Raw genomic sequence first — 243,797 nt, forward strand, 5'->3', positions numbered from 1 at the left:
CATTTCTTATTTTCCATAAGCTAAAATCTTTTTCTCTCCTACCTGAATTATTAAAGCAGCCTTTTCTCTGACTCTGACAGGGATAGAATATACAATTTTGAGGTATTCAGACCCATAGAAATAAGCTTCCTACATCATAGCTCTGAATGTATTAGCTTTCCATCCCAATTTACTGACCCTGCACAGACTGGAGAGCTGGAACAGTTGACCTCCAAAAGGCCTTTCCAATACATCTTCTCTCTTTTGCACCAACAAATTGCCCCTCATTCTCCTGCAACTTCCAGGCTATCCTTCCAATTCCTTACCCCTCATTTGGCATGGAGAGGTTACCCTTAGCTCCAGTTGTCCAATAGTGGCAACTTCTGTTATACACACTTTAAAGTTTCAATTCAACATGTTCATACTCTTTCCCATAATTTCCAGAGAGCTGGGAAGAGCTTCCTAACAAGCAAGCAAAAGTCACCTCTAACAGTTCCTTGCTGCAAAGTCTACAAAAAATACTGAAAAAACTATCTTTCCTTGTGCTCATGTCTTTTGTCAAAGACATAAAATGTAAGGAATGGCAATGACTTTTGTCTGGTAATGAGTCCAGCATAAGGGGATCCCAGTCTGTGGGTGAAGTTTCTAGGCACTACAATAATATGAATCATAACACAAAGCAAAGGTTTCACATTTCCAGTACTTAATTCTGGAAGTAGTGCGTAACACCATGGGTTGCAATGGAATTACCTGGATCACTGTGTTTATTGTAAAACAAAAGCTTGCAGGATAAACACAGCCTTTCTAAGATCTGGTTTTTACTGCACCCATTCAATTTGATACATTTATTGTCTCAAAAAACCCACCAATCCTTATTTACTTGTTGTCTTAACTAAAGCAGACAGATTGATGATTATGTTAAACCAATGAGATGAATCAAAACCAACAGGCTGCACAACAAAGCTAACAATTTCAATTTGAATTTTTGGGGTTTTAAATTTTTACTGTTTCAAATCTGTGTGAAACCTGAGAAAGCCTGGCAATATCTTCAAGCTCCAGAAAGGAAATGATGTACAGGAGCAATGGGACAGGAAGCCATTCCAGGAAGTCACAGTTACCTCGGCACAGATTGAGGATGTTCCAGAACTCTGGCACCGAACACTACAGCAATCTGAACTGGGAAAAAAATGAAACCAAATCCGAGAGACAACAGATTTGTAGAAGCCTGAAATTTCTTTCCAGTAATGTCAAGTTATTTGGGTACATCTTTAAAAAAGCCACAAAACAAACCAACAAAAAACAGCTCCTTTTTTTATGCTTTTCTAGAGAAATATTATTTAACATGAATGTCCAGACTAATTTTTGGATCCACTTTTCCACATACATAGAGATTTTTATGTAAAGACTGTGCTATTTACTCAGAGGGAGGTTAGTAAAACAACTAAAAAAAGTACTTCAGTCATATGCTTTGGGGAAAATAATGATGGCTCTGACATCATGAGTCCCTGTGGTTCTGCTTCTTATCATACATAGGTACAGTTAAACCAACATGAAATTGAAGGCAGTTCCCTTCTTCAGGGATGTGGCATTTTTTGACTCATTCCTTTGTGATCCAGTACAACACCAAACTGTCCTTTTTTAAGTCACCCACCTAGTGAGCTACTGCCCATCTCGCAGTCAGTTGATTATTCCTGCTTCTGTGTCCAACTTTGAACTTGGCCTTCTGAGTTGAACACTGTTTCTTCAGATCACTTATCTATTTTACCAAATTGCTGTAATAAAATTACTGGTTCACTATAAAACAGAATCCTGAATTCAATTTGCTACACTTTTAATGAACAATCAGTGGTACATTTTGAAGCTGCATGTTCTTTCCTAAGATCTAACAAAATGAATGTAGTCATCCAGATTTGTACAGGATTTTTTTTCCCTTATTTTTCATGGAAGTTGAAACTATACTGACTACAGGCTTGTTTTGATGCAGCAGTTTTCCTTCCAAAGTATTTTGTAAGATAAATTACAAAACTCAAGCTTATGTAAATACCTTTGAAAGAGCTTCAGAAATTACATGATTTTACTGTTAAGATGGTAAGATTTTTATCTTTTTTTTCCCGCCAAGTATTCCTAAGGTAACTATATGGGAGGAAGCTGCCACCTTATCTTCCTTCATGTCTTTGGATAGGCAGCCCAGTGTCCTGCAGTGGTCTTTTCCATGCTGCATCATACTGCAGAATCAGTTTGCTGTCAGTTCTCCTTTGCTTTTTTGCGTTCCAAGCATCTCAGTTCTATATAGCTGTTAATTTCTCTCAAATTCCTTATGCAAGTACAAAATGATCTACACAGTCAACTAAAAATGTTTGGGCTGATCTAATTCAAGCTGATACGTAAGAATGTTCCAAATCTTCTCATCCTGGCAATGATGAAGATAATATTTGCATTGTACATCTATTTCATGTTGAATGATCAAGCAGGCTACCACACAAATATTTGAGTTTTTCTTGAAATTATTTATTTCTGGAAATAATAGTGTGATCTGGTTTGGCTATTTAAAAGTATATTTAGTATTTAATTTAAGTTTTCAATGAAATTTTCATTCTGCGAGTGCTGGAGAACATTCGATGACTTGTACTAATTGTTCACTCATCCTGAAATATAAGCAGACCTCTCTTCTCTCGCTTGACACTATCATCAATTAAATTTCCATCACTGCAAAACCAAATACAAAACCTTGCTCTATCCTCTTGGCTTTATGAAATTATGAAAATAAACTAATGATATGTTATTTCACTGCCCAAAAAGAACAGAAAACATCTCAAAACAAACATGGATGTTTACATCTGTATGGTAGTTCCTATAAATTTAGTAAAATAGTAATGTTCAGGCACCTTATAAAAAAATTCTCTGAAAATCCCAACCACATGAAAAGAGATAAAATATTAGAAATGAAAACCAGGAGACAATGACAGGAAATACCAATACTTGACAGGAAAACATTTTACTGGCATTTAGCAGCAAACCATGGATCTAGTGAGAAGATTTTTATTTGAACCCACAGGTAGCAAATAAATCAGTACAGATAACTAGAATATTATTCCAGAATATAGATATCTCTTCTTCCAGTGTACATATATATGTACATATATTTATGGAGAATTAATAGAAAAATAATCATACATGAATACTTAAGAGCAGCAAAGCTCTTAACAGGAGGTGAGGAGGTGTAAAAACATCTGACTGTGTGGAACAGCAAGAACTATGGACAGAAATAATATCAGTATGACAATACAACTCACAAACATAGTAATTTATACTTGCAATACTCCTATTTATGCCAGCATTTTTCTAAAAAGAAAACAGCTTTATTTTATTTTACAATTTTAATAAAAAATAGAGGGGAACCCCTCAATTTTAGAGATAATTTTAGAAGGAGGAAGAAATGACTACATTTTAGAAAAGAATGGTAACTGTGGCTTTCAATACTTCCTATAGGATAGGAAACCTCTGAACCATCAGTAAGACTTTTCAAGAAAAAGCAGGCAGATCGTATTTATAACCTACTGAATTATTTGTAACCTACTACAAACACAGAATAATAGTAGAAAACTGCTTGCTAAGAATAATTTAATTAGCTAAATCATTGCATCCACGTAACGTAAAACAGATGTTTCATTGTGACATCATATTAATATCAAATGCTGCAGGAAAACCTTACACTACAAGCAATGAATAAAAACCAAAAAGCTAGAATCCTTCTCCCCAGCACTTATTCACATATCAAATCTACTTTTATAAGACAAATTTAAAAAAAGGGGTCAACAAAAATTATAGAAGACTACTTCTTTGAAAGCTCAAGTTTTTAAAAAATGATTATCAATTTTGCCATGCATTAAAATGTGGTACAACTTTTTGCTTCAACTAATGGAGAAATTAGGATCATCTACAGCAAAACCCCAGCATATTTAAAGACTCTGAGCCAAGTTCAAGAGGCAGTCCATTTTCTGTCAGTTCAGGACATACTCATTCCCCTTCTAGTCAAAACAAACAGTAATAACTGGAATTAAAGATTGGTTTTGTCATGGACTGTGAGTGCTGATTGAAACTTTTTCTATGGCTTGTGCATATATCCAGTCACTTGAGCTCAGAATGTGCAGCCTTTCCATCCATGGAACAGGGCTCACTTGCAGACCTACCCAGCAGCCTAAGGAGGTGGTATTATTTCTACCAAGTTGACTTGAAATTGATCAGTTGCAAAAGTTATAACAGGGAATCAGAAACACAAACCGAACAAACACAAACCTAAACATAGAAGTGCAGGCCACATGAACTCAGCAGGGCTAAAAATCTCTCAATTGTGCTGTAGGAAGTGTTAGATTTTAATAAGCAAAGCACAGAGAATGTGTTGGTCCTATCTGAGGCTCTAAGTGAAGATCCACTCAAGTTCATTCTTGAAAAGAGATAAATAATTGTACCCTGCCCCCTCCCACCATACCTCTTTCCCAAGATTCATATACTTCTTGGGAAAGCAGACCTCCTCCACCTAGGTGTAAATAATCATGGAATCACAGAATCACCAAGGCCAGAAAAGACCTTCAAGATTATCCAGTCCAACCATCAATCCAGCACCACCATAATCATCCTGAAATCATTGTCCAACTGTCACATCCAGACACCTCTTGAACATTACAGAGACAGTGATTCCAGCACCTCCCTGGACGACTTACTCAAATAAAATGATGATTAAATGAGATGATGATTCAATAAGATGATGTCTACCAAAGCTGTTGATGAGAAAAACAAAACTTAATTTGAAAATGACACTTTTCAAGTTCATAATAAAAACAGGATAAACATGAAGCCACATCTGTAAATATTTTTTTTATGTCTGTACACAATCAGAATACAAAAGCAGTTTATTTTAAAAAATCAAGATCTCACCAATCCAAGGGGTTTTTGTACTATCAGGTCTCAAGCTACAAAAGAGACTGCAGGTGCCGTTATGAAGTTCTCCATTTCCAGACTAGACCATAGCTCATCTCATCTATCCCCAGCAGTTACTGAATTGAGGTGTCTAAGGCTTAGTATTTTCAGAAGACTGTTTCCTCTGTGAACCATGACATTGTATCTTGTGACATGACCACCCCTTAAATTAATCCATTACCAAAATTATAAGAAGATGCAGAGCAGTAACTACCTGGGACACATAGTTCCATGGAACCTTGCGAAAATGCATCATTATTTCAGATGTTCTCAGTGGCCAGTCTATCTCTGAGGTTAATTTAGTGGTGTCCCCACAGCCTTTCTTTTCCTGGCTATCTGCTCCTAAAGGAATTTTGCACGTGTATAGTCCCAATCACCTGTTGCATTAGCAGTTGATTGTGTCAAATCAGATTGGGAATCCAAATCTGGGTGGCTCACAACATGGCCGTAGAAACAAATGTGCTGGCACAGAGGATTATGAGTTATTAGCCAGAAGAATGTTGCTTTCTGGCCTATATTTGTTGCTAAAATTGCAATTTCACTGTCATTGTCTTACAGTGAAACTATCAATGTTGCTAGGATTTATCATATATTTAGGTTTACTCTCATGTATTTTTGGATTTTTCATTATTAATACATTAATTTATATTAATAAATTCATAGGAAAAAGTATGTTAGCCAAAGCAATCACATCTTTCATGAAAGTTATTGCAGATCAATATTGCTAGATTATTCTGTTCTATGCCACCCAATATTTGTAATTAAAATTATCCTCCTGGGATTCTAAAATTTCTCTGGTCTTAAACAATGAAATTCATTCCTAAGTGAAATTTTCCATCACCTGAAAATTACCTGTAACTGTGAAAGAAGAAAATTAATATCAAGTACCATGAGATAAATAATATATTACTCAGATTCAGGGTTTGGGTTGTGTAAATATTACTACAGTCCCAAAACAAAGTTTTCCTAAAAGATCAGACCAGTTACATTACCAGTGGCTTCAAGGCACAATAAACATCCCATAATGTACCTGCAACAAGTGTAAAATGCTTTGACAACCCCTGCATGCAAATTGTTCATAGAAATAAACATGCACTTAAAGACATCTCAACTGGCAAGACTATAAACATTCTGGTTTTGTTTTTCATTTATTCATAGGATCACAATGTATCAGGCATTAAATTATGTGGTTAAGTAGAAATACCCATCCAACTGCTCAGGCATTCAAAAGTGGCAGCTTAGAAGTTAAACTGCGATTTTAACATTTTGTAGAAATCAAAACTAATAGGACAGTTCAAAGCTCAGCACTTAAGACTGTCTGAAAACTCTGGCAATAGCCCTCCAGATGTACATGTGAAACTCACATTTTCAGAGACAGAAAAAGAAAAGAAAATCTGCATTACAAAGCATGCAACTGAGACAAAAAAATTAACGTGAATAGTAAACTAGATAGCTATGAAATGATGGAGTATAAGTGGCCCTCACTATCAGTAATTTTCCCTGAGTTCTCTTAAAACATTACACATGTGCTTCAACAGCATGTCAGCTTTTAATATTGACTTTCTTTTTGTTGCTGTCACAGCTGGGCCTTCAGGAGAGGAAAATCATCATCATGTTTCTTCCTTCACACAAGTTGCTCGTAAAGATCACACTCCAAGCCAGAAGTAAAATTCACTTGCTGTTGCAGACAAGGTTAAAAAACCCCATATATTCCAGTGTTACTAATATTAATCTGATTTGTTTCCTTCCATTTCATTGAGAAAAGTGAGGACTTTGCAGTGTCTTACCTGTAGGTAGGTTCCTGACATGAGTGATAAAACTGACGAATGTGAGTATTAGTGAGGTGAACATTTATAAACACACTCACGTACAGGTGCATATAAAAAACCATACTCCATAGATCTTTATTTTTTCTACTGGCATGCCTAAAAGGAAAATTAAAAGCAAGCCTCAAGTTAACTGTCAATACTTATATATACTGACTGAAAAACACAGTTACTATTACAAATCTTAGATCTGACAACAGTGGTTTGCATCTCTCAATATCAAATTTCACTTTAAACGTCTCCGGTATTTCAGTGCTAAAATGTAGATTTTAAAGTTGAGCATTAAGTATTTGCAACTCCCAATGAGTTACATTCAGTATAATCACTAACTTTCAAATTAAAGCTCAGATTGCAGATGATCTGCTAAGGCAGGCCTACAACCAATCATTTCTGTATTGTTCAAGCCTTTCTTTTATCCTGTTGATATCTCATATACAGCAACAGTAAATAAGTTTGAATAAATGCCTAACATCTTCATCTGAATGTCAAATACAGCCAGTTAAAATTTATCATTTTGATAACCATTTTGATAACCAATTCTGATAAACCCCATTATATGGGGTATCAGAATTGCTAAATCATATATCTGGTTGCATGCATATAAAATCACACACAGAATCACACAGAATCACCAGGTTGGAAGAGACCTTCAAGATCACCGAGTCCAACCCATGCCCTAACACCATCTCCACTAACCATGGCACTGAGTGCCACATCCAATCTTTTTTTTAACACATCCAGGGATGGTGACTCCACCACCTCCCCAGGCAGACGATTCCAGAACTTTATCACTTTTTCAGTAAAAAACTTTTTCCTAACATCCAACCTAAATTTCCCTTGGCGCAGCTTAAGACTGTCCTCTTGTTCTGTCAGTTGTTGCCTGGAAAAATAGACCAATCCCCACCTGACTACAACCACCTTTCAGGTAGTTGTAGAGAGTGATAAGGTCACCTCTGAGTCTTCTTTTCTCCAGGCTAAACAACCCCAGCTCCCTCAGCTGTTCCTCATAGAGCTTGTGTTCCAAACTGTTCACCAGCCTTGTTGCGCTCTTTTAGACGCGTTCAAGCATCTCAACGTCCTTCCTGAACTGAGGGGCCCAGAACTGGACATAGTACTCGAGGTGCAGCCACCAGTGACAAGTACTGGGGAAGTTTTGATAAAATAGCTTTGATTAATGCTCAGAGATATCCACAGTACTCTGTAAAACAAACTTATTATGTGAATAAAAGGAAAAAGTCTTACTCAGTTACATAAGTTCATCTTATTTTACAATACACAATCTTTATTCTTTTGCAGTGAAACAGTTGCATCTTTGAAGGCAAAAAAGCCCATACTCATCCAAACTGCAGTCTGGAATTAAATACATGAAAAATAAATGATACCACTGAAACATTTGATCACAGTGGAATTAACATTTCTGCAATGTTGTTAAAATAACACCATTTCATATATGAGGGGTAATATGGGGATTCAATGCAGAAGGGATTATAAAGCCCTTGTCAGTCTGTTCCACAGATGATGTTACTACCTGGGAAGGCTTTAGAACTAGAATGTTTGCAGCCCAGCACAGGGATAATAGGACAGTGAATGCTGTACTGTACTTCCAAAAGCTCTTTTTATCTCTAGCAGTGTAGGGAGAATCAGCGCACAAGGCTACTTCCATTCTTATTTGTGGAAAACACGAGGTGAGAATAAGGTCAAAATAAAACTGGTACCCAAGTGGAGAAAGAAAAGACATCTCTAACATGTTCCTCAGCTTGCATACCCTTCAACATGGTCCACAAGAATACAGTATATATGGGAAAAACCCCACTGTTAAAGCAGAAAAGAAACCTGGTTAATAGGTTTTCTCCTGGCCTTTTCATGTTACTGTTGGAAGTGACATTTCTTTAAAAAAAAACCCAAACAAACCCATTTCTCAGCATGAAAATGCCAAGTGTAACTGAAAAAGAAAATAGGTACCTGCCCCCAAAACCACTTACCAAAAACAATTGATAACTGTTGCTTTTAAACTTTTGAACTTGAATACCTAACAATGTTCTACAGATTAAATCTATAAGGTGATAAAGCAATTAACTATAAACAATTTTAGAAGTCTAATTCTTAAAAAAGCAGAGCAGTGTTGCACCACAGATTACAATGTGTTGGGATCTGTTATAAAATACATTAATCAATACTTTTCAGTTGTGATATACAGTGCAACAAAACAAAGTGTATACAGATAGCAGATACTGAAAGTCTGCACTGCCGTAAGCAAGACAGACTTTTCACAGTAAGTATTCTATATACTTTTCGTTTATTATTTTGTGTGTATGAGTGAATTTATCTATAATGCAAGTTTAAATAGATTTGAGTGTCCAAAAACATATTTATTCCAAACACTAGAGTGGGCATGTGTGTTTAGACTCTTGAAAAAGATTTTTATCTTTATAGAATCCAACAAACTTTAAAACAGAACATAAGTCAATACTCTGCAAATGAAATACACCTGTCCATTACAGCAGAAGTTTTAATCTGGGTATAAAAATTTACTTTCTTGCAGTATTTTTGTACAATTCCAAATTATTGTTGTATAAATTCCAAGGTGTTTTAATAGTAATTTCAAAAAAACCTACAGAAATACATATATCCATAATATCTCCTCCTCTTAATTGCTGTACCACAAAGCACACTGCAATAGAACTATCTGCCAAAATGGAAAGAACATGCCAACATGCAGAGGCACAGAAAAAGTAAAATATTAAAGTAATTTTATTGAACGCCACTGGGATTTTTCGAAACATTATTCTTTGATTTACAGTGAAACAAACTGCCAATAGCACCATTCCATTAAAAAACTTCTTTATGTACAAATATGCAGGACAAATTGCAGTTACCTTGGTAATTTTTTAGCATGTGGTTATTTCAAATAAAAATATTGCATAGATTTTATAATACTATACTACTTGCATAGATTAAAAGATGAAGAATGGAAAGTGTTATGAGTGCATCCTGGTTACCATGGACACATTCCATTCTTGATGTTATTTGGAGGTGCAAGCGGTAAAGCAATTCACCACCACATTGCTTATTCCAAAGCAAACCCAAATCTAAACAGCAGCAACCAAACAAGGCTTCAGGTAAAAAGTCATTGCGATTTTTTAAACAAATAAAGCTACTAAAATATTTATGTGAAAATTAGCAAAAAATAAACCATTTAGGAAATATCTATTGCCAAAATTAATCTGAACTGTAGATTACCAGAAGTATAGAACTATTTACATTGTATGAGAAAATAATATTTGAAATTTGTCATATGGTGAGACAGCTTTTAAGGATGTGGGTCTCATTCTTCCTTTAATTTAATCTAATTTAGAAGCTATAGAAGTAAAGACAAGTCTCACACGTCAGACTCATATTGTATAATAAGAAACCTCTGGGGGAAGTTGAAGACAGACGGTGTGAATTGTGAAACCCTGCACAAAGGCAAATATGAGAAACTTTTTCCTTCCCCAGTACACATTTTTAGGATTTCAAACTTCTTCAGATTCAGCTTTTTGCTTTGCTAAAAACTAGTAACTCAAACTAGAATTTCTCAGATTACAGACTATATGGAGGTTAATTTTTCCCTTAAATTGTTCTCCTTTAAAGAGTTAAACATTCATTGGAGAAGGAAGGTGACTCCAGAATCCAGAAAAGAACATTGAGATTCAGGAGATCTAGATTAAAACATTTTCCTCTGTCCCAGGTGAATGACCTAAATCCCCAGTCTTTGTTTTCAGCACTGGATTTGTTACTACAATCCAAGCTCTCATTCCACTGTGCAGTGAAGAAGCCATTGTGCCTTCTACTGAGAAAATGTCACATTTTCAGTTGTCCTAATGACTTTATCTCTACTAAATCCCTTCTCCCAGACTATTTTATCCCATACTATATTACTTCTCCACAGTTTTTTTTTTTTTAAAAAAGACAACCTGGGCTTTATGGCTGGGTTTTGTAGATTGGAGGAGACCTTAAAATTTTGATTTCAAAATTAGAATATTCAAATTCTTCTATGACTCATTTTATCATTTTATCTTATTTTCTCTTGCACACTATTGTTGCATTTTTACTACAATTTCAAATGAATCTATTGGTTTTAAAACAATTCACTTCCATGTACTTTGGTTAAGAAATTGCCCGTTTCACCCTCACGTAAATCTTTACAAAATAAATGCAGAATAAATATCAGCATTACTGAAATATAATAAAGGAGACAAATATATATTAAATTAGATACTTCTAAAATCATGATCTGTATAACTAAGCATCTTTCACTTAATTGGTTGCTTGAGGCCAGTATCTGCTAATTTGTTGCCTAAGAATTTGTAAATCTAGGCTCAACTTCCAACATGTTAAGTCAAATGCTTTCACTAGATAAATATTTTAAATTCTGAAATTAATTGGTAAAAAAATCCATCTTAGCTGCTTCCTTCATCTTTCCAATCCCTGTTAGTTTACATGCAATTTTATTTACAAAAAGGCATCCCTCTTGTCATAGTTTTTTCTACTCTGACTCTAACATAGTTGCATCTAATTGAGAAGCTGATACCATAGTACTGGATTTTTTTACTTTATAGTGAAGTTTTTCATACAGTTGCATTTAAATCCACACTGCAGCTTTGACTGCATAAGAAACAAAGGAAAATTTGAGTTGCACAACAGAAATCTTCAGGCTTAGACAAAGCCATGCTCATTCTGCAAGTGAATGAAGCTGAGGCTTCTAGGTCACTTTAAAAATGCAAAACAGGTACCTTAAAATTTTACATAATTTTCACCAAGAAAAGGTAACCGTGTATTGTGTCTAAACTATAGAACCAGCTAGCACTGGCAATGGACAGGTATTTACAAAAGAACTAAAATGAAATGTTTCATAACTTTAGAAAGAGCTGGAGTGAGGCTATCCTTAGGCATGGACACTGACCCAGCTCAAGCCAATGCTATTTTGATCCCTATGGGATAAGCTGCTGTGGAACGGTAACATACACGGGCAATTGTTTCATGCGAGGCTACAATGGCATATTGTGATTAACTTAAAAGCAAGAATGTAGATCTTGTAGATCTTGTGAAGAATCATTTTTTCCTTCCTGCCTCCAAAACCAGTGAGACTCTGTAACGAAAATATATGACTGGACAAAGCAGACTATTTTGAGAGTTCTGATTTGGTTAATATGCAAGAATGTGCACACCAGCAAATGCAGCCTGAAAAAGAGGACCACGCTGGTTTCAGGGCTGGTGGTGGTATGTAGCTCAAAATTGCTGACAGGGTTTGACCTCTTTCATTGAAAAAGAAAGTAAAACAGACTATCAAGAGTTAGCAGTTAATTAAGTCTTAACATATTTAGGGTTCTAAGAAGTCTTTGAAGGACAACTTTTTCAGAGCAAACACAAAAAAATGAAACACATCTGGGTGCAATAGTGCAAGAGTCCACCAAACTGAAATTAAACTAAAGCACTGGTGCCATTCCACATTTCAGGGATGAACAACAGGAAATCAAATAGGTACTAGCTGCTGCCTGTTATGTCTGTGAAATCGGATGCTTTTTGTTCTTTTGGCAATTTATTAACTTTCTTCTCAAATTTAAGGTAGGGCTTACAAGGTCCCTGCTTCATTTGACAACTGATACAAAATGCTAACATCTGCATTTGCTATAGTATAGGAAATTATACAAATTACTATTTTGTCTACACTGATAGGATTACATCTCTACAGTCTTCTGATGTGCACTCATGAGAAGAAAAAATAGGTCTCTTTGGCATTTACTAGACATTGTCCATTTTTCAGTCTTTTTAAAGAGATGTCCATTTCATATATGCCAAAGAATCTAAAGTGTAATGCCCAGCTGTGCTAAAGGAACTATTCTACAAGAAAAACTCATACACATCATTGGGTTGAAATTCTGGACAACAGTGTGTACTTGAAAGTTTGTACATATTCTTCTCAGGACCATGTTAGTCATCATGCAAACCCACATACTTCCCTTCCCTATGTCTGCTTTGGTTTTGGAGAAAAAAAAGTATTACTATTAATAGCAAGAAAAGCTAAAACAATTTAGTTAGCAAATAAAAATACATCAGTGACTGGAGCAGAGTACAGAGGTAAAGACAATGACACACAGAAAAAAGATAACTTCCTGGTGTAAAGGCAAACTGTTTCGTGCAGTGCTTTTAACAAATATTTCAAGCTCATGAAGAAAAAGAGAAGTGTCTCAGTTCCAAAATTTCACATGTAGCAACTATGAAGCTGATAATTTTTCCATCACTTCACTCACACTCAGAAACATCAACCCACTTAAGCCAAGGGATAAGCTTTGCCTGTGTGTGTGCATGACTACTAAAGGCTCCCACTGACAGCATCTGAAGAACATTTTAGTAAAATACAGGAGGAAGATATAATAAAAAAGCTTGGAAATAATAATTGTCTTTTCCTTTGGGGAATGCAGTAGTTATATTTGAGCACAAAATCTGTTGTCTTGCCATGGTCTCCTCCCCTTCTCTCAGTTACATACCTGGTTTATTCCTATTTTAGTATCTTTCTTCCTTGGTTTTCCCAGAGCTTGTGGGTGGGAGAGAGAACAAATAAAAAGTGAAGAAAGTAAGAAAAAAAGTAGGTAAAGCAGTTTATCATAGCTGCTTACAGCACAGGTGCTTTGGAAGCTAAGGTCTACCTTTATACAGACTTGTGCACACAGATCAGAGAAACAATACAAGAGTGAGAGACAATGCAGAAGGGAGGGGATGTGCTGAAGGGAAAGCAAAACTATCAGAGGGAATAAAATATTACTCTAGAGGATCAGAGTCTTCAATTATGAGCATGATACTTGCCATTTATTAATGTGATTAAACAGGCAGACCTAGATCAGACTGCCACAAAGAGATTATTCCACTACTTAACAGAACAAAGGATGCAAGCTAAGTGCAAGACATAACATTCCTTTCTAGATGGGTAAGACACTGACAGTTTTAATTTAAAACCATTTCTTTTGGTTTTGTCCTTCTTAATTCAGTTTCAAGGACTCCTTGTTGGAATTTCAGGTCAAGTCTATGCTTTAAATTTCTTTTTTTCTTTTCTTTTTTCCTTTTTTTTTTTTTTTTGAGCTTGAGTTTGTTTCCTCTTTATTAGAGTAAAAAAACCCAAACAACAAAACAGAGCAGTCAGACTCCTGCTATCTGTATAAAATGTCCTGAAGTACAGCAGTGTTACAGTGCAAAGTAATTTTTAGGGAATCTGCACCTCTTTTAGCAGGGTCTGTACATATAACTGGCAATCTCTTCTATTACAGATGAAGTCTTACTTAAATCATCCCACAGCTCTCTTCTTGGATACTTCTTATCTTCCTGATTTGCATATATCTGCCACCAGTTTAATCTAATATCTGCTGAAAACTGTTTTCCTATATTCTTAAGTGGGCAGCTCACTCTTAGCACTGACATCTCCTACTCTAAATTTTGAGAAACATCTATTGCACTGGCCGCTAAAATCTCATCACATTTTTAAAGAACAAACTAACACTATCAGTGTGTTTTTCAAAGTTCCCTTGCTGTCTATTTACAGCTTTAATACCACCTCAAATCAAGGAACCAAATTCTAGGAAACAGGAACACTAGGATTTTTTCAGTCCAATTTTAATTATTCGTTTTATATGAAACTTAACATTTGTTATCTGTAGGTTTCAGTCTCATTGTAAACTGCATAGGAGGAAACAACTGTACAACTCAGCTGCAGCACCAACTTAGCAAAAGCTGAAGTCTATCATTATCATTTGTCGTGATAATTTGATGCGTACATATACTAAAACATATATTGCATTTTCTGTCACAAGTATCTGCTTGATTTTTTGATGCTTTCCAGCTATGCAGCTTCTCTTGCCTGCAATCCCCATCTGCTGTTATTCCTTTCACTCTATTGTTCATTATCATCCTATTTCGTTATTTAGAACTCTGGCTTCAGACACTCTCCCAGGCTTCTGCTTCTACAGTATTGAGTTTTTCAGCAATGATTTTTATAATTTTACTGTGCACTAGTGTTCATTCTTCTAGTTCCCACCCTTCTTCAGACAATTTGTGTAATTCAGGTTTCAGCCAAAAAATGATGTTTACACTGGTTGTACCCAGTGCACAATTTTAATCTAATTTAGTGAAGCCCATCCAAAAGCTGCAGGCACTTTTACTTTGGTTTAATTCAGGCTTATTTCAGTTTAACACAAACTGATTTATATCCAGTCAAAATCAAGCAAATCTTTACAATAAAAATCCATAGAGCAGTTTAGACCAGGAACTTCATTTAAAAATAATTTTTAGGTTTCACTGGTGCATCTTTACATAAGACTTTCATAGCCTATCTCACTTTGAGATAAAAATTCTGAACCTTTTCTCGCTTTGCCTTCTACACTTCTTGCCTTTTTCCTTCCCTTGAACACTTTGCTTAGTGCATTTAATTACTTTTGATAAATGAAAGAAGTATAAATATATGGTATGCCTAGTCAAGTAAACATATCTGATAGCTCTTCATCATAAATGCTATTGTGTATATGGAAAATGAAATAATGTAGACTGCTCTTGGTTAATAAAGGCAAAAGAAAAGAAGAAATAATTATTTTTCTAACTTGAAGCCGGAAAAAAGAAAACAAGACAACAGGTAAGAACACAAACTTACCTTTGGTAACACAAAAGTAGAATTACTCCTGAAGTATCCCAACACAGAGAACAAGATTGATAAGGATTTATTACCTAAGTAAGGCAAGCAAAAAATATAACTCAGTCTTCTTTGTTTCTAAAGAACAAACACCAGCAATAATGAACACGTGAACATCACTTAGTTACAGCAAGAAATGTTCACATTATTAAGCAGAAAGTAGTCGTGATTGCTTACCTTGAGAAACTATTATACCTTCATGACCTGAAAATCATCCTTATCAGGGAGAACTAGATAAAGTATGATACTTCTAAAGAAAGCCACAAATATTAAAACCATGCATAAAACTCAAAATTGGAGCTTAAACATTGCAATTCTGTGAGATCCTGCTATCTGTATATTAAAGACTAGTTGTAAGCAGACAAAACCCAATACACTCTAGGCTACCAGTGATATAGTAAAACCAGAGTAATAGTGAATTAACTAAGATTACTTCATCATCTTTAACATACCTTAATTAAAACTGGTATGAGAATATTCCAACACATCTTCAAATGACAGCTCAAACACTACTGAAAAAGAATTTTATAAACCCACATGACAGCACTGCATTATCATAGGGTTAACTAAGAACTCAACTTCACAAGTAATAATCATCCTATATCAGTTATATATCTAATTTCAAATCAATAAATGAATGTTTCACAGGGTTAAACATTTGGTAATGTTTGTGGGGAAAAAAAAGCCAAAACAACCACCTTCCAAAAAAGAGAAATGAGTCTTCTGGGAAGGTAAAAACCCACCATTTACATTGCTGTATGTGATGCCTTCTTTAGAGAAATCTTGCTCCACTAATAAGGAAAGCCCTGAAATTCCAGCATTGCCAGTGCAACACATCACAAATTGCATTTCAGTTGTTAAAAGTCCAAATTTTCCTATGTCAGTTCTTCTGCTGTATTACATCTTCAATACTGCAGCATGACCAAAGAATTCCCAAATCTTTCCCAAAACCTTATGGATAAGATCTAGCCACTGCATACATTCAGAGGTGGCACATCATGGAAGAAGTGAGAGGTACCATCAGGCATCCAAACCACAACACATCACGGCACTGCTAAATCAACTTATTTTAGCTTTGGACAGACACCTGACAACAATATTCATGTTTTTCCAGTGCAGCATTATTTCCCCAGAGAAACTGTCTCCATTTTCCAAGCAGCAGTTCTACTGTTTACTTTGATGTCTGAATTAGAGACAGCAAAAATGCAAAGGAGATTTCCCTATGTATTTTAGGCTTAACAAACATTCTCCTGATAATTACTGCTTAATACTGTGTAATACCATTACCATGAAAATGTTTGATTCTTTTGGAAATATACCTTTTCAGCATAGCAGAGCATTTCCTGAGCTGGTACAAAATGGCTGCCTTCTCCTGGTCTCATCAAGCTATACTTGAAATATTTCTAATTTAAAACATCAACAAGAAGTTCCTAGTTCTATGCAGTTGAAGTCCTCCATACAAATAGCTCATAATAAAAATATAATTTTTTTAAACTCCCTCTTGAGAAATTTCTATGCTCTTTTTGTTTGTTAAGAACACAAATCTCTGTTTGAAAAGTCAAAGAAGAGACTTGAATAGAATTGGTCCAGGTAGGTAATAACTGGCATCGTTCATGTTTCAAATGCAAAAAAAGGAGTAGAATTTTGAAAAAGGTTCATCTCCCACAAATCTTTACTTAAAATAAGACTTATCTTTCAAAAAATTGTTTTGTGTAACATGAAATTAATTTCAGCTCAATGCCTATTAGAACATCTGTTAATTCCTCCCCCCCTCCATCCATCTGGTTTAAGCACTTCAAATGGCATCTGCTGTCAATCAAATAGGTTACATATCAAATGTTATCATAAAGACTTAAAAACAAGCCCAAGACATAGCAGTTAACTTTATAGTACCTTTTTCCCAAATGGACGAGGTATCCTCGCAGGTTTAATAAAGCATGAAGGTACTCACAACTGAAAATCAGCCAGCCCACAACCACTACAACGATCATTTATTAATGTCTCCTAAAATGGAAAATGATAATTTGGTGGGGTTTTTTGTTTTGGTGTGGGGATTTTTTTGGTGTTATTTTTTTTTCTTAATTTAAAAAAAATTTTTTTGGGTTATGTTGTTGATGTGGTGGTGGTTTTTTGTTTGTTTGCATTTTTGTAGTGTAGGACTTACAGAGATCAGTCACAGAACTGGGTTATTTATTGAAAAAGGACTTTAAAAAAAATGTTCTTAAAGATTTAAGTGCTGTAGGTTCATAATCTTTGCTCACAACTAAAAAAGCCAGAAAAAACCTTTATTTCTAAAATGAAACAACTAATTATAGGACCTTTTAAGCAAATACTGTAGTAGCCATTATCCAAAATAATTTGCTGTGCTCAGAATGTATTGATTTAATCAGAAACTGATTGAAGATGTAGAGGCGAACACTAAACAATAGGAGCAATGAGGGGTAAAGAACAAGAACATTCATCAGGACTGTTTGCCCAGTTACTTACACTGTTTGCTCATCTACATGTCCTATGTATATTTGTTATAGAGAACCCAGATGCTGACCTCTGCCCAAACACACAATTCTGCAGTTCCATATTTGAGAGAGTTCAGTTATCCTGGCTGTTACAGGAGCAGATCTTATGTAGAATACTGCACAGAACAATGGCAGCCTTGCGAACGTACCAGGCTGGTCTTTTGAGGGTAAGTAGCTGAACATTTTACTAACGTGACAAAATCTTCTGATTAGTGTAGCATTCATTAAATGGTGACAGATGCTAGTATTAATTACATATTGAGCGGATCATTTTCCCATTACATTTCTTTTGTTACCAGCTTCATCATTCCAGTTATCAGCCCGCCCTATAAGCAGATTAAGCACCAGACTTTTTTTGGGGGGTGGGGGATGTGTGTCTATATTCCTTTTTTGACCAAAATGAGCGACCGATCTTTCCTACACTACCCCACCATCTGGATTCCTCTCTTGCACTTTTCAAAACCTGTATTTATCATCTATTACACAATTTATAAGAAATGTTGGTTATTTGTGTGGCTCTCTCAAGCCATCTTATATTTAATGTTGAAAGCCATAGGATTAATTGCTTGCTTTGTACAAACACATAAAATCTATTGTTGTTTGTGATAAACCTTGCCAAATTATAACTGGCATATCAAATATTAATTTGGCATTTCAAGATTGAAAAACATTTACAATGAAAGGTAATGGAAAGGCACATGTGAAACAATTTGCCATCCCTCATGTCAATTTTGAACAAAAAGACTCCCATCCTATGTAACACTACATGCACTCAAAACAAAAACTATTCACCATTCCCATGAATACTAGCAGGATCCCTAGTACACATTTTATGGCCAAGAATAATTTTTTATTTATGTTTACCCTGACAAGTACACCAATTTCTTCTTCATAACAACTCAGAACAGTCCTGGACAGGAAAAAGAAAACAAATTAATAAAATAAAATTTGAGAAGTACAAGTGGGAAATTCATCATTTGGAAATAATTTCTGCCATAAACCAAAAAGTTATAAATCAAAAGTTGACAGGAGAAATTGGAATAATAACTAATTGAAGGATGATAAAGAGTCATTAATATGATTTTGGTAGAGAAAGTTAAATACAATCCTAAAATTTAAATCACCCAGGACTTTCCAGAAGACATGGGGAAGTAACAATGCTTTTGCACATGGAACTTCTTAGGCTTATTATTATTAAGAATAAAAGTACTAATGGGAAGAGATGCAGTGAAAAGATATGAGAGTGACCAAGAAGCAGAGAGTCTGTTTCACAAGTGGAGACTGAAAAAACAAAACAAGCCCTATCCAGAGCACATATTTATTAAATGCATACAATATATCATATATATACATACACATATACAGCATTGCTACCTACACACAAGATATCCAAACAAAATGCATGTAAGTTAATCTGCATAACTGCACTTCTAACCATCAGAGAAGTGATGATCTGGAGCAGTTGTTCTGTGTGAAGTAGCAGAGGAAAAAAGTGTCACTACCTTTGAAACACATAAATCCCATTTCTCCTATGAGGATCTATTATGTGGTTGGATGAAACAGTAGGCACTGGGACTGGATGACCTGAAGTTGTCTCTTTCAGTCTTACATTTCTGCAGTGGAACTGGCAGGTGCCCACACAGGGGAAACGTGGAATCGTTTCTGTGCATTTGTAAAATTATGATTGCTGACTTAAAATAGCTACTACATCATTTCACTGATGGCTCGGAATATCTCTCCTTCCATACAATCCAGCTGGATGAACTGTATTCTGTAAATGCTCATTTATGCAATTAGGTTTCTTGCCCTAACACATTCTTAAGACCTTCTGTATTTGTACAGGATTTCTGGTTCTGTGACAGTTTGACTTTATAGTTAACTGATATCTGGAAATCCTGGCCATGACCACAGGTCCACAAGCCTTGGAGCTTTATAAGACATGCCCAGTAAATTGATAACTTCATCCTGAAAGAGATGAATTTACTGCTCACGTAAAGCCCAAGTAGACCATTCAAAGAAGGGCAACACTTGCCAGAATTATGGGAGCTTACATACAAATCCACCATGCAGCCACAAACTCCCCTTTTTCTTTTAAAGAAAAACAACAGACAGTTCTGAAACCACTCACTTCCAAGAATGGGACTATTCAAAGTAGCAGGTTTCAGCATTCATGTAACCATGTACCTAGTTGGAGGCTTAGACTGAGGCCTTTCAAGCAAAGACTGTTATTTATTAGGAGACTGCAAAATAGCACACGGGGAACATGAACCAACAACAAGGCCTCCTCCATGCTAACACAGGATGGCTAAATATATTTTACATGAGACACAACTTGGAACATCAGTGATGCACATACCTTCAATTGCTATTTCTGACACAGGTCTTCTCTCAGGAGATTCCACAGCCTGTAGAAAGGTTAACTAGCATCTAGAAGTTTTACATGTACAGAAGTTAAACCTGGAGACACTGCTTATGTGAAGGTCTTTTGAGGAGTACTGAATTTAAAATTTGAGTGAATGACGAAGTTTTTCTGGAATCATTAGCTTCAGAAAATATAGTGATATATTCAAATACATACATTCACTGCACAATACTCAAATGATCTTGTTGCCATAAAATCAAAGCTGAATTTTTTAAATAATTCAAACCAATTATTTTTCAATGACACCAACTTCCTGGTAATGGTTTGTACAATGAACATTTGCAGGAAAATTTGAACTTACTTACACTGACAGCTATGAAGCTTTTTTGCATGGTTTATGTTAACTGACTTTGGTTTGTTTTCAGGATATATTTGGGCAGCTGAAAACCCACCCAAGAATAGATACCTGAAGTGTGTGACAGGAAACAGATACGAGAACCAAAAACCTGACAACAGTAATAATAAGAAGAACCATCTTATTTTTATTATCTGAGTGCAAAAATGAATAGCAAAGACCCTACAGCACTCAATCACATTCCACAGACAAGCAGAGCACTCATAGGATTCCTATGGGGTCAGTGGGACAGGCCCACTACAAGAGTTCAGCTACTGAAAAGCACGTATTTCCCAGTTACTGTGCAGTAGTTCTTCCCCGAAAGTACATATGCCCATTATTTTTGTTTACTTTATGAAAAAAAACTGAAAACTTCCTCCTAGTTTAAAAATATGTTGGGGTTTTTTTTGGTTCCACTGAGACATTTAAAAAACTTTCTCAGAAAAGTTTATTGCTTACTCCCCTGCCTTAAGTCTGATCACCCTGAAAGTGCAGCTAAACTTACATTTTCTTAGAAGGAGTACTTAAGGATTTGTTGTTTATTTGCGTTAAATGTAGCACCACATTTATTTGTGAGGCATTTCTGAGAGTACTTACGTCTGTTTTAAGGGTACAAAATCACGATGTGCATACACTACTTTGCAAGGCTACTAACTCACCATTTTGATAGATTTTTATTTCCTCCTTTCCTCTGGTTCCTCACCCAGAGCCGCATCCCACAGGCTCGGGAAAGTCCAGGCAGAAGGAATCTCCCACATACTGGGGCTCCTCGTCTTCACTCATGCCTGGAAATACCCTTTTTAGCAGCCAGCCCTCACGCAACCCAGCCCTCGGGAGGCCAGGCCAGCGGCACTTACTGGTGGCGCCTCCAGGGCCGCTTCCTGGTTTACGGGGCCCCCCGTCCTGCCTAGGCATGGAGACGCTCCTTCCCCAAGGGCAAGCCCTCGCTAAAGCCGCTGTCGTTTCAGGCCGCCAGTCTGTCTTCCTTCCCTTCCGGGCGGTGAAGAAAGCGGCAGCCCCGCCGCCGCCATTTTGGGACGCCGGCAAGCGGTCTCCATGGCAACCAGGAAGGGGCGGACATCGCGCGGGGTCACCGCTAGCCCGGCCCCCTCTTAAAGGAGCAGCCGCGGCGGTCCCGCGGTGCCGGGCAGGGTCTGACCCCCGCCGCTGGTGCCATCAGCGACCCGCGCCCCGGCCGCGCCCCGGCCGCCCGGAGTGGGGACATTCCCGCGGACCCGAGGTGACGACCCCGGCGGAGGGATACCGACCGCCGACCGCGGCTCCGCCGAGCGCAGCGAGCGGGCCTCGCTCCGGGCCGCGGCGGGGGCTGCGCGGGGGGCGGCAGCCGGGGCAGGGGCCGCCCGCCGGCCCGGGGCGCGCGCGGGCCCCGGCGGGGCCCCGGCGCCAGGAGAAAGTAGTCCCGCGGCCTCCCCCTCGCGCCGCTGGAAGGGGTTCGGCGGCGGAGGCGGCGGACGAGGCGTCGCTCGGTGCTGCGGCTTCAGCTGATAATTGAAGGGAAGCGAGGCGGCTGCTGCCGGGAGGAGGGAGGCACGGAGCGTCTGCGGAGGCCGCACCGGGACAAACTAGGTACCCGGGGCCCCTCCGCTCGGTCGGGGGGCGCCGGGGGGGCGGGCGCGGGGTGGCGGGGCGCTCGCTGGGCCCCTCGGCGGCTCCGGGCCGGGCCTGTTGTGTCATCCTGGCATTAGCCGAGCTGCCCTTCCTGGCGGCCCGGGGCAGGGGGAGGGGAGCGGCGCCATCCCGGAGCATTGTTGCAGATAGGGGTGGGGGGGTGAAGGGGAGCCGGGAACGACACGGCGCCGCACTGGTGAGTGTGTGGGGCGGCCCGGCGGGGTGGAGTGGGGCCCTCGCCGTGGAGGGAAGGGGTGGAAACGAAGCTGATAAAATGGCCAGGTCCCCGAGCCCGCTGCAGGGACATCCCTCGCTCCCCCACGCCGGGCGGGGGTGCTGGGGCCACCTTGCCTCTCCCGGGTCGCCTGGCGGGGAGGGGGGGCGGCAGCGCGGCCGCCCCTCCGCGGGCCCTATGTGGCTGCTGATACAAAAGGGCAGTGTCAGTGTTGACACTGCCGTGCCGATTTCGATGCCCTTCCCCGTCTTCCCTCCCCCACTCCGCTTGGCCCCCTTTTCCCTAGTGCTCCTTTCTTTCCCACCCCCCTTTATTTTTTTTTTCCCCTCCTCTGAAGGAGCTATGGACTATCTTAAAGGAAAAAATAGCAATTTCTCTTTCTTTTCCCCCTGCCCAGCTCGGTAAAAATGCTAAACAATCGGCCGACGTCCATATTTCACAAGCTTTTTTGGGGGGAGGAAGAAGGTGGGTAGAAAACGGAGGCGCCCATGGGGTCGGAGTCACAAAGCTGGCTGCCCACGAAAGGGATTATTTTCGCAGCTAAATGTTTTAGAGCTGATGTTTTTCTTGTTTTCAGTCAAGAAGCAAGTTGCCTGGTCCTCGCGTTTGCTTGCATAATGCGTCGTACTTGGAGGCTGATCAAACGCTGGGTTCTGCCTTTCCTGCCTGGCTCTTCCTCTTTTCCCTTTTCCCGGGGGGCTGGGTAGTGGGACGAGTTTGGGGGGGCTGGTGGCACTGGGGCTCCCGACTGCTGCCCCGGTGATCCGGGGAAGGGAAGGAACCGAGGCCGGGGCTCTCGCCAGACCTGCAGGCCCGTCTTCCTGTGTCCAACTTTTTTATTGTTCCCCCTTCCCCCTTCCGAGTGCACGGGCTCTCCGGCAGGCGGGGGTTTGCACGGCTCGGGAGTCCCAAAGTCTAGACGGGGAACCGGAAAATAATAGGGGAAAGAATGGAAAGTTATGTCAAGGGCTTTGGGGGAAAAACATCGACGTATCGAACAAAGGTCCTGCCTGTGTTGGAGAGAGAGGCCTGCATGTGAGGCCTGATTGTGTCGCATTTACACACGGGGAAGAAACGAGTGCTTGGTACTGGCCTAAATTTATTCTGTAAGTCTGGCATGGAACTTAGGAATGCTTTCAGAGAGTGTGTAGTTTGTTTTGGAAGTGTTTTTATTATGTGTAGCCATGCAGTAATAATTTTTATTTTAAATCAATTTTTTTTTTCTTAAAAAGACTGTTCAGGTTTTTTTTCTTCCTGCCTTGTTCAGCAGAAATAATATTGATTCAGAGCTTCTAACACTGTAATGCAAAACTTTACTCAGAGTAACTTGTACAGTTTGTGTTGTGTGTAATATGAATTTTGAGCTTCCTGGTGCTTTAAAGGTTGTCAGAAAGAGGAGTTGAGTAGTTACCAGTTGATAAATTTGAAGTACATCTGTCATAATGAGAAAGAAAAGGAATTCTGAGCACTTGAATTAATTTTTCAGGATTTTCTTATGGGAACTGTCACTGTGGATATACTTTCATAAGACATTAAAAGCTAGCAAGCATTGCTGTGATTATTTCTGTTTATCTCTGGTGTAGTCTCTTCTTTCCAGTTCTCCACTCTGAAAACTAGAGTTCTAGTTGTACAGGCTTGGGGTTTTGGTTTGGGTTTGGTGTTTTTTTTTTGGTATTTGATTTCTGAGTTTTCTGAGATTTATTATTAAGAGTTTCATTAAGCTAAAACTTCTTAAACAAGTTTCATTTTATGTATGTAAAAATAAATGTAATGGACATGAAAGCACTGGAAAAATAACTATAGCTTTCTATTGTTTGGTAGTCTACTTAATAAATACTGATAGGAGTTAAATATACTTATGAAAATACTAGTATTTCAGTTTTTGCAGCTGGTATTTTAACAAAATATGTTGTATTTGAACTAAGAAGTTTAAAACCAATGTTCTGGTGAATAAATTCTGTAAAGAATATTTAAAGTTTTTGGTAATTTACTTGTTTTTAACTTGTAATAGTTTCTATATTTGTAAAATGCAGCTGATTGTGAGTGCCTCAGTTGTTTTGATCTTAAACGCAAGTTATTTTTAATTTTTATTGTTTGGTGTATCTTATTGTTGTGTTAGGTAATCAGATTTTTTTTTTTTCTGTTCTTAGGGTCTTTCTGAGAAAAATATGAGTAGTAAACTTGAATTAACAACCTGTAAGTCTTCAGTCTTCAAATGGTTCCATAGGTAGGAACCTAAACATGTCTCAGCTGTTAATAGAAAAATTGTAGGTCAGCCACAGTGTGACATTACTACTTACTAATATAGCAGATCTACTTCAGCAGGAGTGCCAACCTGTTGAGTAAGAGCTTATGAAAATGGAGTCTTTTGATGTCTTGCAAAAGTTCTTCAGGCTAAAGTGACCATTAGGGGAAATACTCTACATCTTCCCAGTAAATGAATAATCAAAGCTGTCATTCCTAATCAGGAATCGCACATAAGTTGTGTTTGGTGTGGGTTTTTTTGTTTTGTTTTGTTTTGTTTTTTTTGTTTTTGTTTTTCTTTTTATATTGTACTTTGACTGTCTTCAAACCCAGAGCATAAATATTACAGAAAAAAACCGTAATTGAAAACTTGTGCTTTTAAAACCATTCCTGAATTTGAGGCCTAAAGCTATAGGTGACAACACCACTATTCTTTCTTCAGCAGTGTAGCAAAAATATAATGCATTTGGCTTTAATGCCATCAATGGACACATGATCAATTTCCATGTGGATCCTTACATCCCCAGTATACTTACTTACTCTGCAGCAATCCAGAAACATAACCTGACTAAATTCCTTTTGTTTCTAAGTGATGAAGCTGAAGCAAAAGTAGGAAAGTTACTAAGTAAACTACATGTGTGTACCTGATTTGCAGCTAAATTAATCTCACAGCTATCTGTGTTAATCTTGTATTTATAGGCCATGCTATATTTTCTAACAAACTAATTGGTAAGCATCATGTAGAACACTTTTGATCATGGATCTGTCTTTTGTCAAACTGAGGCTAAATTATTGTGACAAAGTATACTCAAATGCCAAAGTTGTACAACATGGTGTACTATTTCATTGGCAAAAACTTAACCCTGCATGTTTCTGGAATCTCCCATTTGCGTCGTGGATGATCAGTGTCCTGTTCATCACCTGTCAAATTAGTAACACTCCCTAAAAAGCACTTTGTGAGCTCTGTTATGCTCTTTTCATCAAGCTGTCACTACCCCATTCAGTTCTGATTCTGAAGGTAGTAGGACATCAGATGTATTTATTTATTTATTTATTTATTTATTTATTTTTTTTTTTTTGTAAAGTAATATACTAGCTTTGGGTGAGTGTTCTTAGTTTTCCGAAGTAATATTTTAAATGTGTTCTTAATATTTTAATCACTGTATAGTATCACAACAGATTTCTGACACTATACGAAGCAACTTCTTGAGAGTTTTAATAGCTCAGTTTTAATGTAGGACATGAGGTTGGTAACTGCAAAAATAATAACTTTTTTCTTCCTGATGTATTTATTTTTTTTTCAGTTTGCATGAAATAAAGTGCTTCTCAAGGAGCAAAAACTATTTGCAGTTCTCAGTGGTGATCAATAATGAAAAAAACGCTTGTATGTAGCCACTTGTCTCAGGGTGTCTTTTTTTTAACAAAACAGTTTGCTGAATTCATGCTTCAAAGCTATCTTCTGAAAATAAAGAAATTTTAGCTATGTATCAAATATAGAGTGCCTCTGGAGGACAGGACTAAGTCAACTGGCTTCTCCTCCCTGCTTTCAGGTGCCAGCAATGGTTGCTTTAGTACGAAGTTTAGTTTGAGGAGCAATGGTTCTCCTTGTCCTGCCATCAAGTTGGTAGAATCCAGCTGTGTAAAAATGCAGTCATATTCTCCTTCAATTCTGTCTGGCACCCAGGGTTCAAGGACACAGAACCAATCTGTTTACTCTCCCCGTCTGTAATACAGCTTGTCTTGCAATGTACTGACTGTTGCCAGTCTAACTTGACACATGAAGGTACTCAGTACAAATTTGGCGGAAAGCTGCCATGAGAGCAGTAGATGGTCCACTGTGGAAGGGGAAACTTTAATATAGGAAAAATTGAAAACTTAGGTGTATTAACAAAAAAGTTAATCATGGTAGTTTAATACTGGACTTCAATATTGAAGATGCATGAGAAATACTAGCAATGATGTTCAAGCCATAGTTGCCCTTGGTTGCTCCAGAAAAGCCTCTCTTGTTAGGATTCTTCTAGTAAACCAGTTTGGGAAGGACCTCAGGAAGTTACTTGGCCCTTCTCACATTTGACTTCTTCTACTCCTGAATAAATAGTTTTCCATTGATCACAACCTGATAAAAAGAGCTCCGTTTTCTTGAGTGATAAGGAAGGTGAAAAAAACCCAAATCTTATGAACATACAAAGGTATGTTTTGAGAAGAAACTGTGGAAGGATGCTCTTAGTGTGTAGTAATACCCTGCTGGCTCAGGGACTAGGGGGAAAATCCCATTTTCTCTGTGTTTTCTGAATGATTTGCTTTGATAGTGTCCTCAATAAAGTGCACATGCTGAACTGCAAAGATCTCACCTTCATAAAAGGTATGAAAGGGTCTGAGTCACCTTCTGGAATGCGAACCTTGAGTTGTAGGGAGCAATTTGGTGTTTCAAAATGGAAGCTGAGGCCCCTGGTACTTTTTGAATAAGATGGCTTTTTTTTAAGATCTGAAAGACAAGGTGTATTTCACATTTATTCTGCTTTCAGAGCAACTTGTGTTGTATTGCATGAAGTCCAAATAAGTAAACTTAGTGTAAAGAAGGGCAAATAGTTGATAGACTTTTGTAAAGCTGGAAATAAAAGAATACAAATGTGTTTTTTATTTTCTGATGTATGTATGATTTTTGGGGAACAAAGGTGTTAAACTTTCAGAAGGCTGTCAAGCCCTGAGATGGGCATTAGACTTAATACTAGCAGTGTGCACCTCCTTCAGTTTTGTGGCTGGCTGTTTGAAGCATGGTTAATACCAATTTTTTATTAATGCAGATCAGTAACTCTAATTTTTTACCTTGATTTTTGAGGTGTAGTTTCTAGCAGTAAAACTATTAGGAAAAAATAGGTCTGTGAGAAACTCATGCCCCTAGGTAGCTAGGTCTAGACTTATGCTATGTTTGCTTTTAGAAAGCTTGTATGCTGTTTTGTTCTCCCTCGTTTTTCTCCATGTCTGTCTTAGTTGCCTTACTTTGAACTTGTGATAGTTTGTCTTACCAGCCCTGGGTAGGAGAAAAGATCTGTGTATGTGGGCTTTTATGTGCTTGAAGTCTGTTCTGTACCTCTGCTCTAGTCCAAGGCTGCTTCGATGTAAAAGTACAGGTAAATAAATGTGGAAATCAAAAATACACTCTTGTATAGTACCTTCTGAGTTGAAAACATGAGGTTTTTTTGGAGAAGGAGCAATATAAATGAGTTGAGGCACCACAAAAGGAAAGATGGAAACAATGCATAGTAACACCAGTTATGGTGGACTCCAGTATCCCCCATGCCTCCTCCTTCCTTCCAGTCCTAAAGAAAAGGAAAAACACACACCTGCATCCCACCCACTCATCAAGAGACTTGAATTACATGTCCTTGATACTGGTGTAATGATTAGTTACTTACTTTAACTCCTTCAGTTAGTGAGGAGAAGCTCTCTTTACATCATATATGCCTTTGTGAAGCATGTAATAGATGTGTATTTTTGGACAAGGTAATATTGTAAGATGTGGTTAATGTCAGGGCTAGAGGTTGGCATCTTATCCAAGTTAATAATGTTCTGTGTCTTCTAATGTCAAATCCCTTATGTAATTAGCTTATTCAGTGTATGGAGTGTCCTGTCCTGGAAGGTGTGTGCAATGTAACTGAATCTTCTGATCACAGGTGAGATGTTGCTGTGCATTTAAAGAGAACTAATGAAGAAAGTAACTGAGGCCTCTTATTAATAGGCTGTATACTGAATATAAACTTGGAACTCTGCCTTCCTTAGAGAGTGAGTGTTTTCTTCCTCTATTTCAAGGATATACTTCATTAATAACCAACTTACTGACTGGAAACTGTAATTTCTCCTTAAGACTTCACTTGTTTTGAGCTTTGCAGTTGTTTCAGGTGTGATGGCTTGATGAACTTACCCATTGTACAGGGGTGAGGGGAAGGTGGGAAATAGCTCAGCTGAACAAGGACAGCAGACAGTCATAAGCTGTGTCAATAAGTCTGAGTGAACAGCACCTGAGAAGCAGCTACATTGCTAGGTAGGTATATATGAGATCTTTAAGTTAAACAGCTGGAGAAAACATAATTTCAGCTGAATCTCATTTAATGAAAGGGATGGGAGCTGCATAACTTTGGCAAGCTTTAAGCCAGGATTCCAAGTGTTAAAGCTTGTCCTTTAAAGATCTACTGCAGTCTGTTCCACAATGTTTTTCAAGTTTATGCAGTGATAGTGGATGCTGCCTTATCTTACTCTGGTAGTATTCTGTCTGTTGTATTTAGCAGATAATTTTCTACAATAAAAGACTGGTAATAAAAATAAGGACCCACATTATACCATAAGAATATAGATTAAAGAAGTTAGTTTCACTCCCTTACTCAGTTACAAGAAGCTTGGCAGAACAGCAAATATATTCCTTTGCCAAAAGTAAGATAGCAAATAGGCATTTGTCAAATTTCCTGTATGGCAGCTCTTAAGTTGATATAGTTCTGCTGCATTTTTGTAGACTTGAAACTGAATGTATCCATGCTGGGTACCTGGCTCTTGACAGCCCCTCAGAACTTTCACCAGCACTTTGTAACTAGAATTGGAAGAAGCGTGTTAAGGAAAATGCCACTGCAAACCTCAGTCTGCAGATTTAAATGCTCCATGGAGTGGGTGGAAACTGAGCTCTCTTCAGATTAGCTGTGAAGAGGAAAGATGAATTTTGTGAAATTTACTGTGTGAAGGAATGGTACCACTTTAATGCCTTCTATTGTTGACATATTTGAGCACTATGGCCATACTTTTTTTTTTATAGTTTAGAGGTTCTTGACATAGTGTCCAAACCAAACTGGAGTTGGAACAGAATGGGCACTGAAAATTCCAACTTCATTGTGCTTTATGGAGAAGACCTCAAATAAGCTAGAACCTGAGAACTATGTAAAAACTTGAGGTAAATAGAAATGTAGCAATGAGTTAATTTTTGGGAATACACTTAAACTAAATGTAAAATTGTCTGTGAGACTCCACTGAAGTGACAGGCAAAGTAATCTCAATCTGTCACTTTCAAAATACAATGCAGTGACCATACTTGTTGCTATACTTCATGGCTTCCAGAGGTTGCCTGGAATAAAGTATATTCCCTGTGTGTTACCAGGCTTTTACTTCTGTCACAGTCAAAAGCTGTTAAAACTATTCTTGTTTAAATAAAGTAGTTTCCTGTTAAGTAACAAGTCAGTGGATAAACAATTGTATCATCTGTTTTGAAAAACTTCTTAATTCATGTATTTCATTCAGACGAAATCTTGAGTTTATATCAGATTGAGATCCCACACTTGAATGCTAACTATGGTTCCTGCTGGTAATACCTGTAGTGTCACCAGAAACACTATCAACTCCCTCAACCTGTTCTCAGCAGTCTGCCTGTTCTAAACTAGTGTTGCTTCTGTTTGTGGCATCTGTTTTGTTGCAGTTTCACATCTACCTTGCAATTACTGGAAACCCTTTTAGAACTCAACTGTGCTATTATACAATTAATTTTAACCCTATTTTAGTGGTGTGGGAGCATCTTAAAAACTTCTATCAGAAGTAAGCCAAGTAGATCACTCTGCATCATCAAATTGTATATTGTGTTTTAACTTAAAAGCTGCTCCCCTTTCAGCTAGGAATTGGTTTCTTCTGTAGACTCACAGATTTGCAGTGCTGTTTTCCTTCACCAAAATATCATCAGACTATTTGGAAAGTCAGCTCAGTAAGATGACAAATCAAAACCAGATAGCAGGTTATAGTGCTAATTGATCTAACAGCAGAGTTCAATTAGTGTTTTGACTTTCTCTCTTCTGTAACCCATTCTGAAATACCAATTGAATTGGATGTTAGCAACTCAATTACAAATTTTCTCTGTTGCACTTTCATAGGACTCCTATGTTTGTCTGCTAGTTCTACATAGAGCTCTTTCCACAAATGGAATAACTGGTTTGGTTTTTGGAATATATTAACTTTGGCAAGTTTCCTCCCCCACCCAATCCTTCCCCCCTGGCCCCCCCTCCCCCCCCAATGTGGCAGATATCAAACATGAACATATGGGCACAGAGTGACACAGCAATAGAAGGATCAAGCTGGATAAACAACCTCTGCACAGACTAACCCTATCCAAAAGTGTGGTATATGGTTTGTGGTTTTTTATTTTTAAATCCTAGAACTTGCTGCTTACTGCAATAGCTTGCTTTGTGAAGGGCTGTCTTCTGCCTCCCCTTCTCCTTCCCAGGAGAAGGTGTGGGGTCAAGTTTTCTCTCCTCAGTCATAACAGAGCTTCAGTGGTAGGTGCCATGGGACAAGAAGGACAGGAAAAGCTTCAAAAATTGTAGGTAATACAGGTGTTTGCTTCTTTGCTGTGTCTTCTCTGAGTTCTTACACCTGAGAAAGTGAATGGCTGTTACGATAACAAGAATGGTGTTCTAGTTACTTCCTTAGCCAAAAGATCCAAAGGAGGGGACTAGCTTTCTGTAGGAATTGGGCCTTTAAAGAGATTTTTCTACCTGAGCAGCATGAGCATCTCCTGTCTCTGGTAGGCATAGTAGGACAACAGAACTTGTTAGTTGTCTGTAAGGACAGTGAACACTCTCCTGGAGTAGGCTTAGTAAGAGACCTCACACTTGCCTTTTTAATTCTTGAGTCCTCCTGGGATATTCTTTAAGCATGTCATTTCTCGAAATCTAGGATCATCTTATTTGCAGCATGAAAGTTTCTCATAGCTGTTTGCCTGCTAACTGTCTCAATACTATCCTCTATTTTCTTCCCTTGATGTTTTATTCTTAGCACTTACAGAAAGTATTTACAGCCTTGTTTCCAGGTTAAATAATACAGGTTTTATTAGTTAACTTCTTTAAGATCACCCTTCTGTTTTTCGGCTGGAATTCATGTCTCTTGACCGAGGCCCACTGTGATGGGATAGAGTATTCCAGATAAACACGATTTTTACAAAAGCACTGAGAATTCTCAGTTACTCTCTGATGGTGTATACACCTAAGCATTGGTTCCACACCTCTTCTCCCATTCCCCTCCAGCATCACTCTGGGAGGAACTGGAACATGTAGTCACTGATGCTTAGGTCAACTGACAGGGGTTTGGCTTACAGTAATGCTTTTCGGGTTCAGTACTGAAGTACAGCATCTCCATATTGAGTGGTAATATTGTACTTCTCAGCACTGCAAGTGTCTCATTAGAATAATTTACTGTTCTGTATTTTGATGGATCCTTACTGCTTTGGGAGAGGGACAGAGGAAAGAAAAGGGAACTTATAAGTTTTGATAACTTTGGAAAATGAGGAGTTTTGAGGGAACAGCTCTGTGTTTAGATAACTATATCACCTGTGTAGTTATTTGGAAATAAGCAAGGCTGTAATAATAATAAAGCTTTCATCTTAGTTCATAATTTTTTTCTATGGGTAATAGTCTTCCATCATTACAAATACTTTCTGTTAAACTTGTGTAATGATGCGTTCTGTTTGGATGCCACTTAACAGCAACTGGTTGTTTAAATAGTTTTGGGTTTAACAAAACAGAAATAAAATAATGAATGACCTCTCTTCTGTGAGCCTGGAAATAGTAGCAAGTGTCCAGAGTTCGACTGTCAAAAAACAAAGCCTTTTGCATCTGGAGTCTATTGATGTCCTGTCATTACTGAAGTATGATTTCAAGATTTAATACCATTACAAGTTAAACATTATTGCCTGCCTTCAAGTGTTAAAAATGTTTAAGCACCCACAGCTTAGAGAGACACCTAATTTTCAGTTGTTTTTCAAAACCTTGGGCCTTTGACTGTGCATTCCGAGTAGTTGAGAATATTTTATGTCCAGTTATGTCTGAATGGTAGAATATTCTTACTCGAGTGTGGTTGCTGTAACACAGCTTTGAAACCAACTGGATGGAAGTTGTAGTCCTCATCAAAGAGTACTTTCTTGCTAAACTTTGAAACTTTGGTTCAGTGAGAATGTTTATCTACATAAGTTCATGGAGTAAAGAAATAAAATGTCATGACACTACTGACATAGAGAAGGAAGGTAGGCTGTCCTGTGAAAATATTTGAAAAAAATAGACTTTGTTCCTCAGGAAAGGAGAGGGCCTATTCCTGGAAGTACAGTCAGCACTAAGGGTATCTCTTTAAATAGTAGTTTGTTTTTTAAAGTAAAGAGAATTTTTCCTTACTGTAATTTTTGTACTTCTTTAGCTTGGAGGACTTTAAATGCCTGATTTTAGTGTAAAATACCTAGTTAGCTAAAGGCTAACTTAAGGAGGAGAAAAAATGAAGTGCATAAGTATGTACAAGTGTTGAGTTTTCATACCACTGATTCTAGCTGTGTTGTCATAAATGTTACAGCTATACCGGGATAGTTGCTCCCATGGGAATCTGTGTGCTTATGTCCCTTAAGGGAAGATATTCTAAAGATGTGAACCTGCCATGCCTAAGCTTTGAATGACAGTCAAGGAGTTCAAGAACCCAGAGTTTTGTGCTTAGGGATTCAAGAATGCTGCTCAGAGGTCACTGAGTGTTACAAGTAGAGGAGATGCAAACTACTGTATTTGCTCAAATTCTTGCCTAACTCTGAGACATAGCTGAGCTGGGGCTTGTGAACCCCTATCCTTTATTTATATGATCTACCTGGTTAAAAAGCCTATTTCAGAAGGGTTTGGGCTTTCTGTTGACAACATCAAATGCAGGATGTGACTAGTGCAAGCCCAGACCTGTGGCAGCTAGAAGCAGCAGCTCAACCTGTGGGAGAATATAGTGATTTAAATGTCTAAGTTTAGCTTAGATGCATCCAAAATCGAGGTAGTTTGTTACTACTTAGTAGTATTCCAGATCATGACAAACTAGAATTGTATCCACTCCTGGGGTGTTTGCTGTATTGTTGGGAAGGTTGGTGGCCCAGCTTTGAAGTGGGAATAACTTGAAAATACAAATTTGTGACTGCCTATCATTTAAACTGTTTTGTTCTTTCTATTTGACTAGACTGTAGTAGTGTTCGGTGGGAGAGTGGAGGGAGAAGGTGATGTAATTTCAAGTTGCTTCAGCAGAATTTGAAAAGTTTAACTTGTGACAGTTGGTGATAGATCAAAGTGTCAGGTTTTAAATTGTCTATATCAACTTGTACAGATGCAATCTACATTTTTGACAAACACCCTAAGTTTCATATGCTGAATTTTAGCATGAAAATGTCTGCATTGGCATATAGTAGTGCAGTTAATGATTGTACTCTATCCCCATACCCACTGAGGTATGTGGAACTTTGGGTAAATACATGTAATAGTTGGAAACTGCCTTCTGTGAAGTACACAAGACTTCCATGTAGGTTTGGATTAGAGCAACTTAACTTGCTTTCCTATTTTGTCTAGGTGACCACACTCACTAGGATGTCTCCCAAGAAATGTAGTTGGAATTTTTAGCTTCCATCAGTACTTGGTATTCTTTGGGAGATATAATGGAGCTCACCTGAGCAACTGCATAGTGCAGACTCAGGGCTCTAATGCCCTCAAGTCTGGCCTGTTTTCTTTCCTTAATCTGTGCTGTAACTTCAGTAGTGAGTTAAGTCTTGTATGAAGAGTATAAGGAAGTGTAATCACCACTTAGCTTAGAATTAATGGAGTTACAAAAAAACCCAAAAAACAAATAGGTGTTTGTCTCAGAACGTCTGTCATACTTGAATATGTACAGAATGTTTGTGCTGTAATTTTAATTCAAAAAGTATCCATTATAAAACACAGACTGTGATACCACATCTGAAATGTTTTCTTGAAAATGAAAAAGCAGTTCTGAAACTTTCAGGCTCTTATCATGCAACTGTTTAATATAATAAATACTACCATGTTAATAATATGCTAGTGGCATATGCTACCCTTGATATAAGAAAAAACAACTCTAGACTTCCATTTTGAAAATTCAGTGTTAGGTGCTTTATATCCTCCACTTTCTAACAAAAATAGACATTTAATGGAAAATAGTTTCAGCTATTTTTTTCATAGATAACTGCATGTTTGGCAAGCAGTGTTTTAATCAGCTTTCAGTTCTGTGGAAGAAATTTGTGTTGGACAGATCAGGCTGTTTTCAAATAGCAGTACATGGTGTCTGTGTCCCAAAACTGTTCTGTCAGGGGGGGCTTTAAATACAAAGTAAGCAAGCAAATAAAGTTTGAAAAGCATAGAATAAAGATCCAAATTTAGTGCAATTAATTTGGCGTCTTTGGTAGCTAATAGGGGTTGGAGGTGCTAGGAAATAGTTGATGGGAGAAAAGATGTATTTGCAAGACATGATGTGGGGAAATGGAGGTGGTAAAGATACTGGGATTACTAGAATGCTATTTTGCTCATTAATCGTATGTGGGATGGGGCTGTGTGTGCTTCCAGCTGAGTATCTTTGGTTTGCAAAATAGATGGAAGAGTAAGAGAGGCTGCAGCCTTTAGGAAATATCTACATTTTACATTTGATATGTAAGATACTGTGCAGAGGGAAGGGAAGAAACTGGGCTCACCTCTGGGCCTACAGGTATTTTCCCTCTTTCTTTACAAGCCTATTCCATATTCTTTTATCTTTCGCTGAAGCCACTCCATTCTCTGTGTTTTTTACTCAAGTGTTGTAAAGAGTTATTTTATCTTGAACCGTGATGAAGCTGCTCTCTCCAGTTAAATATCCTTTTCTTTGTCTTCCTTACTGGTGCATTTTATTAAATGGCTTATAATAAAGAGTAAAGAGGATGATGTGGAGTAGTTTTGGAGTGTCTTAAGGATGTTTCATAAAGAAAAAAACCTAAGACACAAAAACAAACCAGAAAGACAAAGAAAGCTTGCATGGGAGTTGAGTGAACTTTGCTTCCAATTCAATGTCATATTAACAGTATGGGACTATTTTCACATTTGCTAAAACATATTTTAGGAGTGTAGCACGATGGATGCATTGTTTGCTTCAAGGTATTATATCACTGATGTATACACAAAGCACTTAGAAGAAGCACTGTCTTCCTTTCCTCTCTTTCTCACCATTTTCTGTTTCAGTCCTAGACAAGGCCAAAATTAGTGTGGTGTTTGGGGGGCAGTAGGTTGTAGGTTTGCTTATAAAGCATAGTTAATCATTAGTGTTGGATGAAAGGTCACCTGTATAGGAGACAACTGTTTGAGTATTCTGATTGGGTCATGGAGCAAATTGCAAGAGCAAAGGCTTATCAAACCAGCTATTGTAATAGCTACTTCTTAAATAATCATTTTGATCAAGCTATAGAAAACTTACAGCTCTGCTTGCTCTTTTGAGTGTCTCAGGGTAGTGAAGAGACTGTGTTCTGATAAGTGTTCTGTATTAATCTGTGAATCAGTACATCAGAGCAGCAGTTTAGCTGGAAAATAACAAAAAGTGTTGAGCAGACTTAGGCAGTACCTATTGGAACATCTTGTTGGCAGAAATGTAAGGAACCTTTCTTCCAACTCTGAAGTGATTGACTATTGACATGGAGTTCAGGCTTTGACAAACCTGGCCATGCTAGGACCCTAGGAAAAATGCCTCATTAGTGTTAGCTTGTTAATCTTGTGAGCTGTAACATATGGGTACAGTTACAGTTGTTCAAGAAAAGTGTGTGGGTAACCTGGGAAAGATGAGGTAATAATCACTGGTGAAGTAAAGCAGAAAAAAGTCCTGGTGGTACTTATGCATATGGGAAGGAAGAGAGGAATTTGTAGCAGACTTTTTTGTGTGTATTTGGTGATGATGAGTTCTTGTCTAGTTTAAAACTGAGACTAAGTTTGGCATCCTGCTAAAAAGCACTTGAAAGAGCTCTAATGTTTAGTTTTGCTCAAGTTCAACATCCTGTACAATACCTTGTTCCTACAACATTCCCTTGTTTTATTTATGGAGCACTGAGAAGGTGTAAATGTGCAGAGTGGAGTAGACACTTGGCAATAAAGTGTGCCATAAAGTTGTTTAATTCCTTCATAAAGCTCTAGCTTTTGACAGCTTTTTCCATGACTGTAAAAATTTGAACCTTCCTAAAATACAGTTGTGGAAGCTAATATTGTGTGTCGTTCCGTGTATTTAACATGAAAGAATAGCTCTGAACGCTGTAAAGTCATGATCCTATCATTGATAGGATCAGTTTAAAGACAGCTTAATCATTAGTGTTTAACAGATGTTTCTTGGGTTGTGACTTCCTTTTGTTCAGCTTTACAAAGAACTTTTTCTGTTTATACAGATATTTGGTAGACAGTTTGGTTCATGGTTTCATACAAGGTAAATGTCTTTAATTGTGCCTGTGTCAGTAATTTGGTATGTATATTGGAGCTTGCTCCTAATTACATCACTGTAAGATACAATGTAAATGTATAATTTTTTCTGTGGTTGAGAAAATATGTCTGTGGCACATAATTAATTCCAAGGGGCTGCTGGTTTGAGCACTGCCCAATTTAGAACACTTAGATGTGTTTTAATCCCGTTGTTTGTTGTTACAGTATTCTTGTGATAGCAAAAGATCCATATGCAGATCCAGTGCTGAGGAAGCCGGAAACTTAACCTGTTTTAATTGGATTTCTTCCTCAACAACTGCAATTAAACCATTTCCCAGATTGTGTCATGTGGTGTAGGAATCTTGCTATGCATTAGGTCTGTGACCTTTTTAGTGTAGCATTTGGATGAAGTCTCTGTTCAGGAGGACAGCATAACCTGCTTGAGCCAGTGTGGGAAAGGAAGCCTCAACAGCCATTAGCCTGAGTCAGTGCTAGATATCAGTGATTAGAAAAACAACAGGAAAACTCCTGAAAACCTCCTGATTTGTCCCAAACTTGTCTAAATTATATTTTGAAGATGCAAAAATCTGAGGGCCCATTTTAAGTGAGTAGTAAACAGATGAGTACCTTCTACCTGGCCTTGGAAACATAAGTTATTTCTTGGAATTTTTGTTTTTATCTTTGTAGTTTTTTTCTTTAAGACATGTGGGTATTACTGAACAGTTTTTTGTAGACTGGTTTAGAGCTGAAGCTGAATATTAACAAAATGACCCAGTCTCCTCCTTCTTTATCATGTTTTCATAATACCTTTAGACCTGTGGTCTTGAGTTCATCTGTGGCACACTTTTCTAATCCACATATACAAGTCAACTGGTTTTTGTTTCTTCTTCCAGCAGTAACTTCTGTAACATCTAGTCTCTGAATTCCTTCAGTCTAGTGGCTAATTGAAGTTCTTAGCTTTTGTTTTTTTGCTTTGTTTTTGCCTTTCCCTTTACAGTTTTCTAGGAGATTGCAGAGATCATCTTGTGTTAATTTAGACTTCGGGTGACCAAACCATGTTTTACTAGCCACTGAGCTCACTAGGTCTCTCAGTAATTTAAGACAGCTTGGCAAAAGTTGATTGAATTTGGCAGGTTTCATAAAACCTTCCATGCTGCAACTTGGGGCATGTATTGTCTAACAGGCTCTACAGGTAGGACATGGCTGTGTACCATATCAGTATTTGTCTTGTGCTGTTGCACTTGGTTTTGCTTAAGGGCTGTGGTGTGCCAGATGCAGGTGAATGGCCAACTGCAAATAAGGCACCATCTGGTCTATGGAATTAGAATAGGGAAGAGGCTCGGTGTTGGAGCAGTAGGTTTCTGTGTTCAGACTCAGTGTTGTAAGTAAATGGAGCTATGCAGCTCGAAGGCAGCTGGGCATTAAGCATTGGGCAGGGCAGATTTAGAGTGGGTGATGGTTTTGAGTAATTCTTGGTTCACTTGCATAAAAGTACTGAAATAAGCTACTAAATTGAAATTGGTACAAATCACTGAGCTGATTTTTTTTCTTTTTTTCACTGGTAATAAATGCCCCCTCCTAACTTTGCTACACCTGTTTTACTTGGTCTTAGCTGGACCACCTGTTTCTAGCTTGCCTTCTCTTCTGGCAGTGTCACTGATCTGCGCTTCGTGAATGATTCTGTGCTTTGATTCATGTTGTCTCACAGAAGGTAAAAGTTCCTTATTGAACTGAATAGAGTCTTCTCCTTCATTCTTGCCAGACAGTGTTTTTTGTTTGTGTGGGTTTTTTTTGGTTGGTTGGTTTTGGGTTTTTTTTGTTTATTATGATGTTAGTGAAAGTTTAAGCCACTGTACAGATAGTGACTTTTGGCTCCTACTTAACAAGGGTTTCTAGAGAAGCTGAAAATGAAGATCAGGTAAGATTTTACTTCTATTGCTTATTATGTTTTTTTTGTTAAAAGTCTGCAAGAAATGGAGTTCTCTCTGTGTACAAACAGCAAAGTTTTGGTCATAATTTGGCTGTTGGAAAATGTTCTTTTCTGTTGGAGAGAGTTGCTTTTGTTTAATTTTAAAAAACAAAAAAGCCATTATTTCCATTGTTATTAGCAGGTTGAAACTCCATTTTTATTAAGACCACATAGCAGAACTGCATCCTGAGGCTCTCGTAGTGTAGACTTTGCTTGGAGCAGGTTGTCAGTATGTAACAGTAGTTTTAAAGGTCCTGTAGAGGTGAAGTCAAGCTCTTGCTGTAGGACTGATTTGGCAGAAAAATTTTGCTCTGTGACACAAGTGTACGGAAGAAACGTTGAACCTATTTGTTCCTCACTTTTGTGTTCTTTCCCATTGCTGTGCTAAAAGGGAAAAAGATCTGTCAACAAAGATATGAAACGTGGTTCAGTATTTTGCAGCTAACATTTGCTATGTTTGTGTGTGCCTGTTCTCTGTGTGGTCTAAAAAATCTTTTGTGTTACTGACATGGCTTAAATACCTCTGGGCTGCTTCTTAAGCTGAGCTATCTCTGTCTGACTTGCAGCTATCCAGATCAGACTGTTCTTTTCCTTGATATAGATTGTTGACTCAAGAGTTTCTGGATTCTTATGCTTTTGATAATCTTCATATCTCTGTAGTAAAAAATTTAACTGCTGCAGAGTTGACTGAATTATGCAACAGAACTTTATGTTTAGGTGGTTAAAAAGACAAAATAATATAGAACACTGAATTCAGACTGAGAAACTACAGGTGTTGTAAACACAAAAGTATTTTCTTGAAGCTTTGAGTCCTGGCCCTCTGCCACAGTGAGAGCATTCCCTTCCTTTGTTAATGAATTCAAATCAAACCATACACTAGAGGAAAACTTACACTGAGCGAGTTTGGACATGTTTCAAACAGTGATAAGGAAAGGTATCAAATTTGGTTTATTTGGAGAAGAACAACTTTGATATTTGAATTTTTTTACAAGGGCAAATTCTTTGAATGAAGTAGTGAGTAAATGTTCTAGGAGATTATTTTTATTGTTAACTCTATTACTGATGCACTCAAAACCAAGAGGAATAGTTGCTATTGACAACGCTTTCAATACATAATGTAGAACTACAGAGAAGCAAGAGAAAAAAATTGAAATGCTTTTCATTTTTCCTAACTTCTCCTTTGGATGAAGATCAAAGATCTGACTGACATTTGTGTTGCTTTGTGAACCAAAGTGCAGTCCACAGAGTGATACAAATTGTAATATTTCAGTCCTTGATGAACATAAGAGAAGGAAAGCAGTGATGTGGCAGAACTGAAGAGGGATGCCCTCAAGAGACCATTATATTTGTTCCATGCAACTCCTTTAATTTTTCTCCTCAGACTGCAGTTTGTTTTTCCAGAGCTAAAAAAAGGACCATAGGAGTAAAGGTTTTTACTGTCTTAATGTTAGGTAGCCGCCTCAACCACCTTGCAAGAGTTCAGTTAAGATTTAGACCTGGTTTTAATTTCTTAGTGCACAAATAGGGTGATTTTTTTTCTTCAGTAATGAAATGAAGCTATGGATCCTGTGTACCATGAACTGGGAGGACCAGTTGTACAATCAGACCTGAGATACCTGAGCTTGCCCTTGTAGGCTCTACAGGCTTGAGTTCTTTTTGTTCCTTTAAGCTGTTCAGATGCATGGGAATGTTCTGCTGTCTAACCTCTGCGGGTGCTTAATTTTAAAATTTTTTTAGCTACTTTGTGGCCCTCCCTTCCATGTGTAGGTTTCTCTTGGTTCTTCAGCTGACAAGTAAGTTGTATTGTTGACTGCCAGTGGTACCTGAACTTCTCTGTAATTTTGAGTAGTGCCCCCTTTGCTATTTCAGTTTGACTTTTCCACAGCCCAGAAGGACTTATTGAGGTTTTGACTGTGGTATAAAAGCCAATCCATTGTTTTATTTCTAAAGTAATGATGGGTGTCAGTTTTCTGTAATCTTAATGGAACAAGTTTTTAAGTTTCTTCCGGGTCCCTGAAGAAGTCTTTAGTTTGCTTTTCCTGTACCAGATTCAGTGAAAGGTCTCTGCAGTCTCAGACTTAAATTCAATTGACCTGCTTGAAGCAGGGGAGACTGTTCAACCTCTGCAATTCAGTCATTGTCACAAAAGGGTTCTTATCAACACTGGAGCATGTGATACATGTATTTAGATTTTTCCTTAAACAATACTTGACCTCTCATATCTGCCAGTCCTCTCACTAAACAAAAGTCAGTAGGTAAGTGTGCTGCTTTGCTTGCTTGGGGTCATGGCATGGATGACCTTTTGAATCACACAGTCCTGACAACCTGGGTGTTCCTCTAGCAAGTGGTGCTGTGCATCTTTTCAGAGGTGTTTTCAGTGTTCTTATCGCCTGTGGGAACTTGTAAATCTTCTAGTTGCAGATAATGAGTATTTGAACTGCCAGGTACCAGTATGAGATCACGAAGATTTTTTTTTTTGCTCTTCTCTCTTCCTCTTTCGTGCCCATTTGTCTCTGTCATTAGACATGTATACATAAATGCAGTCCAGAGACTTATCTGGTGGGTACATCCTTTCAGGCTCTTAGTCACTCACTTTGCTGTTCTGTGAGGGTGGCCTTCAGCACTGCCACTCTTTTGGCTAAAAGGATAGGCAAGGACTGAGCTCTTGAAAGCCTGGGAAAGGGAAAGCTGACTTCCTAACGCAGCAAGGCCCAAAGTTTGCCATAATTTTCTGATGGCTGTTTGTTGTCAAGTCAGTGGAAGAGGGAATAACTCCTGCTCCTTGACTGATTTATTTTATTATTTTTCTGTATGTTGAAATCATTCAGTGATTCCAGAGAAGCTGAGTTAAAAATAACTCTTCCACTGTAAATGAATCTAGGAAAAATATTTTACTGAAGTTTTTCTCCTCTTTGTTGGCAGTTTGGAAAAACATTTTCTGGCTAACAGCTTATATGTATTGTCTAAAGTTACTCAGTGTAAAAATGGGCATATGAGGTGGTCCTAAATCTATAATCTTCAGAGACTGGACTCCTTTGAAGTTTGTAGCTTATATGCCTGTTTGTCTTATTTTCTCTTCTTAGTCCAGGTTACTGGATTGTGCTTTTGAGGAACTGAAAGGGGGGGAGGGAGGGCTTTCTGAGCTCTGTGATTGCAATGAGGAGCTGGGCCATAGTTAGCTCTTCTCTCAGAGCAGTTGTCTTTGGAAGGGATGGGGTTTGTGTCCTTGGGTATGTGTACATCTTACGCAGATCTGAGAACTCAGGTTACTTGAACTAACATCTATTGCATGACTTTTTAAAGTTTCTGATATTCTTGTTAGTGTCTTCTTTGCATGCTTTTATATATGGTGATGCTTTGATACCCCACTATGTGATTTTGTTTCCCTTTCCCCTTTGTTCAGGGTAGCTCTTGTGATTCACCTCTTGCTCAGGGCTCTGTGTTTTGTCATCATGGTTGGCAACTGTCACTTCTCAGAATGAGAACTGTCTAATGTAATTTGAGGTCCTACTTTCAGCAGGTTGGTTGGACCATATAATCTCAAGAGATTCTTTCCAGTCAAGGCTTTTTAAAATAATTCTGACTTAACTCTTGTACTTCAGTTAAACTCTGCATCAAGAAAGCCTCTGGTCTGAAGTTTCCCTCTGAATGCTGTTAAACTCTGCTTGTCTTCCCATCGATACCTTATTAATGTCTTCCAAAAGAAGTGGCAAAAGTGATGCAGCTATATAAATCTGTAGAAATTTTGTGCCAGTTGTAGAAATCTGTTTGCTTACAGCTGTACATGCTTGTTTACAGAAGAAACTTCCTTGAGACCTGCTTGTCTGTCTTTGTAGCAATGAAGTAATGTTATGTCATTAGAATCTTGTTTGTCCTGGAGATTTTTATATATGTACTGAATTTGCTCTAGTTAGGGTGTCTGTGCATGCAGTTCTGTGTGTGTAGTTCTCTAGTTCTTCTCTAGCTTTGGAGAAAGAAAATACAAAAAGAATACAGTCCAGCCTAATACGTGATTCAATATAATTTTGTGTGGTTTCTGTATCAGAGGAAGTTGTTCTGATTAATGTCACCATGTGAGTTTTACATTAGATGCAGTGCATCAAGGAAGCCTTAATGTACTCTGGCATCTTTGAATCCCGCAGACAACTTATGGCTATTCATGGAGAGAAGGTAGAAATGGAAGCGGATAAGGAAATTAAATGTTAGCTTGGTCTTCCTATGTTGAAAGAAGAAAAGTTTGTTATTTTCTTAAGGCTCAATGGTTTCATGCAGCTGAATAACGTAAGATTTGCATGAATACAGATTAAATGCATACACCTTACTGTGCCTTACAGCACCTTGCAGCTCATGGGAAAATATATTTTTCCCTTGTTTGTGTAAAGAAATTTACTGTCAGGAAGAAGGGAGGGGTGATGAGAATTTAGGACATTGCAGAAAATGTTTCTAGGAAGTTTTCAGTATGGTATTGTATCCACTCCCTAAAATTCTTCCATGAGCTACTTCGACAACCAGAAGGGACAAGAGACTGCTAAACTGAAAACACAAACTTCTGCCTGTGTGGAGCTTTAAAATCTGTGTGAACGTGAGGACCTTAGTGGGAAAAGAACAAGGATGACTGAATAACTGTTGAATTTGGAGAGTGTAGGGAGGGAGAATATTGTGTCAAAATCAGCTGCAGAAGATGGAGTTTAAAACAATTCCCTGGACTAAAAAGTCATTTTAATTGAAGTCAGCTGTTGAAGTAGAATTAGTAATTGAGTACTTGCAAGTGCTTACTTGTCAGGCAAGTAAATAGGTGTGTATGTCTGCAGGTAAATGAGGAGAACCTTGTGAACAGTGGGCAAAAATGCTGCAGCTGACATCAGTTGAAAATGATGTAAGTCTGAAACAATTCAGCAGTTACTAAACCGTAGGCAGTAATTTCTTAAGTGTAGTCACAATTGAAGTCTGAACTCTTAAATATGTTGTATGCTTATATATTTAGTGTGTTGTTTCTGTCTTAAGTGACTAGATTTATCACAGAAACAGCTGATCAATTAAATTAATGTTGTCTACATTGAAGTAAGTGAATACAAATCTGAAGTCTTAGGCTTAATATTTTCTGATACGTACGCTGAACTCTGGGTTCTGGCTGGCAAGATGTGCAACATGCTGGAAGAAAATGTTCTGAACTTGCAAGGCATATAAACATCCTCCTGTCTTTTTGTTCTCTCCCCCCTACGCCCCCCCCCCCCCTTTGCCTAATAATGACTTCAGGGCAGTAAGTCTGTGCAATTTTGAGGAGCTGGATTACTGCAGCATCATTAAATAAAGCACGGATTTTTTTGGGCTAAAGTACGAGAGAGGAAGGATGCTGACCAGTGTACTTAGCTCAACTCCAAGCAGATAATAGGTATTATAGGGGAGCATTATAGGCAGAGGTGCTAGGCATATCTCAAAATACTCATGAGAGTGCAAGAGTCTGAAAAAATTCTTGCATTACCAAGATTCTTGCAAAGAACTTAAAAAACCCCCAAAACAAAAAACAAAACCACCACCCAAAACAAATCCAAACCAAACAAACACCCCAAACAAACAAGTTTTAGAGCTCATGCAAGTAGATTAAGAAAGCCCTTGTGGAAGAGTTCAGTTCATTTTTTAGTTATTGTTACTGGTTTGCCTTGTTACCCTATTTGCAGCCCTAGAGCATGCCGGAGTCCTTCAGTTTACTCATTGTCTTTTTCTCACTGTAGGCTATGTCAGGGTTGCTACATTACACTTCTTAGTATCCTTCAGAGTGATTTGGATGCTAAGTAAAGGCTGGTACGGGCTTTTTGTGTCGTTCTCTGTTTTCCCAGTTTGCTTCAAAAACATGGAAGCATGTTAGTCATTTCCTGTTGGCTTTTGCACAAGAAGGTTGAAGGCTTCACTGCAAGTTAACAGGTGGTTTTTGTCTTGTGTTCCTGTAGAACCTTTCCAAGCAATACGTTGACTATACATTAGCTATAGTGTTTGCAATGGGTATGTTAGGTCTACAGAAATTAATTCTAGTTGCTTTCTTGTACAATAATGAAGATTACTCTAAATAGTGATCAAATAGTGTTTGCTAAAACTCAAGAATACTATGCAGCACAATAAGCACTAGATACCAGTGTTGTTACATGGCTTCAGAAGATATGTCATGGGTTTATTGGAAATGCTGGCTTTTGAAATTGATCCTCATTCTAAGGAGTCTGCTTATGATGAGAGCCCTCTGCAGCCCATGCTTTGGCATCATCATAGCTAGGAATATGGAGTTATGAAACATCAACTAAAAAGGCTTGCGTGCAGATAACTTTGTTAGAAGGGGATCTGAGCTTAAAAATTCTTAAATAGCATTGTCTATTGCGGAAGCATGGAGGTCTGATGGATGGGTGTAGCTTTTTGTTATTGTGGGTATTAGGAAGAATCAGTGTAGTTGAGGAAATTGTCTTAAAATCTGGTAGGACTGCACTGGCACATTCAGCTGATCTCTGCTGAGTTGCACATTTCCTTTGAATGTAGTTGTCTGACAATGGGAAAGAAGAAGCCAAGTGCTTGGAGTGAGACTCAGAGGGACAAGTCTGAATGAGAACAGTTCTGATTTAGGAACCTCTGGGCTCTTCTCTTGTTTCAGGATGTGGAAGGCACAGTTGTGAAAATATCTCTTCATTACTGGACTAACTGGGCTTATGGTATTGTGCGGCTTGCAGTGAGACTTAATGTTTCGATGCCAAAGGTCACAGCTGAATCATGAAGCTGCATTATATTTAAAAGCAAACTGGGAGTCATATGGCAACAAGTACACAGTAAGAAATGCAGTTAAGTCGAGAGGTTTCAATATAGAAGATAACTCTGGGCATCATCTTGACTTGGCAGATGCCTTACAGGATAAAACAGTTGTCATTTCATTCTTATACGCAGCTGAAAATACCGTGTGTATGACAACACATTGTGCTACATCACTTCTAAACACAGACTACTTCAAGTATCTGGCTAACCCTGTGTCATGGTTTAATCCCAGCCAGCAACTGAGCACCAGGCAGCTGCTTGCTCACTCCCCCACCAGTGGGATTGGAAAGAGAATTGGAAGGGTGGAAACTGGAAAACTTGTGGGTTGAGATAAAGACAATCTAATAGCAGAAGCTGTGCATATAAGCAAAGCAAGACAAAGAATTAACTTCTTCCCACGAGCAGGCAGGTGTTCAGCCATCTCCAGGAGAGCAGGACCCATCATGGTAACAGTGACTTGGGAAGACAAGCACCATCACTCCAAATGTTCTCCCCTTCCTCCTGCTGCCTCCTGCTTTATATACTGAGCATGAAGTCATGTGGTCTGGAATATCTCTTTGGTCATTTTGGGTCACCTTTCCTGGCTAGGTCTCCTCCCAACCTCCCATGTACCTCAAGCCTCCTCACCAGCATGACTGACAGTACAAAATGCAGAAAAGGCCTTGGCTCTGTGTAAGCACTTTTCACCAATAACAAAAACATCTGTATTATCAACACTGTGCTCTCTTATCAATGCTGTGTTCAAGAGAAATCCAAAACACAGCCCTGTACCAGCCACTGTGAGTAAATTCAAGTCAATCACAGACAAAACCAGCACACCCAGATAGATCAGTATTAAACGAAAGTTTCCCTAGGGAGGGCCAGGATTGCCTGTGTGATGTTTTCTTTAGCTGACTCTTGTGGTGGTGTGTGGAGAAGCCCATTTTCTGACCCGAGGTGGGAAAGTACATGGCTAACCTAGCAGAGGTCCAAGTGAGCACTGCTCCTTGCAGAATGAAACCTGCTGGAATGCACATTTTAACTGGTACAAGATGAGACAGTAGTTCTGTGGCAATGATTTTGTAGTATGACTGAACGTTTGACATTATTACAGTTTCAATGCCAGCTGACCTTTGTGCAGAAGGGGACACTACTCCCTCCTTTTAGAAAATGCACAAAATGCTCCTCATTTCTAAGAGTAGGAGGTGTTTTTGGTTTTTTTTTTTTTCATTTGGTGTTTGAATACAAGGAAATAAAAAGAGAATGTGCAACAACATTTGACAGTGCCTGTGATTGACTTCAGCTGGACCCCCTGGGTAGTGCTGGGCCCTTGGTCAGCTTTTAGCCTGGATAATGCTCGGCTTTCTTGCACTGCTAGCCTGAAGAGAGTGCTTCAAGTTGGCGATCTCCTCAGCTTGACTGATCTGGCTGCATCAGCAAGCTGCCATGATTTCCAGCAGTTGCAAGCTTTTTCTGTTTCATTGTAAATCTCTTTGTGCTCTAAAGTATAAGAAGTTGTAGATTGATGGTGTTACATGTTACCGAAAAGCTTTAAAAGTTTCTGTTGGAATATTGGCTGTGATTAAGGGGTTAGAATAAGAGGAAACAATTGTGAAGAGGGAAAGTTCACCTTTTTAGTAGTAGTAGTGTTTATAGCTTTCTCAACTTAGTCATCAGGACTTCTAGCTAAGAGGTTCATCAAACAACTATATGTTGTAGGATTGTGTATTTTGTGCTTTACTTACATTCTTTCAAGTTCCTAAGCCAAAGGTAAAAAAAAAAAACCCAACCAAACCAATGAAGGTAAAAGTGATTTGTTTATTAATTCTAGTTTCTGTTTTTGCTGTTTGCTGCTGTGTTGGTCCTCATAGTACAAAGAACATGAAAAACTTCCAAAAGATGCTTTTGACTCTGTGATGTTTGGATTAGGATGGAGAGCAATTCTACTGCCTAACTTGTATTTGTATTCAATTCCTGGAAATATTTAAAGTATTGCTGGCATGCTAAGTGTGACCTTTCAGTATTAGGTTGTATTATTACAGTATAACAAGACTGAATCTGAGCTAGCAGAATCCTGGTAAATAATTTCTTGCACTGTGCAAGTGTCTTGATGATATACATGTTCCTTTTAGCATCATATGTGGGGTAATGGTTTGCATAATACCAGTTTATATGCCTGGTTTCTTAGGGCTTGCAGTAAAACTGTGTCATTTAGGATTCTTTTTTGCCCTCCCTTCTCCTCCTGTCCCCTTTGTTCACTTCTATAGGCCCTTTTCAGAAGAATAGACAATTATGTTCAGCTATTCACTGTCTTCACTGACAATGCCAGATCTTGAGAGTTATTTCATTGGAGACATTTGAATTTGAATCTGAAGCTGCAGCATTTTAAACTTTTCCATGACAGACTTCTTGCTTACTGTGCCCTAGATATAATAGGTACCAAATCAGCATATAGAGTGCTGAGTTCTTAAACTTGAGTTACTTTTCTTTTTACAGCTTCCTTTTTCTCTCCTGCAAATACCTTTTTTTTACCAGATTCCACAAAATTAGAAACAGTAAAACTGTATTTGCTGATTGTGGTCCTGTTGCTATGCTCTACATGGAAATTCCAATTTAGCACAGGATACAGAAGTCACCTCTCTTCATTGAGGAATTAAGTGAGGCTTGTTCTTGAAATATGTCTGTTCCTGAGGACTGTGGCTGGGGGCTATGGTAGTCTTCTGTAAATAACTACCAAAATAATATCTGTAGACCTCTAGCAGTCACAAAGCAGTTCCACAAGTTGTAATACAAAGCCATCATAGATTATTTTTTAAAAATAGTGTGCACTCATTAGTCCCTCTGTCTCAAATACTTTTTAATTTAGCTCTCATGAGCAAAACTTCCTGATTATAAAGCTAGATCTTTTTTCCTGAATGACTATATATCTTGCCTTATGCAAATGAAAGTTGCATAAATCAGACTAGAGAAAGAAGCTGTTTGGAAAGCACTGTAGTTATGTTATGAATACTGCTGCTTATTCCTGAAATGGGCTTTGTAATCTCCTACAATGAAAGTTAAAATACTTGAATACTGTTGCTGTCTATCAAGCACTGAATTTTTCCTTAATGTTGATAAACACAGATTCTCCTAAAGTGCCTTTGTCCTGTCTCCTTATGATTAGAGAAGCCTGCTAGAAAAAAAAAGGTGTCATCACAAAATCACAGAGGAGTTTGTAGTTTGGGTTGGAAGGGACCTTTAAAGGTCATTTAGTCCAGTAGATCATCTATATGCTGTATATACCAAAGTCTGGTTGCTCTGTATTAAGGTTCTAAATCTTCTTGAGAAGAACCTTGTCCATGAGTCTTTTAACTAAAAGTTGTTTAAAAGTTTGTCTTCAGTTTTTGCTTAAACAGTAGCATTTTACATTTACCTCTGAGGGCGTGGCAGTGAGTCTTCATGCCACATGTCTTACGGCTCTTCCTCTCTTGTCTTTCAGTGAATGGTAGTGTCTAGAAAGGGTATGTCCCTTCAGGAGAGAGGTGCCAATGTCCAACCGGCCTAATAACAATCCAGGGGGGTCACTGCGACGTTCACAGAGGAACACTGCCGGGGCCCAGCCACAAGACGACGCAGTAGGAGGAAGGTATGATTGCTACCTATGGGTGTGTTCAAATGTTTAACGGTGAAATTGATGTGATTTAGAGAATGAAGTTTTCCACCCTTCAATCCAAGCATTGAAATTTGCATAAAGTCTTTTCACCCCTGAAATGCTACCTGTACTGTTTTTGTGTGAGATAAACTCATGGATAATTCACTGCCATATATTTTCAGCTAGAATAGCAGTAGTAAAGCTATAGGGGAGAAAAAGCTGTTTTCCCTAAATCACAGGTAGTACAAATTCTTTCCCTTTCTCTCTTCCGCTGATATTAAAAATATGGTAGGGGGATGACAGGGAGAGTTTGTTACTGGGAATCTGGGAAAATCTGTGTTCCTCTTCTAGAAGAGTGAATAACTGGTACTCCGTTACCTTTGCACTGCATGTAAATCCTGTGCAGCTGTTGAATAATTAAAGAAAAAAAAGGTTTGCCATCATTTAATATGCCTGATGTAGTGAGCAAGTGGACCGGATTGTATTTAAGTGGTTGCCTCTGCAGTGCAGAACAAAGAAGATTCTTAAAACTCTCCTATGCATGACTGTATTATTACTGCCATGAGTGAAGCTTGTATGGATATGTGTTTCTTTAACTTTGTTAAAAGATCAGTCTAATGAAGAAAGGTTGTAGTATGATGGTAGGCAAATCTGTCTATATTCTACTCCCTCAGATATGTTACTGGTGCAGTTGTTGAATATGTGTACCTTGGGCTTGATTTTTTTTCTTTTTTTTTTGGGGGGGGGCGATGAGTATTAAAATATTGCACATCAATGGCACAAAAGTTTTTTACTAGGAAGGAATTGGGCTATACATTTTAATGTGGTGTATTTCTTACTAGTATAAGCCTAACTGAGAACAAGCTGAACAACTATTGAATGGGTGAAGAAGGCCAACTTCTAAGGAACTTCAGGGAGAATAATGCAGCTTCACGTTCTCTAAACTAGTCTACTGTACAAGGGGAAGAGCAGATGATAAACACAAGGCTTCTCCCTTGGAGTGATGTGGCATTACTAGGGGAAGTTGCTGCCTTATGTAGCTGATTATTTTGTAAGCTAGAATTGGTTTTGGAGAATGTCTTTTAACAGAGGCATAGTGAGCCCTTCATTCCCTTCTGCCCATTCTGTGTTGTCTCTGCATCTCGGTGGATGTTTAAGTTAGATATTTTCCTACCAGCTCTTTCCTTTCACACTAAACTTCACCTGGGGCGAATAAACCTCTCCCTAGAATAAAGAATTGGAGGTGAGTTATTTGGAGATGAGATGGGGAATTCTTCTTCAGATATCTACTGTTAGTTCAGGTTTTACAGCAGAATGCCAGGGAGAAGCTCCCCAGCGAGTCAGACAAACTGAAGAATTTTAAGGGTAGCACTGTTTTCTTTTAAGAAAGTCACTCATCCATTGTTTTGGTGCATTGTGATCTGTTATGCTGTCATACAATGATTGGAATTCACTTGTCTTAAATGACTGGACCTCTTCCACTCCTCACCAAATTTTTACCAGACTTCCATGAACAGGAGTGTATTGCACTCTTAAACTGTGTTAGACCTTTATCAGAACCAGAGCTCCTTGCTTAAGTAAAGAGGGTGAAAGAAGCTTGAAGTCCTCTTTGAATCTGGGTCTTTTTTAGAACAGGACCTCCCCTGCCTTTGCATCTCTGAACGAGCATTTTGAGCTGGCATAGCCTATAAAGAGGCCTGGTTAAAGCGTGCTGGTTAATACAAAATTTAAAATTAATTAATCTTCTTTTAGCATCATCAGCATCTCCTTTTTAATAAGGTGCTGGGCAGAAATGGCTATTTTACAAGGACCAATGTAAGATAGATCTGTGAGGTCCTTGTAAAATTTGTAGATGACATGGAAAGAGACAGGCTCTCAGATGACTGTTTCTAGCTAGTGCATGTCTTTGGACACAAACCTCACAGGACTGACCCTTCCATGTATCTAGCACGCAGTGGGATAGTATGTTTCGGTTCTGCTGCTGAGCATTATAGAGGAGGGTCTAGCCTTCACAGCTTGAGTTTTCTTTTTATGCCTTGGTGTAGTCCAGTGATAAACACTGCTTTGGCTGCTATAGTTAAAAAAAACTCAAACCCCAAACAAACACTGAGCAAAAAACAATGCACCTTTTCTTACATTAATGGGTTTTTTGGGATGACTGAGACAATTTATTTTCACTCTTTCTTGAATTTGTCATCAGTAAAAAGTGAAACTCTTCAGTTTCAGCTGTGAAATCACTTAGAATAAACAAACTGTGGAAAGACTAGTTTCAATAATATGCTAATATTGTGCAAGTAACTGCGAACTTGAGATATATCTATGTTAGTATTTTAGTTGGAGCTGGGAATATTCTTTTGAAGCCAATCAGTCATCCTCACCTGCTGTGTTTTGGCTAATGTGGAATGGTCTTGGAGCACTTGAACTGGAATCTTTTTGGATGAAACTGAATTGAAAGTTGTGATCTATGAGAGCAGTGTGTGTATGCTGGTCGCTTGTGGTTGTAATCTGGGATGCTTTGAAGTAGAAATCATTGAAATGCAGAGATGGTGGACACTGATCCTTAATGGCAACTGTCTTGCTTTACAGATTTTCTTCTGTTGATCCATACTACTTACTGATGTTGTACAGACAGTGTGAGATTTTATTCAGCCACTTTATTAGATCCACTTCTTTCTTACCCCCCCCCATAAACAACAAACCAATATACAAAGATGAAAAACTCCCAACTCCCCCCTTCCTAATAAAAAAAAAAAAGAGGGAATTAGACAGTAATGTGACTCTGTAGAGGGTTGTTGCTTCATGCCTAAAATTAGCCACAAAGTTTGTAAGCAGACTTAAGGGCCACACCTTCTGAAGTTGGAGGTTATTTCACTTTGGTCATAGATATGCAATCATAACCCTTCGAGCAAGGGCAGGTTTCGATACTGTCTGAACTTGTGTACTTGATTGCATTTCTGCTTTGTATAAATAGCTTTCTCAATGCTGGAAATGCAGCAGCTTTTTTCTTAAAGCTTTCTTGTAGCTGAGGTGCATGCATTTTCAAAATACAAATTAAGTGACGAGAGCTTGAAGAGTTTATGCTGTTTGTCACTCATAATTTCAGACTTGAATGTGAAGGCCAATAATCCAAGGTAAGCGTGTTTTATGGCCAGATGGCCTTGTAATAGCCTTAGAGTTACCTCGATCTCTTTTATGGTCTGACTGGAGTGAATGCAAGAGACCTTAGTTGATAAAAGTGTTAAGAAAGGGAGTCCGGAGAATGATAGTGCTGCCAAGCTGAAGTACTAATCTGTGTCTTTCTATAATCTTTGATACTTTTACAGCTTAAAGGTCTTTTGTTAAAACTTTGCCAGTTTAATTTGCTGAGCTGCTACAGTTCACTGTCATGAAGACCTTGGAAATTCCAAACTTCTCTTGGGTCTATTCTAAATGCAGAATCTCCCTCCTGTTACATCGAGTATTGACAGACTGGCTTAACCTGGAAGCAACAATGCAAGCCCGTCTTCCTGTAGACTGGGCTTGTTTGATGTCCCCATAACATCAGTACTTGAGTCACAATGAGCAGGGGATGCCTGTAATGGTTTTCTGCTGGAGTTTTACCAGCAATTTCACACTCAGCATAGTAACTTGGTAGGAGCTTTGAGTTTGATTTTGAGGTGCATCTGTTTAAAAATACAAACAATGATACCAGGCTCAAAGAAGTATAGACAGACAGATGCTGTATATATCCAGTTTGCGCTGTAACAGTGATGTGTGCTTTCCTCTAAAAGAGGAAAGGAGTCTGTATTTGAAAAGGGATATATAAACCAGTGAACTGGTGGTGTTGTGTCATTCCTTCCCCCCATGTATGCATGTAAACAAATTGGCCTTGGTGAAGTTGAACTAATGTGATTCTTCACTTTGTTGTCAGTAGTGATGTTGCAATAACTTTGTGCTTTGGATGAACTTCAGCTCTTGTGGGTACTGTAGTTTTTACTGGTTTTACTACCATTTTGAAAAGTGTTTAGTGTTTACTTCCTAATTTAGAATTACTGTGACGATGGCACCTTTATAATTGTGCAGCATGAGCCCTGTCTGAAGTGTCTCTTGGAGTGCTCTCCTCTGAAGGATGACTCCTTGCAGGTTTGTAAGGAAGCAATAATGATGCTAAAGTTTCCCTTTGCAGCAGTAAACCAAAGCAGATGCGTTAATGAAGCTTTCTTTTCATAGGGGGAGGAGGAGGGGGTGCAAGGTACTTACTGTCATTTTCTCAACTGTATATTGATGTTGTTACCATGTGTGTTGAAGAATTGTGCCCTCCTGGCTTAGTTCCCAGTCATGCCATAGGATTTACTTTGAATGGGAGCAATTTGGAAGTGGTATTGTGAGGCACACAATAAGATCTTTCCTGGACATGGAGCAGTTGATTGTTCCTTTCAGTTGTGAGCAATGTTTCACTATGTTGGTATAGAGTAATGGAAGTGGTCCCATGTACTAGAACTTTTTTACGAGTGCTGCAAAAAATTCTTTTTTTTTTTTTTTAATAAGTGGCATTAAATTACAGCGGTGCTTATCTTTTAGCATATTAGTCTTATGGAATCTTCAGGAGTATCAGTATTTAAGCAGGATATCACTTTGACATAAGTGACTGCTATGCAGTTGAGTTATATATGGAAGTAGGATACTTTATAAGCAAATTTTAGTGTTTTGGAATAAAATATGTACACGTTCGTGTGTATTTGGAATTGAAGGCTAAATGATAAATGAGATTGTTGTTGACTGCTTGTAGGATTTTGGTATAAGCAGAAAGAGTGCTTTTGTCAGTTATACTGCTTTTGTTCTAAACAGGATTTGGTTTTGGACCAGTCTTGGTGATATGTTAACTGGTAAGAACTTACCTAAGACCTGTAAAAAACTAAATATGATGATTGAGTTGGTGGGGAAGACAAGTGGAGTATTTCTGAGGAGAGAAAGTAGGTGTTTTTCCACAGCATTTTTTCATCTGTGCTATTGCTTTTTTCTTAATCTCATTTTTGACAGAAGTAAAAGGATGGTTTTTGCAGACTTTGTTTGGAAGCATTTAATAGCTCTCACTCTCAGCTGCTGAGGAACATGACTTAGATTAAACACTTTGTTTATTAACTAACTTCAAAAGGTATGTTGTGTTGGTTTTTTTTTTTTTTTTTTTTTGAATATGCTCGGAGTAACTCTCTGAGAGAACAGGTTCTAGTTGGTTCTTTATTATAGTTTTGCTCAGGGCTGGCATTTTCCACCATACTGTTTATATAACAGAGCAAGGTAAATGGTGGTTAGCTTGTCAACTTCTGTATGTGTGTTACTCTAAACTTTGTTTGCCTGTGAATTAAAATGTGCAGCAGCAGACAGCTTTGCCCAGTTGAATGAAGCCTTGGAGTTGTTTATGAAATTGTCTTTATGTTTGGGGAGGGAGGGAAGGAAAACAAAAAACCCCTACAAAACACAAAGGTCCAGCAAGAGCTCAGTCTTTCTGGAGCAGCCCCTGAGAGTGGAAATGGACAAACGCAAGCGCAAATATTTAGCTCATCGTTTTTTGTCATTAATGAGGAACTCAGTCTCTCAAAACACTTGTTGCTGGAATGAAGATTCTTAATGAAAATGCTCATAACTGTATTAATGGAAAAGACTGAAGAGCTTGTAATGGTAAGTTACAAGTGAAAAGCCTTGGATTATGGACAAATATACATGTAGTTTACAATCTTAAAAAAACCCCAGCCTTCCAGCTGTGCATGTATCTTTTTTAGCACTTGATTGCTCTTCAGGCATTGCTCATTCTGAGCTCTACAGGCTATTCTACCTACCTTTGTATGAGAGTTAACTTCTTTAAGGAGATCTTAAGTAAACTCTCACAACTTTAGTATAAATTGGGAGAATGATACTTTTTAGTTGGCGTACGGCTTAAGTTTTTACGTTAATCCTGTAATCAAATTCTCAATCTTCTTGCTCTTGTATAAAACTTGGAGAGTTCATGTCATATTCCTGTTGACTGACATGCTACTGCATGCACAGTTGCCGTTGTATTGTGGACCTTCTCTTTGCAATATATGCAAGGTGAGTGATTAAACTCGGTGAGAAGTGAGAGCACAGTAGGTTTGAAAAAAATTCTCTTCAGTTGTGACTTCCCATTTGTCACGTTTCTAGAGTAACCTTTTTGCACAGAAGGTTGTTTGTACTGATAGTTTGATGGATAAAGAAAGCAAAGCAATGCTAATACTCTGCATGTATTCATGATCCCTAAGATATGGTTGTAGCTTTAATAGTCCACACAAATTGGACATTGGTATGAAAGTGTCCTTGGAAATCTTGTAAGAATCCAAAACGTTTAAACATGGAAGGGGAGAAACCTAAAACAAGTGGAAACTCCTCAGTGCATGTTTTGCATGTATTGCTTTAGCAGTATTTTAGTTGGAAAGTTCTTCAGTTACTGTGTTTGGTGAATATCTAAAGCAAAACAAAAATCTTTATGGGAAAGTAACCTTTTAAAATATACTTCAGAATAAATGAATCCTGATCAGTTTAGCTTACATAAAACCCAAGATTCCTGCCAAGTGTAAATTATGTAATAATGTCTGTTACTCCCATAACAAAAACATTTCATGGGGAAAATTAAATTTCACGCCTTAATCTTTTGTTGGGAAAAGGAAAATCCAAACACTCAGGATTAGGTGAAACATTCCCAAGTTTACCTTGATGGAGTTTGTTATTGTGACCTAAAGATATAACACTTTTATTTCACTTGCTTTTGATAGTAAACAAGATTTCTTATAGTATGATAAATAAAATTAATTACTGGAGTATGGAGAAGATGCTGTTAATTTAATCTTTCCAGACTGTCATGCTCTTAGATGGGGCACAGAAAATGTTGGACACGTACTGTCTATGTGCATTCATCTGAGTAACTGACTAAATGAGAATAATTCAGAAGCAGGAAAGTTATCACAAAAAACAGTATTTATTTTCTTTTGACTCTAAGCAAATTACCATGTGGTTATCATCCTTATGGTTAGACTTGGTTTTTCTACTGAGATTCAAGTTTGTGTTGAAATCCTGAAGAGGATCGGGAAAGTTTCTGGTCAGTGTAGTATACTTAGCTCTGCCTGTTCTACTAGACTGGCATTTCATTGGAAGAGAACCTATTTCAAAGCTTGTGGAACTCTTACCACTTCCACTTAATCTATTGGCCTAAACTTTGTGATGTTTGGGGTCATGGGTTGGAGCGGAACACTTAAATTGGAAGTCCACATTCCTCTCCACCCTCTGTAGCTTTTGAGGATGTTTGCAGAGCTCATCTCACAGGGTATCTAGACCTGGGTTTATAGCATATGACCATGTAATTGGCAGTTCTTTAACTTTGAAACATTGCTTCTTTCAGCATTAGTAATAGACTAGTTTGAGGTTTTTCGAAGGTTAGTGATTCATGGGGCTTCTGTATAGGTAGGATATGTGCAGTAAAGTTTTCCAGGTGACAGCTGAGTCAAAAGTGCATTTTATCTGGGAAGTGCAAGTGAGATGTCTCTTGCCTTAGCAATTATTTATACTGTCCTGTTTTAAATGCTGATGAGCGCTCTCTTCTGAGTCTTGCAGATGGTGATTCTGAGTGGGTTTCAAGGTAAATGTGGAATAAATGAAGATGTAACTTAAGTCTGAAATTTTATCCATGGTGTATAGTATTATCTTTGTCCTTCAGTCAGAGTTCCTACAATAAACCATTTTTTGCATGCAGCTGAATGCTGCTTAGAAGACCTCTTACAGCTTATCTATGTGAAACTCGTTCCTGTCTCTGACATTGCAAGTTTCCTGTCTCATTTGACTGCCTTCATTGGTGGTGTGCATTTCTTCATTCCTCTTACTTCGACTGTTACCAAACAGCTCTCAGTCCTTTGAACTGATAGATCTGCAGCCAGAAAATAACTGGTAGGGTTGAGCTTTCCTACCAAGTGGAGCTGGCTGCATTCCCATTCTGAGCACTTGATTTTTTTTTTTTTTTTAAACTGAAGAGCAAAGATGTAAATACTCATAACTGTATAAAGACTTAATGCGTGGAATCTTGAGGTAGATGAGTATATATCTGTTTTTGAGATCTTTGACAGGTGCTCTAGTCTTGTGCTTTACTGTGCTAGCTTAATGCTTAAGTGAATAATTCAGTAATCTTGCACACCAGAAAGATCTGAATTTACCTGCAAAACTCAGGTGTGAGAAGATGTTTTATTCATTTAAAATGACTAAATAATTGTGTGCTTTGCAAAACAATTACACTGGTAGTGATTTGTAACTTCATCAGGTGATTCTTTAGAAATGCTGCTTTAATATTAGGAGCTGATGTGGAAAGGTTTGTAGCTGTAAATTAATATTTGTAAATGGTCCAGAAATAAACAATATTCCACCTACAGGTCTGTATCTTGGAATCCTGATAGCTTTCTGTTTTGACTTTCTACTGACAGGTCACATTTAGGGCAGGCAAAACATAAGGCACATAGCCCTCCTGAGAGTAGAAAATCTATTTCAAAGACACCCAAAGTGCAGTCTAATACTACTTCTGAGCAGTCCAAGGGACACTTTTCTAAAAGGTAATTGTGCTTCATATTCATATGTTAACTAGTGTTATCTGCACTTCAAAACTGTGTATAATTACTGAGTTATACAGAGTTCTTATAAAACATGTGACTAATAGATATTTAACTAATCTAGGTATTGCTTTCACTGGATATATTTCAGGGTTTCAATTTCTGTTTGTGGTTTTTTTTCTAATTCACCAACTAAGAGCATTCCATCAGTGATGGGGAGGAAATGATTTCTGCATAACTAGTCCTGGAATACTTGCAAGGTCTTTCTCCCCTTCTTCTGCTTCATATTGGGAGAAGATTGCTCAAGGGGGTTAGAGCAATGTCCAGTATGAATTGAAACATGCAATAAACTAAAGTAGACCTGTGTTCAGGGTAATCATCTTGATTTTGCTTGTCTATTCTGCATATGCTTCCACTATCTACACACTGGAACAGTTTTTTATTACATAGAAGAGAATTTTGCCATTTTTGTGTGTGATTCACTACATCAATTTAAAGATTTGATGAGAAACTGTCCTTTCTTTAAGAGTCTTTCTTGAACTAGAGTCCAGTTATGACTAGTTATGCATTACTGAACACTCCTTACTCTCTTGTGGAAGTAATATTCTCAAACATTCAGTTAAGTTTCATGGCTTGATTTTTTTTTTTGTTTGATTTAATCAGTTTGAGATACTGATATATGTAAAAGTAAAATATATTCAAGTTATAACTTCCTTTTTAGAAAGGTGGTGTATTGTGCTTTTATTTTGCAATCTACTTAGTTTTTATGCTAGCAAATATGTGTGATATAACTGTTCTCATACAAGCATGTGAGGGTTTTTGTTTGCTTCAATGTAAACTTAACAGTGTTTCTTACATGCAGTTTCCTTTATTATTTATTATTAAAGAATGGTAACGTTTAGCATGCAAAACTCTTACAACTGTGAGGCTTCTTGAGTTCAACTCTAATGCTGTTCCTGCTTACTTCTACAGAGGCTGTAGTTCATCTGCTGTTTTAATACCACAAGAAGATCCGGAGAGAGTCAATACTTCAGAAAAGCAAAAAACGGGGCAAGTGCCTAAGAAAGACAATTCTCGCGGAGTTAAACGCAGTGCTAGTCCAGATTACAGGAGGACCAATTCTCCTAGCTCTGCTAAAAAACCCAAAGCACTTCAACATACTGAAACTTCCTCAGAAACTAACAAGCCACATACTAAATCTAAGAGAAGACACTCAGACCAAGAGCAGCCCAAGTCTACACAATTGCCATCAACAAGCAAGGCTCACACCAGAAAGGGTGGAGCTGCTGGTAGCTCCCGAAGTCAGAAAAGGAAAAGGACAGAGAATCTGTCTTGTATAAAGAGTGGGTCATCAGTTGAATCAACTGGCACTGAAGAAAAGTCAGCAAAAGTCTCCAAGCTGGCTTCAAAATCGGTGACCTCAGCCAAAGCTGGGTGTAGCACCATCACCGATTCTTCTTCTTCAGCTTCCACCTCCTCCTCCTCTTCTGCTGTTGCCTCTGCTTCTTCTACTGTTCCTCAGGGTGCCAGAGTGAAACAGGGAAAGGACCAGAGTAAGGCTAGACGTTCCCGTTCCGCATCCAGCCCCAGTCCAAGAAGGAGTAGCAGGGACAAAGAACCGAGTAAAACAGGTGGCTCTTCAAAGTTTGACTGGGCTGCTCGATTCAGCCCAAAAGTCAGTCTCCCTAAAACAAAACTGTCTCTACCAGGCTCTTCCAAGTCGGAGACATCAAAACCTGGACCTTCAGGACTACAGGCTAAGCTAGCAAGTAAGTCGTTCTTTTGTGGAAGAATAAACACATATGTTTTAAAATCAAGTCTTCTAAACAAATCCTCCTTTTTTCAAGCTGCTTGGGATCTTCCTAGAAAAATTAACTTTTAGTTATGTTCTGCTAAGTTAAGCTGTGACTGAAACTATTTACAGCTAAAGCAGACTATTTAAGTTCAGTCAGTGTTCTGTAAATTTAAGTTGCTTCTGTGTCTTGCAAATTGATTTTCAAAATAAAATACATGCAAAATAATTGGATGTTGTGATGGGGACATATATTCCTTTTATCAGATTTTTCCCCCCCCCCCTCATTTTCTTAAGCCTTCTGTTCTGAAGTGGGAATGATAAATGCTGGAAAACAAGTAGATCATATGTGGTTTGTTCTTTCAAACTTAGTTTCCTGATTTTTCCTTGTTGTGAGAATGTGTGATGTTTAAGAACAGTAATGTTGTAAATCTGGTGTACGTAGTGCTGGGGATTAGTCACTTTATCTTTTAAGTTGTTCTTACAAAGTATGGCTTCTTTCAGGTGCTGAGTTTGAATAGCAGCTACTGTTCTTGAACATGATCACTGAGAAATGTAGGCTGTTTCCAAGCAGAGCACCTGCTTGCTAGTATGCAGATATGCTTGTAGCTCTGTCTTGAACAATTTTTTTTTAAAAAATGTGTTTTGCTGCCTTTGTGTACTGAATGATTTATTTACTGCATGTATTCTCTAAAACTTGATGTAAGAGGTTGGATTCCTAAACTTGCTTACTGTTGTTCCTTTACTTAGGCATGATCACAGGTAGCTTGTCCCAGCTGGGACACATCCATAGCTAATACTAATGCAGGAAATAGGTGAAATAATCAAAAGCAACTGGGTGTCTTCCTGTATAATCAACATAGGTCAATTAAATTTAACAGGTGTGTTTTGGATAATGTGCATGACTGGAGTATTGATTCTGGAATGACCTAGCCTAACAGATGAAGAATGGCATTTGGGAAGGAGAGAGGAGTTACTTTACAGCAAGGTTTTTTTTTGTTTTTTTTTTACCTGCTCCATGATTCAGGGCTACCAGGTGATTAATTCCAGAATAAAAACTCTGAATTTGCACAGGGTGGAAGGAGAGGGAAGTGAGTAGAAGTCAGGTAACAATGGGAATGACCAACAAGTTCTGAGCTAAGTCAGGCTACAGGCAAAGAAGAAAAGGAACAGAGAGGAGAAAGCATTGATCTCCAACAAGTGGACAAGAAGATGAAGGCAGAGAGCAATTCATGTGATAAGTTACAAAACTTCATGAAGGAGTGAGAAGGGGAATGGTGGGATAGCACAATGGGGGGGGTGTGGGGGGGGTGGTGTTGTGTACCTTGAAAAACAGCTTTGAGAATGTGAGCCTAAACTGTCACTGCAAAGACTGTACTGAGAAAGATGCTTTGACTTAACTTTCAGTTCATAGAAGAGCTAAAGGTCTTTTGCCAGAAGATGTTGAAATATATGTGACAAAACCGAGCTGGTAGGGACTGTAGGGGGGTGTGTGTGTGTCTAAAATGTTACTGCTAAGGGGCACAAAGCATGGTGAGAGATACTTCTATATGCAATAGAGATCCAAGTAATTTTCTGTAGATGACATTTCAATTTGAGGGAGGGGAAAAGTACTAACAGGTGATATTAGGAAGTCCAAAATGTCTAATGCCTTTTTATTTTACTATCGATTACAGCAAAACTTTTTCCAGTAAATATCATTGATCGCCAAATATCACTGTAAGAGCTCAGCATAGAACAGAAGTCTTAAGCTATGATATTTTTAAACAGTCTCAATCTTTCGAACAGTGCTCTCCAACAGCAGGTTGAAGTGATCTTGGAATCAATAATAACTACTGTTAGCTTAGTCGTCTCCTAAAAAAGGAGAAAGCTTGTGTGACATACTTCAAATTTGTCCAAAGAGTTTGAAATTGTGTTTTAACAAAACACACATTTTGCATAATGCTGAGAAGTGTCATGAAAATATGAAGAAAATAAACCAGCAGGGTAGGTTTTTGAGAAAGAATGGGTAAGTTCAAATTTATTTTCTGTAGCAGACCAGTAGCCTTAGAGGATAAGGGAACAGAAGAAAGCTGTGTCTCACACAAATATTAACACCCTGGAGCTTTCTGAAGTGGGAAGGCAAAGAGTGATCTAGATGAAATTGAGGTGTATGCCTTTCTACCTGGAAACAAGCCCTTAGAAGTCATAGTAATTCTGTGTAGAAACTAAAAGCTTAAACTTAGTAGGCTTTTGTAGGTGTATATATTATGAAACGCATTTGGAGAAGTCTGAAATAGGGCTTATAGTATTAGTGGGATATAAACAAAAAAGCAAATGTAACAACTGCAAAAACTTCAGAAAAAAATGATGGGTGGAAGTGGTTCTAGGAAAATAAGTGGGAGGAGAGGGGGGATTATTCAGGCTAACAAAATCATAGAATGGTTTGGGTTGAAAGGGATCTTAAAGATCATCTCATTCCAAACCCCCTGCCACAGGCAGGGCCACCTTCCAGTGCACGAGGTTCTCAAAGCCCCATCTGATTGGTCACGTCTATATAAATGCAATGCTGTTCTCTTGTGGAGATGATGCAATTCAAGGAGTAGAAGCAGCATTGTTAGAGGTTGTGATCTTTGAATGAAAAATAAGAGCAGCTGCTCTGCCTTACTCTATTGAAGTGAAGAATGAGAAGCATGGCTGCCGTCTTTGTAGAAGTTTTTCACATGCTTGAGAAGAATGAGGAGACTACCCTGAGGTTTCTTGTCCAGTCCTCCTGGATAGGTAATAGGTATTAAATCCAGCCCAGGTGACTTTGTGTGTTAAGCTCTACACAGAAGTCTCTGTAACAGAGCAGTGACATCACTGAATAACAACTAAAGAATATGTTGGAATAATAAAATAGGCTAGACTAAAGTTTTTCACATCTATTTGAGTAGTTGAATATTTCTTCACGGGGAGAAAGGGGGAAGAGAGGAAGAAAGCACGCTTCTCATTTGCTGCTGTGATTTGACTATTTTCACGTCCTTTTCAAGTTGTATCTGTTGTAGGGGCTTCTTAAATGTTGCAAATCGGGTCATGTTACTGATTACATAACACTATAAAATCAACCTTAATTATGTTTCCATTATTAGGGAAATCTTTGCTGTCCTTTGTGTATTGTCTTGTGGCCCTTAAGTAGGAAGAAGCTGGCAAGAGTGGCTGGGACAGTGCTGAGAGCGAGATTACTTAGGATAGCTGTCCCTGCCTGAGACATCTCTACCTAATACTTGGAGACTGAGGGGCTAGGGAGGTTATTGGTGTAGGCACTGAAAAGCCACATGAACCTAAACACAGAGTGTAAATGATATATAACTCCTGGCTTTGAGGGTTTTGACAAAGGTGAGAGAGAAGAGAGTCAGAAAATAGCTCTGAATTAGTTTATTTGGGATTGTGAGTAACAGTGCTAGCTTGGGTGATGGTAGTTAGAGCCTTGGAGCTGTGGACTTGGGATTGAGGCAGTAAGATGGCTAGCTTGGAGATACTTGGTTTAATGGTTGTGACCGGCTGTGTGGGGCTTCTGTAAGAGCTGGGGATGTCTGGGTTGGTACTGAGGGAGGGTAATGGTGGAATATTAGAATGACAGGAGGCTGTCTTGCCTTCCCCTGCTGCAGCCCTTTTCACTCTATCTCAATTAGTTGAAGAGCAGCCTTGCACAGGAGCCAATCTGAAGTCTAAAATTCCAGTCCTAACAAGTAAATCACTCCTGATTGCCTTTCTGAACTGCAGATGAAGGGCTTTCTAGGTTATGAACTGTGAAAGTTTGACTAAGTTTGTTTTGACTTGGATAGTACATTCAGACTTAATAAGTGATTGCAGTACAGCTGCATTCAAAACTTTTGCACAACAAAATATTCTTTAAAAAAATGCTGATGAGTGAACACACTTAAATGTGAAGTTGTTAGATTTTTTTATTTTGATTTGTTAGGCTGTGCTATTTCAGGTTTAGCCTGTTTGAATGTATTTTCCTTCTGACTCATAAACATGAGTGCTTGGCATGCAAACTAGGATGATGTCAGGGCATAAGCAATATATGTCTGCCATAAGAAAGCCTGTACTTCTGCTTTAATTCTGAAGCTTACTTCTGAAGTCTTTGCAGGTGCTGAATATGAGTTGCTTAAACCTGATTTTCTTTGAGGGGTTTGGATTAGAGATCATTTAGGTAAACTTGACACCCACAGATCCGTGGGCCCTGATGGGATGCACCTATGAGTGTTGAGGGAGCTGGCAGATGTTGCTGCTAAGCCACTCTCCATCACCTTTGTAAGGTCATGGAGAACAGCAGAGATGCCTGAGGAAAGCCAGTGTCCCTTCAGAAAGGGCAAAGAGGAGGACCCAGGGTACTATAGGCTGGTCAGCCTCACTTCCATCCCTGGAAAGATGGAAGAGCTCATCCTGCATGTCATCTCTAAGCATGTGAAACAAAAGAAGGTTGTCAGTAGTAGTCAACATGGATTCACCAAGGGGAAATAATGCTTGACCAGACTGATAGTCTGCTGTGATGGAATGGCTGGCTGAGTAGATGAGGGGAAAGCAGTGGATGTTGTTTACCTTGATTTCAGCAAGGCTTTTGATTCTGTCTCCTGTAGCATCCTGATAGCCTATGAAATGTGGGTGAGGTAAATGACAAGGAATTGGTTTGAGAACTGACTGAATTGCAAAGTTCAGAGAGTTGTGATCAGCAATGCAATGTCCAGCTGGAGGCCTGTAGCAGGCAGTGTTCTCCAGCAGTCAGTACTGGGTCCAGTGCTGTTCTACTGGTTCATCAATGACCTGCAGGAGGGGGCAGAGTGCACCCTCAGCAAGTCTGATGATACAAAAGTGAGAGGTGTGGCTAATACACCAGAGGCTGTGCTGCCATTAAGTTAAACCTGGAGAAGCTGAAGAGTTGGGTGGAGAGGAACCTAATGAAGTTCAAAGGCAAGTCCAGGGTCCTGCACCTGGAGAGGAGTAATTTCACACACCAGTGTAGCTTAGGGGCTGACCTGTGGAGGAGGACTTGGAGGCCCTGGTGGAGAACAGGTGGTGCATGAGCCAGCAGTGAGCCCTTGTGGCTAAGAAGGCCAACAAAATGCTGGGGCGCATTAGGAAGAGCGATGCTAACAGATCAATGGAGTTGATCCTGCTCCTCTGCCTTGAAGAGGCCTCATGTGGAGTGCTGTGTCCAGTTCTGGTCTTCCAGTTTAAGGAAGACAAGGAGCTACTGGAAAAAGTCCAGTGAAGGGCTATGAAGGTAATGAGAGGATTGAAGCATCTCTTATGAGGAAAGGCTGAGAGATCTGTGCCAGTTTAGCCTGGAGAAAACATGGCTTACCAATGCATACAAATACTTCAAGGGTGGTTGTCAAGAGATATGGGGCCAGAGTCTTTTTTCAGTTGTGCCCAGCAGCAGAGGACACAAACTGAATACAGGAAGTTCCATCTAAATATGAAGAAAAACCTCTTTGAGGGTGACAGAGCAGTAGAACAGGCTGCCCAGAGAGACTACGGAGTCTCCTTTTCTGGAGATACTCAAAACCTGCCTGGACATGACCAGTGAACCTGCTCTAGCAGGGAGGTTGGGCTAGATGATATCTGAAGGTCCCTTCCAACCCCAGCCTTTTCTGTGAGTCTGTGACAATTGCTGTGTATATTACAGAAACAGTGCTGAATAAACAACTTCTGGAGATGAACATCAAACTAATTCCTCTGAAAGCCCTTGTTGTCTGTCTGTGGCAGTATGACTGGTGCTTTCCTCCATCAGGCATACGCAGGGCATCTTTAATCTCATTTTCCTGAACACTGGTTGTGCTCTATTTACTGGTGAATGCTTGCCACTTTTAGCCTCCTGCAACTGCTAAAGACACAGGACTACCCTTCAATTTGGAGGCTGTGCTGGCCATCCCAAATTTTAATGACAATGTGAGTGCAAGGAAGAAGGCTCAGTGTGAAGATCTTAGCCATCCTGAAGTTATGGTATTGGGAAGACGCAAAGGATTTGCAAAAGATGCAGATGGTAAGGTTGACTTGAAGTTGATTGTTTAAGAAAGCTTCTTAAGGGCAGAGTAGCATTGAACAGCAGGAAGGGAACATGCTGTGAGAAGATTTTCTTTGCTTTCTCTTTTAGCTATAAAATTAATAGATGGAGGTGGAAGCTCAATTTTACCCTGTGTAGATGCTCAGAGACAGAAAAGTAAAGACTTGGGAAAACAAACATGTAGAAAGATCTGACAAGTAGAATGTTCCTGAGCAGCAGGAGAAAATGTGCTCAGCTCTTCTGGATGCTCAGGGATGTGATGTATTCTGCAGCTCACTCACCAAGCAGTAACTGGGTAACTGTACATTCTCTACAACCCTCTGAGGTAATTCAGTTTAAAAAGATGGCTCAGCTAATTTAATGCCACTTACGGAAAAGGACAACCCATTTTATTGCATCTTTGCCCTACTGCTTGATGGTGTCTGTGCTCATCCGACCCTTAAGCAAGCTCAACTCACCAGGCTGGCAGAATACTAAAACAAGAAAGTGTGTGTCAGATGTGTACTTTGTACATCTTGAGATTGATTTGGGGAAAATAAGACATGGATGTGCCATACTGTTAAACAACAGCTGTTAAGCTAGCTCTGCTGCTTTGTGCAACTCTTCCCTTTAGCAGAAATCCTCTTTTGATACAAGCTAAGGCAATCTTCACTTACAGTGGATGTGTGGTGTCTCATCGATAGCCCATTAATAAGCTAATATGAAGTTACCTAATTTAGGTCTGGCTACTTGAAAATGACTACCCACAGATTTGAAGTAGTAAATGGTAAGCTGACATAAAGGATGAAAATATGCCTTTTTTTCTCCAGTGAACTCTACTGTATGAAGATGATTCATTTATTCTTCTAATGTGAAGCAAAAGTACATTTCACTTAGAATTTCACCATAGTGTTACAGGTACCGAGTAACCTAGTTTTCCATGTGTTATATATGAGAAAGTATTTCTCTGAACTCAGTGGGGCAAACCTGTGGAGTAATACGGTGCTATACCTAGTGCCAGTTGAAGCATGCATTTTCTAGTGTAAAATACAACCAGCTCTGAGGGAAATTTTCATGTATCCTTGTACTTCCAAGTACTTGAGAAGTGTATCTATGGCATGGGATCCTTCTGCAACCATTTCAAATGAGTTTTGTCTTGTATCTCTACCTTATGATTTCTCCTGTCACACTTGGCCCCCCCCCCACCTCCAAGTCTTACATGTACTATCTGTGAGTAGGGTTGGAGTCATTGTGTTGTGGTAATTTCAACTTACAGTTTTGGTTTCAAAGCATACGTAGTAAAAATACCACTACTTTTTGAATATTTGAAAAAGTTATGTATGCTCTATATGTATAGACCATCTGGAAACTCAGGTGACTGGCCTGCTTCAGTTCAGTGCTTGGTGGGTTTTAAATACAGAACACTGTTCTTTCCCTAGAGATTGCTAAATTTATTGAGTTGCTAAGCCATGTGTGTGGTAAATACATGAATATCAGGTTAACCTTCATCTGCATGGAATGTAACTGCACACAGCATTGTGTTTCTGGGTCAGATATGCTGTGGTGTTTGAAAGGACACACTGTTAGCCAGATCAGTAGTAGCTGTTTAGATCACTTTTCCTTTTCTGTTAAATATCCAGTCAGAATCTGCATAGTTACCATTTCATCCCTTAGTACCACAATTCTGCATTTCTGGAATGTTTTAGGATTAAGGAAATAGGAGCTAATTTGATAACTTCTGAACTCAAATGCATTGCATGCTTAAGTATGTTTTATTTCTGTTTTGTTGCCAGAAGAGGGAGCAGTGATCTTACTTTTCTTTTCAAAATTATTTACATCTGTTCTAGTAATACGTCTGAATTCAGTGTTATGATGTTGTCTTCTGTTATATTTATTTATTGTGGAGGTATTGTGAGATCGCTGCAATGTCAAACTGGGCCTGATAAAAATTCTTAATTTTCACCCTAAATTATCAGTTTTCTACTTTGGAAGCTGCCATTGGCTATTTCAACCTGATAGTAAGCTTGCTGAGAATCATCTGAGAATGTTGTATTGCATGGGGTTTTTGTGTGTGTAAGATTAACCTGGTTCTTTGGTGGGGTGTTACCAGAACAGTGGCTTTGTCACCTAGAGCAAATTGTTATCAATTGGGTCAGTTTTCAACAGTGCAAATACTTGTAAATTAAGCATTGGAACTCCTTTTCCAAAGCCCTGAGGATGTGCTTGCTTATTTACATAGAGGATGGCCTTATGACAGTAAGAGGGGCTGAAGTGGTGTCGTTGAAATAGGAACACAAATAATACATATGTGATAGATCTCAGCACTGACAGTGCTTGACTCCTGGAGGGGGAGTATGGTTCTGATTTAAGACAGTTATTTTTAAGCCATATTAGTGTGAATAAAACTGACTAAAATTTGAGATTGCAACTACCACTGCCTTCCCTCTCGAAATATAGTTTCTTTTTTTCAAGGCTAAAGCATCTTCTTTTAAGTGTTCGAACTTGGAAATAATACCTTGTATTCCATAACGTGATACCCGTTTAACATGAGAAAGATGATCTATAGCTGTAGTATATAGTTTAGCAAAAGGTGCCTACATAAAAACTTGGAGTTTAGTATTACTTAACTCAATGAGTAAAAGTAAGTGCCTGAACCTTTCTTTTACTGGTATAGCAGCTCAGTGTAAGCTGACTAAAATTGATGTGGGCTTATTGTGCTTCTTATGTAGAAGCTGTTCTTCATCATGGAGGTTTCCTGTACACAAAAGTTTAATTTCTTTGTAGAACTGCTGTGTATTTAAAGACTGATTTACTCTCAATTCTTTACGTATTGCATAGGTCTAAGAAAATCTACAAAGAAGCGCAGTGAATCACCACCTGCTGAGCTCCCCAGTTTACGGCGGAGCACACGGCAAAAGACCACGGGCTCCTGTGCTAGCACCAGGTAAAACTTAAGGAAATGGAACTTGATTACTACAGTGAGTTGGTATTCATATCATTTTCATGCATGAAAATTGGCCTTGTCCATCTCTTGGCTATTGTAAAAATAGCTGTAGCTTTTCAGGCCTGCTGGATTACTCTGTACCACCAGTATCATGAACAGCACATAGAATTTGTTGCCATTAGACATCCAGTAAGTCCCTCAGCTGTGGAGGTGAAGGAAGAGAAACAGCCAAAGCCAGTATCACAAACTTAAGTAATCCTGTCCTTAGGGAGGTGTTGTAAGAAGACAGACAGTAGTGCTGAACTACTTCCTTTGTGTTAAGTAGTTCAGCACTACTCTCTGTGTTGACGGTAGTGCTGAACTACTGTCCATTATGAATAGTAAAATAGATGATTGTTTTGAAAAATAAGACTTCATGGTACCACACAGGAGTCTGTTTTAATAGGGTGCACTGTTAAGCTGACTCAGCTTGTCAGCAGTTTCATCTGAACTGCATCTAAGTACTTAATGTACTTCCTGGTGCAGAGGAGAAGTAGTCCTGAATTAGTAATTTTAAACAGCTGGTAGATTAAGTGGGAGGGGAGAGTTTGTGTCCTGTGATGCAATAAACTTCTGTAGTTGCATATATTCTGGAACTAGACATAGGAGACCTTAACAAGGTTTATTTTTGTTATTGTGCCTAGACTGTTTAGTAGTTCCAGCACATCGTCTTGTCCCTCTTCCACACCATTAAAAAAACCACTTCTGAAGTCTTGATTCTGTTGTCAAGTGTGCATTTGAATTTGACTGTTTACTTTGTAGGTATATGTATTTGTAGTGATGATGGCAGTAGTGTTTTAAAACAGCAAATCTAAATAAGCTCACCCCCTCAAACTTGTTCTGCCACTGAAAACGAAGTTGACTATCAGAGTCCTTTTTTTGCTTTCAGTAGTTCAGAACTTCTTTAAAGATGGTTACTCTATCACTGGCCTTCTCAAATGTGTATATGATTTATAACTAACGGTCACTTTAAGCTTGCTCATTTTTACTGCTATATTTTAGTAGACTGCCTGGTCTTGAAAGGTGTAATGTAAGGATCTGTCTGTAATGCCTCAGTGTAAACAAATCACTGCTATGGTGCCGGACAGGGAGTGTACAGAAGGGTTGGATAATTTTGTGAAGATCGATTCTTACATGAATTGCTTGTTTGTGAAATGTTGTGGTAGTGATTGATGTACATAAACATTATGTAGTTTTTAGTAGGCTTACATTAATAAACCTCTTACCTTAGTTTATAATGTCTGAAACTTTGGTGTTTTGAACCTTTAGTCGGCGAGGCTCTGGCCTGGGCAAAAGAGGAGCAGCTGAAGCTCGCCGACAGGAGAAGATGGCTGATCCTGACAACAACCAGGATGGAGTCAACTCTTCAGCTGCACGAACAGATGAGCCTCCCCAGGGAGCTGCAGGTAAGAAGAAATTCCAACTGAAGAAATTTTAGCATAGTTGCTGGTATAAACTTCTTTGCATTTAAAAACAATTAAATAGATTAAGTTCTGAAGATAAATTATTTAAGTTGGTGAATAATGCTGGAAGGTTTTTGAGAGCAAGGGACCCTTACATTTGATTATGATTTTTTGGCTATTTGGTACATGGTTCAGGTACACTTTTTTGTAGTATCCAAACTATATCCAGTAATCTAGATGTTAGTTTCTGAGCTTGTACTACTTTTAAGAAAAGTAACTTCAGCTGATGCTACATAAATTATCACCAGCTGAAAAGATATGAAACTGTTCAGAATACAGAAGGCATGCATTTACCTGTGAAAGCTCTGTTGAAACTACTCATAAATATTCTACAGATTTTCTGTTGAAATTGCAAGCATGTCTGTACCGGAGAAGTTTGTGACCAAGTTGAATATTGTTACTTGCACAGTCCTATTAGATGATAATTTTATCATCTGGTCCTAATTAGTGAGTACAAAGGAGCTGTTCGGTAATTATGGTGAATGTTAGAAAATATTAAACATTCTATGCCTAGAGCTGGCTACATCAGTACAAAAAGTAATGGAAACTAAGTACAGCATAATACTCAATTAAGAAAAGCATACATTTATTAAGGATACAGGTAAATCTGTCTGAAACTGTTTTATGGATCTAGCTGTATTTTTTTCTTCATTATCTTGTGTTGATAAAGCCATTCTCTTCAGCTTTTGGGAAGTACTAGACCTCTAGACTGGTCTGTTTAAAAATGAAACTTGTACAGGAGTTTGCTGGTGGCAGTGTTAAATGCAGAGTGTACTTCTGATAGCAAAGACTTTCTTTGGTGTGAATTTTGTGGCTTTAAAGACACTGTAACTGTATTAATCTCTTACCATTTCTTTAGCTTCTAGTTCTGTTGCTGGAGCTGTAGGTATGACAACTTCTGGAGAGAGTGAGTCAGATGATTCTGAGATGGGAAGACTACAAGGTATAAAAGTTGTTACTAATTTACCTTTTTCGTTGTTAGCAGCCTATAAATAACCATACCTACACAAATTCTATATGACATTCAGTGGGAAGGCTGTATTTTGTTTCACTGTATGTGAATGTATTTTTGCTTACAGTAGTTCTGAAGTAGGGTTTTTCAAGCCTTAATTCACAAAAGATGCAAGATGTCTGGAAGGGGGTGGGATAGTGTCCTTATTCATTTAAATGGTGTGTAATACACTACTATTGATTTTCTAGGAGGAGGTGGGGGGGAGAGAAATGAGAACTCAGTCTCACTAAGTGTGTAAGCTCAAATATAAAAATACTCTTTGCAAGCATGTTTTAAGTTTAGAGGCCAGGTTAGGCCTACTGTACTCTGCCTGCTTCTGGATAACAATTTTTTTTTGTGCTTGTCATTGATACCCATGTTGCTGTAAGCTTTGACCAAAAAAAATCTGAATTTTCTTAAAATGCTTGCTTTTGTGCTTGGGCTAAAGGAGTCTGGTCTCTCAAAACCAGAGAGTATGACAGGTATAAACTCAGTTTGCATGTCCTGCAACTGGTCTAATGATTTTGCTACTACATTGCAGGGAGTCCTGAGATCATGATCTCCCTTGCAAATGACAGGTTTTTGTTAATCTAGCTATTTAATGTGGAAATGAGTGCTGTCAGTATCAGTTCACTTGCTTTTAGTTCTCAGTAAGTATAGGTATGCATCAGAAATACTGGGCTAAATTGGTTTTCACTATTAATGATTATTTTATTGATCAGCAGTAGTCATGGTTGCTACAATAAAAATCAAAATCACCCACTTAGTTTAGCTTAAGTAACAGTACTGTAAAGTGTTGAAAATCAATCAAGAAAGAAACCTGCTAATACTTAGCAAGAGTTCTTCCCTCATCAGCAAATAAAGCTGTAAACCTGTTTTCAGTGTTGTTTTTTTGTCAGATTAGTAGTGCCTGCAGGTCCTGAAAACATGAAGATAAGCTTAACCTATCCTATGTAGTTTGAGTTTAGATTTAAAATTACAGCCTGATGTATTTGCTGTTCTGGCTCTAGGCTTATAACAGTTTAATAGATGAGATTACTTTTGTGAAATACACAACCGTGGAAACTCGGCGGGTGACATCGTAAAGGACTTTAACGCTCTGATATAAAAAAATATTAGTTACTTGTTCCTTAAAGGTCATCTTTTTGGTGTTTTTTCGATATCGAGGTAGCTGCAGTCATCTAATCCTAACTCTTAAAGTACCAAAATTCTAGTAGTCTTAAATGATAACATCACAAAATTTAACTTTTAAAAATATATGTAGAAACTTTGACAATGGCTGTTATCCTCTGTTTGCTTTTAGCTCTATTAGAGGCTAGGGGTCTTCCTCCTCACCTGTTTGGCCCTCTTGGTCCTCGGATGTCGCAGCTCTTCCACAGGACAATTGGAAGTGGAGCTAGTAAGCAAAGTTTGTCTAATTTGACTTAATTCTTTCCACTTCCAGACTAGTAATATTCAACCAATAGTAAATCTAATATTTGTATTAGCTTCATAGTTTAATATTTTACGTGTTGGAGACTTGTATGTCGTGGTAGTGCTAGACCACTGGTCAACAGTTTTAATTTGCTTGTCTTCCTATAAGAAAGAGAAATTTGCCTTAGCTGTATTTCTTTGCTTTTCTTTTTTGGGGCATCTGATGTTCCCTTCTAGGTGGGGAAGGGAGGGTTCTTGCCTTTTTCACCCCTTCCTTATCTTTTTCTTTTGCATGATGGGCTGCTTAACGAAAGACCTCTCCAACCCCCTTGGGTTTTTTGCTAGCTTTAAACAAATGCTTAAGATAGCTTTAAAACAATTAGTAGATATCAGTTCTAAGTTATGTCGGTTTTAGTTTCAAAAGTGTCTTAGGTTTCAGACAGAATGAATTTCATTCAGATGTTGTGTCAGTGAGAATGTGGGTCCTTAGACTTGTTGCACCAGGTCTGCACTATGCAGCTGGATGAGATGTGTACCGTCTAGTCCAAGTCTGGCTTCCCAGGGGAGCCAGAGGCAGCCTGTTACACTGCATGCCAAGAAGAGGATGGGGTCTCATGGGTGCTCCATGTGCTGTATTATCTGGGGGGTGTTGCAAAGTCCTTTGCTGCACAAAGGCGGGATGGTTTGGGTTCTGGCACCTGCTGTAGGTTGGCAAGATGGCTGTGGTGAGCAGTGTGGCGGACTCCCTGTGCTGACCAGTCTGCACTGGAAAGGCAGCCAAGAGTGAGATTTTGTGTCCCTTCCCTATTCCCCCTTTTTATGACAGGGAAAGGAAATGAAACTACAAATACAGAGGAAAACAAACTATCTCTGGTCTTCCACTCTGGCAGAAGTATAGCATAACAGTTCTCTTGAACACTTTCTAATACCTTCTTTCCTAAATTTTTTTCTGGATATCTAGGTTCTAAAGCTCAACAGCTTTTACAAGGTCTCCAAGCCACTGATGAAAGTCAGCAACTACAGGCAGTGATTGAGATGTGCCAGCTGTTGGTTATGGGGAATGAAGAAACGTTAGGAGGATTTCCAGTCAAGAGTGTTGTACCAGCTTTGGTAAAGATTTAATCTCAGATTTCTATTGGAGGGTATAATGTTTCACTCAATATCTTGCTTAAATTAAGTCGTCTCTATTTGTATTGTCTTACTTCTAAGTGTGTGAATGTGTATCTGTCTTATTATTTGGTTTTGAGAGGATGTTTTGCTAAATTTTGATAGTTCTATTAATTTTTGAATAGCTCAAGAATAGGCAGTGGTTCCTTTGGAATTCCTACCAACATCTAAAATCCTGAGTCAAAAGCTATAGTAGTGATCTGTACCCTTTTTGTGATGATACCTAGATACATTTTTCTAAACAAACAACACTTTTTTTTTTAAACAGATAACACTCCTGCAGATGGAGCACAACTTTGACATTGTAAGTAGTTTGTAGTATTTAAGAAGCTTTTGAAATATAAAAATGTCATCTGAACTTAAAATCAAATATCTATGTATTTAATAGATGAATCATGCATGTCGGGCCTTAACATACATGATGGAAGCACTTCCCAGATCATCTGCTGTAGTGGTAGATGCAATTCCTGTCTTCTTGGAAAAGGTAAAATGAAATCAAAACAGTGATAAAATAGTATGAGGGGGTCTTATCTTTTGTTTTAACTTCAGAAAATGCCATTAAGATGGTGGCTTCTTTTCATGGCTTACAAGATAATATAAAATGCATGAGAAGCTTCTAAAGCCAGGCTTATCTTTGCTCCCACCCTTACTGAAGAGTGCTCTCTGATTCACTGAGAATTTTTTGTTGGATTGGTGTTGCAAACATAAAAAATGTGTAATTACATGATCTGTTGCCTCTTGGAGTAGCTCTGTGGCTGAGGTAACCTTAAACGGGCAGGCTTGGTCAGAGCTGTTCATTAGCATAGTGTCATAGTAGAGGCTATATGTCCCAGTGTTAATCAAGATGATTATTTTTGCAAATTGGTTTAGAAATTGATCTACGAGCTTTTTTGTTTTCTTGTAGCTGCAAGTTATCCAGTGCATTGATGTGGCAGAGCAGGCGCTTACAGCCCTGGAGATGTTGTCACGCAGGCACAGTAAAGCCATTCTGCAGGCAGTAAGTAAAAACAAAACAAGGCATTTTTGCCTCTACCAGCTCTACATCTTGGTGATCTTCTGTGAAGATGAAATAAAACAACTTTGTGACTTTAGCAGTACTGAGAGTGAAAATGCTTGTTTTATTATAGGGTGGGTTGGCAGACTGTTTGCTGTATCTGGAATTCTTCAGTATAAATGCACAAAGGAATGCACTAGCTATCGCTGCCAACTGCTGCCAGAGTATAACGCCTGATGAGTTTCACTTTGTGGCAGACTCTTTGCCACTGCTAACACAAAGGTTAACCCATCAGGTAAGAAGCTGTTAAAAAATGGAATGTTTTGATTTTGATCTGAAAGCAGTTTAAAGATGTCCCCAGATACCTGGTTCTTTGTTGTGTATTATTTGCCTTTGCAAGGGGATAATTGAGTTTAGGTTTCAATACTGTCAAGTTGTGATATCCCAATGTACATATGGACCTTTCGTGTTTCTGTAAACATGACATTTTATAAAAGAAGACAAATAAGGTACTTTAAGTTAAAGCATGAGTAATGGTTTTGTAGTCCTTGTTAAGAACAAGGACATCAGTAAGAAGGGAGTCCAGTAGCATTACTGTTTTTATTTTTTTCTTAAGAAATGGATTGCAAGGTTCTCTCCCACTTTGAACTCAGAACAGCTTTAGTTTCAATTTTTGTGGGGTTTTTTTTGATTTAACTTTTTGGGAGCGTTTATGGCATTTTAAAAAAAGTTCCTGCTTTTGTACAATAGTTTGAAGTGATCGGAAATGAAGGGGCTCCTAAGGGCTACATATCCTGCAATATTGCTGTGTTCATAAACGAGCACTTAAAATGACTGATGCACCAAAAGAGATTTTGGTGATCTGCTTGGTTGGCAGATCCCTGTTAAAAATATGAAAAAGGAGAAGTATTTTGTTTGTTAACAAATGCAACTACATGGAGGCTTCCAGGTAATGGTTTTGTGTATTCTTATGCTATTCTTAATTTTGCCTACGTCATCTTGCTGAAAGACTACTTGAATCTTTGAGGCAGCTTCTGTCAAATGACAGCTTTAGATTGTACTCTAGAAACAGGAAGCACCATTCTCACCAGTAGTAGGGACAAGTACTGATTCCTGCTCTCTGAAGAGAAGCTACAACCCACCAAAGTAAGATTTCAAGAAATTTTGAAGTGGAGATTTTCTGGAAAAGAATCTTGAGTTAGCTCTTAACAGAATAGTTGAGGTTGGAAGAGAGCTCTGTTACCTAGTCCTAGCTCCCCTGCAAGGTCAGCTAGAGCAGATTGCCCAGGAGCATGTCCAGCTAATTTTTTTTTTGGTGGTAATTGGTTTTTTGTGGGGGTTTTTGGTTGGTGTTTTGTTTTGGTTTTTTTTGTTGTCGTTGTTGGGGGTTTTTTTTGTTTTTGTCCCTTTTTAAGTATCTCCAAGGATGGAGACTTAATCTCTCAGGCTAACCTCTTCCCGTGCTCTGCCACCCTTACAGTTAGTGTTTTATTATGTTCAGCTGAACTTTTTTGAGCATTTCATTGAACTTTTAACTAGAGTTATTTTCAGAGCAGTCTTTACTTGTGTCTTTAGATTTGCTGTGGTGGCTGTGCTGCATAATACCAAAATCAGGCTTCATGTAGTTTGTAGAACAGTAGGCTTCATTCCTGCTTATTATCTGTATCTCCTGTTACTTTGGCTTTCTAGCTCTTTTCCATATTGTTTCCTCCTTGCAGAATCCAAAAAGAATATTAGGGATTAATTTATTCATCTCTAAAGGTCCTTAAAGGTATTTGTGTTGCAAGTGGGGGGTGTTTCCCAGGGAATATGTAGGAAGCACAGCTGTATCAGGAAGTCAGTTTAGACTGTCAGTGAATTTAAAAGTCAGAGCTGTAATGTTGTGTAAAATGTGATTAGACTGGCTCTTTCGGAGAAATTTGATGAATGCCTCAAAATAACAGGATGATCTAGTGCAAGTTAAAAATTTTCAATTCAAACAAAACTTAACTTTTTTATAACAGGACAAAAAGTCTGTTGAAAGCACTTGTCTCTGTTTTGCACGGCTAGTGGACAACTTCCAGCATGAAGAGGTAAGAGTGTGGATCGGGTTGCATTTCTGTTTCCTTCTTCCCCCACCCCATTTCTCATGAGGGCTCACCTTTCAAAGACTAATGTTTTCTATTTTGTTGTTTTCTCCTGAAGAACTTGCTGCAGCAGGTTGCTTCCAAGGACTTGTTAACAAATATCCAGCAGCTCTTGGTTGTGACACCTCCTATCCTGAGCTCAGGAATGTTCATCATGGTGGTGCGCATGTTCTCCCTGATGTGCTCCAACTGCCCCACACTTGCAGTCCAGCTTATGAAGCAAAGTAAGTTCTTATTCTTCCATGTTCTAGGGGGCCTGTTCATGTTAATACCTACAGTCATTATGGACCTCTGTGCGCTTGATTATATAAAGATTCTGTTCTTTTAATTTTTCTTACTGTGTTTCCCTTGGGATAAAAAGGTTAGTTAAAATGTTGAAAACTTTTATCCAGAGGGGTTTTTATCACTTTTCCTAGTTCTAGCTGTTGTCACTGCAGTGCTCACCTAGTTTTAAGTCTGTATTAGCTGCACAAACTGTTCTTATTCCAGCCTGAGTTGAATAATTCTTTTCTTAGTTTTTACCGTGTGGGGGAACCATGTGCTTTAAATACTTCTTCCAGGGGAAAACATTAACAAAAGTAACTGTTGTATAACTGTCTTAGTTGTCACTTGTTTTCTTTGCTCCATTTCATAAATTTTGACTTACCACTTCAACTGCCCTGTACCTTTCCCTGTTTTCTTCTATGTCTTGTATATTGAGTGGCATTTTTCCCCTAATTGTCCCTTAAAGGAAAAACCACAAACCCAAAAAAGCCACAAACCCCAGACCTGAGAACAAACACATTTCTTAGTGTTCAAAGAAACACTTTTGTCCTACTGTCACACTGTGTTTGCTTTGGGCAGTAACTATCTCTGCTGTGTAGTGTCCAACAGAAAATGAAATCCATGTCTGATACAGGCAGTCTCATGAATAATAATTTTTATAGATATTGCAGAAACGCTTCACTTCCTCCTTTGTGGAGCCTCAAATGGGAGTTGTCAAGAACAAATTGACCTTGTTCCACGAAGTCCTCAAGAACTTTATGAACTTACTTCTCTTATCTGGTAAGTCTTGCAGTCCTAGGTTTTGGGTCTGGTTGGTATGTTAAAATCCTGAACTTCACTAAAATAAGGCAAACAGTTTTCAGCTTAGATGGACTTGATCGTATACTTCTAGTAAAATATTGTTTTAATGTCCTTTACAGTGAACTGATGCCTTGCCTGCCAAAAGAGGGAATCTTTGCTGTTGATACTATGCTAAAGAAAGGAAATGCACAAAATACGGATGGTGCAATATGGCAATGGCGAGATGACAGGGGTCTCTGGCATCCGTATAACAGGATTGATAGTCGAATAATAGAGGTAGTAATTCCACACATTTGTGTGATGATGCTTTTCAAATCTGCGTGCGGTTGTATAAGGAATTGAGTGCTTTCTCTGTCTTTGAAAATACCACTCTTGATCTTTCTGAGTAAGAAACACAAGTTTCCTCAAATGTCCTCCTGTAATATTGCATTATTTTGGTGTTCAGCCACACCAAATCACTTAATCACTGTTCTTACTGTATTTCTGCCATTGTTTTCCTACTGTGTTACCCCTCTTCTTACCTTTCATACAGCTTTCTGTTTGTTAGGGATTTCTTAACTTTAAACTCTTTCTTGGTTTTAGGCAGCTCATCAGGTTGGTGAGGATGAGATAAGCCTGTCTACACTTGGGCGTGTCTATACTATTGATTTTAACTCTATGCAGCAAATAAATGAGGATACTGGAACAGCCCGTGCCATTCAGCGAAAACCAAACCCTTTAGCCAATACAAACACTAGTAAGTACAGCTCAGGAAACAGCGGGGCTCTCTAGCTGTGGCTGATTTATTCTGGGTTGTGCAGCAGTTTACTGCTTAACTAATACATTTCTTATGGCTTCTTTGGAACTTCAGACTATTCTGATTTACATGAATGAAGAAAGCTTCATAACAAAACTCGTACTGTTGACATGTGTGCTTTTTAACATATAAACTCCTCCTGGCAGCTGAAAATGTATGGAATTGGGAGGGAGCTGGGTGTGTTCCTGGCTTGGGATTTCTGAAACAGTTCTATTGATACATCTCTTTTATTTAATGAAGACTCTGTGAGGGCTTCATAATATTATACAGAAATACATAAGAAAACTGAAGAAAAAAGGATTGAACTCCTGAAAAGAGGAAGTTTTGTACCTGCTTACTCACTTTGATTTCTGGTTCTTGAATTTTATCTTTTCCATTCAAGAGCTGAATTAAATCAGTTTTAACAAAAGTAATCATCGGAGCAGAGATGCAAAGATCTGTACAGTGATGCGTTGCGCACTTTCTCACAGGTGGACATTCGGAATTGAAGAAGGATGATGCTCGAGCACAGTTAATGAAAGAGGACCCAGAACTGGCAAAATCCTTTATCAAAACATTGTTTGGTGTTCTTTATGAAGTATATAGTTCTTCAGCTGGACCTGCTGTTAGACACAAGTGCCTTAGAGCAATTCTTAGGATAATTTATTTTGCTGATGCTGAACTTCTGAAGGATGTGCTGAAAAACCATGCTGTTTCAAGGTGGGTTCATTAACTGCTGCAAATGAAATTCATTTTGAGCTTACAGCTCAAATTTGTGGTTACTTTTTTTGAATCATCTTTTTAAGGGGAAAATTATACTTTTAAAGTCTCGTTCATTTTCCAAAAGCTGAGGCTGCCAGCTCTGCAGGGATTTTTTTTGTATCATAGATTTTGCAGTAGTTGCCAGCGCTAGACATTCCTACTAGAAACTTAGGTGGCGTCTGGCTGTGTGTACTAGGAGTGTCTAATATTACTCTTTGTTGGTTTTTGATTTCTAAAACTTGCCTATGAACTTCTCTGAGGGCAAGATAACTTTTGAGGTAATACAATGTGAGCAATAACAGACACTCATAGCATTCAACTGCTAGGTTTTATTCCTGAAACCTCTCCTACATGTTACACATAAAGTTGGGGATCTGAGGATGCAGCTGGAAAATAAACTAAATTGTTTTTCAAAGACAGTACCAAGTTCTACAAACAACACTGTTGTTTGTAAGAGACTCCTTTATGCCATGTTAAAACTTGGTAAAAGTGATATAGGTGGGAATAGAACTGTTTCAGTCCTTTTATTGATAGCTTTGATAAAAGCACTATAAAATTTGTTTTCAGTCTCCAGTGCTGTGTATGCAAGATGAACTGACTTGATTTAAAAAGAAAAACTCAGCCAAAAAAAAGACAAAGCTAATTCTAATAAATTATCTGTTTTAGTCATATTGCCTCCATGCTGTCGAGTCAAGACCTTAAGATAGTAGTTGGAGCCCTGCAGATGGCAGAGATTTTAATGCAAAAGTTACCTGACATTTTTAGTGTTTACTTCAGAAGAGAAGGTAAATTGTGGTTTGTTTTTTTTTTTTTCCTCTTCACCTCTTTTTGTAGTATTTTAAAAATGTGTTTGTGGAGAATCTGAGTCCTTTACCCCCTCTCTCCACTCTCCCCAAGTTGTAAAAATTGAATATTGTTCTTGAGTAATAAAGGTGAATCTGTGAAAGCTGCCCTCATATTACATGGGAGGAGCTGACCCAGACTCTGGAGGAGACAAGCTTGTGTTTTTAGAATCCGAAACAAGTTTGTACAGGCTCACTAGATACTAGTGAACTGACTTAGGCTGAAGATGGCTCACTGAAATTACATGGGAAATCTTACTGGAGAAAACTGATTAATCTTTGGCAGGAAGTCCTTGTGTTAGTCCTTGTGCTTGGGGTTTCTTCAGCTGCTGTTCATACTGCTCTAATTTTTTATTTTTAAACTATGTAGGTTAAGTTTTTGAAGAAAAGATTGGAGTGCTTTTAAAGCTTAGTGTTGATTGGTGGGGTGAGCAAATACTGCCATAGTCAAAGCAGAGGTTCAAATAACACTCAGTTCTACATTTTCAAACACCCTTGTGGCTGCCACCACATCTCTACCACCCCCTTCGCTCCCCCTACCCCAGACCAACCCACCAAACAAAGATTTCTTCTTTCTCAAAGGGGTAATGCACCAAGTGAAAAACTTGGCAGAGTCTGAGGCTTTGCTAACAAGCCCACCAAAAGTATGCACTAATGGATCAGGAACGCTGGGTACCACTACGACAATAAGTACTGGGACAGCCACTGCTGCCAGCAATGCAGCTGCAGATTTGGGCTCTCCCAGCTTACAGCACAGCCGGGAGGATTCCTTGGATCTGAGCCCACAGGGGTAAGTGCACTTTCTGAAAAGTAATCTGTTCGCTCTGGCTTTGGTGCTTTCTTTTGGGGTTTTTTTATCTTGTTTTTCAAAAAAAGCCTAGAGTGACATGGGCTGCCCACATTATCATCTGCATTTTGTTGTGGTATTTTCCTCTAAAGAACTAAATTGGAGTGGTGTTGAATTTTTCAATGGGTAGTTTTGATTCATTTTATATTAAATGTTTAAAAGAGAAAACAACGAAATAGTGACCTGATAGTTATGTCATAATGATATTAATTTTCTGTTTTGGGAGAATGCCAAGAGCAACAGCTCGTAGTCTCATCTAACTGCTGAGGACAGTGATTCTTTCAGAGCTATGGTACATGATTCCTTTCTGCTGGAGACTGGAGAAGAAAGAAATTACCCTTAATTTTTGTTGGAAGGCAATAATTTTGTACACTCGTAGAATTAAAATACAGTGTAGGAATAAATTACTAGTTTGTTTTTATTTTAAAGGTCAAATATTGGTCATTTTAAACAAGAATCGAAATATGTGAACTTGTGAAGTGTGGTGATTGACGAGTAGAAATGCCACAAATTGTTGAAGTGTTTTCTGGGCTTTTGTAGGGGAGGCATGTTAAAGATCCAATATTGATTGGTGTTTGTTTATTCAGTAGCCATTAGTGGAATTTTTCTTTTCTAAGTGTATTCAAATAAATGAACAAACAGATGGATACACAAAGTATGAAAATTATGAGAAACCTCTGTTTAGTGTCACTTCTGGCTGTATTTGGCTGCTCATAATAGAACAATGACAATCAGCAAAACCCCTTCTTTCTGGATTGAGTTTGTCCTGTCAATTATAGAGTTGAGGCCCCTGCTCCTAAAGCAAGGAATGTCCTTATTATGGGATGCAACCTGTTCTTCAATTCTCAAGGAAGTAGTTGGCCAGGTGCATCTTAAACTGAGGGATGAGTGTGTGCATGAATATGTTCATGGGTGGAAATAAGTTACATTTATTTTTAACAGACGACTGAGTGATGTTCTAAAGAGAAAAAGACTGCCAAAACGAGGGCCAAGGAGACCAAAATATTCCCCTCCAAGAGATGATGACAAAGTAGACAATCAAGGTAAATAATTCTTAAAGTATGATACTTTCAACTCCTTTTTAAAGTAAGCTTATAACCTGCAGAAAGAGCTAGCTGTAATAAACCTGTTGATTCTCTTAAATTTTCTCTTTACTTCTTCCAGCTAAAAGCCCTACAACTACTCAGTCTCCTAAATCTTCTTTCTTGGCAAGTTTAAATCCTAAGACATGGGGAAGATTAAGCACACAATCCAACAGTAATAATATCGAACCAGCACGAACAGCAGGAGTAAGTGGTCTTGCAAGGGCTGCTTCCAAGGATACCATTTCCAATAACAGGTACACACAAAAAAATTGCAATACTTGTAACATGATGTCAGCTATGATCAGGTGATTAAGTAGCACCTACAAAGAAGTTGGAGGTTAACCACAGTTAAAATAATTCTGGAAAAAGAATGAAGAAATTAAGGTAGAGAAAATAACATCTGGATAGTTTAAAGATGCATGGTGGGGGAAAAATCGGAGAACTGAGAAAAACAATGCAAGAATTGATCTGTAGAGAAAAGAGCTTGACTATGTTGGAATAAAAGCAAAGGGATTTCTGCGACTGCTGTTTAACATGGAGTAAATTATACTCAGGCTATATTTACTTGTAATATTTGATGTATGCAAATGCTAAGTGTGGCTAAATGTCTTTTGTGTGCTTCTTTACAGAGAAAAAATTAAGGGCTGGATTAAGGAGCAAGCCCATAAATTTGTAGAACATTACTTTAGTTCTGAAAACATGGACGGAAGCAATCCTGCACTAAATGTATTACAGAGACTTTGCACTGCAACTGAACAACTCAACCTCCAGGTTAGAAGTGGCAAACTTACTTGGGGGGGGAGGGTGGGGAGTAATTTCTTGCCTTGCCTTGCCTTATGAGTCATTATGACTTGAAGTAATTTTTTAGAATGAGTGTGGAAGCTCTGACACACACCACTTAGGATAAAAGACCAGTCCTAGCAATGTGTCATTTGCATAGTATTTTATTTCACATTCAAAAGTTCTACAGTTAGTGTTAGGGATTGACTTTATTCTTAAAGAGCAATACAGTTTGTAGTAAGAACTTTGGGACTGGGGGAAGAAGGAGAGGGAAGCAGCATTTTGTTAAAATGATAGAAGAAATACAGGTTAGGGTGAATGTGGTAGCATGTCAAGAACTCCAGCCTTGCTTTTCAGACAGTTGTGGTCCTTTTAGGTGATCTAAACATGTAACTTCTGAAGTATCACAAGAGCTGAGGTGTGTTCTGTGCTTTGATCTAAGCAATCATTAAAAGACGAAACTTTTCCTCCTCTCTCTTCCACACGAATGTCACGTAAAACATATACCCATCTGAGTTGTTGGGGTTTTGTTTGGTTGTTTTAAACAGAAAGCATCCTTACTTGGAGCTTATCTTTACCTTGCATGAGACAGAAATGGGACCTTGCATTTCTCGCAAAATAGAGAATGTAGATGTTGCCTGTAATGTCTCCCCTTGAACAGAGGAGTGCTTATCCTCAGGTTATTTGCCTTGCGTTGCTGCTTGTGTTGAGTTACTATACATTCCAGACTTCCCTTTTTTTCCTCTCCCTTTAGAGCTGTTACATGCAGTAGGAGGAAAAATACAATTTCTTAAGCCCTTAATACCTAGGTAGTAAAACACTCTCTTCATGATTTTCAGGTGGATGGTGGAACAGAGTGCCTTGTAGAAATCCGTAGCATTGTCTCGGAATCTGATGTCTCCTCATTTGAAATCCAGCATAGTGGGTTTGTTAAACAACTGCTGCTTTACTTGACATCTAAAAGTGAAAAAGATGCTGTTAGCAGGGATATCAGATTGAAAAGATTTCTTCATGTATTTTTTTCCTCTCCAGTAAGTTTTCTTGTTTATTTTTTTTGGCATTCTTAGTTGTCTTTCTCTCAAATTTTCTTTCTCAAAAAGTCATCTGAGAAGTTCTGTGTTGACCTTACCTTACAGGTGGAATACAGAAAGAATGTTTTGTTTATATCTAAGTTGTATAGCTGCAACTTTCACATTGTTCAATGTCTTTATAGGTCATGAACTTTTTTGAATACCTTGTAATTACAGATAGTTCCACACAGCAGTGGAAAAAATGCCAAGATGGCCAATTATCTGAGTCTTGAACAACTTAGAAGTTGTTTCTCTCTTTCAAGAAGCTGATATGGAAAGAGTTTGGATAGTAATATTATCACTTAAAGAAAGAAATGTGAAGTGGAAGAGAGGAAGGCAGATAACTAAAACTTCCAAAAAGCTTATTGCTCATGGTTAAAGGCGAAGGCTTAAAATTGGGCTATTCAGTTGAAACCACGAGAGAAAAGTACATTCTTTGAAACAAGTCTTTCGTAAACTTGTGTCATTTAGTCATCGTGATACTACTGCTGCTGCTTTCAGTGAGAGTAGTGATTCTTAATTTATGGTATAAATTGTTTAGGATGGTTTAATTCAAGCAGGTAACTAAAAGACTGGACTGTATTTCAGCTTCCTGGAGAAGAGCCCCTTGGAAGATTAGAGCCATTAGAAAATGCACCTTTGTTGGCATTAGTCCATAAAATGAATAACTGCCTCAGTCAGATGGAACAGTTTCCTGTTAAAGTGCATGACTTCCCTAGTGGAAATGGAACAGGGAGCAGGTAAGGATTAATGCTCAGGTAACAGTTTTGTTGGAAGCTTTTGTTTTCCAAAACTTGTTTCAAACAACAGTAAAAGGACAAGTACCAGTAGAAATACAATTACAAGAGGAGGTAATGGAAACTTCTGACCCTGTTAAACACAAAAGCAATGACACAGTTGTTTTTGGTTTTTTTTTTCCCAGTGGAAGATGGAATATTTTACCAAATGTTTACTTACCATCTTGAAACTTGTCTCACTTAAATTGGGGGTGATAGAGTAACTTTAAATGCAATCTCTAAATTTATCCTTTAAAAATCCAAATGTCTTCCTTGTCCCCATGTAACAAACACTGGAAACAAACAATCTATTTATTGCTTAGACACTGATGTTTTTTAGCAGAGTAATAAATTGCAGAGAGTGTACTACAGTGCTAAACTTTGTTATTCATATAGGTTCTGTTCTCTAGGATGATAGTGGATTAAGTGATAAGTCTTGCCTGTCAGTAGAGTTTAAAATAGCTGTAGACCTGCCCTGAGTCTTATGATACAGAATACATTTGGAATCCAGCTTGTTAGTTGTGTTTTAAGTAACAGATCTGAGTAACTAAAGACCTGTTCTACAATTTCTTTTCTATGCTTCAGTAAATCAACACTAGATTTCACATATTATATAACAGTAGGTCTGTTTCAGTAGAGGTTGTGTATAAGTTTTGAAAGTATTTCTGGTGCTGGCTAAAAGCTCTGCAGGAGAGGAGGAGCATTGAAAATGAATTTTCAAAACCTCTTCTTTAGAAAAGTTAGAAATACCAAAGGTCTTCTATGTCTCAGGTAGTAAGGTAGTGTGGAGAATCTTTTTGTCATTAATGGTGGCACAACATCCATTATATTAGGTGTTTTGGAGCCTCACACTACAGCATTAACCTAACATTAAAATTCAGTACTTGTGTTTTGTGAAGCTTAAAATCAATGGGAATTAATGCAGTACACTGATTTCTTATTAGAAGAAATTAGTGTCTCTATACTGGCTTTCAAATAGTATGTGCTCTGTAATGTGAGAATGCTTCCTTATACACATTATTTTTGTAAAACGTGGGCTAACTACCAAAATTAAAAAGCTGCTAATTACAGAAGCAAAATGTTGCTGTTCTTTTTGATAGAAAATGAAACACAGGAAGCCAGACTGCTGTAGCATTGTTTGACTGCTGGTTTTAATGTGGATTATGTCAGTGAGGATTTTGAGGCATTAAGTTTTTTTTGCTTTTACTAGCACCTGTATAGAAGCAGAAGAAATAAGAGGCTTGTTGTATAAAACCAGCTAGCTTTGAGTATGGATAGTTTGGTGAGGTGGAACGTGTATATAAACTATCCTTGGCAAGAAAAAAACAGAGGAGCTTTCAGGATTTCTCTTCAGGTCCTTATTGAAAAAAAACCATATAAATGAGTACTTGCGTTTTCCATACCCATTTCTGATCCATGTTTCACTGCATGTAAACACAGCTCTAAATCTCCTGTGCCATCAGCTGACCAACTTCAGATTTCAAAGATGGTCAGTATAGGTCATATTATAGTCAGACCTGAGGCTGGACTTTCTCTCAATTCGTGTAGCTTCCAGATTTTGTCCAAGTTGGATTCTGGTGTTCTTGTAAAAGAAAACTTTTAATTCTATTTATCCAAACCATTGTAGCTTAGTTTTAGAGAAATAGTCTGACAAATAATTCTCTGAACAAGTAAAATTGTAAATGCATGTATAAGCCTCTTTTAATGCATTTTTAATGCAATTATGGTTATTAGATTCTTTGTGTAGCAACTTTTTTCACAAATTATTTTGAGTTTTTCTCTTAACAGAGGATCGCAAGCTTTAAAATTCTTCAATACACATCAATTAAAATGCCAACTGCAAAGACATCCAGACTGTGCTAATGTGAAACAGTGGAAAGGTGGCCCTGTGAAGATTGATCCTCTGGCTTTGGTACAAGCCATTGAAAGATACCTTGTAGTTAGAGGTATTTATATATTATAGTGTCATTTGTGTTTTCCTTTTTGGAATAGTTCCTCCTGACAGTGTAGAGTCTGTAAAAACCTGTGAGGATTATGCTGAAGACAAATGGAAGGTACCTATAAATAAATCTTGCTCACAGGGGAGACTAAAGCTATAGAGAATCTTCTGTTTCTGGGACAAACTTCTTCCTGTTGTAAACAGTTCAGTCAAAATACTAACAAGTATAATCTACTTTACTGTCATACTGGCTGTACAAAACTATACTTGGCAGTTTTGATGCCGGATGTTGTTACTGAAATTTGTTCTTGCAGTTCTGAATCTTACTGTTTTTAACTGATGCATTTTGGAGCTGTTTTAAAGTTCTAGACATTATAACATTCAGAGTACCAAAGCATTGTTACATTTCATGAAGAAAAGCAAATGAGGATGTCTTTCTTTTCTCTTGTCTCAGGCTATGGAAGAGTTAGAGAAGATGATGAAGATAGTGATGATGATGGGTCAGATGAAGAAATAGATGAATCTTTGGTAAGCTTTTGCTCTGGGAGTAAGGGGAGGGCACAGTGTGGGGAGGGGCCTGAAGAAAAGCTATGCAACAAGTTTCCTAACTTGTATGAGTTTTGGTTTTTTTTTTGTTCAGGCTGCTCAATTCTTAAATTCAGGGAATGTGAGACATAGATTGCAGTTTTACATTGGAGATCACTTGCTACCATACAATATGACTGTATATCAAGCAGTCAGGCAGTACAGTTTGCAAGCTGAGGAAGAGAGGGAATCTACAGATGATGAAAGCAACCCATTGGGAAGAGCTGGGATTTGGACAAAAACACACACCATTTGGTAAGTTGCCTAGAGAAATCCAGGAATAACTTCTCCAGTTTCCTAAATGTATATGCATCAAGAAATTGGGAATATCGCTCTGTTTTCTCTTTTTTTTTCCCTTTGAAAACTGGAGCTTTGAATTTCCAAACTTAGTAAGAATTCATTGCTGGCTCCTGGTGTTCTTTCTAGCTCATGAGTAAAGCTGGTGAACAAGAAATGGGAAATTTTAAGTGACACCTGCTAGAAACCATTCTTAGTGTTAGGTAACTAACCACAAACAGTAGAGAATGTGCAGTATGCAAGTAATGGTCAACTTCATACTGATTTTCCCAGTTGATTGCTGTGAAGGTGAATGTATTCTCTGGCCATACTTTGCAAGAAGCGTTGACACACGACCATGCTGAACATCTTAATGTTCAGCAGTCTCTTTCTTTTTAACATTTAAATGTAAAGAAAAAAGCACACAAATAAAACCCCACAAAACAACAACCAAAAAACCCCCAAACTTAACCTAACCCTAACTAATGTCAATCATTTTGGGGTTTATACATTCGCCTTCTCTCCTTCCAGTTTATGGAGCAGAAGGGTCTCCATTTTTTTCTTCCCTGTGAAATACTTTGCCTCGGAGGCTGGATCATATCCCAGTGCAGTGTTCTTGTCTCTCTGCTTTTAACTGTCATTCAAGTAAAGTTCTAACTAACTAACACCTTTAAAAGTGCTTTTGTTTCCCTGTAAGGTAGCATTTAAAAGCATACTTTTAACTTTCGGTTACTTTTTAGGTACAAACCTGTGCGAGAGGATGAAGATGGTAATAAGGACTGTGTTGGTGGTAAAAGAGGAAGAGCACAAACTGCTCCCACAAAAACCTCCCCTCGAAATTCTAAAAAACATGATGAATTGTGGCATGGTGAGTGTAATACCTTGCTATATGCTAGATTTCCTCTCAGTCCTTTCAGAACTTTCACAATGTTTACAAACATTATAGTGTTTCTTTTAAAGCAGATGTAGTATAGAAATAGTAAGTATATTAATCTGCATATTAAAACTAAAAGTAAGATATTTACTGAGTTGTTTAACTAAACTGTTGTTGTTAGGTGAATGCCATGACTAATACTACCTAGGCTCCTAATAATTAAATCTTGGGAAAACTTCAATTGGATTGTTTTGCTAACATGTTGTTTTTTCCTGCTAGATGGTGTATGCCCTTCGGTATTAAATCCTCTGGAAATTTACCTCGTATCTACTCCACCTGAAAATATAACATTTGAAGACCCCTCACTAGATGTTATTCTTCTTTTGAGAGTTTTACACGCTATCAGTCGATACTGGTATTACTTGTATGATGTGAGTAGAGCACTTTTAAAATCACTTTGATACTTGGTTCAGGACAGAACCATTAACCTTTCCCCCCACCTGCTCCCCCTCAAGAAGACAGAATGATGCAAATACTACCATCTTCCCCTACATGTTTCTCTTAACTCCTGATAAGATGAAGGCTGTAAATTCTTAGTCAGTCATATTTTCTCTATAGTGTGTTGAACACAATTCCCATGCTTTGTCCTTCCTGAAGTTGAAAGACCACCATTATTCCTTAAAAGAAAATTAGTAGTAAAAATCTACTCAGTCCTTCTTTCATGTCTTAGACGCTGGATGAACAAAACAGCAATGAAAGTTTTTTTACTTTCCATGATAAGCAAATTAGAAGCATTAAAAATCTTTTTTAACAAAGACTTGTTATTTCTTTCAGCATTTCTCTAACTAGAAATACATTGCTTTTATTAAACACAGAATGCAGTCTGCAAGGAGATAATTCCAACCTCAGAGTTTATCAACAGTAAACTGACAGCAAAAGCAAACAGGCAGCTTCAGGACCCTTTGGTAATTATGACAGGAAACATCCCGACTTGGCTGACAGAACTTGGAAAAACATGGTATGAGTGATTTGCTGTCTACTGTCTGTAATTGCAGTTCAGTAGGAATCTTGGCTGGGCATCACAGTGCATCATACCTTACAGGACTCCTGAGAGTGCAAAATGTAGTCACAGAAGTCTTGCCAAGTTACATAGTGACACTTAGATGGATGCTTACACCTATATTGCATAGTTTAAATCACGTTCATTTTGATTATTCAGGTGATGTTTTTTCTCCTGTTAAACTGCTTAATGACATTCTTACCATATCACTGTAATTATCTTGGCATATTCAGCATGGTACAAAGGAAAATATGTTTATTGTTGCTGATAAAAGAATATAAATAATTTTTATAAAGCTATATACATAGTACTTGGTAGTATCTTGATACAGAGTACCAGCTGTAAAGCTCTTCCACTTGAAAGAATGAGAAATCAGAGTTGACATTCTTGGATTTTTCAAACATGTTAATTGCAGTAGTACTGATGACAACTTACTGTGGAAGTAGTCTAGAGAAACTCTTTGGCTTCATTTTAAAAATAAGATTTCTAACTTCCTTCATAAGCATTCCAGATAACAGATGATGAGCACGAACATATATTAAAGAATTGTAGCAGTATTTGTTCAATAAAACTGCCATTTCACTTAATGCCAATGGAGGACCACGCTGTTAACATACACATGCCTTTGAGAATAGTGGAAGTGATTACTTGAAGTAAGAAGATTCTCTGGTAGTCTTTCACAGATTATTTAAAGTATTTTTTGCAAATGGTGGAAGGTAGAATAGTGGTGCTGCTCTAGGCAGGTTGTCATGTCTTCCTGCTGCCCAATATGGGAGCTTGAGCTTAAATCTTTGATCTGTTAGATTTATTAATTGTAGAACAGTAGTGAACAAGGAATCTTAGTTTCTGATGTAAACTTTGCACAATCAAGGCATTCAAGTATTCCGAGTTACTTTTCAAGAGGAGTTAAAAGTTTCTGGAATTTTTTGTCTCCTTCATATATTGCATTTCTCTAGACTCTTGCTCCTAAGCATTGTAACTAAAAGTAAAGTGTGTTCTGGAGGGCTTCTTTGGAGGGGTAATAAAGCACTAATTTCAGACATACTACATTTTTATCATGTTTTAAACTAAATGATAGTCAAAGATGCTGCTTGGAACTCAACTGACTAATCCAATACTCTTTGCAGCCCATTTTTCTTTCCATTTGATACCCGCCAAATGCTGTTTTATGTGACAGCCTTTGACCGCGATCGAGCCATGCAAAGACTACTGGATACTAATCCAGAAATCAATCAGTCGGATTCTCAGGATAGCAGAGTGGCACCGCGACTGGACAGGAAAAAAGTAAGTACATCTTGTTTAAAATGGAATGAAGGATCTATTTATTTTTATATTGTCTTTAAGAATATCATTGTGAGCAAGACTTAGCTGTAAAACTTCAGAGTTCCGTGGTATAGCGAAGAACGGAGGTGGGTTTAGTTCCTGCAATCCCCCAGCAGAAGGCGCGGTGTCTTCTCCGTGCCGGCCGCATGAGGGCAGGAGGGGCACCCTCGGCCTGCCTGCGCCTCAGCGGGGCCCTAATGTAATTCCTGAAGCTAAACTCCAGTAGTGAACGCAGAGTTTTAGGTAACATTAGTGATATTTCCACACACTGGCTTGTAGATCTGTTTTGCTTGATTCTCAGAAGAATTTACAGGATTTAGACCCTTAATAAACAAAAATACTGTCCTAGTATTTTGGGAAGGTAAATCACCTGTCACAACATAATAAAACTAAGCTGTGACTGTGTTAAATTGGAGGGAGTCTTGGATGTCTGCCTTGAATCTGGAGATATATTATCTTAAAATAAGATCTGCTATATATGCTATATGATCTTGAATACCTGTGGGGAAAAAAGACAAGGAGACATGAGAACCAAATTCAAAAAGAATATAGCTTCCCACATGTAGGAATCCCCGTGCTTTTGGGCTTTTTTGGGTTTCAGCATCTTTATTCTACTTTCTTCTCTACATATTAGTTTGAGGTATACAACATCACATGACAATACTTCTTTGCTGTATCATAGCCCTATTGCCATATTCTTGGCAAAAATAATACCTGTTAGTTACACTGATATAAATGTAAGGCATTTTTTCTCATTTTATATGGATTACGTTCATTCTAAATAGTTTTCATATAGAAGCAAGAACTGTAATGTCAAAGTATAAACTTAAAAATTGTTGAACTGTGGAACTATTGGCATGGGGTGGAAAAACATTCATAACTGATTTTTTTCCTGTTGTAACTGCCTTGGGAGCTGGGACTTAAAGCCATAATTTCACTACTTAAAACTTCTCTAATGTGTAGCGCACTGTGAACAGAGATGAGCTGTTGAAACAGGCAGAATCTGTGATGCAGGATCTAGGCAGTTCAAGAGCCATGTTGGAAATCCAGTATGAGAATGAAGTAAGTAATATCAATGCAGTCTAATTTAACCCCTTTTTACTGAAGATTAATACCAAACAGCTACAACTTTCATAAAATGGCTTGGTCAGACTGTGTCTTTCACATTGCTGGTGCTAAAGAATTTTATCCTTTCATTATCCCTAATCTGCTTGGTCGTGATATTTAGTTGTTAGGAGATGCTCTTTCTGATCTAAATTTCATAATCAATCTTAGTCAGCAGAGCACATTTTTTTCTAACTCTTAAGCAAACAGCTGTGTGTGTTTCCTCTATAATATGATCATTAGGTGGTTAATACTTTTACTCCACTGTTATTTCCTCTGATATATGGTCTTTCTAGGCTGCCTCTGTCATGTTGTAAATGTTCCTGTAGTTAGGTTCTCTAGATGCTTTTTGCAGTGCAGTCTTCTTTATAGGAAATAATGTATTATATTTCTCAGACTAAGCAGAGATTTTTATATTCAAACTGACCTAATGGACTCACTTATTTACTTATTTATCTCATTCCCTCTCCTCTCCCCTCACCCTCTGTCCTCTGAAGGTTGGCACAGGCCTAGGCCCTACACTAGAGTTCTATGCACTTGTATCTCAGGAACTACAGAGAGCAGACTTAGGCCTTTGGAGGGGAGAAGAAGTGACTTTAGCCAATCCAAAAGGTAATTACTCTACTACCTAATCTATAAATATTGATTAATATGGAATTGATTCTAAGTTGACTTCAATTACGTAAAGAGCACCTCAGTTTGTGGTCAGATAATGTGCCTGCTGATAGTGTGTGATTATCTTCATGGGTTTTGTTGGGTTTCTGTGTGTGTTTGATATGGTTGGTGGTTTTTTTTCTGTAAGAAATTTAGGTTAAGATTATCTGAATGCCACTTGCATCTTGAAAGAAACTAGCAGTGTAAGTACTGAACTCTTCCTTTTTCTTTCTTTCTTCCTCAACAGGAAGCCAGGAAGGTACCAAGTACATTCATAACCTTCAAGGCCTTTTTGCACTTCCTTTTGGTAGAACAGCCAAGCCAGCTCACATTGCAAAAGTTAAAATGAAGTTCCGCTTTCTGGGAAAACTAATGGCCAAGGCAATCATGGACTTCAGACTGGTGAGAATAAAATAGAGAATCTTTTCTGAAGGGGTCAAATAAAAGCACTAGCTCTGTTGAGGGATAAAAGCATAAAAGTTAAATGGTATTACTTTCATCTCTAGAAGTAAGGGCAGTCTGGGGGAAGGCAGGGAAGAGAACAGGCATGCAGCTTAATTTTCGTGGGGGGAAAGGGTTGAAGATCTTTACAGTGGCTTTTGAGACCTTATTGTAGAAAGGAAAAGCCATTATCTGCTATGTGTTGCAATCTCTCTCCAGTCTTCTTTCAAGAATGTTTTGGGCTCATTTTAACTCTACTTGGTAGCTTGCTGATTGCTTTAATGTATATGCACTAGGCAGTCACTTGGGTTTTCTTGACTGTAAATTTCTGAGGCAAAACCACTCAGACATGGTGTTCTGGTGTGTGCCAGTAGTACGAGAGTATTGTAGATCTGGTCAAGAGATGACTTTTGGAAGACAGTTAATACTAAACAGTTCAATGCTTTGGTTTCCAGGTGGACCTTCCTCTTGGACTTCCTTTTTATAAATGGATGCTACGACAGGAAACTTCCTTGACTTCGCATGACTTGTTCAGTATTGATCCAGTAGTAGCCAAATCAATATATCACCTTGAAGATATTGTAAGACAAAAGAAAAGACTTGAACAGGATAAAACTCAGGTGGGAAAGTAACCCTAAGAATGGAAGAGTGCATCTTTACACGTTTGGATTTTATGAAGTAGCAGTAATTCAGAATGTATCGTAGGGCTTAATACTGATTGTAATATCGATAATTACTTTGTTCTCATACAAAGTAGTTTTAATGTTTATAGATCAGTGGCTAGTAATTTTAAAACAGTCTTTTTGTAAAGTCTAGCATGAGAAAGTCATTATGGGATTCTTCTGTGTGATTAAACAGCCTAGAAATGTCTAAAACTGCCAGATGTTGGCCTAACTTGTTTTGGTTCACTTTAAAAATATTAACCAATTTAAATATCAGAGGAAAAAAAAAAATCTGTCCTTGCTTCTTGAATACTCAAAAGGTTTGGATTTTTTACTAGTTGGTTAGTCAAATTTTCAGATTTTCATAGAAGTGCTGTTTATGTAGGGGGGTTTTTTTCCCCTCTTCACTGAAGAGCTGTATGCAGAACTGATGCAAACTGTCACCATGCATGAGCATTCAGGTTCATTCAGACATAACATTAATTTTTCAAGGATATCTGGTCTTAGCTGAAAATACCACAGTTCCTTTTGGCAGTAGTGATAAAAGTTCTTCGGCGCACATGCTTTTTTCTAGCATCCAATGTTAATAGATGGTAGGAAGTAATAACTTAATTTATACTCTTAATACATCTGCTTTGTTACTAGCGAAATTATTGCAAGCTTGTGGGTCTTTGTTCCTCTTTACCTTACTGTCTCACTCACTCTCCTTGGTCACTGCTTTTAATTTCCCAAGAGTTGGAAAAACCTGAAACCTGGTGGATGAAAGCTGAAAAAATGTAAATATGCATGCCAAATATGAATGCTATTAACTGTCCTAAGGAAAAACCAGCCTCTGAGCCATAGCATATTTCACATTTCCTTTTCTTGCCAGTAGTATTTTCTAGATAGTTTGTCTTCTGGGATATTACAGAATTCCAAAACTGCTAGAAAAAAGTGTACTCCTGTGATCTTTCCAGGTTATCCATTAAGCTTGTTTATCTGTTTGTCTTGGTTTCCTGTTATGTATGAAAACTACAGAAGGAAAGCAAGGAGTTTTAATGTTTTTAACAACAGTTTTAACGGTAGTACTCTTACAGAAATGTCTGCTTAGTCAAAGCTGCTTTAGAAGTCATAACTTTTGGATAAGTTTATTTGAATTAACTGTTCTCATTGTTTTTCACTTCCAATTTTTTAGACCAAAGAAAGTCTACAGTATGCATTGGAGGCTCTGACTATGAATGGCTGCTCAGTGGAAGATCTCGGGCTGGACTTCACACTTCCTGGGTTTCCCAATATAGAGCTGAAAAAAGGGGGAAAAGATACACCGGTCACTATCCACAATTTAGAGGAGTATCTCAGAGTATGTAAAAGCAAACCTATCACTCAAATTCTTTGTCCTTCCTCCCAGGTAGTTTGTTTCCATATATATTTCAGTTCATTCTCATGAGATAGGCACAACAATAATTTTCCTACTTATCACTTCTCTTCTGTACTAGGTTATTATTACTACACTAAAACTGTTAGAATCTAATTGCACCTGACTTGAAAATTGTGTAGTATAAAAAGTGTGGTTTGTGAGAAGTTTGGCTTTTTGGAGAAAAAGTGTTGTAAGTGGATTCATTTGAGCAGTGGAATTTCAGAATACTTTAACAAGTTTCCACATCTGGTTATGATGATGATTTTTTTTATGAGTAGTGATTTAGCAAATTCTTTAGCAATAGTGATCTAGCATCTGCTACTCAGTGGCCTTTGAACTGCTGTAATAGTAGTGTAACTTCTTTGGGCTCAGACTTAACAAAACATCAGCAGTTGTGAGTCAAAATTAGAGCAGTAGTTTTTTTTTGTCCAAAAAACCAAAACCAAACCAACAAAAACCCCAAGGAAAACTGAACCAGTCAACCAAAGAACCCCAAACACGTGTAAAAAAACCCCAAACCCTAGAGAGAATGGGTAAGGAAAAGATAACAAAACAATGTCAGAATAAATTGACAGTCCACCTGTGTATTGATTCCTATATCAAAAGGGACATAAGGCATAGAAAAACAGAAGGTTGATACTGCTGAACAAAGGTAGGATGCTGTTTCTGTCTAAGAAAGGGATAAAGGGAATCGGTTTATAACAGTTTGGAAAAGAGATGGGGAAAGATGGGAAGAATGTGATACTATATGAGACTTGATGTGAAAGAAATAGAAAAGATTTCAGAGGGAAAATTAGTGTGCTCTCCATCACAAGTATGATGAATTGCATTTTAGAAACAGTATATTGATCAGCTGGCCTGTACAGCTCCCTGTGGGTCAGCTGCCCTGCTCTTGAACATATCATTTTCATTAAAATCTTACATGAGGATTAACATGAAAAGTAGTTTATAAAGCTGGAATATCCTACTGTTGCTTTTCATGCCTCTCCTGCCTTCATGTCATTCTTCCCTCTATCTCCTTTTTTTTCCCCGAAGGACAGTTCCCACAGGAGCTGCCTTTATCAGAAGGTAGAACTGCTTCAATTACTAATATAGTGAAAGATTTTATTCTCTGTCTATTTTTTTGTCTTTTTTTTTCCCCTCTTCTCCCCTGTACTGTAATGGGGCCACCTTGCTTGTTCTAAATTTGTGAACAAAAAGTTTCAGTAGTAGAATTTTGTCTAGCAATTTGATCTTCTCTTTGAATCTGCAAGAATACAGTGTAGCTTAACTATACCACATGTTCATGATCATAAAAAGTAATCACAATCGTAGGTAAGCAACTCTGCTGTTAGAATAGCCATAGAATATTCTATGTCGTAGAAGAGTTTTTTGTGCTGCTGGTGTTTACTACCTTCCTCTTCAGTATAAAAACCCGGTGTATGAAAGTTGTGGAATGTATCTTGCCTGAAATTCAATGCCTGACTCTTCTGTAGGAAAACTTATCAGCAGATCCTAATGAGCTTTCATATCTGAGAGCTTTCTGGAACCAGTAACTCTTCAGTTATTGGGATGGGGTTAAATTCTTGCTTCAGGACTCCAGCAGGACCTATGAACTTTTTAATCCTATTCAGATGCGTCCATAGATGACTTTAACCAGCACCAGAGACCACAGCTTTAAACACATTTTAAAACTTGTAGTTCTGTGTTGACAACACAGCTTTTATAACCAGCCCTCATTTCCTGCTGGAGTTGAGGATATCCAAGGCAAGTGTAATCATCAATAGCACTGACTGACAAAAGAATCTGAACTTGGCCTGCAATCTGCCATGTAAAATATCTTAATTTAGTGGAGAAATACTGGCTGCAGGAGATTTATTTAAAAGAACTCTGGTCTCATTTGTGTCATATGCCCTTCCTCCCCCCACCACTGATTGTTGTTTCAGTATGTGCTGTCCACTTTAGAAGCTAATTTAATGCTGATGAGGTAACTACAGATACAAAACCAAAACAAAACAGAAGAATTACACTCAAAAAGCCTAGATTAGTGTCTTACTGTCTTTTGCATCACGATTCTTAATCATATTCCAGTAACTTGAAATGAAGTTATTGTTCCTATGTATTCTTGCAATATTAAGCTGCCTAATATATCAAATGGGCTAAAGTTACTTTTTAAAAACTTAATATTAGAATAGGGACCCATATATTTCACAGGAGAGATTAAGATAATACTGCCAATGATGCCCTATGGATTTCTGCTTCAGTTGCTGCATTTTGAAATGGTGTAGAGAGAGAACACCTATGTTAGGCTTCTAAAAACAACAAATGTTCAGATTAACTTTATATTCTTTTGTTAAATAGGTTCAGTTTAACCAGCTATTCTGAGATCTGTTTATTTGTTTTGTTGAAAACAAAGGCAAATAAGTTGTTTAAATTCTGCATGATGTTCATGTTAAGGGTAATCTAAATTATGAATTAAGGCAGAATGAGGCAATGCTGTAGAGCAATTCCATGAATTAATGTGCACCCTGTGGTAGCTCCAATGAGCGAGCGTATGGGTGGACTGCTGGAGTTTGGCTTCTGTACTTGTACTCTTTTGTACAGGAGTCATCCCTGCATGCTTCCTTTGTTCAAATGGCGCTTTTTTTTAATTTTATTTTTTTTCCCCTTTCCCTGCAGTTAGTTATATTCTGGGCACTAAATGAAGGTGTTGCCAGACAGTTTGACTCCTTCAGAGATGGATTTGAGTCGGTCTTCCCCCTTAGTCATCTTCAGTACTTCTATCCTGAGGAGGTTGGTGAAAGTGTTTTTGCTGCTGCTTTTATAACCTTTACCTGCATGTATGGGTAGTCTTAACCTGGGTGCAGGGCATTTGTGGCAGTCTGATGACATTGCATTTCTGAAGCATGTTAGTAAAACTTGAGTGTTCCTGAAATTGCACACTTAACTGATAAAGATTTTTCTGTTCAGTAGTCATTTATTTAATGCTTTTATTATGAACCGCTCAATTTTCTTTAAAATTGTGTGTAACCATCTTTTCTGAGAAGCGCTTTAATTTATGTATCATACTTTATTTCTCTGTGTTGGTCTCTAGTTCCTTGTATTGCAGTACCTCTGAATAGTTATAGATAGATGTGGATGCTACCTGGATCTTCTGTTAATAAAACAAGTAGTCAGCTGTTCAGCAAAGCTTCAGGCAGTAAGAAGAGATTCAGATGAAGGGGAAAAGAATAAGGATAGATGATCTTCTTTATTGTCACCACCACCATAATATCAATTTCCTTGTAAAATGCTCACACTCTTAAGTGGACTGAATTGAGTCACAATTATGGTTTTCTGGACTAGAAGAGAGAATGTTTTATTCTTCTTTGAGGAAGTCTCTTTGAAGACTGTACTTTGAGGGCTTTGTTTACCTTTATGAACTCGGACCTTTGACACTTTAAGAACAAGCATTAAAGCACACTCTGGAATGTGTTAGCCCAGCCTTTGTGGTACTCTGGTGTTCCTGGTGCTTTGCAATGCAAAGAGGAACACTTACTCCCTGTTGTTTAATTTTACAGTTGGAGCAGCTCTTGTGTGGCAGCAAGACAGACACTTGGGATGCAAAGACTTTAATGGAATGTTGCAGGCCTGATCACGGTTATACACATGACAGGTAATATGTTACCTTTTTAAATAAACAGAAAACCAAAACAGTAGAAAATACATATTTTTAAATAATCTTCATACACTGCTATTCAAGCTAAAGGAATTATAGGATATTTATTTGAAAATATTCATACTGCACTGAATATGAATCTGATGCAATTATTTTAACTATAAACAAAATAATATTCTCTTGGTTCTTTTCCCTTCTCAGTCGAGCAGTGAAGTATCTCTTTGAAATTCTCAGTAGTTTCGATAGTGAGCAGCAAAGACTGTTTCTTCAGTTTGTGACAGGCAGCCCCAGACTGCCTGTAGGAGGTAGGTTTTCCTTATTACATATTGCTGTGCATTAAATCACTGTTAGTGATGTATTTCAGAATAAGATGGTTACTTCAGTATAGGAAAAAATTCCTTAACACTTATGTGTTTGAGAGATTCATATAGTCTCACATTCTTAATTTCAGAAGTGGCTGGGCAGGCTTCAGGTATAATTCTTACAACCTTTGTGTTAATCTCACGACACTTCCTTCAGTTGACTCTCCAGGTTTAAATTGTTGCCAGAAAGTCTGTCAGAGGGCAAGAGAGAGTTCAAAATTTAAATAAAGCTCCTAGAGGGGCATTAAGTTATGATGACAGACTTATGCATTGTAACCTGAAAACAACAGTCTCCTTTCTAGAAAGGAGACAATATTTAGCGTAGGATTAATCTTACTTAATTTCTCCCCCTTTTGAATTTCAGCATTTAGGTAAGAGGCAGTGTGGGTAAAGAGAAATTTGCTGTCTTTGCTAGGGACCAGTGTAGAACACACATTTTACTGTATTCTCAGATGAGTGCTTTGCAAGTCAAAACAGAATTCATGCATCTGTTCTGCTATTTACATTCTTTGGGATCTGGGGGAAAGACTTGATCATTCTTTTTCTAAGTATTTTTGGGAGCTCTTTTATGGAGAGACAGTGCAGATACAATTGAGTGTTAGGAGTATAAAAATCTTAGCTGGATAAGATAAGAAAAAGAAAAGATTAGAAAAATAAGGTACTACAGTCACAGATAATTCCTGAGAATCTTCAAAAATATGTGTGAAGCCAAAAAACTCTTAAAAATATTATTATTGGGATAGAATTTTTACACATGCAGAACACAATTAAAAGTAGATTAATCCAGCTTATTCCTTTATTTTAAATTCATCTTGGAAAATTAATCTGCAGGCAGGATTTTAGGTATTTTTTAGCTCACTGTGCAGCTTTATAAAGCCATATTCTAAACTTTTAAAGGTTGAGGGGAAATCAGTTGTGCGATGTGTTCTTCTGTCACTGGAGGATGTCTGCAGTCAGCTGTGGGTGTTCAGGAGGAGCAACCTGAGGAGCAGCCATTCTGAATGTCTTTTCTCATTAATAGGTTTCCGAAGTTTGAATCCTCCCTTGACGATTGTACGGAAGACATTTGAGTCCACAGAGAATCCCGATGATTTCTTACCCTCAGTAATGACTTGTGTGAACTATCTCAAATTGCCGGACTATTCAACTATTGAGATAATGCGTGAAAAACTCTTGATAGCTGCAAGAGAAGGGCAGCAGTCATTCCATCTTTCCTGATCACAATGAAAAATGCAATGTCTGCCTGTTACAGCAAAAGAGAAACTCATGATTCTTTTCTAAATATATCACCTGAGTCAAGGAAACGTGTTACGCCTTCTTGTTGTAGAAAAACGGCTTGCAGATTATAAACAAAGACACTTGGTTGATATTCATTAAAAGCCCCTATGGACTTAAAGTGATCAGGCCCTAAAAGTTGTTGTGACAAGGTTTCTTTAGCAAGTTCTTGTTTAAATTATCATTTATTTGATGAGTGAAGTTTTTAACTTGCTTTGCTGTGTGAAATTTAAAAAGGGATGTTTTTCCAGGCTGGAACAATAAATGTCGCTGTGCAGTTTAATACTGGGCTGTGTGTATCCATCTAGCTAAGTCTGAAGTTTTTCCTCCAAAGACAACTTTTGTACATAAGTACAGAAATTAAAATACACCATGTATTTGACGAATCTAGTTTAGTAGACTAGTTCTGTGTACCCTCACCTGCCTCTAATTTTACCCATCCTCATGTATTGTCTGATGTGCAATTCACTTGGTTCTTTTTGTGTGCAGCATTCAACAATTGTTATGTTTTGGTTAGCATGGGCATTTAACTGCTCCATGCCTCTTTCTCTGATTAAGATAATTTAAATTTTACTGAAATCAAATATATATTGTCAATATAACTCAGCCTTTGTAACTAGGTAGAACCTTTCTTATAGCATAGTTTTACTGTAGTGGTAGGTTATAATGGCGACAGTCGTTACCAGAGCGCTCCAGAGCTGTTTACACAGTGATTCAGGCAGCAAAAGCCTCGTACTGGAGGTGAGGAAGAATTACTTCTTTCATGTAGTTGAAGTCCAACAGCTTGGGCTGGCCAGTGTGTATTGTGGTAAGGCCCAGAGCATTTCGAACTGATGTAAAGTTTTTTTAAAAGACAAATTAGTTGTTTCATTCCCTGTTTGAGTAAACAGTTTTCCTGTTCTTGATCTAAGTTCCTGGCTAATTTTGTAGTTTTTTCTCCTTTTTATTTTTCTTTTTTTTCTTTCCCCCCCAGTGCTAGCTTGGAACAAGCAGTTCAGCCTTTGTCTTTTGACACAGATAAAGCACCTGTAAGCAATGCTCTGTCCAACTGTTTTATGTGCTGATTTCTCAAATCTGCAATAATTTACTTCATCAGGTTAATGTTTTTACCTGAATATAAATAAAAAAGTTTGCTTCACCTTTTTGTTCATAGTTTTGTACTGTATGCCTAAAGCTCAATTGTGTAAATTACTGTAATGCAAGTAAATCATCCTAAATCTACTTGGCTAACAACCTGCAACTTGTGGATGATTTACTACTAAAACAAGACCTTTTAAGATCTCCAACTTTGAGGGAAATTTTTTTCCTTTCTATGGGTTCAAAAAATGGGGAATTACAAATATTCCTGAGATGTACCTGCTACATAGTTAATCTTTATGAAAATGTGATAGTTACTTTTATTCAACTTTGAGAAATCAAAATTCCTTTCAGTGCTTAGAAATTGTTAAATTCTGGCTAATCAGGCTAGTTATTTCCCCTAAACTAACAAGTTTTCTTTTATCCAGCTGAAGAACTCGTACTTCCAGAACATGTAATGGACATTCTTCCGGTGAACATTCACAGAATTACCTGTGCTTGCTCAGACCAGTGCCACTGAAATGTAATACAGACCTGTCATGAGCATGAGTAGAATGTGAAATCCTTGCACAAAGAACCTGATAACTGAACAGTTTTTTATTACCGTATTAAACCCGACCGATGGCGCTTCACCCTGTACATACAATAACGGTAGCGCACAGTGCGGCATAGTTTTCATCCAACTTCAAGGCAGTGTTTAAACTATGGACTGGTGTTTAAATTGTTCTGATAACTTGATCAAACTGAGCACAAACAAGTGTTTATAGTGTGTGGATAGCAATTTGTTCTTTTTTAAGGTTCTATATTTTAAAAAAACTGACTTGTGTAAAAAAAAAAGAAAAAAGCTAATATTTTGTATTAAAATATCATGTGTATTGATACTTTTTTTTACCCATGTTGTCTCCCTCTAGAATCTGGCTTTCATTGACTTGGAAATTTTGAGGAGCTTTCAGATTTGATATCTAGCCTTTGTGTAACTGTTCCAGTGGGAAAATAAGTTGTTGGTTGCCTGTTTCAAAAGGAAGGAAAAAACAAGTACCTGTGGTGATATGATTTTGGTTGTTCTGGCTGTCATTTTCAGTACAGACTAAGGTTTTAGTTTGCCTGAAAAGTGAATGAAACCCTTTTGGGTGACACTTCTTTTTTCCTACCAATGTCAGCTTACAGTGTATTAGGAGAGCAGTCTGGTTTAAAAGGTAAAGATAGTAAATTATAAGAGTAAACTGAGAAGTCACATTTTGCATGACTGCAGTACTGTCCTGCAAACAAATGTATCTGAGAGTAGCTCAGAACGAGTGGAGGGGTGGGGCAAGACCTTAAGGATTCCTCCTTGTCAGGAATTTTGGATTAGGGGAAAGCTCACTAAAATCAATCCATGGGTGTGTGTAGTCATCCTAGTACTGCACTGCTTTGTATACCATTAAAAGGTATAATAAAAGGTACAATCAGAAGTCTTATCTTTTAAAATAGATGAGCTTTTTAGCATGGTAAGTTCAACTGGTGTTAGATAACACCACTAGTTACTGTTTGGAATGAGTTTCATGTCCTTCTGTGTTAGCAAGAGTAGCAAAAAATCATGGATGAAAGGGCCATCCAAGCACTGATAGCTGCTACTGAACTTGTGCAGTATTTTTTTGTTGCTGTTAGACGTTGGCTTTTTACCAAAATCTCTTGTGTAGGGAACACTTTAGTGTCCCATCTGATGTGAATTAGTTACAGTGCTTCTTCATGTTCTCTAGGAATATGCACAAGAATTAATTCCAATCATCTGGAAAGTCCCCATGTCCACTGCCAAATTTGATCAGATACTCCAATTTCCATATGCAGACTGCTTGCATGATTGAATTGTTGAGATTCTTCCTTCTTTCCCGTCAGTCATGTGTTTTATTTTCTTCTATCTCCTTCCCCTTACTGAGCTCTCCTCTGATGTGAAGGTGGGTGCCTCAGGGACTGGTGAAATTCCAGGTGCCTGTGACACTTGTGCCCTCCCTTGTGGCCCCTGCTGGAGGTAGGTCTTAAAGAACTCTAAAGAGTTCCTGGGCCCCGGCCCACCTGTCTTCACAGGAGTAGTGCCAGTTCCCATCCTCTGAGCAGCCTGTACTCTGCAGAAGCAGGAAATAAGGGCCTACCTGCCTTGAGAGAGAACGCCATGGTTTCAATGTGAACGTGCCTCCCCCAGGTCAAAACTTTGCTGTAGCTAAAGCTGTTGGCAGAATGGAGAAAAATGAAAAGCCTTGCTGAAATGGATTATGGAAATGCTGAAATTGGAAGGGGAGGTAAAATCTGCTGATGGTTGAGCCTTTTCAGGGCTTGCCCTTTCTCCTACTTTCCTTTCCTGGTCTCTTGATTGCTTGAACTGCAAAACATCTGTGCTATGTGACCTCTTCCTGTGATCCTGCAGGACCTTCCTACTGTGTGTTCCCAGCTTACCGTATCTCTCCCACTGCATTGTGTTTTTAGGAGCTTTTCTCAGGTGGGTGTATGTGGTTGCCCAAGAGTAGGAGTGGTTGCCCCAGCCCAGTGCAGCAGCACCAGCTGCACAGGCAGTGTTTGATCAGAACGTTGGTGCCTGTTTGTACAGCAGATGGGAAACAAATTCCATCCTCTGCTGCCTGTGACTGACAGTGAATGGCTCAAGGAACGACTGATGCCTCTAGAGGAATACCATGTCCTTGGCTCCTGGTACTGAAATGTGCCTGTATTGATAAGGTATGAAGCTGCTTTGGGGGCAGAGGGAGGAACAGATCCTGGGTCCCTTCCTTTCCTGTGTACACCTGGGGACTAATGACGTCTTGTGCTGTAAGCAGAACTAAGCAGAGGGGAAGTACTTAAGACACATCCAGTATTTTCAAGGCACTAGATTAGAGTTCCTGATAACTCCAGATCTAGTTTGGCAGCAGCTTCCAGAAAACTGCTTCAAAGAGGAAAAAAGAGAAGAACAAAATGCCACAACAAGACACAAAAACCCAAAACCACCCTAAAAAGTGTAACAGGAAGCATGAAAGCGCCTTTCCCACCTACCCTGCACAAAGGTGGGAGGAATTCCTAAGTCCTGTGCTATTTTCCCATAGTTAGGGAGAACACTGAGGAGCTCAAGCTGGAAGCAGTATGTTGGGGTAAAGCAGCACATGTACTGTGGGTTTGGTCTTGTCTGCCTCTGTCCTGTTTCCCCTCCCGCCCCTCCCTTTAGGATTAGGACTGCTGAAACCCCATAAAAGACAGAAGTAGATAAGCCTGGGGCACGATGTGCAACAGCAACCACTCTACCCTCTTGCCTGAGAACAGGGAGAGGTGGAAGGAGGAGGTTTCCCTTTGTTAAAGGTAAGCTTACACACTGAAAGCCATGGCAGGTTCATGCTCTGGAGATATTTAGACATACTGCAGTTTTCCCATCTCAACAGCTATTTCCCAGATTATTTTACTCTTCCTTTAGCTGCTATCCAAGGTGTTCTAGCCTAAATACAGGCCTGATCTGACTGTGGCTTGGCTGTTCTTGGGATTTCTTGCATGCAGAAGCCTCTTCGGCAGGCAGGACGATGCAAGTAGTGATCCAGAAATAGTTAGCCATTCTAAGAGGTGGCATTTTATCTCCAAGCCTCTTCTTCCTTCCCTTTTTACAGATTATTGCTTCAATGTATCAAAACTGTCAAGACATTGGCTAAATAGTGAAAACTTCCTAGCTGATTACTTTTTTCCCCCCCACAATGTTTCCCATAGTCTGTGCTATTCTACTCAGAAAAAAAAAAAAATCTTTATGCCTTCACTTTGTAGCTTGGCATGCTTAATTTACTGGAAGTATTGATGTTACTAACCATTCAGAAAGCTTTCCCACAGTTTTAATACTTCTTTGATAGGCAAAGGAGCAGCCCTTGTTCTGGGGCACTAAAACTACATATGTTATTTGAAAGGGGAGAAAACGTCATTTTAAAACTTAATCAAACAGCAAAATTATTCCACCTTTAGTAACACTGGGTTCTAAGAGTGGTAATTTCCAATTTATGGCCAGCAGTACTGGCTACTTCTGCTGGACCAGAAGTGGGGGGAAAAGGGAGAAACTGGCTGGAGGGCAGCTCTGCTGGGAAGACTGAGCCCTGGTCAGCACTGTGCCCTGGCAGCCAGGGAAGGCAGCAGCATCACACAGTGCAGATAGGAGCATAGCTGGTGAATCAAGGGAAGGGATTATTTCCTTCGCTTCAAATTCCCAGAGGAGAGATTGTGCAGTCCCCATGGTTTTTTTAGGACCCAACTGGATATATGTTTGTTTCATTTAAACATACTACAATTCTAAAATGAGCTCTCTTTAGAATTTAAAGTCAGAACCGTATGTAGGCGTTTACTGATGACAGCATCAAGCTGAAGTGATATGCATCTTACCCTTGCACTGTTTCGTGCTACATCAGTCTCATCAATTGAAGTAAATTCAATGGGAGAAATTTATATGCAGAGAGAAAGGTATTCTAAATTTTCTGATAAAATAAATGAAAAATACAAGGGTCTTAGTTTCGGCTGCAATTATGGGTAATCTCTACTTCAGAACACTCTGTTTCAACTGGATGAAAATTAAAAGCCTTAATTACTTCTACTTTTTTAAATGGTTTCAATTCTCAAAAGTTTTTCTGGCATCCTCTTCTGTTTTTAATATTGAATGAATTGGCACTTATCTGTGATGAGAAATTCTTATGACTCTATGTTTATCTCTGCCCCAGCAAGCAGCTGGTCATTTCCAATTTCTTCTGGAGTAAGTAGTTAACATGATTTGACAGCAATTATGGAGAGATGCCATAATTGCATATAGAGGATTTTCTAGAAAGAGTAGTTTTCACAGGTATTAGCAAAAAATAGCATCCTGAAAGTGGAAAGATAGGTAGAACTGGGAATGTGACGTGGACAAGATAGGAAGAAGTTCTACTTCTGTCCCATATGTGGAATTTGAAAAATGAGTACTGATAGGTGAGTGACCACAGTAGTGCTGTGTATGTCCATGGTAATGCTCAAGACATTTATGGTCATGTTATATAACTCACTTCCTCCTGTACTGTGTTAGTGCAAAGGTTTAGTGATACAGACCTGCAAAATATATTTTCTACCAAAAGCTCACTGTGCAGGTTACAGATTAATTAAGCCTTGATTCTAAGAAATGGATGGGCAAAGGAACAGAGTAAGATGCTGTTTAGGATCCTATGCCCAATGTTGAGACCTTTGTACATTCCAGCTGTCAGTAACATTTGATACTGTTGTTGAAAGCTGTTGGTAGAATTCAACAGGAGGCCTGATTTTGAGCTGGTATAGGTCCTGCATGTCTATGACAGGATAAACAGAAAAAGGTATAGCAAGAAGCTACCAATTAGTTCAAATCAAGTAGGATTTCATTTTGTGTATCAGTTATTTGGTGAGAGGCATTTATGGATCTACCAAGCAATCTTTGTTAATGAAGTTTTATAGAAAAACATTCGTCTTAAGAACGACAGTGAAAAAACAGTGATGGGAATTAGAGCTGTAAAGACAGCATGTCAGAGGGGGAACAGGGGTGCTTCATGCCCTACCAAAGGTGACTGTGTATTTCAGCAGCTTCTGCTCTCCCCTAGCAGCACTGATCTCTAACACACCTCTTTCAGAAGTAAGAGCATAAGCGATGTACAAGTTGTATTAGGTAGGCAGAGCAGAAGCTTCACAGCTCCTGAATGGGGAAGCACCGTTAGTAATGGAACAGGGCCAGAGGCTGTACAATACCAGCTGTATATCATATAGCTATTTGTCACTTTTATCTTCTCATATCCTTGTCATTTTTGCTACACACATTCTACGTTGCAATTACTGCCTCCATTCTTAGTTTCCTCTTTCTTGTCTCAGAGTTTATTTTTTGGTAGTCTTGCACTAAAACACATTCAACTGCTCCCTTCATACTAATGATTTAAAGGTTTTATCCTTCTGTGCTGAAGCAGACTATTTCTGACCAAATTCCAGTCCTGATGTGATAGCACTGATGTCCAGATGTTTCATACCTGTTAAGTCCAAAATAAGGCTTTTAATCATTCTTCCAAGAGATTTACTTTTTTGTTTGTTTGTTTGTTTAGATACAACCATTCTCTCTTTCACCTTGGCCTCAAAAATAGATTCTTGCATCCACACTAGATCTGAATGTGCTGATGCTTTGTGTTTAGCAGGTCCTCTCCTATCCACATACATCATTCAGTGGTTTTATCATATCCATTATGTAACTGGCACTTTTGTTTAAGTTTTCTTTTTTTTTGCTAGTAAAGACAACTTTGCTTATTCCTATTCAGGGGACAGATACACAGACTGCAGCTTTGCCTGTGTTAATTGTCTCTTTTTTCCATGTATATTTCTTAGGTCCCTTTCCTCCACCACATTAAATATGAAGTTCTTGTCTTCCAGTGCTCCAAGAAGGAACTGTTGTTCCCTCTCCTGTTCTTCACCTCACACTTGAATGTATTCTCAGGTTGCCTCAGGCACTTTAAAAATCTTTAAAAAGCTTCTCTGTCACAATATTTGCCCCAGAAATCATCATGATAAATGACAATTGCTGCAGATGCTTATGGCTTCTTGTGATGGTTGGTGTTGTCTCATTATGCCTTTCATGATGGGTTGTTTTTTTGTAGTGCCTGACTTTGCCTCCTCTTGTGATTTAACGGTGAGAAAAAGCAGGGAGGTCTTCTTGTCCTTTCTATGCACAGCATCAAATAGAACATGGTTACAAGAAGAGTATCTCAGAACTGTTACCCAGCCTGGAAACAGAAGCAAAAAACTACCAGCTGCTAGAGATTTACTTTTTGATCTTATGTGAGAAAATAACTTAAAATATTAAATTTAATAGCAATAATTTTAGCTTTAAAATAATTCTCAAATGGAATTAGGCAATTCCAGGTAGTTAGTTGTCAATAAAAGCACTTACCAAAGATGATATGGCTTTTTCTGTTATTTCTTTTAGGAGGTCTACCTATTTGATTGCTAATCATAAAAATGCATCTCTTCACAACTGAATTAATGTGAAGATCAGAATACTATATGATATTATGTAATAATGTCTTTTACACTTCATGTTATCATAGAGTTTTAGAAGGTGTTAAGGTATCTAGACTATATTTGCTTTGTATTACACCTTATCAGCCAATCAGCTTTCCAAAGGGTGAATCTGCACCTCTCATTCAATTTTTATAGTAAAATTAATCTCAGTTCAATGTAATCTTCTTACTTGGCCAGGACCATTTATGGAATTTACTGAAAAATTCAAGTTAAGCACTCCTCCACAGAGCTTGCCTCGTTTTTCATTTGTTGGACCTTTGTTTAAATGCCTGCCTTTCCCCTCCAGAGGCTCAGGGATTAGGTACTCTCCATTTGCTGACAGGCTGCACGCAGGATGGGGATGTGCTCTGCTGCTGCTTTTCTGAAGTGCGCTGTTTTCCAGAGACTGAGCTACAGCACCTCTGCATGAAGCTGAAGCTGCCAAATGGATGACACAGATTATTTCTGCAATATGCTTTTTGTTTTTGCAATAAGTAGTACTCAGTATCTTGCCTTTTTGACTATGGAGAGTAGAAAAAAATCATGCGACAGTGGAAAGCCAGAAACCATTTGACCTATCCCTTGCTCTGCACACAATCAAAGACAGCACTTTGGTTTTCAAGTTCACAATTTATGTGTCTTTATTTAAAAATCTTCAGTAAACTTGCAAATATCAGTAACTCAGTTCATTTGATTTTTAAACGTGCCCTTTTTTTTTTTTTTTTTTCAGAATTGGTTGCTGAGGAAAGGAGCAATTTTAAAGTGATCTTGAGAGTCTTCAGCAAAACAAAGCAGCTATCCTCCCAAAAGCCAAAGCTTCATTTCTAGAGCTACCACCTAATGCAAAAGTGCCTGATAGAGGTCACCTGTAACTCTTGCACACACCAGAAGTGTGTGCTAGATGGTGACATAACCTGACATGTATCTTTGAGATAGCATGCCAAGTTTTTATGACTTAGCAAAAATTACTACATTACTTAGCAAAAATAGGGACTTTAATATGAGTAACTCTGCTGTGGAGAATCCTGTGAGCATATTCCTTGAGGTTAACAGACACACAAGCACTTTAAATCAAAAAAACCCCCAAAAAGCAGTAAAGCTGAATATGGAATGTAGGTGAAGGATTCTGCATTTCCTATTTTGGATTATTGACTTGCTAAGCTGTGTAAGAGCATCAACTTCATAGCCATTTACAAACTAAGCAAGAATATGTTAAGAAAAAAATAAACAATTTGCTGTTGCTCTGTTTTGGTACTAGGCAGTGGGATGGGATTAATAGTTGTCATTGCTGTATTAATACAAAAATGTCTGGGGTGTAGCCATAGAGGTGAAAGTAAGCCATTTATTGTTTTTATTAGTGTAGATTTTTATAATTTTATAGTAGTTTCAGAAACATAAAATATTAATATATAATTTATTAACCCAGAACTAAAATTAAAGGAAGTAATTCCACCCATTAGTGTGTTTTATGATATCTGCCAGCCTGAAAAAAAAAAACAGGTTGGCATATTAAAGTCACTCTCTAAGGCTTTTGATTTGAGATTTGGTAAGTCCTCAATCGCTTTCTATCTGATGATGTCAAAGACTGAATGATTTTAATACTAAGGCACAGATTAAGAATGCTTATATTTTGTGTTCCCAAGTCCCAAGAGACATTCAGGGCTCAAGTCATTTAGCCATGTTTGCATAACACCATTGCTGATGCAGTGAACACCTCCCAGACAGTCCCTATCCTCCTACACTTACCAAAATCAATTGAGAACCTTTATATTTGAATCAGTAATATATTTCACATCAGATATTTGTTTGTTTATTGTGACTTACGTGCATGTGACTTTGCACACTCTGGCATTTCTTTCTGAAGATTTGTACAGTATAAGGAAAAGCCCATGCAATTTTTGGCCTATTCCCTATAAAATCTGTACAGGCCCACATAAGCTAAATGTACTACATCATTCCTCAGAACCCAATTAACTGTTAGTGGGTGATAACTGCAAGAAGAAAATATATGTGCAGTGATTATACAAGGAGAAATGGTGAAGATTCAACTTTTACTGCCATGATATGTCCATGAGAGCTACAGCACATTAGTCTTAATAAATAGTGACAACAAAATGTTCAGCTCATCTAAAAGCATGTTAAAAATTGCTTAATCTCAGTGTAGAATCACCTACGAAGTAAAAATGCTATATTAATTATTTTATCAGCATGTAGCTCCTTAATCTGTGAGGAAAAAAAGTAAAATTAGATCCAGTGGCTGACTGCTAAAACTAGAATAATTCAGACTACAATTATGACTCCTGAGAAAAATATACCTCTTCATCACTCGTGGTCTTCAAAAAAGACTAGATACTGTAATTTGTGCATACTTCTAGTCTGAACATAAAATAAATGAGAAGTTCTTTATGTGGGAGGCCACATGAAAATTGGCCCAGAACTGTCTTACAATATCCCCCTTTTGTTTTGAAAAGGTTTTAAGAAACAGTGGATATGGTTTATAACAGGCTGTCACTAACTCTGACTGTGGACTGTTTGGAATGCCAGCATACATCCACTGCCTCTGCAAACACCACTGACACCTTGAATCTGTCAAGTCTACTTTTCCCTAAATTTGGGTTGATGACCACATAGTGTACAGTGGCCCTCTTTTTCATGACAATGAAGTTATACTGGCTTCATTGTTTTCCCATGAACATATAATATTTATTCCTAATTTTTACAGAAATTAGACCCTGGTTGTTTTCTCTAGCAAGGTTCAGCACTGTGTAAATCAGTAGTTCAAAGCTTTAGGATGAGTTTTGTACTTACCACAGCCTCGCTGTAGCTTTTGGGTAAGAATCCAACTTGTTGGTTAGGTCTTTAAATTGTTTGGGATCTGGGCTGGAGCTTGAACTGTAAAACTGGGATAAATCACTTCCCCATCTCAGGAAAGGGGTGAGGAGGTGGTGAGTCATGATCAGCACTCAATTAACTGGGACTCTGAAGATCCAGCCTATAAAGGAGCCAAGATATTTTGTGGATCCACATTTATTAAAACGGGTGCATACATCACTTAATAAGAGCAAGTGCCAGGTGCTGCACCTGGGTCGGGGCAAACCCCAGCAACAGTCCAGGCTGGGGGATGAAGGGATTGAGAGCAGCCTTGATGAGAAGGACCTTGGGGTGCTGGTGGGTGAGAGGCCAGACATGGCCCAGCCCTGCGCACTGGCAGCCCGGAAAGCCAAATGTGTCCTGGGATGCATCCAAAGCACTGTAGGCAGCAGGGGAGGGAGCAGATTCTGCCCCTCTGCTCTGGTGAGACCTCACCTGCAGAGCTGCCTCCAACTCTGGGGTCCCAGCACAGGAAGGACAAGTCCAAAGGAGGCCACCAACTTCTGTTACAAGGAAAGGCTGAGAGAATTTGGTTTGTTCAGACTGGAAAAGAGAAAGCTTTGGTGTGACCTAATTGTGACCTTCCAGTACCTGAAGGGAGCTCAAAATAAAGGTTGAGAGGGATTTTTTACAAGGGCATGTCTTGACAGGACAAGGGGCAATGGATTCAAAGTAAAAGAGAGCAGGTTTAGATTAGATATTAGGCAGAAATTCTTCTCTGTGAGGGTGGTGAGGCACAGGAACAGGTTGCCCAGAGAAGCTGTGGCTGCCCCATCCCTGGACGTGTTCAAGGCCAGGCTGGATGGGGCTCTGAGCAACCTGGGCTAATGAAAGGTGTCCCTGCCCATGGCAGGGGCTGGGACTCAATGATCTTTAAGGTCCCTTCCCACTCAAACCATTTTGTGATTCTATGATCTCTTTTTGAAATAAATGCTACAGGAAAGAATGAAATTGAAAAGACAAGTCCAGACAGAGCTATGGTCTACTAATTATAAAGACATGTAAAAGAACAGATACAAAAAAAGTGACGTTTAATTGTGAGTTTCAGCTCTAGTGAGGTTGGTATTATGGAACAATAATAAATTGAAAAATTTGAAATGAATACCTCAAAAAGAAGGTTTGAAAGAATAATTGCATGAAGGAAAAAAATGCAACATATAAATTCAGTTTTGTATTTGCTGTGAAATTTTGTGCTGAAATTAAAGCAATAAAAGCAGTTCTTTATTTGGGGTATTTTTTACTGCTGGCTTCCCCTTGAGAATCTCAGGTACTGCTCTTTTGTGTCTACAAACCAAACCAAAGCATAACCTTTTTGTTTACTGCTCAGGAAGAATAATAAAAGAAGCATTAAGTGTTAAAAGCTGTAAGTAAATTATCTTATGATTTTTTTTTTTTGGAGGAGGGAACAAGGAGGTAGGGTCAGGTGTCTATTGGCATTTTATTTTTCTTTCTCCTCTGTACAGCTTCTAATGTGTAAGGTTTCCAGTCAACCAGAACATAGACGTCATGTCCTCTGCCATACACACCTTGAAATTCATAGAAATAAAAAGTCATTTAATTACTGGATATAAAAATACCTCTTCTTCAGATATATTGCTTCCTTGAAGTTCTTGCAGTCACATACTTGTTCTGATTGCTGGCATATTAAGCATAACACTTGAATTACTGAAACATCTCTGTAAATTCTAGGATGAAGATTTAAGGTAATTCTGACATTAATTAATTCTGATCCTGTGCTTTGCACTTGCTCTGTTGCTTTAACTAAAAATTACTGTCTGTATGAATGATACCTTATGAATTATGTTCTTTATCTCTACTGAAATTGTAGTTACATTAGGTCATTATTTGAAAGTCTAAGTCACAGTTTAAGAATAGAGCAGAAGACTGTAAATGGCAAACCCTATATATTAATTACTTTATTGTATCTACATCATAGGATTTAAAGACCTTAGGCTGCACATGTGGTAGTTGTAACATCTGTTTTGTGAGAGACTTTTTGAAGAAATTAATTCAAACCTGATATAAATATGCAGAATTTTACCCCATGTAGTTTGCTTAGAGGTAGGTCCAGATCAGTTTTTTCCTATAATAAATTTCTTATTTTATGAAGTACAGTAATATTTTTTGTGGTGTTACACAACATAGTGATAAAAAAGCCACCATAAGAGTATAAAAAGCACATCTTTGCTGAAAAGTGTCTATGTTCAAATGATGAGTACAGCTTTTTGGTGAAAGGTGCGATAGCTGTTGAGAAAATCTTTGTTAACCTTTAGAGAAAGATCTTAGATATCTGAGAGTCGTTTTGTTAGTGAAATATCTATACTGTGTATATTTTATCTCATTGTTCTAAAAATATATAAAACCCACACAGGCTGATAAAAGTTGATGTGAACCAAACAAACAGGTGAAGATGTGGGAAGTGCTGCCACTCCTCAACTGCCTGCCACTGATAAAACAGGCATCATGAATTTTCACAGCACAGTGGCTTTGTGCTCCCTGATAGAAGAGTTTAACTTCTGCTCTATGGCTTTTGTCTTAAAGCATGATTTATGACTCCCAAGAATTTATGATTCCCACGATGAAGACTGTTTCTCTACCTGGGCTGGCAACTCTCTCCTGGTATTACTTGTATCAACACTCTCCTTCTACTGCAGCTCCCCTACCCATCAGACATTAAATAACAACAAACACTGTCACTGCCAACAGTGGCACACATATCAACACGATTATCACCATTTTAGCAAACAAAAAGAAGAAGACATGCAAGCTTCAAACAGCTTAATAAAGGGGAACAAGTTAAATATAAATGCAAGAGCTGGGTAGAAAAGCAGACAAATCCCCACACATTGTCAATGTACCCCAGTCTGTGCCAAGAGAGAAGTAAAATAAGAATTATTCAGGTAAACACAAAAATAAAGCAGTATTTCCCCCTCACCCACCTACAACACTAAATAATGTACTTTAAAAAATTCTGTCTCTGTTCAGAGCCTTAAACTACCTTTCTCCTATGGTTAGAAACTGCCCTCACAAACCCATGAAGGTGAGACCAAGTAAGTGCCAATGTGAAACACCTGAGCATGTTCCTTCCAAAGTGAGTATTCTTACTGAATTCTGTGGACTACTTATGTCTTTAAATGTGTACTCCAATATTTTGATAAATTGAAGTGTGGGTCATCCAAAGTTATATTAATAGTTTCTATTCTAGTAAACACTATGTGCTTGGAAAAATAAAGTTAAAACATGCAGCAAACATTTTAAATAAATGCATTTAAAGCTGTATGAAGCACAAGGTTAAACACTAATAATTTCTGTGATTCCAGCAATGATTTTCAAGGGGATGTAGCTTTAATTTTGCCACTATCAGTATGGGATTGGGAGGAGAATGGACATTTTTTTGAAATTTGACTTCAGTTGCATGAGTGGGGCCCTTCTGAAATTTCCCATGTGACATTAAGATCTCAGTCCTTGTGTAATTCGGAACTGAAACTCCTGAGATGCTGTAAAGCATGCACAAGCTTAGGGAGGCTTAAGGAAAACATCAGTTCATCAGTGCAATTTCAGCCTGACCCAAAACAAGCAACAAAAGAATAACAGTCCAGACACTGTTCAGAAAAGGCTCAACAGAGTAACTTTCTCATCTAAATTAACTCCTATGCTAGTAAAGAAAAATGCAAGTAATATTTAGTGGTTTTAAAGGAATTCATCAATATTTAGAAAAAATATCATTGTTGTCATAGGAGACATTTAAAGCACATCCTTTTAGCAAATAAGAGAGGTTTTTGTTCCTTACTAAATATTTAATCAGAACAGATAAAAAAATCTCTGCAAAATCTCCTTCAAGCCACTAGAGGATGAGCACTTCTCCATCAAAATAAATAGTTAAGCTGTAATGTAGCTTATCTAAGTTACACTAATAGGCTATTAGACTGGTAATACAATTCAAATCCTAGCAAGTGTAAATGAGGGAGACATCTTGAATCCTTATTGAATACTAAGATTAGGAATTTGTTATAGAAAGCTGACTATAAAATTATTGAAACTATGCATATTGGAACATTAATATGCATAAAAAGAAACAGCATTTCAAAAAATCACTAGCTAATTAGGCAAGCATAATATTTTCTGTTGTAAGGTTAAATATTTCCATATAAAATAATGCAAACATTGCTTATATATTCTGTAAAAAGCTAAGAAAATTGTGATGTAGGGATGTACAATCTGACTCAGAGCACTGTGGTATGTCCTGCTTGGTTGGCTGCATTAGTTGGCTAGCTTACTTTTAAAGTTGTTCTTTTCTGCAAATACCAGGCTACTCCACCAACAGAATTCATTGTCTAGTGTAGCTGTCAGTCCTGAAACCATATTTTCCAGTGCTTATCTAAAATGTCTTACTCCTAAAAAACCTCAGCTATAGACCAGAATTATCGAACCCTTTGGAGGTACAGGAACAATTGGAAAATATGGTCACTACATAACTGACTGTTAGCCATCCTCTTTGTTAGGAAGAGCAGACAGCGGCTCAACACAATTAGCATGTGCCAGGAGCCGAGCTTGAGCAGAAAGATGTGTCAGGTTAGAGAGAACATTTTTTCAGATTGTCTGGTTTTGATGATTTGTTCTATAAAATTTTTAGAGAACTGGCTAAAGCTTGTTATTAACAAGTATCTTCGACAGCCTGTGTGGAAGGGTGAAGTCCTACGAGACTGGAAAAGGACAAACCTTATTGAGAAGGAGGACAGAGAGAATTACAGGCCTGCTGCTTTAACAGCAAATCCCAGAGCAGCTCACCTGGGATATAGACAAGTTATTTCAGAGCACTTGGAGGATAACAGGGAGACAAGTAGCAGCCTCTGTGGACTTACCAAGAACAAATCCTGTCAAATGTAAATGGAGCCGGTTCGAGCGAAGCGGTCACTACAGCGCCCGGGCCGCAGCCGGCGCGGAGGCAGCAGAGGGAGCCGGAGCGGCACCGAACGCGCTGCGAGGAGGGGAACAGGGCTGGGGGGGATGGAGGAGCAGAGACAGAATGCGGGGACAGAATATCGTGGTCAAGCTGCTAGAGACCCTGACGAATTTTCAGTTCAATTAGCATCACAAGTTATTTCTGCTCCCGACAGAGCTGTCGGCCATACGTGAAGTGTGAAAGCTTAGGAAAATTGTAGCTAGGAATACTCCTGTACCCTGCGAGAGGGATGTGAGAAGACGTTAGTTACAAGAAATTAAAATACTTCACTTTTGAAGAAGCAAATGAATAGAAGGTCAAAGAACAGGGGTTATCTTCCTGCTCTCTGTTAGCTGACTTACAGCTCTCGTATCTTAGTTCTAGTTAAAAGGTAGTAAAAAAATCCCCAGAAAACTGGAAAAACATAAATCGATTTTTTAAAATCTGCCGTAGATAACCTCAATGAAGAAAACACACAGGTTCTTTGCAGTATGAGAAATAATAGGATTAATGTTTATGCTTTTCATCTGACCCTGCTTCGGTCTCAATAGAATTTAAAAGTAATTATTAGAGAATTAAGCTTGTGCAACAGTAAATAAGCAGCAAACGGTGAGTTGATCCTACGAAGGTGTCCCTTCCCTTAGGTATCTGCCTAAGCCAGGGCAGCGCTCGGTCCCGCAGGGCGCCTCTGCATCGTCACTGCCTGGGCAGCCCTGGAATGCCCGTCCAGCAGCTCAGTAACGCACTGCTCCCCTTTTAAACCAGCGGGTCGGGGGCGCAGCGCCGGTCCCCGTGCACCGGCAGCTCCGTGCAGCCCGGCCGCCGCCGCCCCGCCCGGAAAGGTGGGGCTGGTGCGCAGCACGGTCCGCTCCGCCCGGGCTCAGCCTGACCCGGCGGGACGGGGCAGGGGCACGGGCAGGGGCACGGGGAGCCGCAGCCGCAGCCGCAGCCCCGACCCCGCCGTCCCGGCCCGGCCCGTCCCCACCCCGCCCCTCAGCCCGTCCCCCTGGGCCCGTGCGCTGCGGGCGGGCGGCGCCCCCTGGCGGCCACGCGGCGGCGGCTCCGCCCCTCCCCGGCCCCGCCCGCCCGTTGCCCGGGGAACGCGGGCCGGGAGCAGCAGGGTGGCCGCTGCCTCCATCGCTCCATCCCTCCTTCCTTCCCTCCCTGCCGGCGCCAGCAGCGGAGCGGCGCCTGCACCCGCACGCCCCGCCGCCATGCCCCGAGCCGTCCCGCTCCTGCTGCTGCTGCTGCTCGCCCTGGCCCAGCGCCGCGCCTGCCTTCCCGCGCCGGCCAGCGCCGCGCCCCCCGGCCGGGACCCCTGCCTCAGCCAGCCCTGCCGCAACAACGGCACCTGCTCGCCGCTGCCGCCGCCCCGCCGCCTCCAGCTGATCCTGCCCCAGCCCCCGGCTGGCTACAGCTGCACCTGCCCCGCGGGAGTCACCGGCGACTCCTGCCAGGTAATGGACGCGCCTCAGCGTCGCCCGCCCGCCGCGCGTCCTTGTGCCTGACCCTGCCCTTGGGTGTCCCCGCGCTCTGCGGGACAGAGCGAATATCCCCCCCCCGCTCCCGCCGCGCCCCTGCCCCGTCCGCGGGCGGCTCTGCCCGCTCTGCCCCGCTCCGCATCCCGCCCTTCCCGCTGCCTTGCGCCGGCCCTGCCGCCCCGGCCGGTCCCGGTTCCTGGCGGGCTGTGTCGCGTCCTCCCCGCCCGGTGCGGCCGCTGGTTCCGCGCGGGGCCGCCGCCGGCTCCGTTCCCGGCCGCCGCGAGCACCCGGGGCTGCGGTGGCCCCGGCGCTTCCCGGGCTTCCCGAGGGGCTGCTGGCCCTGCGGGCTGCGACCCGCGCCGCGGGCTGGCTCCCGAGCCGGGAGCCGCTACTCCAGGCGTCAGACGGAGCGGCGGCGGGCTAGGGGCTCGTCGGGGTGAAGGAGGATGGGGCTGAGCTCAGCCGGTGCCTCCCAGGTTAATGTCAGTACTTCAGCCCCCCCCGCTGCCCAGACCTTGCAGGTTATTTAGCACTGACTTACTGGAAGGTGAAAAGGATGGTCCTTGGAAGCGGATGCTCTATTGTATTGAATGCTAATCCTCAAATCGTGTCTCCAGTGGTCATTTTCATAGGCTAGGAGTGCTCGCTCTCACGTTTCGGGTGCCTTTTGAATTCTAAAAGATCGGAGCGCTTGGAGTAGGGATAATGATCTAAAATACAGAGAGCCAGTAAGCAGTATCTCTCTAATGTGCTTGGTCATATTGGGACCTAATGTGATAACATAATTGAATTCAATTATTGTAACGTGAAATAGTAATAGTAACGTGAAATAGTAAGAGGGGTTTTTTTTGTCTCTAACACTAAGGATGGCAATCTTTGTTATCATGTTAAGAAATTCACAAACACTCAATTTTCTCTATCTCCAGATAAGGAAAAGCAGGTGCAGGTACACAGAGGTTTGTTTCCTGCATGTGTATATGCCTGGGTACTTTCTGTGACAGTGGTGTACAAAAGGCTCTGTGGATTGACGACCATTGCTTTGTCAGTGCTCTTGCTTGTAAGTGCTTTTGACATAGAAGCAAATGACTTCAAGTAATTTCAGTCTGTTTTTTAGGCTTTATTTTCTCGTTCCTTTGTCATGTAGTATCTGAACTATACTGCTGAATAGATGAAAGGGATAATACGTTTACTGAAGACTTAATATGTAGTCGAGTGTAAGAGTCATTGTAAAGTAGGAGCGCTATGCACAGAATTCTCTGCTTGCCGTCAAATGCCTCAGCTGGTTCAATGTAACAATGAAAGTGAAAATATTTACACTAATGAGATTCTGTAAAATCAGAGAGATGAAAGTGGATTAAATAGATTTCTCTTTGTCTAATTTTAGATCTTCTCTTAGGAGTTTACTATGTTTCTATCTCTACAAAGAGAGAAAGAGAGCGCTGTGTGTTTGCTTCTGCACGTTGCTGTTAGACTTAAGTGTCTGCGATCCATGACTGAAAGATTAATGACCCTTTTGAAGACCTAGTAAAATGTAACACTTGCTGCCATCACACCTTCTGTGAAGTGTTGTGCCTGGGGATCTGGGTTTAATTGTTTTTGTAATAAAAGACATAGGCAATGTTTTCATAGCTGTTATGCATTTTATTACCTAGTAACAGGAGGCTTATGGTGTTACACATTTTGTTTCTTTTTATAAAATACTGAGTAATGACCCTTGCAAGGAATACGGATAATGAAATGAGTGCCAGTTCTAGCTATCATGTCAGCAGTTAAAGTGTGGACACAAGGTAGTTCTGAAAAGTTTATATGGTTTTGAAATGTAACTTTAACTGGAGACCAGGCAGGGTTTTTTAAAGGTGTAATATAAACACAGTACACCCATCTTTGAGGTTTTGCTTATTTTATTAAAATAGGGAATAAATATATGTTGTACAAATGCATTCCTTCCTCTGTTGCTCTTGTCATTCAGATACCTCAGAGCTTAAACAGATGCCTAATGGCTTAAACTTCTACAAAGAAAGATCATGTTTTCTAACTCAGTGACAATAAATAACTGTAATGATTTAAAAATAACTGTAGGGATTTTTTTCATGTACCTTTACAGGTTATGAGAAAGCCTGATTTAGCCAATAGCTATCACTGGGGTATATCTAAATACTGGTTTTTGTCTTAATGCTGAAGTTGTTACTGAACAGTTGGATTATAGAGGGAAATGCCAAGAGGGGAAGAAAGGATAGGAATTATTGTCTTTAAATACTCAGATCATGGAAAGTAAATTTGGATTTTTGGAATTTATGGTGGAGCTGGAGTTCTTTGGGAACTCCCCTAAAAAGATAGAATTACTTTCATGTTGCTTCTGGTAGTGAAGACAACATTTCAATGATTCTGCTCAGATGTGTCGAGATTTTAGAATGAAGACAAAATGTTGTCAATGTGCCTGTGAGTCAGCTGGGCATGGTGAAGTTGATAATGTAGAAAGATTGCTGAGAGTCAAACCTGGAGATTGCACATCAATTTTACCCCTGAAGATTTTACTGTAACTCGTGTTGATGGCATCTGTGGATGCTGGTGCTGACATGGGAAAAGAATAAAACTGACATCACATACACATGGGATACTTCTAGAAGTCCAGAGCTTTCCTATCACCAAGTGGCGTATTTTACTTAGGCAAACCAATTCCATGATTTCATGTTATAATTGCTTTAGTATCTCATTATTTATTTAACCACAGAAATTACAGGTCCTTCTAGTACATCCATCCTATGAATTATGCATTTGTATATATCTCACATTTTTTATAGTTTGAATATACTTTGCTTTGCAAAGTTCAGGCTTGTTTTGTTACGGATTGTCTGGTCCCCCATTGTGGGACATTGCTCTAATTTACCTCCATTTTTTTTCATGGTTTTGAATTTTTTCCCTCTTCTCTTGACAGAGATTGTACAAACATTACCAATTTATTTAATTGTACAAAATTATAGTGAATTCCACTGTCTTTTTTCTGTGGGAATTTGAAATTGGCCATTTCTCAGGTTTACACTGAGAGAATTTGATGAAATAAAGTCAAATGACGAGATAGTAATGGTCCATTAACTTCATAATCCCTACATTTTTTATTTGTTTTACTTTTAAAAGCAATTTTCATTTCTAATGACTAAAGTAATGACTACTCTGTTATTTTTAATGATGTGTAGAATCCAATAAAATAGTTTTTCTTTACCAGGAAAGTTATATGCAAAAATTAATTCGTGTTAGTGCCTCATGAAATAATTTTAGAGACATAAGGTACAAAATAACTAGTTGGGAAATGAAAAAACTTCATGATCAACTTGGTAATTTGCTTAAAGATACAGAATTGGAATTTAGCTAATTGCATTGAATTGCATGATGTTTATTTGATCCCATGCTAGTGCTGATTTCATTAAAAGGCTATCACATGAAGAAATACTAAATTATTAATGTATTTTAAAATACTGTCATACATGCTTTGTTTTAGTTGCTTGTCTTGCTTTTTTAAATTTTTTTTCCCTCTCTTTTGGTTGATAATTTTCTCTTGTTCTTTTACTTTGCTGCTTTTTCGTATGTTTTTAGTTATTTTATAGGTTGTGTCAGTGATCAAAACTAGAAAACAAATAGTGTCCAAGCATACTGAAGCAGCACTCTGACTTTGCAGCAGTTCTCTTCTATCCAGTCTGATTAGTGATGACTGAATGTTCCACTTCTGAGCATGATGTGGTAGCCACTGGTGCAATGCATTTTTGAGTTAGTGTTCCAGTTATTATTTTAGTAGCAAAGAGATCTCTTTGGTCTTGGGGAGGATTTGTTGTGTTTACTCTAATTATTGTATTTCCACACCTAGAACAGAAAATATTTTTTAGATGTAATTGTGGACATCTTGTTTAAAATGGAATTCTAGAAGGATGTAGCCTGAATTTAAAAAAGTTAAGGAAGGAACTGATATTATAAAAACTGGATGGTAGATTAAATTTTTGTTCTTAGAATTATTTTCATAATTTTCAAAGTTATTTTTTATTTGCCCTCCTGAATTTTTGCCTGATTGTTCTTCATTCCCTCCCTGTACCTTTAAATGCCAGCTGAATTTATTCTTGTCTTTGATCATAGTATTTGAACGTTTGTAGACTTTACTGCAGTGATTTCAGGGGGTTTTTGTCCTTTAACCCCTGCTTTTGTATTTTCATCTTGTGTTGGGTTTTCGCTTCTTTTTTCTTTGAATTTATTTTTGGTCTCAATAGACTTCTAGTAATGTGGTGGTTAATGCTGAATGCAGAAATCCAGAGTTAGCAAACAGCTGCAGGAAGAAGGATTGCTGTTTCTTGACTCACTGGTCTAATACTTCAGCGTGAGCAGTATGAATTTCATTGGCCAGGTTATTTCAGGTTGCACTGGACAATGCTGTGTAAAAGGACATCCTTTAATCTAAACTGCTAAATCACCTTGGTGTCAGTATCCTGATTAATTCCTCACATGATTCTGTTTTCTATTAAGTGCTGACATCCCTTCTGAAAGGTCTATCCTTAAATTCATAATGAATTCTCTAGTACATTTAAAATGCTATTTTTCCCATTTCATTAATGAGGGGTATATACTTAGATTATGTGGCTATTGTGATTTGACCATTCTGTTTGCTCTTTTACCTTTAATAACAGTAACATGTAGAGTTAGCAGATGCCCTTGAATTTTCTTTTATTTAGATGTAGTTTAGCCTCAGTTTTGAGATACCATGTTGTTTCCTGCTGACTAGCTCTGCTCACTCTTGCAGTACTTTCAAGATGCAGAATTTAAATATTTGCACTGATGAATATCCTATGTGTGAGAAGAGGCTGTGAGGGTTCAGTTTGTTTTCTTTGGAGGTGACTAAGGGGGATCCAAGTGCCATTCTCAGCCACCTAATGGGTGGTCATAGAGAACATGGAGCAGAATTTTTCCCAGATGTGATCAGTGAAAGGAGGAGAGGGGACACACACGTTATAGTGGCGAAGTCTCAGTTAAAGCTAAGGAAAAAATTCCTTGCAATGATGGTGGTCAAACCCTGGAATAGGCATTTAGAACAGTTGTAGGACCTTCATCCTTGGAGATTCTGGGCTTGAGTGGCCAAAACCCCAAGCACCTTGGCCTGAGCAGGGGTAGGAGCAGAGAACTCCCTCAGGTTCCTTCCAGTCTAAACCATTCTGTATATACACACCCCTGTATTATTTTTCCCCCATTAGAGTTTGCATTTGCCTTTTACTCGTCCTGATCTTGCCTTCCCTTTGCTGGGCATTTGAATTATTTCCCTGTTGTTATATATGTCTGTTTTCTGTCAAGTCTAGACTATACCTGGATGCTGACAAACTTTGTGCTGTGCAAGCAGGACTCCCAAGATAGCAATATTACTGTTAGATATCTGAAAAATATTTTGTATGAATTTCAGGACACTGAGTTTGTATCTCCTTTAGTCACAAATGACTATATTCACATTTCAGTCATTGTTGAGGTTTTTTTCAATTTACAATTGTGTGTCACATGGAACTTACTGGTATAACTTGTTTTCTGTGAGTTCTTGTGGTCCAAGTGCAGTGTTGTTCAGGTACCTCATGAACTCTGATCTCCAGGGGAGCTGATGAAGTTCTGCATTGTGGCAATGTGTGGTTTCAAATAGCACAGAATAAATTAATGTGAAAACAAGTTTCTCCACCCAATTTATTTTAGCTGTTATAACATCTGTTTCCTCTTAGTGTAGTAGAAATGTATTTCTAGTCAAAAATTTAAGCTTTTCAAATTAGCATCTTGCCTGGAAGCATATCATGTGAAAATACGTGAGGAAGAGACTATTCAGCAGTTTTCTAAGCAGTGAATAAAGAATCGTGCTGTGATTTTTGCCATGGGATCTAGAAAAATTTGTTGTAAATATCTGTAGAATAAAACTGGAATAATGTAATAAGCCAAACTGTCTCAGTTATATAAGAGGTTGTTGTTTGGGTATCATTTGCACACTGACCTTTGTGAATCTTTGTATCGTCTTTTCCAGTATCTAAAAATGCTCTCTTTAAATTTGTTAAAAGTTGTTCTTTTTAAAGGCTAGTCAGGTCATTACATAGTGCAAACTATTTGGTTCTGAAAAATTCTGATATATAAATGAAAGTTTCCTGTGATGGTTTTCAGTAATTTTTTGTGATTAACGATTGCAAAAAGCTGGATCAGGTGTAAAGTAACTGAGTGATAGTAGAAGATGTGCTATGCTAAGATGCTTCAGCTTTTCATACGATGTATTTTATTTCAGTTTATGCTCTTCGATCCAAGAGAATCACTTTGCAATGATATCTGCTTAAAAACCATCACCATTTTACTTTCCTTTGAAATAATCTAACTTGATGTTGTCACGTGTATATTATGTAGCTCTGGAAATGATCTTTAGTGGAGCAGGTTCCCAATGCAAGTGGAGTTGTATGACTTGGTTCAGTGTTACTGGAGGTAGGATTGCTGCCCTCCTTTTGGGGGCTCTCAGAATCTTGTACATGTTGCCCTTCTGAGAAGCACTTGTTTGAGATCAGTAATTTCGTAAGTGGCATTTAGCAGTATCTCACTTGATCATAGGGTCCTGAGTCTAGAAATCCTAGAAGATGATGAATTAAAATTAAAATTCTGTTTTAATAGGCAGATATGGGTCTGCTGAAAACAGTGTCGGCTTGACCATGAACACAGGTTGGTTTTTGGTTTTGCAGGTGCTTTTGGCGCTCTCACAGCTCACTCTGTTCTTGTTAAATATCAAACCCCTGTGATATTTTGTGCTACATTTGTGCTCCAATTAATCCCGCAGTTTAATTGCATGGAAAAAATAACTTTGCTAGCTTTCATTTTCTGTCTTTCAATTTAATTGCATTCCCCTGTTGTATGTTTTCCCGTTTATAAATGAGTTATTCCACTCTTCCCTCTGTGTGTGTATAGTGAATATTTTTCTTTTTGCAATGTTGTTTCTGAACTGAATAAATTCAGTTAATGATATTCCTGTTGTTTGTTGGTTAATCTAAATATAAAGTTTTTGTACAATGCTAAATCCTGGTTTTATGTATGCTGAGAGGTTACCTGTTCTCTTGACAACTGCATTAGAGGGAAAGCTTCGATAATATTAATAATTTTTTTAATATACTCTTGGTTGATGTGGTAAGCTGAGCTCAGCCACGTGCCTACTGGTATGGTGATCCCCAAATGAAAGGATCCAAATTTCCAGTGCACCTGTATCATTTCAAAAGCGCTTTTTTTGGCAAAAGTAGGGATAACTGCATTAAAATATCTTAGTGGCATTTAAGTCAAAATCCGAAAGTAAAAGCAGTTTAGTATGTGCATTTGACACCGTAGAGCATTGTTTATTAAAAGTCTTGAATTGGCTATTAAGGAAAAAAGGTAGTCTTATTCAAGTTTTTGTTTCTGTATAGTTTTCCCAATTTCTATGTTACTGGAATAAAGTAAACTCCAAAATAAATGTCCTCTGGAGTGAAGCTTGTCATTTGTCAATATGAATTCACAAAACATAAACTGTAATTGTATTATTAGGAAGAAGATCTAAAACTGTGATTCAGTTGTAATTTTCCAAAAATTTTGTAAGAAGGGAAAGGCTCATCAAAATAAACATTGAAAAAGTAATGTTTTCTTGATAAGAGAACTTCTTCCTTTTTCCATTGGCTGTGTCTAATCTCTTACAAAGACGCACTCGTGTACTCAAAAGCTCATTTGTGTGCTGCATATGGAGCCTATTTGAGTTCAGCAGTACATATCACTGCCCTATATTATTTTTCAAGTTCACCTTGATTTGCTTTACAATACAGGCTGTGACAATTACAATGTATTTTTAGTATTATAGTCTGGTGTAAACCTGAAAATGTAGCTGTAAATTTTATAGAAAGGTCTGGAAGTGATACATAGTGAGTAGGAATGGGAATATCAGGATTTGGTGCTTGCAATTCTCACTGCCTTGCTGAGTCACACTGGGCAAAAACTCATAGAACCTTTTACTTACATTTCTTCCCTATAAATTCAGTTAATCTTGGGTGTTCAAAAGGTTAATTTGTGAATACATATGAGGGCTCTAAAAATGCTGAGTGAGAAGCACTTTGTAAGAAAGCATAGTATTGAAATGCCAGATTCTGAATTACACATTAGTGATCCTATCAGGATATATTTAAATTGTAATGAAAAAAACCTTCTTGTTAAAGAAAAAAATTAACCACTTGGACTATTTTTATGTCTGGCAAATATTCAGTCTAGCAGTTTACAGATTAATTTAGTTTCATAATGTTCTTTCCCACTGGAAACAGGGCAATATATCAATGACCAGTATTTCAAAGACTTCTGTAGCAATGGTGTTTGTGAACAAGGTGCTCTTGAATAAGGTAAGAACTGAATTCAAATTGACTGTGAAAGTAGGGTTGTTTTACTGAGATAAGGTCACTGAATGTTAATGATTTTGAGAACTTTGTTGTACCTTATGTATTAGTTGCAACAGCAACTGTATTGTCAGTTTGAGAAGACTTTAGGGTAGCTGTAAGAACAATAGCTGTAAAAAAAGTTACAAGATATGGTTCCTTTTCTTTCCAACAAGCCTCTCTTTGAGCCTAGGTAGCCCTTATCTGGTCCTTTGTGCTGGATCTAATAAAGCTGAAGCTTGTTGGCAAGTGTACAAGAGAAGGAATAACTTCAGTCAACCATGCATATTCTGAATTAACTCTGATTCTTTGGGATGAAGACCCATATGTTTTGGTGAGTGTATGTGGTATAATCTTCACTGAGCCTGAGTGTTCAACATGCAATTTAAAGATGTGCAGATAATGTCACAAGAGAGCAGAAGCTGTTCTAGAATGTTGTTCCCTTCTATGAACAAATAGTACTTGGTTCCCTGAAATCAAGTTGAGGTAACTTTATTTACAAGATAGAGAAGGCAGAAATAGGTATCAGCCCGAGAAAGATTAGTAAATATGGAAAGATTTGAATAATCTGGGATGGACTACTTGTTCACTTTCATACAGAGGCAAACAGGAAGAGTCTGAAGGTAATCTTGAGACAAAGACAATCCTTGAAAAAACCAACATCAATGAGACAGTTAAATTCTTCTGGGCATCAGCTATTAATCAAATCACGTGGCTAAGGAAAATAAATGGACAATTTTTTGTAATTTTCCAGACTTGGTACATTGCTGTGATCTGCCTTTGAAATATATATTAGTTGTGTTTGTCCATAAGGACAGTAACTATCTCCAAGAACCACATGACAATTCTTAGGTTTCTTATTCAGCCTTGATGATTTGTGCTTTGAATTCAGCAAGCCTGTAAAAATTCATGCAAATTTCATTTATATCTTTGCTTTAAAGGTGATGCATGGTTTCTTCTGCTGAAGAAATTAAGAAAATTGTTAAATACCTTTATCAAAATCAAGTTAGTGAACGAATTTCTGCAATGGCTAACCAAAACACATTTTTCAGGTTTCATACACACCTAGCAGTCTATTAATAACTTCTGATTGACTGTATATTTCTACTTCTATTGTAATCTAATTTTCAGGCAAATTTAGCCGGTTTTCAGGCATACTGAACATTAAACAGAAGAAAAAGGCTGTGTAAAGGTCTAATAATAGTTTATGAGCTAAATGCCTTTTGTGTTGAGATTTCTAATTCTCCTGTCTGGTGGCAAGAGAGTTTTCTGGCACTTACTGCAACTATGGAACACCAAGATTTTGTTCTTGTATATGGGGATCTGAGAAACTTTCTCATTTGAGAATGTCTTTGAATTTCAGGGAGTTGGGTTTCATGGGGTTTACTGACATAGGCAGGGTCTGTGAGATCAGATACTTGATTAATTCTTTTTAAGGCTACAGTGTATGGTGCGATGATGGCATATGTGACAACTGAAGAAAATTGTGTTGAGTCCCCTGGGAAATTAACATGTTTAATTGAAGGAAGGACAAATTGACTTAATTTACATAATTGTAATAGACTCTAATGTTAAAATTTGTCTAACTATTGCCTTTTAAAAGCAATGGAAAGGTACTGAGTTGATGTTATAGAAATTCTTGATAATCTTTTAGAGGGTGTGTGGGGACCTGGCTTGTACAGGGGATTCTAAAAATGTAGAACATCTTTAGAGGGCTGCTTGGGACTTGACTATGATACCACTTAAAGCTGATGTAAATTCATAATCATTTCTACGTCTATGAAAATAATAAATGGAAGTTTGGAAGTAGTTATTTCAGTAATGATTTGAGCTTTGGTTTCTTGGAATGTCCCAAAGAAATTCTCTAAGGTGAAAGAATGCAGGAACAAGGTCAGCTGTGCCACTTGATTCCAAAACACCTTTCTCCCCAGTTAAACATCTTCCCCTGCAAACATAGAATTTCAACTCTTTCTTCAGGTGAGTGAGAAAGGATGGATCAATAGATACAGTGGTTCTGCCTTTTCACAAAAGCCTGCTTAAGCACAGCATGATAGATCTATCAGTTACAGTTTGCTCTCTGATTATCAAGTCCTGCTGGCAGTAGCGTGTAGCAAGCTAGGGTATGGCCCCAAACTTCTCTGTGTTTGGTTTAGGAACGTGGAGGCTTTTCTGTTAGTGTAACATATTAGTGATTTAACCATATTTTATGTTTACATGCAACATAATGTAAATCATATACTAATCAATTGAAGGATACTCTGGAATGACAGCCGTGCTAACAAACCTTAGTATGTGACATACAGCAAACGCAAGTGCAGCATCTTAGTTATTTTTGCATGGTGTATGTGCTTTTCACTTTGTAATCAGTACTGCAGCATTTTCCAACTTCAGATTTCTAGTTCTGAGGACATTTTTCTTTTCCAAGATACATTTACATCCAGCTGTATTGTGAGATTTTCTATGCTCTTTGCCTATGGTGTGGAAGTTCATCCCACTTGGAGGTGGGACCTTTGCTGCCAGCGGCTATTGAACTCTGAGAGCTCCTGGCTGGCAGAGGCTCTTCCAGGCTTCTTGGCAGTAAGCAGGGCAGTTCTGTGAAGCTGAAGTTCTGTGAAATCTTGAGAATTTCAAGTTACCCTGGCAGTCTTATGGCTTTGAAATTCTCTTCTCTGAGAGTGGGGCTGCAGCTGAGGGCTTCAAGGGGCAGCATTCCCTGATCTTGGAGCAGAGCCATTAGTGCTGCAGTTGGGAGGGAAAGTGTCTGTCAGAAACACATCTGTGATTTGGCCTCCTCTGATCAGAAGTGCCAGCACAAAATTCATTTTAATCAATGAACCGTCATTTTCTGATAACCCCTATGTTCAGCTAGAAGTTTCTACCACTTGTGGTGTCTAGAGAGAAAAGTTCCTGAGTATTTAATGGTATATTGATTTAGATATTAACCTTGCCATTACCTAATCTAATTTTGGAGATAACTGTAAAACTGTTGAGTACCAGTTGTTGATCTGCACAGTTTATTTTTCTCCGTCTTTTTAAAATAACAGAGATGAGGTTTTCAGTTTTTCAAGGGAATTGTAAAGGTGTTGGGTTGATTGCTGATCAGGCTAAGCTGATAAAACTTGTATCCCTCATTTTAGAAGAATTTGCTTTCTTTCTAAAGACAATAATGTCAAACCCAGAGGGAAGAAAAGTTGATGCAGGGATGTTTCAGTGCAGAAACTAATTTGCAGTCATTTCACTGCAATTATGGATGAGTAGAATAATAAATCATTCATAGTCCCTTTAAACCCTGTCAAGTAAGTGGGATGAAGATGAGTACGGAATACGATGTTGTGTGTTTGCATTTCTTTGGCTAAGACATGAAATACAGGCAGCATTGGGGGAAAAAAAGGACAAAAGTTAAACCTTATTATCACTTTTAAGCTTGTATAATAGATAAGCTGAAATATTTGCTATAGATATTCATAATAGAATGAGGAAATCAATACATTCAGGCTTAATCACAAAGCAGTTGTGTCTGTGCTCTGGACTGTTACAGAAGCTGTGGTTTCATGTGCAAAATATGCTCTGAGCAGGGGAAGTTTGCATTGCTGCATCAGCTCGTTTGGAAAGGGAGAGCTGGGCTGGGGCCCTGGTCCGACATCCACAGCAGTGCTGCTCCTGAACCACAAAGCTGTCCTTGCCTTTGACCTTCACAGGGTTTGGAATACTTTTGAGGATGCTAGCTAGAGGAGTGAATATATACTTCAAACGGCCATTAGAAGGCAATCTATTTGAAATATTTTCTATGTATGTTTTCCTGGTTTTCCTCTACCTTTATCAGAATAACATCTGTTCTATTCCCAGTTTGTTTGATGCTTAGGCATCTGTTCACTGCAGTTGCAGGAATGTAATTTCTGTAGCTTCTGTTGCTGTCTTTTAACTGTGAGTTGAATAAATAAAGTTAGCTTCCAAAAATAGTTTTTATTTTCTTCTTAGACGAAGAGGATTTAGATGCTGAAAAAGTCTGATAGCTTCTTTTCTTGCTTGACTTGCATTTCAATGGCATTGTGGGATTTTCATTTCAGTACTGACAGTTCTTTAGGTATAAGTAAAAGGGTAGTTGGTTTGAATTTTCTGTGTCTCAGCTAGGTGAATTCACATAATATATCAGAGAATTTGACTGTTGGCCTTTCATTTGGCACCTGCCTGTATTCCAGGTCTGAATAAATGCATTAATGATGCTGCATAGTGTTCCAGGTGTCCTTAGCACTCTCACAGGTATGAAAGGATTATGAATTTCTCTGGTCCTATTACAATGTTACATACCATTGTTCAGGTGGATACAGCAACCCAAATGAGTTTTAGCCATCTGTATGGATTTTCGAATTTTGCTTCCTCTTAGACCAGCATTATTCTTTAATACAAAACCAGACATGGTTAGATATCTGCCATAGGATTTCATACAAATAGAAATATTAAGAACTAATTTTTGGCATCAAGGTATGAATTGGGATATACAAGAAGCAGATAATTTAGAAAAAAAAATAGTTTTCACTGCTGATGAGTTTCCAAATATAATAATCATATTTATTCTTTTTTTTTTTTGGTAGCAAATCTGATTTTCATTTCCATAGTGAATGCTAGAGAACTAACTAGAGTGATCCAGTTAGTTTGCATTTACTCCTATTATACAAATTATGGACTTATCATAGGTAAAATATTTTTGCTCAGCAGCAGTAACCTCAGCAGTGACTTATGAGCTAGAAATATTGTCTACATTTTTAGTTCTGAAAAATTTGGTAAAACTTGCTCAGTGCTTGACAAATTTAGCAGATTTCTCTGTTTTTGACTATCTTCTTAACCCTGGCTTTCACTTAGGACTTATTTAGGTCTTAGCTTTTTTAGATCTCATTTCCGCTTCAGCCAATAACTAACGTGGAGGTCACATGCCTTTTTGCTGAGGTCATATTGCATAGTCATCTACATCAACTTGGAAGTGTGAGTGGATTGCATCTCTTCTTATTCCAGGCTGAATGAGAGGATTCTTCTAGAATATGTTGGGTGTCAGTTTTTATAGTTCTTCACTGCCGGTAATTTTTGGTTTTATTGATAATATTGAGTTTCTGAGGGACTAAGTCCTTCAATGAGGTTTTCCAGTTGTAATTAAAGTTCCATAATTGTTTTACTATTTCTGTTTATTCTGGAAAGGTGCTCCCGGAGCAAGTAAATGGCTCCTATCACTAGATTAGCTGAGAATGGGAATTGTACTTGAAAATCCTATGAAGCACAGAGGCATCATTCTGAACAAATTTGTTTTCAATATTTTACTATAAAATGAAAAATGCTTTGTGGAAAATCAGATGGCGAAAGAACTCTTATTAGCATTGCAATTCATCTTCTTGTTTTGTTTCAACTAACTAGACCATATAACAGCTTTCTTATTTTTCTACACTTGTGATAACTCAGTGCAGATTGATAGTGTAAGTAAAATCTGAGATTCCATTTTTGTATGGGATTTGGAATAGATTTAGAATAATCTATTGTTGAAGCTGTGTAACAATAACTTCTTCCTAGCAACATTTGAAATATTTATCTGCAATGATGCATTTGAGCTGAACAGTTGAATTGGACTCCCATCATTAATGTATGTATGCAAATATACCCAATGGTGTGGCAAGTGTGGTTTAATTTTTTCACAGTGGATTGTGGTGCTTCTGACAGTCTAAAGAAGCTCATTTTTTCAGGTACTCTTAAATGGCTTGAATTGGGCAGTGCAGCTCAGAGGCCTTGCTCTGAAAACCTCAGTCATCTGCTGTGCTGTATAGATGTGGTAAGCACAGTTTGTTCTAGGTGCCCTTGGGTTTATGCCTTTTTTAGATGTTTTTTTAATGTTTTCATTGTGTATCGCTATAGGGTGAGTTCTCTGTTGGATTCTATGTGAAGATAAAAGATTTTATATGATTCAAGATGAGATGAATGAAGAAAGAAAGAAATAAGAATCTGTTTTGCAGGCATATTTAAATTCCTAATTAAAGACTGTTTCCATTGCACTCAGCTGATTGTGGATTGGATCAATAGACTGCAATAGTGATCAATATCTGCAAGACCACATTATTGGTCAATTCAGATAAAATAGTTCTGGCTACAAATAATTAATAGATGTAAGAAAAAAATCCTGTCCTCACCCTGATTATTCTTCCTTGTCTCCTGCCTGATCTGTTAACGTTGTTTTTTGATCTAAAGGTTTGAAAACTTGGTATTGCAAGGCTTGATTTATAATCTGCCGCTGGAAAATTTCTCACAATTTTCTTCAACATCAAAAGTTTCTGTATCTCTATAATGTTAGAAAAATATATGCTCACATTTCACTTTGGAAATCTCTTGATCTTATAAGAAAAATACAGAGACCTTCAGACCACAAAATGGACTCTTTATTTTTCATTCCAAATACTGCGAACTTTCTTGTACAATTTAACAATATGGTGACCTTTTGGACCTTATATAGGTCTTCTTCAGAGCTGATAGATACGGTAGTTTTTTTACCGCTGATACTAATTTGCTTTCCTTATTGTCCATATCAGATTTATTCTAGAAGTTTTTTAGTAAATCATCCAGCAATCTGGTGGATTTTTGATGCTATGCTTAGTTGTGCCAAAGTCTTAATTTGGTCTCTCTTTGTATTTAGGCCTTCATTTGGTCCCCCTTTTATTTTCACTTTTACCAGTTTATCTTGTCACAGGATGTTATTCTAGTGAATTGTTTGTTTAGTTTGTCTTAATTTCTGTAGAGTGGTTTTGTGTCCCTGAAAGTGTTCCCTTGTGTGGACTATAACCTTATGGAATTCTCAGTAATGTTTAAAGCTCATCTCATTATGATGAAATATTTTCACTCTGTAGTAATAAGCACACCAAATGCAAATTCTATTTTTCACTTTATTGCAGGTTTTTGCTTGTGCACCTGTGACAATGCAAAGGTCTGCTTTCTTCTACTAACTTCCTCCTTTCCATGTATGTATTTGGGAAGTTCTGTACAGAAGGGCTGAAGCTGGAGTGGAACAGCTTTGGACAAAATCTTTCTTCTGCTAGTAGTCAACTTTCCACTATCTATTATTGGGGAAATAGCATACTCCAGATGGAGGAAAGCTCCAGGGTACTGATGAGGATCATGTGGAGTCACCTACATTTGTCTGCGTAGAGCTGAGCTTTATTTAGAATGGTTAATGCTGATCAGGAGCTAACAAAGCTCCTGACTCCCTGCCAGCTCCATGCACAATTACCCCAGTCCCTGGAGTGTGGTGCTGAGGCACTGCAGCTGACTGGTAATGCAGCATCATGCCAGAATTAACCCTGCTGAGCCAGCTCCAATGTTTTCCCCATCTGTAGTCTGCTTATTTTCTACCCTGAAAAATCTGCTAGCAGCTGAAAGCTGAATGTAGTCATCAAATTGTCCACACAAAATTCTCTTACTTTATGTGAGTAAAATGAGCCAGTTCTAATTTTGTGTCTTAGGAAGTTTCATAGAATGCTCTTTACTAATTACAATAACCTGCAGATGCAGAAATCTTTTTCTGCTCATTTTTCCCTGGCTGCCAGGTCAGCTTTCTGTGAAGGCTGATGCACATCCAGCTTTCTCCCAGCTGTGTGCCTACAAATTGCAAGTCAATATTTGATCATCAGCCAGTTGCCTTTTCTGGACTTGGTTGAAGTACAGAAATTTTTCTTTTGCAAATAATAGATGTATAAATAATTATTTATTTACAAATAATAAATGGAATTTCTTGGAAGTAAGAGTCCATATTTATGGCTATTTCTCCTTGCCATTCTGGCTCCTGTGCCAACACTGACTTCTGTAACTTGGTCTGATGCAGAGAATGAGCCTTCTCCAGGAAAATCTTACACATCAAGTGTGCATAGTCTGAAAGAAGCCAAGCTTCATGCATGATGGCTCTAATAGCTTCATGGTTGGTACATCAGAGACAGTATCTGTGGAAAAGGTAGATCTTGCTCATATCTCCATTCCTCTGCAATTTAACTTCAGGTGTCTGGATTGTTGAAGGAAACAATCAGATATTTCCTTTGGAAAAAGGAACTATCATAGAGATTCACAAAGTTTATCCTGGCATCTGTTTATTAATTAATAATGCGAAACGCCTCATAACTTTTAAACAAAATATGTGAAATTTGGGAACCAGAATATGTATATGTAAGATGTCACTATTTAGACAAAGAAATTTGTATAATGGGTTGGCATTGGTAACAAAAGATTTTGAACTTGATGTAATAGCTGTAGTAATAAAAAAATATTGCGATAGTTATCAGACACTGGACATCATCTCTTCTTTATGAAAACATATGAAAGCTGAAAGTTAAAAATCCAATTCACATTTGTAAAATCATGGTTTTGATAGCTGTATAGTTTTACAATTGATGTGTTTTGACGTGTTTTGATTTATACACCAGTCACTGTCAGGTCCTTTAACAGGACCTTTTGCTTCCCCTTTTGTGTCAGTTCAGGCCAGCTGGTAAGACCAGTAAAAGTGTTCAATGATACCAGTTTTGAGGCTGGTGCCCTGAGAGTCTCTTAGGTGTTTATGTAGTAAAATTACCCTCACATTTCAGTAACTTAAAGTGTCTATGAGATTGTGCTAAAGTATGTCCTAATCCAAGTCTCCATAGAATTAACGTAAAAAGATCCTGTTTCATTCTGAATATGGGTAACTAATTATTTACAAGCACTTCTGTTTATCTGGCTTCTAAAATGAATTTTTTTTCATATTATATATAATTTATATAATAATATTGTTTTCACAATACAGGGAAAAGCACTGAATGATAAGCATTGTTCTGTTTATCTTGAACCATAATTCAACTGTTTCTTAGAAATTCAGAACCATCTTATTCCTGTAAAAAGCATAGTGTTTTAAGTTTGCATTTTGCATGTATATGTAATTCCAAAAGTAAAAGTATTTTTTTGTTGTTGGAAATAGATCCATGTGTTGATAAAAAGTGACAAAACCAATTTGATTTCTCCAAAGAAATGCTTCTTCGTTAGACATGTACTAGACTGTATATTCTTGTCTAAGTTTCTTTGGGGAAATTATTGGTCCTGTCTTAACTGAATGGTTGAATGCTTAGTTGATCTCTTTAAGAATGAAATAAACTTTCTCCGTTGTAATCCATCATTTGGAAGAATTGCTTATAAATGCTCTGGTTCTATAGACATCCACGAAGTAACTGTTCTTGCAGTCTTAAAATATGCTTGAAAAAGCATTAATTTAATATTGATAGTCCAAAAGGTGTGGAAGTGGTACCTTTTAAACCCAAGGATCATAGGCATGTTTTAAATTCTTTCTTTTTTCAGAAGACACACTGAATGATTTCAGACTGCATGAGTCCGGTTGAGAATCATTGCTTTATTTCACTAGATTTTCCTGGGTTCCAAAAGGATGGACACTAGGCCGCACCTCCAGCTCTTAGCTGCTCGAATCATTTATGCATTAGCCAATGCGCATGCAAAGCAATTAAACGCCATCATTGTGAAGTCTGTTTATACAGTTTTTTTGTAAGACCTGGAGAAAAACTTAAAATAGTAATATCTAATAATAGAGAATGTATAATAGAAAGACTTACTAGTGTGGAACAGTTCTTTCTGAAGAGGTTTCTCAGAAGGCACAGAGACTGTCTCGTAGTGCCCAAGATACTAATGTTGCTGAATACCAATACTGAGCGGCTGCCGTCGCTTTTTGTAGCCTCACCTTTATTCAAAGTTCAGCCTGGCTGTGGTCCTTGGTGCTCCACGGTAGGGAAGTAGCACCAGTCCTGCCTGAGGTGTCTGAAGTACAGCTGTTCCCAGCTGTTGCCGTGGCCCTTTAGTTAACCCAACAAGGATGTGATTCTCAGGGCTGAGGGCAGGTGCCCGGGTGGGTTCCCAGCCGAGCTGCCCACCCTGCCCCGGTGCCCTCCAGCCCAGGCAGGGCCGGGCATTGCTTGGCGACTGCAGGGCTGTCCCTGACCTTGGCCTGCTGCTGATGCACGGCTGCTGTCCCGGGGGAGCCGCGCAATCCGCGGGATAAAAACACCGTGCTCAGGGGCACAATTCCGTGATTAACAAAAGGCTTTGGTCTGGGAAATACTTTCATCTGTAGCACAAACTCTTGTCTCACTGCAATGCCATCTGCATCTTTTCTTTCTTGCTCCTGCAGTGTCCTCACCACATTGTTTATATTGTATTGTGTATCTGTTCGAGATGTGCACAGTCAGTAAGGCCAATTTATTGTCAGCTCTTATGTTAAAATTAAACGGAGAAAGGTTTATAAAATTAGGAAATACGGAGTTAGGCCTGGAGGTTTTCTAAATTGTTTATGAGTAGGAGGAAACAAGTGTATTTTGCCAAGGTTCTTTAATTGTAAAGTGGTAACAGTAGGTCATCCTGATATTTTTGCGTGCAGGGAAAGAAGTAAGATGTTATTTTCCTGCTACAAATGGATGAATCATTGGGATTTAAAATGTTTAACCATTTAATCTTCAATCTGCTGATTTTAACAACAATGGAAATTTTTGGCATATGCTTGACTCTGTGCAGAGATAGTTTGTTTAAACCTTTTATTCACTTGATGATCTCCTGCAGTAAAGAAAGGGAGGGGGAATGGAAAAGGAGAAAGAAAGAGGGAAGTTCACTTAGAGAAGGGGCTTGCTTTGCTTACTGTGATATTACTGCATTGGATGGTAGCACTCAGGTTAGATGAGGAAGAAATTTTAGTCTAAGAAATTACATTGTCAGCTAAAATTCAAATAATTGATTAATTTCTGCAGCATAGCTTGCACATGTCTCTGCATCTGTGTTCAAAATGGGTAAAAAACGTTTATAACTTAATATTCAGGTTTACCTCTATGAGATGAAATACACAATTTCTGCTTTGGACTGGAATGCTGTTCAGCTTCCTTGTCACATTATCTGAATTCTGTGATGCCACTAAGGATGAGTTGTTTAGCTGGATTGTACAATTTCAAGGAATAGTGATAGTTTCTGTTCAAAACCGTCAACTATGCCAGATTATAGTGTCCGTTATCAGGAAAATAAGCTTTCTAGCTTGCACTTCTTTCATGAATGCTTAGTCTTGTCCAGATGCAGGGATGTCAGTGAACTGGTTTTTGATGTAATAAACCAAGCATGTATTCCTAGACACTTCTAAAAATATGAAAGCTTTTGAAGTTTTATGACAGTTGTAAGCAAAAATTTTTGGCCTGAAAGCTGCAATGCTTAATGACTTGCGTGCTTGAAATTAGAGTATTGTAAGGCAAAAAAAAAAACCGGATAATAATACCAGCATATGCAGTGACACCATTCCTATTCCTTTGCATTTCATGTGAGACAGATTTATATGTAAGAAATTAAATCTAAAGGATTTACATCTCTTGGGAACAGGATTATGTTAAAAACAAACAGGATTTCTTTTTTTGTAAATTACAGGAAAGCAAAATTTCTCATTTTGAAACTTAGTGTCAAGGATTTTCTAGTTCTGAATGGTGTTCTTTTATTTTGATATCTCTTTTCTTTTGCGCCAGTGTGGTAGCACAGTATGATGTCGCTTCTAATATCTCCTACTTTGAACACTTTTTGAGATTTTTTTCTTCTGTATCAAAGATGATGTTTTGTGGCAATTTCTCATTAGCCTCAGTTTATTTCTGGGTTTGCTTATCCCCTTTAATAATACTTCTCAATCTTGCTCCATGTTATATAGAAAATAAAAAATAGTAAGAAACATTCTTTGCTTAGTATTAAAGTAATAATATTTCTAATAATTCTGTAAGTGTATTATTTTACTCATCTCTTTCTGTCCCCAGAAGTATCTGACTCTCCTTTCTCGAGTTCTCGAGGTGGCAAAATTTGCTATCACTATCACTGCCTTGATTGGTTCAGGCTTTTAGCAATAATGTGTTGTTCTTTCATTTCTCTCTCTGCTTTCTGTTTTTTAATAGGTAGACATTAAGATTAAATTTTAACATTCTTTAATAGACATGTTTGACAAGCACAGAAGTTAATGAGGTAGTAACAAATGTTTTTAATAACTTTCTAACAAAGTACTTGCATGGGGTTTTACATCTTATGAGTTGCATTAGACCTGACTTTAATAGCATATTTTTAATTTAAAAAGGAGGTTTAATGAAGGTATGTTTGTAAGCTAGGGAACATTTTCTGCTTTTATGTTTTTTTGTTTTGGTTTCATTAAAAAGTAAATGGTCCTACACATAAGATTCGATAGATAATGAATTCTCAGTTATAGCTTGTAATTTGAATAGAAATGGGAAATTCTGGCATTATGGAAAAATTGGATCCAAAGGTATGGCAGTCATGACTAGCCTGTACTTGGTTCAGTAAAATATAAGTAGATACCTTTAGTTATTTTGTACTTAAAAGAAAAAACCCCACAACCAAACAAAAAAAATTCCTGACTTTTTCATACTAATCTGCTTGAGAACTTATTATTGAAAAAACCCTTTGTGCTGATAAAAAATCGGCCTTTTAGATGTGAGCATTGTATCTCATTGAAATATGGAGAATTTCAATTTTTCCTGTTCTTAAGAAAACAGTGAACATTTGCTTTGCATAAAACAGCGACAGATGGATAGATAAAATTGTATGCTATAGTGAAAAGAGAAATAATTCTATTGTCAGGTAGCAAGTAAGAAAATTTAGATAAATTTTTTGTTCTTTGATTTGACCATCATCATATGGATGATGCATGGGTTTACACTGATGGGAGAATTCAAGTTTAGGTCTACTGGAGAATTCGTAAGGAAAATGTATTACATAGTTTTTATAGTTTTTTAGAATCTTAATTTAGGGTCTTTTTATTTCTAGGAGAAACTGATGGGATGCTAATTTTAATAAAGCATTCAAAAAGGCTACCTTCTAACTTGCTTTGTTTACTAGAAGATCTGTGTTTGACAGAGGGTGAAAACAAATACACATAAAATGATATTTCTCCAACATTTTTATTCTGTTAGCCATATTCTTCCAACAAGAAAGGAAACCCACTTTTTACTCAGTGATTTTTATGTTGATATTACTGCTTTTTGCTTGTAGTTCCACAATTGCTAAAACAACTTTGAAGTCAAACAGTTTTGTTACTGTCCTTTACTGCAGCCTCTTTTTGGGTTGAATATAAAATAGTGTCCTGGTCTCAATTAAAAAAAATGTCACTGACAAGACTTATTTGATTTAATGGATAAACCTTGTAAACCAGCAAACAGCTTGTAAATAATGTACTAATATTGGGCTAGTGAAACTTTAATTGAAGAAATTAGTTTAATCAGCATTGCCCTGCCTAAAAATGTGGAATGTTTCAATAACATAGTCCAACATAGTATTGATATTGCAGGAGATAATATGGGACAGGACTGAAGAAGTTGCCAGAAATTATTAGAAAAACCTTCAGAAGAAATTGTTTTTGCTTTAGGTGTATGCACGTTTTAGTTTTTTTGAAATTGAATAGAGAAGCACCTTGCCAGTGTATTTTCTGAAAAACTAAGTTCTACCACAGGGGAAAAGTTAATGAGAAGCTTCTTAAGCTGGTAAGCTTATGACCAGAGACTGTTAAATGCAGTGTTGCCTTGTTCTTGCTCCTGAAGCATGCAGATTCTATCAGGAAAAGTGTGTCTTAAGTTACCCCTTCTATCAGACTATCAAGATTTGATTTCTCCTATGTGTATGGGTTCATATATCTGGATCAATTAACTGAAGGATCTAATAGTGGGAAAATAACCCCAATATTCACCACCCTTGCCTAGTGTTTGCTAGAGCTGTGGTGGTTACCACATACTAGTTAAAAAGTAGTAAAAGGAGGGATTATTTTGTGAATTTTAAGCCCTCAAAATGGGGAAATATGTTTTTATATGTAAGAACTTAATGTGACAGCAAAGCTTTTGGTCTTTTTTTTCCCCCCTAATGTGCATTAATAGTCATTTCTGTCACTTTCTGACAGCTGGCTGTTCATTCTGGATATCCACTTAAGAGTAAAACAATGCCAAATGACAATAAAACCCCAACTTAATTAGGTGAAGTATTGGCTGTAACAAAATGTGCTTCAAACTGCTTGTTTAGTTCTACATTTGATATAGACTGCAGGTATATTTGGTTTAAAAAGAGGATTTATTTTTATTTTTCCTCCTAGAGCCACTGACTTCCCCCTCACACCCCCGCCCCCCGATTTTTTTTTTTTTTTTGGGTGGGTTACCTGAGGTAATTCTTGAGACATTTAAGCTCCAAATATAGAATGGCCACAATAGAATTCCAAATGAAAGCTTTGAGTGTGTTCCTACATGTTTTATTTAACAGCTTCTCAATTTAGGGTCACATGTTTTGGATTCCAGCTAGTTAAATTTTTAGCAGTCTTTAAGGATGTAATGTAACATACAAAGCTCTTGCACTTAAGCATTCTCATGGTATTCTCAGATATGATAGCTGAAAACATAATGTGTTTTTTCCTAAGCTACCTTCAGATAGAACTTCTGAGTTATAAGCCTGCTTGCCTTGGATGTGCACTCCCTTGCAGATAACAATGATCAGTGAGGTGTATCCTTCTTGGGTCACTGTTTTAGACAGACAGTGTAAAACACACTCGAGAGCTTTTACGCTCCTATTGAGAGCTGTTCATGTTGATTTAACTTTGGAAGGGCTGGAGTTTGCATAGCCTGTCAAATTTGGGTAATTTGAGCTGACTGCAATAACCTCCCATATAAGATTCTGTCCTTGCAGCCATGGTAATCAACCAAGACCATCATTTTCTTGTAATTCTGCATATAATAGTTCATGTATGTTTGTAGCACCTAGAAAGTTACCAGTGAATGAGGATCCTGCTGTACTTGTATAAACAGAGAGGGAAAGAATGATTCCTGTATGAGCTTCCAGTTTGTCACAAAAGAAAATGGATAGACATGGAGACCAAGCAGTGTTTGCTCCATGGTTGGTTTATCATAACAGTGCAGAAAAAGTAGTGCTAAAAGCTTGATTAGTAAGACATGAGCAAGAAATATTTGTGGCTGTCTGTGGAAGTAAATGGGAATGCTGCCTGTCTCCAGTCTAATAATCCTCCAGCCCTATCTACCCTCTTCATGTCTGCCTGCAGCAATGAAAGTGTAGGATTTTGAAGCAAGAGTTCTCTTTAGCAGGATTATATGAAATTCTCATAAAATGAGAACAGCACAACTTCACAGACAAAATTTAAGTTGAAATAAATATTTGAAAACCTATTACACAAGAGTCCCTGCACAAAGAATGTATTAGTTTAACAAAACCTGTTTCAGTTAACCTGGCATAATTTCAGTAACCAGATTCCATGGGAATTGCTTGCATTCTGCCAACCCTGTATCACTGGCTCATGGTTGCCTCTAAACATAATTTTCTAGTTATAAGAGATTTTATGTAAGTGTAATTTTTGGCTTTATTGTCCAGTTTTGACTAATACGTGCTTTGCAAAGTACAGAGCAAGTAGCTGTCCTGCTGTGAATGGGCATCCGCTTCCATTATTTGCATATTCAAATCATTGTTTCCTCCAGTGTGTATCCTCAAATGAAACCTCATGAAAGTATCTGATGAAAGACTTCAGTTAAAATACCTGTTTTGTTTTAAAATACCCATGCTTTTCATTTCTTTGCTTTTACTAAGTGTAGAGGTGTGACTGCTTTGGTGAGTTAAGGCAATTCAGAGATATCTACAGTCTTATGTTACATGAGATAAAGAACCAAATTCCGCAGCCTTGAAATATGACAAGACAGTCTTTGTTCTACTGCAATAAAGTAAATTTTAAAAATAAAAAACCCCGGAATACAATCATTCTATTCTTATCCAACAGATTGTATTATTAACTGTTAATATTTTTTTTTTTACTGAAAAGTTTAATAAACAGCCTGAGCTTTCATATGATACTGAAAACAAGCTGCTTGATGAGGAGGTCAGCTGTAGTTTGTGGGAGTTTTTCCTACTGCATGTATTTTAACTTGAGTACTTTTATCTCCTCTTCCTTACTTACACACATCTGTGGTGAAAATTATCCCCGTTATTGGATTGTGGTGATGTCTTTGTTTTGGCCACTGTTCTGGAGCTCATGTGGGTCTTTTCTGGGAAGTGCAGCCCTGCTCTCCCAATGTGAAACATACTTCTGCTGCTTCAGAGCCATGATAGAGTTCAATCCAGATTGCTAATGATTTTTGCTCCAGTGCTACATGAGATTATATTGAGAGATGAGATCTCCAAAATGTGCCATGAATGTAAGGAAATGGGAGGAAAAAGAAAAATACTAAAATTTCTGAAATATGGTAGAGAAAATAAACCCTTTGTTCAAATCCACATACGTCTAAAGGAATAGAGTAGCAATCAATCTTCATGGTGTCAGGAAGGTTGGGAAATAATTCAGAGCTGGTAGTAATGAGCTGAACTTACAGCATCTGTCTTATAGCCATTTCTCACTGCCACTTAAAAGACGAGCAGCCCTAGAAGAACTAATTTAAAACCACAGTTTTTAATTTTGAGCTGTGGTGTTTTTTTCTTTTCATATGAGAACCTAATGAACTGCAGCATGCAGATCACAGTTTTGCTCATTAAATTGTAGGAATGTTCACTTCTTATGTGTATTTATAATGAGTAGTTCCTGTTTATAATATAATACAGCATGATGCTCAATATAATATTATAAGGCAAAATGGAAATGATTCGTTTATATCTTGAAAATACAAAAATATGTTTGAATGTCTTCTAAGGGTGCAACAGCCTTGCTAGGAAAATGTACTTCTGTTGAATCAGAGGAATTGGAGCACATACCAAAAAGGTACACACATTTTTAATTAAAAAAATAAGGGTGGTGTTGGTGGTCCATGCTTCAGTCCTGAAAAAGTTCTTTATGCATTACGCTTAAGCATTATCCTTTTATGTCTGTGGATGTATTTGGAGGCATTGGCATATAAATATACTGGTTAATATCTTTCTTTCAGAAGGGATGTATTTCTGAGAATTATACAGGTGCAGGAGGGTTGCACCTGTAACTACATTTATTTAGAAAGTATATGTACTATGCCTTATAATTATTTTCATAAGTGTATAAATGCAGTTGTTTGAAGGAAAAAGGAAAAACTTTTTTCCCATGTGTTTTCTTCGTTTTATTTCTTTTGTTATTTTTGAACACTTACTAGAGTTATGAAGGGTGCTTTGGTGGTGATTGCAGCAAAAGTAAGGAACAAACAGATTTCTGGATCAAGTTAATGAGTTAGCTGAGGTTAATTGCTGCAATCTAAGATGCTGACAAAGTGGATTCTAGTAAGGTTTTTTAAAATATTCATGGCAATTATAAATTTCAGTGTGAGATGCAGAATAAATAAATAAAAAAAAATAAATTTCAGTGTGAGATGCAGATGTCTTCTTTAAACCTACTTTTATACACAGGAGCTTTGAAATTGTTGTAGTCCACATTTTTTGAGATGTTTCATACTTGTAAGAACATTATTAGGGAAAAATTACTTCTACTACTCACAGAGAGTAAAAATTACATAGTTTTATTAAAATGACATTTTTGAAAGGTCAGTTTCTGGCCCCATATTTCCTACCTGTCAGTTACAAGCAGTAGCCATATCTAGAACAATTTGTCTATGATTTTTTTCTATTAAAAATTAACTATAAAACATGGTAAAAACCTTTGCTTCCATACGACACATGCAATTTAAACTGAATTATGTTTTTTGTAGTCCCACTTACTAATCAAAACAGCTTTTATGTGGAAAAATATAAAATAAAGCTGATTAAGTTATCTAATTTGATATATTTTTGAGGCACAAAAGCTTTGTTTTCAATGTTTTATGACAGCACACATGTAGATGACATTTGTGTTATGTGGTATAAGGCTATGAAGCAAAGTCCATGTTGTGCCTGTTTTGGCTGAAGTTTGATGTTTTTAGGTTGTTTCTGTCAGTACTGTTTTGACAGTTACAACCCTTAAGCATAGATAATAGACAGGGCTAAGAATTCCAAGTCAATGTTAGATGACAAAAATCTTGCTATTTTATTTACTTACTGATAACCCCAAGTGTTCTGACATGGGTGGACTTTGTGATGGCTTCTGAACAGAAGTGCATGTAACTGGAGACCTTATTGTCAGGTGTAGCCAAGATACAGTCATGCACAAATAAGAAGGCTCATGTTTATAGACACTTAAATATTGGAGGTAATCTAAGAAATTCTGAAAAATTGTTCACTGCTGTCAAAGCCCTGGAGATCCATTAGAATGATGGCCAGTACTGCATGTTCATAAAATTTGAAACAGCGATGCTCAATTCTAAGCATAATGAACAAACTTCTTGTAGCTAAAACAAAACAAAAAAATTATATCAGAACAGAAAGAGTTTGCTGAGATTTCATCAGAAGTTTCCTTCACTTGGAGGGTTTCCTTCACCCATGGAGGAAAATCTTTGGGGTGGCCAGTAGTAGAGCTCCTCATATTAAAGTTCAGTCATGATGGAGAGGAAATGTAGCAGCAAGACTGGATGGTTTTGGCACTTCAAGATCAGCATGTTTGATGCATCTAAGACGGTAGTTCATGCACAATGCAGGTCCCAAGAGTACTCCAGATTTCAAGAGATTTAGGTAGGATGACTGAACTATTGTCTTCCCACTTTGCTTTCAGTTAATAAGATAAATGTAATGCTCACAGTAATTTTATGTACTCTCAGGGACTGAAAATATTTTGTGTTGTGCTCCGCTTGTTCTGCTGAAATATGCTGGCCCACTTGTTAGAGGACATGTGAAGTGGTAATCTAAAATAATTCATGAGCTATATTTTGGATGATGTCTGTTATGTCCTTTCTAGAGTTCTAGGAATTCCATGGATTTTCCATGAGTTGACTTACTCATTAATTTTTATATGGTGTATGAGATGTCCCCTTCTGTACTGACAATGTCAACAGAAGTTACTTTTTTTTTCTTCCATTGTAAGCACATGAAATCTGTGAGGAATGGTGCTCCCGAATGACTGCCTGGATGGGCAGAAAGAGATTAGGAGGATAAAAGTATCAAGTCAAGAATTTTTTTTCCCCCTAAATCATCTTTATTTTTATATAATAGAATTTCACATTTTTACCAACCCCTGTTTTCAAAGCCCTGGTGAGAACAGCCCATTTCTGTCTTATTTCAAAGGAACACCTTCCTGCTTGACTTTACATCTGCAGGCTCTTGCTCCAGCTGTGGCTTCAGTTCATCAATTACAGCCAGTTCTGGGTGCTGCAGAATTCTCATAATGAGACTTTGTCATTATATATAGGTCACCAGAAGGACAGAAATCAGATAAGAGGAAGCAATTTGAAAGGAAATGTGAAAATTCAGTAGCCGTATCTTTTAACAGGGAGCTAATTGGGTAAAACTTCTGGATTAAAAGTTTGATTAGCAAAACCTCAGTTAGGATTTAAGACATTGTACTTTATGGCCTTTCCTTTCTGGATGGAAGACATTTTGCGATGTTCATGGATTCAGGCACTTTAAAATTCAGAGGCTCACTGTGCATGCCAGATTTTTGCATAGAATCCAGGTAGAACAAGTGTTGGTGAATATGTAACATTTTTGCAGGTGTAATCACTATGCAGAAGACTGAATATTGGAAAGGTTCTCTCCTCCTCTCCCTCATTTTAAGCATCTTCTTGTTGGCTTAGAGGTGTAGTATTTAGCAGCCAAGGCTATCCTGCAGTGTATGAAAAAATCTCTGTAGAATGAAGGGGGTTTTGCCTAGCAAGTGGATTAGCAGTATCATTAATTTGTAGAGTTTTCTTTGATTCTTGAGACATTCCAAAATTATGATGATCCATGTAGTGGAGAATCCAAATAAAATTCAGCAGGTCATTAGTAAAATAAGTATTGATGGTAGCACTAAAAGTCCAAGTCAGGCTTGTATTATGCAATGGTTTAGCATTATATGAATACAAAAAAATGATTTTGAACGTAGTCCAGAAACTTAGTCTGGTGTAATTATAAGCATCTGATACACCAAAAAGAGGTGAATTCTGATATGTGTGTGCTTGTGTTAGTAAAACTCACAATTAAGTGTTTGTCTTCATTCACTGAAAACAAAATGATCTGAAGAAAGTGCAAGATTTCAACAAAGGAAACGATAGGAATGTGTGCCAATGAATATCAAGTTTTGGATGTGAATGCTGGATGCAGGGCCCACTATCAAGTTTTTACTTTACTTTGTTTTTAGCTGTAATTTAAGAATGTGTTGTAACCTACAACACTTAAGTATGATTTACACATTTATGTATGACTTCTGACTTATCCTCAAAATGTTACTGTATATTCAAATAAGTGGAACAAAAAGTAAATCCCCTTCTGTTTATAAAGAAGTAAATATAAAAAGTCTTGCATAATTTTCTGTGTCTTGAAAGATTCAAGGGCTCTGAGTACAAAAAATAAAAATTTGAAATTATTTTAAACTGGAATACTTTTTGGGACTGATACAGACAAAAAAGGTGTAACTTTTTTTTGCTTTTTTGTGTAAAGTTCTCTTAATCAGCGTGGAATTTACTGTTGTTTCACCTTATCTATAAGAAATTCTTAGAGAAGTTAGGCTGCGTTTTCTTTGAAAGAAAATTGATAAATGTAAGCTTTACATTTCAAGGAGCACATTAAAATTGTGCCTAAATGTTGTTATACACAATCAAAATTTATCAATACGTAATTGTGCAGTTATAGCAGGTGTATAGAAAGGGACATATTTCCACAAAGACGTACTTTAAGAACTTAGCTTTGAGTGAGAGAGGAGCGGGGAGACTAGGGAGTGTTTGTCTTTGGCTAAAATAGGACCAAAGCTGTGACCTGCAGTGGACACAGTCTGAAATGAAGGTTTGTGAACTCAAGGAGTTACAGAAGCCTTTGCTTGAGAGTGATATGCTCCCTAATTACCAAGACACACTGTAATGTGTTCTGTAGATCTAAGAGGATTGTGAACAGAGGAAATTCCTACTTAGTTCAACAAGCACCACAGTGAAATGTGACCTTCTCCCATTTTATCAACGTGGGAAAGGAGGGTGAATACAAGGAAAGAAAGGGAACAATGGATGGAGCTGATGCAGTAAAAGGTCAACTGTAAGATAGAAATATCCCATCCTGAAGAAAAGTCTCAATCCCTCTTGCTGCTGAACAAGCAGAGAGAGCATATCTCACGTGTGAGATTTATTTTTTTGTTTTTTCCTTCTCTTGCATGGAGATAAAGCCACATTTCTAAAACAATTAAGCAGATTTCCACTGCAAGACTATGAGAGCCTTTATTAGGATGGGCTGACTCTAAATCACAGAAATGTGGCCCATTGCTAACAGTGTCAGGCTGAGGGGATCTTTTTTGAATGCCATGTATACAAAGAGAACAAATTCTATTTTGTATTGTATAAAAGTAGAGGGGCTATTGCCCCATTGATCTTCATTAGGGTATTTTTCTCTACTACCATCCCCTCCCTCCCAGCTTGCTATGTACTGTGTTATTATTTTGGAAGTTACCAGAATGGTGACTCTAAATTACATTGCTGTAGGAAACAGCAAAACCAGGAAAATTTCTGATGCATTTTTGAAGCCACAATTTTTGAGGCAGATGACAGTAATAAACACTGAACTAAGTGATCTATGGAACATCTTTTTGGTTCTAACTAGGCTGTTCATATGTTTAGTATTTATGAAATCATTTATATTTTAACTGCTTTTTCAAATTTTGCTTTTCCTCTCAAGTTTTTTTTGACAACAACCTTAGTTGTTGTCTTTTAGTTTATTTACTCCTAACCCTTCCGTCTCTAATGCAATTTCATGATGCCAATGCACACTATCTGGTGCTTGGCTTTTGGCCTGTGGGTAAATATTGATTGTAAGAAAAAATGAACCTGTTTGGTTCATTTTTTTGCTGCAGATATCAGAGAATCTGTAGTATTAAGGAGCGAGCAAACATACATTTTAAATTTCTGTGATTTACCAGGTGTTTTCATGTCAATTTTGGGACACTGTTTAAAGAATGTGAGATGTATTTTTAGTAGTATTTCTTTCCTCAGCCTCAGGAGTGTTGTTTGCATTGTTAGTTCATTTCTGTATTGCTGGCTGCTGTGGGGTGTAAGTTGTTATATTGTGACAAGTTCTGGAGAAAAGTCTTGATGCTAAATCAAGAGAATTTCCGTCATCTAGTTACGCAAGTGCTTGAATATTAGCAGTGTGGGTGTCATGCATTGCTTCAGTTGTAGGGTGTCAGTATTTCTTACGGAATATAAGCTCTTCTGTCTTGTCACATCACTAAGTATCTTACTACTTGCTTTGTCAATAAATAGCTTATTGTCTCAGAGCTTGATTGTTTTTTATAGTTCTTAACTAGCAACTTAAGCTCAGTTTTCCTTCAGTATAAAAATATTTTGTACTAGTTGGGTGGGGTTTGTAAATAGACCTGACACATTTTGCTAGGTGAGTTTGATACAGAAAATGCTGACAAGCTAGTAATTGTATTAGGAATTCAAAGGAAAAATTGTGTCGTTTGTGGGGTGTAGTCATATGTAATATGAATATTTATGTCATATGCATTTTTTGGCAAGAGCTCTTTATGGGAAATAAAAATTACAAGAAGAAAAGGTTGAAGTATTCTCTGGGACCAGAAAAGGAATTTATAAGATTAGTGTAAAAAATGTTCAGTGCATTTGCTTGTCGTGGGTAGTAAATCTTGGCCACAGAAAGGCTGATGAATATACAGAATGTGTCTGTTGGGATGGAGATAAAAAGGTAGTTTTATTTTTGGAAATATGTTTATAATAAGCAGAGGAGGTAAATAGGTGAAATAGATGTGGTGGCTTTTATCTAAAAAAAAAGAGAGAGGAAGAGAGCGTATGATAGTGCTTTGTTTTGCAAGATCATTGCAATTTAAAATCTAATAAGGATTGGTGATGAAGAGCCATAATAAAGCAGCAGGCAGAATTTTCTACTTAAAGGAATAAGTGTAGTTGCAGTAGGATATATCCTAAATTGTGAATGTAAGTCCAATTTCAGCACTCCAGAGTGCATTTTTAGTTCCAAGCTGGTTATATTGTGGGACAAGAAAATATGGCTAGTTACCAACATATGGAAAGTTATTGTAAAGGAAACAGAGTAATTATTGTAGGCATTTTACCAGATGGTTTGTTATCTAAAAACAGCATTGCTTTGCTTTGCTTTTATTTTTCTGTCTTTGCAATCGAAGTGTGAGCAGAAGGAACGTACCCTAAAGAAATTTAGGATGGGATGATGCCATGAGTCAATCTGCTTGTAATACCAGTCTTTCAGTTTCCAAATATTTATCTGGCAGATCTCTACATTTTTGTGGTGGAAAATAGTTGGGTTTTTTAATGTGCTAGGTACCACACGAAGGGGATTACAGGCACACCTACAGCACAACTTCCTGCCAAACTACTGGCTTATGAGGGAGAGGGTTTCTGTGGTTAGTTGTTCAGCTGATATAGCCAATTTTTTTTAGTTGCATTTCAGACATAAATAACACTGACTGTGTTCCATACAAGAATAAAATCACAATGCAAGGAAGTCATAATTCAGGTTGTTCCTTTGCTTTTTATCAAGATTCAAGTTCTATTTGAGGTCATAAATTAAAATGAAATTGCTCATTATTTTGTTCTTACTTGACATTTTTGTGTACAAGAAATTATTCCTGAATGTCTTCATCAAATATGCAGTCTGTTTGAGTAATGAATAATAGAAAAGTAACAGAAGTGTGACAAACCAAGCTGGAAATATATTGGCAAAGCAATGTTAAAAAGCTTGTGCCCAAGACACCTGCTTTTATCTTACCTTTCAATCTGTTTCCAAATTCAATACTAATTTGCAAGACCAAGAAGACCCCTTAAAACTTTTCTGAGACTTCACTTTACTCTCTGAATCTGTTGTGGGCCACTGTGACTGCCAGAACTGGACAGACATTTAGCCTGAATGTACCTATGTCACTAAATTCCAGTAAAATTGTCATGGCAATAATTCCTTCCTGGTAAGCTGTTTTTTGAACTTAAACTAAATAGAAATGAAGCCATTGACGAAAGGACAGCTTTGGATGTAATTATGTTTATAATTTGTTTCTGTTTTGTCTATACCTGTGTTTTAAGTGCAATTCTCCCGGCTAATTATTCGTGTAGAACTTAACACTGGGACTGAAACAGTCCATTTTACTGCCTGTGTTGTGTTAGGCTTTCTAGAGGTCTGTCCCTTTGTTCCACTTGATATGGCAAAAGCAGATAGTGAAATAAAATTCAGTCTTGCTGAAAGCACTAATGAGCAAAAGTTTTTTCTGATTATCTGATTTAAATGGGCATTTAATGTTTCATTTACTATTATTTCTTTTTGCTGTCACAGGAAGTCAGTGATTTGGCAGAGGAGACCACAAGAATAAAAGTCACTTTCAGTGTACTGTATCTCTTCATCCTTTAGGCTTCAAACGTAATTTCAGTAGTGTTTCACAAATCTGGGCTTATTTCTCTCAGGGTTAAGACCATGAGGATTTAATGTGTATCTGATTGTAGAAGATTTTTCTTTTGAGACCACAAATGTATTGTGCTTCTGTCTCTGTATTTTTTTTTCCAATGTGTATTTGGCCCTGGAATTCAAGGAGGTATTGATAAAGGGTGCATATGAAGACTGATTATCAAAAATTGAGTGGAGTTTCTCTGAATCAAATGCAGGAACATCAGGATAATGAATTGTTTACTGCCAAGCGATATTGATCCTTACACATGAGCTTGTAATTAAGCAACAGATCATTTGAATAGGGAGGGAAAATGATATGCATTTGGTAAACTAGCAGAGCAGACTCCAAGGCTGTAAATAGGGGTGCTTTTTTTTTTGTGATTTTTGGAGAGGAAAGTGGATTTTGCAAATCTAAATGTAAGAAAGCTTTTGGACTGACTTGTAACCCAAGTAGCCTACTGTAGCACAGTGGAAAAGGCATTTCGTTCATATATTGTTGATTTTCCACCCACTGTACTCCTTTTCACCCAGTAAAGTGGGTGTGTGTCTGAAATCTCGGTGTCTGAGTGTTATTTTACTTCATTGTCAGAGATAAGTCCTCAATGAAATCACCTTTGAGGATACATCACAGACTATTCTGAGTTGGAAGCAACCCACTCTGAGAGGGTTTCTCTGAAACAAGTGCACAGATATTTGGATGATGGTGTCCTCCCAACAGGAGATTAAAGAGATGTTGGGAGTGCCTGTGAAAGGGTGCTCCAGGATTTGAACCGAGAGAGGGAAAAGTGGAGTGAGCAACTGAAATGCTACAGAAACCCAGAGTTTGTTCAGTCTGTTTCTGAATATCCATCAGAACTCATGGAAGGTATCAAGAGTTGTTGACATCTTAATTCCTAAGACCTTTTAGGCAGGGTGATGGTATTTTCTAGAATATTAATTGATTCTCTACTTCTGAATCTTATTTTGAATTTGCAACTGATACCCCTTTTCTTAAGGATGCAGCTATGCATAAATGTCCATTGTTGCTTAGAAGCTCAGTTCCAACGTATGTTTGATCATCAAGAGCAGTCTCTAAGGGTGTAATTGCAGTAGATTTCCCACGATGGTACTTCAATTATGTTATATTTTAGCATTTACAGAGAACTTACATAAAATTTGATCAAGAAGCAGTAGTGTTGTGATGGAGAATTTTACAAGAACGTTTTGTCAAAGGTGAGCAGCAGCCTGATTTTTCAGAACAAGAGAGAAAGAGGACTATATTACTATCAGAGTGTTTCTGTTCCAAAATGTAGGTCTCAGTAGTTCTAAAAATTGTTTCTGCTGTGCCCTGCAATAGATGGATTGTTGTATTCCTCCTACATATTTACTTAGTAAGTAAAAGTAATAAGGGAAAGCTTATATGATATACAAAACTACTCGATAGAAGAACTTTTTACTTTGGTTTAGAAAACCTACTCCTGTTTCCCAGAAAAATATTTTAATTGGGTCTTTAATTAAAAAATAATTTTTGTAATGCAAAAGGTAAGTAAATTAATGGGAAAAGGATGGCCAGGATTAACACCTAATCACATCATGGTTTATCTCCTGTCTATAAAGAAGCTAGAAGCAAGACAAATAAAGATAAAATAATTTTTTTGATTTTTCTTTTTGTTCTCCACATTTTTGTTATCCTTTTATCTACTTAAGTAAAACAAGTTTTGAATCAACTTACAGTGAAAGAACAAGGACTGATGGCAAAATTTATACCACAGTGAGGTTACGTTGTGTTCTTCCATTTTGCAAATACAGCATCAAGAATCTACTCCATTGCACTTTCTATCCTCAGAGGGAAAGGCAGTGGTGTAGTGCCTTAAAATATCATGTAACCTGACAGAATAGGATGGGTAGGATATGGTACAGCAGGGATTTAATGAGCCATTTTTTTGTCCATCATTAGAAGCTTCCTGCAGGCATGCCCATACGAGTGGTTTAAAATTGTTACTTTTTTTTTTTTTTTTTCTATTTTTCCCATCTTTTAAAGGAAGTTTGTTTTAGTATAAATGTGTTTGCTGAAGGTCAAGGACAAAATTCTGATGCAAGATGTGTGTGTAATTTTCAATAACTAATAAAAAGCCTGGAATTTGTCAAAAGATGCCATCTGATCCTGTGATGTAAATACATGGAATGTACAAATTGAATTCTGTGTTGAGTTGGGTGGGCCCCCAGTGATAGAGATATTGTGCAAAATGTTCTTTACTGTTTTGCTATTTGTAGACTTGGTGTTTGGCTGCCTTTTCAAATGTTTCCTGAATCACCATCTTTCAGTACAGCTACAATAGGAGAAGTAGCATTTGTAATATTGTGACTAACACTTGTATCAGAGCTAAGCATTGTGAGTGCCGGTGTCCAAGTGCCTCGCTAATGCATGACGTGCAGGCAATATGCTGGGTGATAACCCTAGAAATAACCTAGAATTCTTTTATAGTTCCAGAAATACTCGAATTCTTGCAGCTGTTTCAAAAGGAGATAAGTGCCTTGGCCCCTAAAAACCTGATGATCTGGAGGAAAATAATATCAATTAACACTTCTCCTTGCCTCTGGAGTGCTCTCAGACACTCTTGTGTGTCTTGCTATCTATTATATCATAAATTGATATAGGAGAGTGCCTTTCAAAAGCCCTGGTATTTGCCTCCAAAAATGAATGTTTTGTTATAAGAATTAATGGAAACCTGAAAAAAAATACACAGAAAACTATTAATAATGTAAGCATGTATGTAAGACTCTAACTGATGAAAAGCTGCTGGAGTGATCTGCAGGAAACACAATTCTGCTGCTATTGCCTCTGTGTTCCACGCAAAGCTTCCCAGCATGGTTGTGATCAGATCTGGAAGTCCTTGCCCTCACAATTCCCATGGGTCATCGCTGTCGTGTATCGTACAGGTGTGCAGGGGCATGGGAACATGCAGAACATCAGAGGGTCTGTGTCAAAACCAGTCAGGACAATTTGGGCCTTGAATAGAGCGAGTTGAGAGTCATGGGTCATATAGATAGGAAATGATGTTTAGTGACAAAACAAAAGAGAATTCGTCTAAAGTTGCTTTTAATCTTTTGATTACTGTGATGAAAGGACCAGAGAAAAGAGAAAAAAAAATCACAATACCAGTATACAAAGCCAAGATATACCCACATGTCTGGTACTGTCTCTCCACATCCAAAAGGGACAGTGAATGAAAAGAAGGTGTATGAAACAGCTTCTAAATATCTCAGACTTTGCTTGTTCACCTCGTTTTCAAAAACAGTTGTGATAGAAGTCTCTCTAATGATAAGTGATTTGAAGAAGAGCAACACATTTGCTAAATATGACAAGATAAGGCGTAAGGACATAGAATAAAATTACCAAATTTTAATCAGACAGAAAATCTACAGTTAATTATTGCCTTAAAGATTTTTTAGATGCTATGATAATCCAGTTTATTTTAATACAGTCTTAGATGGTCTTTTGGACCTCAAGATAGATTTGGTTTTGAAAAAATAACCCCAGAAAGGATGTTGTACTGACTGGGCAAAACTGCTATTTCAGATGAGGCTAAAAGAAGCATTGTGTCTCACCACTGAATAGAAAGACCTATTTTATGCATCTGAAGACTGGCTTATTCTCAAGGTTCGGGTATATTCTGCTGTTTTCATACCTTAACAAGTTACTGAGTGCTAGGTGCTGTGAAGTAACTGAGTTCACCCAGGCTGTCATAAAATGTGAGATAAAACGTTGTAGTTTAAGGTGCTTTCACATAGACAGACAGTGACAATGGCAACGAGTGCCAATATGAGTGAGTGATGGTGTTTAGGCAAGGAGGAGCAGAGAAATTTTGGGCTTCTATCTCCATCCCAACATTGTTCAAATATTTAATCCAATTACTTTTTGCAGTAAAATGGTGAGTTCTTCAGGGACAAAGAAGTGGATTTCATTGGAAGCTCTTTGGACATCGCTCTTTATGTGTGGGCAGGTGCTTTGTTATGAGATGAAGATGCCTCCAGCCCTGTCTTAAAATTAAAAATCACTTTTGATGAGAAAACTGTTAGGTTCCTAATCCAGAAAGGAGGGCTTTGAACCTTTGTCTGCTGTAACAATGAGAGATCTGAAGTCAGTGACTTCATGCTGGCATCTCTTTTCACCTGCTCTCTGTAGGTGTCAGATCTGGCATTCCTGGGAATGTCAGATGCACAGTGTTGTTCAGGTGTATTATTTATATTAATAAAGTGTATTTAGTAGTCAATTTAACCCCCAATAACCATATAAAAATGTAGCTTGGAATTCTAATTACAAGTCCAGAGGATGAAAATCAAGTATATGTTAATATATAAAAGAAAGAGTTTTTAAAATAGCAATCATGGGGAGTAACATAATCCAACACAGAAAACCGGAGAGTGTGTACTGAGAGAATGCATTTATGGGTTTGCAATTTTTTTCATCTTTCTTTTGGTATTTCTCCAACTAGACAATATTTTAGCTTTGGATCTGACAGGATGTTTAAATATGAGAAATAAGCAGTAAATCAGCAGACCACATAGCTGCGATTTACTGTGCTGTCAGTAGTATGGGATGCAGTGCAGGAATGCTGGTGATTTGAAAGCGCTGGAAGACCTATCTAATTGACTCAGTGCATAAGCATTTGCTGTTTTATTGATTGCCAAATGCCTCAGCTGCCAAAATGTCTCCTTTCTGATGTGTTGTGTCTTGAAATGAGAACAACTGCTTCTTTTCAAACTCCCCAAATTTTTGAAACACAGATATTGAAGGAAACATTAAGACTCTAAGATTTTAGTTAAAGATAACTTTTGCTAGAATTAGTTAGAGGAAGTAGGTCCACCTGAGACTGATTAAGAGTTAATAGGAGTTAAGTTAGAAACAAGCTTTTAAGTTGCAGATAATTAATTGTCTCTCTATATTTGCTTAGCTGTGTTTATAATAAGAATCAGAAGGCATTGATAGATAGATCTAAAGAAATCTAAAACAGTTGCTAATTTTTCCCATCTGGATACTATTCAGAAGTCATAAGGAAGAAACTGGATGTTTCCCAAGAGGCTATTTGTATTTTCAAAACCCAGAGGGGTGGAAAGTTCAAGTGAGGAAGACTATTATTCCTTCATCTTCAAGACCACTCCTCAGTTAATAATGACCACCGACCCAATTTAAAAACTACACTATGCATGCTTAATGACATTAAAGCTAATTTCCATACAAAGTGGAGAATAGGAGGGGGTCATTGTTATAAATATGTATTTGTATTTTGGATATTCATAACTTTCGTGGATAAATAGACTCTGTAACCGTTCATACCTCGACACTGTGTATTAAGAAGCTATTCCACACAGCTGTCCAGTGCCAATAAAACATACATTTTCTAACTTTAAACTTTTAGATAAGAGTTTTTGTCCATCTCAGTTGGATATCGATACTAGATCGATGTTAATATTTTGGTAAATCATTTAAATTATCTTTTTCATACTTGATTTGGAAAATGTGACATCAGTGAACTGCTGGTTATGTCACATCTCCTAGGTACCTTGTAGATGTGTTTATTATCTTCTATTTTCACATCCTCCTGTGGGCAAAAAGCTGTGAGAGTAGCCAGTTATCACATCTGCTGAGTTTTTCAGGATTTCATGCGCTATTGATGGTTCAACGACATAGTTTATGCACAACTCACTGTGTTGTTCAGTCCTTCTCTTGTTCTTACAAGAACCGTGTGTCTATTTTGCTTTTTCTCACCTAGCAAATGTCTGAAGCCTCAGACTTGGAAATCAAGAAATGCCATGAGTACTTGAACTAGTGAAGTCTTGTTTTATGTGAATGTATGTCTTGAGGTTGACTGATGTTGATGCTAAAGAAAATGAGAATGCTGTTGCTGTTCTGTTGCTGAACTTTGGAAGGGTGCTGTATCTTGTAGATAATCAAGTGTGAGCTTACATTGTGCACTTTTTGTCACTTCAAGCACTTAAATAGGCTTGATCCTCTGCCTGGTTGCTTGTTCATGCAATATTTTAGATTTCTAGAAAACTCTCAAATCTGTTTTGTTCAATATTTGTAAGTGTAGACAGACACGTAAAACTTGGCATTCCTGTAGAGAGATTATAGCACACTACTGTTTTTAAAACAGCTAAAATTTTAGGAATTCAAGATCATCTTACTTCGAGTAGGATAAGTAATTTCCTCAGTTAATTTTGAAAATTCCAGTAGCAGATCATTTGGGATTTGTTCTTTCCATTAAGATAGGTGGACTGTATTTCTGCCTGTGCTAGTCCTGATCTCATCATAACTCAGAATATTCATGGCAGAACTTTTAAGATTTTGAAATTATATTATTAACCTTGGATTAGCCTGTGACCCATATGGTTAATCTCAAACTTTTATTTATTGGAATTAATAAATCTTTTGTTCAAAAAATTTTAAAGAATCTTTTATATGTAAGTTGGAACACTTGCTTGTGTGGTTTTTTATAGAATTCTGCTTGTCATTTTTTAGGTCAGGTAATGAATTCTAGAATAATGTTATATGGGAGCACATTTACTTAATTTCAGCTTTGCACTAGCTCAGTGTAGAAATAAAAAATGTTATGAATTCTCATATCATTACATATCTTAATGTCCTATCATAAAAATACTTTATGCACCCTACTGTTGCTCAAGAAAAATTATTTCTAAAAAGGGAAAAAATATTAAGAATAAAGATATTATTGATAATTCTTTCACTGTGTGATGTTTTAATGATGAAATAATAACATTAAGATCTAAACAAACAAGTATTGTGCCACTGTAACAAATGTAATGCTTTGCCTTCACACTTTCCCCTTAGTTTTGCCACCAGTAATGGGAGAACCATTGGAGTCCCATCTAACAACTACAGGATGCCAGGCCCTATTGAGAGTAAAATGGGATGATTCTGTGGTAAAAAACACCAATGCTGATCTTCACAGATTCATTAGTACTTCTTAGATCCTTTATCTTAAGTAGTCCACCCATCTTTGGAATAGATATCCTGACTTCATTTTGGTTTTTTTAAAAAGTATCTTTGCTGAGTATGGGTGTTACTGAAAAACACAGTAAACTGGCTTAGCTTGTCTACTTGGAATGTAATGTTAAATCTCCTGTACTTAGACAAATATCAAATGATTTGAATGTCCTTTCACAACAGAAGAAAGGAAAATATATATTTTAAAAAAGGATTAAAAATAATCTGATGAGAAAAGCTGAGAAAAAAAGTAAGGTACTTCTCAATAATTGTTTATGTACATACTGACATCTGACAGTTCTCAGTGGTTAGTGTGAAGCAGATATTTTCCTTTCACTGATGGAGAGGGAAAGTGATCTCAATTTGCTTTGCAGTTATTTCAGAATACCTTGAAGTAAGAATGTGCCTGAGGATAGGTAGAGCAAGGCAGTTGGTGTGTGGTAACTTACTACACAAGAGTAAATCAGCCATTTGCTGGAGCTCTGCTTTTAAAATCTATCATGCTGTTCAAATTCTGCCTTTTTATGTTTGCTGGATTTTCAAATGGATTTGGGCAGCCATGCTTTGGTTCGCAATTAAACAGACAATTTCTTTAGGCATTTTTTTTCTGCTTCACTGAAGTAAAAAAAAGTGTTTTATATCCATTTATTACATTCACTGGCAGTTTCATTACTCTGAATATTCAAAACTCATGGAATGAGAATTGCAGCTTGGAAGAAATCCAAAGTTCTCATTGTTAATGGTGTTTCAGAGAATCATATTCTGAATTACCTGATAAAGGTTACACTTTATTAGATTTATTGATGGCTTTCTTCACGGGTTGGGCATTGATTTGAATTGCTAAATGAGAAGAGTAAATGTTTACTTCTAGAAAGAAGTTGCTTACATTGTATTTTCAGTATGATACAGTTCTTGGCCTTCTAAATCTTGATTAATCACAATTCTCTCTCATAGCTTGTAGTTAGTTTCTAATGACTGAAGCTGACCTAGCTGCCATATTCGTGTTTTATGTAATAGAGAAATGTTCTGACCTGCTTACACTTTTTTGAGGGATGGGAAAGAAAACCCTGATTGCCCTGGCTTCCAGGACCTCTGTATAAAGCACTTATTACTTTGTGGTTGCCCATTCTATTAAATCCCTGACACTCAGGGCTCAGATTGGTGTAGTTCGTTGCACATGGGCAGTTCGAAACAGCACCGTGATGGCACTTCTTTCCTTTGGACAAATTGTGACATTCCAGTTCCTCTATGGACTGGCTTTGCTCACTGTGATCGCTGCACCCTGTTAGGCAGTGTTTCACTGTGTCCTGGTGCATGTGGTAGAAGAATTGCTTATGGAGAGCATCCTTAAATTCATACACAAAGGACATTGCAGGCAGCTTTTAGGGAGCAGCTATTTAAGGTGGTGATACATGTGTGATCATGGTGCTGATCGTGGTTTATTTTTACATCCTCATGTGACAAAAAGTTCTCATTCATCCTGACTCTCATAATCAGAGTATTTTAGCCACTTCTTTTATTTCTGTTACGTTTGGTCACAGGTGGAAAATTAATGTATTCTTTGGTGCATCTGTTTTGAAGCAAATCTTGTTTTAAAGAAGAATAGTGTCTAAAGATGCAATATTAAGATGGTTTTCCTGTCTATTAGGGGTTAATTAGTAGAGCTAATATAATTTAGGACTTTTTCTTAACTTTAAAATTTGCTGTATGATTCTGTAAACACTTCTGTTCATTGAAGCAAAGAAGTGTTCAGAAGAAACCAGAATAGCCACAGAAAGAAGCAAAAAAGAAATAGAGAAAGAAAGACTAAGAAACAAACCTGATATCAATAGCCACAGGTTACAGATTTAGCCTTGCTCTACAGGGATGTATTTCTGGATTGTTTTTATTTGTATTTCAGTGCTGCTTGAGAGTTCGTATTGCCTCTGTCTCTGTGGTTCCCATCCTGAAAAAAAATTGCTTTCTAACCAGACAACACAGGCAGTGTGAGAAAGGAAGTGTAATCTCCATTTTAGAGTTGGGAAAGAGGCAGAGACGGAGTCTGACTGTTCTCAGCTCACACAGGATGTCTCTGGGAGAGCCAGAAATTGAACCTGGATATGTTGCTTTAGTCCTACTGAGTCTCATGACAGTCTTTTTCTCAAAGCAAAAGAAAATGCATTTATTTGATGTACTCATGTCAATAATTTTCCTGTGGATACTATTTGGAACATCTGTGGTTTTTTTAAAATATAAATCCATCTTTTTTTCTTCCTTTTCATTTCATAGTTAGCACTAATGTTTAATGTGACATGGAATGGAATTTACAGCTTCACTGTGTGAAGGATTGAATTAGAAGAAATTTTGATAATAGTTTAAACATAATTAACCTATTTTTTCAAAGAGATTACATTTCTAGATAATCTTTATTGTCATTTTTATGTAAAAAATTTAAATCTGTTTCTATCTTTCATAAACTCATGCATTTGCAAAAAGAGATGGTATTTCAGATGTACTTAAACGGAAAAATCTTTTTTTCCCCCCTACTTTATTAAAAGCAGATAATGGCTTAGAATGTAGGTTTTAATTATTTTCTTTCTAAAGTATTCAGAAGTTGATAATTTTTAATGTACCATGCATATCTTGAAACTGGTGTTTCTGATCCTGGTGATATGTGGTGGATCTTCCCATGATCTCTTCTGGGAGAGAAGTTGTTTGCTTTTGTATTGGAGAATTTCTTCAGCAATGTAGGTGCAAAACCAGTTTTACTGATATAAATTTCTCCTAAGATCTCTTTTTACCAGAACACATGAAGAAACTACCTGTCTAAGTCCCAGCCACTTAAAGTCACTCTACATATTTAAGAACCACAACAATTTACCCTGTAATTGGAAAAATTATCTGAGGGAGCCATGGAAGAGTTGAAAACATTGGACTATGTCAGTTTTTAATATCTGCAGGCTGTTTCAGAGTAGTGAGTGCTCCTGGACACATATGCAAAACAGCAGCCTTTGACATCATTGTGGCAGCTTGCCTTTTTTCATTATGTAGAATGAATTTAAACAATCTGCTGAATTCTTACTATGAGGACTGGGTTTACTGGGAGATTTTTTCTGTATTTTACTGAAGTTGCAAGCTGGTATAATATTGTCTGTGGCAGTAGGCAGCAGCAATAAAAACTGACCCAAAAGTTAGTTTCGTACTAACACATCTAAGAGGGCAGTTGCAGGTGGAAGGCAGGTTTGGCACAGTGTTTAGGAGCTCATCTGTAGCCTTGGCTTTAGACTTACCATTCTAGTTTTTTAAGCTCTCTGGAGGATCTGTCTGGACTGTCTCCAGGTAGAACAAGCAGAACCACTTTGAAGAGAAGGTGAATGAGCATCAAATGACAAATTGATGTCACCACAAGTAGTGGTCTTTCACTGGCAGAAAGATCTTGCAGATTTATATCCTACAGTGTTTTATCTTGAACTGAAACCTAAGGAAACAATTGGACTGGGTGGCAAACGATCCGTGTTTGTGAGTGTGATTCTTAAACAAGCCCAGTGTTTGTACCATACTCAGTCTGCCTTTGAAAAATTAACTGTGATATGAAGGGCACCTTGGTATGCATCTATCTTAGGATTCTATTGGAAAAATATTTCAAGGATTACAATTGTCCAGGCATATGGAATAGTAATTGCATGCAAATACATTTTATGCTTTTTAGCTTGGCTCTGTCAGCTGCAATGGCTGGCTGTGCCTATTTAGTCAAGGAATGTATTATAAAAACAGACAGACTATTAAATGAAAAAATCAGTATGAAAACAAGAGACCTAAATACAAAATACACTTTCACTGTAATAGTGACTATTGAAATTCTGTACCTAAAACAGCCCTGGAATTTTTAGTAGTGATCATACTGGTTTAGTATTTATTCATGGGCTGTATGGATACATGTTACTTGGTTCCTTGTTTTCTCTGCACAACAGTCTCTGAATATACTGTGAACTTTACAAGGAGCGGCTGAAAAAAGGGGCTCTCAATTGTGTACTCGCAGTATACTTATGTTGAGCTCTTCGTTATGAGACCATGGTGGGTTTATTGTTTTGTTTTGTTTTGTTTTCTGAGCTTTAATAGTTTACTGAAGGTTAAGCCTTGAAATTTTATTAGCTTTTAATTCTGATGTAGTCATGCTGTTCACTGTGTCAGAATGTTTCTCAGATCCCTTGGCTAGCTGTTGCTGCCACCTTGGTGAGGACCAGAGAAACCACAGAAACATCACAACCAACACAAATTGATCAATTTTATTTGCTTATCTCTTTTTATCTGATAATTAAAATGGACTTTCTTTAGTTCAACAGCAAGCCTATGCACAAAGGACATTGAGTTGTTTTGATGTGCTGATTGAAAGACAAATGGGCTTTTGAATTACAAGTAACTAAGGAATGTGAATTCTGATGAAATCCTGTGAAGTGCTTCATAAAACTAACTTCTGAGGAAATCTGTGGCTGAAGTTACACATCTACTCATCTTTTTATCGAAACTAAACAGTTATAATTATTTTCACTTCATGTGTGAAGGGTAGAGGTGGTTCCTAAGGCACAAGGTGTTCTTCAGTGCATGGCATGGGCAGCTCTAAACAAGGCTTCTCATTAAGCACCACTGTTTCTGGTCAAAGAAGCTGAAATCAGTTTGCATCAAATAGCATGGATTACACAGCATTTTTTATTATTGTGCTTGTAAAGTGAATGGGTGTATTCAGTAATGGGGAAAAGTGCCCTTTGTCATTGAAAACATTATTTTTTATTTCTTGTTACTAGATTTGCAAATAATAACCTTCACGTTTTAGGTGTGACAAGAACAATTGAATTACTAACACAAAATAAGCTTAACGTGAATTTGGATTTATTGTGAAAGCATAAATAAAGAGCTTGTCCAGCAATAGGATATTTGCAGTTCTTTGAAACTCAGATCTAGTCCAAGAAACTGGAATATGAAAAAACTGCTGCAAACAATTTTTGAACTCGGCTTTGTTCACATGTCAGCACATTTTATCTTCAATACTCTTAAAGGAAAAGGGAATTTCTATGAGTATCTCTGGCACTTGGCAGTGGAGCAAGCTTAAAATGTAAGTGACAAACTGTAGAACAGAACTAGTTCCTTCCTGAAAGTTGTTCTTTTCTGTCACTTAAATATTATTTTATGGAGAAAAGATTCTGAAACTGTTCTTTGAGAACTTATGCATTCTCTTGATTTGCAGGGGAAAGAGACCTTAAGGAGATAAGTTCTTCTGATCATAAAAATCTATACTTCCTTGTTATATCAAGTATATATATAAACTTGCCATATAGTTGAGTATTAAAAACGAAGAAGAGTCAGAGCTTGACCCTGATGTATAATGCGTCACCCTATATGTATTAGATGTGCCCCCATGCAAAGTAAATAACATTCTGAACTGTAACCAAACCACGAGATTAATTAATAGACCATATATTTTGGACTGTCCTCTGTGGCCTCTAAGCCTTCTACATCAGTCAGGGCAAAATCTGACATTCATCATTGACTGTCTTCAAAATTAACTTTCATAATAATGTTTCCTCTGTTTTCTGTCCAAAAATGTTACATGGAGTCTGGGGTATACAAAAATTTGAGCCAAAGAAGGCATTCCAGCTGAGGTCAATAATAGTGCTGTTTTATATAAGGAAGTTTTATATTAGGATTTGGTGTCCCTGACACCAGACCTTTAGACTAATGGGAAGGTAAAATTCCTAGTGTAGACCCAATACTTGTTTTTGACATTAATGATATATAAGGTTTATATAATTCTTGAGATAATTGTAACAAATGTTTAATAATAAATAACTGTGGTGCTTTACTGAGAAATATAACAAGAAGCATTACTGATGCAGGGAAGGGCAGGTATATTGTACAGGGAAGAACTGGGTAATATTTAGGACTGGAGCACTTGGGTGAAATTTGCATTTAAAGATGAGGAAATGTCTGGTTCCAGTGATGTGTTTTCCCTTTGATGTGAAGACAAGTGAAGGGAACTGATGGTCTTGGTCGATGACAGTGAGCCAGCATCTTGATTTAACTCTCATTAGGGCAAACATTTCTTAAATATTATCTAGGAAGCTATTTCCAGGACAGGCAAAAAGTACTGATGCTTTTGCAAAAGGCAGTGCTAAACTTTGGAGTCCCAGCTGCAAAAACAAGCACATGTCTGGAGGGAAGGGCTTGTTGTCCTCAAGGAAACTGGGCAAGTATGGCTAATTTTTCCAGGAGATGAAGCTTGAAGAGTTTGTAGATGTATTCTATAAATGCATTATGGATGTAAAATTCAACATAGAAAATGGAAGACATTTAACCTGAAAGTCAGTGATGACATAAGAAACTACAAAATAGCTGTAGGTAAATTCAAGCTAGAAATTAAAGGCATGTAAGCCTCGGACAGCATTTTCCCTACATCACTGAGCTTAGTCTTGTCCTATGCTATTACAAATGCTGTTTTAAAAGCAAGCAAAGTTTTGCCCCTGCTTTCTGACTCCTGTTAGAAAACTTTCAGCACCCGAAAGAATTGGATTCTGAAACTGCTGTCCACAAAATGAAGTGTAGGTAAAAGGCCCAGCTCTTTTATGATGGAAATTGTGTCCACAAATAGGATTGTGTAATGTGGTTAGCTCTGACCACACTGAGCTGCTTTGTGACCTGCTGATCTGTACAGGTTCTGTGCCCTTTCCTATTTGTTACTCCCTTGAATTCCAACATACCTGATGTTTTCCCTGAATAGGTTACTCTTTTAAGTCTGTTTTTGATAATTCCTGATAATGAATGGTGGCCACATTCCTTTTTTTGTGTTTATCTCTTGGCTTGAATGTGGCAACAGTGAATTAGCATAAATGGTCTGAGAAAAGTAGTTAATATAGATTAATTTGTACTCTTCTTTAATCCTTTGAATTTACCTCCTTGAAGATATGTCAAAGATGAGTTTGGTTCATAAATATGTTTAGAAGATAAATAAAGTAGGGGGAAAGAATCCTGTTTTATGGTATTTTTAAAACTCAGAAATAATCCTTTATAATCAGTAATTGACCTATATGATGTTTTTTCCAGTTTGTTTCAGATCCATGTGCCAGCAACCCCTGTCACCATGGTAACTGTAGCACCAGTGAGGATGGCTACCTCTGTCTCTGCAGTGAAGGCTTTGAGGGAACAAACTGTGAACATTCACTCCACAGCCCTCCAGCCTCTGAACGGACAGAGGCCACCTCACCCCGACACAGCAGCCCAGCCTCGTCCACCTTGGAGCCTGACATTGCTCTGCCCCGTTCGAGAGCCACTGTGACGTTACCTACATGGCAGCCAAAGGCAGGACAGAGAGTTGTGGATCTCAAATGGGATGAAATAGAGGTGAGAGTATTCTAAATGAAAATTCACAGACAAAAAAAATTTGAAAGTGTTATTTTCAAGTTGTCATTTTTGCGTGGTTTCATGATGTCCTCATGAGAAAACTGAAGATATGATCTCTGCCCTGAGTTAATATGTTGGTAAAATTAGAACAAAAAAAACATTTGATCCATGTTATGAGTAATGGACTTAAGTTGGCTAATGTGTTGTATTAGATACTTTGAAATGGGATAATACTGTTTCGTCCAGTCAGTTGTATGACACCATATCTCCAAACATCAAATAAATTTAGGAAAATCTAAAGGTTAAAGCAATACTTTTAATGTATTTTTTGATATTTGCAGTTATAATCACATTTTGCTTTGAAAAATACATGTTCCTGCAGTATTAAGAAAGCATACTTACTTGAGGATTAAAAGGGGTAGTTAATGTATTACACAGGGCACAACTCTAGGGGTGCAATTACAGTGGTGGAAACTTTTAGATGATTAAATTTTAGACATTTATTGTAACTGTTACAAACAAATCTCTGTCAAAACGTAACAGTATCTGGTAAAACCACAGCTGGAAAGCACACAGCCTACGATCCTTGAGAAATGTGATCTTTGCTTTCTACTGTGTTGTACACTGCCCTATTTGTAATGCTTAAATGTTTTGCATGGACTCAAGTATCTGCAAAAATTTTAAGAAATTATTAAACTTAACCAAGTTGCTGTTAAAGTAATGATCAGCTTAGTACCAAACGCTAGAAGTAATGAAACTTGTTGCTAAGAAATATTTTAATTTCTGTAGGCAAAGAATTAGAATTTTTGTGACATCTTTTTCTTATTGAGAAAGGCCTTGTTATGTAATTTTATTTCAGTTTATTCAGGAATAAATAGGCAAAATGTCAGTTGTATCTTTTTCTGAAATGTTTCAATGAGTTTGATTCTCCTGAGATGTTTTGACATACATAATGAGAAAGTGAACAGGCAGAAGTTTACTCTTGGAAAAAGTGTATTTTTCATCACTCTTTTCTAGCCCAAACAAATTTTATTGATGTTTTTACTGTAAAATTTATTTAAATCAATTTTCTGAAAGTAGACTCAGCCTATGTAGAATATATGTTTGGCGTGTTATTTTATCTGAGGTATAAGTATTTATAGGCATGTATTCCATTTCAGTGGGAGTGCTGGTAGACCACGTCTGGAGCACAAAGCTTTATTTCCTGGAATTCCATCTCCCATATCTATTATTTTACAGTCGAACATATGTCAGGCACCAAGGATGGAGTTTGGAGAGAGCACTGAAGCAGAAAGAAACAATGATCTGCTCTTATTACTTAGTTTAAATGAAGTCTTATCTCTGCGTGTGTGGTCCATATGTCCTGATCGATTAAGGGCATGCTCTTGCCTGTACCAGATTTCCCTGGCATGTCTTCCTCAGTCTGTGGTCTGGTGTTGTATAAGGAACATTTCTGCCTGCTTTGCATTTTAGATAGATTCACTAAGAATCTCAGTCAAACAGATCATTCACAAGTGGGTGTTTCAATAGCTGAAATTCACCCTTCTGCATGTCTTCTGTTACCTGAGAAATACATTATGGTTTGCATGATTAACACTAGCATGGAAATTACTTGCTACGCTATTACAAAATTGCTTGTGTTGGTATGTTTTTAATATACTGTGATGGGTATTGTATTTTTGACAAGCTTTCCAATGTGGCTTAATGTCCTTCTACCTTGTTCTTTGGAAGTCACAGCGAGAGAGATGATTATCTGAAACAAAGAGATTTCAGTTGCTGATTCAAGACATTGTATCTGATCTGTATTAACAGAAGAGAGTTGATTTGCCTGAAGATCTGTGTTCCAAAGCCCCTTTGGTGGAGGTTTCAGAAGTAAAACGTGTTAATAACAAAAACACTACCTTTCCTCATGGCTGTAAGAACTTTGCAAAACTTGGTCCTGTTTTGCTCTCTTAAAAGGAAGAGAATAAAGTAGCTGTAGGTTTTGTATTGCAAAAACATACTGTTCTGATCTTTGTTGAGATTCAGAAGACAACAGATACTAACATTATGTTGTTCCTTGTTTGCTTTTTTTTTTAAATCTTCCAAGACAAGTCTGTTTTCCAAATTATTCTATACTGATACTGGAAGCTAACTAATGTTCTTCAGACCTTTTGTCTCATCTCAGAGAGAAATTTTGTCAGACTCTTTCCAAGTGAAAGCTCTCACTATCTTGCAAGGATGAAGTTTCCATGAAAGCTTTTCTGCGAAATTTTGTGAACTCAAAAAATGAACACCTGAGAGAAGTAAACTGTCTAGGAGATGTATGATGTGTGCGTACAGTTGGACATGTTTTCTGTATTCCTTGGATACCAGGGATACATTTAGCACTGCTTGCTGGAATGAACTGTCTCAGTAGTATCTGTACCAGTAGACAACGTACAGATGTCTTTGCATGCAGTTTCATTTCTTAAAGTGGCCTTCATATAAGAAATTAATCTTTTCCTGATATGCAGATTAAGGACTAAAACCGTAGATCATAGATAAGAATATTTTCTCTCAGTTGATTTTCTTTACTGTTATACAAATTTATCTTTGTTCTCATATGTTGGAAGATAATTCTTTTTCCTACTTGTGGCAACCGGTTCCCCTTGCAAGAGAGATCCGGCTAACAATCCACATTTCCCCAGTTCAATCATCTTTTGTGTTGCAATGTATAAGAGATATCTATTAGCCCATAATGGAGAGAAAAAGAAACCATCTCATTAATACTAGTCAATTAATGGATTTAACAAAAGTTTCAGTGTACAAAATCAACCGTAAGAATACCAGTACCATACTGTTACATACAGCTTTTCATAATAGAACCAAAATTCTTTTCAAAGGAAATCAGCTGTATTTTTCACATTTTACAGACTGAGATGCTGAAGCACAGAACGGGGAAGTGATTTGCCAGGTGCGCAGCCAGAAATTAGAATGCTGAGCATGTGAATCCTAGTCTAACCTTCTATTTATACTGCAATTTTGTGCTCAGATTCAAGGGTTTGGACCTAGTGATTAGAGGCTACAATAAACTTCTAATTCTCCTTGCAGTGGGGACAGCATTTGCTTTATGTGTGTCCTTAGTCAGTAAATTAGAAACCTTTAAAAGGAGTGTGGCTGAGTCAGGTGGAAAATCCTGAACGAGAGTGTTGCTGCTCTGCAGCAATGGCAGAATTATTCCTTAAGCATATGCTTGCAACAGGAACGTTTGAGTCTTGACTACTTTATGTGTTGCTAAATGTTTGTGCATTTTTCTGTCAAAGTATGGTATGGGTGCAGGAGGACGAACAGAAGAGAATCTGAACAAAATCAGAGGAGAGATCCATTTGAGATTGCTAAATACAGAACAGAAACTTGATCCTTAGAAATGACATCTTAGGAGAATCTTTGACTTGGAAATAGGTGAAGGTTGGAGTATATATACTTGCCCTTTTTTTACCCTATTTTCTTGGTATTCCCTCTTATAATTGCTGTTAAAGTACTGGAATGTGTGTAATTTTAGTTTGACTTAGGACAGCTCTTCTACCTGTATATAAGATTTGTTTTGGAAACCTCTAGGGTTTTTATTTTGCTTTGAGAAAAAGATATTCTACAAACACATAAGGAGAATGAAGGAAACACAGATTTTGATAGAATAATACTAGTTTTCTTCTAGGATGAATCTATAACTTCACTAACTCTCTCCTCTACAATATTAATTTATGGAACTTTTTGTTATATACAGACACCATTTTCATAGACAACTTGATATATCTCTAGATAGGTGCTACCCTTTATTATAATTATTTTCTACATAAAACCCTAAATATCTCTAAAAGCTCAATATGCTTAAACAAAATTTATGTGAAGTTCATACAAACCTCAGTTTATGATGTTCCATTACTAAATCATGTTTAACAGATAGTCATAAATACTAGCTTTCCTAAAATCAAAGCTCTTTAAGACAGAAATTCTAGTGAGTGCAATTATATCAAGATATTGAAACCCTGCCCATCTGAAGCTATATTGGTGGGTGGACTCAGAATTTTTGGTGACCCAGAGCTGTTTTTGAAAAGTATCTGGATTCATTTAACTACTCCTTCAGGAATCATCCTGTTTTGAAGTCCTAGAAAGTATGAGGGGAAAAAAAAAAAAAAAAAAAGGCCTGATGTGTTTACTGCCTTTCAGTGTTTTGGTGTAGAAATATCTATAGCTGACTCGACAGTCTTAGGTTGAAGTTTATGTCCCAGCTTATTCTCCAGTGACCTGAACTCATACACTGCATGCAAAGATTTGACTATGTGGAATTTTTGCTCAATGAACTTGTTTTTACACAGTGTTTGCCTTTCTTTTCAGAACAGCTCCATACACTCTGGAACAGTAAATGACTATTAATTGTTCATGGAAATAATCTTTATTGAATGGCTGTTGTGATCTAAGCAGAGGATAGGCAGCTAAGCCCCACACAGCCACTTGCTCACTGCACCATCCAGTGAGATGGGGGAGAGAGTTGGAAAGGTAAAAGTGGGAAAACTCATGGGGAGATAAAGACAGTTCAATAATTAAAAAAGGTAGAAAACAACAAAGGAAAAGGCTGAACAAAACAAGTAATGCAAAAAGCCCCAGTTACTCACCACCAAGTAACTGATGCCCAGCCAGTCTCTGAGCAATAGCAGGTCTGGCCAACTTCCGCCCCCCACCCCCAGTTTTATTGGTGGGCATGACTTTCGATGGTGTGGGATGTCCCTTTGGTCAGTTGGGATCAGCTGTCCCACTGTGTTCCCTCAGCACCCCTAGCTTACTTGCTGGTAGTGCAGTCTAAGAAAGAGAAAAGGCCTCGATGCTGTGTGAACATTTTAGTGATAACTAAAATATCCCTGTTATCAACACTGTGTTCATCACAAGTCCAAAACATAGCACCATGCAAAGTATTGTGAAGAAAATTAACTCCATGCTAGCCAAAACCAGTACAGACTGAACGTCAGATTTTATGAAGTTGTCCATGATTTTGGTGGCCATCTTGAAACAAGAAGGCAGCTGGCTAATATGATAATCTAGTTAATCTGTCATTGTGTAAGAGAGCCTCCTGTGCCTGCTGATGCGTCTACCTCTTGGTGTAATGTTGGCATTGATAGTCTGTGACAGAAATAGAAAGTTTCAATAATGTTATCTAGAGGATTGCTGTGCATTGGAATGTGCTGGATCCTCTTGGTGCTGTGATTGCTGACTCTGCAAAGTGACTCTTGCTCCGATGAGCAAAGAAACAGACTGCCAGCAACAGGATTCGCTGGGTGGATTTGCAGCCTTCCTTACATCAGGTTTCAGTGCTACAATATGTGGTAAGCCTTCTTCATTTGATACTGTTTTTGGATGCCGTCTGTCAGTCTCCCCTTGGTGTTCTTCAGAGAGGCACTACTCCTACTCTAAACACTTTTACTTTTCTCTCCCACTGGTGAGATATGTTAGAAGTAAACCTTGATTTTCTTCTGTTCTTGTTTTCTTTCAAGCATTGTTCCACCTGAAACTCTGAGGGTAGAAACTCTGGAGGTTAAGCTAAATGACACTAGATTTTTCAGAAGAAGTAGTTTTTCTGTGCTACAGGGCAAGGGAACTGGAGCTGTTGTTCTGTTGTTGTTGTTTTTGCTTTTTTTTTTCTTTTAGAATTTTGTTCTGAATTCAGTTTCTGTGCTAGAAATCATCCTGCTTTGTTGCTTGGCAGCTCAACAATAAGTAGATAGTACTAGATCCCTGTATTATGGTTCTATTATATTGCCTTTTCCTACTTCTATTTTCACTTTTTATTTGCCAACAGCTGTTCAGGATCTGTAGTCAGGATCTAACCTGTTTTATTTCTCTCATATATTATTTTTCCCTTGCATAAGAAAGACTGCCAAACATGTTATAATTCTTAGAAAATAAGGACTACCTCTTGCCACACTTAGAGGGTCAGAAGAGAATAAATCCTGCAGGCCCTATTCTGATAGAAAAGTAGTTATATGTTCAGAAAAGCCAAAATTGCACGTTATGAAACTTGCTTTATTGAATTGAAATTTAATATGAAATCCCCTGGAAGAAGATCTGGAAGGCCTGGCATTTACAAGACCGTTCCTCATACTGCATTTGTCATGACAGTTTCTGTCCCACTGAAGAGCTGAAAAGTTTTCTTTCTTAATGACTGTGCCAATTTTCATGGGACACCACCCCAGAGCACAGTGTTGCTTTTCTCAAAGAACTCATTTTCCTACTCTTTCCATAACATAATGTCATTTCAAATATTTAAAATTTTAGGTTTTTTTACTTTTAAGCGCTGATCTTTGCTGTAGGATGAGTTTGTATCAATCTTTTTTATTTAGTTCAAGAATTATGTGTGCATTCATATATTCTGTTTAATTCCAGACTAATCTGCCCCACTTTGCTCTGGCTGCAGACAATGCAGAGTTCTCTGTTGCCCCACTAGGAGGTAAAAACAGGAGAACAGCTTTTTGAGATGAAGAAACAGGAGATTATCCAAAGAGACCATTCTCAGGACAGGAGGAAAGTACCTGAGTCACAGGTGCACACACATGCACACATAGTTATTTGTGTTACATTTGGGGATATTTTCAAAATGAAGCACTTTCAGTGTATGCTGGAGTGGGGTTTAGTGAAGGCTGTGGTGTCACTGAAGTTACAGTGGCAATTAACAGGAAAGACTTAACAGGCAACTGGCTCATGGGGCAAAGGGACCTCTGGACTTTGTTCCCTTTGCTCCAAGCAGGGTCAGCTGGAGCAGGTTGCTCAGGACTGTATTCAGTTGAGACTTAAATAACTCAAAGGGTGGAAAGTCCACAAGATACTTGGGCAACCTCCTCCAGTGTTTGGAGCTATCTGTTGGTTTCCAGAAATATCAATTAATACCTTGTTAATAGGGTAATGAGGACATTCTAAGGCTTATATGAATTCAGCCATTCCACTTGCCACTTTTAAATTTGACGAAAAGTGTGGCATATTTTGCAGGAAGTACAAACCTTCTGCCATTCTATGAACTTGGGGTTGAGACACAAAAGAAATGCAAACGTATCATGGTTGCAGAATGGCTGTATTTTGCACTGTCAGGAGTAGTCTGCCTGTGTTGATAAGGCCTTGTAGAATTACAAATGTCTGCTCAACTTTTCAAGAAATATACTATGAAATTTCATATACAATAGCTATCTTCAAAGAACTAATTTCAGCACTGAGAGGCTGCATAAATGTAGACTTAGAGTCTGTATGCCACTCAGCCTCATTGAATTAAAGTCTAGTACACTTAGCAAAGTAATAAAGGCACTCACTCATGTAAAAATATTGCCTAGGGATTTATGTATGTATTTCAGCACTTCTTGAATTAAGTGTATCTCTCATTATTCTGGTTTTGTAAGGCAGGAGAGTATCTGTCTAACTCACTCTATTTAATTTCTTCAGAATAGTTGTAATATGGAAGAACAGTCTGTTGCTCTCTTCTTAGGTACCACCCCTGATTTTCTTTGCAATCTCCTCTGTACCACTGCTATGGCCTGGTAAGGAAATCTAACAAAATCACTGCTGTGTTGTTAAGGCTCCGGTAGAGATCGTAGGAGTAAGAACTCTTCTCAAGGTTTCACTCCTGCTTTCTCAAATGGTGCTGCTCTTTTACCTATGTAAAGTCTTTAAGCATTTGAAGAAAAAATACAGTTTTTATATATTATGTTATCTTCTAAGAAAAAACCTCATGATTTAGATGCAAACTTATAGAACATTTATGTAAAAAGGAATTCTGTATTTACTGTCAACAATTTGATATTTAATAATTTTAAACTCTAAATAAGGTATTGAAGAAGAGTCTTGGATGTATTCTCTGTTGACGCAGGAACTTATCTTTGTAATCAGCTCCTAAACATGCTTTAGACTCTAGAAGGTGCATGAAGGTTTTGTTTTCTTTGGTGGCTATTTTTAAAGTAGCTGCATCATTAGTGTAAATGTTTATAAGTCTGTTCCCCAATAACCTTCTTGCTGTCCTAATGTTTCTGTACTATTAGATGCTTCAGAAGTGTTTGATGTCATCGCAGTTATGTTATGTTTTCTTTTGGTTGTCTTTAAATGACTTTAGATAGCGACTCTATTTGTGTTTTTTACTTTAGGCTAGGAATAATCTTTATTTTGTCCTCTGGAAGTCATTAAAGCATATTTCCCAGTGACAGTTTTAAATATCTCCTACCAGTTGTAGCAGCCTTTTTTTTTTTTTTGAGAGTGTAAATTACAGATTGTTTTCATCTTCTGAGTGTCCTTTATTGTTGTAATATATTGGTTGTCTTTGCCCTCATTCTTCAGTACAGTTTTGCAGAGTGCTCTGTTAAGACATAAAAGAGGCACACTTAAAAATCTTTATACAAGTTTCTCACAGCTGTGGAAAACCTGCAGTTTGTTTCCTGATTCACATGTCAAAACCATCATTTTTTGTGTGCATAGTACTTGACTGAAATAGGACACTGCTGGGACCATTTTTTTTTCCTTATGAGAGTTTCTGCGTCTTCACGTGTTTTTCATCTGATCCAAGTATCATGGTTGTTAATATATAAAAAATTTCAAATTTCAGCTGTTTTAAAATCCTCGGTTTAGCATCCTACTGATTTAGATGGTTATTTTACCAGATTCTTAGAGCAGGAAGTCAGGGCCAATTACAAATGGAGTTCCTAGAGAAATACATCAAACATTACAGATCTTTTAATAGAAGAGTCAAAATCATGCATTTTGCCTTCCACTCTTCTGATTATCATTGCAATATTTCCTGTGTGTGCTTTTCCTGCTGAGTAATCCTAAATTCTGATGTGCTTGCAAACTAAAGTCTTTTGTTTGTTCGTTTGGGTTTTTTTCCGTTTTGTCAAGGGTAAATCTCAGCTCTTGTTCTGCAGCCACTTTGTTCAGCTCTTGCTTCTATGATTCTTTTATTTTGTTCTAGTTGCAAAGACATCAATACCTTTTACTTTAAAAACTTCTAATATTAAACAGTAAGGTAAATGAAATGCTTAAATTACAATTTCCCTTCTTGTGTTCCAAGATAATACAAGCATGCAATTACAAAACTGTAGGAATACTATAAAAGCAAGTGTATTTTAGATGTAGTATAAGACTGTATGAGAATAGAGATACTGGTTTCTTTTTTCCCTTTGTTCCAGTAGGCATGTGGATTCTAAAAGAAAAAAAAGTTTAAATGTTGGCAAATATAAAAGGAAGAGTGTTGGCCAAACTAATTTTGGATGCATTGTACTTTGAGTGTTAGGTCCATAGTTTTGACTTCTGAGATTAAAAATCGTAATGAATATATTATCTTTTTTAAAATTAATTTGAACAAATACAGTAAAATTTCATCTCACTTTATTTTCATAAATAACATGTGTTCATATTGTATGCACCAGGGAATTCAACAATTAGTTGAGTAATCTAGACACTGGGAAATCATTCACTTGGGAAATACGAATACTGAGTATTTGTCTTGCCTGAGTCAAGATAAGCTCTGTCCTAAAAATTATTACTTGCATTGTATTCTGGACTTCTGTTGTTCTTATATGTACATGTGTTTAATGACATTCATGTAATATTTAAAATGTGAGTTTGAATTTTATTTAAATTTACAAATTTTATTCTTGCTTTTGCTTTTATGTCAGATTAATTCATGTAAGTGTGTCAGGTTGCATTTTAGCTTTTTCAGTAAGGTTGGTATAAAAAGCTTGCAAACATTCTCTATGGCTGAAAGAATAACATTGCAAACTGCCTAGAAATTTGAAGATTAAACTGGTTTGTTGGGGTTTTTTCCCACTGTGATATTTCATAGGCAAGTTGATGAAGATACATGAAAAGTTATTTAAAACTTCTGATGATATTAAGTGATAGACTCAAATATGCCACATAAAATATTACTTATTTGAAATAAATATGCCCTTGGAAACACTAATAATTTTCAAACTCCCTTCAGTAAATTAATACTTCTGAAGATCTGAATAATTAAGGAGTCTGTCTGTGATTCCTGTGTTGCATGATGTTGTCTTGATCTAGTTAATGTAGCAAATGATTTCTATGCCTAGTAGGTGTCACTAGATTTGGCAAACGCATCCTTTCACTCTCACTGTGATCATCATTTTTTTTCCATCTGAAAGCACTGTGTGTCCAAGCATCTTTTACTTGGAAAGAATAGTAATGGGCAAGTGGGAGAGTGTTTTTTAAAGGAAACCTGTGTTTGGAAAAAAATATATTTCAATATAGTAGAAAGGCAATGTCTGTATTTGTTACTATAAATCCTTCAGGACTGAATAAATTAATGATGTGCTATTTCTTGGATGTGGCAAATGTTAGAGCTTTATTTATTATTCTAAAAGACCAGAAGGCTATTCATCTTTTTCTAAATATGTTCACTTTTAAAGGAAGATGCCTTTAGAAGTTCACACTTCTGTGCAGGAATTTTTTGTTAAAACAAAACCCTGAAAGGATGGTTATGTGAATTTTCAGCACCTTTGTTGGCAGCATAAAGGTTTCAGTGAATGTTCCTGATGATTGTTAGAAGATGACTGCTGGGCTATTAGTGTCATTTGTAAAAAAAATCTTTCATGTTTTCTTTGGTCAGATTTTATGGTTTATTGTTAAATAAAGCTATTTTTTTTTTTAGATAATCCCAGATGTGGCTTGTGGAAATGCCAGTTCCAATACTTCTGCTGGAGGCCGGCTTATCTCCTTTGATGTTCCACAGAATACATCAATAAAGTGAGAATATTCTTATATTTGATGAGATATAAAAGCAGTTTTATTTTCATTTGACTGGATATTTTAGACAACAGTTTCTCAGATAGGCAGATTTGTCAAATGACTAAAAGACTATGAGAGAATTCAGACAGACTTCAAGCATGTAGCAGAGCCATGACAGCTCTTTGCTTGGCATAATTTCTCCCACATATTTAATGTTTTAGAAGATGTAAGCATGTAAGCTGTCTCTGGGCTATCATAATGCATTAGAAATTAGGGCAAATGTATTGAAGATTTCAGTTTGGAGAAGGTATGACATTTCCTTTCTACTTCATGCACTGAACACTTTTCCCCCTTTAATCTCAAGACGAACTTGCTGACGAAAAGTGTTATTGTTGATTATATACATGCATGTATTTTGTGGATTTGTATTTGATTTCTGGGTTATTGCTTTGGGTGTCATCATCAGCTGTGAAATCTTTGTGTATGTCCTAAAAACCACGTTTCTCAAAAATGTGAATTTATTCAGTTACTCACTTTTCAAATTCATGCTTTTGGATCAAATATTTGCTTTGTTACATTTAATTAACAGAATCTGACTTCCTAGAAAGATCTGATTCTGTCAGCTGGGATGAAGCATATTCTTATTGGAAATTTCATTAAAAAAAAAATGCCAACGTAGTTCTCTGGCTCACAGCTTTGCTGCAGTTTTAGACTTACATTTTCCCAAAATAGTGTACTTTTCTCATACTGTCATCTTATCTTTCAGAATCCCATGTTTCTGTTAAAAAAGGCCATGCTCACAGGAAAAAGCAAAGTGATGCAAGCAGACAAGCTGCAGACAGTTTGGAGCAGTAACTGTTAAACGTGGGGGCCCTCCCACGGGGTTTTGAATTGTGCTCATTCATGAGCCTTAAGCCTCAGGAAGAGATCTGGGAGTGTGGATGCCCTGGCTGGGTGGAATCTGAAAGCAAACAAGTGTCTTTTCTTGGAATCAGGAAAAAGCCGGCATTTGTGGATTCTAAAGCTCTATTTAAGAGCCTTGATGGAGAAACCCCATTTTAAAGGAGGCTGCAGAGTACACAGTCAGTTTTGATCATTTTTACACTGCATATATTTAGTAGTGCTTTATACCTGGGTAGATTAGTGCAAGTCAGGATCTATTTTTATTTCATTTTATTTACTATCTTAAAGGCCCAAGTAACATACCTGGTTTAATGGTCATTTGTGAAAGGAAAATAATTTCAGTTTAATAAGTTGATTTTGTTTTGGTTGTCAGATGAGACCTAAACTGTGAAACTAGTCGCTATCTTGTTCTAAAAGTGAGACAGTCAGTTTTTGGAGTAGCAGTTGAGCTTGTTCTTAAAGAGGATGCAAAATAGTGTAAAAATTTACTTCTTATGATGTCTAGTTGCGACATTTTTTCAGCTTCTGTCACACATAATTACAAAACTTTGCTTTTCTTGTTTTGAAGTCAAATAACAAGTGACTAGGGATAAACTACCTTGTGTTTTTAGTAGGATTGAAACAATTTCAGTAGAGGAAATTGTGGAACAGAGCTTCATCTGTATGTATTTGGAGGTCTGTTTTCAGCAGGAGAGAATTACCAGTTTTTTAGCAGTTTGATGCAGTTGTGTTTGAATTTTTAGAGGATTGTTCAAACTCCTTTGGGATTCCTTCATAGGAAATTAATGCAAATATTTGGGACTTTGCCAGAAATATGACAGGTTTGTATTGTTTCTTTATGGAGGTGAGGAGGAAAAAAGTGTCTTGCGAGGACAAAGACCGGCATAGTGTCCAGTGCTCCCTAATGGAGTGTATGCACTACTAGACTCTATATCCAATCTGTCAATATTCAGGAAGGCACCATGGGCTCAGTGACCTTGGAGCATTACATGACTCATTTGATTTACAAGAATAAACTGTCCTGAATCTTCGATCTGGTGTGTCAAACAAATGAGGATTTCTACCAGGATCTGTCTCTTGGTATTGAACGAATATTGAATGTTCTTCAGTAAACAACAGGGCTGGATGTACTTCAGCTGCAGAAAATGATGGCATTGTAGATGTAGGATGGACGTACTACTTGAAAAGGCATAAATACAAAGAATGAATAAGGATCCTTTACTATTATGTGATATTTATGTAAAACTTCTTGGGCTTTAAGATGGTGACCTTCAAGTATCAGAAATTGGGACTCTGTATGATTTAATCTGGTATTATATAAACTATTATGCAATCTTACAATTGAAGCATTTTTAAATTTTGTGGGCATGCTAAAAACATTCATTATTTTTCCTGATTCCATACTTGCTAGATTTAAGTTTCCCATCTTTGTTAAGCTTCAGTTCTACAGTGATGTTCTTCCTAATAACACCAATTTCCCTCAGTGTAAATATTCTCAATTTCTTTTCTTAGAATAAGGCAAGATGCTACTGCTTCTCTCATCCTGCTATGGAAGGTCACAAGCACTGGATTTAAACAGTGTTCACTTATTGATGGCAGAAGTGTCACTCTTCTGCAGGCACTGGGTGGCCTTGTGCTTTCTGAAGATATGCTGGCATTAGGAAACAACTACTTTATTGGTGAGTAACATGCTGACTTTCTGTCCATCGCCTCTAGGTGACAGCTGATGGTTTACTCAGCGTTTAGAGGAACAAAGGACTAATTCCTTAAAGTGCTGAAAGATCCTGATGGGATATTAGGATACTGTTTCGGACACTGGTTCATTCAAACCAGACAAGAACTACACTAAATTCTTAACAGTTGTCACCATTCACTTTAAAATCTATGTGGTCATTTTTGTCTGATAGCTTGAGATGATGCAAGTTATCTTATATATTCTATTTTAATAAGCTTTTGGAAAATGCTGCAGTATATATTTGAATGCTTGAGGTGTTTCTTTGTCAGGTATTGTGCTATGGGATGCTTTGTGAAAAAGCTTAATCCTGTACACAGGAAAACTGAAAAAATATATTAGAAGATCAGATTTCCTATTATATTTTGTCAGTGTTTAATTGCACTACTTCTTTATCTTCTAGAGTTGTCTCTGTTAATATGGAACCTTAGAAATATACTATTTGTTTCACTCAGCAATTAAATGTTAAGCATCTTTGTGGAAGGAGTATAATGAAAATAGGCTGATATGTTATTTTTAAGGGTATGGGAAATAATACAGATTTAATGCCATATTTATGCATAGACACACTAGACTTAATTAAATTGAGATTTCTGGGCAGATGTTTTATTATACCAATGACATGAAACCAAAGTCATTGTAATAAAAGCGCTTAATTTTATCTGCTTGAAATGCTGTGTATTTTTTAAGGAACTATAAGTTGCCACAATTGTTATTTGAAAACTTACCATGCTAATAAATGTAAAATTAAAAGCATTCTGATGTAGAAACACTGGAACAAATTCCAAGTGTATAGCTAATACAGAAAATGCCCAAATGCAGAAGTAGTACCTCGTTCTCTCCTTTTTGAGCTATCACTTTTCACAGATACTGCTTGAAGGTTGTTAGTAGAATAATTTTATTCTTATCATCAGAGGTTTCTTTTGGTGATGTTTATTTTCTTCAAATAATTTTCCAGTTTCTTTTTTTAATAGTATTATTTCTTCTAAGATACTTAGTTTTAGACTTTTTTCCCCCTTTAATCTAGTTTTGCATTTAATTTATCAGAGTTAGAGTCATCCTCTCATGTCTCTGGAATAAACTTTTGCATTTGCTTTGTGGTAGTTAATGTATGATAAAAGTATCTTGAAGACAGGATAATTGGTAACTGTTATGCAGTGGTGAAAATGCCTAAAGGCACAGCTTGGTCTAAGCTCCTAAGTAGAGGACGGAAGTTGCTCTATGGAGGCTCCACTTGACTGTACAAGCCATACAGCACAGGTTATTAATTTAGATAACTAAAACGTGTATTGTGTTATTCTTTCATAGTTTGTCTTCTCCTACTCTCCTCTATAGCTGAATTTCTGTCACTGGGATTCTTTGAATTTTTTATTGTGTGCTGGGTAACATGAGGTGAAAATGTACCTTTTCCTTGATGAGTATGTGACAAGGTTGAGTTCATGAAAATAGTTTATTTCATGCGCTACAAGTTTTCTGAGACCTCTTGCTTTACTTCCATGTGGTTTTCGATACATTCTTTGGTCTTTCTTTTTAATTTCCTCATAGTGAAACTCTGTAAAATTTTCCAGCTGCTGAGACTAAGGCATGAATTTTTTAGTTTAAGAGCCTCCGAATTTCCTTCTCAGATGTATGGAAACCTTCTGCTTACTTCCCATCATCAGTTTTTGTCCAATGAAGTGTAAGTCTTGGGTGTAAAACTTAAAAAGTAACTCAGTTATTTGGTGTGTAAATGAATTTTATCTTCACTCAACTGAAATCCGTAATTCTGCCAAGGCTTGTAGAAAAATAATTTGATCTTTACTTCAGATTTGATCCAGATGTATGGCAGAGGTCTGTCAATTTGATGTGCCTCAAAAGTTTTTAATCATTTAGCTTTCAATAAGTCACTTGAATAAAGTTTTCCTTATAGACAAATTTTCATGTTTCTTGATGTACATGACAAGCTTATTCTAAAGGACAATAAGTTAAAGTGGGTGATTTTATATAAAAAAGCAGTAATGTTGCCAGTGCTTTTATTGATGATATTTAAGCTAGAATGATACAAGGAGGTCACAAGATGCTGTAGGCTGCTGTAAGCAGAGCCACACAGTAAGGCGGTGGACCATGTCAGTCAATACATTTACATTATATAATTTCCTTCTCCTTCCCCTACTCTTTTTCTGTTTATTCAAATGAGACTTTAAAGGTTTCTTCTCTTAATTGGTGAATTTTGTACAAGGGCGTTTTTTTTATCTTGTGAAAAATTTCTAATTAGAACTGTAAAAGAAAAATGAGGAAGATGTGAGCGGGTTTTTTTGGTTTGACTTTTCTTGTGTGTGTGTGTCTTTTTGATCTACATCCTTTTTGAGTCATTTCTCACTGTGTTCCTTCCAAGTTTTGTTACTCAGCAAGGTACTTTAATTGCCTCTTGCAAATCTTTCTGAAAAAGTTATTTATGTCGAAGATAAAACATTTAGGGAAATATTATTTGTTTCGTGTTAGTTTGTGGTGACACAAGTTTAAAGTTGTTTAGACAAGATTGAAAAGACTAAGAAGTCAGCAGTAATGTGCTGATTTGCTGATTCTGTGGTTTGGGACACAGTGTCTAGAGGCTGGGAAGAATGCTGTTTCTGAGTCTAAAAATAGCCCCTGTCAGCACAGAGCTGTTCACCCCAGAGACAGTACCTGCAGTGTGTGAGAATGAAGGGGGAGAGTGTAGCACAACTAACCCAAAAAGAGCACTCTGTGTTCTGTAATGGGGTTTATAAAATGGCTGCTGCATCTGCAGTCTCTTGCAGTGCAGGGACAGAGTTATGGTGCTGTGATTATGCAGCATGATTATGTGGTTCAATTACAGCATTTACCCACCTGTAGCCCACAGAAGTCTGGCTTGTGCCTTCTGTAACATGTTCCTTCTGTGCTTTGCTCAGAGTATTTTTAAAGAGTTTCTCTGTAAGATTTGCTGCTACGCATGTGCCAGTCTTTTAAAATAATTAGTTATGTTTTATTAGAAAGTGTACTTATTAGCCAGTGGGGAAAAAAAGCCCAGTATGGTTCAGGCTTTGAAGTGAGAAAGTGAGTTGTGTGGATTAGGAGTAGGATGAAGCACATGGCACATCCCAAGGGGCTGATGGCTTTTAATGCGAGGTTACTGCTAAACAGAGATAGATGGTCATGAGGTGGTTGGTCTGTAGACAAGCCAAGTGAGCTGTTCATCTCTGCTCACATTTTGCAACAACAATGTTTCTTTTGAAACCAAGATTTTAAAAAAAGATATTTAATTGAGGGCATTTCTGAACAGGAAATGTTTTTAATATCTCTACAGAAATATATCTATCCTGTGGAGTGCTATGCGTGGGCATCAAGATTAGCCAAAGAGATAGTGAGAAAGGGAAGTGGGAGGGATTTAATACTGTCTTTAAATAAGAGATGACAATTAGGTGTTCAACGTTTAAAACATTATTGAAGTGAAAGGCAGACTTTCCATTAATTAGACTTACAGATTCGTACTCTTTGTCCCAATGTTCTTGGGGGTTGAGTGATTTCTGCATAAACTGTTTATATTTATAAAATGTCTCATTAGTATTTGTTTTATTACTGGATCTTCATATATTCATGCTGGCAGTAATGGTATTAGAACATCTGAAAATGAGTTAACTGCAAAACTTTACATTGTTAGAGTCATACACCTATTCTCCGTTGCAATATATCTTGAAAAATTGAAATCAGATGAAATGCATTTTAAAAGTCTGAAAAAATGGGAAAAGAGTTCCCTGATGCACCATCAGTTGGTGCAGGAGTCTTTCAGAACTTCTCCTGAATGCTAGTAGGTTACAGCTGAGGATCTCTGGGGTGAGTTAAAAGTGCTGGTTGTTATGTATTTTGGGGAGAATCTAATCTGTCCAGCATTGTGCACGTCTCTCTATCAGGGAATAATATACTGGATTTTGGAGTCTGTATATATATTTCTATACAAGATTGTTGCAAATGCAGAAGATTTACTGAATTGATTAAATAATAGGTGTCTTGAGAAAAATGATTCATTAACATTTTTCTTTAAAAAATAAAAAGGGCCTTTGAAGGACTTTGAAGGACATTCTCAGCTTGTATGGCATCTCCCACAAAAATCCTTTATGATTTGTTACATGCATCTCTTTTATCCAAGCATGCTATCATTCTCTGACTGAGAACTGGAACATTAATTTTGAGAACATAGGCTGCTGTGAAAATACTCGAAAAACCAAACCTTCTGTATAATAAAAGCATTAAAAAAAATATTTTTAATGCTCACATTTTAGAAGTTTTACAGTGATTGTACACCATCTCTTTCTGTACGAGTCGGTTAATTTACCCTGGCGCTAAATGAATATACCTGCTTGCTAAGGCAACACTTCTGTGCTTCAGGTGTATCCAAAGATACACCTGTGGCTGGCGGACTTGCAGTCAGGCAGATTGAATTTCACACAGTTTCCAGTCTGCTTGGAAAACTGCTATAGATACACTTGCGTGGCTGTACAGATAGCAGATCATATTTAACAATCCAGTTAACAGCTAGGACACAAAACAACCATAGCTTTTTTTAAAATGAATTTGGAGATTGAGTAATAATTCATAGAATCATAGAATATCCTGAGTTGGAAGGGACCCCTCAGGATCATCAAGTCCAACTCCTGGCCCTGCACAGGACACCCTAGCAGTCCCTCCCTGTGCCTGAGAGCATTGTCCACACACTTCTTGGTGTGGACAATAGCCTTGGTGCTGTGACCACTGCCCTGGGGAACCTGTTATGTGCCCAAAAGACCTCTGGGTGATAAATCTTTTCCTAATATCCAACCTAAACCTCTCCTGACACAGCTTCATGCCATTTTCTTTTTCATACCAATACAAAACTGCATATTGTATTATTATTGTATGATTGTTACTTATTTTTAGGACGTGTTTATTTGGAGATTTTGGGCATAATGCGGAAGGTGGAGCTGGCAGTGCCAACTCTGCATGTATGCAACCTATTTCTTTTCTTTCTCCTAACAACACTAAAAAATTAAATTATGTTTTCAGGTCTTTATCATGGCTGTTAGGATATTATTTCTATTGAAAAAAAATCTGCTTCTCATCAGCTTTCATGGTAAAATGTTGGAAAATTGCTTTTCTGCCTCAGTGTGCCCAGAACTGAAACAGTAATGATGGGAGCTCTTTCAGAATAATAGTAAAACAAACAGTTGGGCATTATTATTTTGCCTCCATTTCCCCATAGGTAATATGATATAAAAGTTTGTAAATATCTAATTGTAAAGAAATGCTTGTAAATAGCTTGAAACTACTTGCTTTTAGACTTTGTGCTTTATTTAGCACTTCCACGGTGCTGGTTAAGCAGCTGCTTAAAAGGAAAGTAAAGATGCTGCTTTCATGAGCTATTGCTACATTAGCTTTTTAGCTTATTGTCTGCTTACAAAATCAAAGGAAGACATTTATAAGCAAAACTGCTATTTCTCAGATAAGACCTTGCAGATAATAAGGTAGAAGGTTTAACATTTAATATGAATGAATATTTTTATCTGAACAGAAAATAAATCTTCCAGCACAATCTTTAAATTATAATGCTTATTTTCATCACAGCAAACAAAAACTGACTTACACTTGTCAGTTGACATTATTTGGCATGTCATCTGGTTTTCTCCAAGATGCTCAGCCTTTTAGATCAATATAATATAATTAGCTGCTTTAAACTATACTTACCAAGTATTTCATAAATATTTCCTTAAATAAAATTGGTATCTGTACAAACTCGTTCGAAAATAGGTGCTCTAGCATCTTTGTGGTGAGATGAAGAGTACTGATGCCATTCAAATGCCAACACCTCTAAGGCAGCTTGCTTGAATTCCATGAAACTTTTTGAGGTTTGGCTTAAAAAGGAAAATTAATGCTTGGCTTCTCAAGCACAAGATACCTGCTGCTTTTTAATAAGTGGGGGAGCCATATGGTTCTGTGTCAGGAAGGATAATATTTTCAAATCCAAAATGCTGTCCTGCCTTTCAAATTCAAGAAAGTATTTTCTTTTCTAACACTGCCCTGAGCAGTTACTTACTCTTCTGTTGTTCTTTGGTTATTAAACAAGTTTCCGTGCAAGACCTCATCATGCATTAATGAGTAGTCTCCACCAATATGACTGCAGCTATATTGAATAGGCAAAATGAAACAGTGTAAAAAATACTATGTGAAACATAAATAATCTAGAGAGATATTTTGAAACGAGTTGGTCTTCTTAAACTCTTTTTGTCTGGCAGTAGAATTTCAGATTAGGAGGCAAATTGTAACTGGGGCTTTGAGATGTTGTGTTTTGTGTTGTGTACAGGCCTCTAAAATATGCACACATTTCTATCTAAAGAAAGCAGTTTACTGCATCTTGAAATTGTTTTCACTTAAGCAAAAAATGAAATAGGACAATTTTATTTCATAATAGGAGATGTGTGAATTGAATTCACGGAAAGCCATGTAATCAAGTTACTCTAGCTTTAACAAGTTGCCATGTGTCAGGTGAGCATCTGTGTGAGCTCCCAGTCCATGGCATATGTGCAGTCATTTAACTTAACCCTCTTTCACTCTGGACCAAATTAAATCTCCATGCCCTGCACATGCCGTGGTTGGAGTGTTGAGGCCGTGCTTGTGCCCCGCTGATGTGCAGAACCTCTGTCTGCAGGTGTGACTGTTCTGCTCCTTTTGTGCAAGGCGGCCTTGCTGGCAGGGGGTTGGTGACAACTGCTCCAGTTAGTGGGGTTCTCATTTTTAAGTGTGTAATTTGCCTAGAAGGGCCCTATTGTCTGCAGATTTGAGCATTGTGCTCAACGGAACATTTCCCTGGGGTTCTGGGCACAAGAGCTAACCTTGCAGAAAATGGCCTTTTGGTAAACAATAGCAGCAGCAGCAAAGTGTGAAACAGCAAGAAAAGCACAGTGAAGCGTTAATTTCAATGATTTGTTTTAAAAGATGGCCTTGTAAGGCAAAAAAGGGAAGAATTCAGCTGAAATCCAAACCATTATGAAGAATGCTGTTAGCCTGTATAAGAAAGGGTATCTTTATAAGTATGATAAAATAAATATCCTGTCCTTTATGATCAAGTTGCATGTACCTCATCTCACATATAAATAGATGTAAACATCAGACTAGTTACTATTTTCATAGATTGTATTTTGTTTTAAGCTAGCATTTAAATAGTTTTTACTCTTTAGAGTAATCTTTAATTAATCAGTAAATTATTCAAAATTAATTTTTATTCACTGCTATTTCTAGTTAGTAACACTGGGAAATTATTTTTCTAGTCTGTCTTTGGATGTTCATCTGCTCAAATTTGTAATGTTTGATGAAATACCTTTCATTTGTTTCTTTAATTTTAAGATTCCTCATTCTTCAAATATGACTTCTGTGACCAATTCACAAACAAGATATTTATTTTAAGTTGATCACATGGTTGTTTGCATGATATGATCTTGGACAGACTGCTTAACATGATCTGTGAAATACAGATACCAGTGCATAACTGGTACATTATTGAGTGGACCAGTGTGAGACACATTTTAATAATGCTTGTAAAATGCTTTGCGATCTTCAGCTAGTACTGTAACATACTGTAACGTGTATTTAAAAGTGGGGTAGCCACTCATAGAGCCTCTAAGTTGAACCAGTCGCTACAGACATATCCTAGCCAGCCTTGCCATCTCATCTTTCACAGCTACCCTTGGTGCAGTCCCAGCTACGTCATTGGTATTCCACCACACTTAACTGTGTTTGCGAAGTGTGGGATCAGAGATTCTGGTGGTCTACATTTGGGTCCAAAATAGTTCTCTGCCAGCTTGGCAATGTGGCTGAAACACTGACAAATAAAGATATATTGGGAAATTGTGATACAGGAAATGTTTTGGAAGAATAGTCTGTTCACCCTTTGTTGGGCTTTCACCATTACTTTGGACCATAAGAAGAGTCCTTGAAGCTGTGGGAGAAGGTCACACTTTAAGCTGCTGCCACAGCTCCTTAATAAGCTGTATGCAAGTGGCTTTGTAAGAGTAAATGTACTCTTGCTAGCTGACTGTTTCATAGTTCTGTCATGGGTTTTGATCCAGCCAGGCTATTAAGTTGGTTAATTGTTTAAGTAACAGTGAAATTCAGAAATTGACATTTGTTATAGAGGAAATGTAATGGAACATGGGATTTTTCTACGCTAAGTGAATTCAACTGGTTTTCTCAGTTCATAAATATATTTTAACTACCAGTCCTGCAAAACTGAGCTCCAGCTTTAAAGTCAAGCCGTGTGCTGTTTCTTCCCAACGTTTTGGCAATAATTTTCTGACACCCAAATTTTGCTTTCTCTTACACCAGTGTAGCACTCATTGTCAATCTGCCTCTGGTAGAACTTTAGTATTGTTACTGAGGATGTTAACTTGAGCAGCAGAACTCTTCCTTTTAAGTGATTATGCATGAGAATAAAGTGTATGTTTGATTTTAGGAGCCCAGGCTGTTTTCATTGTTGGTAGCAAAGGAAGAAAGCATATCTATCTAAAAACTGTTTGTGATTGTGATAGAAATTTGGAGAAGACAATGAATGCAATGAGAAAATCTTCAGTCACTTCTCAGGAAAAAAATCTTTAAATTGCTGTTTCATGTGAGTTTTTGAAAAACAAAATATTTGAAATTGTTCTTGAACTGATTCTCATTAAAATCTATATATACTTTCAAAAGCAGTATCTGACCAAGGCTTCTGTGAATAAAGCACAGTAAGCATGCTGACCTAGACAGAATTTGGGAGAGTTGTGCCACCTATAAATAGAGCTATTTGTGGACAAAATAGCAATTTTGCTATTGCAGCTGTATTTTTGTATCCCCAGATGCTATGTTGCCTAGCGGCATCATTAGAGAGTGATCTCAGATGTTCTGTGTGGTGCTGATGGCACTGATGTACTGCATCAAAGATTGCAAATGGCATTGATTACCTGTTTCTCACTTCTCGTTTTCTTATGTATGATAATCATCGTGAGGCAAACTAGGAAAGGATTCCTGACCCATTTTCCCTATTCTTTAGAACAGTATTGGTGTCAGGGTCCTAAAGGTATTGGTAGGCCTTAATGACCCTGAGTATTTGGGTCATGGAAAAGGGCATAAGTGTTCTGTCCCTTTGTAAATCAAAAGCAGGCCTTTACTATTTACTACATCAACATGTAAAGGTAAATTTTCAGAGTTAAGTGCATCATGAGAACATCTTGTTATGTTTTTTCATTTGTTAGGTCTCTAAAATGAGTTGAACATGTCTTGTATGAACAAGAAAAGGATTGAGCTTGCTTAGATTTGCTAGATGAAAAACTGTTTGAGATTGTGATATATGCAGTGCCATAACAGAGGGAAATTGGTTCATATAGTTAAAGTAAATTTCCAACTTCATGCTTAGATCCAAAAAGGGACTGAAGCATGGTGGTGATTAGTACAAACCTCTGTTTTCGTAGTAATTTTCATGGTATCGAATGTTAGCTGTATTACATGATGCATGGACATGAAATAATCTTTGGATAAAATTTGGACATAAGACATTTTAGGAGGAAGAACTAGAATTCAGGTATCTCTCTTTTTTTTTTTTTTTTTTTTCTGGTGGGTACTGTAATCAAAATATAGTTCTCTTTCTTTCCTAGCTTCCTTTATTTAAAGTATTCTTATGTCTGCAAACTTCAGTGGCCACAAAAGAAGAGGTTGAGTGTATTGACCACTCTTGTTTAGCTTGCTGGATAACTCTTTCTTTTGTGGTGGGAGAGATGTGGTCAAACAGAAAATTCCTCTTGACTCTTTTACACTTTAGGTTAATTCTATGACTTTCCATCATCTGTAGATGAACTGTCAGATACACTTACATAGCTTCTATGTCAGACCACTAAGGCTTATAAAACATGCTCAGTATGCTCTGATAACAGCAGTGTTGTTTCTAGAAGCCGAAATCTGATCTGGAGGTAGCATAGCTTCACTGTGTTACTGTATGACAAGAACTGAAGATGTGGTGCAGGCACACCAAGTACTGCTGCTTTGATCCTGAAGGACTGATACTGTCTGTTTTTTATCCATTTAACTATATCTCAGTTTTCCATTTTCCAAATAATGAATAGCTGACTGTACTGTATATGGGGAATGGGGTGGAGAATTTACATCACCTTATTCTGGGGCCGTTTTTAGTTTTCCTACCATCTTGACTTACCAATGTCCTTGGTGCCAGGGCTGCTTACTGTGCAGGGAAGCTGTAGGCCCTTAGTGTCTTTGAGAACTTCACTGCTTTGCAAAATGTTGAAGTCGGCTACTGACCCCAAAAGCTTTAGGTGTGGGAAAGTGTTGAAAGAGAAAAAGAGAACAGATGGAAACTGATAGACATCCCACTGCTGTCTCATTTCCTTGGGAAACCAGGCTAAAAATAAGTTGAAAACTCAAGGACTGATACATTGCTGTAAGTGAGTGCCCAATTTCCTTGGCAGTCGTTCTCACTCATCCAAGAAACCTTTAGGTGAACTCAAAGACCTACACTTCTGTGAACTGGAACTAAAAGGACAATCTATTGTTTCAACCAAAGGTGAATATCTTTGGAATACATGTATTCACTGTGTAGAATACAGAGAAATACATTTGAGCCAAATGCAAGAGGCATTGGTGTGTGTCAGAGCATGTTGGGTGCATACCAAGAGTTAGTGAATGATTTATAGTGAAGTGTTTCCCTTCCTTACCATTATGAGCAATATGATAATGTTCTTGGTGGTCTGTTAGCTTCAGTCTTCCCTGTTTTGGCTGTCCACTGTGGACCAGCTTGCTGACCTCAGACTGCTGTGCTTAGAAGGACAGTATGGCTCAGAAATGAGGCTTGTGAAGGAAGCAAACCAGTTTGCGTAGTCTAGAAAGCATACACGTAATTAATGTTTGAGTAGTGGTAATCTGAATGGCATGATGTGATCTTCTGAAAGTATCTGGACATAATTATAACACCTGTCATCTTTTAGTTTGGCTTTATTGCTTATTTATCATTCTTAATTTTCTTGATGTGAGTGAATTCGTGCTCCCAGATGTAAGTGTGTGGAACTACCTGGGTGGAATGAGCTGTAGTGTATTTTACCATGCATTCTGCCAAGGAAATGGTGCAGGCATTTCGCAGACAATCAATTGTGTGCACAACGCTTGAAAATTCCTCCTCTGCAATTCTAATGACTACTCTCATCACATTATGATACATTCGGTTTGAGAATTGTTTCTGTAATATTACTGTAAATAACTCAACCCTGAATTCTGCAGCTAAACATGCTTTGATGCCATTGTGTTTTAACTGGCTTTAGAATACCAGCAAGGTTGAACTGAACAAAATTACCTTTTGGTATAAATTGCTGTAATATTTTTCTCCGGACCTGAGATGAAGGTAGCTGTAAATATGGTTCTGAAATTATTCTTCTATCTAGAAGTTAAAAATAGAACTTAAAACTCACTCTAGTTCAGTTGCTGTTATGGGAATTGGGGAAGGAATTAATTGAAGTGCTATGGCCTGAGTTAAGCAGGGTGTTATATTTAGATGGTCAGACAAGCTTCTTTTAGCCTTAAAACCTAGAGATCTCAGAAAATTGTATGCAACTTCTGTAGAGTGAAAAGAAATACCCATGTTAGTATTTTTCTAGTATTTACAAGATAGGTGAGATAATTAGAAATTGCAGGAAAATGTGTGGCATTCCAGAGAGAATAATGATTTTTTCAGTGGTTTGCCTAAGGGCTTTTGATACCAAAATAGTGACAAGATTCCAAGTACAAAAAAGGTTGATTTAATATTTCTTTAGGGAACTGTCCTGAAGAATATGTAACAATCTGCTTGAGACAAGGAAATGTGAACCCAAAGACATTTTCTAAATACTACATTCTTCCAAGCATTCACATACAATTGCATGACTGCCAGTGACAATCACATTCAATTGTTAAAGAAAAATTCTGGCTGCATCTTTGAACAGATGGGTAAAAATGGGGTATGTATTGAGGCCAGAATAAATTGGCTTGCTTTGAAGAGGTCATCAGATTACAATAATCTTCACTAGCCAAAACAGACCATTAGACATTTGGAACTATACCCAGTACTTTTTTTTTTTTTTTTTTAATCTGATCCTTTAGAATATCCAGCTAACTTGTAGAGGCTGTACTCAAGCCAATGACGTCTGTATTGGACATGAGATTTTCCTCATTGAAGGTAGGGTTTAGAGATCATAGGCAACTAATAGCTGAAGGGATGCAGCAAATCTAAAAATTAAGAACAAACAATGGAATTATTCCATATGAGTTTCTGTGGAATTTGTAGCATTAGTCATTCTTGACACTTCCATATGCAAAATGTAAGTAATGCTTAGCAGCTGTTCTGAAAGAGAATTTACTTGAAGTTCTGTTTCATGAAACTTTTGTTTGTTCCTGTTCATTAAAAATATTTTGTTCTACTATTTTTTTTCTCTTGACTAAATGTTGTGCTATCTGCAGTCTATAATGCAAGAAGCTGGAATGCATCTTTGAAGCTGCTTAGAGGCTTAGGCTGTAAATGGGTTTTGCAATTTGAAGTAGAAAATCTAAGAAAAAACATTCGATATCATACACTGCATCTATTTAGTGTTGTTCTTTTTAAAATTAAGGATATTTGTTTTAAAAAAAAACCATCCATTTTTGCTTAAATTTGCTTAAATTTTCTTTGTATTTTCTAAAGAAAAGGAGAATCATAGAATGGTTCTGTGCCTGCATTGTTCCATTCCAGTACTACAGTCTTAGACCCTTTGGAGTCTACCTACATGAAGGATAGTGAAGTCAAAGTTTGACAGTCTGTAGAGGGATCTTTGATGGTTTTTTATGCATAAATTGTGCATGCAGTATATACACTATACCAAACACACTTTTTTGTGTCAGTGCACATTTATTCTCCCCAAAGAAAACAAAACAATTAATTGATGCCATACGTGGAAGGGCTGTGGTCCAGGAGTCTTATCACTGTGCTGGAACAACAAGCACAAGTGAAGTTCAGGAGCAGGGGCTGTGTATTTTGACATGAACTCTGACTTTATAATGTATGTCATGGGCTGTGAATGTGCCCCATTTTATCTTTCCTGTTCTTCTTTTATTTTTCAGATAAATCTGTTAGGAACATGTGTGATAGTGATATTATTGTGCTCCAGTGTGTTTTAATAGCTACCAACCAACAGTTTTTTTCATTCCATGCAATTGCAGGTGCTAGCCAGAGATTCATAAATCTTCCTCTTCCTTGCCCAATGTTCCTGTTTCCATGTTTAGTTCATCTCTGCCTGCTGTATCACCTTATAGAGAGATCGGATCAGACATTCAATAATACTTGCATTGCAAATACGCGAAGAAATGCTGTCAAATGGTATAAGTATATTCTTGCAAACTTAATAAAAACAGAGCCAAAGGGATTCTTCATCTTTTACCAGTGTAATGAATCTGTGTGCTTTTTAGCTCCAAAGTAACTTTTATGAATTCATTTAAACTTATTTCTCCACGAAATTTGATTTTAATGTTCCTTGTCATTAAAGAAATATATTTTTTAACTTTTCAAAAGGTAGCAGGCAAAAACATTTAATTTTGAAGCCTAAAAAATGCTAGTAGGTTTGAGCTCTGGAAGTAGATCTGTTTCACCATCCTGTCTTCCTTTTGTTAATCAGTATAATGACATTTGTCTCCAAATTGTATTTTAATTTGTATTTACTTGCATTGCATTCAGAGAAGTGCGTATTAAGTCTGAGCAATTTTGTTCTTGGTTGACAGTTTATTTAAAATCAGTTTCCTTTGTTTGTCTAGCTGCAGAGCATTAACAGTGCCAGCCTATTTTGTCATATAGCAAGAATATTTTTTTTTTAAAGGTTTTTTGAATGATTCAGTTACCAAGTGCATTGTGGCTCTACGCTTGACTGTGGTGGTGAAAGTGAGTACCTGCATGCCTGTGGGAAGCCATTCAGACAACTTCCCATGCTCGGGGAAAGGGAAATGCATCACCAAGCCAGATGAGGTAAGGTCAGCTTATCAAGACATTCCTGTAATGTGGCAATTCCATGGTAATTTAAACACAGGGCAAATTGTACTTGGTCCTTGGTGTGTGCATACCTTGCAGCTGTGTAACAGGCTTTGAAAGCTCACAGATGTTACTAAATAACAGCAGTATCTATCTGCTATACCTGCAAATCAAGCACTTGAAGTAAGAAAATAACAGATACAAGATGCAAATATTCACACCCTGCCCTGGCAATAAAAACAGTTGCTCAAATCAGGTATAAGGGAATTTGTACTACATCTTACTGTCACCGTAGAAGGAAGTTTTTTTAAAAGAGGACCACAGCGTGGGCACTTGGGATCTCCAATCTCCAGACCAATGTGCTCAGATTTGTTAAGTTTTCAACCTTGTCTTAGGCTTTAGGTGTGCTTTAATCTGGTACTTCTTCCTCCATGTCTTAATAATTTCTCACTCAGAATAGACTGACCAGTGCAATGGAATTACCTGACCATAATTATGAGGAGAAACAGAACGGAGTGATTTGGTAGCGGTTGCAAGTTTTCCTGTACAGCTTTCTCCTTTACATAATACTGCATTGAGGGATTACAATGGCAATTCCACTGCACACTGGGGATTTTGTGTGATCTAGCAACATAAGAAAATAAGAACCAAATCTGTCAAATTTGCAGTCTGTATTCTGCTTTTACAAAACCAGACTGGGCTTTTGGGTTTTAGATGCTTCTATACATGTTATTTTTTATTTCATGGATTAAAAGTCATTTACAGCACAAATATGCATATTTAATCTTTGGTTTTATTAATATTCATTTGGGAGATAAAAGCAGTAGTAACTGTTGAGTAAATATTAACAGCTGTGAGCCTGCTGTGAACACAAAAAATTTGGCATATTGAGTGAATTCACTTTTAGTTCATCTGCTACCATTTTCTGATTTAAATTCTCAATAAGCATGTTCAAAAGAAAAATGGTGTTTTGGATTGTAACAACAATAATTAAATTGCCACAGTAATCTATACATACATGGCAGTACTAACATCTGGAATAATTATCTGTTTTATTTCTCAAAAATGAATTTTATAAAATGCTTGAGGTAATGTGGGAACATAATTATTGTAAGATGAATTTAGAAATTAATGCTACTTTACTATACCAGCTGGCTAGTATCCAAATAAATTATTCATTCAGATACGGTGTTCTGTTTCCTAGTCCAGTTTATTTTTTTACTTTGCTGTAATTTTTATTTTATAAATTCAGTATTTTGAATTTGACTTACATAAATAATATGTTCAAATTTCCTATGTATAACAGCATATCCAAATATTGTCTTTTTCCAGTTTTTGTCAATTGGAGAGATAAAGCTTTTGATAGATTGCCTTATTTTGTGTATTTTCATGTTGTCCAATTTTATGACTGTAATTTCTTGTTGCATGTCAAGTTCCAAAATAAAAATAAATTGCTTCCTGTATCTATGCAGAAGAATTAATGCTTTTCTGTATTAAGGGAAAGGCATATATGGCCTGTAATAATTATCCATGTGTTATTTATCTTCTAAGATGTGTCAAATAAAGTAAAATTTTCTTTAAAAAAAGACAGACAGATTGCCTTCAAAGCAAGAAAGAGAAGCAATTATCTAACTCAAAAAAAAGATAAACCAGTATCTGTATGTTCCCACCTGTAATCTTGACATTGGAAGCTTTATATGTTAAAACTAGAACAGTTAACGATGAAAGAGCCCCGCCTTGTGCACATGCAGTCTGCTGTTTTCCCTGGCAAGAGAATAGAAGAATTCAAGACTGTTCATATCTTTCCACTGTTCTTTCTCTGAACCCATTAACAGGAAAATTTATTAAGGCAGTTCTTGTGGTGTAACATGTACTAGGCTGTAGTTGACCAAGACCCTATGGCTGAAGCTGTGGGACACAGAAACCATGTCCAAATCCACTTCTGAAGAGTATCTATCAATTAATGGCAGTCAGAGATCTGGAATTAGCAGGATTCTCAATATTTCTAAATATAAAATAATATATAAAAATTAATGTAAATATATGATGATAAAATATATTTATCTATCTTCAAATAAAATCTTAACTTCAGAAACGCAATTACTTCTATTTTTGCTGTTGCAAACTGCTCCTGAATTTTCTAGAACTTGGAACAAATGAGGAATGCTCCCAGTGATCCTCTCAAATGCCATCACACCTGTGCTAGATAGCCTGCTGGGCTGGGGCAGCTTGCTAGAACATCAAATACAGCAACCAAAATGTGGGTAATTTATATCCAGCCTCCTACTCCAGGGGGAATCAAAATTCCAAGTTGTCTTTTTGTCTGTACTGTGTTTTTAAATCCGTGAGCTTTCCTTGCCCTTTAGCCTATTAGGTGCATCAGAGAACTCTAGACAGGAAACTGCTACATGCTCAGCATAAGATAAAAATAGAAGGTGCATATTTCATTAAGTAGAATGTTTTTGCCATTGTTTAACTCAAATTATGTGAGATGTGCCCTAAAATATCTTGATGATTTCCCTAACGATGGAGCAAGCAGCTGCCAAAATTGCATAATTGACACGACAACCATTGAGTCTGTTTCCCATGACACACTTTTTGCAGAACATAAACTTTAATTTTCTTTAAATTTAAAATGTGCCCTTTGTGATTTGCTGTTTGTTTTTATCCATAATTCATTCTGTTTTGCACAATCTAGTCTTGCAGGATGCAACTTCTTAGAAGAATGAATAAAAGGCCTAATGCCATGAGCAAGCTCAGAGCTCTGCTGGCTGTAGTCATTGCTTCCGGAGCCAAGAAGATTAATGGTTGTCTTTGGGGTTTTATGTACTTCATAGTTTTATTTCAAATCTAGTAGAATGTAAAAGAATGTAGGAACACATCTGCTTAATGGGAAATTTAAATGTAATTAACAATCTGCAGTGATAGAAGCACAGGGGCATACTGTTATGTACAGAGTGCATGTAACTATAAAAAAATGAATTCTGGTTTAACCTGGGAATCTTGGCCAGTTTTACTCATTCCTTGCTAGTATATAACTTGAATTCTATTCAGCTAGATGCTTTTTATAGAGTGTGGTTATGAAAAGCAAATAATGCTAAGTTTTGTTTTCAGTTCTTGTTGCTTTTGAAAGGAACATAAAATTCATCACTTTGAGCAAAGTTCTGTGAAGCAAGGTGATGCTGAGCCCAGGTGATGCCTTTTCCTTCCTTTGTATGAACTTCGTACCTGTTTTGCTGCCATGCTTGCCACTTGTCCACAAGGGAAGCAGGAATGTGTCAGAAGTATAACACTGGTCTTGGCATCATCACAATATAAATACCACTCTCACATTCATGTGCTGAGCTTTACACCAGGATGAGTTGTCCTCAAAACAGTTAGCAGCTGATGGAAAAGTTTTGCTGTTAACCCAAAGGGGAGAGATTTGTCTGGTGTGAATTTCTGATTTCATGTAAGATTTTGAAGTGAACTTGGGCCATCCATTGATTGTGAGTGCCACAATTTTGCTTACGTAAGGGGTTGTTTCCCTCACAGATTGCTCTGTTCCATAACTTTGGCTCTCCAATGTAAAATATGGATGAGCTGACTGTGTAAATATGAATTTTTATTGCTAGATTTAGAACCCATGAGATTTACACAAAAATATCTCGCCTCTGCCTGCACTGAGAAATAATATATTGAATTGTATAGCAATGTTTTCCATGTCTTCTATGTGGGCTGGAAGCTTTGGAATAGATCCATTTGATAATAATCTATAAAAAGGCAGGTTATAAAAACCCTCATGTATACCTGAAGGTATGCTGTCCTGCATATGGACTTGTTTTCCTAAGTAAAGTATGCTCCGAAGTGTGTAATTATCATACAACATTTTTCTTAAATATTGTAGCAACTCACTGCGAGTTGTACTAAATACTGAAAGTCTTTCTCAGTAAGAGAGAGTAGCCTCTAGTTTTGTTCTGGTCATCTTAACAGCTCCTTTGCTATAGTAAAAAAAAGCATTTATTACTCTGCTTAATTAGAATGGCAAAAAGTATATTCCAACTGTGTTTATAATATGGTATAGGTTGGATAATAGCAAATTACTTAAAAATTTATTTTATTGCCACCCAAAATCATAAGATAGATTTGCACTTAAGTAAAATACACAGATGATCTCTTGATTGGTAGTAGATCATTTTGGAGTTCTAAGTGACATTAATTCTAGCATTGTGGTGGTGTGGAGCTGCTTCTTGACTCAGTTTTCCTCAAATATACTAGTACATGTTATCTATTCAGGAAAAAAAAATAGTATCAATTGGGGTAAGTGATGATAACCTAACCTTCTCCATGGAACATGGTTATGGAATATGGGTAAGAATATGAAAAACTTGTCAGCATCTCAGAACTGTTACCTGTCATTAGACATTTCGGGTTGAAGTGGTACAATGCCTTTCTTTTGCAGCTTTCAAAACCCATTTTGTTAACTACTCTTTATGGTAAATTGATCCCTATATCAAACTCTTAGATATATTATCTGGGTTTTTTTTAACTTCCTATTTCATCATTATTGTTGAAGCAATGACTGATTGTTGCATTGTTTAAATGTATTAATACCTACTTTGTAATGATGAGCTTTTAGTACAGGCAGAGCCATGCTGCTTGTGTCTCTGTAGACAGCTCGTGAATTATCTTTAAAGATAGTTACTGTGCTATGCAAGTATAGTAATTTTGACTCTATTTTGCTTGCCTGTCTTTCCTTTCTGTTGAACTACAGCCTTGTTTGGAAACCTGTCACTGGTGATGTGTGAGACACTCAGAGCTCTTTTGTGAAGAGGCTTGGGTAAATTCCAGAACATGTGTAGACTGTACACTTAAGAAGGGCTTCTGGCACTCCTGATAAATAACATACTCATAATTTTGAGTTTTGAAGATGTATCATATTTATTCTTGTATAACTCTACCAGTGTGATATTTGTAAGGAAGAGTGAAATCTGGAGTTTACTGAATGAAGTTTTTTATTTATATGAAGATGATTATTTTCTACTTAAGTCACAGCTGTTTATTCATACAAAGCAAAACCAAGTAAAAATAGAAGCCCCCATCTCTTTGTTTCTAGTTCCATGAGTGTTCTGCACTTTGCATTCCAGTGTTTGTGCATGGGACAGCTGCGTTCCAGCACTAAAGATCCAGCTTTCAAACAGATGAGAGTGAGTGATGTTGCCATCTAGTGTTTAATGAACAAAGATTCAGATGTAATCTAAATGCGTACTACAGATGAGAGAGCTTTCCTTGCTTCTTTTCTTGGAGATTTCCTTGACAATCTTGGTGACCTAAAGATTTTTTAAATCTGATTTTAATTATTTTATTTCCAACTAAAATGTGCCATATCATGCCTCCTGTAGGTACTTTAAACCTTTAACAGGTGTACTGGTCTTGATTTTTATTAAGCATTTCCAACCTTGGAAAAGGTAGTGAATACATTCAGAAGAAGACATATTTTAACAGAATTGAAAGAGGGTGTTACTGCTGGAGCACCACTGAAGTGAGCCTCTGGGAGCCCGTCATGTAAAGCATGCATATTTGTGGGAGGATTTTGTTGCAGTAAATCCACACATTACTGATTCTGACAGTTATTTCTGCCTATAAATCTAATTTCTGGAATGGAAGAAAAATTCATAATGATTTTGATATTATGGATCTGATCCCAGCCTCCTTGTTGAGATGAAATGACCCAACATCATTAAAAATTTGAGCTGAAGAATTGGTGCGGGTTTAGTATTTCAAAGAGTAACTTTGTTTGGTTGATGTATTGATGTGATGGCAACTACTGCTGTTATGAACAGGAAAACTGAACCATCTTTTTTGATTAGTGTGTTAAATGAAAGCATCATCTTTGAAAATTAATTGTGAAGTACATATCTTGTTTCTTTTTAGGCAACATTTTTTTGTGAGTGTGAAGATGCATATAAGGGTTCCCTGTGTGAAGAATTTGATGCCTGTCAGAGCCACCCTTGCCAGAACAACGCAACCTGCACTGATGTAGCACAGAAACACGACAGAAGCAATTTCACCTGCAGCTGCCTGCCTGGTAGGTTTTGAAATACGCCTTGAATAATGCATCTTTGCTTGACATTTGATGCATATCTTTTTGCCGAGCAGTGAACTGTGCAACTTCAGATACTAGAACAGACAGAAAATGCAACAACAGCACGAGGGCAGTGGATGGTTCTTCATCAGTGAAAAATGCCATTGAAAGCACACATCTGAACCTTAACCTCATGAGGGAATTAATCATAACTAATGGAACTTTACCTACTAAAAACACAGGAGTAAAATTTAGTTTACATCAGCTTTTTCTTTATCAGTTTTTTTTTTCAGATGTGTTCTGTGACCACCACACATAAGCTTAGGTTTAGCTTTTTGGTTTTTTTAAAATAATTCATAATTTTTTTAAATACCAAATGTCTAATGTTCAAATGGCTCAATCATTGTTAACCTTCAGTGGTTTGTGTTTCTACCCATAATTATTTTATCCTCCAAAATTTGTGTCCACACACTAAAAACCAGTCAGGAAAACTAACTGTTTTCATTTAATTTCTAAAAAATATTCATTTAATATGAAAAATATTAAAGAAAATTGTAGATAAGAGTTTAATTATCTCATATGTCTCCATATGCAAGTTTCAGAAACATTTGTATATGAATATGATCATGTTTCCCAAATTCTGATAGAAGAAAGTGTTATGAAGTTAAATATCAGCACAAAGTGCAGAGGTGTAATGGTGCTTAATGTGTATCTCACCAAGAAACTGCTTTTCCCCCCCCCTTCTATGGTGATTGTTTAGTACCTCTGCATTTCTAGTTCCTGCAACATATTTGGGATGCTATTCCTGAATCATATTCTCTTTCAGATTGAGAAAACATGCACTGTAGGTGGTAATAAGATAGGACATACTTATTTTTATAAATCTGTCATAAGATACTATCTCTGATGAGTTTTCCTGAAAGCTGTAATGACAATTGCAGGAAGTCCAATTCTTGTAGCAAGATTCAGAGTAGCACAATCATTTCTGTCTTCATGCCACATTCTTCTGGATACGTGTTGAATTCCAGGGTAGTTTTGAACCTTCACAAGCTTGGTAACAGTTCAAAGATGGAAGAATGTTTAAATGAGTTAGCCATATTCAATACTGTGTTACAGTTCATAAAAATAATCAGCTGAAGGTGAGAACTAGAAAAGCTGTGAAGCCTATAGATGAAAGAAGTCAGTGGATGCAGTCTTCTCTAATACTTCATTGTTGGTTTTGTACAATTTATGTGAATTTGAGACCAGTTAGAATTACAGAAAATCACTAGTTTTCCGGAGTGAAGCTGACATCCCTCCCTCCAAGTGCTTCAACACAGTCAAGAGGACCTGCCATATGAGACCCCATTTCTGGCTTTAAACCTCATTTTTTCCCTCCAGTTTAGCTGATTTCATAGAATCATTTTACAATATACAGCAGTTTCTTTTTCCAGGTTTTGCATTGCAGAGAATAGTTTTATAATTTAGCTCTCCTTAGCATATAAAAGTGGAAGTTACACAGAAAACCTTATAGATGCTTTTCTGTAGTAGTGCTGTAGCAACTCTAATAATCTGTGTTGACAGCCATTTTATGGTGACATCATAAATTTAAATAGGTATGGGTATTACTCTGCCCAAAAGACATGCAAATTTAAATTTTGATTGCATTAAAAATAATTATTTAATAAAACCATGGGGGTTCCCCCTGCCCCCTCCCTCCCCCCCCCCTTGTTTGATTTGGGGTTTTTTTTCCTCTTCTTTTTGCTTTTTCTCCTCTGCATCAGAGTCCTCTGTCTCACCTTGGGGTCTTTGTCATTTATACCAGTTCATAGCAGCATTCATCTGGTCATAGCTTACTAGTCTTTAACACCAGCTCTTCAGTTAAACATGCTCATTATGGAAGATATTTATAATTTTTTTGGGGGTTCCTTGTAAAAAGATAAGATGTGTCTGTGTAGCATGTAGTTTTTTCTTTGGTCATGCATCCAAGATATTTTCTTGAAGGTAAATAAAAATTTGAAAAGGGGAATGTGTGGTATTTGTTAAGAAATTTAAGTACGGAGTGTAGAATAATTTAGATTGTATGTTAAGTTTGTTCATTTTTTGGGGATGTGTTACAGACATCAGACATATGGAACAAAGCAAACTTATGGTCAAATGGTACAGTACACACAATCTGTAGCTTGTGAACTTATAGAAGCTTATTTGGAAGAGTTTGCAACTGTGCTGAGCAGTTCTTCACAGCTCCCACTTAAAATAAACACCCTTTTTGAAGCCCAGAAGTAGGAGCAAATGACAGTCATTTAGCATATGCACAAATAATTCATTAGTGTCATGTTCTGTTTAAAGCCTTGTTAAAGATTATTGACTTGAGATTCAAGTTGCATTTGAAAACTATTCCAAAATGAGTTTATTTTTTTGGTTATATGGGTACTGATGAGGACCCAGCACCTATCACCAATTCACTAGTGATGTCAGCATATTGCTGTTGGTAAAATACAATTGCTATAGTCTCTAGGATTCGGCTATTTTTTAATGTTTCTCCAGTGAAGTATATGTTTTAATTAGAAATCTCATTTTATAAGAAATTAAAAGACTATCCTGGATTCTATTGCTTATATTGGTTAATTTTATTCAAGAAAAGTAATGGTACTATTTGGATGGCTGAGCAATACATTTGGTGATAAACCCTCGTTTTTGTTCCATCTTCTGAATATTGTGAGCTGTTTTGTAGGTTACACTGGAGAGCTGTGCCAGTCAGAGATTGATCATTGCATCCAGCAGCCATGCCAGAATGGAGGTACCTGCTCATCCCACATCCAGGGATTCAGCTGTCAGTGCCCAGAAGGTAAACAGCAAACACCTGTCTAGTACCTCATACAAAGTGCTGCTTTGTGGGGTGTACTTAGTCTCAATTTTCAGTTATATTGATGTTTAGATATGTATTTAAATGTTTTTTAAACTGTGTCTTAGCCTGTAATTGTAAGCAGAAAAGAAAACCAGATGAGAAATCTTGGTATAATCAGCAATAGGATATGAAGTGTTGTAGGAGTTGAGTGTTTCACTGTATATGTGGTACAGAAATGTTCTTTCATCCTGCAGTAGAAATGAGGCTCCAGCACAGATGAGAAAGGTGAATTTGAGGAGACTTAGGGTGTGATCTGATTTTTATGTTGTCTGCTAAATGTTTGAGAAAAAGATGCCTCCCTTGTAGTATTTGCACATTTCTGCATATGGGCTGGTTGGCTAAAATGTGTGTAAAAGTAATAACTAAAGGAATTATTTCAATCCCCCAAAGTTTTAATTAATTCTCCTTTACATTTGGACATACTCCTTTCTTGACATGAAAGCTTCTCACTGATTCTCACTGGTAAGCCTTGTAAATGGGAAACAAGGACACCTCAATGCCAGAGTGTGCTTTCATAACACTGTGCTGACTGCAATGACAGATCCCTAAATTGTGCATGAAAAAATTATCATGAGTGGAAGCTTTCAATTATGAAGCCTCCTATTAGTTATTTAGAACTTTGAGCTAATTATACTTCTGTCCTTCCTTGATCTGTGGATATTGGTTTTGTTCTACCATCACCTTAATGCTGGCTCTAAGGTTGCAAGTCTTTGATAACTGCTCTGGTAATATCTACTTGCTTAATAATGAAGATTATTTGTAGTTTCTTCAGGCTGATTCCTTGCTTTTCGAGAGTGCTATGCTTTAACACTTAACTGCTGTGTTGAAACACAGACACTGACATATTGACAACCGAGCAGATCCTGCATGTGAAAAAATTTTGTAAATTTTTCCCCTTATAAATAGTAGTGAAATTCAGGAGAAAAATACAAGATGTTAGAATTGGTCAGTAATTTACTTGTGATTTTCTTAGGAAATCTGTTCAAGAATCTTTAAGGATGCTGCGCAGGAAATTATCTTTCCAGTAATGTTGGGAAAAGCAGCTGCTGGGATATTTGGTTGTTTTATATCTGCCATATTTGTTTCTGTGTGTGGCTCATTAATTGCCCTCTCCTGATTACCTGTTAACGAATATGCTGATCATACCTCAGCTTCTCTCCTGCCGCCCTGGTGATGCTGCCCACAGGACAGGGTCACTGGTAGGCTGAGGTCTCTGGAGGGCTCTGCTGGGCTGTGCCAGGCACTGTGGCTGTGCTGTGGTGCCAGTAGCAGCTCTCAGTGCCCTGCTAATGCCACCCTGCCTTGGGCGCTGTGCGAGGCTGTGGCTGCTCTCCGGCTCGAGGATCCCGTGCCAGTGGCAATTAGCTGTGAGGGGAGCGGGGCTGGCTGCCAGCTTGGCCTGGCCCATGGCCCTGGCACGGCCGCCAGCAGCAGTGCCGCTCCTGCAAATGCACCTGCTGCCTGTGCCAGGGCCCCACGCTGTGGCCCTGTGCTGTGGGGACCACAGGAGAGGGAAACCTCCCCTCCACCTCCCTCTGGAGCCCTCTCCCCAAGGAGACTGATGGAGAGGTTCCTGCTGTGCCACTGCTGGGTGTGCGGAATTTCCACCAGCAGCAGCTTTGTGCTGCAGGAGAAACAAGTCACTGGTGCCCCTTCTCTGTTTGCTCATGTTTGGATATCTCTGTGTTAAGCTACTTGATTCCTCAGTCTTGTTGCCTGCTTTGTTCCTTGAATATTTACCTTCTGCTCCTTTCTTTTCCATTGATCTATATTTGTGTTTGATAATTTTCCAATTGTTTCTGTTTTGTGCCCTGCTTTAAGTAGGCTTATTTTGGCACTGTTATTGTACTATCATAGTGTTTAGGCTGTATGCGTTGCTTTTTTCCTTCTTGGCACATTGGTATCATTTTCTTAGTATTCTGGTCTTTTTGTTTGTTGGCACTTCTTTTTTTATTATGTGTCACAAGCTTGTGCCCCTTTTCTGCTTGGAGTCTTGAGGTTTTTCTATGGTTTCTGGACTTGCCTTAAAGACACAATGTGATTTTTGACCCTTCCATAGGAAAGAAAAACCAAAACAGTTTTTTAGTGACTTCAAGAAGAACCTTTCTGCTCCTAGGCCTTGTTGATGAGCAAACATGCTTTTTGGGTCATTTTTTTGAAACTTTCTGTACAGAGTAACCAGTTCTAGTCTCCAGTATTATTTCCATGTTTCCAAGAACAGCTATGTTGTAGAGCAAAGATGGAATTGGGGGAAAAGCTGTTACTCTGCTTGCTCATTTATGTGTCTGACATGCTCACATGGTATAGATGTTTTCAAAAGGGCTAGGGCAACAAAGGAAAAAGAGTTTTACTGAAATACACTTGTAACTCCTGTTAAAATCAGGTGTTGTACATTGACCTGCATTATTTCCAATGTAGAGAAAGCCTTTGGAGAGGATAGAATGTTTCAGAAATCACTTTCTGGACTGGTGAGGATTATTTATCTTATAAAGAGTAGTTTTATATTAGTTCCTTGGACCTGAGAAGATCATCCTTAGGTTCACAGGAATAAATGACACGTTGTGTGCATGGTTGCTCTTCTTGTGTCGGCCTGTGATAACTCAAGAGCAATCTCAAAGTTTCTCTCTAATAGTTGCTGGTGGTTCACAGAGTGAGTGTTTCCCATGAAGTTACACAACTGGGCTGTTCCCGTGATGAGGGTGAGTGTTGGCACAGAAGTGGCACTGCCTGTCTGCAGGGGCCCATCTACTGCTCTGGAGTAGCCTCAGGGCCATGTTAAGTAATATGGTGTTGCTTTTTCATTTTGTTCTGGAAGGTCTAATGCCAACGAGCTGAAGAATTCAGATATTTCATGGAAGGAAAGAAAGAGTCAATTTAACAAAATGTATTGTCTGAGTTTACTGATGACTGTCCCTTGATCATTCTTGTATCTTTTGAGGTGTTATCCTCTCACAGAGGCATAATTTTAGAGCTTTTGTTTGGGTTTTGAAGAGATTCAGTAATTTTTGTAAATGCAGCAAAGAGTAGTTAATTGAAAATTGCAGATGCAGTAACTTGCAAATTTGCCTACCAACCCCCAATTTTCTAATTTAAGTGAGGTCTCTGCTATTCTGCTGTGCTTAATAGTAATCGCTTGTTGAGAAAAAGCTTTTCTTTCTGTAGTGCTAATTCAGCACAGTGGGAAAAGGTAGCCAAAGAGCTATGTTTGTGTAGGAACTACAGACTGCAGATATAATATGGCTTGCAGAAAAGGATAAGAAAATATGGCAAGTATCACAAAGGGAAAAGAAAAAGATGGCAGATAAAGGAATGAGATGGAAACAATATGAATGATCTTGAGATTGTGCATTTCTTTTATAAATGAGATCTCTGGTTCATGAAAAAGCATGTGATAGCTGACAGAAGGCCAGATCTGAGGCACTGAAAAAGCAGCCTATTTCAGATGTGAACAATTCATGATGATTCTTTAGAAAATTTTACTGTCTTAAGAGTCCTTCAGTAAAGAAAATTTCATTATGCTTACAGATTCCGTTTTCTGTGGGATGCACTGTAGTTTTTAATATCCAGAATATGTCAGAAAATAAACTCTTATCTGAAGTTGTTGAATCACCTGTACTAAAGAGAAAATTGGATTTTATACTTGAATTTGTAGTGAAGAAGCTTAAGCAATACTAAAGACCAAAGAATTTGTTTAAAATTTTGACATTGTTATTGTGAAAGCAATGTTTGGATCTTGTACTTGCTTACAATGGGGTAGGGTATCGTCGACTGTTTTATTAATTTTATGTCAATAAACATACATTTACTAAATATTACCTTCAAATGATTGTGCAGAGAAACTTCTAGACATTCTAAAACCCTATACATAGTAAACATGTGAACTCTAAAATGAATATTTGACATTTCTATTCAGAATTATTCCATCCTTATCACTTTTAAATATCTCCTCTCATTTTCTTCCACTTATTGTAGTGTATAACAGACTATTGTATTGACAGTAGCATGAATACATTTTATTTGAGCTGACTGGGGAAGTGCTCATCAGTTTACAAATTTGGTTACTCCGTTTTCTTTACGCTTCTGAGAAGTTATGTGTATTTCCAAAATACCCTGAAGTGGAACTAAATATACAAATAATAATTGGAAACATTAAAAAATCCTGGTTGGAATAAATAAATGTTGTTACATTAAATTAATAAACAGATATTATTAAATAAATAAACATAAGTTCAGACATGTTGAAGCTAGTTATCCTTACTTACATAGTTATCACATTCACAGAAATCTTTGTTAAAAGTCAAAATAAAAAAACCCAACAGTATGGAAATTGGCCTGATTGTGTGGTGAGGAAATGTGTTCCTTCCAGACACAAATTTTTTAAAATTAGATAAAATGAAAGACTTGGTACTTGTGTATATATTTGTTTTACGTATTTTAAAGATTTGGAGACCCTTTGTTCATTTTGCTTGTAAGATAATATTAAAATAATTTAGTTGTGGACTATGGTTTAGAACAAAGCCAGATAATAATGAGCAAAGTGCAGATCAGTTCTAATAAAGAAATAAACTTCTGTTTCAAGATGTTTCTGAAGTTCTCTTCCATGCAAGTTTAATGTCCTGATGATAAGTGCAGATGAACTGCCTTCAGTGTTATAGGAAAAAATTAATCTTTGATAAAAATAGCCTGCATTCAGCTGGCCAACCCCATAAAACTGGCTTGGGTTCTCGTCCTGTTCATACTAGCTCTGTGTGGACGTCGCCAGCTTGGACAGAAGGGGCAGAAATATTTTAATTCGGGTTAATATATTTTTGAAAAATGGTCATCAGCAATAATGGATGTCATAGCCATCCTCTAGAACAGAAGACAGAGAGAAAACAGTGCTATGATAAAGAGTTTAACATATAGATTACTTGAAATTCACATTTTAGGATTGATTTTATTTTACTGTTGACAGTTTGATTTGAGTAGCTACAGGTAATTACTGCTGGCAACACACTGAGCAAAAGTGTCCTAACATATCTGCAGGTATTTCTAAAAATACTGGAAAGCAATACATTTATGAATGCTCATATTATGATTTCTGTGGTTAGAAAATAGAGTTTGACAGCTATAGAAGATGCTAAGTTGTGATTCATGTGTTGATTTGCAATCGCAGCTAGAAAACGCACATTGTCACCATGAATCTTAATTGACTGGGAGAACAGAAGTTACTTGCCGAGATTTAGAATAGTTTAAGTTTCAAGGTTTTCACTCTTTCCTCTCCTTTGTTGTTCATGTAAAAGCCTTTTTCTCTAGTATATCTTGCAGATGTCATTCTGACTTCTTTAGGTTTACATAGAATAAACCTATTTACGATCTTGACTCCAGGAAACTGGGTCACACAGCTGTTGCATAGGGATGATTTCCCAAGGTTACTGGTGATCAGAATGCAGAATTCTTCATATTACCATAAGAGAGTTTAATTTACCTGAAGAACATTTTGTTGTTAATTAAAGTTTTTCATGGCTGTTTAGTTTCTGGTACTTCCCACTAATGCAGCATTTTTACCTGGCACCTTCCCAAATTGCTCTTATTTTAAATAGACTTCTCCTTAGTGCTTGAATGGGTTTAGCCTCTATTCATCTTTATCCATAAAGACTTAGCTAGGGTGAGTTTCAATCAAAATCTTACAGCATTTTAATGATTTCTTGATCCTTCTGATTAGTAACCTTTTCTCTTTACAGAATTCTGATGAAATACTTCCTCACAAGACAAATTTCTACAGGGAAAATAATAAATTGCTTGTGTTTCTTTTAGTACTTATTCCTGTATTTTAAAGTTAAAGGTTTTGTAATCCTGAACCCTAGAAATTCACAACTTAATTTTTCACATACTTGTAATTCTTGGAATTGGGTCTCATGTAACATTCAGACAAATTAGTTGTTGTACAGGATGTACAAAAGGCACTTAAGCGGTGTCTTCAGAAAATGTTTAACTTCCTTGACTTGCACATGGCTCTTTTGCTTTCAGTAGCCAAGTAACTAAAATCCCACCATGATGAGAAATCTGGCTTTTATCCAGAGCTTTTCTGTCTCTGAAAACATATTTCTGATCTAGTTTCTGTCACTGCCCTGGAGGTCTGTAGCAATTTATAAAGTATATCACCTAACTTAACATTGCTACTCTTGACAACTGGCCAAATGGCCTGATTCACGTAAGCACAAACATTGTATGGTGTTTTTTTACCAATATAAATATTTCTTACTATTGCCTTTCCCCTTTACATTCTGTGTCATTCCTTGGTAAATTTTGTATTCAGATTTTTCAAATTACCAGTAGTCTTTGCATTTCTGTCATGTCCCTTTTATACCAGCAATGACATAGATGCAGGGTTGGGTCTATGTTAGCTCTGTTGAAGAGCAGTTCAGAGGATATTTGTCTGCAGATAAACAGTTCTGATTTTTTTTTCTCCAGAATTTGATTCTGTTTTCAGCCAATACACCTCTGAATTTGATTTTTAAGGTTATTACTTGCATTATTTGTTTTCAACAATTATACTGATACGGATTTAAATGTACATTCAGAAATGCCAGAATAATAGATTTCTGTATTTTCTACTTGGAGTATTCTCAGATATTTGACTCATGCTTGAGATTTGAACTTCCAGAATCACCTAAACACATTTCACAGTGCAGTCAAAGATAGCACAAGGGCAACATGTTTTGGTGTATTTTAAACCTGCGTATGTTCTTGAAGTGCTTTGTCACTTGAAACATTAGCCACCTGCCAGTAACCTCCTCTTTGGAGGGCAGATTATTGCAAAGGTTGTAATGAAGCAGCATTAGTGTCATTGTGTGACCTCAGATCTCCTTGATCCTTTTTAATCTGATTTCAGAGTTACTTGAGAGATTTCACTGGACTCATTGGCTGATCCTTCTTTACTCCTTCTGGTAATAGTTAAAAGTCCTTGCAGATTCTTTTGAATCTGACCAAGATTTTGTTATAACAGTACAGGCTTTTTTAATTTGTCAGTGAACCATTGCTGGAATTACATTCTTGATTTTGGGGTTTCCGTTCTTTGCAGTTTCTGATGGTTAGTTATCATCTACAGGAGGGACCTCTAGTATAGGATTCCACAGTGTTTGTTTTTAGGCTCTCTCTGTTCAATTTTGGTGAGCAGGTGGTCCTGACAAAGCCCATGAAGCACCTGGAGCCATAGGATAGCAAAATGGAGAGGACAGAAGGTTCTTGCCTGTTCTTCGTCTGTGCCCTGCCAGAGCTGATTTTATCTCCTGGTCTGTTGCAGAGTTTGTATGACAGAACTTAAAAGTCCAATCTGTAGGTTATTTCTTTTCTTCTTTCTAGTTACTTTTTTTTTTTTTTTAAGTAAACTGGATTGTTTTTTCCATGTTTTCATTCCATACCTCTGATGTAAGACTTATGGACATCTAATGGAAATGTGACATTGAAAGTCATTTGTCCAGCGCCTAATATTTTGAAGATGCCCCTAAAATCCTGCTGCCAATTGTGACCAAAAAATCCTACTTTGTCTGGAACTCACAGAGCAATTGTGACCTCCCCAGCTTTTCTTAGTTCCATTAATATAAGTTTTGCTAATTCTGTGACTAGAACTCTGTAGTATGCTCCGTGTGGGTTACTCACTTTTGTTTAATATTCTACTGTAATGTTAAGAGCTTTTTTACAATGTTAAGATATTCCAGGGAATTTTAAGCCTGAAGAGTGATGGTCTGTACAAATGGACCAAATACTTATTAAAAATATATATATAATTGAATGGAAAGGACAGTTTGCTCTTTTAGTTGGAAGGGTTCAAGAATTGGAATATGCTTTTCTGACTTGCTTTAGGATACAATAACCATGCATTGTGTTACTACATACATGATGTATGTGTATGTATAGATACAAGCTGTAGTTACTTACTGCAATTTGTTAGAACATTATTCTCTCCTACATCTGATTAAAAGTTCCCTTGCAAGAATATTCTTTTCATTATGTCTATTTTTGGCATGGTGTTGCTTCAATAAATCATTGTCTCTCCTGCTAATGAGAAATCTGTTCTTGTAAAAGATATTCTTTAAATTATTGAAACTCAATAAACCCATGTTCTGTTTAAGAGGTTGTTACACTTAACATACACGTTAACAGTTAGGAAAAATAGGTCAGTTTTGGCTTTTTTCTTTTTTTCTAGGCTAGCCAGCTCCTGATCTTTAGAAAATCTCTTCTGCTTTTCAAGACAGATTCACTCAGAAAGCAGATAAACACTACGAGTTTCATCAAATATTTTTGCAATTCACTGCCTTAATAATTTATAGTATGATTTTAGCTAAAGCATCTCTTTTCACAGAATGTTAATGGGCAAAATTAGAGTTTATTATATAAGAGGTCTGTATTTTTATAATATTCATGGAATTAGAAAAGAAAGGAATATAGATCTTTTAACGTGCTTTAGTTATTAAAATTGTATGCATATCAGAATGCTTACTTATCAAATCCATTTATTTCTTTTAGGGTTTTTAGGAACCACTTGCGAGAACAAAATAGACCCTTGTGCGTCATCTCCCTGCCAGAACAATGGAACCTGTTACACAGACAGACTTGCCTTCTCCTGCAGCTGTAGTCCTGGATTTACAGGACCTACATGTGCTCAGCTGATTGATTTCTGTGCTCTGAATCCGTGTGCACATGGCATTTGTCGCAGCGTTGGAACCAGCTACAGATGCCTCTGTATCCCTGGTTTGTACCAACCATTACATGCTCTGTAAATATTTTTTTATGTGTAGGTTCCATATATAGCTTAAAATGACTTCCTTCCCTTCTTTTCAGTCTATAATACACGTTGAGCAGATGTTCTATCTGTTTAGAGTAATGATAGGAATCTACACATTGCACTTGGAAAACCAAAAATTGCGGAATGAGCACTGAAATACCCACTGAGATCCATATGGGTTGACAGAACTCTACAGCTGTATTGCAAAACCGTAGTCTGCAGGATAAATCTTTTTAAGGCAAGGCATCAGCACTGTTGGAATTACAAAATTTGGTAGAGAGAGTGGGAAATGTAACACTGATCATTAGGAAGGGAGAAAAACAGACAAGGTGGCTGAACAGAGGTAGAGAAGGAAAAATATTGATTGCTCCAAAGGGTTTTAGTTCTGCCATCCATGTTTACATAAATTGTCTCTCTAGAGAAGATCCAGTGGTGCTGCTCAGGTGAGTTGGGTGAGGAGACTCAGCTGGGAACTGTTTGACAGCACAGCCTGACAGTCATGGGGTCTGGGTAGCGATTGGCTTAGCCCCAGATTTTTTTCATCATTGTACCAATATGACAGAATATTGGGGTGCTTATAGCTCCCTTTATCCATTTTAGCAATGATAATTAATAGGGGAAGTAGCAGTTAGAATGTCTGATAACCAGTGCAATATCCATTGCTGCTTAAGTGTGAGAACCAATCTTTGTTTTCACTTGAATAATTTTGGCACCTTTTTTTTTTTTTAAAAGTCTCTTCCTATAAAGCTATAAACTTGAAAAGTGAAGAAATTAAGGTTTAAACAAATTTCCAGTGTACAAGGGATAAAATAAGGAATGATACTTGATAGTAGCTCTGCTGTGACATTCACATTGCTCTACATTCCTTTCCTTCTCTCTGCTGCTTTTCCTTGTTTTGTTAGAAACCAGGCACAATTCTTCATTTCCTCCATCTCACTTTGCAGGATGTGCAATTATCCTACCAATCTATTTGTCGATATTTACAAATATGGGGATTTTGTAATGAAATCTACTAATTCAGCATTTTTAGTTGGTGTCAGCATTTATCTGCTTTTTAGAGACAGGGAAGGGACCGTCAAAAGTTTTTTGGGAGGTGCTCACAAATTACCAGAAGCTAATGGATATTTGTTGTTGAGGTTGACAGATTTATAGTTAAATTACATACTCTTTTATAAAGGAGAAAAATATGAAAGTGAAATGCAGGCAATACCATAGTAGTGTTACCTTGTAATACATTTGTTGACAGCACTTGTCATTAATAGTAGGAAAAACTAGACATTTCTCTTTCCAAGAATACCAGGGAAGTTTTAATCTTCTTCAGCATGCTCTTTGCTGTGGTTCAAACAAAGAAAAGCTAGTAAAATATTCTTGGTCAAATAAAAGCTTTTTTTGGAACTTTGTCACTTAAACCTGATTAGAATTCCATGGTTTGATTTTTTCAAAATTATTCTATCTCTCTCAGGACTTAAAAGTAGTCTTCGACCTCTCATGTTATGGAAACTTATTTTTATTTGAACAATATTTATGCTTTTAAAAGTTAGAGATGAGAAGCCTTAGAGGTTGCATCCAGGACCATATATGGCACTTATTTAGTTGAACTCTTTTGTGTTGCTCCAAAAATGACATTAAAAAGCTTTATTTTTTCCAAACGTTTTGTAAGCTGCTGTAAACTTCAGTTTTAAAAATAACATTACTTGATTCACATAGAGGTGGAACTAGAGGCCAAATTAAGTAAGCTTATCATTTATCTGTGAATAGTTTAAAAACTTGGGTAACTTATTTTGGAAGGCCATTTAAGAACTGCACCTAAGTGATAGCAAGATAGGAATAGACAGAATAATTCTTTTCCTTCTTTTATGCCTTTTCACTGTTACAAAAATACCATCATGGTCTTACATTAAGTGATAGCAGCAGAATTTGAATCAATTATCTTCAGATACTTTCCCCATGAGTTAAAGGGATATTAGATAAAGGGCAGTCAACTTCTGTGTAGATCAGCATGTAGGAGGCACTGTAAGATACACTTTGCCCTTGGTTTGGGTAATTATTGAGTGTAAGGCAGATAAAAGCAATTAAACTTTAAGATCCCTAGGTTGCAATTCCTAAAAAACCCCAAACTAAAGTAATGACTACAAATTGTAGCCTAATCCATTTTTGGTATCTCTATCAAAAAGCAGTTTTCTAGGGTGGATGGGTTATGTCTCTGGGATATTAAGAAGCTAGATTCTATTTACAATTTTGCTTGAAGAGACCTTGACAGTGTCTGTTACGTTACCTGTAAAGTGAATGAATAAAATTTGTGTACAGTTTAGTAGCATTATCAAGGGTTAAAAATAAAGATATTACCAGGAAAGAAATGTCTCTGCCTTGTGACCCTGAGGCTTTCTCACTTGCAGGCTCTCAGCATCAGTGTGCCAGCTCCTAGACCACTGTGTTCTTTGTACAGGAGGCTTTCAGAATATCCCTGAATTCTTACACATTATATTTTTAGATATATTAATGGAAAGGTTGTTGAATGACATTTTAAAATTCTCTTCTGTATTGATTATCTGGCATGTCTGATACACAATTTTAAAAACTTTGGAATCTGTCACTTAATTTTTGTGTTCAGCTCTAGGATGCACTATTTTTTTTTTTCTTTAGAGTATCTTACAGAGCATATAATTTTGTAATACAGAAACAAAGTACCTAAGAGTTTTGTTTATATATGTGACCCAAATACTGTCCTTCCTTTATGCACTGTTTTACAGTGTTGGATGGATTTTCATCTGTGTTACTTCTGCCTCAAAAATTAAACAAGAGAGGAATTTTAAATAGTTCCAATTAGCCCAAAATCTATGCAAGTCTCCTTGCTTGGTTGGCAGTTTGGCTTCCATGGTTTTTTGGCCAGTGTACAGATTTGAAGAATGATAAATGATGGTAGTTATATTTGCATAGCTGCACAATTTGCAGAACATGAACAACCAGAACATTTACTACTAATTTTTTTTGTGTGTGTTGGCTTTCATTGTGGCCTTTCATCTAATAGCTTCTACAGAAAAGCTAATTTGTATAAGATAACTTGGAAAGCAGTCTAGTACTTTTGAATATTCCTATTTCCAGAATGGAAGGAAAAGTGTGTAAGTTATTTCCAAGTTGAACATACTTCAAATATCTGTTGAGGGACTCTCTGGAATTCCCAGACCTATGCAACCATACCTACTTTGTATTGTGTGTCTGATTTTTCAATTGCACATGAAACCTTACCTTAAGTCTTTATTTATATGCTTACACACTCCAATTATTAATATTTATCACCTCACCCTTTACAGGTAACAAAGAAATACTTAATGTTTGGACATTAGATTCAGAGTTTGTGTCGTGTTTTACTTCTTACCCCATATTAAAGAACTAATTCTAATAAAAGTTCTTGTGCTCATTTGTTGGATTTCTCATCTAGAGCCTGGTTGGTGAAACTAGTGGGACCCCACTTCATCTGTTCATAGAATTTTTATTTAGTCCCTGGATCCCAATGCAGTTTCTTCCTCCTCTTAAACCTTTTTACTCTTTATACGCAATTGTTTTAATACAGCTACTATTATAAATTTCAAATGCAAATACTTAATATAGTACTTTTAATTTTGTCTGTTCCAAAGTGGAGAAATGTAGCTAGAAATTGCATAGCTTAATATCACAGCAATGTTTTGAATTTGGGTTTTTTAAAGACATAGATTTTGAAACTGCAAAGCACATGTACAGACATTAACACCTGCCCTCTATATAAATATATATGGCATATATAGAACATTTGGAAAAAAAGAAAATAAAAGAGGAGTTTCAGAAAAAGTGCTGCAGGGTATAAAAAGTGGCTGTAACTTTAGAAGTAGTACCATAGAATATGTTCCCTTGATTTTACTGCTAATGCAGCTTAATAGAGGGTTCTAGGAGCATAGGTTTATTTTAGTGCCGTTGCAGAGGCCAGTGCAACATTTGTCTGCAGCAGTGGCAATTTTTCTTTTCTGTCTTTCTCTGCCCACATTTGGTAATGGGGACAGGGTATGTGAGCTCTGGAAGAAGTGACTTTAGGTTAATTGCAGTTCCTTACTGTCTCTGAGCCCGTTACTGCTTCTCATCTTGTTTCCACTTCTACACTAAGACAACCTTCCATGCAATCTGGCCATGGCTGGTGAGCATGGCTTCCTACCTTCCTGCTATCTGGAGAATTCTTCTCTCTTTCTCTTATTTAGTTGCTGTATCAGTTCAGACTTTCGCTGAACACATTTATTTCCTGACTATATAACATGAACTCTGTGTTAGTGAACAGCTATATATATATGGACTGATGCTGTTCCCTGCAAAATAGAGCTGTTTTGCATTGTACCCCATTAGGCCTTCCCATAAAGATGGGATTTTGTATTCTGCTGCCCTGATTGGGTGAAGTGTTAAGTATGGATAAGCCCAGGGAATCACTATTGAGGAGTTAGTGTCTAAAAAGGCTAAAAAGCTTTCAGCTTTGTTTTTTATTGATTTCTAAAGGGAGAGTAAACTTCAGCCTCTTTCTTTTGTTAACCTGATAGTTAACAAAATAAGCAGATATTCTTGAGAGATTACTCTGCTGTATCTTTGGCTCTTGAAGGCTTTGACAAAGCCCCTGTCTTCTCCTCATCAGCCCGTGTGACACACATTGTGTACTCCCTTTCCCATTTTCTCCTTCTGCAGTTTTTAACAGCCATGTGCAAAGACAGTGCAGTTCAGCATGTAACTGAAGGCTATGCCAGAAGGCATCAGGAAAATAACCTGCTCTCTTCAAGGCAGCCTTCCTGTTGCGTAAGAAAGAGGAAGAAGAATTTGGGGTTCAAGAGGAAAATGGCAACAGATCTGTTTTTGCTTTTGTAAAGACCAGTAGCAAAGGGATGGTCATGTAGAGGAAAAAGGGGTAACATATGGACATCTCTGGTTTAGGGTTTTTTAGGTTCCCTGTCCATTCCTCAGCCTCTGAAGAGAGCACATCAGAACTGGACCTTCATGAAGATGCTGTTACTGAAGGCTTTTTCAGTTTCAAGTGACCTAGAAAAAGAAGTTGCCCTTTTTTGAAGCTGTAATGCCTACTGTTTTTTTTTTTTTATCCTGTTCAGGACACAGTAGCTGGAGAAGTGTTGATAATGTAGGTATTCTTTCTTTCTGAATATGTGCACAGAAATGTTGCACACCATGAAAGATGGCAAGAGCTGCATTTGGCATTGGCTGTGAACATAAAAGCAGCAGAATCGTAGCACTACTAGAAAGAGAAGAAGCAACTACACTAGAATCCATTACTCTGAAGTTATTTATGAAAAATTCTCCTTTTTCAATCTAAATTCTTCAACAAAAATACAGAGATTATTTATGTAGTCTTTTTGAAGACATATGTATGAATTCAGTATACTACAGGGTTTATACATCAGTATAATTTAAAAGCAGTAATACAAGGAGAAATGCTCAATTAGAATGACAAGGTGCCTCTTGCCTCCCTGAGGAGAAGCATGCCTTTCCCTCAGGTGGTCCCACAGCAGAACGTTCTCCATCCCAACAGTTCAGCAGAAGGAAGCTGCTGTCCCCAGGGTGAAGATGAGGGTGAAATTGTGTGAGGGTGAGACCTGCCCTCTCGTGGAGAGAGAAAACATCTTTCCCCGGTAGTGTGCAGCATGGACTGGCTGCAGCCTGAGGAGGGGATACCATAGTTCATATTGATTTTGGAAACCAGACAGCTATTTAGTCACAAATTCCCTTCGTTTTCTTGAAAAGGTGAGAAGTGGAAAACATTTTTTCTGAGAATATCTCATTACATCAGTGTTAAACACTGGGAATTCCCATCTGTTTTTCTTTCTGATTCTCCCATCTGATTTTGGTGGTTTGTATGTTGGCTACAGATCTCATTACATAGGATATTTCATAGAATCATAAGCTCGATAAACTTCATTGTAGGCTAGCAAGAAAACCCATAACATTTAGCATAATTAATTCTGTATTGCCTGGCTGACAGCTTTGGAGAAAATGGTTCTGAAATGTTTCTTAATAACTTAATAGTCCAACTATTTCCTATGAAAGGACAATTTTTTGAGAATCATAATGGATGTTATTGTCTATACATCTTGAGTAGTACTAACAGTTGTATCTTCATAAAATTTTGTTTTGAATTATCCATAATAGGGAGGGAGAGGAGGAATGAAAATGGTGTCTGAAGGCAGCATTTGTCCTATTTTCTATGATTCTATGAGAATTTTGGCAAAAATTTAGACCAGGATACTGAATAAAGATTGCCACTTACTAAGATGAGAATCTGCCCCCTCTTTGGGTCTTTGTTCATGAAAGAGACCCTCCTTACATATCTATGAATTTTGCTACTAACTAGAGATTACTTTAAGAAGTAAAATCATACTGCAGAATCTACACTTTATATTTTAGGCCTTTTTCCTGGCATCTTTATTCATGCCCATTGCAAATTTATTCATTGTACGTTCATTCATCTAATGCTTTTTTTATGTAATAAGGAAATCAAGCTTTTGATTAATAATAATAATTAATAATAATAATAATAATAATTTTTAATAAGCACATGAGCACTCTTCCAGTGCATGGTATTATATCATAGACTACACTACATCTGTAATTTCAACTACTGCTAAGACTCGTGATTGTGTCGCACACTAACTAATGAAAAAGGTGCTGTTTTCAAGTGGATTAACTAATTCTTTCTTATCTCATAATACAAATGACTCAGTGGCTGTTAACAGGCTGTGTAGCTTTTCTCTGCTTCTGCTTTCTATGTTTGCCTAATCAGCCCATAATACCTGCCTGTGGCTTGGGAATACTGTAAAGATGGAGTACCTTAATGCTTCTACAGTGCTTTGACATTGTACAGCATTAAAGCTAAAACATGTCATCATTCTAGCTACTGTTACACAATTATCACCTCTTTGATGAAAAGTGGCTTTGCTGCAAGGATCCAAAGGAGCTGGGAGATAGTCGATACTCCTGTATTTCTTTTAATAATCAGAGTGTGGGTATTGACATTGGTGCTTCTGGCCTCTGCCACCAGCCTCCATCCTTACACCCTGTGGTTTATCACAGGGGCAGGGAATTCTCTCAGAACATTGTGCTTCCAATATTTTCTTGGTAATTTTCACCTGGGGAACAGATGCCTTTAAAATCAGTGTCTTAACATATATCAGTTTGCACAGTATATTTAAATTAGCAAGCATCTGCCCATGGTCTGTAGTTGCCTCATTGTTAATTTTTACTGGGAAGTGTTTCATAGCTATTTTTGTTTCCTCTTCATGTGATTTAGGTTACCATGGCCTTTACTGTGAGGAAGAATATAATGAATGCCTGTCTGCACCCTGCCAGAACGGAGCCACCTGCAGAGACCTCGTCAACAGCTACGAGTGTGTGTGCCTTGCTGAATACGAAGGTAGGCTGGGGTTTGCTGTTGTTCTCTGTATTTTTTATGGTAGGTTCTGTTACAAACAGAGAGATACCATATCCTCCACTGAGCAGAAATATATCCCTCATGTAAAATTAGCAGAGACAAACTTCAGTATTGATCCTGATCCCATACTCTTTATTCAAATGAATAGTTCAGATTTAGCTTCTCTGTGAGGAGTGCATGTCCTTGTCTGGGCACAAATGGATTCTCTCTGTTCTTCTCAGGTGTAGTTTCTTCTGCTGTTTTTAGGCTATATTAGAAAGTGATGCATTTTTAAAAGGAAACATAACTGTTCAATAGACTTTTCATCAGTTGTTGGAGCCTTTACATGGAGAGCTTTCAAGTTATTTTTTATTAATTTTCTCCAGTGAAGTGAGCTAAAAACATAATAACAAAAGATTAGTATTTGAAATAGATTAGCACAAAGGAGTAGTAGTGTTCATTTAGAAGACGGTAAAGCCCAGAGAGAGTAATAGGTCTGTGACTGCTTTTCCATGTTAACTGCAGCTATTCTGAGATCTCTGTTCAAATGGAATCCATCTTTGGCATTTCTTAAGTAATTTATAAAGTAGATGAGAAGAGTGTCTGTTTGGCTATACAAAATCCTTTCTCTCACAGTAGATTTCAGCTGTAAACAAATTAACACGTATCAGTGGTCTGTGACAAGTCCTTCTGGGGAGGGCTAAAATGATACTTTTTTAGTGTATTCTGTGTTGAATCATGCTGTGAGAACATTTTGAAGGTAATTTTATATGCTATTAGGATTAAAAATAAATAAATATTTTAAACAGAATTACTATGTTTTAAGGAACATTGCTCCAGCATTTTCTCATTAAGCATATCAATCCATATCTGGTAAGTAATGCTCTCTTAACAGCTGCTTGAGGCTAAATATGTATTTCACACTGGTGATTGCACTACTCTTTGACAACAGATACAGAATTCTTCATTTTAGAGGCCTGGTAAGGAAATGACCCTCAGCGTTTCATGACAGTTTAAGCATAACTTAACCATAATGTTCACCATAATGTTCATCTTCTCTTCTCCTTGGACCTGTCGGTGCAGGTGGAAGCACTGTGTGCACAGCACATTGTGCTGTAAATGAAAGCAAGGCACCTGGGCCTGTAAGCAGCTTTTGCTGATTACTGAGCTCCCATCATTCCAGTACTTGAGGTGTTCAGTGGCACCAGTGAATAGACCCGAGGTACCCATCTCAAGATATGATGTGGCCATCAGAGGCCTCAGTCTTGGCACCACCCCAGTGGTGCCCATCTGCAGTGCCCCTTCTGCCTCCACACCCCCTGGCTGGCAGACAGATGAGCTCTCAGGGATGGGCAGGACTGGAGCTTGTGCCAGCAGGTCCCCATGGGCTGCTGCCTCTGCGGGTCCTCACCTGCAGGATGCTCAACGAGAGTGCTCTGCCTTTTTGCTGCTAACACTGCAAATGTCAGCAAAATGATTTTGGCAGGTCTGTAGTGAGTATGTGTCTGTATGTATACATATAAAATATATATAAAAATAAGTTTTATCTGAACAGTAGACCTCAAGAAAAGGATGCATGTAGCCGTAGCATTAGAGTCTCTCTCCCCATCCCTATATGCTGTGGGAATACGCTGTGTTACATGTTTTGTATGCCAGGTACAGCTTGCACTGTCTTCTGCAAGGCAAACCTGCTGGATTAGCAAGCCTACACTGGGCATGAAAGAGTGAAGGTAGTGCATGAAGTAGAGCCATCCAATTATTTATTTTTAACTATACATTTGAATATTTTTTTTTAATTACTTCAGTAATACTCCTCACTTTACAGCAATAGGTAATGAGAGGCATCAGAATCCTTATGTATGTTATTAAATAAGTTATTACATAAAATTCCTAGTCAAGACAATTATTGTTTACATGTTACTGAAGAATTTTAGATAACCGATCAGTTTATGCTTCATTATATGGTTTTTGATAGACATCCAATAGTTCTTCTAAGCAGACAGTACCTTAATGCTTCTACAATGCTTTGACATTGTACAGCATTAAAGCTAAAAAATGTTATCATTCTAGCTACTGTTACACAATTATCACCTCTTTGATGAAAAGTGGCTTTGCTGCAAGGATCCAAAGGAGCTGGGAGATAGTCGATACTCCTGTATTTCTTTTAATAATCAGAGTGTGGGTACTTCTCCTAGCCCATGGCCTGTGGGAAGAGCAGAGAGGAGGCATGTGTGTAAAAAGTTTAGCCAGCATGAAACACATGGCTTTAGTGTTATGGCATCACTAGCCCAGAAGTACAGGTTTGGAGTCTGCACACTCATCCAGGTGAAGTCAAGTTATCACATGTACTGATTCCATGCTGCCAGTATCAGTCATGTCAATGGCAATTACTGATTTTTCCTTTTACAGGAAGGCACTGTGAATTATACAAAGATCCTTGTGTTAACATCAACTGCCAGAACGGTGGCACTTGTGACAGCGAAGGTCTAAATGCTACGTGTATTTGTGCACCTGGATATGCAGGCAAGTGATTTGTGTGTTACACAGAATGTCCAGTTGTCATTGTTCACCGTGTCTAGAGGAAAACAAATGCCAAGTACGACTGTGTCTCTTCAAGGAAGGAATTAATCAGTCTAGTGAGAATGAAACATTTTTGATATTACTTACGTCTGCTTTGAACGTTGTAGCAAAAAAAAGCCTGTTACTAAAGAGACTTCACTAAGCTAACAGCTGTTTAGCATGGCTTATGACCTTACTTTAGACTAGATTGCATTTTAAAAATAGCATTTTGAAGATTTCCAGGTAACCCAATATACTAATTGGACACCGTTGAAACTAGAAAATGTTTTAACAGTGACCTTAGTCAAGAAACAGCTTATTCCATTATCTTAATATGCAATTCCTAAAAGCACTAAAGTACTTGTTAAGAATCAATTTACACTTTCAGAGGCTGGTAAAGAACCCATTTAATACTTTGGCCTCGTACTTAGACTGATGTGATGGGTGAAATCCAAATGTCTGATGTCAAGAAAATTTGCAACCTGATGTTCTCTTAGTCATGTAAGGTAATATCCAGTGTGAGAGTAATAGGTAAACCCATCCATAGCTAGGTTATAGATCAAATTGTACTTTTTGATCTGTGCTAATTAGAGGGCATTCTTTGGAAAAGGATTAGCTTTCTATTGTACAGTGTCAGTTCCTCAGGCACCAATTATCTACATTATTGTATAGTATATCAGAATATCCATGATCATCTGTTATAGCACATTTTCTTGGGATGGAAATTATATTTAGAGAAATGAGACAGAGTCTGAGTGAGGTTAGTCAAGTCCCTTAGTTCTCAGGCTTTGTTTTCACCTGGTTGAATGAGGGTAATACCTCCTTCTTGGAATACTTCTGATGTTCTGAGAATAAAGATGTATTGCACTCTAAGGTGTTTTGCAGCAAGAGAGAAGTTAAATGACTGAGGAGGTACTTGCTATGTCAGGCACTTGCCATGCATAACTTTTTTTTTTCCTGTATGTAAGGTGAAGAATGTGAAATTGATGTAAATGACTGTGACAGCAACCCATGTCACCATGCTGGAACTTGCATAGATCAGCCTGGTGGTTACACCTGCCATTGTCCTCATGGATGGGTCGGTGCAAACTGTGAAATACGTAAGTTTTGTAGTTCTCTAAACATTTCTAAAAATGATAAGGTATATTAAAGAAATCTCTCTTTATCTCTAAATACCTATCTGCACAAATACTCTGAATGATATGTAAATTACTAAAATCATGTTAAATTCATTTTATTTTTGGCCATAGCATTTCAAAAGTTGTTGTGAAAGTTAAAAACTTCTGTTTCTGGGCACCCTACTTTGAGATGTGTCGGACTAGATTGTCAGGGTTGCTGTCTCAGAGCTGGGCACTCAGTTTGCCTTTTAATTGTGCTCATGCTTCGGAGCCTCCCTTCACACTTTGGGTCAAGTGTATTCCACAGCACTGTAAGCATGGTCCTAACAGGCTTGTATTGGCTTCTGAGCACCTGAAGCTCTAGTGATGTTTCAGCAAAACAACTTGGAACTTGCTTACCTAAGGAAACTGGTTCTGTGTAATTGTGCCGTGACTTGTGTGTGCATGCATTTACCAACTTTTTCAGGAATAACTTTTCCAGCCATAGGCTAATTTCCACCAAATTTTGTAGAGAGAAGAAGGGCTCCAAGACGAAATATTTCCAAAGCATTCAGTAAGACTTAAGAGATGTTCCACTGGTTGGAAGGAACAGCTTCACTGTGATCTTGTTTCTTAGTTCAGAGAGAAGTTTCGCTGTAAGGGCATCCTTGTGGCACACTGGAGAGTCCAGGAGAGGCAGAAAGTATGAAGCCCAACTGTAGAAGAGTTAAAATGGTGATTAGGCTTCATTAGTTCTGCTGTTCACAGACCTGCTTTGTACTTCCCTGATGTTTTGTTATTGAGCTAGAGATGTTGTCTTTTCTAGGGAATTCAACAGTGTGTTTAACTGCTTGAATGCTCGGGTACTGTGGTCATAGATCCCTTCAAGTCATAATACAGGTACACAGGTTTGTTAGCACAGTTAAGGTTGCAGGGATGGGTGATAGATTGCTAAAACAAACACGAAGGCTGGATTAAAAAATGTTTTCTGTATCTCATGTACATAAGGAGCATGTGAACCTTCTTTTTTTTACTCTCTTTTACTTAAACTTTAAACATATTGACAATTTTTTAAAATGGATTCTGCTCTTGATGTTCTTGATGTTAGTCCTTACTTTAACGCAGTACATTCAGTTTCAGTCCTTTCTGCTGTAAGCAAAGACTGCAGAAGACTATTGCCAGCTAGCCCAGAGATGGTGACAGCCTTGCCTTTTTTGTTGTCTCTCTGAATGGCACACATGCTTCCCTGGGTGGTGCAGAGCCACTGGACACTGGGAGCACAACACTGTGTGCTGTCTGTGTGCCATATTGCTGATGCTAAAATATGCTCAGATGAGCTTCTGCTGACAAGGCTGATGTTGGTGACAACTGCAACATGCATGTCCAAGTTGATCAGCAAGGCAGTATAATTCTGCCTGCCTTTGCTATTAAGTAGTTGGCTGGCAGATGGGTTTAGTTCTTGGAGAAAGAAATAATCATCCTGGAAATGCACTTCCTGGAGTTACTTCACCCTTGGTGAAGTAACAATTACATTTCTGTTATGTTATGGAATGCCAAAGGGATACAAAGGCTTGCATGCTTTCTGAGCCTGCAGATGTGCTATAGGAATTCAGTGGTGCATGTTCTGGGGTGCTCTGGCTGTCATGCTCTAGTCACTCACAGTTTAGCTGTTTGCATGACAGATACACAGTGAAGTGCATGTAGACATATGGGAAAAGGAGAGAAGCAGAAAAGAGGGTGGAAGGAGCCTCTTCTACTGTCCAGCTACTCAATTATTTCTTCTTTCCCCTGTTAGGGGGTTGTGGATACAAAATGCTGCTAGCAAGGATTTTCTTGCTATTTTCTAAGTCCGTGAGAGACTTTACTCTCTCACAGGAGAGGTAGCAGAGTTCTGTAAACAATGAAATGCCTGCAACCTTGAGAAGTCTTGTTTATGGTACAGTAGAAAAATATTTTGACAATGGGTGTTTTAGGATTTTAGCCAATCACCCCCAAGGGGTGGCTGATCCTTGTCCAATTAGACTATGAAGGAAAATGTCTATAAAAGAGTTTGTAAAATAATTAAATAAATCAATCTTGCTGCACAATTCCTGCCTGCTGGATCTTCTCTCCTCCTCCTCCCTATGGCTGTGGGACATGGTAATATACCCTAGGGCATTTTAATAGGGGGGATGCAAGTTCTTTTATGTTTGACTGCTAAGACAGAAAGCAGGGAATTACCTGAGTGTTAACTGGCATTAGTAACACTGCAAGGCTGATTCTGAACCAGAAATATTCAACCTTGCCTTGTTCGTGGCAGTTGTTTTCGACTGAAGAGGTTGAAATTACTGAGTTTTTTATCCAACCCATGACAATAGCTAAAAGAGTGCACGTATGTAATAATAACGATAATAGAGGAGATACAAAAATGCAGTGTAAAAAATTCTGATTTGGATTGGTCTTGAATGAAAACCTTCTTATAGCCACAAAAAATACATTTTAAAGAACAATTACGTTTAAAATTTGAGGGTCACCAGTCTTTTTTTCAATAAGCTTCACTTCAGCAAATGTCTGATGTTCCCTTGCTATTCAAGTCACTTTGCCACTGCATCAAAGTAAAAGTGTGTTTTGTATGGGACACCATGCTGCCCCAAAACAGATATCCATGGACATGCAGCCTCTCTAACCAATGGAGTGCCTTATGTGCAAAGCTGTGGAAGCTTACGTAAAGAACTCGGGTTTTAACGTTTATAAAGGATTATGCAAACAGAGAGGGATTGAGTTTTGAAGAAATCACTTTGCAGAAAGAATTTAAAAGTATTTTGATCTGCAGATTTTTCTTCTACAGACCTATGTAGCCATGTGAAGATCTTTGTACTCGCTGTCTTTCCCTGAGCTGTGAATTGAAAAACTGATGGGAACTTAATTCTAATCATATCTAGAAACGCCAAATCCAGCTCTTTTATGAACAGTTGCAGCACTTCTGATCTCACTGGAGTTGAGACAATGGTGCAGTGGATTTCTTTGACGTCTAAAGTTTGAATCTATTAGTAAATCTGCTTCTGTTCATCTTTCCAGTTCTCCTGGAATATTTATGATATTCTTTCAGCAGTTTGTACATAGTGGTTAATAATGTGATGGAAATGACATTTAAACACTGCATACTGACTTTGTATTGGACCATCCCCCTGAATGCTAGAAAAAGACACAAAACCAGGCTTCTCAAGAAGCTGGTGTTTGGGAGTCATTTGACTAAATAGATCACATTTTATCCTTTGTGATTTTCTGTTACTGGCCATGAAGGAGGCTATTGGTACTTAATCTTTTTTTGTAGATCCACCTTATTTATAGTTCCCCATTTTTTCACCAGCCGGTTTAGCTGCTTGAATTCACTACCTTAACAGGATTTCAGGGTTATTTTCTTGTCAGACTGTTCTTTTTAATTTCTAAGTGCTGTATATACAACAAACTAGACAAGATGTACATTGCCTGGATGAACTGTGATATTTATTATATCATCTTATAGTCCTTACCAGTATTAGCAATTCCAATTAAATAGGATTAAATTGGTCTTAATTATAAAGAGGATATTCTTCCTTTCAAAATGAAATGCATTAACTAAGAAGTTAATGGAGCATTCACTGTAAAAATGCTTACAAATGTCTCATATGAATTCTCTAATGCCTGCTAGTTATTTGTTAATACCTTTACCACTTTTTAAATTGTTAATGTAGCTACTGAGGTATGCCAAACCATGTGGTTACTTGAAAACTGACATTATGAAGAATTTCTGCTACAGGCTGTGCTGTGCATTGAAATCTTACTCTTAATTAATTTTATGAACATTAATATACCAACTGAAAATACTGTGATTTCGAGCTGTCATATACTGTTTCTGATCTTTGGAGTATAAGCTGTTAATCTTTGTATTTGGATATGGCCAGGAAAAAAGGAAGAAATTTTTCTCATCTTTGTCATCCAGAGATGGAAGACATGGAATCTAAATAAGAACTGTCTTGCCATATATCTGCACACATTAGATCTGAATTCAGCCTAGTCTGACAGCCTGACAGAAACCACTGCGTGTGACAAATGTGCTTCAGAACAAAAATAGAAGCCCATCCCAAACTGCACAGAGCACAGCTGTATTCCTTCCTTTGTATCCTGACTGGGCAAACTGCAGTAACAGCACTTTAGAAATATTAAATCACTGAATGATTCAGGCTGATCAAAACTTTATTGACCTCTGAAGAAGGTAAGAGAAACAAACAGCCAGTCCTTAAACTCAGCTCACATTTGTGGACAAAGTCTGAGCACCCTGAGCTGAGAGGTGGTCTGGGACAACCTTCACTATTGTGAGAAAGAGCAGCCATTTCTCCAAACTCTGCCCAGCTGAATCCCACATGTTACAGCTTCAGGCTTTCTCACCACCTCCTTCTAAAATGGATTTCATGTATTTCCTGTCCTTGTACATGCCCTGTATTTCTACCATAGATGGAGATTTTTTCCACAGATGCCACTAAACTGGTGATTTCAACTCAGGTGCTTGAATTATCTGCCATCATCAGCAGCCTTGAGAGGTGGCTTCTGAGAGTGTCTTAACCTCCCAAAGCATATGCTTGGTAGCCCTGTTGCCAGACTGTTGGTGATTAAGTAAAGGGAGTTTCTAAATCAGTGCAAAGAAGAAGTACATTTGAAAAAGGAACAGGCACTTACTAGAAATAATTTTTGCAGAGTGTTACATTTCCATAGTCAGTATGATTCAAGTCTGTTCCTGTTTTGAAATAATAGATGAGACCATAGGCTTAAAAGACTGCCAAAAAGCAACCCTGGAGGGAAGTACAGGTTAATTAGAAATATCAATTAGAAATATTCTGACCCATTCTAGAGAGAAACAAATCTGAGGACATAGGCAATTGATAGAAAATCTGTTTGGCATAGATAGACTATGGTTTGGGGATCAAGAATATTTATACAGAAGATCTGGAATACATAAATACAAGAAGCCTTTGCAACATTGGCTTTACTTTAAGGTCTGCTTTAAGAATCTCAGGGAAATTATGCTTCGGAAAAGACTCTAGTGGGCTTACTACTGTAGGACCTTATGAGGTGTCCTTTTTGTCCTTGAAATGCTGAAGTCTCTGCAGGCTGGTGTGGATAGGCATAAGAAAGTCTGTGTCTCAAATTAAAAACCAAGTGTGTTTAATACATGTTAAATAACACATTTTAGTGGAAGGCTTCACTATTAGAACAAACTGCACAGAGGATTGGTGGGTTACTAGAAGCTTTTGCATAAAACCTGCCTGCCTTTAGAGAGCCTATAGCATAAAATAACATAATGCAAGAATAATTTTATGATTTTGTGTTACTTGGGTTATACAGGAGATCAGACTGGATAGGTGTTCCCATATGACCTTAAAAATCAACAGAAAAAAATGGGTGAAGGTTCAACATAGTGCTATTCAAATTTGTGGCATGTTAGGCATGGCGGTGTATTGGTAACAGAGCCTGGGAAGGTTCAAATTACCTATCTCCATAGCTTCAAAAGTCAGAAATATTGAAAAGGAATATAATAAATTAGTTCTATTCAGCAGGACGGATATAAATTATTAATTAATGATAGCCTTTTATTTCTTCTTGGCAGATCTGCAGTGGAAGTCTGGGCACATGGCAGAGAGTCTAACAAATATGCCTCGTCACTCCCTCTACATCATCATCGGGGCCCTGTGTGTGGCCTTTGTCCTGATGCTGATCATCCTGATCGTGGGGATCTGCCGCATCAGCCGCATCGAGTACCAGGGCTCTTCCAGGCCAGCCTACGAAGAGTTTTACAACTGTAGGAGCATTGACAGTGAATTCAGTAGTGCTATTGCTTCCATCCGACATGCCAGGTTTGTGCTGGGGATGGGGATTTCCTAGGAATCTGTTCTGATGTGTAGTTTCAGTTCATGCACAGTGCACCTAAGTGCTGTTGGCAGAGTGAATGGGCTGCTTTGCTGGGAAAACACAGGATCACCAGCACTGCTCACTGTTCTCATCTGAAGTGTGATAGTATAGCAAAACTCCTTGAAAACAGTGGGAGTTATTCTGACTTTATTTGGTGTAACTGGTGAAGTGGGACATATGCAGAGTTCTTAGCCTGTCAGATCTTCTGTTTGGGATGTAAAGATTCTTTAACTGCTACACACAAGTAATATGATCAGATAGCAAAGGCACATTGATTTTTGTGACTAATTTACCAGATTATTCAGAGAGAATCTCTTCACATCGCTCATTTTTGTGCTCCAATTTGCCTTTCTTACTTGCTTTCCTAGAGACAGTAATTTTTTCACTTTGAAATTTAATAGAGCCCTTGCATTGAGTATCAGAATAATATAAGAGTAGAAGTGGAAGCGATTTGAAAGCTCAAGTGTAAGCCATGGCACTCATACAGCATTAAATATACCTAGCTCTCTGCCAACACTTGTGTTTAAAAACTTCCAAAGGAGTTGAGTAGAGTTAGAAAGGGCTTCCCTAAAATCGAGCCTGGATTTTCTTTGCTATGGACTAGGCTGCTTCTTTCTTACTGCTCGTCAGGCTGTTCATATCACTTGTATATCAGATGCTGAGCCCTCCCCCGCTACTTTTTTATGATAAAAACAAACAAAGCAAAACAACTGTTTTCTTTCCTAGATTTAACTAACCCATTCTTTCAGTATCTCCTCCCAGATCATGTCAGCTTCTTTATTGTCTTCCTGGGACGCACTCCAGATTGTCTTTCTCTTTTTTTTTTTTTTTGAAGAGGGGCCCCTAAAGCTGGAAGTAGTCCTCTATCTGAAGATTTATGTGCACCAAATAAACTGAGTAATCACCTCCTGCATCTTATTTATGGCATTCCTGTTCATACATCTGAAAAGGAAACTTGCTTGTTTTTTTTCTTTTTTTCTTTTTTTTTCTTTCTAGTGAAAAATGACATACTTTTGTGACCTGCTAGACTTTTTCCTCTTTCCAAGATACTCTGTGTCATTTTGTTCCCTAGTCAGTACGGTTTCTTCTGTGTTTGACATCTCTCTTAATAGGGTAGAACTTTCATTTTTAGTGTTCCTTTTTCCCAATTCTTCAATTTGTCAAGAACACTTCAAATTCCAACAGTGTTCATGTGTGTTATCATTAAAATGCTCTTAAAACAACTGAGGGAGACATGTTTCTGTGCACTGACATGGAGAAATGTGTGCATATTGGTTGGTGATTGCTGGTAATTCATTTTCTGAATGCTCCAGTTCTGTTTCAGTGAAAATGAAATAGGTTAAATTGTACCACTGCTGAAGTCATCGAAATTATCTGAAACGGGTGAGGCGTTCCCACAGGCTCAGTTAATCACAGCACAGCTTGGGTAGTAGCCCTTCAAAGTGTTCCAGCTTCAAAAAAGTTCTTAGACTGGGATAGATTAATGATGATTTGTCAAATGCATATTATCTAGTTAGAAATTGCATTATTGTCCATTAAGGGTTTCCCTATCTTGGAAAAGGTATTTCTACTTAATGCAAATGAAAAGAAATGTTTTCATTCCAAATACTTTTCGGTGCCTCCAAGAATATGATGCCTTATAAAAATCCAAGATAGAGCTGCCAGGTCAGGTAATTCATGGAGTTTTATTGTGGAGATTGTTGTGTATATTTTGGGTTCAGAAGGATATAAACCATTGTTTTGGTAATTTCAATCCAGAAAAAGTAGCACAACTTTTATAGTTATTTTTGCATAAATTCCTAAACCTACATATATAAAGGTTTGATTTTTCAGAATTACTGTATTTAAGAAATCTACTTTCAAATAACAGAAAGTTTGGCATTTTCAGAAAATAATTCCCTTTCACAGTTAGATACCAAAACTTGCTAGTAATTTTGGAAAATGGAGGCCTAGGGAAATGTTAGTAGAAAGGTAAGGTTTCTGGTAAAGTCAGCAGGTGTCCAGGGGGTGTGAATGCCTGTTGCCTATTCAGTAAATTATTTTTAAATTACTTGTTCATGTTTTTCAGCATTTTTTTTCCTAGATAATTATTTTTCTAATTTGATCTTTACTAATCAAGGTACTTCCTGTGAGACAAAACCAATGTGCTCAAGGATCATTACTAATAAATGTCTACTTCTAGTGAATGTTCCTAGGATTAGCAGATCAGAACTAGATACTTTTCTGAGCAGGTGAAGCACAGCTCTCTTCAGCATTCATTATGCAGACAGTAAAGAAACATTCCTTTTATGTTAAAGTTTATACATTTTAAAGCTGGAAGAGAACAGCGTAATGAAATACTTGACCACTGGCTATGGCAGCCATAAGACGTCATTGAAATGGAACCAAGATCTGTTATTGAAACAGAATCATTCACTTTAGAAAAGCATTCACACTGAGTTCATGAATGATCTGGTTCAGACTGTACTGCAGTTAGTTCTGTGTGTGCCCAGATATCAGTAGCCTTCATGCACTACTTACAGCATAGTTCATTTAATTTTTATTTTCACGCACCGACCTGTCCTGTCTCTGTGTCAGTTGAAGAGTCCAGTTCAAGAGACTCTGATTAAGTTATCCTGTCACAGCAGGGTCACCTTCTCTCCACTGCACATTCTCCCCATTCCTGTGCTGGAGCTGGCTCTGTGGGACTGCAATGTCCCAGGCTTTCTGAATCAGATGAGCATCAGCACAAGTTCATTTGTTACCATTTCCTGGCATAGGTTTCAGTCAGCTGCCTCTTTGTAAAATGTAATCACATGTGCCTGTGCCTCTGGTTTCTACATCACTGGCCAATTGCTTAATATACATCCTCTGCCAGGGTTAATTTTCTGGGAGCTCTAGTATTACAGCTCAATTATTCTAAGCAAGGCGTAATGCCACTTGCACACCTGACCTTTTCTCTGAATAATGCAGAGGAAATAAATCTTCTCATTCTCCTCCTGTGAAAGCCAAAAGAATCCCTTCCTCCTCTCAATATGCTTTATACTTTTTTTAAACTTCTGGTCTCTTGTTTAAACTTTTTTTGTGGACTCCTTTGCCAGTTGCTGGTTTTGAACAGAGTAGCAACATGTGATTTCTTTCTTTTGTTTCTGGGGAAACTCTGAACTCCAGCCTGTCCACAGAAGTTGGAAGATACCATTTCCTCAGGGTTCAGCTGTCCAGGGTTCTCAAAAGTCTTCTCCTTGAGTGGAGTTGTTGAGGTTAATAACTCTCTATAGTTAGGCATTTCTTGAAATGTTGTTCTAAGGAAGTGGAGGAGCAAGACCATTCCAAATATGACAATGATTTGCAGTGTCTGTCACACACACACGGAGCTGCCTTTGCCAAGAATTCCTACAACGAATGTGTACTGTCCTCAGAATTGTCACGGAACCCTCAGTTTCTCTCAAGCTACACAGGTCTCTCTTGTTTAATGTTTCACTGCAAAATACATTTTCTGATTCTTATTTCATGTACTTTACTTTGTGATGATCCCTATGCCCCTGGTAAGTATTTCTGATGTACACATTGGAACAACACGATCATCACACATGAATGGATATGCCAAAGCTCAATGTAGAGCCTGAAGAACTTCCCCAGCGCTACTGCTACACTGTTTACCAACCCAAGCACATAATTGGTCACAGTATGGCATTGAAGCTAGCGTTAAAATGAGTATCCATCATGTCCCTGCAGTCTTTTTCCACACTCAGTGCTTCCCAGGATCGAGATTTCTCCATACAGTGTATACTCTTTGTTAGATGAATAATCTTGTGTTTGGTTGCCCTGGAAAAAATCTTTATTCACTTGCTTGTATGTGCTTTTGCTGTAATCAGGCAGTTAATTGATCCAGCACAGTCTGTAGCAGGGACCTGCATCTTTTCACTATTGATTAGCCCTTGAATCATTGCCTCTTGGAGATTGTATTGATAATTGCTTTGTGTGCTCCTTTATGTCATCAATTAGATAGCATAGCAGTGTTGTGCAGTCCTCCCAGATACACACCCATTGAACACAGCTCCCATTTAACACTTCTGTCTTTGACATAAACCTCTGAGATTGGTGAGATCGCTGCTGTTATGAGCAGGAACTGACTTCTGAACCACCTGATCAAAGCAATGTGGTTGAGCAGCTCAGTGGCTCAACCAGGCCATAAACAACTTGCACATGTGCTGTGCTCTTTTCTCAGCCTTTTCTAATTAGGGGCACATGTCAGCCCTGACCTACATGAGAAAATAGATTTTGTCCTGCTTCACTGTGTGCAACAAACCATGTGCTCTCTACTGTCAGAAAGGGCAGATAGACTTTTACTTAAATCTCTGGAGAATGTTCACCATCATTTGTATCGCTGCAAAGCTCTATTTCCTTTAAACCCTTGAGAGTGATGGTGAGAAAGGGTGATTCAGAATTCAGTGCTGCCTCTGATGTAGTAAAATACCATAACTTGACTCCTTCGTTCTATTCTTGAAATTTTACCTCATTTGTAGAAAATCAGGTTTATCCATCGTGATGGTGATGAGCAAATGTGACCTGTCTGTATTTATTAAAATAATCTATAGAAGAAGACAGACATTCATGCATGGGAATGAATCTAGTGTGGCCTTATTCACAGCTAAAGTACTTTGAAAAATGAAATTTTCACCATATGTATCATATTGCTTTCAGCCATTTCATTTTTGTCAGCAATTCTAGATCACTGAAAACAGGCAAGAATGAAATTGGAAGTCATGAAGCTGCACAAAATCTTGGAAGAAAATCAAGTTAATTTTGATTTGGGCTAAATATTATCCTCAAAATCTGAATTTTCTGAATTTCACTTTCCAGTATGCACAACATAAATTAATATAGGCTTAATATAGTCCATAAGTGCATAAAAATCCTTAGTGTGGATGACTACGTAAATAATTCTGTTTCTGTGTTTTCTGTACTGTTTTCTCTGCATCAGGGCAATAAGAAAAAATACTTGACCATTTTTTGCCTAATTTTCCTGGGATTTCTTTTGTTATATAGAGTTTATATAAGCTCTCTGACTTTGTTTCTGATCACAGGCCATAACTCACTGCATTGTTGCTATGAACTCATTCATATTTCTGTTGGTCACCAAAAGTTTTCTTTTATTTCCAGATTTGGCAAGAAATCCCGACCTGCAATGTATGATGCAACCCCCATTGCTTATGAAGATTACAGCCCAGATGACAAACCTTTGGTTACACTGATTAAGACAAAAGATTTGTAATCTAGTGTATCTTTTTTGGATTATTTTTCAAAAGGATGGGCTACTAACCTAATTTAAATATTTTTAAGAAGAAAGCGTAAGTAATTTAAACCATTAGATGCTTCAGAATTTTCTGTAGAATATTTAAGAACCAATTTTCTGCAGCTTTTAGTTTGGAAAAATATTTTAAAACAGAATTTGTGAACTTCATGATTTACATTTTAATGTACCTTGAGCTCTATAAACTATAAGCTTATGATAGTGTGTGCTTTTTTCTTGGTAGACACTATTACTAAACCCAGATGAGTTTCTTGTGGTTGTTACAGAACAGAAAACAATAATTAATGAGGAGTTCTTTATGACATGTCAGTGCCAGCTTTCTCAGTAGAGGTAGGAAAAATGTGAAGCATAATATGATATATAATATATCCATTAATTAAAAAAGTCTAAAATGTTTGTGTTGTGAAAAAGAAACTAGTAAAAATTATTATTCCTAATCTGAATGAATTAGCTTTTGCCTTATTCCATGCATGGATAGATAACCTCTTTCTCCATTATTTCCTGAAAGTTGCTAACACATACTCTTGAGTTGATGTTTGACATTTTTTAATAGTTATTCAAGCTAGGCCTTGTATAATAATTAAAGTGCCTCTTGAGGCAAAGTAAGGGCATGATCCTTTAAACATTGAAATCAATGAGAGAACTTCCATTGACTTCACTGGGTATGGGATTGGATCCTACAATTGGACTGAATCTATATTTTTCTTTAAAGGTTGAAGTTTTTTATATTGTGAGTAAATTAAGCATATGGTTTGAGTTGTTTGTTTCCTAAAGGTTGTTGATGTACAGTATTGTTTCATGAAATATTGTGTATTTCTCATAGTGCTTCTTATTTAGGATCAGTATGGGGTTTTTGTGGCTGTATTTGATCGCTTATGGGCGTCTTAAATTCTTGCTTATTTCAGAAAATACAGAATAAACGTTAACCAGTGAAGATTGCAGCTGTTCCTGTGTTTTTCTTCATTTCAAACTGAAGTGTTGTCTATAAATTTGAAAGGACATGAGCATATGATGCACTATAAATAATGCCAAAAGATGATATTCCAGCTGTTAATCTGAAAAGGGTAAAATGATTTGTATTATCAAGGTAATCTCTCAAAAGTGAGACCAGTGCAGCTCCAGGGTAAAGGCATAGCCCCGGATGGTGGATATGCAGGTTAGTAACACCATTCTGCATTTGAATTACAGAAATGCCAAATGCTCCTCAGAAATCCAGAATACCTTTCCTGACGTCCTGTATCTGCTAGCATGGGCTTTCAACGATGGTGGTCCAAGAAAATAATTATTAAAAAGAGAACTGAGGATCTCAGTTCATTCATTCTTCAGGCATGGAAGGCCTGAACAACAGAGGTTGTAAATTTGCACCTGGTGGTTGTCAGATGAGGTTTTTTCATTGGCACAGTTTTTTGCTGTACCAGTACATTGAAACTTTTGTTTACTATGACTTCGAGGAAAGTTTTGAGAACCCTTAAGAAAGAAAAGTCAAGAGCAAGCTATACCCTGTACCATTTTTGGGAACTTAAACAGAAAAGAGGCATTGTTGTAATTGATTTGTTAATCAGAGGAAGGGAAATACTCATTCTTCAGAATTTTTGGCCTTTTCAGTTGGTAAAATATTGGCTTGCAAATCTATATAAAGTAGGGAAACAAGCAACTCTTGTTGTTCTAGGGAACATACATATTCATGGTCTATATTTTGCAACAGAGATGCTGCAATGAGCAGCAGCCTTTCTGCATACAAATCACACCTTTGTAGCGATTCTTGACCAACCCATATTTCTCTCAATTGACTGACCTGAAAGATAAGTAATTTTTGAGGAGCTATTTTCCTGTCAGCTTGCAGCCTCTAGCTTCTGTAAATCATCCTGTGCATCCTGTGAATTGTATTCTGAAAATTGCTTTGTCTCCTTCCAATTTATTTTATTGAACTCTGATGGCATGTTATGCATGCACTTGTGAGATATTTGTGAGGCACTGCACTGCCTGCCAGATGGAGCTGCCCTAAGACCTGGAGGGAACAAACCCATCTTGTGTTTGTATCCCAACTCTGAATCTGCAAGAACAAGCTGGTTACTGTCTTTATACACCAGATCGTATCCTGAGGATATATATGAGTGTGGACAAGGGACACTGGTTATTTCATATCCTTTTCCCCAACTGTACGAGGTTTGTTCCTTAGAGGGAGCAAATACAGATGTATAGCAAATACCACTCGCTGTTAATATACTACACATTTTTGGGTTTTTTTGTTGTTTTTTTGTTTGTTTGTTTTTGGTTGGTTGGGGTTTTTTTGTTTGTTTGTTTTCTGTAAATCATCCAGTTGCAGAAAGGGGTGATTGTAGGTGGTCTTCCTGTAGCAATGGGCTAACAGCCTCCAGCTCCTCTTGGACAAGCCAGGGACAAGTCTCTGGGCTTGTCATTAACCTCCAGTACTTGTGCACTCTCCAAGTTTGGTTATTTTTTTCATCATCTTCCATCTGGAAATAAGAAAATGTCCTTGAGTGTTTTTTCCCCAGAAGCATGCATATGTATCCTCACTTGTTTCTTAGGGTGGTGTGAAACTTGCCTTTACAGCTCAGAGTCGTGATACATGTGCTAACAGGAAAATGTCATCATTTACGTGGATTCTGGATAGAGTCAGTCCAAAATGATGGAGACAGTGACCCTATCCATGTGGTTGGGCTAATTGCAGTATGGCATAGATACAAGGCCTGAGGCAACAGTTGAGCACAACAGCTAGAAAACACATGTTGACTAAAACCATACAAATTACATCCATTAAAACCTGCAGATGTAAACCTAGCTTCAGCTGAGAAAAATTAGACCATTGCCACAGCTTCATCCTCTCTTTATGTCTTGTCTCTGGGAGGTGCTTTGGGAATCTGCGTTCGTCCTGTGTGGGCACCAGAGGTGACATCCTGCTGAACCCTCGGCTGAGAAGCCACAGTCCCACATCAGAGCTAGTGTTCAGTAACAAATCTTGCACTTGGAAGAAGCTGGTTCTCAATCCTTCCTAACTCCAACACAGTTCATCTTCCAAAGACATGGTGAGAAGTGTGGTTGTTGAGGGGCACAGGTAGCTCGAGAAGGAGACAAGGTCTCCACACCAGCCAGGCCTGCTGTGTCCCCAGCACACATTCACTGCAGGGACTGTGCCATGGGGTGCTCTCTGGGGTGAGTGGCTCGGCCCTTCTGCAGCTGAGTGCAGACCATCCGTCCACCCTTGGGATCCGAGAGCCCTGCTGTGTCCCTGTGCTAGGCGCGGTGAGCACATGGCAGCAGCAGCCCTGCCATGAGTCGCACTGGGGCACTGCCAGTCCCATCCCTCACCTGGGGGAGCAGGCAGAGGATGAAAGGCCTGGAGATGCGGTCCTGACCTGGCTGAGCCTGCAGGAACTCTGTTTTCAGCTATCTAATCCTATTCCTGTTAGTATATTAAACAATGGGCTCAGAGGGACACTCATGGCCAGGGCTGGGATGTGGGGAAGGCACGTGTGGTTGGTGAGAGGTTGCAAGGAGACCTGAGGCACCCCCTGCACTGAATAACCCTGAGCATTGTCAGGCAGGGCTGGGTAACGCCCTGTACCAAACACATCAGCCTGATTTTGCTGCTCTCCTTTCACTGCAAATGTGGCCAAATGCTACACTGGTGTGAGGGGAACGAGAGCTGAAAAGAGACTTCAACTCAGTAGAGTGCATCCTCAAACAGTGAAGTCTCTATGTGGTTAATCCCTTTGAAAACAATGGGATTTTAAAAATAATGTATGTGATGTTTTGGGGGAAAGTGGCTTGGTGTCCCTGTGCATCTAAAAATATAAAAGATCTGACCATAGGAGTAAACATTGCTTGTTTTAGTGAAGTCTTGTGTTGTGAAACTTCAGTCACAGAACTGATGTTTTCATCTTGTCTCAGCCTAATTTCTGGAAACAGCATGGCTTTTCTCCAGCAGGGCTTTGTTGAAGTGCCTGAGCAGTTATGACATTCCTGAAGATGTGTAGTTTCTTCTCTGATAGCAATAGACACCTGATGAGGAATAAACTCAACACCTCTGAATATTATTCTCTGTGTGAATGGCTGAGGGGAATCGAAGAGCCACTCCTCACTTGTGTTGCCAGAGGGAACTTCTTTTCCCCTTCATGTGGCTAAATCCTTGTGTGTCCAAAATTTCTCTGAGATTCCCTTCTCGTGTTGCACACAACCACCCAGCTTTTGCAGAGTAGACAGGCACATTGCATCAGACAGATGCAAACCCAGCCTGCCCTCCCTTTGGGTGCCTCCAGCCTGGTTTCTGTGGGAGGTATTTGCTGTGTGACCAGCTTTGGGAACACTTTTTTCACTGCTGCCATGTTTTTGAGGTTCATGTGCTGCTCAGTACAGCTGGGCTGAAATTGCTGTTTGTATAGTACTCTGCTCTTGTATTCCTGACCTCAGAGGGAGTGCAGAAGTACAGTCCTCCCGTGGATCATGGAGGGCAGCTGAAAGCCAGATTAATTCAGGGAAGAGTTTAGTCTCTCATGCTATTTTCTGCTATGAATAGTTAAAATAATGAGTGTATTATCAAGAGCTAATGAGTTCAGACATGTTCCCAACATAAAAAATGGGAGTCAGGGCAGTCCAGTGTATGCTTAAACCTTCTCTTCAAACCTGCTGAGAGAGATGTGCATTGGCTTACAGCTTTCAGGCACACTTTATTTTATAACAAAATATAAACAAAATTCTTGTTTAAAATACATTGTCTCTCTCAGCGTCCATTACCCTTAGGAAATGCTCTGCAAGAGCAGGGGAGCAGTGAGAGAAGGGCAAAGCACAGAGCTGGTGCCAAATGAGAGACATGGAGCTGATCTGCTCTATCTCCTCCCTGCAAGTTTGTCTTCTGTCCCTTGAGACTTTGGCTGAGTGTCTGCCAAAACACTATAGTTGTGTGGGGTCAGGAGGGATGGCATAAGGCAAATTTGAGACACTTTTATGTCCATCTTAAACATCTCATCAGGGATATGAGAGCAGCCAGAGTCTGATGTCTGAGCAACCAGATACTGCTGCTGCTACCTGAGAATGCTGGAGATTGTTACAAAGACGGGCAGAGTGTGATGAGCTCTCAGCTCCTCCTCAGTCTGATCTGCTGGTCACTGGAGAGGTGTCCCTCAGAAATCCTCTTTGTACTTCTTGACTCTCTGCTGTTTGCACTAGATCTGATCCCTCTGGTGCAACTTCTGTGCTGCAGAATCCCCTCTATAGGACCCAGCATCTGAACCCTTTATATCCTTTTCCCCCTCATATTTTGGAATGGCTCCAAATAGTTGAAGGTGATTCCTTCCAACAGGATGTGGGTCAACCAGTGAAAACAAACAAAACTTCAAAGCAGTTATGCCACATCCAGCTTCATCTGGGCTCAGCTGGCTTATTTTTTTCTACAGTGCAAAATGGATAACAAATATGACCTCTCTGGAAAAGTCAGATTTCTTTGTTATTATGAATTCCAGTTTCAAATCCTCCTTTTAAGAAGTTTATGATAAGATGATTATTGTAAATAAGTTTCCCCTTTAGCAAAGAATAAATCATCAAATAGGCTTTGTTTGGTGAGATCTTTGGCAAAGGAATGTAAATAAATAAGCTAACTGAATAAACATTTTTATCTGATGTGCTGAGCAGAAAAGGCAGCAAAGTTAATCATTTAGGAAAATAAGCTGGTCTGCTGTGCTTTCTTCAATAACAGACCAGTCTAAGGGAAACAATCTGTTCTTTCTCTGCTGACCCTGGGCTTTTTGCTAGCATCCCACAGACCAGGAGAGATCCTGTTTATCACTCTGGCAGCAATGCTATCTTGTCAAGGAGATGTCCTTCAGCCTAAATTTTTGATGTGCTTCTTTTCCTGTGGACTGGTCTACTTCCTGTCCGAGGTGGCTCCTTGCAACAGAACAGAGCTCTCTTATGAAGTCAGCTGTGGCTTCTCTTCCATCTCCTGGGAGTAGAACACACATGGGCAATAATCTGAATCTGCGGTGTCCTTAACTTTGGACTCCATTCATGTTCCCATATGAGAAAGTTTGCATGTGACTCTACATGGATCTCAGTCCAACACCACTCAAGGAAATGAGTGTGACTGTTCCAATTTTCACCATGGTTTTTTATTGACTTACGGATTTGAAGTAATCTGAAGTAAATCTGTCTGGAATCTGAGCCTATAAACCAGATATAAGATGCACAAGGTAACAAAAATGCGTGTAGCTTCTGTAGAAAAAGCAAACAGCCTAGTGCAATTGAGGTTATTTTGGCATGTAGGAGCTGCATTAGCAATTAGTTTGTGAGCAGAATACTTTGTTCTTACCCCCATTTGTAATGGTGTGATATGTGATCACTGCTGGTGCAGTTTGGTCTCCTAGAAGCTTATTTTATATACTGTATTGGGACAGAGAAATCACAAACAACAGGTTCCAGTTATGATTCTTTCTCCCTGAGAACAGAGAAGTACATGGGTAGGTTCAGAGAGCAGAAAGCAGCATCTGCTGACTGAAAAGGGTGTTTGTAGATCCCCATGCATGGCATTGATATTTATTCTACAGATCAGTCTGTGGTTGGTTGATTTTCTATGTTGCATCTGTCATGCGAAGAAGGCAACCAGCCAGTAAGTGTCATGATGCAGAATAATTTATTTCAAGGATTTTGTACCCAAAATGTGTTGTCCACAATGTCTTATTTGTGGTCTGTACATGACACCAGTTCTTCCTATTAATTTAATTTGAACATTTATTTCATTTGTTTTGCCTTTGTATGGCATTTGCTAGAAAGGTCTGTCAAAACAAAGCTGGCAGAACGTCAAGTAACTAAGGACAGATCTGCTTTCCCATGTGCTTTTTATGCCATTTCACTTCCATCTTGCCATGAATTTGGACTTGAGATTGTTCTACATATAAAAGATGATGACCAGTTATTTTTACCACCAGTACTCATCACATTGCGCCACTCTTTCCCCGTGCCCTGTGTTGTCTGTGTGCAATAAGGACAAACACAGGAGGAGATTTTTAGAGCGCTGAATTAGGTGTGGAGTTTATCAGTTTTCCTCTGTCTTTCATTCATTTCATTTCCATGGAGAGAGTATTTTACAATTCCATGGAAATGCCTTAATCCCTGAGAGCTTGGAAGGTTTATTTTACTTTAATGCATGTGAGATTTAAAATAAGGTAGTAACCCAGCAGTATTGACAGACTTGTCAGGTTTAAATCAAAATGTCTCACAGCTGTGATTTACTTAGTGATAGATGTTGCTGAATTTTGGAAGATTTCATTTGGAATACATTATTCAATGGTTTAGATTATTGAATGGTAAATATGGTGATGCTTTGATAACATTTTGGAGTTTCAAGCAATGAACTACAAAATTTCTATAAAAACTGGTTAATACTATCTAATTTTCCCTCAGTTTAGGGGACTGCTATCTGCAGAGAAAAACAAAATTCCCAAGAAAACTACTACCCTTCTCTGGCATTAGGGCCGGCACTATCCATGTTTTTCCAATTGTTTTTCAAGAAGGTCTGATTTTGCATAAACAATAAAGTCATCTTCTCTTTCCCCATAAGGCAGTACCTCTCAAGAAGGGCAGAATTTGTGGACAGAGAAATATCAGATTTCAAATTAACAGTTAAATGTGCTCTTCATTCAAAAGCAACTCAGCCTTGAGATTTCTGAGAATTCATTGTGTCTCTCTTTTTTGTTTATGTGTTGTGTCTGACTTCCATCCCTCTTCCTCAAACTCCAATGTCAAGGGTGATTTATGAGTGCAATTTTCTGTGGAATATTATGTAGCAATAGTTGGCAAATCCCTTCCCTCAGCAATGGGATGTATTCTTCTTTGTTAGACACCAAAGAGGCACACAACCCTTGAATTTCTTTAAAAAGACAATTCTTTTTGAAAGGACAAATGCAAATCCCATCTCATAATAATTCATCTTGTATTTACTTATAGATATTTTACACATACAAAAACTGCTCTGGCCACACGGCATTGGCATTTCTCGTGATGGATCCACTGGGAGTCCCTCTGACTGTCTGAGGTCCAGCTGTGTAACCAATCTCTTGCTCTTTGCTTGAAATAAGCTCTGCATGGTGCTGAGCAAAGCCTGGGAGTCCAGCTGCATTGCTGTGCTGGGCACTGCTCATGATGGAATTTAAGCATGAGCTTAATGAAAGACTTTGGAGGTTTGTTAACTTTCTGTTACGTATTTTTGACTCTTCTAGGGTTGAAGTATTTTAACATTTATAGAGCTCTCTGAGTTGCAAGACTTGGTAAAATCTTGTGTGATATGTTGATGGCATCAGCCTCATACTTTCAGTGAGGGCTCTACATTCGCTTTGGTTCCCAAAAACTTTGAAAGGACTCAAGTCCACTAAATTATCGTACGCAAGAGGGTGATTCTTGTGCTTTTCTGGATTTGTAAATCTCTATTTACAACCTTTATGGGTATTTGCCAGAAAATCAGTTCACATCCACCCAGCAACACACGTTAAAATTCTTCCCAATAATGAGTGCAGTGCCTAGGTTAGGGACAAAGAGGGCAGCCCTTCCCAGCTTACCTGTCTGCCTTTTCTTAGTTGGGACTGTGGTGAATTGAAGTATGGTTTCATCCTTGATCTCTGCTCTGTTTCCTGTCTCACACATTTCATAGTCTATGACCACTTCAGAACAGGGAATATGTGTCTCTTGTCCTATGCTGGCCTTTGGTTTCTGCACCTTTATGTGTTTGGCCATACTCAGCAATTAGGGTTTTACTGGTACCAGTTATTGGCTGTGGGGGACAGTGAGTGCATTAAACAAAGGACACCAGTGCTGTTGCACACTCTGCCATGAATATCTCAGCAGTGTAATTTGAAAATTATCCAGGTTTAGCTCTTAAACAATGTTTGTGTGCACAGCTGCTTCCAGGAGAATTTGGATTGTTGCAGTGGTGCTGTACGTTCCCATGCACAGGTGGGGGAAGGAGAAACATCTCCTGGATTGCCACATGGCTGACCAGTCTCCCTAAGCCTATGAATAACTGCTGGGGACGTGTCACTGAAATAGGAAGTGTGGCCTCTAGTAACTTCCTATTTTAATGGATAAAATTGGGTAGCTAGAATGGTGAAATCTAGATGACAGATTGCCAAATCTTCTACTTGCTATAATGATGCTCTGCAAACAAAAGTTTTGATTTGAGACAGTCAAAAGTCTCTTTTCTTGGTAAATTTTCTTATTCTGAGGAATATCCAGTGCATATAAAATTGCCCACGGTATTATTTATCATTTATCATTCTTCATTCATTTTTATAATTTCATTCTCTTCAGTGCTCACTCTAAAAACAGCTTATCTGTATAGACATGATTCTCGCTTATCTTGTTAAAAATCAGAAGTCATTTGAATTAAATTCACCAAATCACATTTGTGTAACTCAGAAAAGTGTCATGATCAGGAGCTATGCAGATGCCATGGATTCAGCTTAGCGTAAATCTAACTGGTGTAAGGGTCATCAGGATCTCTGTACAGATTTGTGGCGGTACATATTTCTTTTTGTCACAGACAAATAAGTATTTAAAAATAATTAGGGGTAATTAACAAATGAAGACAATACAGCTAAAGGTGCACAAGGTTGACAGGGGTCTTAACAGGTCTTCTTTCAAGTTTTTCTGGACTAGGAGAGAACAAATGTGTAAGCATCTGGCACATGTCAAGCCAAAGACTTTTCTGGCCTTCATTTTCTGATGCTTACAAGATTAATTGGTGCATTAAGAGCTGGATTTGAGCTTCTTTAGGTTTGTTAATGCAAGATTTGCTGTTGGAGGCTGCCTGGGAAATCTCACTGTTCCTGCAAGGAGGTGTCTAGCCAGCAGCTGTGTCAGTGGTGACATGGTGAGGACATTCCCTGGGGATGCGATGACCAATCCTCCTGTCCCACGTCCCTGTCCTTTCCTCTGCCCTGCATGTCATTACTGCCCCCACACCCCTGTGTACCTTGCCTTCTGCAGGCTCTGAGCCTTGGATTTTTCCTCTTTTGCATCCTTGCTGCCTCTCTGCTCAGTCCTACTTCCTCTGTGGGGATCCTGCCCTTGGGCCCCCTGTGCCCCACACTGCGCTCCCTCACCGGGCACCACAGCTGGACACTGGGGACTGCCAAAATTTCTCCCTGTGCCCGCCCTGCCTCTCCCCCATCCCCATGCCTGGGTGCCTGCAGTGTCTTGCCTGAGGGCTGGTGACCACATGCACCCCTCCTGCTCTCTCCAGACGCTTTTCTCGCTGCCTGAGCAGCCCAGATTCCATGGCCTGAATTCCCCCAGCTGGCACGAGGCCGCCAGGGCACGGAGCCCAGAGGCTGCAGCCCCGCAGCACAGCCACTGCCAGCACCCTCAGACTCGGCCTTTCTTCCCTGAGACTGGCTAGGCATGGTGGTGCTGACCCGAGGGGCCTGGCATCTCCAAAGGATCAACGCTGTGTTTGCTGGGAGGCTGACAACCCTTCTTCCCTTGTTCACCCGGGCTCCTGTGGGGGCAATGGAGGGGCTGCCTGGCAGTGGTGATGGGAATGTTAAGAATAAAACTTGCTTGCTCTTTCAGTATCGTATATTTTGTGCTTCACCGAAGTGATGTGCCCTTTTAAATGTATGCAAGACCTTTGCAGCCACCTTCCTTCTGCACTTGTTGACCTGCCATGGCTTTGGTGCTTTATTTTCACTTCTGCTGTGAGCAGGACTGGTACAGTGCCAACATGAAGGAAAAGTAAGACCAAATATCTGCCTTTCTAAAGATGAGACCTCTAGAGGTGAGAAGGAAAAAGGGATATCACATAAATATGGCCTAATAGGTCACTACCTATGTATTTCATGCTTTTATTTAGTCCAGCCACCTCCAAAATTGAACTTACTTTCAGAAGAGGAAGAGAAATAGCTGTCCTGGTGCTTGGGGAAAGTGGTGGGGTAGTTACAGCTGAAGAGGGAATCAGAAACACAACCTCTTCTGGCACTAGTACAGGTAATTAAAGACACCTGGTCACTATGGGAACACCAGTAAGAGCTTCCCTAACAAATTGGAAATCAGGACCTTGTTACCCCTGGCAAGCACAACCTGGATGGGTGGAAGAATATGGCATATCCAAACCTGAATTATCCCCTTGACTG

At 37.8% G+C, this 243,797-nt stretch overlaps 2 protein-coding genes and 1 long non-coding RNA gene across 10 annotated transcripts; 2 read left to right on the forward strand and 1 right to left on the reverse strand.

The window, feature by feature from the left end:
- Positions 1-2,803: 2,803 nt before the first annotated feature.
- Positions 2,804-21,965, reverse strand: LOC109145551. The gene is made up of 4 exons (XR_005602649.1): positions 21,427-21,965; positions 15,457-15,530; positions 13,310-13,356; positions 2,804-4,757 (listed from the first exon to the last, which is right to left on the reverse strand). It is a non-coding gene; the product is annotated as an uncharacterized LOC109145551 (long non-coding RNA).
- Positions 21,966-21,984: 19 nt separating this feature from the next.
- On the forward strand, positions 21,985-101,734 carry TRIP12 (thyroid hormone receptor interactor 12). Of its 6 annotated transcripts, none has more exons than XM_039556962.1 (42): positions 21,985-22,007; positions 49,336-49,482; positions 57,945-58,070; positions 59,040-59,836; positions 68,708-68,813; positions 70,122-70,258; positions 71,175-71,258; positions 72,610-72,705; positions 73,681-73,829; positions 74,155-74,190; positions 74,275-74,370; positions 74,791-74,883; positions 75,014-75,175; positions 76,884-76,952; positions 77,065-77,230; positions 77,933-78,050; positions 78,191-78,347; positions 78,654-78,807; positions 79,338-79,566; positions 80,275-80,393; positions 81,033-81,240; positions 82,240-82,340; positions 82,462-82,636; positions 83,012-83,153; positions 84,002-84,193; positions 84,821-84,972; positions 86,782-86,954; positions 87,402-87,475; positions 87,588-87,787; positions 88,549-88,676; positions 88,962-89,113; positions 89,558-89,700; positions 90,870-91,026; positions 92,029-92,127; positions 92,667-92,781; positions 93,071-93,225; positions 93,720-93,884; positions 95,101-95,265; positions 97,981-98,094; positions 98,862-98,956; positions 99,161-99,264; positions 100,343-101,734. In XM_039556962.1, exons 2-42 carry the CDS (start codon positions 49,385-49,387, stop codon positions 100,537-100,539), a joined length of 6,198 nt encoding a protein of 2,065 aa, XP_039412896.1. In that variant the 5' UTR covers positions 21,985-22,007; positions 49,336-49,384; the 3' UTR covers positions 100,540-101,734. The 6 variants fall into 6 exon arrangements, with proteins under 6 accessions (XP_039412896.1, XP_039412895.1, XP_039412897.1 ...); XM_039556961.1 differs by lacking the exon at positions 21,985-22,007 and adding an exon at positions 22,196-22,354; XM_039556963.1 differs by lacking the exon at positions 21,985-22,007 and adding an exon at positions 22,196-22,354 and having other exon boundaries at positions 86,797-86,954.
- Positions 101,735-117,591: 15,857 nt separating this feature from the next.
- On the forward strand, positions 117,592-233,600 carry DNER (delta/notch like EGF repeat containing). Of its 3 annotated transcripts, none has more exons than XM_039557016.1 (13): positions 117,592-117,966; positions 164,953-165,249; positions 175,904-175,998; positions 178,396-178,562; positions 192,493-192,638; positions 198,555-198,708; positions 201,419-201,532; positions 210,101-210,325; positions 217,666-217,788; positions 220,195-220,308; positions 221,313-221,444; positions 227,044-227,311; positions 232,509-233,600. In XM_039557016.1, exons 1-13 carry the CDS (start codon positions 117,724-117,726, stop codon positions 232,618-232,620), a joined length of 2,190 nt encoding a protein of 729 aa, XP_039412950.1. In that variant the 5' UTR covers positions 117,592-117,723; the 3' UTR covers positions 232,621-233,600. The 3 variants fall into 3 exon arrangements, with proteins under 3 accessions (XP_039412950.1, XP_039412951.1, XP_039412952.1); XM_039557017.1 differs by having other exon boundaries at positions 227,065-227,311; XM_039557018.1 differs by lacking the exon at positions 221,313-221,444 and having other exon boundaries at positions 227,065-227,311.
- Positions 233,601-243,797: the final 10,197 nt, after the last annotated feature.

The sequence above is a fragment of the Corvus cornix genome, chromosome 9 (assembly GCF_000738735.6).
Source record: "Corvus cornix cornix isolate S_Up_H32 chromosome 9, ASM73873v5, whole genome shotgun sequence".
In the NCBI taxonomy this organism is placed as follows: Eukaryota; Metazoa; Chordata; class Aves; order Passeriformes; family Corvidae; genus Corvus; species Corvus cornix.

What these genes read in the sequence shown, in the direction of transcription:
- TRIP12 (XM_039556962.1), top strand. Translation starts at nt 49,385, where the DNA reads ATGTCCAACCGGCCTAATAACAATCCAGGGGGGTCACTGCGACGTTCA. An exon ending in ACTACAGGCTAAGCTAGCAA is followed by an intron (nt 59,837 to 68,707) that starts GTAAGTCGTTCT and finishes CGTATTGCATAG; the next exon opens with GTCTAAGAAAATCTACAAAG. An exon ending in CACGGTTATACACATGACAG is followed by an intron (nt 98,957 to 99,160) that starts GTAATATGTTAC and finishes TTCCCTTCTCAG; the next exon opens with TCGAGCAGTGAAGTATCTCT.
- DNER (XM_039557016.1), top strand. Translation starts at nt 117,724, where the DNA reads ATGCCCCGAGCCGTCCCGCTCCTGCTGCTGCTGCTGCTCGCCCTGGCC. An exon ending in AGGAAACAACTACTTTATTG is followed by an intron (nt 178,563 to 192,492) that starts GTGAGTAACATG and finishes TTTTTTTTAAAG; the next exon opens with GTTTTTTGAATGATTCAGTT. An exon ending in GCATCACCAAGCCAGATGAG is followed by an intron (nt 192,639 to 198,554) that starts GTAAGGTCAGCT and finishes GTTTCTTTTTAG; the next exon opens with GCAACATTTTTTTGTGAGTG.